Raw genomic sequence first — 247,536 nt, forward strand, 5'->3', positions numbered from 1 at the left:
CTTTCAAATTATCTCTAATAGAGCTGAATATAAAAATGCTCTGTATTAAACGCTTGAAACACAACACAAACGTACCGTGATGTGCACCCCGATCAGTGATGCTTGTGCAGTGGAAGAAAATAACAAGAAACAAAAATCCACAGGCCGATGGTTCAAAAATATAGACTAGTAACTATTCCTTTGTTCAATTTCTAAATGCTGCTTTTTTCCTGTGTTATAAGTACAATGATTCCATATTCCCTCTTTTATAGGAAGATACTGTATAGGATTTATTGGTTATAAAGGAGGGTTTTGCGAAGTCAGACGGAATTTTTTTTTCCGTCTATTGTTTTTAACATGTTCTCTAACACAGGGAAAGACTTACTACTTAATAACGTGATAATGAATCAATATGAAAGCCAAAGGAAAGTGATGGTGTGCAAGAGGTTGACATTTGGTTTCCTGGTACAAAATATCTCAGAAGAATTCCTCGAGGTTTTAGAGGAAGTGCACAAAAGAGGATGTTGTGGATGCTGGCACGCAGATTTTAGGTAAGAATGTTAATTAGTACAAAAACTACATTGATTTTTGAGGTAGGCATTAAAGGTTTATTCAAGACCAAATGTGGCACAATAGAAATGAAAATATTTCCTTCATTGCTGACTTCATATAAAGCCAAATAAATGGTTCAATTAAAATCAAAAGATGTTCATTCCGTTGTCACCCTGTAATGGGTACTACCGGTAGGAGGCGTTGTCTGTATTTAATAAAGACGGAAACACATCGAAGAAGTTACCATGTGCAGGCAAAGATCTTCTATTAAGACAGCTGCACACAGCTGTCACCATGGAAACCATTCTGTCACATCGCTCTGGCTGTTTTGTTTCTGAAAAACAAACTTTGAATTCTTCTCCCTTTTTTGTTATGCTTCCCTTAATCAACAAAACTTGCACAAAATAATGTTGTTACGTTATTATTTATTTTACAACAAGACGCTACTGGCTCCAGCACGTGCATAGTGAGACCTCCTGTCTGGCTTCTCCTTGTCTTTGCTCACTAGCATGCTACTTGCAGTTAGCACAGCAGCTAATTCAGAGGAAAGCAGTGAAATTAACCGGCAAAGCAGATACATGAACGTCGCTTTTTGACTTGTGTATTATGTCTTACAGCGCACATTTTGACATTAATCGCCGCTGACAAGTCCTTTTTCCTAACGCTATTTTTAGCTCTCTTGACAATCTGTTTAGTTAACGTAGTATTTACAGTCAGGCTAGCTCCTGAGGTTAAAGTTAGCCATGTTTACAGAGCTCAACAGTATCTTGAACACAACTCCCGACAGCTTCACACAGGTGAGGACTAAATGTACACGCTGTTTCACATGCGTACAAAGCAGCTACACAAAGTCTATAACGGTGACGTTATTCTACAGGGGGAATTTATCTTGCTCTCGGACAGACAGAGTGATGCCTCCTTCCTCATTCACCACTTTCTGTCTCTGTACCTACGAGGTGAGTTCACCGGTCAATGTTAACTTAAGTATTACAGTAACGAGAGAGACTCGTGTCTGCTACAGCTGATGTCTCATTCTCCCTGTATCCTTGTCTCCCTGTATCTCTTCTTTTTTTATTTTGTATCCTAGCACGCTGCAAAGTGTGTTTTCTGGGTCTGGTTCAATCCTTCAACCATTACAGCGCCATCGGTCAGAGACTGGTGAGTCCTGTGTGCTTCTTCATTTGATGCTCACCCTGAGTGATGAGTACAGTGTCATCGTTTACATTCACACTTATTTATTCATCTGAACAACATAATATCTGTCTCTTCCTCTTTAAAATCACACCCATTTCACCGTCATTATTGGTCTCTCGCAGTTTGATTTCCAGTAGTTAACTCGAGTGGCTTACAACTAACATTAACAATGCAGATGAGCCTACTTCGCTTTTCTCTTTTACTTGTAAGGTTACGGCAGAGATTGAATCCGATTGTATCTGTATATATGACCACGTGTTCTGTTTAATTTGTTAAATGCAGCGGGTTTCACTGGGTTTATCGAGCCTTAAGCCTGGTGCTGTGATGGCGTTCTATTTGTGTTGATCCCTGTCGGAATTGTGTTTGTCTCAGGGTGTAAGTCTAACACAGGCCAAGGAAAAGGGTCAACTGGTTTTCTTGGAGGGACTGAAGGAGTCTCTCTCTGTATTAATTCCTCAAGACACCGAGACTGGAACTCGTGCCATGGACTTCCTCAGGTACACACAAACAGCCACATTTTCTTACCTGTACAGACTCATATTTTATTATAGCATCACTGTTTATCACTGTTTATTTGTAAATATTGTAATTATTTGAGTGTATTGGTCACCAATCCCAACAATTTTCCAGACCAAATGTGCCAGTTTGACCTCCCGTCTCCCTCGGTATCTTCATCCTCCTCCTCTCCAGGGATCCTGCCGTCGGCCTGAAGAGTCTCTACGAGTTTGTCCGGTCCGGTGCGACCAGTTCTGGCGTTGGGGGACGCGAGGCGGACGGTGGGGAGGAGTGGGGGCCCCCGGTGTTGCTGGTGGACGACCTCAGTGTGCTGCTGAGTCTGGGGGTGAGCACCGGCGCCGCGCTGGACTTCAGCCACTACTGCAGAGCCACCGTCTGCTCCCAGCTACAGGTCAGCTTTTACTGTCATTGTGCCGCCATCAGTCGTGGTTATCTGTTTTCTGAACGTAACTTTGATCTCGGCGGCAGGGCAACGTGGTGATGCTGGCGCGCTCTGATGGGCGGAGGGAGGAGGAGGAGGACGGAGACGATGAAGGCTCAGAGAGGCTTCTGAGGGGCCTGACCCACCAGTGCAGCCTCACTCTTCAGGTACAGGGTCTCCCCACCGGCTTCTGCAGGGACATACACGGCCAGGTGAGTGGGATTCGGGTCGAGCATGCATGTTCTCACACTTCAGACCATGGTCCAAGGATGCTGCGCACAGCCGAGGACGGTGCCGCCATGAAAGACTCATTCCCTCAGTTGATTTTTTTTCCTCCTTTTTTAAAGCTTAATGACTTTTGTCCAACCAAGAGTTTTTATGGAAGACGATAAACATTTAGATTTTTTTGTCATTTTCGCTTCATTTGGTGATCAATTCATTATTTCATGGTTTCAGTTTTAATTTTTGGTGTCCACTCATTCAAATATGACCAAATTTATAATTTCCTGTGTCGTGAATAACCTAGATTAAATAATGGAATTCGTTTTTTGGATTTTGCCTTAAAGTATTCATATTTGGTTTAAATCAGTGCTTATATAGTATCAACAACTGACCGAAAATGGTGACTCACATAGTCTGTTATAGGTTACGTACTGTTTATATGCAGTAAATACTGTAAGGGATGAATGCAAATCAAACATATTCAAGAATAATGATGTGTGTAAACCAGTGGTGTTTCTTGTTTTCAGGTAGAAGTGTGCTGGAGGAGGAGACAAGGCGATGAACAGTACAAACAGAAGAAACTCTTTCAGTACAAAGTCCACGACAAAGGAGCCTCCTTCTTTGCTCCCGGGACATCGAGCGCTGTTCTCTAGTTTCACCTTTCCTGCGTTCCCGTTTGGCCTTTTGTCTCTTTTACACGTGACAACCGACCATCATGTTTCGATATCACCAGACAACACAAGCTGGTTGTTAAGCTGCCAAAAGTAGTCTGTGATCCGAAGAGAATTCACCAACCGTAGTCAGGCTTTACTTTTGGATGCCCGCCATTGTTCGCGGGCTCAGCCTGGATCCCAGACTGTCTGGAGTCTGGAGGACGATGTAATCCTGCCAGCTCATCGCCTGCTTCCAGACCTCGGAAACTCTGCCCACGTCTCTTACATTTTATTTTAAATTGAGCTGTTTGAATAAGTGAAGCAAAAACAAAATGACAATTATGTTTTGGTTTTTGTTGCTGGTTTACTGAAGTTATAACTTTCAACTCACGCCATTGTTAATATTTGGTTACGGCAAACTGATTTTTTTTTTTTTTTTTTTGTGCGTATGTTTTTAAATGCATCTGTGACTATGTCGAGTGGATATTTAATAGACCCCCCCAATAAACGAAACAAAACAAACACATTGGTCAAAGGGAGTGCTGGTATTTGGCTGCACAATGATGCATGAATGAACAATGAATACATGAGAGGATTGTTCTCAGCACTGAGTGGGTGTCCTGTAAAACGTTGTCATTACACGGTGTGCACACCAGGAGGCGCCGTTTCCCCGCTCATCGCGCTGCCGGGCGAGAGGTCGCAGTGGAAGGTCTGCCTGCCGTTTGACAACCGGTAGGTCTGAAACGCGGCTCCTCGCATGCCAAGCGTCCGAGGCGGAAAAAAAAGAAAGCCTTTAGCTAACCTGCTAAAGCCAAGGAATACCACGACGGTTGCAGGTGACTTTAACCAGGAGCATCACGGCAACGACTATCATCTGAGGAGCGCTAAAGTTCTCCCAGGCAAGTGTGTGTGTGTGTGTGTGTGCGCGAAAGCTGTAATGCGTTAGCATTAGCTAAATAGGCTAATGTGACGAAAGTTAGCTCCGTGGCTGTTTAGAGCATGGGAGCTGGTTAATCCCCCCACGATGTTAAGCAGTGAGAGTTGTTGCCAACAGCCGCGAGGTTTTATTGATGGGCTCCCAGTTGTGTCTTGTACATCCTCAGACATCTAATAAATGAATCCTTATTGTATCACTTTAACATCGTTAAAGCTAGCTAACTTTAGCGTTGTTTGGCAGCGTTGTTCGCCTCAGATTATTCCAGTGGTTTTACCGTGACAGGTTCAGCAGGTGTTTTGCCTTATTGTATACAATCTCTTCATCTTCATTTCGCGCCACATTTATTGATTGATTCACAGGTATTATTTGGGGCTAACATAGCGAGCTGGGTCCTGTCATTCTATGTATTTTAGCATTAAGCTGGGTGCCATCACAACTTGTTTGCAGGCACAGAAAAGGCGAACTAATTGGAAGTAATGTCATATTTGTATGGGCATATATAGTTGTTGGACTGAACGAAATGAACCCTTAATGTCTTAATTTAAATGATCTGGTTAAAGAGTCTTGTTTAGCTACTTTGGTAAATCAACAAACGCTAGCTAACGTTAAGTCACACACGCTCTCGGCTAGCTACAATTAACGTTAGCGGGCTAACGAGTAGCCTCAACCGGATTTTGTCCTTCATTCTATTTTCCATTAACTTAATTCATCCCTTATTCTGGGAGTACGTGAGTTAAAATGAAACTGATATTACAACGTTTTAAAATCTGATGTAACAAGGACCCTCTTCGAGATACGGGAGCCTGACCGCTTCCACTAACGGTAACTAACGTCACTTAACGTGCTAGCAACGCTTGACAGCAGATTCTAAAAAGAAAAAGGTTCGTTCATTGAAAATACAAGTCCAGTCGACTCTAACGGCGATGCCTCTGCTCGTGTGTTGTCTTTGCATATTTGTGCATATTAGCGCTAAATCCGTGATTACTTATTATTTGCATGTTCCGGCTCCAGTGGTTTCTACACCATCTCCTGTTAAATGATTGAATTATTGTCAAAAAGGGTTGTGGGCTGTTTTGGAGCTGATGTGAACTGAGAAATGCTTTGTGCTTAATGTGAATAAGAGTGGATCGAGTTTATTCTTTACTCAAGGGGAATCTAGAGGTAAATCCTGCCCTGTCAAAAGTCCTCCTCATAACACCAGTAAACACCCACTTTGACAGTGTTTCTTTGAGGAGCGATCCTTGGACCCTCCTGGAGGCCCCTGGTTCGAGGGGCCCACTCAGCTGGTTCCTGGAAGGTGATGTTGCCACAGGGTTGCATCAGCGCCCATCATCCCTCCGCGTGTCTGCTGTCTAACTTCTAAGTCTCATGTGGCTGGAGAAGAATTGTCATATTCAGTTAAGGAATATCTCCATTACAACCGGCAGATCTTGACAATCAAAAATATTAACTCACTTTTTTTTTTTGCCTCCTAAGTTGTAAGAGATCATTGCGTGGAAACGGACTCCGTGTTATATTTCCTTCCCCATTATCTTATGGTTACTGATTGACGGGGCATTTCCCTTTTTTGCCATCAGCTCCCGTTGTAAAAGGCGGCGTTGCAGGAATCGTTTGCTTATCCACACCCGCTCGTCCTTACGGCAGGACTAATGGGAGTCCCTGATCAGAGGAGCGTGCTTTCACATTATGCAACCATGGAATTGAATCTCTGATCCGGTCACGAATGGACGCAGCCTACGCGCCCTCTGGAGTGTTTTGGGGTTTTGGTTAAACAAATGTGTTTGCCATCCGTTTTTCCCTGGAAGATGTTTTGTACGTGAAACATAAAATAGCTGACATGGCATTGGAATATTTGAGCCCTGGAGACGCTTTTAAATTAAGCATTCTTGCGAGTGTTGAAAAGAGGTAAGCCTGTGTTTAAAAAATATATACAAAAATATATATTTTTTAAACCATGTCTCTTAAGACATTTTTGAGCATACTGTCTGCTTTTGAAAGAGTTTTGATTCAGCTCATCCATAAACTTGGTGCAACACTTTGCTCACAGTAGTATTGAAGGCATGTGGGCCCCCCCCCTTCCCTCAATACCGCTGCAGAGTCCTACTAGCAATCTCCCAAACCAAATCCGTGGTGGAAATGTGGCCCCATCCCATCCCGTCTCGAGCTGTGTTTTTCTTTGCGTCTAAGGGTGCAGGCTCCTCACGTGGCACCGGAATAGAGCGTTCTTTGTCAGGATGTTATTTATTAAGGTGAGACATTTTCCATCATGATGTCGTGAACATGTTATTTGTTGCTTGTTTGGTTTCAGCCTGGGGCGAGGAGGGCTGGCCCTGAGCCCTGAGCCCTGCTTGTTGGGTTTCCGATCGGCTCAGTCCCGGATTAGTATACTGACGGATACGCTGCTGAGCCCTTTTTTTTTTTGCCAAATCAGTGCCCGGTGCTCCACTGATGTAACCCTGCAACACGCGGCACCAGACACCTGGCAGAGAGATGGAGGCGTGTACTGGAAATGGAGTCGCTTCAAAGCCTGTTTTGACTTGTGCCGAACACACGTTGTGTGTTTATAGCTGCGCCGTGTATTTATAACCGCAGATCAAGGGACTCCCGAGGCCCAAGTCCTGCGGGGGAATGTTTCCGCTGCTCCCGGGAGGGCGAGCCGAGCGGTCGCACACCGCGCGTGGATGGAGAGGGGAGCGCTACGTTAACCTCACTCTCACTGCACCGCTTAAGCTTAAAAAACCCTCCGGGGGGTGTAAGAGGCTGCGTGCCCGAGAGCTCACCTGGTCTCCCGTCAGCAGGTAGGGTCCCACGACGGCTCCAGGCTGCTTTCGATGGACGTATTGCAGGGGCCGAGCTGTGAGCTTGTTGTTGTTGTTGTTTTGGCACGTTTTGCATGCACAGAGGTGCCGAGGCTCAGCGGTTTGTAGGAGCCAGCGGCGGTGCGTGTACCGGGAGCAGCCGGTTAAACATTCGGGCTCGCTGAACCGGCGTGCTGAGTAAACGCTGAGTAAACAGGGAGGCGATGGTCCATAAGGGAACCTGAAGGAAGTCACCCGTCAAAGACCTCACGTTTTATTACCAGCTGGGAAACAATGTCGAAGCTCTTCCGCTGCCACGATGATGTATAGTTTTGAGTCCCATCTGGGAAGCCAATGAAATGTTATTAATTCAGTGACTGTCAAGTTTAGTCATATTATATTAATGTGATGAACAACCTTGCGGTTCCCGGTGCACCCTCTCTACCCCTGCGCCAAAAATATATACATACATATGTTTGCTAATCTGTGCATTGATTCATTTTCTCTTGAAAGACTTCATTCAAAAGCTGCTGTTGTCTCTCTGTGGAAATCTGATCAATCAACTGTCAGTTAACAAACGGTCTTTAACTGGTGAACCTGTTCCCCCCCCCCCCCCCCGCCCCTCCTTGCCCCCCCCCAGGTGTGTGACCGATGACGAATCTGCTTGCATCCGTCAGGGTGCTCAGCCGGTGTTGCGTGTTCTTTAGCGGGCCGAAGGCGTGTCCACGCCTTTCCCGGGTGCTGAAAGAGCCGTTTTGTCAAAGTCGTGCGACTTGTATGAGCCGGTCTGAATCACACGCCTTCACTCAGCGCGGAGTACGTTACTAACTATGAGGACAGAGCTTCACTTTGAGAACGGGCCTATGAGTGCATGCGTGTCCCCTCATGAAATGCAAGTAGATGTTTGTTTTTTATGAATAATGGAACCCGATTACACGTGTATGTACAGTTATTAGATGTAAACATTAGCTATAATCAACTCTCCGTCCCTGCTCGTGGGCATCGCAACACATTTAGACAAATCACTGATTGTTTCATGATGTATTGAGCTGAGGTGTATAACCAAAGACGCCCTCTACCTCTTATAGCTAAAACACTCTTCCTCAGATATATTTTGTGTAAATGTAACGCTTCCCAAACGTTAAGGAGGAATTTCAGTGACCAGTTGGAGTTTCGTGTTCCACCTCCAGGTCCCTGGATGCCCCGCGGCGCTCCGTCCACGGCCGCGCAGGCCTGCCCAATGGCCGGAAGTTGACCCCGCCCACCAGGATGACGCTGCGCCAGCAGCTGAGGGACAAGATCTCGGCGGCTTTCTACCGCCACGGGCTGCTGTGTGCCTCCTACCCAGTACCCATCATCCTCTTCACCTCCGCCAGCATCCTCACCTGCTGGTAGGTGCCGCCTTTGGTTTCTCCGGGCGCCAAGTAAACTAATTACAGGGTTCATTTAAAGTTTCAAAAAATGGCTTTTTGGTAAAGTGGTGTTACCGTACAGATTGTTAAAACTCGTCTCTGTTTTTTCTGACAAATTTTAAGGGTATTATTTTAGTTTTCTCTGTAGAGAATCTTTGAGTATTCAGGTCAAGGTTCATTATTCACTATCTCTGGGTCGATACCCAGCGGTATTATTGGCGGGGGGCCAGAATCGAAGGACATCTGGTTAGAGTCGGGTCGTCGTGGCGCAGGGGGTAGGGAGGGTGTGCTGGGAAGCACAAGGTTGGTGGTTCGAGTCCTGACTGCCCCATGTTCCATGTCGAAAGTGTCCCTGAGCAAGACACTTAACCTTTAATTGCTCCCCGTGCAAAATGTAAAAATGGGTTAAAAGAACTTTTCAGTGTTTGTGTGCGTGGAATTCAACACCTCTCAGAAGAACGCTGCAATGTGCTCACAATTCACCAATGCCGGGGGATAAAATATTTGGGTGTCTGATTAGTGAGCAGTATCTGATACTGAACAGATTCCGTCTTTGAGAGCAACCGACCGTTGTCCTGGTGCTCGATCTGTGCCCCCAAACTCTCAGTGGAGAGATTAGCGTGTTGTCATGTGGTCATCATGCTATCGACAGCCTTAAGTGAAATGGGAAACGACTGTTGAGACAAGTCTCCCGGCTCTGCTCGTCTGAACCGGCCATCTGCACTTGCCCCCCCCCCCCCCCCCCCCCCGCCCCCTCTTTCCCACCCGCCGACACCAGGACACAAACCCTCACTCACAACACGCACGTTTTCTACTTTTGCTCTGGTCAGAAGAGAGGACGCGGTTCAGAGAGTTCGAGCTCGAGTCCTCTGGTGGAGGCATTGTGAGACCGCCCCGCGCACCCGCTGCGAGCCGCCCTCACGGCACCTTGCAGCGGGCGGTCGGGGGCGGACGGCGGAGGGCGGGGTGCGGGGGGGGTCATATGCGTGGCCAACCACTGTAAAGTGAAAGCATAAAAAAATAGAAAATAGAAAATCGCTTGAGGATGGGGATGTCAAAAAGGGTTGTGAGAAAATGGGCCGTGGTGAGAATGGGAGGCCTGTCCCTCCATCTGTCTGTCAGGAGGGGGGCTGGCTGCGCACAAAAGAGGCCTTTGTGGAGGTACAGTGACCTTGCAGAGTGGGGAAGGGAGGCTGGGAGGGAGGAATGAAAACCGAGTGAGCGAGAAATTAAGTTTGTATTCCAACGGACGGGCAAATTAGAAGAAAAGAATAAGCAGAGAATGACAATGCACTGGCAGGTGATAACGTGACTCAGCAAATACTTATTACTTACATTCCCAGCTTTGAGATCATTTAGCAAAACCTCCCAATCTGTCCTCCAGATAATGCAAATATATCTTTATATAATCCTCTTTGTTTATCGTAGTAAGTTAGACGGAGGTAGAAATGAGGTTGCTTTGGTCTTTTGAGGGAACGTGTTACATAAGGACCTCTCCAGGTAGCCCTTAATCTCTCAAGAAAAGCCGGAGGTGTCGGGTTCTCTGAAGCCGTTGCCTTGTGAGCACATCACACACAACACGCATGAGCGTATCAATTATTCTACTGGTTATAAGCTGTTCCGTCCGAACTGTTGCCTAAATGATGTGTTCAGGGGTCAAATGTTGCAGCGCTGGAAAGAATAATTGAATGGAATTTAAAACAGACGGCTGACTGAGTGGTTCAGTCTTTCCCACCATTGTGTTTCATTTATCTAATATGACCCCCCCACCCCTTCCCATCTCTCCCCTAGCTATCCATTATTGAGGCTGCCCCTCCCGGGGACGGGTCCTGTGGAGTACACCACAGGGGTGCGAGACTACAGCGTCCCTTCCCATGAGCCTCAGGGAGACCTCGGAGAACGGCCCGACTGGGTAAGAGAAGGAAAGAAAGCGTTCACATATATATAGAATATCTTCAGCTCTTTTTAATCTCAACCTTCCCCACCTGCAACTGATTGTGACCTGAAATCGGAGCCCCAAAATGTCACAACGTTGTCCCCTCTGTGAAAGTCTGAACCGCATGCTAGGCACAAGGCAAAGATGGAGGGGCACATGAATAATGAAAGATGGACACAAAGCGGCGGCTCACTTACCCGATGGCAGTAGTTTTAATTTGCAGGGGGCTGGGAGTGACCGTGTGCGTGTGTGTGTGTGTTTGTGCGCGCACTGCAGTACCGGGGTCCTCCGGTCGCCTACATCCAGCAGGTAGTGGTGAAAGCGGCGGTGTCTCCGTGGGACAGCAGCCTGGTGCCGGTGGACGTGTTTCGGTCGCCGCTGGGTCGAGCCTTCAGCTTGCTGGAGGAGATCCGCAACCACGTCCACTCTGACGGGTAAACGCCAACAAAATGTCCAACCTCCATTACCGAGCAGCCGACGGTATCCCACATCTTCAAACCCTCTCAATTGCCATTCTTCTGCAGGACAAACTGAATAAGTTGATTATTTGCCTTCAAAAATAAACAGTTTAAAAGTGGTTGTACTTGTGCATCATACTTGCCTGATTACAATGAAAGATTCATATCATCGTCAAATACTAATTCCCGCTCTCCCCACCTCGCCCTCCCGTCAGCTCCGGGGTTCGCAGTCTGGAGACGCTGTGTCTCCAGGTGACGGACCTGTTTCCAGGGTTACGGCGGATGCAGTCGGTGCTGCCCGAGCACGGCTGCCTGCTCGTCTCCCCCGGCAACTACTGGCAGAACCAGAGGGAGCTGTTCGACCTGGACCCCGACCTCCTGAAGACCATCCAGAAGCACGAGCCCAAAGGCCTGCACACCTCGGCCACGCTGCGAGGTGGGTGGAGGCGGCGCCAGCCTGCACGCACCCTCGCTTGCTTTGCTTTGTGGAAGTTTAATATTCAATAGCAGGATTTTAACAGACACAAAATTCTGTTTTCAATGTATGCATTACTTGGAGAATATGCATTAGAATATAATCACCTCTCGCTTAAAAGCCACCAGAATGAAGGAATCAACTGTTCTGTCAGTTCAGGAATTTAGTGGCTTAGATGACAGTTTTCTCACCTCCGAATTAATGTGATAAAAATATCATAAATAGTGTGTACATTTGAAAGGGTGAAGAGTCCCGCCCGCCATCACAGGCAGACGGTCCCTGTAAGGCAGAGTTCACGTGTGCTTGTGACCAGGAATGCTGTTGTGTACAGACCCACGCCTTGACCCATGACTTGAATTGATCGTGTACAGTTTGCACCTAAACGTCTTTCACAACATCGACTTCTATTGCTACAATGGCTTTGCTTATTTTGCACTGGATTGGGTTGAAATATGTGCTAAAGGATTATTTGCTACCTGTATTAATGTGACTAGTTGTATCTGATTTGATGCATCTAGTTCTACTTTTCTTTTAACAAACTGTTGCTTCCATCTAATATTAATATCTTTTCATATTGCTTTACGCCTTCATTAAACCAATTTAGTGCTCTGCAGCTTAAAAACTGCTTTTCTAAAGATATTTTGACTGGTTATTTTTCTCTATTTTGATGTGTTTGCATGGTTTCCCATACTGCTACACAACGTTGACATTGCTTATTTCTGTTAAAACAGCCTGAGTCCATTTAATTGTGTTGCTTTGTCTTCATGGTTTTTATTTTTTGATCTAGAATGTATTTGTCTTTAAAGCAGATTAATTGCATCAGATTACCAATACATGCTCCAGCAGCAATGGGTTTAATAAATGTGTGTGTTCTAGACTTGCTGTTTGGTGTCCCTGGGAAGTACACGGGGGTCAGTCACTACAACAGGAAGAGGGTGGTGACCTACACCATCACCGTAGTGCTGTCCACCTACGACGCAAGGTGAGTTACATTTACTATACGGTACCGCTTTTAATTTTGGTGATGATGGTGATGAAGATGTCTGCGTCCAGTTTCCTGGGCGGCCTGCGGGCCCGTCTGAAGCAGCTCCACCCGTCAGCCAACTGCAGCCTGAGGGACGACCACATGGTCCACGTCCACTTTAAAGAGGAGATTGGCATCGCCGAGCTCGTCCCCCTCGTCACCACCTACTTCATCCTGTTCGCCTACATCTACTTCTCCACACGTCAGTCCCTCTGTTGTTGTTTTTAATTGGTGTTCACACATCGCTTGATCTTTGAAATGTGCCAGAGATCCAGACTCGTGCCCCTCGGGGTCTTTTGTGTGCCGTGGTTGTTCCTGTCTGGTGCAGGGATTAATCCTCACTCAGGGATTCTGTACGCTGCAGCAAGGCAAACAAAGTCATGCATATCAATATTACACAAAATCATATTCAAACCCTTTTTACACATTTTAAGTAGAACATTTGAACAATTAAGTAGTTGTATCTTTATGATCTATGAATTTTCAGAATGAATGGTTCAATGAAAACCTTTTTGATAGCCTAAAAATAGTTTGAGTAAGGTAAAGAGGAATTTAGATTAATGGTTTTAATTTTAGTCAGGTTTCAGGTTGAAACAAGTTCAAAAGTGGATTTTGGTAATAGATTTGTTATTATTAATTATTGATACATTAACATGCATCTAAAATCTTCACTTTGGTAACATTTCCATGCCAACTTTTATGAAAACCCCTTCACAGAATTGATTAGAACTCCAGTAATGACCATGGCCGCAGAAAAGGTCTCTTTTAAAAAGCCAGCACAGTAGATCACAATGCATTGCTATAATCTCCCGTCCTCATGTCCTTTCTTTCCTCTCTGCAGGTAAGATCGACATGGTGAAGTCAAAGTGGGGTCTGGCTCTGGCCGCTGTGGTCACAGTCCTCAGCTCCTTGCTAATGTCGGTGGGACTGTGCACGCTCTTCGGACTCACGCCCACGCTCAACGGAGGGTAAGAACAAACCGCTTTTTTTTCTTTTTTCTTCTCTTCTCCAAGAGAACTGCGCGATTGCAAAACGCCTCAAATTTCGGGTGGCCACCAGCTGTGGTTGAGCTGGAGAGCCCCCGGTTGTTGCAGCGACTTGTGCTTTCTCAAAACAAACACAGAATTTTTCCTCGGGGGCCTGTGAGTTTAAAGTGATGTGAACGTGTCCAATTCTTTGGTTTGTGACCATTACGAGAAAGGCTCATGACAGCCCCTTCAGTCTCTGCTCACTTCATTTCATTCAGTGTTAAGTAGCCAATATTAGCAGGCTAATGTGCTAAGCTATTGCTGAATACCAGCAGCTTATAACTGTTATCATTTATTTTAAAGCGGCTCTGTGTAAAAGTGCTGCTAACCTTGTGTCAACTCTTCCGCCGAAATCCGGAAAAGGTCAACATGCGTCTTTCAACATAAATGTTTTCAGCCCTTGTTTTGCTCTGTTGACATTTCAAATGTGTCCTGTTAATCATCATCATTATTATCTCTTAACTGAAACAAGGACGGGTTCACGAAAAAAGACACACTTGTACGCGCACATACACAAACACGCATACCGGCTTACGGACTTCCTCTGCATTGACTTTCACGTGGATCTGTGTTAATGTTTCCAGCAAGTGGGCGGAGAAGTCGGTGGAATAGTATGGACGGGGCGGGGCTTCAGGAGGGGGGCGGCAATGTAGCGTTATTGACATTTAATGGTCGTCCAATCACTTGAGGATTATTAGAAAGAGGACTTTGTGGCGTGACCAAGGCACACTGCGGTCCAACCACTGACCAAGATCCACGCGTGTCCGCTCAGGGCCGAGCGTGTTCTTACTGCGTGTTCGAAATAACGCTCATCAAGGTCAATACAAACAAGCTATGCAGGGCAGCTACGGTGCCCGCTAACCCGTGGTGGAGTCCACATTAATGGCTCCTGATAAAGTGGCTGTAAGGGGTGTGTTTATGTTTAGTGCGTCTGGTGTAACATGCAGAGTGGTGGACTCTTCTTGTGACCCAGTTATATACTTCTACAGCACAAGCTTAACTCTGCTGTCAAGCTAATCTCCCTGTACGCTCCAACAGAAAGGAGGGGGGGGGGGATTCCCAGTAGACAGCAGATATTGTTCTGCTTCGTTTATGTTTTTTCTTCACAACCGTTTTTGAGTGATAGGGAGATTGGTTCTTTGATTGTACTGCCGTTACTTAAGGAAAGTGAAGAAGGCGCTTGTTCTCACGTTAGTGGATCCAACATGCGGGAGGAGGCATCTGCAGTCAATGAGCCACTGCCTTTGTTTATTCAATGGTTATTATTATTGAACTCGTTGCGAGTCCATATTCCACCACTGCCGACACTGCACGTTGCTCGGTCAGGTTGACGAGTTATGCAAAGCACACACGGACAAATTTGCTTTGTATACTTTGTATGTAAGACGTAGGTACCAAACCATGCTAAAATGGCAATAGGCTACAGTTGATGTGAAGCATGTGAAAATCAAACATAACAGCGATGCCGATTATAAAATCGAGGTCCACACTTCCAAAGATGTAAGTAGAGGATCTAAAGAGAAAGATAAGCTAATCTTGTTTTGTTTTCTGTGTGCAGGGAGATTTTTCCTTACCTGGTTGTGGTGATCGGTCTGGAGAACGTCTTGGTCCTCACCAAGTCTGTGGTGTCGACCCCCGTCGACCTCGAGGTCAAACTCCGCATCGCTCAGGGTAAGGATGAAGTCTGATAGGCGGCTCGTTTCATTCAGGTGGACTGAAATGTTAAGAGCATTTGATTTATTGATCTTTTTTATAGAAATCTTTTGGAAGAAGAATACAAACCCTAGCTCTGAATATTGGTGCTTTCTTCTTCTACAGGTCTTAGTAATGAGAGCTGGTCTATCATGAAGAACATGGCCACTGAACTCTGCATCATCCTCATTGGATATTTCACGCTGGTCCCAGCTATCCAGGTACCAGAAATAATAGTGTTCATAAGACAATGTGAATGAGTCTTCTCACACTGAGCTTTGTGTGGTGTTCTCTCATCACATGAGGCGCTAAATCCCAAAGTATTGGAGCTATCGGAGTCAATGTGCCGTATTGTTAAAGTTGGAATTGCTGACATTTGGTCTTCGTGCTGCAGGAGTTCTGTCTGTTTGCTGTAGTCGGGCTGGTGTCTGACTTCTTCCTGCAGATGTTCTTCTTCACAACAGTGCTGTCTATAGACATTCGGCGCATGGAGGTGAGAACTCACCGACAGACATTTTCCATCCTAAGTACATTCAGATTATATATATATATATATATATATATATATATATATAATTCCCAAATCTCGTATATAAACATGAGGATAACTAAAACGTTCTAACTAGTCACACACACAGGGAAACCTTTCATTTGTGTTTAGCTCTGTGCGCAGCTAAATGAGCATTAGCATCATAAGTCGTGTTAAATGTGTGGCAATATCCTTCCCGTCCCTAACACCAGTTGGCCGACTTGAACCGCCGCCTGCCGGCCGAAGCAGGTCTGCCGCCGACAAAGCCCGGCCCGCTGCGCCCGCGAGAGGTCCCCCCTCCCCCCCGGCCCTCCCCCCACACAATCACCCTGCAGACCCCGGCCTTCAGGAACCTCCGGCTCCCCAAGAGGCTGCGCGTGGTGTACTTCCTGGCTCGCACGCGCCTGGCCCAGCGCATCATCATGGTGAGAAGATCGCCCGAGCAGAAGTGTATGATAAACAGTGTGATTGGTCAATATAAAGAACGGGAGAAGTTTCCATTTTAAGCAGAAATCTCATCTCAACTGACCGGCCGCTGTCCTTCCGTCTGCGTCTTCTCCAGGTCGGCACGGTGATCTGGATTGGGATCCTGGTCTACACCGACCCAGCGGGAATACGCGCCTACCTGGCCGCACAAGTGTCCGAGCAAAGCCCCCTGGGAGATCCCGGGGGGGGCGGCTTGCCCCCTCACCTCGGAGTGGCGCCCGTCTTCCGTGGAGGCGATCCCACCAGTACCCTCACCATCAAACCACCGGATCCAACTCCCTCACCGGAGAACCAGTCCCAGGGCCACCACCGCGCCTCCGCCAGGACGGGGCCCCTCGCCCAGGCTCCGCCCCCCGCCGTGCCCCAGATCACGTGGGGGGCGGAGGACGAGGAGGGCTGGAGGAGGCTCTCCTTCCGGCACTGGCCGTCGCTCTTCAGCTACTACAACATCACTTTAGCCAAGAGGTGGGTGTGTGGCAGCAAGTGAGCAATCTGTCTGATTCCATAACTACAACAGCTCATTCAAATATTGTGAAAACCCGATTAAAACCCCAAATAAAATGAATTAATAAAATGAATTTACAAAGCGGTTACAATATGTGGATTGATATTATGCAACACTGAAAGCAAAAATCACATTTTATGTTTTATATTTCATTTTTCATTGTATAAAGAAACTAAATGTGTTTTAATGCAAACAGGACAGAGCACTACTTTGAGAGTGAAATTAAATAATTAGGGTTATGGCTTTTGGATTGTTATGGATTGTGATCAGGTCTGTATTAATTTCACTACTTGTTTCAGGTACATCAGCATCCTGCCCGTCATTCCCGTCACTGTTCACCTGAGCCCTCAAGAGGCCATTGAGACGCGTCACCCTCAGGACACCAGACACCCCCCTCCATCCATTCCCAAAGTGTCTGCCGATCTACAGACGGACCTCACCCTCTACAAGTTTGTACACACACACACACACACACACAAATGTCCGTTAAATCCAATTTGAAGGAGTATTTACGCCGGTGGTTCGGTAGCTCCTTTTTAGGAGGCTTCTTGTCTGCTTGTGAATAGAATCAGAATAATTATACACTCAAATATGTCAGAATGCGGTTATTTCTTAATACATCTGTTGTGATAGTTTTGTAAACTCTTGTTTTAGGGTTTAATCAGTTTGCACGGTGCCTATGAAAGAGTCCAGATGTTTCTATTGGTTTACAGCACTGAATCCCGTTGTAGTGTTTCTTTTTGAGACTGCCATAAATTAATAAATATCTCTCTGGAAATCTGTCCCTAGTTAAAACAAAACCAATACAGCAGAGCAATAAAAGGTCCCTGGCCTTGGGCTCCAAGGTTATTGAACCATTAGTTTGAGTCTTCATTAGGAGGTCGGCACAGTATAGCATTTTTTTTAACGGCCACTTCCTCCATGAATTAAAAGGCCAGATTACACAAAGTATTAATAAAAACGAGTGACAGCACACGGCGAGGACTCTGACTCACTTACTTGTTCTTTCTAGTAACAGCAGGAGAGATCGAGACAAAGGAACTACTCGATGTTTGCTTGGACCAGATTGATTGAAATGTCAATAGGTTTCATTGACTATACATGTATTGAAATGATTCAGGGTTTTTTTGGCAAAATCCACATGGAATCGAGGTCACGTTGGGCTCTCAAACGCTTATGAAACACAGCCAGAGAATAATGACAAACTGGATATTTGCTTGCTTTTGATTGGTCAGAGAAAACACAGACAAAAAAAAAAGAATATCAAAGCTGCTTCTTTGTTTTCGTGGACTGTGTCAAGTGTCTCTGGACCGATTGTTGTCTCATCTGACGATAACGAAGAGACTGAGAAAATGTTTTCTCTCCACGAGATCTTTAAGGAGGAGAAATTAACGTCACATTTTCCTTCTCGTGCCGTTGAGGGCTGAAATTTGCCCGCTCGTCTCTGAGCTTTGTTCGGAGCGAATGCTTGTGCGATTATTGAATTATTGTGAAAATTGGCAACCAAGAGTCGTCGACTGCGGCATAACTGCATATTTAACAGGATTTTCCACATGTGGATTTACATTCCTTTGTTGATACACTTGAAAATGTAGTTAACCTTTGTTTACAGAATGTTGCCTCCACCGGGGAATTTAGGACAAATAGGCTGGTGGCCCCCTCCCCTTCTTACCAGCAACATGTAAAAGAGTTTAGCTTTCACTGTGTTGCATAATGCAAAGTGTTTTCACCTTGACTGCGAAATAGAAGGCCAAGTTCTTTTTCGGCTCATCTTTGGACAGCAGATAGGAAGTCTTATCAGCTGAGGTCGGGGTTAGGGTCGTGACCTTCACGTGGGGAAGTGGCAGCCGAGGGTTGAGAAGGCCAGTGTGATAAAAGTGAGCTGTAGTGGCATTGAGAGGAACACTTTGCAGCAAAACACTGGATATCATGCATGACTGCAACTTTTTTCAAATATCAAATTCAAATTGTTAAAGCTTTCTGCACATCACCCTCCAGAACTGTATTTAACAATAATAATAATAATAATAATAATAATAATAATGATATTATGTTTTTCCTTTCATAGTACTCAAATAAACTTAAATATAAAAAATGTAAAATATTAAAAAGTAAAAGCGCATCATTTTTTCACACAGTAAAATTTTAAAAATGCTATAATATAATAATCTGAAATCTATCTAAAACAATACAATAATTGTGTGATGAATATGCACAACTCAAGTTTTTTAAATTGTTTAGAAAAGAGCTGGTTCAGTTGAACAGCCCAAACGATTAATTATGAACATAATCTGCAGATGAATTGATAAGATAGATAATATTTAACTGCGCCTCTCGTTGTTTCTCAACCGCAAGAATTATAATATAGCTGTTCTATCATTTAAGGCTGAAGAACCGGACACACAACTAGGCACTGCGTGCAAACCTGATTTATGGTTCTTGCAAACATGAGATTTTATTACCTTTGTTAGTGAATCCCAAAACTAGACTTTGTTTCTGTCTTAACCGACATCTGGGCTTTGTGTAACGGCCGATACCGATCCAGTGAAACCAGTGTGACTTTAATAGACTGCATAATAAGTTCTATGCCTCACTGTGCGGAAATGACAGGAATCATTATTTTTACGTGTCTCAGGCTCCACTTAAAACATAACTTCATAGTGTCTGTGCATCTCTAGTTTAGCCGTCGCTCACGTCGACTCCTCCCAGCTGTAGTGGGGGAACGAGTGAGTGAGAGGTGAGATTAGATCGTCCCCGTCGCTACACGCAGGGTACGGTTTGTACTGGCTTTGTGCTTTGAAAGATAACAAAAGGAGTGCAGACTGATACAGTTGCCGCTGCATCTGATATAGCGGGGCGCCGTTCTTGTATGTTCTACTCCTAATAGTAATAGGTAGTACTAGTTTAATCACACATTTCATGGCATGAGATCAGTAGTTATCAGGTAATAAGTGAAGCAACACCAGTGATAAAACATCAGAGTCCAGTCAAAGAACACATGGAACCCTGTGTTTGATTGGCATTTGTTTAACGACCATTCAGCTCCCAAGATCGAGCCCAAGGCTCGTAGCTTTGTGTTGTAAAGGTGTGTTTTAGTTTCTGCAGAGAAAAGGCTTTTTAAAGGACCTGTATTTCAGGCAGAGTAGGTCCCACTCTTTCACCGGGTTTCACCATCACGGTTTTGCCACATTCCACAGCAGGAGGAGGCTTCCTTTAAAGCTCTAATGGGTATACTCACTCTCATGTGACCCTTATGAAGTCAAAAGTTTTGATCATTTGAAAAATAAAGGTGAACCTAAACTTTTTCTTGTTTAGCATTGAAAAATACAACAATATATTCAAAATAAAAATAAGTGGACGAAAATTAGTTTTGACTCAGTGCTTTTTATATATATATATTTTTGAATAAAATATTTTTTTTCGATCTTCACATATATTTTTTGATATTCTGTGTATTGTATTCTTCGGTTGCAGATTTTATGTTTTCAGATTCAAATCTTTTCACTTTCAGATCTTTTTTTCGCGTTTATTTTTTCTTTTCTCATTCAGACTTTTGACCTTGATGTGGCGTAGGGGGCGGGGCATCAACTGGGAGGGGCGTTTGAAAGCCTCTTTTTTTAATGTCAAAATATGTTGAAAATAGTTAAAACAAATTAACAATGAAAATGTTTGGGGCAAAAAATGGCATGGGAAAAAAAGATCAAAATATACAATATAGGTAAAAAATATATACATTAGGTAGAAAAAACAGCTAAAACAATTGTGGAAAAGACACTCAAAATATATTGAGTCAAAAGATGTCATGAAAAAAAAGACAAATTATTTGGGATGAAAATGTAATATTTATCTTATTATATAATATGAAAGCCTTCTTCCCCCTCTCTGCCCCCCCCCCCCCCTCCCCCCTCTCTCCTCCATCCAGGGTGGCGGCTCTGGGCCTGGCGGCGGGCGTCCTGTTGGTTCTGCTGCTCTTCTGCCTCTACCGCGTTCTTTGCCCACGGAACTATGGCCAGAACGGCGTCGCTCACGGCCGCCGGCGCCGCGGTGACCTGCCCTGTGACGATTACGGCTACTCGCCGCCCGTCAGCGAGATCTCCCCGCTGCTGCTGAGGGGCCACAGCATGGTGAGAGGGGCCCCGAAAGCACGCCGATTACCCCTGAAGTCCACCGCGTTAATGCGAACCAGGAATCTGCAGACGTCACAGATAAAAGACGCTTCAGTGGTTTCTTTTCCTCAGTGGTGCAGTTTTCTGTACATTCACGAGTAATACACAAACTTCTAGTTAATTCACACAAAAGCAGCCGTTATTATTTAACTATTATATAACTATTTGTAATATTAGAAGCACCTAAACAAGGGAATGCTCATCACTGAAGCCGGCTGATAATGTGGATTCTTCTTCCAATCCGCTTAGAAGAAACCAACTTCTGTGATGCTTATGGACACCTACTTGCCCCACAGTGTGGAGATGATGATTTTTTTTTTTCTCCGGTATTTCTGTCTCTCAGGACATCGAGTGTTTGGCCAGTGACGGGATGCTGCTGGCCAGCTGTTGCCTGGCCGGACAGATCCGGGTTTGGGACACTCAGACCGGCGACTGTTTGACTGTCATCCCGAATGAAGGGTAAGCGCGTCGCGCTGTCGATGTTGTTTTGAGGTGAACGGAGAAAGTTACTTAGCTCAGTAGCTTCCTACCTTGAAACATGTTTCTGCGCGCCGTCCGACATATAAACCTCTCAACCTCCGCCAATGATATCAGCCAGATTGATTTATCCCGGCACGTTCCGACGGTGCCCCGCGGCTAACTGCGCCGGTTAACTCTCCTCAGGCTCCGACGGAGCAGCAGCGGTGGCTGCTGGGAGCCGCGTGAGGGCTGGGACGGTGTGGGCGGAGCCTTGGAGCCGGAGTGCTTCGGCCCCTCCCTCGGCTGCGACGGACCGTCGGAGGAAGAGGTCTACCCGCTGAGGCGCCGCGCCGCCCCCGCCTGGCCGACTCTGTTTGGCGACCAGCCCGATCTCACCCCGCTCATCGACACCAACTTCGCCTCCCAGCCCCCCTCCCACCTCTGCACCCCGCCCAGGCACGGCTTCGACTTCGGAGGTCTGGTGGAGCGCGCCTACATGGAGCACGAGCGCCCTTCGCCGTCCGCCTACCCCTCTCCTTCCTCCGCATCCTCCTCGCCGCCCACGGGGGCGTCGCTCCAGAGGAGACCCAGCACAGGGGACGTGGCCGTCTTCTCAACCCAAGAAAGAGCCTCGGCGGCGGGGACGCAGGCAGGCGCAGACGGGGAAAGCTCCGTCTGGGCCATGGAGCTCAGAGGGAATCTGATAGCTGCTGGGAGGAGCAGCGGTAAACTGGAGGTGGGGGAAATACATTTTCTTTGTTTGTTTTTTTTTCATGATGATGAGCAATGATGATGATAGATTTGGCGAGAGTTTACTTGGTTAGACATTTATGAATTTTGAGTTTGTGGCACCTCCGTAGATCTTGTGATCTGACATGAAGGTTCTCATTATTGACCAATAATAAAATGTATCAGCTACAAAGACTTTTTAAAAAAAAATGCATAATGTTGAAAACTATCTGGTATCATAAGTCGCCATGCGTCTGGAATCTCTACCTCCTCTTTTGCTCTGTATAGAACATGAATGAACACAATGCTACACAACGTGATGAAAATGTTTCAACCTAATTTTTGGTAGTTGTGGGACGCGGTCGAAGGGTCGTTACGTTGCATTAATGAAGACGGCGGTTCTGGGATCACAGCTCTCGCCTTCCTCAACAACAGGTGAAACAAGCAAATATACTCGCATCTTTTATAGATATATCTATATATTTACGCCATGCACTACTTATCTGAGTTTTACACACTTCTGTTACTGCAGTGATGCATACTTAGTCCTTCACTGCCCTTCTAATACAGCTGGAATTTGTCCTTTTTTTCCATTTAAACTTAAATCGTGGGCAGATCTCAAACTTTGCACCTTTTTAAAGTGACTCTAAATTACCCTCCGTGTTTTCCCTCCCCAGAATCGTGGCAGCTCGCCTGAACGGGTCTCTGGATTTCTTCACTGTTGAAATAAACAAACCTCCGGGTCTTCTGCAGTACAGAGGTGGGACTCGAGACCTGTTTCGTTTACATCGTTGTTTTTCATTTGTCATCAGTACAAACCTCCTTTGTGTCTCGTGTCTGTGAATTCTTACCGCTTGTATTTTTGGATTCAAATTGAATTTGCAATGTGGCTTTAATTACCTGAATATGACATGTAAGCGTTGATGTACGGACGAGCACAGCGGAAACATTTTAGCAGAAACATTCTCTGGTTGCAACTTCCCCAATTTTTTAATTTTACATAAGAATATTTACATTACTGATATGAAATAAAGTCACTGAATATCATTGGGTCCTTCGGCACTGGGAAGCCGTGATGGACAGAAACATTTTACTTGTGTATTGAAGATTTAATGAAAATGAATCCTTTGTTGCAGAAATGTTGCAAAAACATGCAGCTAGAAACCCTCTTGGGAACTGACATGTCATTATTGTGACATTTTTTGAGCCGTTCTTTTTTTACATTGTTCCTAAATTTGATATTTTAAGGTTTTTGTAAAAAGAAAAAACAACAACATTGAAATTGAAATTGAGTCATTAAGTAATGAACGGATTAACGATTAGATAATAGATACGTATAGCGGATTCCTCTAAATTAGTGATGAGATGGGAAGAAGAAATGGCCGATAAAGGTTGTTCATCTCCTCCTCCAGGTGCCCCCGGGCGAGGAAGCATGCCCCCCTCCCCCTGTTACAGCAGCGAAGATGTGATCAGCTGCCAGCTGACCCGCTCGGTCCAGTGCGCTCACCAGAAGCCCATCACAGTGCTGCGGGCGGCCGCCGGGCGGGTCGTCACCGGCAGCCAGGACCACACCGTCCGGGTAAGTCGCAGATGTCACCGGTTCAACAACTACTACAAATGACGGTTGTGTTTGCGTCGTAGATTCTCACCGTGTGGTTTAATTCATCAGGTTTATCGCCTGGAGGACTCGTGTTGCCTCTTCACGCTGCAGGGTCACTCTGGAGGGATCACAGCCATCTACATAGACCAGGTGAGTGATGGAGCCGCTTCTAAGGCGACGTTACAAACTATGCATGCGTTATCCCATTTTTTGACATACTAGTGCAGTAGGTTTGTTGGCATGCTATACTATGTTGGTTTTTCAACCAATTTTTGGGATATCCTTTTACATATTTCAGTGTTTTTTTTATACTGTTGTACATATTATTCTATGACTCCAAAGACATTTCTCAACTTGATACATTATGAATTTTCCAATGAAATTTGATGCTGTCCTATGACATTTTCTGTAACTAGTTTTATTACCATTTTTTCTTCAGAGCATACTTTTTGACTTTTGTCCACAATGTTATTTGACATTCTGTACTACAACGAATATCGTCAGAACATTCTATTCGATGTAAGGACGAGTTGGTGCATTGTACTGTGAAATGTAATAGAATACAAGTCATAGAATTGTGTGTCAAAAAAAGTCAAAGAATGTCCTCTGACATCTGGTTCCTTCAGACGATGGTTCTGGCGAGTGGCGGTCAAGACGGCGCCATCTGCTTGTGGGACGTCCTGACGGGGAGTCGCGTCAGCCATGTTTACGGTCACCGTGGCGACGTGACGTCGCTCGTCTGCACCACGTCTTGCGTCATCAGCTCCGGCCTCGATGACCTCATCTGTATCTGGGACCGCAGCACTGGGATCAAGCTCTATTCCATACAGCAGGTACAGTGTACAGCAGGTTCTCTCAGGCTTGTGAATATATATATCCATATATATATATATATATATATATATATATTATTTTTATTTTTTTATTTTTTTAAAGCCAACCTTCTATTTCCCACTCACACTTGTTTTTTTGCTCTACTTGTTGCCTCGCCCTCTGCTCACCAGGAGGCGGGTTGCGGAGCCAGTCTGGGAGTGATCTCAGAGTCTCTCCTGGTGACGGGGGGGCAGGGCTGCGTCTCCTTCTGGGACCTGAACTTCGGCGACCTGCTGCAGACGGTCTACCTGGGCCAGAGCAGCGACGGCCAGGGCGTCCGGCAGCTGCTCGTCCTCGACAACGCCGCCATCATCTGTGACTTTGGCAGCGAGCTCAGCCTGGTGTACGTTCCCTCGGTGCTGGAAAAACTAGACTGAGGGGCGATGGACGAACGGACAGCGGTTGTTGTCACTTTGACTTTCTGTTGTCTCGGTCACCCACAGGCGACACGGTGACCAGAGCGGTTTCCTCGTGCATATGAAACTTGAGAGAAAAGGAGCTGAGGACTGATTGTACAACGTGCTGCGTTTTATCGGAGGATGTGATGGTGACAAACCTTTGAAACCTAAACGTTGACATTTACGAGGGTCGTGAGGTTCAAGTAAAGCTGGATGTTTCTCACTGAGAGAGGATCCACCGTTAGCTTACTTTTAATTTTTTTTAAATGTGTGTTTGTCTTGTGGCTCTGCCCTCTATGCTGCTTATACGGGTGGGGCTTCCCTGTGACCCCCACCTGCCCAGAGAGGAAGATATTTCTTTTTCTTTTTTTGTGAATATTCCTGCTGCCTCTTTCGCTAGAAAAGTGAAGTGCAGCTACAGTGAGCTCTACTGGTCTACGACCTGTCGGAATGAGCTGCGCCGTAATTGTTTGTTCGTTTGTTTGTGTGTGTGTGTGTGTTGGGAGATGATTGAATCTACGCCCTTTTTAAGGCATAACACAAACGGATTGGTTACGTGTGTGTATGAGTGATGATTACTGTATAAAGTAAAACCTCCATAGGGGGCTGTTTTTATATGTATAAATCTATTATTTATTAGCGACATTTTTTAATAACGGTTGTTTTATGAATGGCTAATCCCGGCTTTTAAACAAGACTAAAACAATGAAAGGTGGTGATTGTCTGTTGGACGGGGGGGTTATGACACAGTTATTTGTGATATTGAACTGGAAACACTGAAGTGTTTGATGTTGTTGTTGGGGTTTTGGAGGCTGTAGCAGAAGAAGTTCCTCCGTTTATTCCCCCCCCCCCCCACTCGCCGACCTCTGATTCAGGGGTCACTGATGCTGTACAAGGGGCCCCTGCGTGCTACGCCTCCATCAGGCTACCTCCATTTTCTAAACTGCTTGAATTTTGGATGAGAATACTTTTTTTTTGTTTTTTTGTTCTGCACGCGCCGTCATTAGCTGACGTCATGTTTACATTGGCTGTCGTATTTTTTAAATAATTTTTTCCCTTTTTAGAGATTTTTATTTTGACTTGCCGCTTAAGGTCGCTGGTTCAACCAGTCGTGGATTTTCATGTCGGCATCGAATGACAAAGCCGCCGCCCAGTGCGCTGGTGTGTCGTTTATCTTTCAACCTGTGCCGCTCTTCCTGCAGCCACTCAGTGAAACAGGAGACGGTGAGTATGCTAATAACAATATATGTGTGTCTGAGCTTTTTCTAGTTAAAAAGCCAACCTCCTTTGTAACCCCAGTCGGTACTTTTAACTTTTATCTCTGAAGGGCTGCTGAAAGAATGTAATACATCAGGTTTTGGACTCTTTTTCCCCCCCAACACAATCATACAGGACGTGTTTCCTCACCATTATCCATAATCTGCATCTGCGCTGACCGAATGTAGTGAAGAACAAATCCATAAAAAAACAATGACTACATATTCTTTACACTATTTGAATGCACTACTAACCCGAGTAAATCAGCCAGCCGCTAACATAGCAACCTGAGAGCGCACTAATTCATATTGTCTAGTCTTAATCTTTACAAAAATAGTGAATTATCATTTTTACATCATTCGATGGGTATGAGAGGTATTGATTCTCATCTAAAGCAAATTCAAATATCTCCCACCATGTTGAACGGTTCTTTTTATTGGGAGCAGTGAAGGCTGTTTACGCAATTTCATTTGAATCTTTATAGCTGTTTTGAATGTTTTGGTTCATCACATTCAGCGACTCTGCCTTTGTCAGTTTGTGAATCTGCTCAATTTGTTTTCAGTAAACGCTGTTTGTTTCTGCTGCTTCATACTGTTTTCTCCATCCGGTTGCTTTCATTCATCCATATCAAAAGTCTGTGGATGCAGCCGTGATCTTCTTTCGGCCTTTGAGGAAAAAGAAAAAGGAACATTTCCTGCGTCGGGATTCTGACAACAGCAGCAGATATTTAACTTTTATTTACAAGTAGAAATCCGATTCTGTATCATCAAATTCTCTGTTCTGGAATATCCGAGCTGATGTCTTTGAACCCCCCGGTCTGCTCCTTGATCCTCGTCCCCTCATCGACTTGCATCGCACTACGCAGGCTGTAGTAGTGGAGGTAACTTATTTACTAGTTTGTAACACACAAATTAAAAAAAAAAGCAAGACTTTGTACTAATTTTCCAATAAAGAGGCTTTGATACCACAACACTTGTATGCGTATTGGATTTATTGAATAATAAAAAGGGCCATTCCTTTATTGTAACGCAGCTTTTAAAACCAGGAAAAGACTGAATGTGTGTACTGAACTACTATACTGAATGACAATTGCCAAAACTGGCCAAACATTGGTCACCTGTTTACTTGTCTGTTTAATATTGCATCATTTTTTTCACCTTCGATCTGGACAAAAGAAAAAAAACTGAATTACAGTTGAGAAACTTCTGTGAAAGAACAACCGTAGAATTGTATCAGAACAATGTACTGAACACATTTGTAGATTATACGAGTTAAAGAAAGTTGTGTTCAGCCATCACCTCTTGGACTGACTATCAGAAGTTAATGCTTTAACTAAAGCAGAAAAAAGTTAACAAGCCAAAGATTTAATTCCATGTTTCATTAGGAAATGTTTTGCGTCTTCGCTGCAATGATCCCTTCCAGTTTGTTCTGAACAGGAAGACAAGCAGAAAGACAATTATAACAATCTGACGGCGTCACGACTTTGCTGCTATATATTTATACTGTATATATTGAAAAGAAACCTCACCCTGAACTGCTCATTTGCTTTGGTGAGGACCTGAATCTTTTCGGCGTGCTTCTCGTTCTCCATTCGTTGCTGTTCGTTTTCTCTCTTTTCAATAGTTTCATTGTCGGCTGTCAAATCGCTCAGTTGCTTCTTTAGGTCTCGGTTCTCCTCCTCCAGATCAGAAATCTAGAAATGAGAAATAAAGACACTTGGAAGTCACTTAAGCAAAGACTAACAAACAGCAAAAGGCCATAAAATCAACAGGGAGACTCAACAAAGCTCGACAACAATAAAACCGATCTATACGATAGAAATGAAGCAAAAATAACAAATTTTGTAAACTAAATTGGTAAAATCATCATAAAAAAACAGCGGCAAAGCCTCTGAATGTCCTTACAGTTTTCTCCTCGTCAGCCTTGCCCAGCTCGGCCTGCAACGCTTTCCTGGTTCCAAAAGCCATGCTGCCCTCATTCAGGGCCTGGTACACACCAAAGGTCATCTGAATCTGATCCCTGACCATCAGCAGCAACGCCCCCCTCTCAGCGCACTCGATGGTCACCTGTCTGATCAGCTCATCTGAAAGAAGCGGAACAATCAGGAATGTGGAGACATGGTTCAAAGGTCCATTTAGCCCGATAGTTTACAAATCTAACTATGCGCCTCCTTTATCTCTGAATGCGCCGCCTGCGTGTAAATCGGTAAATCGTTGGCCTGTCGTTGCTTCCCCACAGTGATCCTGCCCACCGAAGCACTGGAAGGAGAGCGCCGTGCGCTGAGGACAGATTCCTGTTCCTCTGGCCTGCGATTGCTGCAGCCTCCTGTCCAGAAGCTCCTCCAGTTGAATGATGTCCGCTCTGGTGAAAGGTGCGCTGGACACCTGCTGCACCCACAGCTGATTCCCCTCCATCCATTCCCTGTGATGACAGAGGCCCGGATCAATGAGAGTGTGGTTTGCACTTGTTGAATGATGTTTTGTTGATAGTAGGAGCTAGTTATACCTCGGCGGAAAGATGCGGTTGAGGATCTCCTGAATGCCTTGCCCGGGGGCTTCGGCAGCTTCTGATGTGGGCTGAGGGGATGGAGCAGGGTGGGTGTTCATTAGCAGTTTACAGACGTATCTCCTTTTCTAAGAATGGTCTATTTTTGGCTTAACGTTAATTCAAAGTTTCCCAGGCCTGCATTACCGCTTCTCCTTTGTGCCTTTGCCATCGTGGAAACTCACCTTTCGTGATTTCATGTCGGTTTTGTTGACCAAAACTGGGGGGTCGTATTTCACGAGAGTTTCAGATGGTGTAGCCATTGTGTGAACTATTGACAGAAGCGTGTGTGTATGCTTCAGTTAACGCTACAGAAATCTCGATGCGTTGCTAACGGAACGTGCGTGCGCTCTGTTTGAGTTGTCATGGCAACGGCGTCCCGGCATAGCGTTCGTATGTGTCCGCGCAGCGAACAAACTAACTAAGCTAAAGCTTTTTTTTATATTTACGGGAGTTTAAAAACCAAATGTTCTTTTAAAAAACGATTTTGTACGTATTAATAACACTCGTTTACATTGAAATCAAATTAACGAAAGACTCATCAATACGGAACCAACGTGAACGGTTTGTTGCGTACCGCACACACATTCTGAGCGTACATACGAAAGCGGAAGTGTGTAAAAAGTTGGCTCGCAACACAACATGCTCGTTGCCAGACAATTCAATCTCGCAGACTGAAACAGTTAACGTCCGTTCTGTGTTTTTTGGATCACAGCGCTCAATAAAAAGTTCAGTGTTTCATCCGCGTCCCAGATGTAGACGTTAAAGGGCCGTAAACATTAGAGATGCGCTGTAATGATATTGCCTTTTGTTGTTGCGTTTGTAGTGCAGGGGAAGGTAGTTGATGTTGTTATTGTGAGATAGATGCATATTCAACCTGTGATATTATCATAGTTTATTATTCTTGTCTTTACTATAAGAACTTTCTATTCTACTCTTACGTGTGTAGTGTCTAACGACCAGCAGGTGTCGCCACTAGGGGGCGTCCGTTCATCGTATTCAAGAAGGCCCATGAAATGCCCAGTGTGTGATGGCTTGAAATGCTGGGCATTAGAACGGGAACGAGTTAAAATTACCTACAGAGACACACAACCATTCACACACCAATTAACCTGATCCCCAGAGCATGTCTTTGGACTGTGGGAGGAAGCCGGAATACCCGGAGAGAACCCACGCAGACATGGGGAGAACATGCAGACTCCACACAGAAAGGCCACTGGGTGGAATCGAAACCAGGACCGTCTTGCTGTGAGGCAACAGTGCTAACCACCACGCCACCGTGCCGCCCAGTCAAAATAACCCGAATGACAAAATTAACTATTAATAAATGAGCAATTATCAATATATTTGTCTGTCTGAACAGAACTGTCTGTTACGCCCTCACATGTTCACCGTTTTTAACGTCACGTTGCAATGACATTGATAATTTCCTCGGGAAAAGTCAGCATCTAACGCTGACTTACAGTAAGGGTTCATGAAGTGCTCAAAATGTCTTCCAGAGAGCCTCAAGCAAGTCTGTGTGGAGCATTGCAAAGGCCCCCTAATGAAAACTATTATTTGAACTACATTTAAAGAGATATTCCTATTGTTATGACACACAGTGTTGGAACTGTCAGTGTCAGTAATGGATTAAAGGCTGTTGTTCTGTAGGAAATTTGATAGTGCCATCATTAGCATTTGCCTAACATTGGATAATGTGACATTTATGGATATGCGTGTTTATTTTAGTATTAATGTTTGGTTTGGACGTTATTAAAGAAGAAGAAATTAAAGTTTATTTGACACACACTGACAGCAGAGTATCATGCGTTGCTGTTCAGAATCAGATCAGCCGACATCAGATCCGAAACAATTTGTTGCCACGTTTGTGGCAAATAGAGGAATTTGACTTGAATTGGTGCAATATAAGAATGTTCCAGCAGTGTTGTGTGTATTTACAGACTTCCCCTTTTTATGTCAGTCTGTTCGGAAGTAGAACAAATCTAGGCCACATTTCCATTCATGTACTGTGAATAAAGGCAGTAGCCTTACAAGTGAGCAGAAACAGCTTTATTAAAGTGTATTTTCTTTGCCGTGTCGTTTACAGGAAGCGGTGCGCCGTCTTCACAACTCCGAGACGAATTACAGGCGCCACGAACCGGAGCAAGGGTCAGCTTTAAAGAATATGCTTTCATTCTGCAGTATAAGGAAATATATACGTATAGATACCATAGAATGGATACCGATCATAACTGTACATTTTGTTTTCACAGACTAATCTCGCCTCATAATGAGACGGTGACCTCGTATTTGCTCCGGGAAAAGTCCAGATTTAGACGACGTCATTGTGTGTAAGTAATGCCGTTTACTGTTTCTCCTTCCTTGTTAAATGTTACTGTGACTTGTGTTTGATTTTTTTATTCATACCACACTCATTTAATTGTTTTCCAGCCGCCTGTGAGACGTATTTTGAGACGGTACTCAGGAGCTTCAGGTTTTCCCAGCCGGAACACTCAAGCGAAGGAAGCTGTGAAGGATTCAGCGCGGAGTCGAGCGAGAAGAAAGAGGGTCAGCGTTTATTTGCTGACTTTTTTTCAGGTGCATTGATAGATGTTTTGTGTCCATACGCATCGTACAGTACTGATTCATTGTTGTTTTTACAGCTGCTGGAATCGAGACAAAGTGTGCTGGCTGATGACGAGGTGGAACGCTGGAAATCCGCCACCGTAGAGCTCACATCGGACGGAGAGGATGGCGTTGTTGGCGGGGCCTCGGGGTGGATTGTACGGTCGCCGCCATTTCTGAGTGTAGTCCTGGTTAGAGGCGACTCCGAAATAGAGAGCCCCGCACACTAGGCGCCTGCACAACAGACCTGCCTCGGAAAACACGGCGCCAGTGACGGTCTACAACCCCAAGGAGGCAAACGGACAGTTTACTGAGCTGTAGTTTTTAAACTGCCGTTACCCAATTGTGGGCAGATCCTCACTTTGTATGTAGTTGTTTGTGTGTTGTTAATAAAGCTCTTTCTTTGCATACACATGTGGAAAATGTTCATTTTCTCTGACAGAGGACTCTGACAGAGGACTGCTAGAATTCTGACAGAGGACTGCTATGTGGACGATGTTCTAACATCGCATAATGATCTCCAAACTCTGGTTAGGATGACCGAAGGAGTGGAAAAAATCCTAAGAGCAGGTGGCTTCTCCCTCAAGCCCTGGGCCCTGACAGGCCAAAGTGGGAGGAGTGAGAAACCCACTGACCCCAGCAATGTCAGGTCAACAGAGCCCAAGACCCAACCAGATGCGGGACGAGGAGAATAAGGTATTGGGATTGGAATATGAACCCGAATCTGACAAACTCTGTGTGCTGACGTCTGTGAACCTCTCAAGGAGACGAGGAAAGATGAGGACCGGTCTGGATCTACGAGGGGATAAGGTCAGAGGCGGCACCCCCGACCCTCTCACTCGACGCATGCTGCTGAGTCAGATCGCAGGGCTCTATGACCCCATCGGCCTGGCCTCACCCGGCAAGCAACGAGGAGTGATGCTCGTAAGAGAATCCTTTCAGGAAGCAGGAAGAGACCATCAGTCCAAGGACACCTGGGACGACCCTCTTTCGCCACGTCTTCAAGAAGCTGCAATAAAACTTTTTGAGCAGAATGTGAGACGTGGCCAACTCAGATTCAACAGGAGTCTCACACCTCATGGAGCCATAGGCCGCCCAATGGGAATCACATTTTCCGATGGTAGTGAAGCTTCCTACAGCGCTGTTCTTTATCTACGGTGGGAGACAGAAGATGCAGTTGCAGTTAAGCTGGTTGAATAAAAGGGCAAGCTCACTCCTCTAGACGAGAAAGGTGATGTCATTAAAGCAGAACTGTGCGGGGCTGTCTTTGCATCCCGCCTGAAGACATACTTCGAGAAGCACTGCTACATCAAGGTCGATCAGTGGATTCCTTTTGTCGACAGTCAGACAATTTTGGGAGCTATCCAGAAGGATAGCTATGGCTATCAAACACTTTTTGCAAACCGGATTGGAGAAATCCAAAAGGCTGGATCAGTAGATAGCTGGAACTGGGTCGAAGGTAGACTGAACATCGCTGACCTCATCACAAGGGGGGCATCCCCGGAGGAGCTTGCTGAAGGATCTGTCTGGCAGGAAGGCCCAGAATTTTTGAAGTTGCCTGAGTCAGAATGGCCGGTGAAAACTGCCAGAGAGATCAACCCCCTCGGTTGCTGAGATCGGGGGACTTCGGAGTAAGGCATTCATGGGACTGGTCACAGTAGGAGCCCAGCCCAGGAAAGGGTCAGGCCCAACCAGTGTTGCACTTGTACCCCTTGTGGACCCCCAGCGGTTCAGCTCACTTGCACGGTTGTGTGGGAGCATCGCCTGGGTGAGACAAGCAGTAGGAATCTGGCCGGGTAACAGCCAGGCTCCAGTTCGGTCAAAGTGGGAGGCAAGACCATGCCTGTCTGTGGAAGAACGAGCAACAGCTTTCAAAGATCTAGCTCTCGAAGCTCAGGGTGGGGTTGAGTTCCACGACGCAACCCTGGATCGCCTGGTTGTCCAGGAAGAGGAAAAAACAGGACTCTTGCTCTGCGGAGGGAGAATCCAATGCTGGGATGAAGATCGAGTGACTGTACCGCTGATCCCATGCCAGTCGTGGCTTGCAACCCTACTGGCCAGGAAGGCACATGAAGAAAACCATGAAGGTGTTGCCTCTACCCTTCTACGGACAAGGAGGAAAGCCTGGATCATGCAGGGACGAAGAACAGTTTAGAAGGCGCTAAACAACTGTGTCACCTGCAGAAAGAAACGAGCAAAGACGTGCCAGCAAGTAATGAGTGATCTCCCTCAAGAGCGTACCAGTAGAGCAAGCCCGTTCGAAAATGCGACCCTCGACCTTTTTGGCCCCTTCGAGGTGAAAGACGCGGTTAAAAGAAGGACCAGCAAGAAGGTCTGGGGCATTGTTTTCTGTTGTATGGCCTCGAGAGCCGTCCATGCGGACCTCACCGATGACCAGTCGGCAGAAAGTTTCCTCCAAGCATACTCCCGCTTTGTTGCTCTGAGGGGGCATCCAGGAAAACTATGGTCCGACAGAGGCACCAACTTCATTGGGGCCAAGTCGGCTCTGCATGAGCTGCATAAACATCTGGCTTGCTTGCAGGCTGCGTCTATAGAAGATGTAGCTGCTAAGAACGGGACTGAATGGAAGTGGGATTTTCACCCTGCAGATGCACCCCACAGGAATGGAGCTGCGGAGGCAGCTGTGAAGCTTTTAAAGAAGGCGCTGATAAGCCTAGGAGGAACTACAGGGTCCCTCACATGGGGGGAGCTCCAAACTGTGTTCTATCAGGCAGCCAACCTGACAAACGAACGCCCAATTGATGCCAGAGCTCAAGATCAGGAGGACTCTGTTGAGTACTTTACACCCAACTCCCTCATACTGGGTCGAGCATCGCTTGGAGGAGACACCAGCGGGCTTGACCTAGACACTCATCCCTGGCGTCGTCTGAGGGCTATTCAAATCGGAGTGGACCGGTTCTGGGCAAAGTGGAGGGAACTAGCAGGCCCAAATCTGTTCATTCGACACAAGTGGCACCGGACGGAGAGGAACGTCAAAGTCGTCGACCTCGTCTGGATTGCTGACCCAAATGCTATGAGAGGGCAGTTTCGCCTGGGCCGGATTCTGACAGTTTATCCTGACAGTAAAGGGATCGTTAGGGACGCTGACATCGCAACGTGGGCTGGAATTCCTGTATCCCTGGCGGGTGGCCAGAAGAAGAGGAGTTCTTCGCTGCCCATGACGGTTATCAGGAGAGACGTGAGAAGACTGGTGGTCCTTCTCCCAGTGGAGGACTAAACTCATCCACCCAAACCGCCATGACACTGGCATCTTCCCAAACCCCTCTCATTCACCGGCCAAGCCCCTGTCACCCTGTTACCATCTTAGCCCTGTTGGCTGCGTGGTGCAAGCCTAGCGCTGCCACCAGGCCAATTACATTGCACATACATGAAGGAGAGCACTCACATTCCATACCTCGCATGCCCGGGCAGTACACTGCATACCTGCCAAAGGGATGTAAATGACTTGGACAGTGGACTAAACTGTTCCCCCGTCAGTCGTGCCTTCATCGGACGCTTACACATAGACATTGTGAACATTTAAGGGTTCTAAAAAAATAAAAATAAAATAAAAAAGAGGTCTTTTAAGTGAGTTTGGTAAGTTCCCTGGATCATAAGATCAGGAACTTAAGTGGGAGGTAAGAAAATGTCTTATTTGGCTATCGGCGTATTGATTATTTATTATACTCTGTGTGTTATATTGTTTTTATTTCTAGTGAGTAACGTAAAGGCGGCCTGTGTGTCTTCAAGCTAATCAAACAAACATCTGAGGGGCATCGGATTTAACTTTTTATGGCAGTGTGATATTATTTCTCCAACAATTATAACTGAGCGCAATTCATTGATTTAGCTTTAAAAATGTCTATTGCTCTACATTATCTGCAACAAGATTATTCAAGTGCTATCACTAGCAGAGTGGCTGTCAACCTTTGATGAGGTTGCATTAGCTTCAGCTAAGCTAAGCTAAGCTAGCAACTTAGCCAACCAACCAACGCAGAATCCGTCACTCTCAAGTGTCAGTCACGCATTTCGGTCTCTAGTCACGCACTCCCGCCAATTTCTCACGGAAAAAAAAAATCAAAAAACAACAAAATCATAAGCGATTACATCACACATTACATTGGAACCAGTTACCATGGTTGCATTATAACCCGCAACCAACATTATAGTCTTGCCTTTTTTTCCAAAGTTTCTAAGTAGCTCTACATGTGAGGTTCACTGGGGGGTCCACACCTGTGCTTGTGTGTGTCTGTCAGTGAAGGTTTACTTTGGCCACCATCACATGGCCTCTGCTGGGGACTCACACGATCTGTCATCACCACACTGTCAATCACAACACTGATGGGGAAGTGCGACACACATTAAGCATTATAACCTCAGGAAAGCAGGACGGTGAACACACACCGAGACAATCATCATTAGGTCTCTTCTGTTGGATTTAAAGAGCAATTTGTTTTGAAAATGTGAACTATGATGAAATAATCCATTCCAATATAATGTGTGTAATTACGGCCTTCGGCTTTAATAGAAAATACACCTTCCATAACTGATAAATTGATGTCATATTTGGTGTCCATCATTCACAGCTAACACTGGTTACATGTGTTTAGCTTCAAAGTCACCAGTAGAGGAAACACTGCATCACCCCCCTCCCCCCTTTGAACTTTTGTCTACTTCTTTCAGAAACTACTCCCCTTAAACTCGGCCCTCTTTCTCAGTAATTGCTCAGAAAGTTCCTCTGTATAAATCACCTGTCAGACCGCCCTCTTTCTCAGAAATCACTGGAAAACCCCTTTCTGTACATGTCTGTATTGATTTATTGTCTTTATGCATATAAAAACTCTTTAGGACACAATGGTGCCATTTGTGTGATAGTTTGCGTGATTGTAAGCTGTTGGGTTTTGGTCCCACTGCGCAGAAGTCTATCCAAATATACAAAGAGCAATTTCTCTTTCTCTTATAACGTAGACTATACCACTGCCCTGATCTACATTGTGCCATTTGTAACATTAGATCAACGTGGACCAGAGCTTCTCTGGATGGTGATCGCTGTTGTTTCTCTCGTTGTGAATATCATCTGCATGATCCTCTTCTGTTTCTCTGGTACGTCTCTACTTCATCATGTTGTTCTTTGATCACTACGTCGATGCAGCGGAGACCTTGAGACAACACGTCATGTCTCACTCTTACTTCTCTCCAAAGGAACACAAGGAAAAAAGTGATGCCAAACCAAGAGGACAGAACTAGCATGTCACTGCAGAAAACCCACTAATCCCCAGAGTATGATGTCATCGCTCGACCTCTGAACTAAGAAGCATCAGCTTCCACTGAGGGATCAACAAGATGGTTCTTCTGTTCCTCCTTCAACATGCATGAAGGTTCATGAAAATGGTTCACAATTGGTTTACATTTGATGAACCAATGAGCATTTTCAGATAATTAAGATGTATGATTTTGCCTAATACGACTTATATATCAGTCTATGAATATTTTGCCAAAATAATATTAAAGTATTGAGTATTAGACTAACTGGCACATTTGGTACCTATGCATTATAATTTGAAACATAAAGCACCTACGAAACAGAAAAAGTAATCTTTGTTAAAACTTTGTCAGTTTTGGTTTCATTTAGTTAGCGAGTTGATTGATCGTATCAGTTCCAGTGCTTTTCAATCCACAACTTGAACTTAATTTTCAACACATATTCTATTACTGTTCATTTTTGCTTTCATTCATGAATGTATTTGGAAAAAAAAGTTATTCTGCTTTTTCAATGGACTGTTTTTTCAAATTGATAAAATGTTTGTACGCAATTTGTCTCTACAACCCTGATAATGTTTGTGTTTAGGAACTCACAGTTGAATTCCCTTTTGTATGTGTTCAAAGAATCAACTGAGCTTATTATAAACACAACACACTTGTTTATGTTTGGAAGGGAATCATCAGTAACATTGACAGGTTCTCTTGTGAGAGTTCGATATGAGGAGTATACAGGCTGATGAGGACAAACAAGTAGCCATTTAACAGCTAAATATAGAAATAGTCATAATCTACCATCTCAAAGTGTCAATGTTTAAATTAGTCATCACATCAAAGACCTTTCTGAGAACACAACTTACAGAAGTCGCACACTGAAATATTAACCATAAAAACCACACTTGTCACGGTGTGGTTCACTTCATGTTATATTTTGTAGTTTTCTGCCACTCGTGTCCTTGGGTAACTTCACTTCCTGCCTTGTCCCGTCATCCCCTGTGATCGTCTAATAGTTTCCACCTGTGTCCAATCACCTGCACCTCCCTAGTGTATTTAAACCATGTGTGTCTGTTGTCACTTGTCGCGTCATTGTTTTTCGTCACGCATGTCCTTGTCTTTCGTCTTGGATCGCCGTAGTTTCTTGCCTGTGTGCTTTTGCCCCCGGTTCCTGTGTTTTTTGACCCTTTTGACTATTAAAGTCTTTTGTTTCCCGCAAGTCTGCGTTTGAGTCCTGCCTCCCACACGCACCCCCTGACAGAATGACGCGACCAAAGAAGGGCTCAGCAGACGCGGAAGACGAACTGCATCTTCGGTCCCAGGGACTATCAGCTCGCCTGCCTCGAGCTCCGGGATCTCCTAAATCCTAAGAGGAGCCCTGGCCAGAGGAGTAACAGACGTCCCGCTGGGCCGCCCCAGCGTTCTCCCGTTCCCGCTGGGCCGCCGCAGCGATCTCCCGTTCCCGCTGGGCCGCCGCAGCGATCTCCCGTTCCCGCTGGGCCGCCGCAGCGATCTCCCGCTCCGAGACTCTCAGCCATGCCCCCGACCGGTACCGGCCCCACGATCCATTCCCCCGACCCGACCAGTACCGGCCCCACGTTCCATGCCCCCGACCCGACCAGTACCGGCCCCACGTTCCATGCCCCCGACCCGACCAGTACCGGCCCCACGTTCCATGCCCCCGACCCGACCAGTACCGGCCCCACGTTCCATGCCCCCGACTCGGCCAGTCCCCGCTCCGAGACTCTCAGCCATGGCCCCGACTCGGCCAGTCCCCCCTCCGAGACTCATGACCCCGACGCCCCAGTCCCCGCTCCGAGACTCAGGCTCCCTCCCTCCCATCCCGTGGTCCTCTCCCTCCCTCCCGTTGGTGATTTGAGGGCTGTCTGGGATCCGGCCCTTGAGGGGGGGGGGCTACGGGGTGGGTTAAGGGGGGGGCTGAGCCGCCGCCGACTCCGGAGGTGTTCCGTGTCCCCAAGCCGGAGCCGACTGCGGAGGTGTTCCGTGTCCCCGAGCCGGAGCCGACTGCGGAGGTGTTCCGTGTCCCCGAGCCGGAGCCGACTGCGGAGGTGTTCCGTGTCCCCGAGCCGGAGCCGACTGCGGAGGTGTTCCGTGTCCCCGAGCCGGAGCCGACTGCGGAGGTGTTCCGTGTCCCCGAGCCGGAGCCGACTGCGGAGGTGTTCCGTGTCCCCGAGCCGGAGCCGACTGCGGAGGTGTTCCGTGTCCCCGAGCCGGAGCCGACTGCGGAGGTGTTCCGTGTCCCCGAGCCGGAGCCGACTGCGGAGGTGTTCCGTGTCCCCGAGCCGGAGCCGACTGCGGAGGTGTTCTGTGTCCCCGAGCCGGAGCCGACTGCGGAGGTGTTCCGTGTCCCCGAGCCGGAGCCGACTGCGGAGGTGTTCCGTGTCCCCGAGCCAACTGCGGAGGTGTTCCGTGTCCCCGAGCCGCCTGCGGAGGTGTTCCGTGTCCCCGAGCCGACGACGACTACCCCGGACGTTTCCCGTGTCCCCGAGCCGACGACGACTACCCCGGACGTTTCCCGTGTCCCCGAGCCGACGACGACTACCCCGGACGTTTCCCGTGTCCCCGAGCCGACGACGACTACCCCGGACGTTTCCCGTGTCCCCGAGCCGACGACGACTACCCCGGACGTTTCCCGTGTCCCCGAGCCGACGACGACTACCCCGGACGTTTCCCGTGTCCCCGAGCCTGCAATTCCAGAGACGTTCCGGAGCCGGCCAAATGCCTATCCGCCAGGCCGACCACCAGAGGCTCCCCGCTCGTCTGGCCGCCCGCCGGGCCGCCCGCCAGAGTTTCCCGGGTGGTCCGACCAACGTCTCGGGTTTCCCTCCCCCCCCCCCACCCCTTGTTTCGCTCTAGTGTGAGCCGCCTGGAAGTCGGCCCTTAAGGGGGAGGGGTACTGTCACGGTGTGGTTCACTTCATGTTATATTTTGTAGTTTTCTGCCACTCGTGTCCTTGGGTAACTTCACTTCCTGCCTTGTCCCGTCATCCCCTGTGATCGTCTAATAGTTTCCACCTGTGTCCAATCACCTGCACCTCCCTAGTGTATTTAAACCATGTGTGTCTGTTGTCACTTGTCGCGTTCTCCGTAGTTTCTTGCCTGTGTGCTTTTGCCCCCGGTTCCTGTGTTTTTTGACCCTTTCGACTATTAAAGTCTTTTGTTTCCTGCAAGTCTGCATCTGAGTCCTGCCTTCCACCCGCATCCCTGACAACACTGTTCCTAATATAGGTGCTCTTGCTGTTGCAACAAAACTGTCAAGATGCACTTTAAAGACTAAATATATTATCATCATAATACTAATCATTCACACGCACATTTTCTCACACATGGTACTTTTCCTTTTTCACAGTTCCTTTATAGTGTCAAAGTTTATGACCATGATATTAATTATACATATATACGTATTAACACATGATCACATTTGAGTGGTTTGGCTAACGAGGGCCTGCAGTGTGAAGACAAACCAGCCTGTAAATAATTGCAGAGCAGAGAGGACGAAGAAGAGAGAAAGAGGAAGAACAGAGCGGAAGACAACAAGCGGTACCTTACTTTATATATCACAAATACCGACCGCACAAGGCATCATTTACGTGCTGATGCTTTTTCTGTATTCATGGGGGCCGTGGCGGGGGAGGGGCTACGAAAGCTTGAAGCTGCAACATCACGTATTTAAATGTTTCTGCTCCGGTTTCATTGAGTCATTCAGTCAACATTGAAACATTTGTTCTTATTAAAAGGAAAAGAGACTGACTGGCTCTGCCGTCCAATCAGGATGTTTGTTCTCATTCTGCTCTTCTCTGTGAGACACATCACTGCTGCCACAGGTATGAATCTCTTATTATAATCTAGTATAATGCCAACATTTAAGATATAAACAAAGTAGACAGCTTGCTTGTAGTTTGTTTGATAAATATCCTCAATGGAAGCATCTGTTGACTCACTTTGCAACTGTTGGGAATTTTTTATATATATGTATATATACACATATTAGTAGAATATATATATATGTATATATGTATGGATGTACATGTATATATATGTATATATATATACATATGTATAGGTGTATATGTGTGTATATATATGTATATATATATACATATGTATAGGTGTATATGTGTGTATATATATATATATATATATATATATATATATATATATACACACATATATATATATATATAGCCTTTCTGAACCATGAATTGAAACGAGTGCGTCGACACAAGACGCAGAAGGATGCACCAGCCTTAAGCCACCGACCACATGGCAGAGGTGTTGCTAGCAGGCTGTGTTTGTACATCACGTGTGTTCCTCACACAGTTAATCCTCTGTCTGTATGTAACTCTATATGTGGGGACAGGTGTATGTGTGTGTTAGTAAATTAGAAATCAAAGGAACAAGGAAAAACTCAAAACGATTCGGTGGTGTCCAATCGGTCCTTTGTTGTGGGGATTGATTGGGAATCACGAGGACTGTTGGGTTTCTCGGTGGCACAAAAGCTGTTTGTGGTCTTGTAACACGCTAGCGGTATCCAAGGGGGCAGAAGGAGTTTTGCTTCTTGGGGAGCTGCTTGGGCCAGAAGTGAAGACCGGGCCAGCCAGAACTTCTCTGGAGCAGCTAGAAAATGGTCAGAGGGGCCTCAATCCTTAATCCTGAAGCCAGTCCGGAAAGGGATTTGAAGAGGCTCTATTGTCCCATCCTTACACTGACCAGAGTCAGGGCGGAAAGCGTTGAGGGATACTGTCTTTAACCTTGCATCAACGCAAGTCCATTCAGATAGATGTGGATTTGAAAGAGACTGTCTTTAACCTTGCGCTGGCCAAGGCTAGTTTGGGGAAAAAAGTTGAGAGAGGGAACTCACAAAACACACCAGGGGGACCCCTGTGGTGTCTGAGGCTTGGCCAATCAGATCTTTTTGTTTCACCCAGAGAGAGAAATCACACCTAGGTGGGAAGGCACATTCCTTTCAGGGGTTTTTATGTCCTGCAGTAGAACACTGCCATCGAAAGTCAGCCTTGGTTTTACGTTATAGTGGGAGCCCAACAGCCTTCTCTCACGTTTATTAAATATCATATCAGTATTTTCAAGATTTAAACACCTCCTTTACCTGTTTTTTTCACTGTTTTCATCAACAGGTTCATCAGTGAGGGGGAAGGAAAACTGTAACGATGGATCCTGTGTCACTTTCAGTAAAGGAGAAATAAAAGCAGAGGCTGGACTCTGTGTGGTCATACCATGTTCTTTCAAAACGGTTTCTTCTTTTACACCCAAACATCTGGTGTTTTACAAATGTGAATCATCAAAACGATTTTGTACTGATTCAGACGTGATATTCGACTCTGATAGGAACAGCAACAAAATTCAGGCCGGGTTTGTTGGACGTGTTTCACTGCTGAAGCCTGATGTGCGTCTCAGGAACTGCGGCATCATCATCAATGACCTCACTGAGTCAGATTCTGGATCTTATCAGCTCAGAGTTAATGGTTTAAAAAATGGGAGAGAAAATGGATTGACATTCCCACAAAAAATAAACATCTCTGTCAAAGGTAGGAAGAGATTCCACAAATACACACAGTGCAGATCTTCATTCTATTCATCATATATTCTGTATTTACAGTCTGAACGGAGCATGAAACAATGTTTTGCATTTTGACCTCTTTGGTCAAACAGTACAAACTGCATCAGTTCCTGATAGAAGTTCCACAGATGTTGGATTGAAGTGAGTGTTGAGCTTCAGGCTGCTCCCCTGAGTCCTCTCACTGACTGCTCTCCCTTCAGGTCTGACCCAGAAGCCCACAGTGGGGATTCCTCCTCTGACAGAGGGGCAGCAGACCACACTGAGCTGCACTGCTCCTGGTCTCTGCTCTGGATCGGATCCTGAGATCACCTGGACGTGGAGAGGAGCAGGAGAGAAGGACTCTCACATCACAGGAAACATCACTGCTGTGAAGACCGAGCACCTGACTTCTGTCACACGGAGACACATTTCAACTTTGACCTTTAAGCCTTCAGCTGAACACCGCAGCACCAATGTGACCTGTAAGGTCAGATTCACCAACGACGTCACTACAGAGGAGACGGTGACTCTGAATGTGACCTGTGAGTATCACTGACCTTCATGCTCACCTTTACTCTGTAATGTCTAAAGGGTTTTCCCACATGTAGTATGTATTGTTGACGGTTTTAAAACATCAACAGTGTTCTTTTGAATGTTGTGCAGTAGGTGACGTCATAGATTTTTGAATGCTCTAAGATATATAAACTGTATTAGAAAGTGAAGAGATATTTCCATGCTTCCTCTTTAATATCTTGTGTCCGAATGGAGTTTTATTCTTACTTATTTGAAGTGCAACATACATTCAGCATTATAACCCACAACCAACATTATAGTCTTGCCTATTTTTTGAAAGTTTCTAAGTAGCTCTACATGTGAGGTTCACTGGGGGGTCCACACATGTGCTTGTGTGTGTCTGTCAGTGAAGGTTTACTTTAGCCACCATCACATGGCCGCTGCTGGATACTAGCACAGTAATCTGTCATCACCACACTACATATACCACAAAATTACAGGCACCTCGTGTGTTGTTTTTCCCCTTGCGGCCCGCGCAAATGACGACACACTTTCAACCAATCAACGTTTCATCAATCAAACTGCCATCTGCAGTGAGTCTAGCTCCACCCTTTAGTACCAAACAACTGTGCCAGGTACCCCAACGGAAGGGTACCCAAAAAGTGGTGGTAAGGCACGGTTTGGATTTTTGGCACCATTCTCAACCTTTGGCAGTGGAGACACAAATAAAAGGGTACCGACCCGACTCGTACCGTACCGCTCGGTGGAAACATTGAACCATTGTCTCTTTTGTTGGATTTAAAGAACAATTTGTTGAGCTGATGTTTTGAGAATGTGATAGTAGTTAGTTGTCCGTTAGCTCCCGCGGTTGACTGCGCATGCGTGACGTGACTTAATTTTTTTTCATCAATGGCAGGCGATCGCCTGGCACTGCTTTCGTGATCCACTGGTCGATTGCGATCGACCTATTGGGAACCCCTGATCTACATTATGTCCTTTGCAATATTAGGTCATGGACCGTGTGCAGAGCGTCCCTGGATGGCGGTCGCTGTTATTTCTCTCATTGTGAATATCATCTGCATGATCCTCTTTCTCTGGTACGTCTCTACTTCATCATGTTGTTCTTTCATCACCACGTCGATGCAGCGGAGACCTTGAGACAACACGTCATATCTCACTCTTTCTTCTCTCCAAAGGAACACAAGGAATAAAGTGACGCCAAACCAAGAGGACAGAACTTACATGTCACTGCAAAAAATCGACCAATCCCCAGAGTATGATGTCATCGCTCGACCTCTGAACTAAGAAGCATCAGCTTCCACTGAGGGATCAACAAGATGGTTCTTTTGTTCCTCCTTCAACATGCATGAAGGTTCATGAATATGCTTTACAATTGGTTTACATTTGGTGAACCAATGAGCATTTGATTGCACCGATGATTATGAGATAATAAGGTTAGGATGATGATTATGAGATAATAGGAACCATATTCATGAAGGTTCATGAATATTTCGCCAAAATAATATTGAACTTAGAGTATTAGACTAACTGGCACATTTGGTACCTATGCATTATAATGTGAAACATAAAGCACCTACGAAACAACTAATATTAAAGTAGTCGCATAACGCATGACAATAAATTATCTTGTTTAAAACTCTCAGTTCTCATTTGAACAGCTTGCTTTCAAACTGTCTGGTCCCAAACCCCTGGTTAATGCAGGAATCTACCGCCCACCAAAACCCAACCCTGCTTTCCCCTCTGATCCGTCTCAATTTCTCACACAACTCTGCGCCATCTCACCGTTGATTCTGCTATTCTGTGATTTTAACATACACGTCGACTCATCTGACTCCATAACCTCTACAGAACTCCTCGACATCTTTAACTACTTCAACATCACCCAACATGTGGACTTTCCCACCCATAAAAAAGGACACTCATTACACATTACCATCAGCAGTCTAACCAGCATCGACATCACCATCTCTGACCACCTGGCTATCACCTTGGACATACCATCACCACCCCCCAATGTCAAGCGGAATTGCACCATAACATTTTGGATCTTCAAGTCCATGAACCTCCCATTGCTCTTCTTCACCCCAGCTGCCACCGTCTCTGCATCTGCCCCTATTCCAACTGCCTCCCCCACTGTCCTGGTTAATTACTACAATGATACACTCTCCTCCTGTCTTGAAGTCATCGCCCCCCCCAAAAAAATCCAACCTCGTTTCCTTCACCCATTCTGCCCTCTGGAACATTGACCAACTTCGTCACCTCAAAAGACACGGCCGTCAACGGGAACGTTTTGCCACCAAAACCGGACTCACTGTTCACCTCCGTGCCTTCAAACTCCACCAACAACAATACAAAGCTGCCCTGAACACCACTCGTTCCCTCATGACCTCCAGACTCGACTACTGTCTACGGCTCCCCCAACAAAATCCTCAACAAAATCCAATATGTTCAGAACTCCGACGCTCAACGGCTCAACTCCACCCGGCGCTGTGAAACCCGGTGGAATACAGGATAGACTGCTCTTCTTACTGCTACTCCTACTACCAACAAAACCCTAAACAGCCTGCCCCCGATCTACCTTTCAGACCTCCTCCCCCTCCACGCCCCAACCCAGTGCCTCAGGTCCGCCAATGCTAACACCCTGAATCCCTCAAAGGCCATCTCTTCAAACTCGCCTTCAAATGCTGACCCCTACATGACTCATTCCGCACAGTTTTCTCCAGTTCCATTTTTAAGTTTTTTTATTTTAGTCTGTTTTGTTTATCTGCTCGTTTCTCTTTCTTTTTTTTTGTCTGGTTTTGTTCTTGTCTGTCATTGTAAAGCGTCTTTGGGTAGTAAAGCGCTATTAAAAAAAATGATATTGGTTATAAATATATACGTATTAACACAAGATCACGTTTGAGTGGTTTGGCTAACGAGGGCCCGCAGTGTGAAGACAAACCAGCCTGTAAATAATTGCAGAGCAGAGAGGACGAAGAAGAGAGAAAGAGGAAGAACAGAGCGGAAGACAACAAGCGGTACCTTACTTTATATATCACAAATACCGACCGCACAAGGCATCATTTACGTGCTGATGCTTTTTCTGTATTCATGGGGGCCGTGGCGGGGGAGGGGCTACGAAAGCTTGAAGCTGCAACATGATGTATTTAAATGTTTCTGCTCCGGTTTCATTGAGTCATTCAGTCAACATTGAAACATTTGTTCTTATTAAAAGGAAAAGAGACTGACTGGCTCTGCCGTCCAATCAGGATGTTTGTTCTCATTCTGCTCTTCTCTGTGAGACACATCACTGCTGCCACAGGTCACACAAGACAAACCTGCCTGAAAATAGTTGCAGAGCAGAGAGGACGAAGAAGAAGAGAGAAAGAAGAACAAAGCAAGAGAACTCGACAACAAGCGGTACCTTCATACATCAGAAATACAAACCACACAAGGCATAATTTATGGGCTGATGCTTTTTCTGTATTCAAGGGGGCCGCGGAGGGGGAGGGGCTAAAAAAGCTTTAAGCTGCAACATCACGTATTTCGTTTTTTCTGGTCCGCTCATTCAGTTGACATTTAAACGTTTGTTCTTGTTAATGGAAAAGGGACTGACTGTCTCCGCTGTCAAATCAGGATGTTTGTTCTCATTCTGCTCTTCTGTGTGAGTCACATCACTGCTGCCACAGGTATGAATCTCTTATTATCATCTAGTTATGATGCCAACATTTAAGTAGACAGAAACAGTTGATAAATGTCCTCTTTGGAAGCATGCGTTGACTCAGCTTGCAACTTTGGGACAAATATATATGTACATATAGAGATATATATAATTCATAGAATAATTAACTTTAAGTGTGAAGAAATGCAAATTCTGAAAACAGCAGTTTTAAAAAACAGTATTGCTTTCTCTCACCGCTCATTAAATATCACTGAGTATTATCAAAACACCTCCTTTCCATGTTTCCTACTCACTATTTCCATTAACAGGTTCATCATTGGAGGGGGAGAAACGTTGTAAAGATGGAGGCTTTGTCACTTTCAGTCTAGGAGAAATAAAAGCAGAGGCTGGACTCTGTGTCGTCATACCGTGTTCTTTCAAAACCAATTCTTCTTTTACACCCAAACATCTGGTGTTTTACAAATGTGAACCATCAAAACAAAAATGTGCTGATTCAGACACGATATTCCACTCCAACATGAAGAACAAAGTTCAACCCGGGTTTGTTGAACGAGTTTCACTGCTGCAGCCTGACCTGAGTCTGAAGAACTGCAGCATCATCATCAATGACCTCACTGAGTCAGACTCTGGATCATATCAGCTCGGAGTACACGGATTACTGAATGAACAAACTGATACATATAAATTATCTTCAAAAGTAACCCTCTCTGTCAAAGGTACGAAGAGCTCCAATAAATATATTTATATAATCTAATATTCATCATATAGTCTGTAGCTTCAGGCTGCTCCCCTGAGTCCTCTCACTGACTGCTCTCCCTTCAGGTCTGACCCAGAAGCCCACAGTGGGGATTCCTCCTCTGACAGAGGGGCAGCAGACCACACTGAGCTGCACTGCTCCTGGTCTCTGCTCTGGATGGGATCCTGAAATCACCTGGACGTGGAGAGGAGCAGGAGAGAAGGACTCTCACATCACAGGAAACATCACTGCTGTGAAGACCGAGCACCTGACTTCTGTCACACGGAGACGCATTTCAACTTTGACCTTTAACTCTTCAGCTGAACACCACGGCACCAATGTGACCTGTAAGGTCACTTTCACCAACGACATCACTACAGAGGAGACGGTGACTCTGATTGTGACCTGTGAGTATCACTGACCTTCATGCTCACCTTTACTCTGTAATGTCTAAAGGGTTTTCCCACATGTAGTATGTATTGTTGATGGTTTGTCAAAAGGTTCTCAGCGGTGTTCTTGTTGTATGTTGGGAAGTCGAGGGCGTCATTAGGAATGCTCTAAGATATATAAACTTATATGTTATATTAACAATAAAAAGTGATGAGACATTGTTGATTTGCATGTGCCCTCTTTAATATATTGTGTTCGAATGGAGTTTTTGTTCTTACTTATTTGAAGTGTCATGCTTCTTTCCACTCTTTTTTTTCTGAACAGTTTTCTTTTTTTCTGTTGTGTCTTAGCTCTTTGTTGTTCTATTTTTTTTTTTTTAATAATTTCTATTTTCTTTGTGTGTACGAGTAGTAACATCTTTTTTCTCCCTTTTTATACATGTTCGAAAAAAATAAATTCATTCATTCATTCAAGTGCAAATAAATTAAGCATTATAAACTCAATGAAGCAAGATGTTGAACACACACATAGATCATTGAGACTCTATTGTTGGACTTGAAGAACAATCTGTTGAGTGGATGTTTTGAAAATGTGAACAATGTTTAAATAATCCATTCTAATAGAATACGTGTAATTATGGCCTTCAGCTTTAATAGAAATCCCACCATCTGCTGTGATTTCAATATTTTTTAGTTAAACCATTGGTAAATTGATGTTACTTTTCATTTTCAACACCGGTTGAATGGTTCATATTGTAGCCATTGAGTGTTCACTTTTAATAACACTGATCTACATTGTATCATTTGTAATATTAGGTCATGGACCACGTGCAGCGCTTCCCTGGATGGTGATCGCTGGTATTTCTCTCATTGTGAATATCATCTTGATGTTTGTCTGCATGATCCTCTTGATGTTTCTCTGGTACGTCTCTACTTCACCATGTTGTTCTTTGATCACTACGTCGATGCAGCGGAGACCTTGAGACAACACGTCATGTCTCACTCTTTCTTCTCTCCAAAGGAACACAAGGAATAAAGTGACGCCAAACCAAGAGGACAGAACTTACATGTCACTGCAGAAAACCCACCAATCCCCAGAGTATGATGTCATCGCTCAACCTCTGAACTAAGAAGCGTCAGCTTCCACTGAGGGATCAACAAGATGGTTCTTCTGTTCCTCCTTCAACATGCGTGAAGGTTCATGAATACGGTTCCTAGACTTCTTTTAATTTACCTAATCTATATCCCTATAATCTTTATATTATGTTGTTAGTTTACATTTGATGAACCAAGGAGCATTTGATTGCATGTTTATGTTATAATAAGGATTTATTTTTCCTAATATGACTGATATTTCTGCTACTCAGAACTATGAAGATATTGCCCAAATAATATTGAACTTGAACAAATTAGACTTACTGGCACATTTGGTACCTATACATTATAATGTGAAACATAAAGCACCTATGAAACAGTTAATATTAAAGTAGTCCCATAACGGATGATTAAAAAAAATCTATGTTTAAACTTTTTAATTTCTGGTTTTACTTAATTATAATATTCAACACATTTTTGATTATGGTTCTAATTTTGTTTTGTTCATAACCAATAAAATGTTAATTTGATTTGGAGTTGGTGTTTGTCACAGTTGGGGTATCAATGAAGCCCAGAAATGAGGTGATCAGGTGCTTATCTCTTCTTTATGTCACGGATGCGTGGGAAGGCAGGACTCAAATGCAGACGTCAAAACACAAAAAGATTTTAATAGTCATAAACTCCAACACAAAATGGCCAAGGGGCAAAAACGCATACAGGTACCAGGGGGGAAAAAAGGCAGGCAGGAACGAGAGACATGTGAAGTGAAGTTACCCAGGGACACGAGTGGCAGAAAACTACAAAATAAGACAGGACGTGAACCACACCGTGACACTTTAATCCATTTTTAAAAAAAGTACTTTCAAAAGGTCTGTTGCCTGAATGTCACTTTTATCTGGTAAGTCGCTACTTAAAACCTAAAAATACAATTTTTTTTCATTACTGTTTATTTTGAAGTATATCTAATTTCCTAAAACCTTTCACTGCTGTAGTACATTATTATTATAATAGTAAATGAAAAGAAGCGTATCTCAGTCCTACATATTTTTTGGATACACTTGTCAGTGTAATAATAAACAATTTTACGTTCGTCTGTTTTCAATACGCATTCAACCAAATTGTCTTTTTCAATCATTTATTTTGCTCATTGCCTTTTATTCAACTGAACAAAAGGGGGGAAAGGTATTTCATTTAAACAGGTTCATATCAGGGACAGGGATTTAATTCTAATTCACTGTATTTGAGAAAATACCAACATTTCTTTCATTATCAGGTGTTTATTCACAACGATACAGAGAGATTTTTTTTTGATTTTTGAAAAACCTTTATTTTCTTTTAAAACGCACAAACATGTCACGTACACGACAACGCTGAAAAATTCAAAAGCTTGAGCTGCCCGTCGATTTAGACGCTGGCTCCACTCCTCAGTCATTCCCCACCAGCATCTCCTCTTGCATCAGCCGGCCAGGATCCTCCTCCACCGGATGGACGCCGCTCTCAGTCCACAGAAGCACCTTCGCTTCCCCTGTTTATCTTCAGGATGATCTTCCTCATCCGGAAGACTTCCTGCTGGGTGTATCTCCCACTACCCTTTTTGCTCACACCGTTCCAAGCAGTGCGAGAGAACTTCTCTAGGTCAGAAAAATACTCCTCCATGTCCACCCCCTTCATATTCTTTGTTACATCCAGGAAGAGCTTCACTCTCCCCACCCCGTACCTGCTGGTCACTGTCCCACCAGAAGAGGCGCTGTCAGTGGAATCCCAGTCAGTAGAGATCCCGGGTTCACCGGCTTTCCCTCTTGTTCTCCTTCTGTCTTCTGACCCTTTCTTGGCTCGAGAGGCTCCTCCGCTGCTCCTCGTCTTCCTTCTCTTCAGGGGGGCTTTACGTTCCTTCTCCTCCCCCTCCATGTCGTCGGCGCTGCTTTCAGAGCGCATTTCCTCAGCACGTGTCTCCTGACTTTTTCCCAGCTCCTCCTGCCCTTCTTCACCCCCCAGAACCACCTGTTGAGCCCCACTCACACCTTCCCTTCGCTCATGGCTAAGCTGTCTGACACCACCTGTCTCTTCATTCACCCCCACACTCACCTGGCCCACCTGTTGGGCCTCAATCAGCCCCTCAGTCACTCTGTCGCCCCCCTGGCGGGCCGGCTGGACTCCACCACGCCCCCCATCTTCTCCCCTCTCACACACCTCACTCTCCCGCTGGACTGCACTTGTCCGCTCCCCACACATTCGCCCTACCTTTTGTCCTCCACTTGTCCCTTCCTGGCCCCCATCACTCGCCTCCCCACCCTGCTGGACCCCACCAGTCCCCTGCTGTCCGTTCTCAGCCGCCTGCTTGATTCCACCTGTCTCTTCCTGTCCCTCCTTTCCCTCCTGTTGTACCCCACCTGTCTTCTCCTGTCTTCCCTGACCGTCCCGATCCTCCACACCTCGTTCTTCTGCACTCTCGGCAGAGTCCTTTCCCGGACATGTTCTGGCGAGATGTCCTTTCCTGCCACACCTGAAACAATTCATATTGTCAGAAGTGGCAAACACCACATACACAAAGTCCTCCACTTCGACTCCAAACATCAGGTTGAGCTCCTTGGTCCTGTCGTTGAGGACCATGAGGAGTTGCCTTTTGTGTGACACCACGTGTCTCAGCAGCGGGGACTTGCACCCCGAAGAGACCTTCTTTACGGGAGACACCACCTTCCCATACTTTGACAGCTCCTTGACCAGAGCCTCGTCCCCGATGAACGGGGGGACGTTCGACACCGTCACTCTCACCGCCGGCGTGGAGAGAGGCAGAACGGGCACGAGCGCGCCGTGCACCGCGATCCCGCTGACCACCACCGCGTCCGACTTCTCCACGCTGTCGAGGAAGATGACCACCGCGTTGTTCATGCGCGCTGCGGACTTCACGCTGCGGTGGCCCACCAGCTTCCCCACGGCCAGGCTGCAGTCCTCCACCGAGTACGAGGGGCTCAGCGCGATCCTCACGCCGTGCTTCCCCGTCAGCCTGCCGAAATCCATGGCGGCGTGCAGCACGCCGTCCTGCAAACTCCGAAAAGATGCAGATACATTCAAAGTGCACATTCCCACAACGCGTACACAACGTTGACTTTAGCTGTCAATTATTTGCCAAAACCGACATAAAACACGCCAACGCTCTCAGCTCACCACCTGCACGCACCCTCTCAGATCAGAGAGAGAGAGAGAGAGAGAGAGAGGTAGGGGACAAGGATGGAACATGAGAGAAGACAGGAGACCTTGTGGAGGCGCAGAGAGGCAAAGAGAGGAAAAACTACCGAGAAGGAAGGAGAGGAAATAATCAGATTAAGAAACTTCAAAGACAGAAAATACCAGATGAACATTTAACGCCCAGGAATTCACATCATAGACATGGATACATTGACTTTACAATGTGCAGCCACGAGGTTTAATTTAGCCTAATTTATATCAAGATTTCACAATTGATTGTTATTAATATGGAGATATATATGGCAAACGCCAAATGGATAGTAACTACATTAACTAAATTCAATAACTATACAGACAAAGAAAAAATATAAATATGCAGAAGTCCTTTCTAAGTTGCTGCATACATTTTGAATGGTGTAATGCTGAAAGTGGATATTTCTTTGGACTCGTTGGGGTCTTAGTTTGTCCATCCGTCCATCGTCAAACCGCTTATCCTGCACACAGGGTCGCGGGGGGGCTGGAGTCCATCCCAGCCAACTTCGGGCAATAGACGGGGTACATCCTGGATTGGTCGCCAGCCAATTGCAGGGCTACACAGAGACAAACAACCATTCACACTTACATTCACACATCTACGGGCAATTTAAAGTCCCCAATTAACCTGATCCCCAGAGCATGTCTTTGGACTGTGGGAGGAACCCGGAGAGAACCCACGCAGACACAGGGAGAACATGCAGACTCCACACAGAAAGGCCACTGGGCGGAATCAAACCCAGGACCTTCTTGCTGTGAGGCAACAGTGCTAACCACCACACCACCGTGCCGCCGTCTTAGTTTGTCATGAGTAAGAATTTTAATACAAGATTAAAACAATGTTAATTTGCAATTAAAGAAGCTATACATAGTAGCTCAATATTAACAGTTAAAAACGTAAAAACAGTGCTCAGTGCTTCGAATGGTTTGGTGGTTTCTCAAGACTCCTCTGGAATAGAAAAAACATTTTCACAACTTCCCTTTTCAAAAACTTTTACATTGCCTCAGTCGGGGGGATTTTCCAAAAAAAAGAAGTAAACAAAAACGCTTCTCATTCAATGTAAAAGGTACAAATCAAAATATACTTTTCTAGTGATATGATAGACGTATGGTGATATTATGAGATGTATAAGTATAAAAGCCTGTCGTCGTTGGAGAGGGAAAATGCTGCTCAGCGCTGTGGGGAAACTTCCTGAAACATCGTTGTTGCACAAACAGAGAAAACGAGTGAAGGGAGGAGAGGATGAGTCAGTTGAAGCAAGGAGCACTCCAGTAATCACTGCTGAGAGGAGAGAACAGGAGAGCCACACGGGAAAGGTAAAGAGCAACATTTCTACTTATTTCTGACCGACCTTTTTGTACTGTAAACGTAACCTGTTGAACCGGCTCCTGCTTGCATTTGTCTTTGTACACTACTGGATGTGCTGGTTAAGTGAAGGTGGACTGGGCGTGTTCATTTGTGTAAATCGCAGCTGGTGGAGAATTCATTAAAAGGTTCAGCTACACGTTGCTGTGTATATTGTGGCAAAAGGCTTCACTTACCGTACGAAAGATCTTTTTGAGAACAGATGTTGCAACTATGGAATAGTTGAACATGCAACATCCTGCATTCAGATGTGTGCCGTCAGCTGTGGAGTTTCCTTTGCTTCATTTCCTCTAATGGTTATTGCAGCTTCAGTGCAACGTTGCTCCTGTGGAGGCCGACACTGACTCTCTCAGTCATCGAGCATCACCATGTTTGTTCTCATCTGGGCGACTTTGCTGTTCTCTGTTGGAGACAACAGCGCCGTCACAGGTATGCGTCCTCATTATAATCGTGTTACATTAGACAAGTGGGAACAAAGTACAGAGCAATAACGGTACATGTCTGTTTTCCTGACATGCTTTTAGGTCAAGTTCAAGTCTTTAGTTCTCCTGCACACATGGAAACTCAGACTAAGTAGTTATTTAAATGGATATTTGTTTTTCAAATTATTCATGGATAAAGAAGCTTAGTTAAATAAAGAAATGATGTTATGTTGTCTGACCAACGCTGCTTCCAGTTATATGAAACATAACATAAGAACAGTAGAAACCTTTCTGCATCATTTATAAGAAACATATTTAATTAAACATTGTGGTCTATATTAGAATATTTAAATAACCCAAATTCCTGTTTTTTCTCTGTTTGTATTAACAGATGGATCAGTGACAAGCTGTTTTAATGGTGTATACTGTATCACCGTCAGAGAAGGAGAAATAGCTGCAGAGGCTGGACTCTGTGTGGTCATACCGTGTTCTTTCACCACTGCTGCTTCTTTTACACCCAAACATCTGCTGTGGTACAAATGTGAACCATTAGGAAGAAGATGGGGCGATTCAGATGTGATATTCCACTCTAACAAAAGGAGCAACAAGGTTCATGATGGGTTTATGGGACGGGTTTCACTGCTGGAGCCTGATGTGCGTCTGAAGAACTGCAGCATCATCATCAATGACCTCACTGAGTCAGACTCTGGATTTTATCAGCTCAGAGTTAACGGTTTATATTATGAGAGAGAAAATGGATTGACATTCACTCAAAAAGTAACAATCTCTGTCAAAGGTACGAAGAGCTTCATAAATGTATTTATATAATATAAAAATCATCACAAAATCTGTATTTACAGTCTGAATGGAGCATGAAACGATGTTTTGCATTTTGACCTCTTTGGTCAAACAGTACAAACTGCATCAGTTCCTGCTAGAAGTTCCACAGATGTTGGATTGAAGTGAGTGTTGAGCTTCAGGCTGCTCCCCTGAGTCCTCTCACTGACTGCTCTCCCTTCAGGTCTGACCCAGAAGCCCACAGTGGGGATTCCTCCTCTGACAGAGGGGCAGCAGACCACACTGAGCTGCACTGCTCCTGGTCTCTGCTCTGGATCGGATCCTGAGATCACCTGGACGTGGAGAGGAGCAGGAGAGAAGGACTCTCACATCACAGGAAACATCACTGCTGTGAAGACCGAGCACCTGACTTCTGTCACACAGAGACACATTTCAACTTTGACCTTTAAGCCTTCAGCTGAACACCACGGCACCGATGTGACCTGTAAGGTCAGATTCACCAACGACGTCACTACAGAGGAGACGGAGACTCTGAATGTGACCTGTGAGTATCACTGACCTTCATGCTCACCTTTACTCTGTAATGTCCAAAGGGTTTTCTTGGAGAAGTGCTCTGATATCATTTCTCATGTTTTCCTGAGCTGTGCTAAATTAAAGTTTTTTCACAAGTTGTGAATATCTGGCGGCTTTAACACTGCATATAATAGTAGAGATGCATTGATTGTTATTTTCTTATCGGAGTCAAATGTTTTCTGACCTGACCTTATTCGGACTTTCTTTATAAAATAAATGATTTACTTAAAAAAGATATATTATGATAAGCGGTTTCTATTGATCGGCTCATTTTCTCATAACACACGATGTCATTCTCTATCGTAGATGTGAAGGATTTTAACATCAGCGGGATCACAAGTGTGAAGGAGGGCGAGACTCTGAACTTGACCTGCGGGGTTGAAAGTTTCCCTCCATCTCTCATCGCGTGGACAAAATCTCCTGAGTCAAACACGCAGAATGAAACAGACACAAATTGGCAGAACAACACTGGGACCTTCATGCAGAGAGAGAGTGGAATAAGCACGTTTTACGTCTTTAACGTGACACCAGAACATTCTGGACGATACATCTGCACAGCCGAATATCTGAATCAAACTCTGGTGGAAGATGTTGATGTAAAAGTCATATGTAAGTACAAAGTTCAGCTGTTGTAATTAAGAACATTTGTGGCTCCTTCTTTTAAACGAGTGACTTTGCTTTTCCTTAAATGTTTGAATCCAGCTTAATGGACCAACGGATTCAAATGTTTAGAATTAGGATTGTAGATCCTGAAAACCTTTAGATGATGGCGCCCTCAGCTGGTAGCATTTAGAACAAAGATCACAGTGCAGACCAGGAACGTGCATAGATAAACCCCTGGTGGGGCTCAAGTACTTGCCCTTTTGCCCTGGGTGAGAAAAGTGCCCCTCCTGCTGGAGCACAATTTTTTCTTCATTCATCAATGTTTAAGAATATAAATTACTCTCTCTGTCATCAATCCAAATGTGTTTTCATATCTGACGGGGCATTTATTCGAGTTCTTGCGAGAATTTCGCCCCAACAAGCTCACGAGCCCTGCCTCCCCGCCACTCCCCCCACTCCCCCTCGCCTCCCTCCTTCGTCGGACAAACAGGTAACGACGCTGTTTGGTGATGAATTAACCACATTAGCGCCGCTGAAAATAGTAGTCGCAACTGGTCGCCTAAAAAATTAACAAACAAAAAACTTGAAAATCCGTGATTTTAAAGGCTTGTCCAGCTGTTTACTGATGTGTATCATGTTCAATGAAGAGAGAGAAGGAGAGAGATACAGGCAGGCAACTAGTTTTGTTTAATTCAATATCATTGTTGAAATGACAGGTCTTAAGTTGAGCTACATGACTCAGTCTGCTGAGGTATATTGTGGTGTATTATTAGTGTAATGCTGCTTATGCTTCAACTCTTGTCACAAACAGTGAGTAACGATAAAGTACTGCCTCGCCTCGAGTACCTTATTACTTAAGTATAATATGGCCTTGTCAGTTTTTGCCTGTAATTCATGTATTTATTCAATGAGATAAATTTAGTTAGTTTTTAACAAAAATGAATAGATAAGTTGAAAATATCATACTGTGTTTTTTTTTTATCTCTTTATTAATATTTTGGTTTGAGCACCTGCCCCCCCTCAAAATGTCTGTGCACGTGCCTGGTGCAGACGATGCAGGGCTGCAAGCACAAACACATCTTGTATCCTAACTTGATTAGGATTCGAGATTCATCATTTTCTTCACAGATGTGAGGTCGCCTGTAATCACCGGCAGCACCACGGTGGTGAAGGGAGCCGCTCTGAATCTCACCTGTGGCGTGGAGAGCTTTCCTCCATCTCGCATCACATGGGCCACATTTGGCTCCGGCACGACGCTTGAACGAGGACTCGACGCCGACCCGCAAAACGGGACCGGATGGGCCGCCTCGCTCGTCATCCCGCATGTGGCGGCAGAAGACTCCGGACGGTACACCTGTACAGCGCAACACCTGGACAGGACAGTGACGACGTACGCTGACGTCACAGTGATCTGTAGGTGGAGACTGGACTCAACGTGCACGCTCACACCTCACGCGGTGATTTGCTTTGTGAAACTTGGGATTCTGCTTGTGCTCTTTCAGGGCCTCCGAGGTTCTTAAGCCGCTCCAGGTGTGAGGTTCGGTCGGAGGTCCTGACCTGCGTGTGCGTCAGCGAGGGGCTTCTCTTACCCTCCATCACCTGGCCGCTGTTGAAGAACCACAGCGAGTACTCCGTGGTCACCACCGTGTCCGGCCACACGGTCCACAGCACGCTGACTCTCAGAGACCACGTGGGCACCTCCATCGAGTGTGTCAGCAGCAACGACCACGGCGAAGCAAAAGAGAACCTCAAAATCCAACAGAACACGCCGGGAAAAGAGGGTGAGTGTTCTCAGTAAAACGCTGCCTCATGACATCTGCAGCACTCATTGCTTCCACAAGCATTGGGCGAGCTGTCAGAAGAACGTGAAATGACGCATATTACTTCAGAGATGGACTCTTTTCTTTTGCTCCTCTTGAAAGCAGATCAGTCCTCGGGAATAAATCCATGGCTGCAGGTCATCATTGCCTTTTTCATTGGGGTGCTTCTCTCGGCAGTCTTTTGCTGTTTGGCCACTAAATGCCACAGGTACACAATTAAATCAAATGATTCAATCCGGCTGTGGTTTCTGGATGAAATGCCGCAATAAATGTTGATTTTCTTTTCACTGGTTTGAATTTTTTTGCAGAAGAAAACAAAAGATCTCTACTAATCGGGATGAGACTCATGAGATGGTGACCAGTCAAGTGGCTCCTCTGGTATTTGTCACCTTTTGTTTTTCTACTTTGAGATGTAACGAGTAATTCAGACTTAAAATTACATTCACATTTTAAAATAGTTTAGACCTTAAAAGAGGGAATATTGAATGATTAAAGCTTGAGTCGTTGTCCCCAGAGGATTACCACGCCATGGAGGGATCACCATCTTTGTGATTAAGGGAGCCCAGACTATTCTTGAGCTCTAATGGACCTCTGGTCTCTTGTGCTGTCTTTTCCCTTTGGGCCCTCTGCAGTCCACCCAGTGAAGAGATGATGGAGCTTTAGACTCATTTCTCGCTACATACTTTTTTCACTTCATAAATTCAAGCTGATTGTTTCAGTGTTTGATTCGCGATGCAGCTGCTGATTGAGTTTCATGCATTACGTTGCACCTGACAGATAAACGGCGCTCAAGCAGTGGAAGACGATCACACCTACTACCAAGAGTCCTCTGAAGGAGAATGGGGAGCGGCGGCAGCCCCGGACCTCGACGCCGAGCCCAAAGATGTGCTGTACGCCAGCATCGATTTCTCTCTGTTGAGAAGGAAGAATCTCAGCGGGGCAGCGAAGAGCCGAGAAGCCACCAAGACGGAGTACGCTGAAATTAAGAAAGTAGTGGAAGAGGAAATGGAAAACAACGGCGGAGAGGGGAGGAATGCGTCGGGGGGGTCGAGGATCAGGGAGGACGAGGAGGACGAGGTTGCAGTGTACTCCAGCGTGAAGGATGTCATGTCTGAGATCTGAAGACTGTTGCATTGTGGGTGAAGCGCCTCTGCCCTCATGCCGCTGGGATGAACAGACCTGATGGACTGATGAAGGGTCCTGGGATCTTCAGAGGCCACGTTGCGCCCGTGGTGAAGTGACAGTGTTCACACCTCCATCCTCTCTGCTTCTGAGAGCTCAAGTGTCCTTTTGTTGGGTATCATTTAATTCGGTTCTCTTAGTCTCCCTCTGCCATCAGGTCAGCGTGTGATTTTGAATAAATTGTCTAAACACCTATTGGATGGATATCCATGAAAATCTGGTGCACCTCCGAATAACCATTTATTCATTTATTTAATGTGGTGACATCGTCTGGTGGACATTTCATTTTCTTCATTTGCCCAAATACCTCCAAAACTATTTACATTCATATTCACCTGCGCTTTTGATATGTGTTGTTTTTATTGCCAATAAGGAACTGATAACTTGCTAATAAGATAGGGAATATTTCAAAGGTTTTATATGTTAAACACCAACATGCTAGAACACAAACCAGTCATGTTTTTTGTTTGAAATGTCATCATTCATTTACAAAAAATAAATGTTTTCCTCTCTGGTACATTCAGTAATGTGGAGACGTTTGTTGTGATTGTTCAATATGCAGAGTACAGAAGCCGATAAACACAAACAAGGTAAATATAGAAATAGTCATAAACTACCATCTCAAAGTGTCAATGTTTAAATGAGTCATCACTTCAAAGACCTTTCTGAGAACACAACTTACAGAAGTCGCACACTGAACTATTAAACCATAAAAACCACACTGTTCCTAATATAGATGTTCTTGCTGTTGCAACAAAACTGTCAAGATGCCCTTTAAAGACTAAATATATTATTATCATCATAACACAAATCATTCACATGCACCTTGTCCCCACTATGCACATGCATGTGTTACATTGTGTGTTGATATGTGGAAGTAGAGTTACTAGATTAAATATTTGTTACACACATGGTACTTTTCCTTTCTCACAGTTCCTTTGTGTATCAAAGTTGCACATTATCACCATGATATTGATTATAAATATATACGTATTAACACATGATCACATTTGAGTGGTTTGGCTGACGAGGGCCTGCAGTGTGAAGACAAACCAGCCTGTAAATAATTGCAGAGCAGAGAGGACGAAGAAGAAGAGAGAAAGAGGAAGAACAGAGCGGAAGAACTCGACAACAAGCGGTACCTTACTTTATATATCACAAATACCAACCGCACAAGGCATCATTTACGTGCTGATGCTTTTTCTGTATTCATGGGGGCCGCGGAGGGGGAGGGGCTACGAAAGCTTGAAGCTGCAACATCACGTATTTAAATGTTTCTGCTCCGGTTTCATTGAGTCATTCAGTGAACGTTGAGACGTTTGTTCTCCGCCGTTAAATCAGGATGTTTGTTCTCATTCTGCTCTTCTCTGTGAGACACATCACTGCTGCCACAGGTATGAATCTCTTATTATAATCTAGTATAACGCCAACATTTAAGATGTAAACAAAGTAGACAGCAATAGTTTGCTTTGATAAATGTCCTCAACTATGGGAGTCTATATATATATATATATTTAGATAGATATAGAAAATTTAAGATGTTTATCATGTGTGAAGAAATATTAATTCTGAAAACAGCAGTTTTATTAACAAAAATAATCCAAATATTGCCTTCTCCCAACATTTATTAAATAGTATTTTCAAGATGTAAACACCTTCTTTCCCTGTTTCTTTCTCAATGTTTTCATCAACAGGTTCATCAGTGAGGGGGAAGGAACCCTGCAAGGATGAAGACTGTGTCACTTTCAGTGAAGGAGAAATAAAAGCAGAGGCTGGACTCTGTGTGGTCATACCGTGTTCTTTCAAAATATCTAATTTTACTCCCAAACATCTGGTGTTTTACAAATGTGAAGCATCAAAACGATTTTGTACTGATTCAGACGTGATATTCGACTCTAATAAGAACAGCAACAAGATTCAGGCCGGGTTTGTTGGACGTGTTTCACTGCTGGAGCATGATGTGTGTCTGAGGAACTGCGGCATCATCATCAATGACCTCACTGAGTCAGACTCTGGATCTTATCAGCTCAGAGTTAATGGTTTAAAAAATGGGAGAGAAAATGGATTGACATTCTCTCAAAAAAAAAACATCTCTGTCAAAGGTGCGAAGAGCTTCAACAAATACACACAGTGCAGATCTTCATTCTATTCATCACATATTCTGTATTTACAGTCTGAACGGAGAATGAAACAATGTTTTGCATTTTGACCTCTTTGGTCAAACAGTACAAACTGCATCAGTTCCTGATAGAAGTTCCACAGATGTTGGATTGAAGTGAGTGTTGAGCTTCAGGCTGCTCCCCTGAGTCCTCTCACTGACTGCTCTCCCTTCAGGTCTGACCCAGAAGCCCACAGTGGGGATTCCTCCTCTGACAGAGGGGCAGCAGACCACACTGAGCTGCACTGCTCCTGGTCTCTGCTCTGGATCGGATCCTGAGATCACCTGGACGTGGAGAGGAGCAGGAGAGAAGGACTCTCACATCACAGGAAACATCACTGCTGTGGAGACCGAGCACCTGACTTCAGTCACACGGAGACACATTTCAACTTTGACCTTTAACTCTTCAGCTGAACACCACGGCACCGATGTGACCTGTAAGGTCAGATTCACCAACGACATCACTACAGAGGAGACGGAGACTCTGAATGTGACCTGTGAGTATCACTGACCTTCATGCTCACCTTTACTCTGTAATGTCTAAAGGGTTTTCCCACATGTAGTATGTATTGTTGATGGTTCATTTAAATGTGGTTTGGTTTTACAACATCAACGGCGTACTTTGAATGTTGGGAAGTCGGCGGCATCATAAATGCTTCAAAATTTTCCAAAAAACGTAATATCAAAAATGTCCTGCACTACGTGAGCGGAGCAGCGACTCTTCTCATCTGTAATGTGACAGCAGAGTGTTCTGGTCAGTACGTCTGTACAGCGGAGCAAAGGATCACTAATGTGACTACAGCTGCTGAAGTAACCGTGACGTGTAAGTAGGCTGCAGTCTGAAGGTTCTTCATGTTCTTTTACTTCATTGATCGCTTTGTTCTTGAGTTTTTTCTTTCTGTTTGCAGTTTCTCCAAAGATCAGTAATCAAACCGCTGGTGATTGTGTGAGCAACAATGTGACCGGGGAAGCAGAGCAGACCCTCACAGGCACGACATGACATTTAAATACATCATCTTTCCAACTATTCTTTAACATGAAGAAGCAGCCATACATTGTTATTCATTTAATTAATTTGTTCCTCTGCATTCCAGATCTCCTTTACTCATTTCTCATCAGCTTCAAAAACCTGCACGTCCTCATTGCGTTTTTCATCGGGATTCTTCTTTCAGCAACCATCTGCTGTTTGGCCCTAAAATGCTGCAGGTACGTTTTTTTCATTACTTGCATAACTGTTCTTCTTTTTAAAATTAATTGCTGTCCTTTTTTTTTATAAAGGTGAATTCAGCAATTCTAAATGCCGTTTTACTTCTGAGGAGAACTAGTGTGATCACAAGAAAAAAAGGACTTTGTTGTTTGTTCACCTTTTTTCTCCCCAGAAACCAACAGAAGACCTCTGGTGGAATGACTCTGGAGATGGTGACCACTCAAGCGGTTCCACTGGTATTTATATTAACAGCTGGCTACTACTGTGTACAATATATTAGTTAAATGTGGGCTCAAAGGTCAGTCCTGACATGCATTACCATTGTTTTTCTTCAGTTTCTCTCACTTAAAAAATATTCCTGATCATTTCGTTGCCTTACAGATGATATAAGTTTAGTGTTTCAGGGTGAATTTCACACCTTGCAGATTTAAGTAAAACCAGTTGCTGCCTGGATGCAGGGGCTTCATGTGTTACGATGCAAATGATTTCTCATTTCTGATTTTCACCGACAGATGGATCCTCATCAAGCAGAGGAAAGCGACGGGACCCGCGGCCCAGAAGGTGACGTGCAGCCCAGAGAGGTGGAGTACTCGGACATCGACTTTTCCTTGGTGAAAAGAAAGCGTGCCGGAGGGGCCAAGGATACGCGGGAGACCCCAGATACAGAGTACGCCGAGATCAACAACAAGGGAACGGAGGAGAGGCAAAGTGATGGTGCTGAGGACAGTGAAGTGATGGAGGGCCGGGATGAGGAGGAGGAGGAGGAGGAGGCCATAGGGGAAGATAAGGAGACAGAAGAGTGTGTGCTGAAGGAGGAGGGTGGAGGTGAGGATGTTGCAGTTTACTCTAATGTCCATAAAATAATGGGGGAGAGTCAGGGGCCGTGAAGCTCAGGGACTTCTTTTCTTAATAAACAGGGTGAGCTTCAGCGACGGGGTCGATATAGTGCAGAAATGCATGTTTTAGATGTGATGCTGAGTGTTTGTGTGTGAGGTGGATTTCCTTTTACAGAAAGTGCAAATGACACATAAACAGTAAAACATCACATTGTATGTAATAAGTGCTTTTTAGTCAAATAAGCAGGAAGGACAGACAGGCAGCAGCAGCAGGGGAAATGCAGCTCATCTTGTACCAAAGTGCCCTTTGTTATGAAGTGAAGTGACTGAGTGAGCAGGATAAGGCACCGGAGCCCAAATACTTCTCTCATTTACACCATAAAAGCTTGTTTGAATGCCCTCTATTGATATGAAATATTCCAACTTAGATGTCTAAATGTACATTGCACAGAAATAAAAGCTCCTTCCAGCAATGAAAATGTTGTCGGTTATTTCATTTTATTTCACTCATTCTTCAGAGAGAAGAATTAAACAATGTATTAAATGTAAAATAAATGAGTAGCTCAATGTGAGAACAGGAAGTTAACAGAGGGACTGAGAAACACTAATGCTATATTTAAGAAGATCATATACAAATGCAGAAATTCTTTCTGAGACGCTGAAGCTGAAAAGGAGGAACATTCTGTGTGGCTAATTAATCAGTGACACAAGATGCACCCCAACACCACCACAGTTTATTTCCCTATTGATTGTGCAACGGTCATAGAGGTCATCTCCTTTTTGTTCAGTTCAGTCATGAAAGTGGAGCACAGATGTCGGTCATTATTCATGGTTGAAGGTTTAAGGTGCAAATTGTGATTCTGTGAGGTTTATAACTGCATTAAGACAATACTTTGCATTAATGTTGTTTGCACAAAGAGGAAAGAGGTAAAAGATAACCGATGGGGAGAGTTTGTTTAGAGCGGAGTCACACGGCTGACATCACTGTGGAGAGAAGAGACCAGAATACAGAGAACCAGGTCAAACCGTTCCTCCTTCTATTTAAATGTCTTTTCCTGCAAAACTCATGTACCAAACACATTTCATCCACATCATTTTGAGTCCTCTGTGAAGTATGTAACCACTTCAAATATACTCACAAGAAAACAATGAAAAGGTTACAAAAAGGGGAATGTATTTATTTATATTCAGTACATACTTGGTTGACTTTTTAAAGCCATTAACAGTTTAGAGGTACTCAGCAAAACAGGATTTACATCTACTGGAAATCTGCCTTTAGAAATTTTTTAAGGATTGGATTTCAAGATTATTTAATTCATTATTTTTCGATTTTAAACTAACTTACATACTGAAAATCTGAGTTTGCAAATATTCTTTTTTCGAAAAGACAGAAAATGAGTGTGTAACAGGATGTGAGCCTAAAATAGCCACCAGATAATGTGGGACGAGCTCAATGGGCCTTTTACCTTAAATGTTTGACCGCAGCTAAAACGCACTGTACTATTTGCTTTAGTTCTTGATGGACCAATGGATTCAAATGTTTAGAGGATTGTAAGGTGTGAAAACCTTTAGATGTTGGCGCCCTCAGGTGGTAGTATTTAGAACAAAGGTCACAGTGCAGACGATGCAGGGCTGCAAGCACAAACACATCTTGTATCCTGACTTGATAATTAGGATTCGAGATTCATCATTTTCTTCACAGATGTGAGGTCGCCTGTAATTACCGGCAGCACCACGGTGGTGAAGGGAGCCGCTCTGAATCTCACCTGTGGCGTGGAGAGCTTTCCTCCATCTCGCATCACATGGGCCACACGCTGCTGCAACTTGGACTGAAATGCCGAAACAAATGTTAGTTTTCTTATGACTTATTGATTTGTGATTGCTTGATTTTTTTTTCAGGATTTACGATTCATTGTGTGTTCTGAGTTGTTTTGTTGTATTTTTTTTTTACCAATTACCAATCGTCCCCAGTGACAAGCTGCGCACCCAATCAGCGGCTTATGGACCAATGGGAGAATGCCAGGGGCGGGACTTTTCCTTTTTAACAGGAAGACCGGAGACGGAAGATAAAGGGAAATAAAAAAACAACACACACGCACGCACACACGCACCGCCCGGCAGTTGTCACCCCCTGGTGAGCGTGTAAGCAACAATATGACTGGCGAAGCAAACTTCACTTGACATTTTAACAGGTCCTCACCTGTATGTGTGTGGTTCACTTTGTGATTTTGCTTTTGCTGTAGACATACTGACACCACATGAATGAGCTGAACATGAAGCTACAAGGGAAAGATCAGTTTGTGCATGAACATGTACACAAATGAGAGATTCTTCAAAGCCAAGTTGACTTGGAACTGGAACTCATTGATCTGCAATGTGACGCCGTCTCAAAGGAGAAGTTCAACCCTCTTAACCTGGCTGAATTCTATGCGTCACTAAGCGAGGCCAAGTTTGCAAACAGAGGATGCTGGTGTTGTTTGGCTCTACTTAGGTGGTTGAGCACACGTTCAGCGTGATGAAAACCAACCGGCCGGCCCGTCTGTCAAATTTTAAAATTAGATTAGATTGTGGTAGGTAGGTTTAGAGGATTAGGGAAGCTCAGGGTCCTTTGTTTTGTTTCTTTGCTTTGACAGACCGCTGGCACCGCCCTACTCCACAGGCCTTGTTACCTGTTAGTCCTCCTATCCCGTGTCTTTGTACTTGTGTGTAATTGTTTGTTGAACTGTTTGTATTGTTATTGTAGGGGAAATAAACCCACCATAGCCATCCATTGTAGCAGTGTACTTTACTTATTGTGGTAGCAAGCTGGTGCCTTCGCATACAGGTTCATAATCATCCAGTGGGCGTGGTCTTGGGTAGTTACGCCTTCCTCCTCTCCCGAGCCGGGGTGGAGGCGTAACAGTCAATATGGCCCCAGAGGAAAAAGGTTTGCTCACTAGTGGATCCAATTCTTTGAAAGAAACCTAACACATCCTTAGAAATATTATTTTTCTGTACAGTTCAATCCAATCAGTTAAAGCACAGTTAAAATGAACACAAAAGGTTCCCAAAGTGCTGCAGAGGCAGTTCGTTCCATAATTTTGGAGCTGCAACAGAAAATGCTCAGTCCCCTCTGAGCTTCAGCCTCGTTTTTGAAACCTTCAGGAGCAGCTGGTCAGCTGACCTGAGAGATCAGAGTGTTTAGGGGTGCAGAAGTTCAGAAAGATACGATTGGGCAAGACCATTTCAGAGATTTAAAAGTAAATAAGAATTTTTTAATAAATTCTAAAATGCACGGGTAACCAGCCGAGTGAAACTATGACTATGACTAAAGTTAGCAGGTAGAATTACTTCTTTTTACTAACATAAACATACCTTTGTTTAGTGATTTGACTCCGGGCTCTTGGCTCATTCACATGGTGGCATAGTGGCAACATTTATTTAACCTCGGCCGCTGACAATAACATGGGGAATATTGCAAAGGTTTTACATGCTAAACATCAACATGCTAGAATTATATTGTAAGTAAGTTAGCATTTAGTTAAAGAGCCTAGCATTTAATTGTGTTCAGAAAATCAACTTGTCTTCTTAAACACATTCTTTGTTTTTTGTTTGGATTGTTCTCATTAGTTTTTAAATACAAAACAAAGTTTCTTCCTCTCTGGTACATTCAGCAATGTGGGCAGGTTTGTTGTGATTGTTCAATATGAAGAGTACAGAAGCTAAAAAGACTAAATTTATAAGAGCTAAATATAGTTATGATCGCTAAGTGTCAGAGAACTTTCTGAGAACACAACTTTAAGAAGTTTCCCAATAAACTCTTCATCTATGAAAAAACGCTTTCTCAAATATATGTGTCTGCAGCTGCAACAAAAATGTTAAGCTGCATATATTTCACGCACTTTAACGACTAAACATATTGTCATAATACAAATCACTCACATGCACCCTGCCCCCACTATGCACATGCATGTGTTACATTGTGTGTTTCTCTGTAGAAGTAGAGATGCTAGATTACGTATTTGTTAAGGTGTCACATTTTCTCAGAAACACATTGTACTTCTCCTTTTTACTGTTCCTTTATTTTATTTTTAGTGTTAAAGTTGCACATTATCAACATGTTATTCATTATGAATAGATAGTATCATATGTACATCAGTTGTTTATCTAATTAATTCATGTTGTGAGACAATAAGTCCAAAGAAAACAGCATTAAATGGTTCTTTAGTGAACAAACTGCAGTAGAAAAAAAGATTTTGTGAAACAATGCCCCCAAAATATATGCATGTATTTCTTATACACACATATTTATATATATGTAGCACAGGTTAGTAGTGTGAAGAGAAACTTCCTTTAAATGAGTTGTTCCCCAAAGAGGAACGAAGACGAAGAGGAAGAGTGAGATCAGAGACGCTCGGCAGAGATCAGCGTGGTGAGAAGAGAGCAGGAGAACAGACCAAGAGACGTGAAACAAGCGGCACCGGACTTAAATGACCACATTTAAACGTTTGTTCTTGTTAAAGGAAAAGAGACTGACTGTCTCCATCGTCAAATCAGGATGTTTGTTCTCATCTGTGCGACTCTGCTCTTCTCTGTGAGACGCATCACTGCTGCCACAGGTATGAATCTTTATTATAATCTAGTTATGATGCCAACATTTAAGACGTGAACAAAGTACACAGCAATAGTTTGCTTTGATAAAATGTAATATAATGTATAAAATGATCTAACAAAAAGTTACAATGTGTGAAGAAATAATAATTCTGAAAACAGGTTTTATTAAACAAACAGTCCAAGTATTTCCTTCTCTCACCATTTATTAAATATTATGCAATATATCTTGTTGTATGTTTTGCAGTCGGTGGCGTCATGAATTTCAAATGCTGTAAAACATATAAAAGTGAAGAGATATTGTTTGATTTTCATGCTCCTTGTTGAATATTTTTGGTCTTAATGGAGTTTTCGTTCTTACTTATTTGGCTTCAACCAACATAATAGTTTGATAAAAAAAGATGTTCTGTTCACAAATTCTAAAAGTTTGTAAAAAATGTTTTCCTGAATTCATGTTCTTTTACTTTATTGTTCGCTTTGTTCTTGAGTTTTTTCTTTCTGTTTGCAGTTTCTCCAAAGATCAGTAACCAAACCGCTGGTGATTGTGTGAGCAACAATGTGACCGGGGAAGCAGAGCAGACCCTCACAGGCACGACATGACATTTAAATACATCATCTTTCCAACTATTCTTTAACATGAAGAAGCAGCAATACATTGTTATTTATTTAATTAACCAGTGTGTGTGTGTGTGTGTGTGTGTGTGTGTGTGTGTGTTTACTCACACAGTATTCCGTCATCACTGCACTAACAACAACAACACTTTTGTTGAGTATTTCATCAGCAACCAAGTTAGTTAAGTGAAACACACATTAAGCATCATAACCTCAGGAGAGCAGGACGATGAACACACACAGAGATAGTTTAGACTCTATTGATGGATTTAAAGAATAACTTGTTAAGTTCTATGAAATAATCCATTCCAATAGAATTAAAAGCCTTCACTTTTAATAGAAATCCCACCATCTGCTGTAATGTGACGTATTATTGATGAATTTGTCATTTTTGGTGTCTTGTCATTAACAGCTAACACCGGTTGACTATTTACAACTTTAATAACACTAAACTACATTGTGTCATTTGTAATATTAGATCAACGCGGTCCAGAGATTCCCTGGATGGTGATCGCTGTTGTTTCTCTCGTTGTGAACATCATCTGCATGATCCTCTTGATGTTTCTCTGGTACGTCTCTACTTCATCATGTGGTTCTTTGATCACTACGTCGATGCAGCGGAGACCTTGAGACAACACGTCATGTCTCACTCTTTCTTCTCTCCAAAGGAACACAAGGAAAAAAGTGACGCCAAACCAAGAGGACAGAACTTACATGTCACTGCAGAAAACCCACCAATCCCCAGAGTATGATGTCATCGCTCGACCTCTGAACTAAGAAGCATCAGCTTCCACTGAGGGATCAACAAGATGGTTCTTCTGTTCCTTCTTCAACATGCATGAAGGTTCATGAAAATGGTTCCTAGACTCCTTTTGATTTAACTGTAATCTATATCCCGCTTTGGACTGTTATTATTATTAAAGTAGTCCCATAACGCATGACTGTAAATAATCTTTGTTGAAACATTGAAACTTCTGGTTTTACTTTATTAGCGAGTTGATTGATCGTATCAGTAGAAGCGCTTTTCAAACCCACAACTTGAATTTAATTTTCACCACATATTTGATTGATGTTCTCATATTCTTTAATTCATGACCAATATAACATAATTTGATTTGGAGATGGTGTTTATCACAGTTGGGGTATCAATGATTAGGTGGCCCAGAAATAATGTGATCAAAATGATCATGTGGTTCTTTCTTCTTATATCCATCTTTAAATCCTAAAAATACAATTTTATTTTTCATTACTGTTTATTTTTAAGTATATCTAATTTCCTAAAGCCTTTCACTGCTGAGTACATTATTATATATTAGTAAATTAATAGGAGCTCATCTCTTTTCTACATGTCTTTCACATACATTTGTCTGTGCTCGTAATAATTAACCGTTTTACCCGTTCGCTGTCAGTTTTCAATAAGTGTAACCACTTTTAGGTGTCTTCTGGCTGTTTAATATCAGCTTCTGGAGCTGATAAAACACAACGGACACAAAGAAATTGTGGATCGCCTGTCTCAGTTTCTGTCATCAATTCTATGGAGGATTTACCACAATCCTCCCTGTCCTTTGGTCCATATGTACCACTTAGTAACAGCAGGTGGCGTAGTTCAGCCATTTTAGCAGGATTTATCTCAAACCATTTGAACTATTACATATGCATTCAACCGAAATGTAATCTTAATTTATTTTGCTTAAACAAGAGGGATTTCTTTAAAACAAGCTCATATCATAGACCTGTATTTAATTCTAATTCACTATATTTTAGATAAATACACGTGATTACACAGCAGTCCGTTTAATCTTATCCAGTCATCAAGCAGATCTCACTGGACTTTGGCATGCATACACACATGCTCTGCGTAATTCGGTCATGCTTTCAAACACATTTGGCAAGTTTAATTTATTGTACAATGACTATGCACATGAATGCACATGACAACATATTGACATTATTAATAATATTAAAGGAAAGAAATAAAGACAAATCTGAGTCCATGAATTTCTTTGGAAGTGTTCTAAGACGTAGATCCACTACACCAAAAGGTTTCCTGCATCCTGATGTGATCAACTTAATACATTGATAACACCAAATACATCACATCGTAGCGCAGAGGTCTTCAACAGGGGGTCGCAAAGTTTTTGGTAATAAGACAATTAAAAAAAAAAAAATTGTCTTCAGAATAAGAATTGAATTTAAATACAAATTAACATGAATCTAACATCCAAAAGACGTTATCCTTCAGTCCGCAACACACACATTCAGCTTCCCACAGCAGCTCTCTCAAGATGGGCACCGACCGGTTCACTCACAGCACCTTCTATGCAAATATGACTGCACGGGCACCAGCCAATCAGATCGCGTTTGTGCTCACGTCTAAAGATCGCGGAGCAAACTCCGTAGAATCGGGGTCGCTGCTCCATCTCGCCATCAGTTTGGGGGTCCTCGGCCTGAAGAACGTTGAAGACCCCTGCTAGCGTATAGTGCGCTCATCCTTCCATCGTTTTAGTGTTTTGGTCCATGGGGTTTGAATCCTGGTCAGATCAATTGTTTAATATATATTTTCTTAACTGTATTATTTTGTAAGTGGCTGTGGTAAACGTCACGTAATGGCAAAGTTTTTTGCTCACTGACTCACTTAGAGCCGCCAGGTTGGTGTTTTGATGTTTTGGCCCTCAGGGTTCGAATCCAGGTCAATCCGATCGTTCCTTTATTATATTTTCTTAAATAAATGTCTCCCTACGTGGCTGTGATGTAGTGCTCACTCATAAAATCGTAAACGCTGCAATGCATTTGTGATGCGTTTAAAAGATTTTCGGCAATTTGTTTGTGAAATGTGTGACGAATCAGCAAACAGGCGGACACGTCTGCTGCTGTGGAGTAAACACACACACGCACGCGTTGGGAAACCAGTAGGTTTAAAAACCAGTTGGGGTGTAACACCGGACAAGGCACTGGTCACCCTACGATGACCACAGGCCCAATGACGTAACAATGGTGGTAAATCACAACCTAAACATGTTTTCATTAAAGTGTTAAGATTGATTCCTCACACTCTCCGCATCCGCTTTCGCTTCAGAGTGGGACAAATCGACCTCCGTCCAGAGACCCGCCCGCCTCTGACTCTGATTGGTTTGTTTCAGGCTCGTAGCCAATCAAACCAACGATGGCAGCGAGTATTACCCAATCAGGGGCTGAATAGGACTTTTTTATTTGTCTTCACAGAATTTGGGTGGGATTGTTCGGTCCGCATTAGAAGCCAACTCGGAAAGTACGGGACAAACCCCGTCCTGAATTCATTCAAGACAGGATGTGCTATTTTATTCTAAAATACGGGACGATTCGGTATTTTTAGATAGATAGAGCTACTTAAAAAATGTCATTAACCCCCCCGCAATAGCAGCAGTACAGTCAATAAAGTGAGAAATGAAAAATGCACAATATATACACGGTACAGTATAAAATAGCAGAGCAGAACATATCAAATAAAATGAAAGGCCTATGTACAGTGGAATATGTATTAAATTAAATTAGAAAATTAAATTAAGACAGTAGTGTTGTTGTTCAAATAAACACGGATTTAGCCAGAAGTGCCTTGTTGTACAGTCTTACTGCAGTTGGCAGGAACGTTTTCCTGTATCCGTCCTTGTGACAGTGGAGCTGGATCAGCCTGTTGGAGAAGGTGCTCCGCTGTCCCTGCAGTAGGTGGTAAAGAGGGTGGTCCTGGTTGTCCAATATGGACAACAGGTTTTTCACTGTCCTCCTTTCCACCACCTGTTCAGGATGCTCTTGTTGGGAAGTACAGAGCACTGGCCACAACAGACTGGTACAACATCTCCAACATCTTGGTGCACACATTAAAGGGTCGAAGTTTCCTCAAGAAAAAGAGTTGACTCATCCCCTTTTTGTACACGGCGTTGATGTTGGCCTTCCAGTTCAGCTGTCGATGAGACACCCAGGCTCTTGTATTCCTTAGGTGATTTCTACCGGCCCACTCCACAAAGTCCTCCACTACGGCCCTGTACTCCTCGCGTCCGTCCCTCGTACACCACTGCAGAGTCATCAGAGATCTTCTGCAGATGGCATGCCGCCGAGTTGTACGTCAGTGGTGTCACGGTGTGGTTCACTTCATGTTATATTTTGTAGTTTTCTGCCACTCGTGTCCCCGGGTAACTTCACTTCCTGCCTTGTCATGTCATCCCCTGTGATCGTCTAATAGTTTCCACCTGTGTCCAATCACCTGCACCTCCCTAGTGTATTTAAGCCATGTGTGTCTGTTGTCACTTGTCGCGTCATTGTCTTTCGCCACGCATGTCCTTGTCTCTCGTCGTTTGCAGTTCCTGTCTCCCGTTTTGCCCCTTGGCCTTTTGCTTTAACCTTTTTGACAATTAAAGTCCCTCGTGATCTTTAACTCTGCGTCTGAGTCCTACCTCCCGCAATCCCTGACAAGTGGTGTACAAAGTGAACAGGAAAGGAGACCGGACAGTCCCCTGTGGGGCTCCAATATCACTGACCACCACCTCAGACAGGACACGGCAGTCAGTGATCCAGGAGATGGTGGACGCGTTAACCCCCACCACCCGCAGCTTCTCACTCAGCACTGGAGTTTGGTCTCCACCCGTCTCTTAAGGGACGGGTGGCAACATAATTGAGTCATTGGATGTCAAGCCAGCTGGTCAGCTTAAATTAAGAGGGGGTCGTGAATTTGCCCAGGGAGCAATTAGGGGTTAGGTGTCGACAAACACAAATCTGCTCCTTTCACTTCACATTGTGATGATGGTCCTCACATTTCTTCCCCCGTCTTTCTCCAGCCTGAGAAGACTTCATCAGGACGAGTTTGAGAGTTGACCGACGAACGTCCAGCTGGAGCAGCTCAGGAAGCAGCCATGACTCAGATAAACGCACAACACACACACACATGTAGACATGTAAACAAACACTAAAATTTAGACCCACACAGATGTACACATGGACACACTAACACGTTGATGAACACGTGGACACACTAACATGTACTTTATGGTTATGATCATGATCAACTGTCTCAAAGAAAGAAAGTCAATGTTTAAATGTTTCATCACTTCAGAACTAGTTTCTTAAGGTGTCACATTTTCTCAGACACACATCGTACTTCTCCTTTTTACTGTTCCTTTATTTTGTTTTTCAGTGTTAAAGTTGCACATTATTAACATATTCACTATGAATAGATAGTATCATATGTACATTAGTGGTTTATCTAATTAATTCATGTTATTAGACATTAAGTCCATAGAAAACACCATTAAATTATTCTTTAGTGAACAAACTGCAGTAGAATAAAGATTTTGTGAAACAATGCTCTGAAGTCTGGCTTTAGCGACAAAACCCACCAAATATACACACAAGATGTATTTCTTATACACACATATTTATATATATGTAGCACAGTATAAAGAGAAACTTCCTTTAAATGAGTTGTTCCGCGAAGAGGAAGGAAGTAGAAGAGGAAGAAGACAAAGAGGAAGAGTGAGTTCAGAGACGCTCGGCAGAGATCAGCGTGGTGAGAAGAGAGCAGGAGAACCAGACCAAGAGACGTGAAACAAGCGGCACCGGACTTAAATGACCACATTTAAACGTTTGTTCTTGTTAAAGGAAAAGAGACTGACTGTCTCCATCGTCAAATCAGGATGTTTGTTCTCATCTGTGCGACTCTGCTCTTCTCTGTGAGACGCATCACTGCTGCCACAGGTATGAATCTTTATTATAATCTAGTTATGATGCCAACATTTAAGACGTGAACAAAGTACACAGCAATAGTTTGCTTTGATAAATGTCCTCAATGGAAACATCTGTTGACTCACTTTGCAACTGTGGGACAAATATATCCTATCTATCTATCTATCTATCTATCTATCTATCTATCTATCTATCTATCTATCTATCTATCTATCTATCTATCTATCTATCTATATATATATATATATATATATATATATATATATATATATATATATATATATATATATATACTTGTTTGCCAAAAGTTATGTGTGTTGAACTATTTATTCTGAAACATTTTTATAAAAGAAAAATAATTCAAATATTTCCTTCTCTTACAATTTATTAAATATTATGGAGTAATATGTAGATTTAAACACGTCCTTTCCCTGTTTCTTTCTCTCGTCTTTTATTTAACTGAAATGGTCTATTATCATATCAAAATAACCCAAACCCTTTTTTTTCTCTGTTTGTATTAACAGATGGATCAATAACAAGCTGTTTTAATGGTGAATACTGTATTACCGTCAGAGAAGGAAAAATAGCTGCAGAGGCTGGACTCTGTGTGGTCATACCGTGTTCTTTCACCACTGCTGCTTCTTTTACACCCGAACATCTGCTGTGGAACAAATGTGAACCATTAAAACAAAAATGTGCTAATCCAGTTTTGATATTTCACTCCAACAAGAACAACGACACAGTTCAGGCCAGGTTTAAAAAACGAGTTTCACTGCTGGAGCCTGATGTGCGTCTGAAGAACTGCAGCATCATCATCAACGACCTCACTGAGTCAGACTCTGGATCTTATCAGCTCAGAGTTGAAGGTGTAAATAATAGGAAAGCAAATGGATTGACATTCACTCAAAAAGTAAAAATCTCTGTCAAAGGTACGAAGAGCTTCATGAATGTATTTATATAATATAATTATCATCACAAAATCTGTATTTACAGTCTGAACGGAGCATGAAACAATGTTTTGCATTTTGACCTCTTTGGTCAAACAGTACAAACTGCATCAGTTCCTGATAGAAGTTCCACAGATGTTGGATTGAAGTGAGTGTTGAGCTTCAGGCTGCTCCCCTGAGTCCTCTCACTGACTGCTCTCCCTTCAGGTCTGACCCAGAAGCCCACAGTGGGGATTCCTCCTCTGACAGAGGGGCAGCAGACCACACTGAGCTGCACTGCTCCTGGTCTCTGCTCTGGATCGGATCCTGAGATCACCTGGACGTGGAGAGGAGCAGGAGAGAAGGACTCTCACATCACAGCAACCATCACTGCTGTGAAGACCGAGCACCTGACTTCTGTCACACAGAGACGCAGCTCAACTTTGACCTTTAACCCTTCAGCTGAACACCACGGCACCGATGTGACCTGTAAGGTCAGATTCACCAACGACATCACTACAGAGGAGACGGAGACTCTGAATGTGACCTGTGAGTATCACTGACCTTCATGCTCACCTTTACTCTGTAATGTCTGAAGGGTTTTCCCACATGTAGTATGTGTTGTTGATGGTTTTCATCAGCGGTGATCTTGTTGTATGTTTTGCAGTCGGTGGCGTCATGAATTTCAAATGCTGTAAAACATATGAAAGTGAAGAGATATTGTTTGATTTTCAGGCTCCTTGTTGAATATTTTTGGTCTTAATGGAGTTTTCGTTCTTACTTATTTGGCTTCAACCAACATAATAGTTTGATAAAAAAAGATGTTCTGTTCACAAATTCTAAAAAGTTTGTAAAAAATGTTTTCCTGAATTGATGTTCTTTTACTTTATTGTTCGCTTTGTTCTTGAGTTTTTTCTTTCTGTTTGCAGTTTCTCCAAAGATCAGTAACCAAACCCCTGGTGAGTGTGTGAGCAACAATGTGACCGGGGAAGCAGAGCAGACCCTCACAGGCACGACATGACATTTAAATACATCATCTTTCCAACTATTCTTTAACATGAAGAAGCAGCAATACATTGTTATTTATTTAATTAACCAGTGTGTGTGTGTGTGTGTGTGTGTGTGTGTGTTTACTCACACAGTATTCCGTCATCACTGCACTAACAACAACAACACTTTTGTTGAGTATTTCATCAGCAACGAAGTTAGTTAAGTGAAACACACATTAAGCATCATAACCTCAGGAGAGCAGGACGATGAACACACACAGAGATAGTTTAGACTCTATTGATGGATTTAAAGAATAACTTGTTAAGTTCTATGAAATAATCCATTCCAATAGAATTAAAAGCCTTCACTTTTAATAGAAATCCCACCATCTGCTGTAATGTGACGTATTATTGATGAATTTGTCATTTTTGGTGTCTTGTCATTAACAGCTAACACCGGTTGACTATTTACAACTTTAATAACACTAAACTACATTATGTCATTTGTAATATTAGATCAACATGGACCGTGTGCAGAGATTCCCTGGATGGTGATCGCTGTTGTTTCTCTCGTTGTGAATATCATCTGCATGATCCTCTTGATGTTTCTCTGGTACGTCTCTACTTCATCATGTGGTTCTTTGATCACTACGTCGATGCAGCGGAGACCTTGAGACAACACGTCATGTCTCACTCTTTCTTCTCTCCAAAGGAACACAAGGAAAAAAGTGACGCCAAACCAAGAGGACAGAACTTACATGTCACTGCAGAAAACCCACCAATCCCCAGAGTATGATGTCATCGCTCAACCTCTGAACTAAGAAGCATCAGCTTCCACTGAGGGATCAACAAGATGGTTCTTCTGTTCCTTCTTCAACATGCATGAAGGTTCATGAAAATGGTTCCTAGACTTCTTTTAATTTAACTGTAATTTATATCCCGCTTTGGACTGTTATTAATATTAAAGTAGTCCCATAACGCATGACTGTAAATAATCTTTGTTGAAACATTGAAACTTCTGGTTTTACTTAATTAGCGAGTTGATTGATCGTATCAGTAGAAGCGCTTTTCAAACCCACAACTTGAATTTAATTTTCACCACATATTTGATTGATGTTCTCATATTCTTTAATTCATGACCAATATGACATGATTTGATTTGGAGATGGTGTTTATCACAGTTGGGGTATCAATGATTAGGTGGCCCAGAAATAATGTGATCAAAATGATCAGGTGGTTCTTTCTTCTTATTTCCATCTTTAAATCCTAAAAATACAATTTTATTTTTCATTACTGTTTATTTTGAAGTATATCTAATTTCCTAAAGCCTTTCACTGCTGAGTACATTATTATATATTAGTAAATTAATAGGAGCTCATCTCTTTTCTACATGTCTTTCACATACATTTGTCTGTGCTCGTAATAATTAACCGTTTTACCCGTTCGCTGTCAGTTTTCAATAAGTGTAACCACTTTTAGGTGTCTTCTGGCTGTTTAATATCAGCTTCTGGAGCTGATAAAACACAACGGACACAAAGAAATTGTGGATCACCTGTCTCAGTTTCTGTCATCAATTCTATGGAGGATTTACCACAATCCTCCCTGTCCTTTGGTCCATATGTACCACTTAGTAACAGCAGGTGGCGTAGTTCAGCCATTTTAGCAGGATTTATCTCAAACCATTTGAACTATTACATATGCATTCAACCGAAATGTAATCTTAATTTATTTTGCTTAAACAAGAGGGATTTCTTTAAAACAAGCTCATATCATAGACCTGTATTTAATTCTAATTCACTATATTTTAGATAAATACACGTGATCACACAGCAGTCCGTTTAATCTTATCCAGTCATCATGCACATCTCCCTGGACTTTGGCATGCATACACACATGCTCTGCGTAATTCGGTCATGCTTTCAAACACATTTGGCAAGTTTAATTTATTGTACAATAACATCTGAATGCACATGACAACATATTGATATTATTAATAATATTAAAGGAAAGAAATAAAGACAAACCTGAGTCCATGAATTTCTTTGGAAGTGTTCTAAGACGTAGATCCACTACACCAAAAGGTTTCCTGCATCCTGATGTGATCAACTTAATACATTGATAACACCAAATACATCATATCGTAGCGCAGAGGTCTTCAACAGGGGGTCGCAAAGTTTTTGGTAATAAGACAATTAAAAAAAAAAAATTGTCTTCAGAATAAGAATTGAATTTAAATACAAATTAACATGAATCTAACATCCAGAAGACGTTATCCTTCAGTCCGCAACACACACATTCAGCTTCCCACAGCAGCTCTCTCAAGATGGGCACCGACCGGTTCACTCACAGCACCTTCTATGCAAATATGACTGCCCGGGCACCAGCCAATCAGATCGCGTTTGTGCTCACGTCTAAAGATCGCGGACCAAACTCCGTAGAATCGGGGTCGCTGCTCCATCTCGCCATCAGTTTGGGGGTCCTCGGCCTGAAGAACGTTGAAGACCCCTGCTAGCGTATAGTGCGCTCATCCTTCCATCGTTTTAGTGTTTTGGTCCATGGGGTTCGAATCCTGGTCAGATCAATCGTTTAATATATATTTTCTTAACTGTATTATTTTGTAAGTGGCTGTGGTAAACGTCACGTAATGGCAAAGTTTTTTGCTCACTGACTCACTTAGAGCCGCCAGGTTGGTGTTTTGATGTTTTGGCCCTCAGGGTTCGAATCCAGGTCAATCCGATCGTTCCTTTAATATATTTTCTTAAATAAATGTCTCCCTACGTGGCTGTGATGTAGTGCTCACTCATAGAATCCTAAACGCTGCAATGCATTTGTGATGCGTTTAAAAGATTTTCGGCAATTTGTTTGTGAAATGTGTGACGAATCAGCAAACAGGCGGACACGTCTGCTGCTGTGGAGTAAACACACACACGCACGCGTTGGGAAACCAGTAGGTTTAAAAACCAGTTGGGGTGTAACACCGGACAAGGCACTGGTCACCCTACGATGACCACAGGCCCAATGACGTAACAATGGTGGTAAATCACAACCTAAACATGTTTTCATTAAAGTGTTAAGATTGATTCCTCACACTCTCCGCATCCGCTTTCGCTTCAGAGTGGGACAAATCGACCTCCGTCCAGAGACCCGCCCGCCTCTGACTCTGATTGGTTTGTTTCAGGCTCGTGGCCAATCAAACCAACGATGGCAGCGAGTATTACCCAATCAGGGGCTGAATAGGACTTTTTTATAGGTCTTCACAGAATTCGCGTGGGATTGTTCGGTCCGCATTAGAAGCCAACTCGGAAAGTACGGGACAAACCCCGTCCTGTATTCATTCAAGACAGGATGTGCTATTTTATTCTAAAATACGGGACGATTCGGTATTTTTAGATAGATAGAGCTACTTAAAAAATGTCATTAACCCCCCCGCAATAGCAGCAGTACAGTCAATAAAGTGAGAAATGAAAAATGCACAATATATACACGGTACAGTATAAAATAGCAGAGCAGAACATATCAAATAAAATGAAAGGCCTATGTACAGTGGAATATGTATTAAATTAAATTAGAAAATTAAATTAAGACAGTAGTGTTGTTGTTCAAATAAACACGGATTTAGCCAGAAGTGCCTTGTTGTACAGTCTTACTGCAGTTGGCAGGAACGTTTTCCTGTATCCGTCCTTGTGACAGTGGAGCTGGATCAGCCTGTTGGAGAAAGTGCTCCGCTGTCCCTGCAGTAGGTGGTAAAGAGGGTGGTCCTGGTTGTCCAATATGGACAACAGGTTTTTCACTGTCCTCCTTTCCACCACCTGTTCAGGATGCTCTTGTTGGGAAGTACAGAGCACTGGCCACAACAGACTGGTACAACATCTCCAACATCTTGGTGCACACATTAAAGGGTCGAAGTTTCCTCAAGAAAAAGAGTTGACTCATCCCCTTTTTGTACACGGCGTTGATGTTGGCCTTCCAGTTCAGCTGTCGATGAGACACCCAGGCTCTTGTATTCCTTAGGTGATTTCTACCGGCCCACTCCACAAAGTCCTCCACTACGGCCCTGTACTCCTCGCGTCCGTCCCTCGTACACCACTGCAGAGTCATCAGAGATCTTCTGCAGATGGCATGCCGCCGAGTTGTACGTCAGTGGTGTCACGGTGTGGTTCACTTCATGTTATATTTTGTAGTTTTCTGCCACTCGTGTCCCCGGGTAACTTCACTTCCTGCCTTGTCATGTCATCCCCTGTGATCGTCTAATAGTTTCCACCTGTGTCCAATCACCTGCACCTCCCTAGTGTATTTAAGCCATGTGTGTCTGTTGTCACTTGTCGCGTCATTGTCTTTCGCCACGCATGTCCTTGTCTCTCGTCGTTTGCAGTTCCTGTCTCCCGTTTTGCCCCTTGGCCTTTTGCTTTAACCTTTTTGACAATTAAAGTCCCTCGTGATCTTTAACTCTGCGTCTGAGTCCTACCTCCCGCAATCCCTGACAAGTGGTGTACAAAGTGAACAGGAAAGGAGACCGGACAGTCCCCTGTGGGGCTCCAATATCACTGACCACCACCTCAGACAGGACACGGCAGTCAGTGATCCAGGAGATGGTGGACGCGTTAACCCCCACCACCCGCAGCTTCTCACTCAGCACTGGAGTTTGGTCTCCACCCGTCTCTTAAGGGACGGGTGGCAACATAATTGAGTCATTGGATGTCAAGCCAGCTGGTCAGCTTAAATTAAGAGGGGGTCGTGAATTTGCCCAGGGAGCAATTAGGGGTTAGGTGTCGACAAACACAAATCTGCTCCTTTCACTTCACATTGTGATGATGGTCCTCACATTTCTTCCCCCGTCTTTCTCCAGCCTGAGAAGACTTCATCAGGACGAGTTTGAGAGTCGACCGACGAACGTCCAGCTGGAGCAGCTCAGGAAGCAGCCATGACTCAGATAAACGCACAACACACACACACATGTAGACATGTAAACAAACACTAAAATTTAGACCCACACAGATGTACACATGGACACACTAACACGTTGATGAACACGTGGACACACTAACATGTACTTTATGGTTATGATCATGATCAACTGTCTCAAAGAAAGAAAGTCAATGTTTAAATGTTTCATCACTTCAGAACTAGTTTCTTAAGGTGTCACATTTTCTCAGACACACATCGTACTTCTCCTTTTTACTGTTCCTTTATTTTGTTTTTCAGTGTTAAAGTTGCACATTATTAACATATTCACTATGAATAGATAGTATCATATGTACATTAGTGGTTTATCTAATTAATTCATGTTATTAGACATTAAGTCCATAGAAAACACCATTAAATTATTCTTTAGTGAACAAACTGCAGTAGAATAAAGATTTTGTGAAACAATGCTCTGAAGTCTGGCTTTAGCGACAAAACCCACCAAATATACACACAAGATGTATTTCTTATACACACATATTTATATATATGTAGCACAGTATAAAGAGAAACTTCCTTTAAATGAGTTGTTCCGCGAAGAGGAAGGAAGTAGAAGAGGAAGAAGACAAAGAGGAAGAGTGAGTTCAGAGACGCTCGGCAGAGATCAGCGTGGTGAGAAGAGAGCAGGAGAACCAGACCAAGAGACGTGAAACAAGCGGCACCGGACTTAAATGACCACATTTAAACGTTTGTTCTTGTTAAAGGAAAAGAGACTGACTGTCTCCATCGTCAAATCAGGATGTTTGTTCTCATCTGTGCGACTCTGCTCTTCTCTGTGAGACGCATCACTGCTGCCACAGGTATGAATCTTTATTATAATCTAGTTATGATGCCAACATTTAAGACGTGAACAAAGTACACAGCAATAGTTTGCTTTGATAAATGTCCTCAATGGAAACATCTGTTGACTCACTTTGCAACTGTGGGACAAATATATCCTATCTATCTATCTATCTATCTATCTATCTATCTATCTATCTATCTATCTATCTATCTATCTATCTATCTATCTATCTATCTATATATATATATATATATATATATATATATATATATATATACTTGTTTGCCAAAAGTTATGTGTGTTGAACTATTTATTCTGAAACATTTTTATAAAAGAAAAATAATTCAAATATTTCCTTCTCTTACAATTTATTAAATATTATGGAGTAATATGTAGATTTAAACACGTCCTTTCCCTGTTTCTTTCTCTCGTCTTTTATTTAACTGAAATGGTCTATTATCATATCAAAATAACCCAAACCCTTTTTTTTCTCTGTTTGTATTAACAGATGGATCAATAACAAGCTGTTTTAATGGTGAATACTGTATTACCGTCAGAGAAGGAAAAATAGCTGCAGAGGCTGGACTCTGTGTGGTCATACCGTGTTCTTTCACCACTGCTGCTTCTTTTACACCCGAACATCTGCTGTGGAACAAATGTGAACCATTAAAACAAAAATGTGCTAATCCAGTTTTGATATTTCACTCCAACAAGAACAACGACACAGTTCAGGCCAGGTTTAAAAAACGAGTTTCACTGCTGGAGCCTGATGTGCGTCTGAAGAACTGCAGCATCATCATCAACGACCTCACTGAGTCAGACTCTGGATCTTATCAGCTCAGAGTTGAAGGTGTAAATAATAGGAAAGCAAATGGATTGACATTCACTCAAAAAGTAAAAATCTCTGTCAAAGGTACGAAGAGCTTCATGAATGTATTTATATAATATAATTATCATCACAAAATCTGTATTTACAGTCTGAACGGAGCATGAAACAATGTTTTGCATTTTGACCTCTTTGGTCAAACAGTACAAACTGCATCAGTTCCTGATAGAAGTTCCACAGATGTTGGATTGAAGTGAGTGTTGAGCTTCAGGCTGCTCCCCTGAGTCCTCTCACTGACTGCTCTCCCTTCAGGTCTGACCCAGAAGCCCACAGTGGGGATTCCTCCTCTGACAGAGGGGCAGCAGACCACACTGAGCTGCACTGCTCCTGGTCTCTGCTCTGGATCGGATCCTGAGATCACCTGGACGTGGAGAGGAGCAGGAGAGAAGGACTCTCACATCACAGCAACCATCACTGCTGTGAAGACCGAGCACCTGACTTCTGTCACACAGAGACGCAGCTCAACTTTGACCTTTAACCCTTCAGCTGAACACCACGGCACCGATGTGACCTGTAAGGTCAGATTCACCAACGACATCACTACAGAGGAGACGGAGACTCTGAATGTGACCTGTGAGTATCACTGACCTTCATGCTCACCTTTACTCTGTAATGTCTGAAGGGTTTTCCCACATGTAGTATGTGTTGTTGATGGTTTTCATCAGCGGTGATCTTGTTGTATGTTTTGCAGTCGGTGGCGTCATGAATTTCAAATGCTGTAAAACATATGAAAGTGAAGAGATATTGTTTGATTTTCAGGCTCCTTGTTGAATATTTTTGGTCTTAATGGAGTTTTCGTTCTTACTTATTTGGCTTCAACCAACATAATAGTTTGATAAAAAAAGATGTTCTGTTCACAAATTCTAAAAAGTTTGTAAAAAATGTTTTCCTGAATTGATGTTCTTTTACTTTATTGTTCGCTTTGTTCTTGAGTTTTTTCTTTCTGTTTGCAGTTTCTCCAAAGATCAGTAACCAAACCCCTGGTGAGTGTGTGAGCAACAATGTGACCGGGGAAGCAGAGCAGACCCTCACAGGCACGACATGACATTTAAATACATCATCTTTCCAACTATTCTTTAACATGAAGAAGCAGCAATACATTGTTATTTATTTAATTAACCAGTGTGTGTGTGTGTGTGTGTGTGTGTGTGTGTTTACTCACACAGTATTCCGTCATCACTGCACTAACAACAACAACACTTTTGTTGAGTATTTCATCAGCAACGAAGTTAGTTAAGTGAAACACACATTAAGCATCATAACCTCAGGAGAGCAGGACGATGAACACACACAGAGATAGTTTAGACTCTATTGATGGATTTAAAGAATAACTTGTTAAGTTCTATGAAATAATCCATTCCAATAGAATTAAAAGCCTTCACTTTTAATAGAAATCCCACCATCTGCTGTAATGTGACGTATTATTGATGAATTTGTCATTTTTGGTGTCTTGTCATTAACAGCTAACACCGGTTGACTATTTACAACTTTAATAACACTAAACTACATTATGTCATTTGTAATATTAGATCAACATGGACCGTGTGCAGAGATTCCCTGGATGGTGATCGCTGTTGTTTCTCTCGTTGTGAATATCATCTGCATGATCCTCTTGATGTTTCTCTGGTACGTCTCTACTTCATCATGTGGTTCTTTGATCACTACGTCGATGCAGCGGAGACCTTGAGACAACACGTCATGTCTCACTCTTTCTTCTCTCCAAAGGAACACAAGGAAAAAAGTGACGCCAAACCAAGAGGACAGAACTTACATGTCACTGCAGAAAACCCACCAATCCCCAGAGTATGATGTCATCGCTCAACCTCTGAACTAAGAAGCATCAGCTTCCACTGAGGGATCAACAAGATGGTTCTTCTGTTCCTTCTTCAACATGCATGAAGGTTCATGAAAATGGTTCCTAGACTTCTTTTAATTTAACTGTAATTTATATCCCGCTTTGGACTGTTATTAATATTAAAGTAGTCCCATAACGCATGACTGTAAATAATCTTTGTTGAAACATTGAAACTTCTGGTTTTACTTAATTAGCGAGTTGATTGATCGTATCAGTAGAAGCGCTTTTCAAACCCACAACTTGAATTTAATTTTCACCACATATTTGATTGATGTTCTCATATTCTTTAATTCATGACCAATATGACATGATTTGATTTGGAGATGGTGTTTATCACAGTTGGGGTATCAATGATTAGGTGGCCCAGAAATAATGTGATCAAAATGATCAGGTGGTTCTTTCTTCTTATTTCCATCTTTAAATCCTAAAAATACAATTTTATTTTTCATTACTGTTTATTTTGAAGTATATCTAATTTCCTAAAGCCTTTCACTGCTGAGTACATTATTATATATTAGTAAATTAATAGGAGCTCATCTCTTTTCTACATGTCTTTCACATACATTTGTCTGTGCTCGTAATAATTAACCGTTTTACCCGTTCGCTGTCAGTTTTCAATAAGTGTAACCACTTTTAGGTGTCTTCTGGCTGTTTAATATCAGCTTCTGGAGCTGATAAAACACAACGGACACAAAGAAATTGTGGATCACCTGTCTCAGTTTCTGTCATCAATTCTATGGAGGATTTACCACAATCCTCCCTGTCCTTTGGTCCATATGTACCACTTAGTAACAGCAGGTGGCGTAGTTCAGCCATTTTAGCAGGATTTATCTCAAACCATTTGAACTATTACATATGCATTCAACCGAAATGTAATCTTAATTTATTTTGCTTAAACAAGAGGGATTTCTTTAAAACAAGCTCATATCATAGACCTGTATTTAATTCTAATTCACTATATTTTAGATAAATACACGTGATCACACAGCAGTCCGTTTAATCTTATCCAGTCATCATGCACATCTCCCTGGACTTTGGCATGCATACACACATGCTCTGCGTAATTCGGTCATGCTTTCAAACACATTTGGCAAGTTTAATTTATTGTACAATAACATCTGAATGCACATGACAACATATTGATATTATTAATAATATTAAAGGAAAGAAATAAAGACAAACCTGAGTCCATGAATTTCTTTGGAAGTGTTCTAAGACGTAGATCCACTACACCAAAAGGTTTCCTGCATCCTGATGTGATCAACTTAATACATTGATAACACCAAATACATCATATCGTAGCGCAGAGGTCTTCAACAGGGGGTCGCAAAGTTTTTGGTAATAAGACAATTAAAAAAAAAAAAATTGTCTTCAGAATAAGAATTGAATTTAAATACAAATTAACATGAATCTAACATCCAGAAGACGTTATCCTTCAGTCCGCAACACACACATTCAGCTTCCCACAGCAGCTCTCTCAAGATGGGCACCGACCGGTTCACTCACAGCACCTTCTATGCAAATATGACTGCCCGGGCACCAGCCAATCAGATCGCGTTTGTGCTCACGTCTAAAGATCGCGGACCAAACTCCGTAGAATCGGGGTCGCTGCTCCATCTCGCCATCAGTTTGGGGGTCCTCGGCCTGAAGAACGTTGAAGACCCCTGCTAGCGTATAGTGCGCTCATCCTTCCATCGTTTTAGTGTTTTGGTCCATGGGGTTCGAATCCTGGTCAGATCAATCGTTTAATATATATTTTCTTAACTGTATTATTTTGTAAGTGGCTGTGGTAAACGTCACGTAATGGCAAAGTTTTTTGCTCACTGACTCACTTAGAGCCGCCAGGTTGGTGTTTTGATGTTTTGGCCCTCAGGGTTCGAATCCAGGTCAATCCGATCGTTCCTTTAATATATTTTCTTAAATAAATGTCTCCCTACGTGGCTGTGATGTAGTGCTCACTCATAAAATCGTAAACGCTGCAATGCATTTGTGATGCGTTTAAAAGATTTTCGGCAATTTGTTTGTGAAATGTGTGACGAATCAGCAAACAGGCGGACACGTCTTCTGCTGTGGAGTAAACACACACACGCACGCGTTGGGAAACCAGTAGGTTTAAAAACCAGTTGGGGTGTAACACCGGACAAGGCACTGGTCACCCTACGATGACCACAGGCCCAATGACGTAACAATGGTGGTAAATCACAACCTAAACATGTTTTCATTAAAGTGTTAAGATTGATTCCTCACACTCTCCGCATCCGCTTTCGCTTCAGAGTGGGACAAATCGACCTCCGTCCAGAGACCCGCCCGCCTCTGACTCTGATTGGTTTGTTTCAGGCTCGTAGCCAATCAAACCAACGATGGCAGCGAGTATTACCCAATCAGGGGCTGAATAGGACTTTTTTATAGGTCTTCACAGAATTCGCGTGGGATTGTTCGGTCCGCATTAGAAGCCAACTCGGAAAGTACGGGACAAACCCCGTCCTGTATTCATTCAAGACAGGATGTGCTATTTTATTCTAAAATACGGGACGATTCGGTATTTTTAGATAGATAGAGCTACTTAAAAAATGTCATTAACCCCCCCGCAATAGCAGCAGTACAGTCAATAAAGTGAGAAATGAAAAATGCACAATATATACACGGTACAGTATAAAATAGCAGAGCAGAACATATCAAATAAAATGAAAGGCCTATGTACAGTGGAATATGTATTAAATTAAATTAGAAAATTAAATTAAGACAGTAGTGTTGTTGTTCAAATAAACACGGATTTAGCCAGAAGTGCCTTGTTGTACAGTCTTACTGCAGTTGGCAGGAATGTTTTCCTGTATCCGTCCTTGTGACAGTGGAGCTGGATCAGCCTGTTGGAGAAGGTGCTCCGCTGTCCCTGCAGTAGGTGGTAAAGAGGGTGGTCCTGGTTGTCCAATATGGACAACAGGTTTTTCACTGTCCTCCTTTCCACCACCTGTTCAGGATGCTCTTGTTGGGAAGTACAGAGCACTGGCCACAACAGACTGGTACAACATCTCCAACATCTTGGTGCACACATTAAAGGGTCGAAGTTTCCTCAAGAAAAAGAGTTGACTCATCCCCTTTTTGTACACGGCGTTGATGTTGGCCTTCCAGTTCAGCTGTCGATGAGACACCCAGGCTCTTGTATTCCTTAGGTGATTTCTACCGGCCCACTCCACAAAGTCCTCCACTACGGCCCTGTACTCCTCGCGTCCGTCCCTCGTACACCACTGCAGAGTCATCAGAGATCTTCTGCAGATGGCATGCCGCCGAGTTGTACGTCAGTGGTGTCACGGTGTGGTTCACTTCATGTTATATTTTGTAGTTTTCTGCCACTCGTGTCCCCGGGTAACTTCACTTCCTGCCTTGTCATGTCATCCCCTGTGATCGTCTAATAGTTTCCACCTGTGTCCAATCACCTGCACCTCCCTAGTGTATTTAAGCCATGTGTGTCTGTTGTCACTTGTCGCGTCATTGTCTTTCGCCACGCATGTCCTTGTCTCTCGTCGTTTGCAGTTCCTGTCTCCCGTTTTGCCCCTTGGCCTTTTGCTTTAACCTTTTTGACAATTAAAGTCCCTCGTGATCTTTAACTCTGCGTCTGAGTCCTACCTCCCGCAATCCCTGACAAGTGGTGTACAAAGTGAACAGGAAAGGAGACCGGACAGTCCCCTGTGGGGCTCCAATATCACTGACCACCACCTCAGACAGGACACGGCAGTCAGTGATCCAGGAGATGGTGGACGCGTTAACCCCCACCACCCGCAGCTTCTCACTCAGCACTGGAGTTTGGTCTCCACCCGTCTCTTAAGGGACGGGTGGCAACATAATTGAGTCATTGGATGTCAAGCCAGCTGGTCAGCTTAAATTAAGAGGGGGTCGTGAATTTGCCCAGGGAGCAATTAGGGGTTAGGTGTCGACAAACACAAATCTGCTCCTTTCACTTCACATTGTGATGATGGTCCTCACATTTCTTCCCCCGTCTTTCTCCAGCCTGAGAAGACTTCATCAGGACGAGTTTGAGAGTCGACCGACGAACGTCCAGCTGGAGCAGCTCAGGAAGCAGCCATGACTCAGATAAACGCACAACACACACACACATGTAGACATGTAAACAAACACTAAAATTTAGACCCACACAGATGTACACATGGACACACTAACACGTTGATGAACACGTGGACACACTAACATGTACTTTATGGTTATGATCATGATCAACTGTCTCAAAGAAAGAAAGTCAATGTTTAAATGTTTCATCACTTCAGAACTAGTTTCTTAAGGTGTGACATTTTCTCAGACACACATCGTACTTCTCCTTTTTACTGTTCCTTTATTTTGTTTTTCAGTGTTAAAGTTGCACATTATTAACATATTCACTATGAATAGATAGTATCATATGTACATTAGTGGTTTATCTAATTAATTCATGTTATTAGACATTAAGTCCATAGAAAACACCATTAAATTATTCTTTAGTGAACAAACTGCAGTAGAATAAAGATTTTGTGAAACAATGCTCTGAAGTCTGGCTTTAGCGACAAAACCCACCAAATATACACACAAGATGTATTTCTTATACACACATATTTATATATATGTAGCACAGTATAAAGAGAAACTTCCTTTAAATGAGTTGTTCCGCGAAGAGGAAGGAAGTAGAAGAGGAAGAAGACAAAGAGGAAGAGTGAGTTCAGAGACGCTCGGCAGAGATCAGCGTGGTGAGAAGAGAGCAGGAGAACCAGACCAAGAGACGTGAAACAAGCGGCACCGGACTTAAATGACCACATTTAAACGTTTGTTCTTGTTAAAGGAAAAGAGACTGACTGTCTCCATCGTCAAATCAGGATGTTTGTTCTCATCTGTGCGACTCTGCTCTTCTCTGTGAGACGCATCACTGCTGCCACAGGTATGAATCTTTATTATAATCTAGTTATGATGCCAACATTTAAGACGTGAACAAAGTACACAGCAATAGTTTGCTTTGATAAATGTCCTCAATGGAAACATCTGTTGACTCACTTTGCAACTGTGGGACAAATATATCCTATCTATCTATCTATCTATCTATCTATCTATCTATATATATATATATATATCTATATATATATATATATAGATATATATAGGTATATATATCTATATATATACTTGTTTGCCAAAAGTTATGTGTGTTGAACTATTTATTCTGAAACATTTTTATAAAAGAAAAATAATTCAAATATTTCCTTCTCTTACAATTTATTAAATATTATGGAGTAATATGTAGATTTAAACACGTCCTTTCCCTGTTTCTTTCTCTCGTCTTTTATTTAACTGAAATGGTCTATTATCATATCAAAATAACCCAAACCCTTTTTTTTCTCTGTTTGTATTAACAGATGGATCAATAACAAGCTGTTTTAATGGTGAATACTGTATCACCGTCAGAGAAGGAAAAATAGCTGCAGAGGCTGGACTCTGTGTGGTCATACAGTGTTCTTTCACCACTGCTTCTTCTTTTACACCCAAACATCTGCTGTGGTACAAATGTGAACCATTAAAACCAAAATGTGCTAATTCAGTTTTGATATTTCACTCCAACAAGAACAACGACACAGTTCAGGCCAGGTTTAAAAAACGAGTTTCACTGCTGGAGCCTGATGTGCGTCTGAAGAACTGCAGCATCATCATCAACGACCTCACTGAGTCAGACTCTGGATCTTATCAGCTCAGAGTTAACGGTTTATATTATGAGAGAGAAAATGGATTGACATTCACTCAAAAAGTAAAAATCTCTGTCAAAGGTACGAAGAGCTTCATGAATGTATTTATATAATATAATTATCATCACAAAATCTGTATTTACAGTCTGAACGGAGCATGAAACAATGTTTTGCATTTTGACCTCTTTGGTCAAACAGTACAAACTGCATCAGTTCCTGATAGAAGTTCCACAGATGTTGGATTGAAGTGAGTGTTGAGCTTCAGGCTGCTCCCCTGAGTCCTCTCACTGACTGCTCTCCCTTCAGGTCTGACCCAGAAGCCCACAGTGGGGATTCCTCCTCTGACAGAGGGGCAGCAGACCACACTGAGCTGCACTGCTCCTGGTCTCTGCTCTGGATCGGATCCTGAGATCACCTGGACGTGGAGAGGAGCAGGAGAGAAGGACTCTCACATCACAGCAACCATCACTGCTGTGGAGACGTCTGTCACACGAAGACGCAGCTTAACTTTGACCTTTAACCCTTCAGCTGAACACCACGGCACCGATGTGACCTGTAAGGTCAGATTCACCAACGACGTCACTACAGAGGAGACGGTGACTCTGAATGTGACCTGTGAGTATCACTGACCTTCATGCTCACCTTTACTCTGTAATGTCTAAAGGGTTTTCCCACATGTAGTATGTATTGTTGATGGTTTTCATCAGCGGTGATCTTGTATGTTTTGCAGTCGGTGGCGTCATGAATTTCAAATGCTGTAAAACATATAAAAGTGAAGAGATATTGTTTGATTTTCAGGCTCCTTGTTGAATATTTTTGGTCTTAATGGAGTTTTCGTTCTTACTTATTTGGCTTCAACCAACATAATAGTTTTATAAAAAAAGATGTTCTGTTCACAAATTCTAAAAGTTTGTATAAAATGTTTTCCTGAAGATATGAAGAAACCTGTAATCAGCGGAAACACAGCGGTTAAAGAAGGAGATGTTCTCCGTCTGACCTGCAGTGGAGATAGTTTCCCTCCATCTCGTGTCACCTGGACTAAACTTCCAATCAAAAATGTCCTGCACAACGTGAGTGGAGCAGCAACTCTTCTCATCTCTAATGTGACAGCAGAGTGTTCTGGTCAGTACGTCTGTACAGCGGAGCAAAGGATCACTAATGTGACTACAGCTGCTGAAGTAACCGTGACGTGTAAGTAGGCTGCAGTCTGAAGGTTCTTCATGTTCTTTTACTTTATTGTTCGCTTTGTTCCTGAGTTTTTTCTTTCTGTTTGCAGTATTTCCAAAGATCAGTAACCAAACCCCTGGTGATTGTGTGAGCAACAATATGACCCGGGAAGCAGAGCAGACCTTCACAGGCACGACATGACATTTAAATACATCATTTTTCCAACTATTCTGTAACATGAGCAAAACATTGTTATTTATGTAATTAATTTATTCCTCCGCATTCCAGATCTGCTTTGCTCATTTTTCATCAGCTTCAAAAACCTGCACGTCCTCATTGCGTTTTTCATCGGGATTCTTCTTTCAGCAACCATCTGCTGTTTGGCCCTAAAATGCTGCAGGTACGTTTTTTGTATTACTTGCATAACTGTTCTTTATTTTTTCATAAAGGTGAGTTCAGCAATTCTGAATGCCGTTTTACTTCTGAGGAAAACTGGTCACAGGAAATAGATCATAACAAGACTAAAAGAAAAGACAGTTCACTTTGTTGGCGTTTGACCCTTAACATTCTTCTGTGAAGTGACAATTTTTACTGTCCTATATTTAAGCCAAAAATTATATAAACAAATTATACTGTTAAGTTGGTCACAGTAAATGACAGAATAAATGGTTAACAGTTACAATTACTTTAAATAGAGTTTATAATCAAGCGAAGTTTATCAGTCGTGGGAAAATACAATTGAAGGTTAATTGAAGATCACGTTTTTGGCCTTAAAAAAAACTTTGATTAAAAATGTAATGGTTGTTCACCTTTTTTCTCCCCAGAAACCAACAGAAGACCTCTGGTGGAATGACTCTGGAGATGGTGACCACTCAAGCGGTTCCACTGGTATTTATATTAACAGCTGGCTACTACTGTGTACAATATATTAGTTAAATGTGGGCTCAAAGGTCAGTCCTGACATGCATTACCATTGTTTATCTTCAGTTTCTCTCACTTAAAAAACATTCCTGATCATTTCGTTGGCTTACAGATGATATAAGTTTAGTGTTTCAGGGTGAATTTCACACCTTGCAGATTTAAGTAAAACCAGTTGCTGCCTGGATGCAGAGGCTTCATGTGTTACGATGCAAATGATTTCTGATTTCTGATTTTCACCGACAGATGGATCCTCATCAAGCAGCGGAAAGCGACGGGATCCGCGGCCCAGAAGGTGACGTGCAGCCCAGAGACGTGGAGTACTCGGACATCGACTTTTCCTTGGTGAAAAGAAAGCGTGCCGGAGGGGCCGAGGATACGCGGGAGACCCCAGATACAGAGTACGCCGAGATCAACAACAAGGGAACGGAGGAGAGGCAAAGTGATGGTGCTGAGGACAGTGAAGTGATGGAGGGCCAGGAAGAGGAGGAGGAGGAGGAGGAGGAGGAGGAGGCCATAGGGGAAGATAAGGAGACAGAAGAGTGTGTGCTGAAGGAGGAGGGTGGAGGTGAGGATGTTGCAGTTTACTCTAATGTCCATGAAATAATGGGGGAGAGTCAGGGGCCGTGAAGCTCGATGGAGGGACTTCTTTTCTTAATAAACAGGGTGAGCTTCAGCGACGGGGTCGATATAGTGCAGAAATGCATGTTTTAGATGTGATGCTGAGTGTTTGTGTGTGAGGTGGATTTCCTTTTACAGAAAGTGCAAATGACACATAAACAGTAAAACATCACATTGTATGTAATAAGTGTTTTTTAAAGGTGGAGGAAAGAGAAATAAATATCTAAAAACATGCTTAGTAGAATTAGTCAAATAAGCAGGAAGGACAGACAGGCAGCAGCAGCAGGGGAAATGCAGCTCATCTTTTACCAAAGTGCCCTTTGTTATGAAGTGAAGTGACTGAGTGAGCAGGGTAAGGCACCGGAGCCCAAATACTTCTCTCATTTACACCATAAAAGCTTGTTTGAATGCCCTCTATTGATGTGAAATATTTCAACTTAGATGCCTAAATGTACATTGCACAGAAATAAAAGCTCCTTCCAGCAATGAAAATGTTGTCGGTTATTTCATTTTATTTCACTCATTCTTCAGAGAGAAGAAATAAACAATGTATTAAATGTAAAATAAATGAGTAGCTCAATGTGAGAACAGGAAGTTAACAGAGGGACTGAGAAACACTAATGCTATATTTAAGCACATCATAAACAAATGCAGAAGCTCTTTCTGAGACGCTGAAGCTGAAAAGGAGGAACATTCTGTGTGGCTAATTAATCAGTGACACAAGATGCACCCCAACACCACCACAGTGTATTTCCCTATTGATTGTGTAACGGTCATAGAGGTCATCTCCTTTTTGTTCAGTTCACTGTCATGAAAGTGGAGCACAGATGTCCTTCATTATTCATGTTTGAAGGTTTAAGGTGCATATTGTGATTCTGTGAGGTTTATGACTGCATGATGACAATACTTTGCATTAATGTTGTTTGCACAAAGAGGAAAGACGTAAAAGATAACCGATGGGGAGAGTTTGTTTAGAGCGGAGTCCCACGGCTGACATCACTGTGGAGAGAAGAGACCAGAAAAAAGAGAACCAGGTCAAACCGTTCCTCTTTCTATTTAAATGTCTTTTCCTGAAAAACTCATGTACCAACCACATGTGATCAGCATAATTTGAGTCCTTAGTGAAGTATGTAACTACTTCAAATATACTCACAAGAATACAATTGAAAGGTTGGAAAAAGGGGAGCGTATTAATTTATATTTAGTTCATACGTGGTTGACTTTTTAAAGCCATTAACAGTTTAGAGGTACTTTGCACCTTTGCCTCAGCAAAACAGGACTAATAGATTGAAGTCCACTGGAAATCTGCCTTTAAATATTTTTTGAGATTTGGATTAAGATTACTTAAATTGTTTTTCCATTTTAAACAAATTTACATACTCAACACCCGAGTTTGCAACTATTCTTTAAAAAAAGACAGATGATTGTGTACCCGTATGTGAGCCTAAAATAGCCATCAGATACTGTGGGACGAGCTCAATGGGCGTTTATTTATTAATGTTTGACTGCAGCTAAAACGCACTGTATTCAGAGCTGCCAACTTTTCAAAAAACCCTGAAAAAAGTACTTAATTGAACCACATGTCATTGACGTGCCTTAGTCTTTGCTGCTCCGGAGTTTCTCCCGCGGTTGTGTCGGTTTGAAAATCGTATTCTGTTGGTAACTTCGGGACTCTTTGGGGTAAATAGGATGTCTATGCAGCGAATGGGTTTACAGATGCGCTCCTTAGCGCCATCTATCGTCGGGGAGTTTGAAAGGGAACAAACGCGCTTCGGCCCAAAATCAGAATTTTTTTTTTTGCCGTGAGAAATTGGTTGTGTGGCGTGAGTGCGTGTGAAAACAATCAAAAGCGTGTGTCACACGGCGAAACCGAGAGAGCTGGTAGCTCTGCTTTTATTTGTTACGATGTGCAAACGGACCCAAGTGCAACACGCGGGACCACCTCGGCTTCTACCAATCCAACAGCAGAATTTATTTTCTCCGGCAGGACAAAAAAACCCAACAGGACACACAAGTCAATTGTGAGTGGCTGAAAAAAAGAAACGAGTGGAATCGGCCACGTGCGCTCCGATCCGTCATCACTGTGCCGCTGCGCGACGAGGCGGCGGACTGACAGGGGACCTCGACTGTGTGACACCAGAGGCTCGGATGCAGGAGCAGGTCGCTGCTACGAACTGGCGACCTGCTCGGCCAGGTGAAGAGCCGAGGTTCGACGCTGGACGGCAAGAGTGAGAAAAAACAAACAAGCGGTTATTGCGGAATCACGCAGGACTGAAATCACTCACGGAGCCGAGATACCGGCGTGCTTTAACGGACGGACTGACAGCTGGAGGCGAGGAAAGCTGCGGTATTCATGTCGGCTGGGATGACGGGAAGATGAGACACAGCTGTGTCAATGGAGGAAGGCGTGGCAGTGGGCGGGACTCTGAGGACACTGCTGGGGACACAGAAACCAAAACACAAACACGTGGCAAAACAATCAGGGGAAGGAACATCAACATGAGGAGAGAATATGGGGGAAACTGAGGGGGATAAACACCAGGGTTAGACAGGGATCAGAGTATTTGCTTTAGTTCTTGATGGACCAATGGATTCAAATGTTTAGAATTAGGATTGTAGGGTGTGAAAACCTTTAGATGTTGGCGCCCTCAGGTGGTAGTATTTAGAACAAAGGTCACGGTGCAGAAGATGCAGGGATGCAAGCACAAAAACATCTTGTATCCTGACTTAGGATGTCATGAAGTTTGCTTCGCCGGTCATATTGTTGCTCACAGGGGTGAAAAGGGGGGTGAAAAAAAGGCTCCGGCACGACGCTGCAACGTGGACTCGAGTGTGTCAGCAAGCAACGACACCGGAGAAGCAAAAGAGAACCTCAAAATCCAACAGAACACGTCGGGAAAAGAGGGTGAGTGTTCTGAGTAAAACGCTGCCTCATGACTGGGGTGTTCCAGAAAGCGGGTTATGTGAAAACTCAAGAGTAAGTTAACCCTGAGATCAGGGAAAGATAGAGATAGAGAGGTAACTGACACTCTGAGTCAATCACCACGGCAACAGACTGTGAGCGTAACCTGCTCGCTGGCAGGTTTACTATGAGAAACCCGGAGTTTCTACCGTCTCCTCCCACACGAAGGAAGCTGGTAGAAATGGATTGCCCATTCCTACCGAATCCAATTGACATCGACGCCGTCGTGATCAGAAATGCTTTACGTCGCGAGAGAGTCTTCCGACCCAGATTAGACGTTTTATTATTTCCAGAGGAATTTCTGTTAGAACGCTACCGCTTTTCCTCACAAGGTGTCATTTATCTCACTAACATTCTCCGGCCGTATATTCACCAACCTCACACACCGGACGTGCACTCACATCGGAGCAAATCTTATGCATCGCGCTACGTTTATTTGCAAATGGTAGTTTTCTTTACAACATCGGGGATGCAGAGCACTTTGGCAAGGCACCAGTTTGTAGAGCTGTGAGGAAAGTTCCCCTCGCACTGAAGCGCCTGTTACCCGTGATGTTGGTGTTTCCCGGACACAAACCTCTTAGAACCATCAAAGAAGAATTCCACAGGATTGCAGGTGACTGATGTAGAAATCATAGATTATATTTTCTTAAATTATGATTTACATTCTGCTGCGACCTCAGAAGCTTAATTAGCTGTCATTTTGCAGGGCTTCCAAATGTGATAGGATGCATAGATGGGACAGATGTTCCTATTACTGCGCCTGCACTCGATGAAGGGGACTATGTGAGTAGAAAATCCTTTCACACAAAAGCAAAGTTTGAAGAACAAAATTAATATTTCAAATGAAAATTATTTCAAATCTTTTCAATATCGTGACTTTATTTTCAATTCATTTTTCCAACTCATTTGATAAATAAAAGTGACTTTTCATGGAAAACACAAAATTGTCTGGGTGACCCCAAACTTTTGAACGGTATGTTGGTTTTATTTTTTTTAAAAGAAGTGTACTTGCTGATGTAGTCACTTGTGTCCTGGGAGGTGACAGGTTCGGGCCTCTGCCTTCTTTCTGTTGGCTGAGCAAAACTCAATGTTTCTTTGTTTTTTAATTAGTATTTTAATGAGCACATTTTAAATGACTTCGATAGACACATTTTTATTTTATACCTAAGTGTCTCCTAAGTGGGGTATTGTGTGAAAATACCTGTAAAAACAACATTTTATTAGGGGTTTAATTTACTATTTCAAGTAGCCACTGAATTAATATTTACTTTGTTTTATAGCCTGTCAATTAAAACAACTGAATCAAAAAGAAAGTGAGGTGCAATCATAGCCTATCAATATATGCCCTTTTTGAATTATGTTTTTATATTTCATTTTTAGCTGCTTCCAGGTCCTTTTTTCCCCCCTGTTGGATTGCACCTAAATGAAAATCAGATTTCATTCCTACTTATATTCATAACTATAAGCTGCGACGATCTTACGGTTAAATGTTATGTCAATAGAACAGTACATTCAAACTTAAGCGTTGACTCGGGCAGCGATTTTCCCCATGCAGTCTCTCTCTCCTTCGCTGCTGCAGCTGTATTGCGGCGAAATACATGCTTATGCTCACCGTAGGCCTGCAGAAGGACCTCCCACTCAAACACAGTGAAATAGCGTGATCTTTTATTTACTGTTGTCATGGTGGTGACTCGTGCTATTGGGGCTCCATTGATGGATGGACTCTGTTGAACCTCCCTTCTGGAATACCCCCGACATCTGCAGCACCTTCATTGCTTGCACAAGCAATGGGCGAGCAGTCAGAAGAACGTGAAATTATGCATATTAATTCAGAGATGGACTCTTCTTTTGCTCCTCTTGAAATGGATGAAATGCAGAAACAAATGTTAGTTTTCTTATGACTTATTGATTTGTGTTTGCTTGATTGTTTTAGGATTTACAATTCATTGTGTGTTCTGAGTTGTTTTGTTGTATTTGTTTACCAATTAAGAATCGTTTGTGACTCCATGTGCGCTTTTATTAATAATGGAATAAAGAAAATGTAAGTCACTTTCATGTAAACCAAGATTGCACATTTTGTTGGAGCAATCACTTTGTTGGAACAATGTAAATAAAGGTGATGAACATGGGTGAACTATTTTAACATTTAACATTTTCTTTTTACATATTTTAATTTGTGTTAAAATAAAGATTTGTGGATTATTTCCGCCCTGTCTCCTCTTGGGTCATTGTTTCACTCTCCCCAAATAGAAACTGTTGGTGTTTGGTTGCATGTAACTATTTGTTCACGAGGTGGCGCTGTAACGCTTTATATGACATTGAGTCACGTGTGACTGAACTTTACCACTGTTCTAAAATGAAACCTGTCGTGTCACATGACATTTAAATGCATCATCTTTCCAAGTATTTTTTAACATGAAGAAGCCGCAATATATTATGTATTTAATTCATTTGTTCCTCTGCATTCCAGATCTGCTTTCCTCATTTCTCATCAGCTTCACAATCCTGCACGTCCTCATTACGTTTTTCATCGGGATTCTCCTTTCAGCAACCATCTGCTGTTTGGCCCTAAAATGCTGCAGGTACTTTTTTTTTTTTTTCACCCGTGTGTGAGCAACAATATGACCGGCGAAGCAAACTTCATGACATTTTAACAGGTCCTCACTTAAAAGCCAGTGTCGTGAACAAACGTGCAGTGCCTAGCCGGTCTGTAACGTGTGGGTCTGTGGGGGTCCCGGAATAATGAGGATGCGGCTGAGGGTTTTAGTGAACAGTCTTTATTTGATCGGTTTTTCAAGCACAACCGGCTCCAGCCTCCTCGCCCAGCTCTCTCGCCGGATCTCTCCTACTTAAAGGCAGAACAAAACACACACCCTGATTAATATCAGCTGAGGCTGATCATGCCTCGTTATGCACCTTTCCCGAACCACTCCCTTCTCCGTCCCTTCTCCGGCTTCAGCCTGCCAACAGTCAGCTATACCGAGACAGCTGAGCTAAACTAAGGAAGCCACATTCAAACTCGCCGAAGCATAAAATAGTCGTCGCGGTCCGCAGTCTGTGCACAACGTCATCATGGCGCGTTAATATCCGCCGTACTTTTCCTGTCTGTTAGCTGCGTGCGAATTTAGGGGGAAAAAGTATTGTGACTTAGTCAACCACCAACATGTTCGTCTCGTTAACGAAAGTTAGAAGAGATTTATTTTTTATTTTTTAAGATCGTTTTCGTCACGTCTTAGTCATGGATGAAAATGATTTGTTAACGAAAAATGGTGACAGGGATCCGGTGATACCGTTGCCGCACAGGGACATTATCTAAGAGCGGGATCTCGTGGGAGATCATATCAGTGCAACTTAGGTCCCCGTCATGGGCTGAAAAGACTGACCCAAACTGATCCAAAAGCACTCTCACCTCACCCTGTGCTTCCTGCTGGCAAATGATCCAACTCCAGGCCTTCCATCTGACCCGGCACTAGTGGGGAAACTGACTGAGAAGCCACGGTAGCCACCACAGGTGGCACCTCATTGACCCCAGAGGGTAGACTTACCACTCGTACCTCCTTCAAGGTCCCAACACCAGCATATCAGAGGACCCTACATTCACAGTGGGAATGTAGGCTGTGCCCCGCACCACCAACACCAGGGCAGGAGAACCAAGGAGCCCGGCAGGCAGACCAGAGTAAAGGGACTCAAACAGCACAGTAGTGCCAGAGTACCGTTCTGGGATACGACAAGCCTTTTTACCATGAATCTTGACTCTCCCTGCTCCCCGATCAGCTGTAATACTGGCTTCATGGCACCTTTTTGGAGGGCCTGCATAACAAGCTTCCCCATAGCACCTGCGGATGACATTCATCCCTAAAACACTGGGAACCTGTGAAGACACACCTCCAGGGGGGTCTTTAATGACCAAAATCCCACAAGCTGGCAGTAGCTTACCTCAAAGCTCCACATCTAACTAAATAACCAAGGTAATGGATGGCCAGGCCATTGGCGGCCCTGAGCTCGAGCCAGTGACAAGATTTGAGCCGCTTATGGCCCCAGGGCTTAAACTGCTGGTGAATAAGAGACTGATGGTCGACACCATAGACCCTGTATCTACCAAGCACGAGACCCAAACACCGCCCATGTTCAGTCAGTTCGTTCAACTGCTGCAACTTGAGGATTTCCCTCATCTCACACAGCTCAGCGGCTTGAGCGGAACTAATGCCTACCTGGCAACTGCCCTGGACCACACACTGAGCACCGAAGACAGAAGGGACAGAATGGCTACGACCCCTAAAACCTCCAGGTAAGCCCTCTCGTTCCCATCTGATTGCCTCACTCTAACCTCCAGCAAAGTAGCAGCAGGCTGCCGGCGCGCAAACCCATCCACCACGTGCTCCACAAACTCGTCACGTAACAGAACCTCTGCATTGGGTAGGCCACCAGGTGTACGCTGCTTAACAGACGTCATGAGGCCCATTAATGCTAATGAAAATGCAATAGTCTCTCCCTCGTGTTGCCGTCGGGAGAAAAAGGGCTCTTGCAATGCTACGTATGACTGCACACCCATATAGCTCAATGATCTTGGCTGGGTCTGCACGCTCTTCACTGGGGGGGATACTCAATCTCGTATAAAAAGAACGCCTGATTTAATGCAGACAAGTGGCGTGCTCTCATACAGGCTTGCACCTCCTCCAGCCACTCTGCTAACCCAATGCCGGACTTTCCCCTAAAGATGGAACACTTCCTGTCCCTGGGTACAAAAAACAGTCTCTGTTAAAGAGGCACTGGTAGTGGAAGGAGCAGCAGGTTGAAGAGGAATTGAGGGTGCTGTACCAGGACCACGCACGGTCGCAACCTGTTCCTGTCTCAGCCTCTCATTATCTGCTCTTAGCGGAGCGACTGAATCCCTCAGTTCATGCAATTCAGTCTCCATCCCTAAACTTGCACCAGCTACGCCGGTGAGGGCAGTTTAAATATTCTAATGTTGCCAGACAACGGGAATTTCACCCAGGGAATTGTTTTAAATCTTCGACACCCAACCAAAAGAAAAGGAGGCACTCCAGTTCGCCGCAAATGAGGTAGAGACGCAATTTAAAATACAAAATGCAATTTTATTAAATTCAATTCACTGTTTAAAAACCTCACTCACTCTGGGACGAGCAACGGGGGAACCAATCAGGGCTGAGACTTACAACAATGGATTGTCCAAAAAAAAGGGGACCCAAGGAGCACCACACGTAAAACTAAAAATGAAGCAAACCCAAACATGCAAAAACACAACAAAAGAGCCACCTGGGACACCAATCCACCACCGCAGACTCAGCACCTGAATAGGGGCGGAGATGATAGCAACAGCTTTAAAATAAAAGAAATTAAACCAAAACTAATACAGAAAGAGAAAATTAAATTTAAACAAAAACCATACTAATAAAACACCAAACTGCTTAACCAAAGCTTACCGAAATCACAAAATAAGGAAAACAAAGGATCCAAACAAATAATAAGTACGGCCTGTCTCATACGCAGTTAAAATATGTCTTTACCCAGTTGGGAGGCCCACAGCGAAAAACACAAAAAAGAGCAATCTGGGGAGGCCAAAACAATGCAAACCGAAACAGGGTAAACACAGCCAAAGGCAAAGCAGACCCAGACAGTGTGAATTTCACCAAAGGCAAAGCAGCAGTGGTCTCTGGCAGGTTTGCTGGTGCAGTGCTGCTGCTCAATGATCCTTTTGCCCTGCAATACAAAGCAGACAGGAAAACCTTACCATGGCTGGAGGAGGGAGCGAAAGCCACTGCCCTATATACCAGTCAGGCCGTTTCAGGACAATCCACGTGGGTCACAGGGGTCGACGCTACCACGAGAGTTACCAGCAGCAGACATTGAGTGCACGAGGTGGAGAGCAGCATGCAGCCATACCAGTGAGCTTCTAGGACACAAAAGCACTTAAATGAGCACTGGCTGGACAACGTGGGAGAGAAGTCAGCTGCTGCTGACAGCCTACCTGTCACCACACGGAGCAGCGTGAAAGACGCCAGGATGTGTAGTAACCGCAGCCTCTGGCAAATGAAAGGCAGACAGGTGCTCCGAGGCCGCCTTTATACCGGATTGTCATGCAGCGATTGGCTGTCATCCAGACCCAGCTGACACTTATTAGGACCAATCACTGCACACTGCCACATAAACAAACACTAACATTTAAACACACACAGAGACGCACTGATGCATAGACGTACACAGATGTACACATGGACACACTAACATTTACTTTATAGTTATGATCATAATCAACTGTCTCAAAGTTTCAATGTTTCGTCACTTTAGAACTTAAGGACGTTTCACTCTAAAATATTCAACTATAAAAACCACACTGTTACAAATATGGATGTTCTTGCAGTTTCAACAAAAATGTTAAGCTGCATATATTTCCCGCACTTTAAAGACTAAATATATCATTGTCATTATAATGCAAGTCACTCACATGCACCCTGCCCCCAGTATGCACACGCATGTGTTACATTTTGCGTTGCTGTGTAGAAGTAGAGTTGCTAGATTAACTATTAGTTTCTTAAGGTGTCACATTTTCTCAGAAACACATCGTACTTCTCATTTTTACTGTTCCTTTATTTTATTTTTCAGTGTTAAAGTTATCAACCTGAAATTAATTATAAATCATATGTACATTAGTGGTTTATCTAATTAATTAATGTTGTGAGAAAATAAGTCCAAAGAAAACGCTGCTAAATTCTTCTTGTTTAGTGAACAAACTGCAGTAGAATAAAGATTTTGTGAAACAATGCTCTGAAGTCTGGCTTTAGCAAAAAAAAAACCTCCAAATATACACACAAGATGTATTTCTTATACAGATATATATAAATATATGTAGCACGGGTTAGTAGTGTGAAGAGAAACTTCCTTTAAACGAGTTGTTCCGCGAAGAAGAACGAAGTAGAAGAGGAAGAAGACGAAGAGGAAGAGTGAGTTCAGAGACGCTCGGCAGAGATCAGCGTGGTGAGAAGAGAGCAGGAGAACCAGACCAAGAGACGTGAAACAAGCGGCACCGGACTTAAATTACCACATTTAAACGTTTGTTCTTGTTAAAGGAAAAGAGACTGACTGTCTCCATCGTCAAATCAGGATGTTTGTTCTCATCTGTGCGACTCTGCTCTTCTCTGTGAGACGCATCACTGCTGCCACAGGTATGGATCTTTATTATAATCTAGTTATGATGCCAACATTTAAGACGTGAACAAAGTACACAGCAATAGTTTGCTTTGATAAATGTTAATATAATATCATTTATATTATTATCTTGTTTACGAAAAGTTTTAATGTGTGAAGAAATATTCTAAATATTCTATATTCTAAACAGTCCAAGTATTGCCTTCTCTCACCATTTATTAAATATCATGGAGAATTTTCAAGATTTAAACTGTTTCTTTCTCACTGTTTTCATCACCAGTGTGGAAGGAGGAACCCTGTAAAGATGGATCCTGTGTCACTTTCAGTGAAGAAGAAATAAAAGCAGAGGCTGGACTCTGTGTGGTCATACCGTGTTCTTTCAAAACTTCTAATTTTACACCCAAACATCTGATGTTTTACAAATGTGAACCATCAAAACAAGAATGTGCTAATTCAGAAGTGATATTTCACTCCAACGCGAACCACACCAAAACTCAGCCCCGGTTTGTTGGACGAGTTTCGCTGCTACAGCCTGACCTGAGTCTGAAGAACTGCAGCATCATCATCAATGACCTCACTGAGTCAGACTCTGGATCTTATTGGCTCAGATTACTGGACGGAAACAAGAAAACACGTCAATCCTCTTCAAAAGTAAACATCGCTGTGAAAGGTACGAAGAGCTTCAATATATTTAGTTAATCTAATATTCATCACACATTCTGTATTTACAGTCTAAATGGAGCATGAAACAATGTTTTGCATTTTGACCTCTTTGGTCAAACAGTACAAACTGCATCAGTTCCTGATAGAAGTTCCACAGATGTTGGATTGAAGTGAGTGTTGTTGTGGGGATTCCTCCTCTGACAGAGGGGCAGCAGACCACACTGAGCTGCACTGCTCCTGGTCTCTGCTCTGGATCGGATCCTGAGATCACCTGGACGTGGAGAGGAGCAGGAGAGAAGGACTCTCACATCACAGGAAACATCACTGCTGTGAAGACAGAGCACCTGACTTCTGTCACACAGAGACACATTTCAACTTTGACCTTTAACCCTTCAGCTGAACACCACGGCACCGATGTGACCTGCAAGGTCAGCTTCACCAACGACGTCACTACAGAGGAGACGGAGACTCTGAATGTGACCTGTGAGTATCACTGACCTTCATGCTCACCTTTACTCTGTAATGTCTGAAGGGTTTTCCCACATGTAGTATGTATTGTTGATGGTTTTCACCAGCGGTGATCTTGTTGTATGTTTTGCAGTCGGTGGCGTCATGAATTTCAAATGCTGTAAAACATATAAAAGTGAAGAGATATTGTTTGATTTTCATGCTCCTTGTTGAATATTTTTGGTCTTAATGGAGTTTTCGTTCTTACTTATTTGGCTTAAACCAACATAATGGTTTTATTAAAAAAAAGATGTTCTGTTCACAAATTCTAAAAGTTTGTATAAAATGTTTTTCTGAAGATATGAAGAAACCTGTGATCAGCGGAAACACAGCGGTTAAAGAAGGAGATGTTCTCCGTCTGACCTGCAGTGGAGATAGTTTCCCTCCATCTCGTGTCACCTGGACTAAACTTCCAATCAAAAATGTCCTGCACCACGTGAGTGGAGCAGCAACTCTTCTCATCTCTAATGTGACAGCAGAGTGTTCTGGTCAGTACGTCTGTACAGCGGAGCAAAGGATCACTAATGTGACTACAGCTGCTGAAGTAACCGTGACGTGTAAGTAGGCTGCAGTCTGAAGGATCTTCATGTTCTTTTACTTTATTGTTCGCTTTGTTCTTGAGTTTTTTCTTTCTGTTTGCAGTTTCTCCAAAGATCAGTAATCAAACCTCTGGTGAGTGTGTGAGCAACAATATGACCGGGGAAGCAAACATTTTAAAGTTTGTGTGTGTGTGTTTTATTTTATCCACCATCACATGGCCGCTGCTGGAGACTCACACATTATTCCGTCATCAGCACACTAACAACAACAACAACAACAACAACACTGATGTTGAGTATTTCAGCAGCAACCAAGTTCGTTAAGTGAAACACACATTAAGCATCATAACCTCAGGAGAGCAGGACGGTGAACACACACAGATATAGTTGAGACTCTATTGTTGTTTATAGAACAATTTGTTAAGTTTTGAAAATGTGAATGATGAAATTATCCATTCCAATAGAATACATATAATCATAGCCTTCACCTTTAATAGAAACCCCACCATCTGCTGTGGATTCAATATTTCTGAGTTATTTAATTCATAAATTAATGTCATTTTTGGTGTCTGTCATTAACAGCTAACACTGGTTGACTGTGTAAACTTTAATAACAGTAAACTACATTATGTCATTTGTAATATTAGATCAACATGGACCGTGTGCAGAGCTTCTCTGGATGGTGATCGCTGTTGTTTCTCTCGTTGTGAACATCATCTGCATGATCCTTTTGATGTTTCTCTGGTACGTCTCTACTTCATCATGTTGTTCTTTCATCACTACGTCGATGCAGCGGAGACCTTGAGACAACACGTCATGTCTCACTCTTTCTTCTCTCCAAAGGAACACAAGGAAAAAAGTGACGCCAAACCAAGAGGACAGAACTTACATGTCACTGCAGAAAACCCACCAATCCCCAGAGTATGATGTCATCGCTCAACCTCTGAACTAAGAAGCGTCAGCTTCCACTGAGGGATCAACAAGATGGTTCTTCTGTTCCTCCATCAACATGCATGAAGGTTCATGAATATGGTTCCTAGACTCCTTTTGATTTAACTGTAATCTATATCCCGCTTTGGACTATTATTAATATTAAAGTAGTCCCATAATGCGTGACTGTAAATAATCTTTGTTGAAACATTGTAATTTCTGGTTTTACTTAATTAGTGAGTTCATTGATCGTATCAGTAGAAGCGCTTTTCAAACCCACAACTTGTATTTAATTTTCACCACATATTTGATTGATGTTCTCATATTCTTTAATTCATGACCAATATAACATGATTTGATTTGGAGAGGGTGTTTATCACAGTTGGGGTATCAATGATTAGGTGGCCCAGAAATAATGTGATTAGAATGATCAGGTGGTTCTTTCTTCTTTTATCCATCTTTAAATCCTAAAAATACAATTTTATTTTTCATTACTGTTTATTTTGAAGTATATCTAATTCCCTAAAGCCTTTCACTGCTGAGTACATTATTATATAATAGTAAATTAATAGGAGCTCATCTCTTTTACATGTTTTTCACTTACATTTGTCACTGCTTGTAATAATAAACAATCTTACCAGTTCGCTGTTAGTTTTCAATACGTATTCAACTGAAATTTAATCTTCAATCATTTATTTTGCTTAAATTTTCCTTTTATTCAACTCATAACAAGGGGGAAGAGGGATTTATTTAAAACAGGCTCATATAATAGACTGGGATTTAATTCCAATTCACTATGTTTGAGATAAATACACATGATTACAAAACAGTCAGTTTAATCTTATCCAGTCATCATGCACATCTCTCCGGACTTTTGCAACACACATGCTCTGCGTAATTCACTCATGCTTTCAAACACATTTACCAGGTTTAATTAATTGTACAATGATATCTAAATGCATATGGCAACATAATGAAATCATATTAAAGGAAAGAAATGAAAAAGACAAACCTAAGTCCATACATTTCTTTGGAAGTGTTCTAAGACGTAACCAGTTGTTTCAGATCCACTACACCAGCGATTCCCAAAGTGTGGGCCGCGAAGATGCTGCAGGTGGGCCGCGAGAGGTCATTTACAATAAATAAATAAAATGTTTTTAATTTTCAATTTGAAAAGTTTGAAATTAATATCAAAATGATGCGGCACATTAGTTATGTGAAAAATGAATTGATGAAGCACAAACAATTTAAACTAACAGATTAATAAAACAATAAGGCTCTCGCTCGAAACGGCAGCTCTTGTCCGCCTGTCGTTATTCAACAAAAGGCGCCGCCAAACAAAACAATGTCAAATGTGGCGCCTCTTGTAGTATTAAAGTAAATATACCGCATTTTCCGCACTCTTAAGGCGCATTTAAAAGCCTTTAATTTTCTCAAACGACACTGCCTTATAATCCGGAGCGCTTTATATATATGGATCAATTGGTTAATCGGTTGATCCATACTGGTTGTACACGGCGCTCAAGGCGCTCTGCCAAACATGCCAAAGCTCGTCTACGACGGCGAGATGCTGAGCGGCGCTCAAGCGCGTGAGATATGGAGCTTGTTTCAGGGCGCGTCGGAGAAGCAAAGCTGTCGTTCTTGCCGAGCACTTCATGAGATTAAAGAGCGAGAGACGGCGCCCTTTTCTCTACAGTAGCTGAACCATCTTAACGGGGAAAATAAGTTATTCTAAAAGGGGCCCTTGGCAGGCGCCGTGGCTGGAGAGCAGCTACGGCGGCAAATCACTGTCAAAATTCGAGAGCGCAAATCAGGTTGATGCGCGCGCGTAAATCAAACCTCCGCGAGCAAAAGTTCATCTCGCGCGAGATATTTGCTCCCTCGCGAAACGTGAAGTTCCTCGCTCGCGAGGTTAGTCTCTGCTCGCGCTCAAAGGTGTTTTCTACGTGCTCGCTGTATTTCTTTCTGAAAGTAAGGGGGCGGAGCCAGTCACCATGGTCTCTACACCTGATTGGTTCCAAACCCCGTCTTTGGATTGGCTGTAGTGATGCATTCACACAACTATAGAAGCCCATTTCCGCACTAAAGAAAGGGGATAGAAAGTTGAAATTATGAGATAAAACGTTGTCAAAAAACAAACGCCCTCTTCGGTAATCGTAGTGGACCGTAGATGACAACCAGCTACAACCATCATTTACCATCATTACCGGCACATTAAGAGCAATGCGTCCAGCTCGCAGACCGGTCCGTATTTGTAAAATACCGAGAAAGAAAAAGTCAGAATCTGTGAATATCTTGCCAACTTTCAATACGGATCGACTTTTTGAAAAAAAAAAATAATGAGGTTGTAGTGAATGTGATATGTGATATACAAGATATGCGCAGGCTCCTCCATAGTTCGGTAAAGTTGGCAAGATATTCAGATTCAGACTGACAGACCGGTCTGCGAGCTGGACGCATTGCTCTTAATGTGCCGGTAATGATGGTAAATGATGGTTGTAGCTGGTTGTCATCTACCCCCTTGCGTGTCCCTTGCGTGCCTTTTCACACCTCCTTGCGTCCTTGCGTGTGTGACGCAGGCCTCCCGCAGCGCACCAGGCTGCGATTGGTCCGCTAACTACGTCCTTTACGGAGTCTCACATTTCCGCTTTCATAGCCCGATACCGCCATTATTAAAACGAAGAATGTTTATGAGAGAACGGATCAGATTGAAGAGCTTTTGTCGGAAGAAATGCATAAATATGACCGTTTATACAAGCCGTCATTGGCGGGTTGTAGAAGCGGGTTGGATTCACGGAGGGAGATCGCCGCAAACGCCGGTTTGCCGGTCGAGAGGTGCACAAAGTTGTGGAGGAAAACACGGGACAAATGTGTCCTTGATGAAAAGCAGCAGTGGTGATGCACGGGGCAAGTCTAATAAACAAATAAATAAATAAATAGACGTGACTCGTGGTCGTCTTCAACAAATGCAAAAGCATGCGTTGCCCCATATTGTTTTAATAATCTGTTTGAATAAATAGTTAGTGCTTCATCAATCAATTTTTAACATAACTAATGTGCCGCATCATTTTAATATTAATTTCAAACTTTTCAAAATTGAAAATTAAAAACATTTTATCTATTTATTGTAAATGACCTCTCGCGCCCACCTTCAGTAGCTTCGCGGCCCACCATTGGGCCCACACTTTGGGAATCGCTGCTCTAAAATATTCAACTATACAAACCACACTGTTGCAAATATTGATGTTATTGCAGTTGCAACAGAAGTGTTGAGCTGCATATATTTCCCGCACTTTAAAGACTAAATATATCATTGTCATTATAATGCAAGTCACTCACATGCACCCTGCCCCCACTATGCACACGCATGTGTTACATTGTGTGTTTCTCTGTAGAAGTAGAGTTGCTAGATTATGTATTAGTTTCTTAAGGTGTCACATTTTCTCAGAAACACATCGTACTTCTCCTTTTTACTGTTCCTTTATTTTATTTTTCAGTGTTTAAGTTGCGCAATATAAACCTGATATTCATTATGAATAGATAGTATCATATGTACATCAGTGGTTTATTTAAGTTTGGCTTTAGCAACAAAACGCCCCAAATATACGCACATGATGTATTTCTTACACACATATATGTATATATATATAGCACGGGTTAGCAGTAGGAAGCAAAACTTCCTTTAAATGAGTTGTTCCGCAAAGAGGAACGAAGACAAAGAGGAAGAGGAAGAGAACACATTTAAACGTTCGTTCTTCTTAAAGGAAAAAGACTGACTGTCTCCATCGTCAAATTAGGATGTTTGTTCTCATCTGTGCGACTCTGCTCTTCTCTGTGAGACGCATCACTGCTGCCACAGGTATGAATCTTTATTATAATCTAGTTATGATGCCAACATTTAAGACGTGAACAAAGTACACAGCAATAGTTTGCTTTGATAAATGTCCTCAATGGAAACATCTGTTGACTCATTTTGCAACTGTGGGACAAATATATATATATATTTTATATATATATATACTTGTTTGCCAAAAGTTATGTGTGTTGAACTATTTATTCTGAAACATTTTTATAAAAGAAAAATAATCCAAATATTTCCTTCTCTTACGATTTATTAAATATTATGGAGTAATATGAAGATTTAAACACGTCCTTTCCCTGTTTCTTTCTCTCGTCTTTTATTTAACTGAAATGGTCTATTATCATATCAAAGTAACCCAAACCGTTTTTTTTCTCTGTTTGTATTAACAGATGGATCAGTGGCAAGCTGCCCTGGTGAATACTGTATCACCGTCAGAGAAGGAGAAATAGCTGCACAGGCTGGACTCTGTGTGGTCATACAGTGTTCTTTCACCACTGTTTCTTCTTTTACACACAAACATCTGCTGTGGTACAAATGTGAACCATTAGGAAAAAGATGTAGGGATTCAGACGTGATATTCCACTCCAACAAGAAGAGCAAAAAAGTTCAGGCCGGGTTTATGGGACGCGTTTCACTGCTGGAGCCTGATGTGGGTCTGAAGAACTGCAGCATCATCATCAATGACCTCACTGAGTCAGACTCTGGATCTTATCAGCTCAGAGTTGAAGGTGTAAATAATGGGATAGCAGATGGATTGACATTCTCTCAAAAAGTAAAAATCTCTGTCAAAGGTACGAAGAGCTTCAATAAATACACACAGTGCAGATCTTCATTCTATACATCATATATTCTGTATTTACAGTCTGAACGGAGAATGAAACAATGTTTTGCATTTTGACCTCTTTGGTCAAACAGTACAAACTGCATCAGTTCCTGATAGAAGTTCCACAGATGTTGGATTGAAGTGAGTGTTGAGCTTCAGGCTGCTCCCCTGAGTCCTCTCACTGACTGCTCTCCCTTCAGGTCTGACCCAGAAGCCCACAGTGGGGATTCCTCCTCTGACAGAGGGGCAGCAGACCACACTGAGCTGCACTGCTCCTGGTCTCTGCTCTGGATCGGATCCTGAGATCACCTGGACGTGGAGAGGAGCAGGAGAGAAGGACTCTCACATCACAGGAAACATCACTGCTGTGAAGACCGAGCACCTGACTTCTGTCACACAGAGACGCAGCTCAACTTTGACCTTTAACTCTTCAGCTGAACACCACGGCACCGATGTGACCTGTAAGGTCAGATTCACCAACGACATCACTACAGAGGAGACGGTGACTCTGAATGTGACCTGTGAGTATCACTGACCTTCATGCTCACCTTTACTCTGTAATGTCTGAAGGGTTTTCCCACATGTAGTATGTATTGTTGATGGTTTTCATCAGCGGTGATCTTGTTGTATGTTTTGCAGTCGGTGGCGTCATGAATTTCAAATGCTGTAAAACATATGAAAGTGAAGAGATATTGTTTGATTTTCATGCTCCTTGTTGAATATTTTTGGTCTTAATGGAGTTTTCGTTCTTACTTATTTGGCTTCAACCAACATAATAGTTTGATAAAAAAAAGATGTTCTGTTCACAAATTCTAAAAGTTTGTAAAAAATGTTTTCCTGAATTCATGTTCTTTTACTTTATTGTTCGCTTTGTTCTTGAGTTTTTTCTTTCTGTTTGCAGTTTCTCCAAAGATCAGTAACCAAACCCCTGGTGATTGTGTGAGCAACAATGTGACCGGGGAAGCAGAGCAGACCCTCACAGGCACGACATGACATTTAAAAACATCATCTTTCCAACTATTCTTTAACATGAAGAAGCAGCAATACATTGTTATTTATTTAATTAACCAGTGTGTGTGTGTGTGTGTGTGTGTGTGTGTGTGTGTGTTTACTCACACAGTATTCCGTCATCACTGCACTAACAACAACAACACTTTTGTTGAGTATTTCATCAGCAACGAAGTTAGTTAAGTGAAACACACATTAAGCATCATAACCTCAGGAGAGCAGGACGATGAACACACACAGAGATAGTTTAGACTCTATTGATGGATTTAAAGAATAACTTGTTAAGTTCTATGAAATAATCCATTCCAATAGAATTAAAAGCCTTCACTTTTAATAGAAATCCCACCATCTGCTGTAATGTGACGTATTATTGATGAATTTGTCATTTTTGGTGTCTTGTCATTAACAGCTAACACCGGTTGACTATTTACAACTTTAATAACACTAAACTACATTGTGTCATTTGTAATATTAGATCAACGCGGTCCAGAGATTCCCTGGATGGTGATCGCTGTTGTTTCTCTCGTTGTGAATATCATCTGCATGATCCTCTTGATGTTTCTCTGGTACGTCTCTACTTCATCATGTGGTTCTTTGATCACTACGTCGATGCAGCGGAGACCTTGAGACAACACGTCATGTCTCACTCTTTCTTCTCTCCAAAGGAACACAAGGAAAAAAGTGACGCCAAACCAAGAGGACAGAACTTACATGTCACTGCAGAAAACCCACCAATCCCCAGAGTATGATGTCATCGCTCAACCTCTGAACTAAGAAGCATCAGCTTCCACTGAGGGATCAACAAGATGGTTCTTCTGTTCCTTCTTCAACATGCATGAAGGTTCATGAAAATGGTTCCTAGACTCCTTTTGATTTAACTGTAATCTATATCCCGCTTTGGACTGTTATTATTATTAAAGTAGTCCCATAACGCATGACTGTAAATAATCTTTGTTGAAACATTGAAACTTCTGGTTTTACTTTATTAGCGAGTTGATTGATCGTATCAGTAGAAGCGCTTTTCAAACCCACAACTTGAATTTAATTTTCACCACATATTTGATTGATGTTCTCATATTCTTTAATTCATGACCAATATAACATAATTTGATTTGGAGATGGTGTTTATCACAGTTGGGGTATCAATGATTAGGTGGCCCAGAAATAATGTGATCAAAATGATCATGTGGTTCTTTCTTCTTATATCCATCTTTAAATCCTAAAAATACAATTTTATTTTTCATTACTGTTTATTTTTAAGTATATCTAATTTCCTAAAGCCTTTCACTGCTGAGTACATTATTATATATTAGTAAATTAATAGGAGCTCATCTCTTTTCTACATGTCTTTCACATACATTTGTCTGTGCTCGTAATAATTAACCGTTTTACCCGTTCGCTGTCAGTTTTCAATAAGTGTAACCACTTTTAGGTGTCTTCTGGCTGTTTAATATCAGCTTCTGGAGCTGATAAAACACAACGGACACAAAGAAATTGTGGATCGCCTGTCTCAGTTTCTGTCATCAATTCTATGGAGGATTTACCACAATCCTCCCTGTCCTTTGGTCCATATGTACCACTTAGTAACAGCAGGTGGCGTAGTTCAGCCATTTTAGCAGGATTTATCTCAAACCATTTGAACTATTACATATGCATTCAACCGAAATGTAATCTTAATTTATTTTGCTTAAACAAGAGGGATTTCTTTAAAACAAGCTCATATCATAGACCTGTATTTAATTCTAATTCACTATATTTTAGATAAATACACGTGATTACACAGCAGTCCGTTTAATCTTATCCAGTCATCAAGCAGATCTCACTGGACTTTGGCATGCATACACACATGCTCTGCGTAATTCGGTCATGCTTTCAAACACATTTGGCAAGTTTAATTTATTGTACAATGACTATGCACATGAATGCACATGACAACATATTGACATTATTAATAATATTAAAGGAAAGAAATAAAGACAAATCTGAGTCCATGAATTTCTTTGGAAGTGTTCTAAGACGTAGATCCACTACACCAAAAGGTTTCCTGCATCCTGATGTGATCAACTTAATACATTGATAACACCAAATACATCACATCGTAGCGCAGAGGTCTTCAACAGGGGGTCGCAAAGTTTTTGGTAATAAGACAATTAAAAAAAAAAAAATTGTCTTCAGAATAAGAATTGAATTTAAATACAAATTAACATGAATCTAACATCCAAAAGACGTTATCCTTCAGTCCGCAACACACACATTCAGCTTCCCACAGCAGCTCTCTCAAGATGGGCACCGACCGGTTCACTCACAGCACCTTCTATGCAAATATGACTGCACGGGCACCAGCCAATCAGATCGCGTTTGTGCTCACGTCTAAAGATCGCGGACCAAACTCCGTAGAATCGGGGTCGCTGCTCCATCTCGCCATCAGTTTGGGGGTCCTCGGCCTGAAGAACGTTGAAGACCCCTGCTAGCGTATAGTGCGCTCATCCTTCCATCGTTTTAGTGTTTTGGTCCATGGGGTTCGAATCCTGGTCAGATCAATTGTTTAATATATATTTTCTTAACTGTATTATTTTGTAAGTGGCTGTGGTAAACGTCACGTAATGGCAAAGTTTTTTGCTCACTGACTCACTTAGAGCCGCCAGGTTGGTGTTTTGATGTTTTGGCCCTCAGGGTTCGAATCCAGGTCAATCCGATCGTTCCTTTATTATATTTTCTTAAATAAATGTCTCCCTACGTGGCTGTGATGTAGTGCTCACTCATAAAATCGTAAACGCTGCAATGCATTTGTGATGCGTTTAAAAGATTTTCGGCAATTTGTTTGTGAAATGTGTGACGAATCAGCAAACAGGCGGACACGTCTGCTGCTGTGGAGTAAACACACACACGCACGCGTTGGGAAACCAGTAGGTTTAAAAACCAGTTGGGGTGTAACACCGGACAAGGCACTGGTCACCCTACGATGACCACAGGCCCAATGACGTAACAATGGTGGTAAATCACAACCTAAACATGTTTTCATTAAAGTGTTAAGATTGATTCCTCACACTCTCCGCATCCGCTTTCGCTTCAGAGTGGGACAAATCGACCTCCGTCCAGAGACCCGCCCGCCTCTGACTCTGATTGGTTTGTTTCAGGCTCGTAGCCAATCAAACCAACGATGGCAGCGAGTATTACCCAATCAGGGGCTGAATAGGACTTTTTTATAGGTCTTCACAGAATTTGGGTGGGATTGTTCGGTCCGCATTAGAAGCCAACTCGGAAAGTACGGGACAAACCCCGTCCTGAATTCATTCAAGACAGGATGTGCTATTTTATTCTAAAATACGGGACGATTCGGTATTTTTAGATAGATAGAGCTACTTAAAAAATGTCATTAACCCCCCCGCAATAGCAGCAGTACAGTCAATAAAGTGCGAAATGAAAAATGCACAATATATACACGGTACAGTATAAAATAGCAGAGCAGAACATATCAAATAAAATGAAAGGCCTATGTACAGTGGAATATGTATTAAATTAAATTAGAAAATTAAATTAAGACAGTAGTGTTGTTGTTCAAATAAACACGGATTTAGCCAGAAGTGCCTTGTTGTACAGTCTTACTGCAGTTGGCAGGAACGTTTTCCTGTATCCGTCCTTGTGACAGTGGAGCTGGATCAGCCTGTTGGAGAAGGTGCTCCGCTGTCCCTGCAGTAGGTGGTAAAGAGGGTGGTCCTGGTTGTCCAATATGGACAACAGGTTTTTCACTGTCCTCCTTTCCACCACCTGTTCAGGATGCTCTTGTTGGGAAGTACAGAGCACTGGCCACAACAGACTGGTACAACATCTCCAACATCTTGGTGCACACATTAAAGGGTCGAAGTTTCCTCAAGAAAAAGAGTTGACTCATCCCCTTTTTGTACACGGCGTTGATGTTGGCCTTCCAGTTCAGCTGTCGATGAGACACCCAGGCTCTTGTATTCCTTAGGTGATTTCTACCGGCCCACTCCACAAAGTCCTCCACTACGGCCCTGTACTCCTCGCGTCCGTCCCTCGTACACCACTGCAGAGTCATCAGAGATCTTCTGCAGATGGCATGCCGCCGAGTTGTACGTCAGTGGTGTCACGGTGTGGTTCACTTCATGTTATATTTTGTAGTTTTCTGCCACTCGTGTCCCCGGGTAACTTCACTTCCTGCCTTGTCATGTCATCCCCTGTGATCGTCTAATAGTTTCCACCTGTGTCCAATCACCTGCACCTCCCTAGTGTATTTAAGCCATGTGTGTCTGTTGTCACTTGTCGCGTCATTGTCTTTCGCCACGCATGTCCTTGTCTCTCGTCGTTTGCAGTTCCTGTCTCCCGTTTTGCCCCTTGGCCTTTTGCTTTAACCTTTTTGACAATTAAAGTCCCTCGTGATCTTTAACTCTGCGTCTGAGTCCTACCTCCCGCAATCCCTGACAAGTGGTGTACAAAGTGAACAGGAAAGGAGACCGGACAGTCCCCTGTGGGGCTCCAATATCACTGACCACCACCTCAGACAGGACACGGCAGTCAGTGATCCAGGAGATGGTGGACGCGTTAACCCCCACCACCCGCAGCTTCTCACTCAGCACTGGAGTTTGGTCTCCACCCGTCTCTTAAGGGACGGGTGGCAACATAATTGAGTCATTGGATGTCAAGCCAGCTGGTCAGCTTAAATTAAGAGGGGGTCGTGAATTTGCCCAGGGAGCAATTAGGGGTTAGGTGTCGACAAACACAAATCTGCTCCTTTCACTTCACATTGTGATGATGGTCCTCACATTTCTTCCCCCGTCTTTCTCCAGCCTGAGAAGACTTCATCAGGACGAGTTTGAGAGTCGACCGACGAACGTCCAGCTGGAGCAGGTCAGGAAGCAGCCATGACTCAGATAAACGCACAACACACACACACACACACACACACACACACACACACGTAGACATGTAAACAAACACTAAAATTTAGACCCACACAGATGTACACATGGACACACTAACACGTTGATGAACACGTGGACACACTAACATGTACTTTATAGTTATGATCATGATCAACTGTCTCAAAGAATGAAAGTCAATGTTTAAATGTTTCATCACTTCAGAACTAGTTTCTTAAGGTGTGACATTTTCTCAGACACACATCGTACTTCTCCTTTTTACTGTTCCTTTATTTTGTTTTTCAGTGTTAAAGTTGCACATTATTAACATATTCATTATGAATAGATAGTATCATATGTACATTAGTGGTTTATCTAATTAATTCATGTTATTAGACATTAAGTCCATAGAAAACACCATTAAATTATTCTTTAGTGAACAAACTGCAGTAGAATAAAGATTTTGTGAAACAATGCTCTGAAGTCTGGCTTTAGCGACAAAACCCACCAAATATACACACAAGATGTATTTCTTATACACACATATTTATATATATGTAGCACAGTATAAAGAGAAACTTCCTTTAAATGAGTTGTTCCGCGAAGAGGAAGGAAGTAGAAGAGGAAGAAGACAAAGAGGAAGAGTGAGTTCAGAGACGCTCGGCAGAGATCAGCGTGGTGAGAAGAGAGCAGGAGAACCAGACCAAGAGAAGTGAAACAAGCGGCACCGGACTTAAATGACCACATTTAAACGTTTGTTCTTGTTAAAGGAAAAGAGACTGACTGTCTCCATCGTCAAATCAGGATGTTTGTTCTCATCTGTGCGACTCTGCTGTTCTCTGTGAGACGCATCACTGCTGCCACAGGTATGAATCTTTATTATAATCTAGTTATGATGCCAACATTTAAGGTGTGAACAAAGTACACAGCAATAGTTTGCTTTGATAAATGTCCTCAATGGAAACATCTGTTGACTCACTTTGTGAGATGTCAACAGATATATATATATATATATATATATATATATATATATATATAGGGCGGCACGGTGGCGTGGTGGTTAGCACTGTCGCCTCACAGCAAGAAGGTCCTGGGTTCGATTCCGCCCAGTGGCCTTTCTGTGTGGAGTCTGCATGTTCTCCCCGTGTCTGCGTGGGTTCTCTCCGGGTTCTCCGGCTTCCTCCCACAGTCCAAAGACATGCTCTGGGGATCAGGTTAATTGGTGACTTTAAATTGCCCGTAGATGTGTGAATGTGAGTGCGAATGGTTGTATGTCTCTGTGTCGCCCTGCGATTGGCTGGCGACCAATCCAGGGTGACCCTGTCTATCGCCCGAAGTTGGCTGGGATGGACTCCAGCCCCCCCGCGACCCTGTGTGCAGGATAAGCGGTTTGACAATGGATGGATGGATGGATATATATATATATATATATATATATATATATATACTTGTTTGCCAAAAATGAACTATTTATTCTGAAACATTTTTATAAAAGAAAAATAATTCAAATATTTCCTTCTCTTACAATTTATTAAATATTATGGAGTAATATGTAGATTTAAACACGTCCTTTCCCTGTTTCTTTCTCTCGTCTTTTATTTAACTGAAATGGTCTATTATCATATCAAAATAACCCAAACCCTTTTTTTTCTCTGTTTGTATTAACAGATGGATCAATAACAAGCTGTTTTAATGGTGAATACTGTATCACCGTCAGAGAAGGAAAAATAGCTGCAGAGGCTGGACTCTGTGTGGTCATACAGTGTTCTTTCACCACTGTTTCTTCTTTTACACACGAACATCTGCTGTGGTACAAATGTGAACCATTAAAACCAAAATGTGCTAATTCAGTTTTGATATTTCACTCCAACAAGAACAACGACACAGTTCAGGCCAGGTTTAAAAAACGAGTTTCACTGCTGGAGCCTGATGTGCGTCTGAAGAACTGCAGCATCATCATCAACGACCTCACTGAGTCAGACTCTGGATCTTATCAGCTCAGAGTTGAAGGTGTAAATAATAGGAAAGCAAATGGATTCACATTCACTCAAAAAGTAAAAATCTCTGTCAAAGGTACGAAGAGCTTCATGAATGTATTTATATAATATAATTATCATCACAAAATCTGTATTTACAGTCTGAACGGAGCATGAAACAATGTTTTGCATTTTGACCTCTTTGGTCAAACAGTACAAACTGCATCAGTTCCTGATAGAAGTTCCACAGATGTTGGATTGAAGTGAGTGTTGAGCTTCAGGCTGCTCCCCTGAGTCCTCTCACTGACTGCTCTCCCTTCAGGTCTGACCCAGAAGCCCACAGTGGGGATTCCTCCTCTGACAGAGGGGCAGCAGACCACACTGAGCTGCACTGCTCCTGGTCTCTGCTCTGGATCGGATCCTGAGATCACCTGGACGTGGAGAGGAGCAGGAGAGAAGGACTCTCACATCACAGCAACCATCACTGCTGTGGAGACGTCTGTCACACGAAGACGCAGCTTAACTTTGACCTTTAACCCTTCAGCTGAACACCACGGCACCAATGTGACCTGTAAGGTCAGATTCACCAACGACGTCACTACAGAGGAGACGGTGACTCTGAATGTGACCTGTGAGTATCACTGACCTTCATGCTCACCTTTACTCTGTAATGTCTAAAGGGTTTTCCCACATGTAGTATGTATTGTTGATGGTTTTCATCAGCGGTGATCTTGTTGTATGTTTTGCAGTCGGTGGCGTCATGAATTTCAAATGCTGTAAAACATATAAGAGTGAAGAGATATTGTTTGATTTTCAGGCTCCTTGTTGAATATTTTTGGTCTTAATGGAGTTTTCGTTCTTACTTATTTGGCTTCAACCAACATAATAGTTTTATAAAAAAAGATGTTCTGTTCACAAATTCTAAAAGTTTGTATAAAATGTTTTCCTGAAGATATGAAGAAACCTGTGATCAGCGGAAACACAGCGGTTAAAGAAGGAGATGTTCTCCGTCTGACCTGCAGTGGAGATAGTTTCCCTCCATCTCGTGTCACCTGGACTAAACTTCCAATCAAAAATGTCCTGCACAACGTGAGTGGAGCAGCAACTCTTCTCATCTCTAATGTGACAGCAGAGTGTTCTGGTCAGTACGTCTGTACAGCGGAGCAAAGGATCACTAATGTGACTACAGCTGCTGAAGTAACCGTGACGTGTAAGTAGGCTGCAGTCTGAAGGTTCTTCATGTTCTTTTACTTTATTGTTCGCTTTGTTCCTGAGTTTTTTCTTTCTGTTTGCAGTATTTCCAAAGATCAGTAACCAAACCCCTGGTGATTGTGTGAGCAACAATATGACCCGGGAAGCAGAGCAGACCTTCACAGGCACGACATGACATTTAAATACATCATTTTTCCAACTATTCTGTAACATGAGCAAAACATTGTTATTTATGTAATTAATTTATTCCTCCGCATTCCAGATCTGCTTTGCTCATTTTTCATCAGCTTCAAAAACCTGCACGTCCTCATTGCGTTTTTCATCGGGATTCTTCTTTCAGCAACCATCTGCTGTTTGGCCCTAAAATGCTGCAGGTACGTTTTTTGTATTACTTGCATAACTGTTCTTTATTTTTTCATAAAGGTGAGTTCAGCAATTCTGAATGCCGTTTTACTTCTGAGGAAAACTGGTCACAGGAAATAGATCATAACAAGACTAAAAGAAAAGACAGTTCACTTTGTTGGCGTTTGACCCTTAACATTCTTCTGTGAAGTGACAATTTTTACTGTCCTATATTTAAGCCAAAAATTATATAAACAAATTATACTGTTAAGTTGGTCACAGTAAATGACAGAATAAATGGTTAACAGTTACAATTACTTTAAATAGAGTTTATAATCAAGCGAAGTTTATCAGTCGTGGGAAAATACAATTGAAGGTTAATTGAAGATCACGTTTTTGGCCTTAAAAAAAACTTTGATTAAAAAAAGTAATGTTTGTTCACCTTTTTTCTCCCCAGAAACAAACAGAAGACCTCTGGTGGAATGACTCTGGAGATGGTGACCACTCAAGCGGTTCCACTGGTATTTATATTAACAGCTGGCTACTACTGTGTACAATATATTAGTTAAATGTGGGCTCAAAGGTCAGTCCTGACATGCATCACCATTGTTTATCTTCAGTTTCTCTCACTTAAAAAACATTCCTGATCATTTCGTTGGCTTACAGATGATATAAGTTTAGTGTTTCAGGGTGAATTTCACACCTTGCAGATTTAAGTAAAACCAGTTGCTGCCTGGATGCAGAGGCTTCATGTGTTACGATGCAAATGATTTCTCATTTCTGATTTTCACCGACAGATGGATCCTCATCAAGCAGCGGAAAGCGACGGGATCCGCGGCCCAGAAGGTGACGTGCAGCCCAGAGAGGTGGAGTACTCGGACATCGACTTTTCCTTGGTGAAAAGAAAGCGTGCCGGAGGGGCCGAGGATACGCGGGAGACCCCAGATACAGAGTACGCCGAGATCAACAACAAGGGAACGGAGGAGAGGCAAAGTGATGGTGCTGAGGACAGTGAAGTGATGGAGGGCCGGGAAGAGGAGGAGGAGGAAGAGGAGGAGGAGGCCATAGGGGAAGATAAGGAGACAGAAGAGTGTGTGCTGAAGGAGGAGGGTGGAGGTGAGGATGTTGCAGTTTACTCTAATGTCCATGAAATAATGGGGGAGAGTCAGGGGCCGTGAAGCTCGATGGAGGGACTTCTTTTCTTAATAAACAGGGTGAGCTTCAGCGACGGGGTCGATATAGTGCAGAAATGCATGTTTTAGATGTGATGCTGAGTGTTTGTGTGTGAGGTGGATTTCCTTTTACAGAAAGTGCAAATGACACATAAACAGTAAAACATCACATTGTATGTAATAAGTGTTTTTTAAAGGTGGAGGAAAGAGAAATAAATATCTAAAAACATGCTTAGTAGAATTAGTCAAATAAGCAGGAAGGACAGACAGGCAGCAGCAGCAGGGGAAATGCAGCTCATCTTGTACCAAAGTGCCCTTTGTTATGAAGTGAAGTGACTGAGTGAGCAGGGTAAGGCACCGGAGCCCAAATACTTCTCTCATTTACACCATAAAAGCTTGTTTGAATGCCCTCTATTGATGTGAAATATTTCAACTTAGATGCCTAAATGTACATTGCACAGAAATAAAAGCTCCTTCCAGCAATGAAAATGTTGTCTGTTAGTTAATTTTATTTCACTCATTCTTCAGAGAGAAGAAATAAACAATGTATTAAATGTAAAATAAATGAGTAGCTCAATGTGAGAACAGGAAGTTAACAGAGGGACTGAGAAACACTAATGCTATATTTAAGAAGATCATATACAAATGCAGAAGCTCTTTCTGAGATGCTGAAGCTGAAAAGGAGGAACATTCTGTGTGGCTAATTAATCAGTGACACAAGATGCACCCCAACAACGCCACAGTTTATTTCCCTATTGATTGTGTAACGGTCATAGAGGTCATCTCCTTTTTGTTCAGTTCACTGTCATGAAAGTGGAGCACAGATGTCCTTCATTATTCATGTTTGAAGGTTTAAGGTGCATATTGTGATTCTGTGAGGTTTATGACTGCATGATGACAATACTTTGCATTAATGTTGTTTGCACAAAGAGGAAAGACGTAAAAGATAACCGATGGGGAGAGTTTGTTTAGAGCGGAGTCCCACGGCTGACATCACTGTGGAGAGAAGAGACCAGAAAAAAGAGAACCAGGTCAAACCGTTCCTCTTTCTATTTAAATGTCTTTTCCTGAAAAACTCATGTACCAACCACATGTGATCAGCATAATTTGAGTCCTTAGTGAAGTATGTAACTACTTCAAATATACTCACAAGAATACAATTGAAAGGTTGGAAAAAGGGGAGCGTATTAATTTATATTTAGTTCATACGTGGTTGACTTTTTAAAGCCATTAACAGTTTAGAGGTACTTTGCACCTTTGCCTCAGCAAAACAGGACTAATAGATTGAAGTCCACTGGAAATCTGCCTTTAAATATTTTTTGAGATTTGGATTAAGATTACTTAAATTGTTTTTCCATTTTAAACAAATTTACATACTCAACACCCGAGTTTGCAACTATTCTTTAAAAAAAGACAGATGATTGTGTACCCGTATGTGAGCCTAAAATAGCCATCAGATACTGTGGGACGAGCTCAATGGGCGTTTATTTATTAATGTTTGACTGCAGCTAAAACGCACTGTATTCAGAGCTGCCAACTTTTCAAAAAAACCTTAAAAAGTACTTAATTGAACCACATGTCATTAACGTGCCTTAGTCTTTGCTGCTCCGGAGTTTCTCCCGCGGTTGTGTCGGTTTGAAAATCGTATTCTGTTGGTAACTTCGGGACTCTTTGGGGTAAACAGGATGTCTGTGCAGCGAAAGGGTTTACAGATGCGCTCCTTAGCGCCATCTATCGTCGGGGAGTTTGAAAGGGAACAAACGCGCTTCGGCCCAAAATCAGAATTTTTTTTTTTGCCGTGAGAAATTGGTTGTGTGGCGTGAGTGCGTGTGAAAACAATCAAAAGCGTGTGTCACACGGCGAAACCGAGAGAGCTGGTAGCTCTGCTTTTATTTGTTACGATGTGCAAACGGACCCAAGTGCAACACGCGGGACCACCTCGGCTTCTACCAATCCAACAGCAGAATTTATTTTCTCCGGCAGGACAAAAAAACCCAACAGGACACACAAGTCAATTGTGAGTGGCTGAAAAAAGGAAACGAGTGGAATCGGCCACGTGCGCTCCGATCCGTCATCACTCGGAAGGGTGATTGTGCCGCTGCGCGACGAGGCGGCGGACTGACAGGGGACCTCGACTGTGTGACACCAGAGGCTCGGATGCAGGAGCAGGTCGCTGCTACGAACTGGCGACCTGCTCGGCCAGGTGAAGAGCCGAGGTTCGACGCTGGACGGCAAGAGTGAGAAAAAACAAACAAGCGGTTATTGCGGAATCACGCAGGACTGAAATCACTCACGGAGCCGAGATACCGGCGTGCTTTAACGGACGGACTGACAGCTGGAGGCGAGGAAAGCTGCGGTATTCATGTCGGCTGGGATGACGGGAAGATGAGACACAGCTGTGTCAATGGAGGAAGGCGTGGCAGTGGGCGGGACTCTGAGGACACTGCTGGTGACACAGAAACAAAAACACAAGCACGTGGCAAAACAATCAGGGGAAGGAACATCAACATGAGGAGAGAATATGGGGGAAACTGAGGGGGATAAACACCAGGGTTAGACAGGGATCAGAGTATTTGCTTTAGTTCTTGATGGACCAATGGATTCAAATGTTTAGAATTAGGATTGTAGGGTGTGAAAACCTTTAGATGTTGGCGCCCTCAGGTGGTAGTATTTAGAACAAAGGTCACGGTGCAGAAGATGCAGGGATGCAAGCACAAAAACATCTTGTATCCTGACTTAGGATGTCATGAAGTTTGCTTCGCCGGTCATATTGTTGCTCACAGGGGTGAAAAGGGGGGTGAAAAAAGGCTCCGGCACGACGCTGCAACGTGGACTCGAGTGTGTCAGCAAGCAACGACACCGGAGAAGCAAAAGAGAACCTCAAAATCCAACAGAACACGTCGGGAAAAGAGGGTGAGTGTTCTGAGTAAAACGCTGCCTCATGACTGGGGTGTTCCAGAAAGCGGGTTATGTGAAAACTCAAGAGTAAGTTAACCCTGAGATCAGGGAAAGATAGAGATAGAGAGGTAACTGACACTCTGAGTCAATCACCACGGCAACAGACTGTGAGCGTAACCTGCTCGCTGGCAGGTTTACTATGAGAAACCCGGAGTTTCTACCGTCTCCTCCCACACGAAGGAAGCTGGTAGAAATGGATTGCCCATTCCTACCGAATCCAATTGACATCGACGCCGTCGTGATCAGAAATGCTTTACGTCGCGAGAGTCTTCCGACCCAGATTAGACGTTTTATCATTTCCAGAGGAATTTATGTTAGAACGCTACCGCTTTTCCTCACAAGGTGTCATTTATCTCACTAACATTCTCCGGCCGTATATCACCAACCTCACACACCGGACGTGCACTCACATCGGAGCAAATCTTATGCATCGCGCTACGTTTATTTGCAAATGGTAGTTTTCTTTACAACATCGGGGATGCAGAGCACTTTGGCAAGGCACCAGTTTGTAGAGCTGTGAGGAAAGTTCCCCTCGCACTGAAGCGCCTGTTACCCGTGATGTTGGTGTTTCCCGGACACAAACCTCTTAGAACCATCAAAGAAGAATTCCACAGGATTGCAGGTGACTGATGTAGAAATCATAGATTATATTTTCTTAAATTATGATGTACATTCTGCTGCGACCTCAGAAGCTTAATTAGCTGTCATTTTGCAGGGCTTCCAAATGTGATAGGATGCATAGATGGGACAAATGTTCCCATTACTGCTCCTGCACTCGATGAAGGGGACTATGTGAGTAGAAAATCCTTTCACACAAAAGCAAAGTTTGAAGAACAAAATTAATATTTCAAATGAAAATTATTTCAAATCTTTTCAATATCGTGACTTTATTTTCAATTCATTTTTCCAACTCATTTGATAAATAAAAGTGACTTTTCATGGAAAACACAAAATTGTCTGGGTGACCCCAAACTTTTGAACGGTATGTTGGTTTTATTTTTTTTAAAAGAAGTGTGTACTTGCTGATGTAGTCACTTGTGTCCTGGGAGGTGACAGGTTCGGGCCTCTGCCTTCTTTCTGTTGGCTGAGCAAAACTCAGTTTCTTTGTTTTTTAATTAGTATTTTAATGAGTGTTGGTGTAGGCTACGGCGTCACATTTTAAATGACTTCGATAGGAGACACTTAGACACATTTTTATTTTATACCTAAGTGGGGTATTGTGTGAAAATACCTGTAAAAACAACATATTAGGGGTTTAATTTACTATTTCAAGTAGCCACTGAATTAATATTTACTTTGTTTTATAGCCTGTCAATTAAAACAACTGAATCAAAAAGAAAGTGAGGTGCAATCATAGCCTATCAATATATGCCCTTTTTGAATTATGTTTTTATATTTCATTTTTAGCTGCTTCCAGGTCCTTTTTTCCCCCCTGTTGGATTGCACCTAAATGAAAATCAGATTTCATTCCTACTTATATTCATAACTATAAGCTGCGACGATCTTACGGTTAAATGTTATGTCAATAGAACAGTACATTCAAACTTAAGCGTTGACTCGGGCAGCGATTTTCCCCATGCAGTCTCTCTCTCCTTCGCTGCTGCAGCTGTATTGTGGCGAAATACATGCTTATGCTCACCGTAGGCCTGCAGAAGGACCTCCCACTCAAACACAGTGAAATAGCGTGATCTTTTATTTACTGTTGTCATGGTGACTGGTGGTGACTCGTGCTATCGGGGCTCCATTGATGGATGGACTCAGTTTGTTGAACCTCCCTTCTGGAATACCCCCGACATCTGCAGCACCTTCATTGCTTCCACAAGCAATGGGCGAGCAGTCAGAAGAACGTGAAATTATGCATATTAGTTCAGAGATGGACTCTTTTCTTTTGCTCCTCTTGAAATGGATGAAATGCAGAAACAAATGTTAGTTTTCTTATGACTTATTGATTTGTGTTTGCTTGATTGTTTTAGGATTTACTATTTGTGTGTTCTGAGTTGTTTTGTTGTATTTGTTTACCAATTAACAATCGTTTGTGACTCCATGTGAGCTTTTATTAATAATGGAATAAAGAAAATGTAAGTCACTTTCATGTAAACCAAGATTGCACATTTTGTTTTTGTCTGATGGAGCAATCACTTTGTTGGAACAATGTAAATAAAGGTGATGAACATGGGTGAACTATTTTAACATTAGCTTTTCTTTTTACATATTTTAATTATTGTGTTAAAATAAAGATTTGTGGATTATTATTTCCGCCCTGTCTCCTCTTGGGTCATTGTTTCACTCTCCCCAAATAGAAACTGTTGAGGGTGTTTGGTTGCATGTAACTATTTGTTCACGAGGTGGCGCTGTAACGCTTTATATGACATTGAGTCACGTGTGACTGAACTTTACCACTGTTCTAAAATGAAACCTGTCGTGTCACATGACATGACATTTAAATGCATCATCTTTCCAGGTATTTTTTAACATGAAGAAGCCGCAATATATTATGTATTTAATTAATTTGTTCCTCTGCATTCCAGATCTGCTTTCCTCATTTCTCATCAGCTTCACAATCCTGCACGTCCTCATTACGTTTTTCATCGGGATTCTCCTTTCAACAACCATCTGCTGTTTGGCCCTAAAATGCTGCAGGTACTTTTTTTTTTTTTTCTTTACTTGCATAACTGTTCTTTTTTTTTTTTTTTCACCCGTGTGAGCAACAATATGACCGGCGAAGCAAACTTCATGACATTTTAACAGGTCCTCACTTAAAAGCCAGTGTCGTGAAGAAACGTGCAGTGCCTAGCCGGTCCAGGAGTTAGTCGACCCGGGGCATTGGGTAGGCATCGAACCGTGACACGTCGTTCACCCTGCGATAGTCCACGCAGAACCGTACAGATCCATCCTTCTTAGCCACAAGGACGATGGGGCTGCACCAGGCACTGCTGGACTCTTCTATTACCCCCAACTCCAACATACTGGCCAATTCCCTCCGAACCACTTTTGTGTTCAGGCAACCTGTAGGGTCGTGACCTCACCGTTGGATGCCTGGCCAATAAAATCGGGTCATTATCCGGTATAGCGTTTTTTCGTCCCTAATCAAAGAAAAGTCCGGAAATGACTGCGCTGCGTCAGGGCGCACCAGATGACCATCAATTCGTATCACTTGGTCGTAGGCTGAGCGTAGGGTCTCGTCACGAGACTGTTCGAGTGGCGAGCACCGCGGGCCTCTGCGTCGGCGGCTCCGCCGCGGGCCGTTCAGCCAGCTGCTCCAGCGCCTGGGCTTGTCTCCCCACCTGGGCCTGGAGCTCCCCCAGGCACTGTCGGTTGGCGTCCGCCTGCTCCCTCAGGATGACCGCCAGGTTCCCGATCATCTGGCCGAGCGCCACAATCTGCTGGGCCGCCATCCCCTGCTGGTGCTAGTCGTCCACCGCTTCTATCCCCCAGTCACGTCGGGCGCCACTGTAACGTGTGGGTCTGTGGGGGTCCCGGAATAATGAGGATGCGGCTGAGGGTTTTAGTGAACAGTCTTTATTTGATCGGTTTTTCAAGCACAACCGGCTCCAGCCTCCTCGCCCAGCTCTCTCGCCGGATCTCTCCTACTTAAAGGCAGAACAAAACACACACACTGATTAATATCAGCTGAGGCTGATCATGCCTCGTTATGCACCTTTCCCGAACCACTCCCTTCTCCGTCCCTTCTCCGGCTTCAGCCTGCTAACAGTCAGCTATACCGAGACAGCTGAGCTAAACTAAGGAAGCCACATTCAAACTCGCCGAAGCATAAAATAGTCGTCGCGGTCCGCAGTCTGTGCACAACGTCATCATGGCGCTTTAATATCCGCCGTACTTTTCCTGTCTGTTAGCTGCGTGCGAATTTAGGGGGAAAAAGTATCGTGACTTAGTCAACCACCAACATGTTCGTCTCGTTAACGAAAGTTAGAATAGATTTAGTTTTTATTTTTTAAGATCGTTTTCGTCACGTCTAAGTCATGGATGTAAAAGATTTGTTAACGAAAAATGGTGACAGGGATCCGGCGATACCGTTGCCGCACAGGGACGTTATCTAAGAGCGGGATCTCGTGGGAGATCATATCAGTGCAACTTAGGTCCCCGTCATGGGCTGAAAAGACTGACCCAAACTGATCCAAAAGCACTCTCACCTCACCCTGTGCTTCCTGCTGGCAAATGATCCAACTCCAGGCCTTCCATCTGACCCGGCACTAGTGGGGAAACTGACTGAGAAGCCACGGTAGCCACCACAGGTGGCACCTCATTGACCCCAGAGGGTAGACTTACCACTCGTACCTCCTTCAAGGTCCCAACACCAGCATATCAGAGGACCCTACATTCACAGTGGGAATGTAGGCTGTGCCCCGCACCACCAACACCAGGGCAGGAGAACCAAGGAGCCCGGCAGGCAGACCAGAGTAAAGGGACTCAAACAGCACAGTAGTGCCAGAGTACCGTTCTGAGCATGTGGCAGCAACAATTTTCATCACGCCACCTGGGGTACGACAAGCCTTTTTACCATGAATCTTGACTGTCCCTGCTCCCCGATCAGCTGTAATACTGGCTTCATGGCACCTTTTTGGAGGGCCTGCATAACAAGCTTCCCCATAGCACCTGCGGATGACATTCATCCCTCAAACACTGGGAACCTGTGAAGACACACCTCCAGGGGGGTCTTTAATGACCAAAATCCCACAAGCTGGCAGTAGCTTACCACAAAGCTCCACATCTAACTAAATAACCAAGGTAATGGATGGCCAGGCCATTGGCGGCCCTGAGCTCGAGCCAGTGACAAGATTTGAGCCGCTTATGGCCCCAGGGCTTAAACTGCTGGTGAGTAAGAGACTGATGGTCAACACCATAGACCCTGTATCTACCAAGCACGAGACCCAAACACCGCCCATGTTCAGTCAGTTCGTTCAACTGCTGCAACTTGAGGATTTCCCTCATCTCACACAGCTCAGAGGCTTGAGCGGAACTAATGCCTACCTGGCAACTGCCCTGGACCACACACTGAGCACCGAAGACAGAAGGGACAGAATGGCTACGACCCCTAAAACCTCCAGGTAAGCCCTCTCGTTCCCATCTGATTGCCTCACTCTAACCTCCAGCAAAGTAGCAGCAGGCTGCCGGCGCGCAAACCGCTTCAACTCACGACGAAGCGACCCATCCACCACGTGCTCCACAAACTCGTCACGTAACAGAACCTCTGCATTGGGTAGGCCACCAGGTGTACGCTGCTTAACAGACGTCATGAGGCCCATTAATGCTAATGCAAATGCAATAGTCTCTCCCTCGTGTTGCCGTCGGGAGAAAAAGGGCTCTTGCAATGCTACGTATGACTGCACACCCATATAGCTCAATGATCTTGGCTGGGTCTGCACGCTCTTCACTGGGGGGGATACTCAATCTCGTATAAAAAGAACGCCTGATTTAATGCAGACAAGTGGCGTGCTCTCATACAGGCTTGCACCTCCTCCAGCCACTCGGCTAACCCAATGCCGGACTTTCCCCTAAAGATGGAACACTTCCTGTCCCTGGGTACAAAAAACAGTCTCTGTTAAAGAGGCACTGGTAGTGGAAGGAGCAGCAGGTTGAAGAGGAATTGAGGGTGCTGTACCAGGACCACGCACGGTCGCAACCTGTTCCTGTCTCAGCCTCTCATTATCTGCTCTTAGCGGAGCGACTGAATCCCTCAGTTCATGCAATTCAGTCTCCATCCCTAAACTTGCACCAGCTACGCTGGTGAGGGCAGTTTAAATATTCTAATGTTGCCAGACAACGGGAATTTCACCCAGGGAATTGTTTTAAATCTTCTACACCCAACCAAAAGAAAAGGATGCACTCCAGTTCGCCGCAAATGAGGTAGAGACACAATTTAAAATACAAAATGCAATTTTATTAAATTCAATTTACTGTTTAAAAACCTCACTCTGGGACGAGCAACGGGGGAACCAATCAGGGCTGAGACTTACAACAATGGATTGTCCAAAAAAAAGGGGACCCAAGGAGCACCACACGTAAAACTAAAAATGAAGCAAACCCAAACATGCAAAAACATAACAAAAGAGCCACCTGGGACACCAATCCACCACCGCAGACTCAGCACCTGAATAGGGGGGGGAGATGATAGCAACAGCTTTAAAATAAAATAAATTAAACCAAAACTAATACAGAAAGAGAAAATTAAATTTAAACAAAAACCATACCAATAAAACACCAAACAAATTGCTTAACCAAAGCTTACTGAAATCACAAAATGAGGAAAACAAAGGATCCAAACAAATAATAAGTACGGCCTGTCTCATACGCAGTTAAAATATGTCTTTACCCAGTTGGGAGGCCCACAGCGAAACACAAAAATGAGCAATCTGGGGAGGCCAAAACAAAGCAAACCGAAACAGGGTAAACACAGCCAAAGGCAAAGCAGACCCAGACAGTGTGAATTTCACCAAAGGCAAAGCAGCAGTGGTCTCTGGCAGGTTAGCTGGTGCAGTGCTGATGCTCAATGATCCTTTTGCCCTGCAATACAAAGCAGACAGGAAAACCTTACCATGGCTGGAGGAGGGAGCTAAAGCCACTGCCCTATATACCAGTCAGGCCGTTTCAGGACAATCCGCGTGGGTCGGAGGGGTCGACAGCCTACCTGTCACCACACGGAGCAGCGTGAAAGACGCCAGGATGTGTCGTAAGCCCAGCCTCTGGCAAATGAAAGGCAGACTCTAAAATATTCAACTATAAAAACCACACTGTTACAAGTATGGATGTTCTTTCAACAAAAATGTTAAGCTGCATATATTTCCCGCACTTTAAAGACTAAATATATCATTGTCATTATAATGCAAGTCACTCACATGCACCCTGCCCCCACTATGCAAACGCATGTGTTACATTGTGCGTTGCTGTGTAGAAGTAGAGTTGCTAGATTAACTATTAGTTTCTTAAGGTGTCACATTTTCTCAAAGTTATCAATCTGAAATTAATTATAAATCATATGTACATTAGTGGTTTATCTAATTAATTAATGTTGTGAGAAAATAAGTCCAAAGAAAACGCTGCTAAATTCTTCTTGTTTAGTGAACAAACTGCAGTAGAATAAAGATTTTGTGAAACAATGCTCTGAAGTCTGGCTTTAGCAACAAAACCCTCCAAATATACACACAAGATGTATTTCTAATACAGATATATATAAATATATGTAGCACGGGTTAGTAGTGTAGTAGTGTGAAGAGAAACTTCCTTTAAACGAGTTGTTCCGCGAAGAAGAACGAAGTAGAAGAGGAAGAAGACGAAGAGGAAGAGTGAGTTCAGAGACGCTCGGCAGAGATCAGCGTGGTGAGAAGAGAGCAGGAGAACCAGACCAAGAGACGTGAAACAAGCGGCACCGGACTTAAATGACCACATTTAAACGTTAGTTCTTGTTAAAGGAAAAGAGACTGACTGTCTCCATCGTCAAATCAGGATGTTTGTTCTCATCTGTGCGACTCTGCTCTTCTCTGTGAGACGCATCACTGCTGCCACAGGTATGAATCTTTATTATAATCTAGTTATGATGCCAACATTTAAGGTGTGAACAAAGTACACAGCAATAGTTTGCTTTGATAAATGTTAATATAATATCATTTATATTATTATCTTGTTTACGAAAAGTTATAATGTGTGAAGAAATATTCTGAAAACAAGTTTTATAAAACAAAAACTTCCATGTCCAAGTATTTCCTTCTCTCACCATTTATTAAATATTATGCAGTATTTTCAAGATTTAAACAGTTTCTTTCACTGTTTTCATCAACAGGTCCACAAGTGTGGCAGGAGGAACCCTGTAAAAATGGATCCTGTGTCACGTTCAGTGAAGGAGGAATAAAAGCAGAGGCTGGACTCTGTGTGGTCATACCGTGTTCTTTCAAAACTTCCAATTTTACACCCAAACATCTGATGTTTTACAAATGTGAAGCATCAAAACAAAATTGTGCTAAGTCAGACGTGATATTTCACTCCAACACGAACAACAACAAAACTCAGCCCCGGTTTGTTGGACGAGTTTCACTGCTGCAGCCTGACCTGAGTCTGAAGAACTGCAGCATCATCATCAATGACCTCACTGAGTCAGACTCTGGATCTTATTGGCTCAGATTACTGGACGGAAACAAGAAAACACATCAATCCTCTTCAAAAGTAAACATCGCTGTGAAAGGTACGATGAGCTTCAATATATTTAGTTAATCTAATATTCATCACAAATTCTGTATTTACAGTCTAAATGGAGCATGAAACAATGTTTTGCATTTTGACCTCTTTGGTCAAACAGTACAAACTGCATCAGTTCCTGATAGAAGTTCCACAGATGTTGGATTGAAGTGAGTGTTGAGCTTCAGGCTGCTCCCCTGAGTCCTCTCACTGACTGCTCTCCCTTCAGGTCTGACCCAGAAGCCCACAGTGGGGATTCCTCCTCTGACAGAGGGGCAGCAGACCACACTGAGCTGCACTGCTCCTGGTCTCTGCTCTGGATCGGATCCTGAGATCACCTGGACGTGGAGAGGAGCAGGAGAGAAGGACTCTCACATCACAGGAAACATCACTGCTGGGAAGACGTCTGTCACACGAAGACGCAGCTTAACTTTGACCTTTAACCCTTCAGCTGAACACCACGGCACCGATGTGACCTGTAAGGTCAGATTCACCAACGACGTCACTACAGAGGAGACAGAGACTCTGAATGTGACCTGTGAGTATCACTGACCTTCATGCTCACCTTTACTCTATAATGTCTAAAGGGTTTTCCCACATGTAGTATGTATTGTTGATGGTTTTCATCAGCGGTGATCTTGTTGTATGTTTTGCAGTCGGTGGCGTCATGAATTTCAAATGCTGTAAAACATATAAAAGTGAAGAGATATTGTTTGATTTTCATGCTCCTTGTTGAATATTTTTGGTCTTAATGGAGTTTTCGTTCTTACTTATTTGGCTTCAACCAACATAATAGTTTGATAAAAAAAGATGTTCTGTTCACAAATTCTAAAAGTTTGTATAAAATGTTTTTCTGAAGATATGAAGAAACCTGTGATCAGCGGAAACACAGCGGTTAAAGAAGGAGATGTTCTCCGTCTGACCTGCAGTGGAGATAGTTTCCCTCCATCTCGTGTCACCTGGACTAAACTTCCAATCAAAAATGTCCTGCACCACGTGAGTGGAGCAGCAACTCTTCTCATCTCTAATGTGACAGCAGAGTGTTCTGGTCAGTACGTCTGTACAGCGGAGCAAAGGATCACTAATGTGACTACAGCTGCTGAAGTAACCGTGACGTGTAAGTAGGCTGCAGTCTGAAGGATCTTCATGTTCTTTTACTTTATTGTTCGCTTTGTTCTTGAGTTTTTTCTTTCTGTTTGCAGTTTCTCCAAAGATCAGTAATCAAACCTCTGGTGAGTGTGTGAGCAACAATATGACCGGGGAAGCAAACATTTTAAAGTTTGTGTGTTTGTGTTTTACTTTAGCCACCATCACATGGCCGCTGCTGGAGACTCACACATTATTCCGTCATCAGCACACTAACAACAACAACAACAACAACAACACTGATGTTGAGTATTTCAGCAGCAACCAAGTTCGTTAAGTGAAACACACATTAAGCATCATAACCTCAGGAGAGCAGGACGGTGAACACACACAGAGATAGTTGAGACTCTATTGTTGTTTATAGAACAATTTGTTAAGTTTTGAAAATGTGAACTATGATGAAATTATCCATTCCAATAGAATACATATAATCATAGCCTTCACCTTTAATAGAAATCCCACCATCTGCTGTGGATTCAATATTTCTGAGTTATTTAATTCATAAATTGATGTCGTTTTTGGTGTCTGTCATTAACAGCTAACACTGGTTGACTGTGTAAACTTTAATAACACTAAACTACATTATGTCATTTGTAATATTAGATCAACATGGACCGTGTGCAGAGCTTCCCTGGATGGTGATCGCTGTTGTTTCTCTCATTGTGAATATCATCTGCATGATCCTTTTGATGTTTCTCTGGTACGTCTCTACTTCATCATGTGGTTCTTTGATCACTACGTCGATGCAGCGGAGACCTTGAGACAACACGTCATGTCTCACTCTTTCTTCTCTCCAAAGGAACACAAGGAAAAAAGTGACGCCAAACCAAGAGGACAGAACTTACATGTCACTGCAGAAAACCCACCAATCCCCAGAGTATGATGTCATCGCTCGACCTCTGAACTAAGAAGCGTCAGCTTCCACTGAGCGATCAACAAGATGGTTCTTCTGTTCCTCCTTCAACATGCGTGAAGGTTCATGAAAATGGTTCCTAGACTCCTTTTGATTTAACTGTAATCTATATCCCGCTTTGGACTGTTATTAATATTAAAGTAGTCCCATAATGCATGACTGTAAATAATCTTTGTTGAAACATTGTAATTTCTGGTTTTACTTAATTAGTGAGTTCATTGATCGTATCAGTAGAAGCGCTTTTCAAACCCACAACTTGAATTTAATTTTTACCACATATTTGATTGATGTTCTCATATTCTTTAATTCATGACCAATATAACATGATTTGATTTGGAGAGGGTGTTTATCACAGTTGGGGTATCAATGATTAGGTGGCCCAGAAATAATGTGATTAGAATGATCAGGTGGTTCTTTCTTCTTTTATCCATCTTTAAATCCTAAAAATACAATTTTATTATTCATTACTGTTTATTTTGAAGTAAATCTAATTCCCTAAAGCCTTTCACTGCTGAGTACATTATTATATAATAGTAAATTAATAGGAGCTCATCTCTTTTACACGTTTTTCACTTACATTTGTCACTGCTTGTAATAATAAACAATCTTACCAGTTCGCTGTCAGTTTTCAATACGCATTCAACTGAAATGTAATCTTCAATCATTTATTTTGCTTAAATTTTGCTTTTATTCAACTCATAACAAGGGGGAAGAGGGATTTATTTAAAACAGGCTCATATAATAGACTGGGATTTAATTCCAATTCACTATATTTGAGATAAATACACATGATTACAAAACAGTCAGTTTAATCTTATCCAGTCATCATGCACATCTCTCCGGACTTTTGCAACACACGTGCTCTGCGTAATTCACTCATGCTTTCAAATACATTTACCAGGTTTAATTAATTGTACAATGACATCTAAATGCATATGGCAACATAATGAAATCATATTAAAGGAAGGAAATGAAAAAGACAAACCTAAGTCCATACATTTCTTTGGAAGTGTTCTAAGACGTAACCAGTTGTTTCAGATCCACTACACCAGCGATTCCCAAAGTGTGGGCCGCGAAGGTGCTGCAGGTGGGCAGAGGTAATTTACAATAAATAAATAAGATGTTTTTAATTTTCAATTTGAAAAGTTTGAAATTAATATCAAAATGATGCGGCACATTAGTTATGTGAAAAATGAATTGAAAACTATTTAAACGAACAGATTAATGAAACAATAGGGCTCTCGCTCGAAACGGCAGCTCTTGTCCGCCTGTCGTTATTCAACAAAAGGCGCCGCCAAACAAAACAATGTCAAATGTGGCGCCTCTTGTAGTATTAAAGTAAATATACCGCATTTTCCGCACTCTTAAGGCGCATTTAAAAGCCATTAATTTTCTCAAACGACACTGCCTTATAATCCGGAGCGCTTTATATACATGGATCGATTGGTTAATCGGTTGATCCATACTGGTTGTACACGGCGCTCAAGGCGCTCTGCCAAACATGCCAAAGCTCGTCTACGACGGCGAGATGCTGAGCGGCGCTCAAGCGCGTGAGATATGGAGCTTGTTTCAGGGCGCGTCGGAGAAGCAAAGCTGTCGTTCTTGCCGAGCACTTCATGAGATTAAAGAGCGAGAGACGGCGCCCTTTTCTCTACAGTAGCTGAACCATCTTAACGGGGAAAATAAGTTATTCTAAAAGGGGCCCTTGGCAGGCGGCGTGGCTGGAGAGCAGCTACGGCGGCAAATCACTGTCAAAATTCGAGAGCGCAAATCAGGTTGATGCGCGCGCGTAAATCAAACCTCCGCGAGCAAAAGTTCATCTCGCGCGAGATATTTGCTCCCCTCGCAAAACGTGAAGTTCCTCGCTCGCGAGGTTAGTCTCTGCTCGCGCTCAAAGGTGTTTTCTACGTGCTCGCTGTTTTTCTTTCTGAAAGTAAGGGGGCGGAGCCAGTCACCATGGTCTCTACACCTGATTGGTTCCAAACCCCGTCTTTGGATTGGCTGGAGTGATGCATTCACACAACTATAGAAGCCCATTTCCGCACTAATGTAAGGGGATAGAAAGTCGAAATTATGAGATAAAACGTTGTCAAAAAACAAACGCCCCCTTCGGTGATCGTAGTGGACCGTAGATGAGAACCAGCTACAACCATCATTTACCATCATTACCAGCACATTAAGACCAATGCGTCCAGCTCGCAGACCGGTCCGTATTTGTAAAATACCGAGAAAGAAAAAGTCAGAATCTGTGAATATCTTGCCAACTTTCAATACGGATCGACTTTTTGAAAAAAAATAATAATGAGGTTGTTGTGAATGTGATATGTGATATACAAGAAATGCGCAGGCTCCTCCATAGTTCGGTAAAGTTGGCAAGATATTCAGATTCAGACTGACAGACCGGTCTGCGAGCTGGACGCATTGCTCTTAATGTGCCGGTAATGATGGTAAATGATGGTTTTAGCTGGTTGTCATCTACCCCCTTGCGTGTCCCGTGCCTTTTCACACCTCCTTGCGTCCTTGCGTGTGTGACGCAAGCCTCCCGGGACAAATGTGTCCTTGATGAAAAGCAGCAGTGGTGATGCACGGGGCAATAAAGTCTAATAAACAAATACATTTAAAAATAAATAAATAGACGTGACTCTCTAGGTCGTCTTCAACAAATGTAGAAGCATGCTTTATTGTTTTAATAATCTATTTGTTTAAATAGTTTGTGCTTCATCAATTAATGTTTCACATAACTAATGTGCCGCATTATTTTGATATTAATTTCAAACTTTTCAAATTGAAAATTAAAAACATTTTATTTATTTATTGTAAATGACCTCTCGCGGCCCACCATTGGGCCCACACTTTGGGAATCGCTGCTCTAAAATATTCAACTATACAAACCACACTGTTGCAAATATATCATTGTCATTATAATACAAGTCACTCGCATGCACCCCGCCCCCACTATGCAAACGCATGTGTTACATTGTGCGTTGCTGTGTAGAAGTAGAGTTGCTAGATTATGTATTAGTTTCTTAAGGTGTCACATTTTCTCAGAAACACATCGTACTTCTCCTTTTTACTGTTGTCAGGGTTGCGGGTGGAAGGCAGGACTCAAACGCAGACTTGCGGAAAACAAAAGACTTTAATAGTCAAAGCTCAAAAAACACAGGAACCGGGGGCAAAAGCACACAGACGAGAAACTACGGCGATCCAAGACGAAAGACATGCGTGGCGAAAGACAATGACGCGACAAGTGACACAAGAGACACATGGCTTAAATACACAAGGGAGGTGCAGGTGATTGGACACAGGTGGAAACTATTAGACGAACACAGGGGATGACGAGACAAGGCAGGAAGTGAAGTTACCCGGGGACACGAGTGGCAGAAAACTACAAAATAAGACAGGAAGTGAACCACACCGTGACAGTACCCCCCCCTTAAGGGCCGAATTCCAGACGGCCAACACTAGAGCGAACAAGGGGTGGGTGGGGAGGGAAACCAGAGACGTTGGTCGGACCACCCTGGAAACTCTGGCGGGCGGCCTGGCGGGCGGCCCGACCGGCGGGGAGCCTCTGGGGGTCGGCCCGGCGGGCGGTCACCAATCCGGCTCCGGAGCGGCGACTGCAGGGCACGGAACGTCTCTAGAATGGCAGACTCTGAGACACGGGAAACGTCTGGGGTAGTCGTCGTCGGCAGCTCGGGGACACGGGAAACGTCCGGGTTAGTAGTCGTCGTCGGCAGCTCGGGGACACCGGAAACGTCCGGGTTAGTAGTCGTCGTCGGCTCGGGGACACGGGAAACCTCCGGGTTAGTAGTCGTCGTCGGCTCGGGGACACGGGAAACCTCCGGGTTAGTAGTCGTCGTCGGCTCGGGGACACGGGAAACCTCCGGGTTAGTAGTCGTCGGCGGCGGCTCGGGGACACGGGAAACCTCCGGGTTAGTAGTCGTCGGCGGCGGCTCGGGGACACGGAACACCTCCGCAGTGAGGTCCGGCTCGGGGACACGGAACACCTCCGCAGTGAGGTCCGGCTCGTGGACACGGAACACCTCCGCAGTGAGGTCCGGCTCGGGGACACGGAACACCTCCGCAGTGAGGTCCGGCTCGGGGACACGGAACACCTCCGCAGTCGGCTCCGGCTCGGGGACACGGAACACCTCCGCAGTCTGCTCCGGCTCGGGGACACGGAACACCTCCGCAGTCTGCTCCGGCTCGGGGACACGGAACACCTCCGCAGTCTGCTCCGGCTCGGGGACACGGAACACCTCCGCAGTCGGCTCCAGCTCGGGGACACGGAACACCTCCGTAGTCGGCTCCGGCTCGGGGACACGGAACACCTCCGCAGTCGGCTCCGGCTCGGGGACACGGAACACCTCCGCAGTCGGCTCCGGCTCGGGGACACGGAACACCTCCGCAGTCGGCTCCGGCTCGGGGACACGGAACACCTCCGCAGTCGGCTCCGGCTCGGGGACACGGAACACCTCCGTAGTCGGCTCCGGCTCGGGGACACGGAACACCTCCGCAATCGGCGGCGGCTCAGCCCCCCCCATAACCCACCCCGTAGCCCCCCCCTCAAGGGCCGGATCCCAGACGGCCCTCAAATCACCAACGGGAGGGTGGGAGAGGACCATGGGATGGGAGGGAGGGAGCCTGAGTCTCGGAGCGGGGACTGGCCGAGTTGGGGGCATGGAGCGTGGGGCCGGTACTGGTCGGGTCGGGGGCATGGAGCGTGGGGCCGGAACTGGTCGGGTCGGGGGCATGGAGCGTGGCGCCGGAACTGGTCGGGTCGGGGGCATGGAGCGTGGCGCCGGAACTGGTCGGGTCGGGGGCATGGCTGAGAGTCGGGCCGGCCCAGCGGGAACGGGAGAACGCTGCGGCGGCCCAGCGGGAACGGGAGAACGCTGCGGCGGCCCAGCGGGAACGGGAGAACGCTGCGGCGGCCCAGCGGGAACGGGAGAACGCTGCGGCGGCCCAGCGGGAACGGGAGAACGCTGCGGCGGCCCAGCGGGAACGGGAGAACGCTGCGGCGGCCCAGCGGGAACGGGAGAACGCTGCGGCGGCCCAGCGGGAACGGGAGAACGCTGCGGCGGCCCAGCGGGAACGGGAGAACGCTGCGGCGGCCCAGCGGGAACGGGAGAACGCTGCGGCGGCCCAGCGGGAACGGGAGAACGCTGCGGCGGCCCAGCGGGAACGGGAGATCGCTTCTTCCGCTTGCTCCTCCTAGGGTTAAGGAGGTCCCGGAGCTCGAGGCAGGCGAGCTGATAGCTCCTGGGACCAAAAACACAGTTTGTTTTCCGCTGCCAGAAGGGACTCCTTACGTCCAGGTAGTCCGGACCGTAGTCTGGCAGCGGGTCTGCTGAGCCCTTCTTTGGTCGCGTCATTCTGTCAGGGTTGCGGGTGGAAGGCAGGACTCAAACGCAGACTTGCGGAAAACAAAAGACTTTAATAGTCAAAGCTCAAAAAACACAGGAACCGGGGGCAAAAGCACACAGACGAGAAACTACGGCGATCCAAGACGAAAGACATGCGTGGCGAAAGACAATGACGCGACAAGTGACACAAGAGACACATGGCTTAAATACACAAGGGAGGTGCAGGTGATTGGACACAGGTGGAAACTATTAGACGAACACAGGGGATGACGAGACAAGGCAGGAAGTGAAGTTACCCGGGGACACGAGTGGCAGAAAACTACAAAATAAGACAGGAAGTGAACCACACCGTGACAACTGTTCCTTTATTTTATTTTTCAGTGTTAAAGTTGCACATTATCAACCTGATATTTACTATGAATAGATAGTATCATATGTACATCAGTGGTTTATTTAAGTTTGGCTTTAGCAACAAAACGCCCCGAATATACTTACATGATGTATTTCTTACACACAGGAAGCGAAACTTCCTTTAAATGAGTTGTGCCGCAAATAGGAACGAAGTAGAAGACAAAGAGGAAGAGGAAGAGTGAGTTCAGAGACGCTCGGCAGAGATCAGCGTGGTGAGAGGAGAGCAGGAGAACCAGACCAAGAGACGTGAAACAAGCGGCACCGGACTTAAATGACCACATTTAAACGTTTGTTCTTGTTAAAGGAAAAGAGACAGACTGTCTCCATCGTCAAATCAGGATGTTTGTTCTCATCTGTGCGACTCTGCTCTTCTCTGTGAGACGCATCACTGCTGCCACAGGTATGAATCTTTATTAATATCTAGTTATGATGCCAACATTTAAGACGTGAACAAAGTACACAGCAATAGTTTGCTTTGATAAATGTTAATATAATTTATAGAATTAGCTTGTTTACGAAAAGTTATTATGTGTGAAGAGATATTAATTCTGAACAGGTTTGATAAAACAAAAACTTCCATGTCCAAGTATTTCCTTCTCTCACCATTTTTTAAATATCATGGAGAATCTTCAAGATTTAAACAGTTTCTTTCACTGTTTTCATCAACAGGTCCACAAGTGTGGCAGGAGGAACCCTGTAAAAATGGATCCTGTGTCACGTTCAGTGAAGGAGGAATAAAAGCAGAGGCTGGACTCTGTGTGGTCATACCGTGTTCTTTCAAAACTTCCAATTTTACACCCAAACATCTGATGTTTTACAAATGTGAAGCATCAAAACAAAATTGTGCTAAGTCAGACGTGATATTTCACTCCAACACGAACAACAACAAAACTCAGCCCCGGTTTGTTGGACGAGTTTCACTGCTGCAGCCTGACCTGAGTCTGAAGAACTGCAGCATCATCATCAATGACCTCACTGAGTCAGACTCTGGATCTTATTGGCTCAGATTACTGGACGGAAACAAGAAAACACGTCAATCCTCTTCAAAAGTAAACATCGCTGTGAAAGGTACGAAGAGCTTCAATATATTTAGTTAATCTAATATTCATCATATATTCTGTATTTACAGTCTGAACGGAGCATGAAACAATGTTTTGCATTTTGACCTCTTTGGTCAAACAGTACAAACTGCATCAGTTCCTGATAGAAGTTCCACAGATGTTGGATTGAAGTGAGTGTTGAGCTTCAGGCTGCTCCCCTGAGTCCTCTCACTGACTGCTCTCCCTTCAGGTCTGACCCAGAAGCCCACAGTGGGGATCCCTCCTCTGACAGAGGGGCAGCAGACCACACTGAGCTGCACTGCTCCTGGTCTCTGCTCTGGATCGGATCCTGAGATCACCTGGACGTGGAGAGGAGCAGGAGAGAAGGACTCTCACATCACAGGAAACATCACTGCTGTGAAGACCGAGAACCTGACTTCTGTCACACGGAGACACATTTCAACTTTGACCTTTAACCCTTCAGCTGAACACCACGGCACCGATGTGACCTGTAAGGTCAGATTCACCAACGACATCACTACAGAGGAGACGGAGACTCTGAATGTGACCTGTGAGTATCACTGACCTTCATGCTCACCTTTACTCTGTAATGTCTGAAGGGTTTTCCCACATGTAGTATGTATTGTTGATGGTTTTCATCAGCGGTGATCTTGTTGTATGTTTTGCAGTCGGTGGCGTCATGAATTTCAAATGCTGTAAAACATATAAAAGTGAAGAGATATTGTTTGATTTTCATGCTCCTTGAAAATTGTCTTAATGGAGTTTTTGTTCTTACTTATTTGGCATCAACCAACATAATAGTTTTATAAAAAAAAGATCTTCTGTTCACAAATTCTAAAAGTTTGTATAAAATGTTTTCCTGAAGATATGAAGAAACCTGTGATCAGCGGAAACACAGCGGTTAAAGAAGGAGATGTTCTCCGTCTGACCTGCAGTGGAGATAGTTTCCCTCCATCTCGTGTCACCTGGACTAAACTTCCAATCAAAAATGTCCTGCACCACGTGAGTGGAGCAGCGACTCTTCTCATCTCTAATGTGACAGCAGAGTGTTCTGGTCAGTACGTCTGTACAGCGGAGCAAAGGATCACTAATGTGACTAAAGCTGCTGAAGTAACCGTGACGTGTAAGTAGGCTGCAGTCTGAAGGATCTTCATGTTCTTTTACTTTATTGTTCGATTTGTTTGAGTTTTTTCTTTCTGTTTGCAGTATTTCCAAAGATCAGTAACCAAACCCCTGGTGAGTGTGTGAGCAACAATGTGACCGGGGAAGCAGAGCAGACCCTCACAGGCACGACATGACATTTAAATACATCGTTTTTCCGACTATTTTTTAACATGAAGAAGCAATACATTGTTATTTATGTAATTAATTTGTTCCTCTGCATTCCAGATCTGCTTTCCTCATTTCTCATCAGCTTCAAAAACCTGCACGTCCTCATTGCGTTTTTCATCGGGATTCTTCTTTCAGCAACCATCTGCTGTTTGGCCCTAAAATGCTGCAGGTACGTTTTTTTATTACTTACATAACTGTTCTTCTTTTTCACATTAATTGCTGTCCTTTTCCTTCATCAACTTCTTTATTTTTTTACAAAGGTGAATTTGGCAATTCTGAATGCCGTTTTACTTCTGAGGAAAACTGGTCTGATCACAGGAAATAGATCATAACAAGACTAAAATAAACTTTGTTGGTGTTTGACCCTAAACATTCTTCTGTGAAGTGACAATATTTACTGTCCTATATTTAAGCCATAAATTATATAAACAAATTATACTGTTAAGTTGGTCACAGTAAATGACAGAATAAATTGTTAACAGTTACGATTACTTTAAATAGAGTTTATAATGAAGTGAAGTTTAGTTGATCAGTCGTGGGAAAATACAATTGAAGGTTAATTGAAGATCACGTTTTTGGCCTTAAAAAAAACTTTGATTAAAAATGTAATGGTTGTTCACCTTTTTTCTCCCCAGAAACAAACAGAAGACCTCTGGTGGAATGACTCTGGAGATGGTGACCACTCAAGCGGTTCCACTGGTATTTATATTAACAGCTGGCTACTACTGTGTACAATATATTAGTTAAATGTGGGCTCAAAGGTCAGTCCTGACATGCATTACCATTGTTTTTCTTCAGTTTCTCTCACTTATAAAACATTCCTGATCATTTCGTTGCCTTACAGATGATATAAGTTTAGTGTTTCAGGGTGAATTTCACACCTTGCAGATTTAAGTAAAACCAGTTGCTGCCTGGATGCAGGGGCTTCATGTGTTACGATGCAAATGATTTCTCATTTCTGATTTTCACCGACAGATGGATCCTCATCAAGCAGCGGAAAGCGACGGGACCCGCGGCCCAGAAGGTGACGTGCAGCCCAGAGAGGTGGAGTACTCGGACATCGACTTTTCCTTGGTGAAAACAAAGCGTGCCGGAGGGGCCGAGGATACGCGGGAGACCCCAGATACAGAGTACGCCGAGATCAACAACAAGGGAACGGAGGAGAGGCAAAGTGATGGTGCTGAGGACAGTGAAGTGATGGAGGGCCGGGAAGAGGAGGAGGAGGAGGAGGAGGAGGAGGAGGAGGAGGCCATAAGGGAAGATAAGGAGACAGAAGTGTGTGTGCTGAAGGAGGAGGATGGAGGTGACGATGTTTACTCTAATGTCCATGAAATAATGGGGGAGAGTCAGGGGCCGTGAAGCTCGATGGAGGGACTTCTTTTCTTAATAAACAGGGTGAGCTTCAGCGACGGGGTCGATATAGTGCAGAAATGCATGTTTTAGATGTGATGCTGAGTGTTTGTGTGTGAGGTGGATTTCCTTTTACAGAAAGTGCAAATGACACATAAACAGTAAAACATTACATTGTATGTAATAAGTGTTATTCAAAGGTGGAGGAAAGAGAAATAAATATCTAAAAACATGCTCATTAGAATTAGTCAAATAAGCGGGAAGGACAGACAGGCAGCAGCAGCAGGGGAAATGCAGCTCATCTTGTACCAAAGTGCCCTTTGTTATGAAGTGAAGTGACTGAGTGAGCAGGGTAAGGCACCGGAGCCCAAATACTTCTCTCATTAACACCATAAAAGCTTGTTTGAATGCCCTCTATTGATATGAAATATTCAAACTTAGATGCCTAAATGTACATTGCACAGAAATAAAAGCTCCTTCCAGCGATGAAAATGTTGTCGGTTATTTCATTTTATTTCACTCATTCTTCAGAGAGAAGAAATAAACAATGTATTAAATGTAAAATAAATGAGTAGCTCAATGTGAGAACAGGAAGTTAACAGAGGGACTGAAAAAACACTATTGCTATATTTAAGCACATCATAAACAAATGCAGAAACTCTTTCTGAGACGCTGAAGCTGAAAAGGAGGAACATTCTGTGTGGCTAATTAATCAGTGACACAAGATGCACCCCAACACCGCCACAGTGTATTTCCCTATTGATTGTGTAACGGTCATAGAGGTCATCTCCTTTTTGTTCAGTTCACGGTCATGAAAGTGGAGCACAGATGTCCTTCATTATTCATGGTTGAAGGTTTAAGGTGCAAATTGTGATTCTGTGAGGTTGTAACTGCATGATGACAATACTTTGCATTAATGTTTGCACTGTGATGTCGTGAGAGGCAGCGCCGCTCTCACCGGGGTGGTTCAAGTAGTGCGAGGACACCAGGTTAAAAAATGCAAACAAAGGTTTAATTCACGCCCTTTGGTTTAAAAAGAAAACAGTAGTCAAAAAGGTGCAACTTAGGCTTCAGTCGATCTTCGCCGGTAAAACTTAAATAATGCCTCGTCTTCTCAGTCCCTCCCGTCTCCAGGAATCCTCCTGCATTGGTCTGGGCTTCTGCATCGGGCCCAACCTGCAGCTCGTCTCTCTCTTTCCCCTCAATGGTGTGTCCCCCACCCTATAAAGGCCTTCAGGTCGTCATACCCTGATGGGTTTCAGGTGTGAGGGGGATGCTCGGAGTGGGGTTCCTAACTCCACCAGCAGATGGAGCCATAGCAGTTACAGCCATCTTTGGTGAATGTACCTCCCTTCCCAGACCCAGCCTCTCGTGACATCACAGCTCAAAGAGGAAAGAGGTAAAAGATAACCGATGGGGAGAGTTTGTTTAGAGCGGAGTCACACGGCTGACATCACTGTGGAGAGAAGAGACCAGAAAAAAGAGAACCAGGTCAAACTGTTCATCTTTCTTTTTTGACGTCTTTTCATGCAAAACTCATGTACCAACCACATGTGATCCACATAATTTTGAGTCCTTAGTCAAGTTTGTAACCATTTGAAATATACACACAAGAATACAATGAAAAGGTTGCAAAAAGTTGAACGCATATATTTATTTACAGTACATACTTTTTAAAGCGATTAACAGTTTAGAGGTACTTACCACCTTTGCCTCATCCAAACAGGACTATTTTACGTTAAGATTTACGTCCAGTGGAAATCTGCCTTTAGATATTTAAGATTTGATTCATGTGGAGAAATGAACTTACTTACTGAGGTTTTCAGGTTGCAACTCTTTTTAAAAGACAGGAAATCATTGTGTGAGTGGATGTCAATCTAAAACAGATGTTATCAATTTTTGCATTCTGGGTTCCTCTTATTAGAAACAGAAGAATGCAAAGTTGTGCAGCTTTGCTAGAGTATCACTTACAGTATGTGTGAGTGCTTCGACTTGCACTAACACTTCCTATTTATGGTAAAAGGACTGTGCAGGAAGTCATCTCATTATCTCAAGATGTTTCTTACTTTCTTTTTACTGTACATTTTTAGTCAAATGGCCTAATGTTCCACCACATGTGAAAAACAAAAAACAAACCACACACCAACTATTGACACCGAGATGCACTACAGAAAAATAAAGAGAACCACCAACACCGGGATCAGCCAGTCACTACTACCAGTGGCACCAACATCTCCTGTTCATCAAAAGAAAAGCAACCACTAGCAACGCAATATCAGGCGGGCGGGCGCACCCACAGAGTGAAGAATGATTAAATCACAATGCAGAAGAACAGCCCAGACGGAACAGCAGTGGGAGGGTCTCGCAATATTTAGAGGCCCGCTTCAGCAGGACTTCGAAGCTTCAGCGCTCCAGCACCAGAGTGGTGCACCACAACGACGCAGCTTTAACTGCAAATCAGAGGTAGCAGAGACATCTATACAACCGCTGGATAAGGCCCATGTACACCTATGCAGTAACAGATAAGACAGCCTACCGTAGGAATTGAATGCTACGCATAAGGAGCTGTGCACTGGCTTGAAGGCCACGCTGTCCCACTTCCAGCCTCAGTCGGCAGACAGGCAGATGGCGTCGATGACGCCGAATGGAGAGACACCACACACGCTCCGTGCGGCACGTGGGACGCCACACACACAATGCGGCAGCCACGCTCCCTCGGCCGCAACCTCCAGCCAGACAACCGGCTGACTACAGCAAACAGAGGGAGCGTCAGCTACCGATGCCTAACTATAACCAACATTGCCAGAAACTTACCTAAAAGTATAAAACCGCCACGACCTGACAAGCTGAGCCTCACTGGACCCTGCAACAGCCACGCCAGACCAGACCAGACCAGCCACACTGCCGACGCCAAAGTTTACCCCGAGAAGGGGTAGGAAGACACACCTGAAGTGGATGATTCGCTCATACATCTAATCTCAGCGGCATCGCATATATATACACATATATATATATACATATACGCACATATATACACATACATATATATATATATACATATATTTATATATATACTGTATGTATATATATATATATATATATTTACACATATACATACATATATATACTGTATGTGGTACGGGTTAGCAGTGTGAAGAGACACTTCCTTCCTTTCAACCTCCTTTACATGAGTTGTTCTGCGAAGAGGAACGAAGACAAAGAGGAAGAGTGAGTTCAGAGACGCTCGGCAGAGATCAGCGTGGTGAGAAGAGAGCAGGAGAACCAGACCAAGAGACGTGAAACAAGCGGCACCGGACTTAAATGACCACGTTTAAACGTTAGTTCTTGTTAAAGGAAAAGAGACTGACTGTCTCCATCGTCAAATCAGGATGTTTGTTCTCATCTGTGCGACTCTGCTCTTCTCTGTGAGACGCATCACTGCTGCCACAGGTATGGATCTTTATTAATATCTAGTTACGATGCCAACCTTTAAGATGTGAATAAAGTAAATGTCAAAGGTAAGAAGAGCTTCAATGAATATATTTATATAATCTAATATTCCTCACATATTCTATATTTACAGTCTAAATGGAGCATAAAACGATGTTTTGCATTTTGACCTCTGTGCAAACAGTACAAACTGCATCAGTTCCTAATAGAAGTTCCACAAATGTTGGATTGAAACATGTTGCAGTTTCTCCAAAGATCAGTAACCAAACCGCTGGTGATTGTGTGAGCAACAATGTGACCGGGGAAGCAGAGCAGACCCTCACAGGCACGACATGACATTTAAATACATCATCTTTCCAACTATTCTTTAACATGAAGAAGCAGCAATACATTGTTATTGTTTTAATTAATTTGTTCCTCTGCATTCCAGATTTGCTTTCCTCATTTCTCATCAGCTTCAAAAGCCTGCACGTCCTCATTGCGTTTTTCATCGGGATTCTTCTTTCAGCAACCATCTGCTGTTTGGCCCTAAAATGCTGCAGGTATGTTTTTTTACTACTTGTATAACGTTTGAAGGTACACGAAAAATGTAATTGGCTTTAAAATGTATTCTGGGATTGTGTTGCGAGGTTACATTTGTTTCTTTACAAAGGTGAATTCGGCAATTCTGAATGCCGTTTTACTTCTGAGGAAAACTGGTCACAAGAAATAGATCATAACAAGACTAAAAGAAAAGACAGTTGACTTTGTAGGTGTTTGACCCTAAACATTCTTCTGTGAAGTGACAATATATACTGTCCTATATTTAAGCCATAAATTATATAAACAAACTATACTGTTAAGTTGGTCACAGTAAATGACAGAATAAATTGTTAACAGTTACGATTACTTTAAATAGAGGTTATAATGAAGTGAAGTTTATCAGTTGAGGGATAATACAATTGAAGATTAATTGAAGATCACATTTGTGGCCTTAAAAGAAAAAGGGACTTTGATTAAAAAAGTAATGGTTGTTCACCTTTTTTCTCCCCAGAAACCAACAGAAGACCTCTGGTGGAATGACTCTGGAGATGGTGACCACTCAAGCGGTTCCACTGGTATTTATATTAACAGCTGGCTACTACTGTGTACAATATATTAGTTAAATGTGGGCTCAAAGGTCAGTCCTGACATGCATTACCATTGTTTATCTTCAGTTTCTCTCACTTAAAAAACATTCCTGATCATTTCGTTGGCTTACAGATTATATAAGTTTAGTGTTTCAGGGTGAATTTCACACCTTGCAGATTTAAGTAAAACCAGTTGCTGCCTGGATGCAGGGGCTTCATGTGTTACGATGCAAATGATTTCTGATTTTCACCAACAGATGGATCCTCATCAAGCAGCGGAAAGCGACAGGATCCGCGGCCCAGAAGGTGACGTGCAGCCCAGAGAGGTGGAGTACTCGGACATCAACTTTTCCTTGGTGAAAACAAAGCGTGCCGGAGGGGCCGAGGATACGCGGGAGACCCCAGATCCAGAGTACGCCGAGATCAACAACAAGGGAACGGAGGAGAGGCAAAGTGATGGTGCTGAGGACAGTGAAGTGATGGAGGGCCGGGAAGAGGAGGAGGAGGAGGAGGAGGAGGAGGAGGCCATAGGGGAAGATAAGGAGACAGAAGAGTGTGTGCTGAAGGAGGAGGGTGGAGGTGAGGATGTTGCAGTTTACTCTAATGTCCATGAAATAATGGGGGAGAGTCAGGGGCCGTGAAGCTCGATGGAGGGACTTCTTTTCTTAATAAACAGGGTGAGCTTCAGCGACGGGGTCGATATAGTGCAGAAATGCATGTTTTAGATGTGATGCTGAGTGTTTGTGTGTGAGGTGGATTTCCTTTTACAGAAAGTGCAAATGACACATAAACAGTAAAACATCAGTAAACAGTAAAACGTATGTAATAAGTGCTTTTTAAAGGTCGAGGAAAGAGAAATAAATATCTAAAAACATGCTCAGTAGAATTAGTCAAATAAGCAGGAAGGACAGACAGGCAGCAGCAGCAGGGGAAATGCAGCTCATCTTGTACCAAAGTGCCCTTTGTTATGAAGTGAAGTGACTGAGTGAGCAGGGTAAGGCACCGGAGCCCAAATACTTCTCTCATTTACACCATAAAAGCTTGTTTGAATGCCCTCTATTGATATGAAATATTCAAACTTAGATGCCTGAATGTACATTGCACAGAAATAAAAGCTCCTTCCAGCAATGAAAATGTTGTCGGTTATTTCATTTTATTTCACTCATTCTTCAGAGAGAAGAAATAAACAATGTATTAAATGTAAAATAAATGAGTAGCTCAATGTGAGAACAGGAAGTTAACAGAGGGACTGAGAAACACTATTGCTATTTTTAAGCACATCATATACAAATGCAGAAGCTCTTTCTGAGACGCTGAAGCTGAAAAGGAGGAACATTCTGTGTAGCTAATTAATCAGTGACACAAGATGCACCCCAACACCACCACAGTTTATTTCCCTATTGATTGTGCAACGGTCATAGAGGTCATCTCCTTTTTGTTCAGTTCACGGTCATGAAAGTGGAGCACAGATGTCCTTCATTATTCATGGTCGAAGGTTTAAGGTGCAAATTGTGATTCTGTGAGGTTTATGACTGCATGAATGTTATGGAACAGAGACTCACAACAAGGGAGAGGTTGAGTACTGTAACTTTAGGAAAGGAAGCTAGACGGTGAGGGATTCAGGAGTTATGTGGACGAGTAATGTTGTGTATATATTTATATTCAGTACATACGTGGTCGACTTTTTAAAGCCATTAACAGTTTAGAGGTACTTTGCACCTTTGCCTCAGAAAAACAGGACTAATTAACGTTAAGATTTACGTCCACTGGAAATCTGTCTTTAGATATTTTTAAAGATTTGGCGTTCAAGATTATTCACGTTTTTAAAAACTAACTTACATACTGAGATTTTCAGTTTGCAACTCTATAGAATAGAAAAAGACAGTAAATCATTGTGTGAGAGGATGTCAGGCTAAAATAGCATCTGGCAGGTGTTCGATTTCTTTTTGCATGCTGGGTTCCTCTTATTAGAAACAGAAAAATGCAAAGTTGTGCAGCTTTGTTGGAGGATCACTTAGAGTACAAGACTTTGTTCCTTTTATGGTAAAAGGACTATGCAGGAAATCATCTCATTGTTTCACAGCAACAGCATTTTTTCAGTTTTTGTTATGTGTTGAAAGTAGAGAAATACACAACCTTAACGAGAGTGATGTAACTTCCCTTAACTTGGAAACATCAATGTGTTCTGCTCCTTACGTGTTTGACAACAAGGCAACTTTATCTCATCATTGTGGACAGTGAGAGGAACTAAAGTATGAAGTACTAAACATTCCTTAAGTTACTAGCTGGTTCCATTGATACATTACTGCATTACTTGATACAGTACTGCATCCTTTCCTGTCTTTCTTTACTTCTTTCTTGTTGAAAATAGCCGACCTGTGATAATAATCCCCTTTAAAAATGAATCTTCGTCTACTGCTTGAATTTCCTTGTACGTGGAAGCAAAGAGCTTCACGTTTACACACAGCGTGCATGAAAGTGCCTCTGGATTAAGGCTGAGCTAACGGGATTAGAACGTTCCACCGGGCCGACACCTTTAAATAGATCAACCTGACGCTGCTGCTCATCCAGAACCCTTCGACCGCTGGGCTTCCTCCCCTCCAGACCCCCGGTGAGTACGTGCAGCGTCGCGTTGGACTGGAACAACATCCGTGACGGACTGCGTTAAACCTTCATTTGAGGGTTTCACTTTTTTACTAGAATTGAACGAATGAATTGCTGTCGGCACTAAATGTCCTTTGATGGGAGGTACTGGCTGTGCTGATGTGTTCACATTTTGATAGATATTACTTTAATCCAGCACAAATGCCATTGGACAAGAGGGGTGTATGTCTTTTATGTTTAAACACTATGCCCATCAGTAGTGGAAAGGCACGTTTCAAGGTACACGAAAAATGTAATTGGCTTTAAAATGTATTCTGGGATTGTGTTGCAAGGTTACATTGGAAAAGCTTTCACTTTGATCTACTTTTATTGACATTTTAATGTTTATGTTGTTACAATAACCATTGCGGTAAAGTACATAATTTTTAATGCTTTGTTTGCAAATGATCCAATTCACACGATATTTATGTGTTAAGATATATTCTTACTGCAATCTCTGTCCTTTCACAGTAATGGCTGATGTTTTCAGGAGCCTGAACCTCCTTGAGACCCTCAAAGAGTCCATAGACCACAATAAGTTATCAGACGTCAAGGATGCAGTGGAGGATCTTCTGATCAGTAGGACCAACCTAGCTGTGATGGGGGACCACGGAGACGAGAAGGCCACCTTCATCAACTCCCTCCATGGCCTCAGCTCTGGGGACGACGGAGCAGCTCCGTCCCAGCCCCCTGTTTCCCCGGAGGAGGTGGCAGGCTACCCGAACCCCAAACACCCCGACTTTCGCCTGTGGGACCTTCCGCCTGTCCCACCCACCTCTCCTTTTGAGCCCGAGGGATACATGGATAGGGTTAAGTTTGCCCGCTACAATGCCGTCTTCATCACCTTCAACCAGGCGCTCCCACCCAACAGCGTGCAGGTGTTTCTCGAGGCCCGCTCACAACACCGGCAAGCGGTGTACTTTGTCCTCCTGGCTTCGGCGAAAAGCACCGAAAAGCACCTGGAAGAAAAGAGAAGAGCCGGTTTAGAAGTGCTGACCTCGCAGGGCGTAGCCACGCCTAAAGTCTACCTGGTGCGACCCTCCGCCCTGGAGAAGTTTGACTTCCCCGGCCTGTTGGAGGACCTGGAAGGAGACCTTCCAGACATTCGGGCCCACGCGCTTCTCCTGGCTCTCCCGGCACTCACCTCCAGCCTGGTCGCTCGGAAAAAGGAGGCATTCAACGCGCTGGTGTGGGCGGCGGCCTCGCTGTCCGGCGGGGTGTCGGCCATCCCCGTTCCCTTCGTGGCCTCCATGGTGGACTGCGGTGTGGCGGTGCGGATTCTGAGCAAAGCACAGCTCTCCCTGTGCCTGGACGACGGGTCGGTCGAGCGACTGGCTCGCCAGCGAGGGGCGGAACCCTCCCGCCTCAAAGGGCTGCGGACCTGCGTTCTGTCGGCGGGGGTCACCAAAGGGGAGGTGAAAGCGCGGCTGGCGGCGGCAGAAAGGGACTCGGCCACGGTTTCGTCCAAGCTGGTGGAGATGGCGATGCCCAGGCACGCCCGCCCGGCCGGCCGCTCCTTTGCTGCCATGCTGCAGGCGCTGAACGCCGCCATCGATGAGATGGCGGCTGACGCCCAGAAGATTGTAGCCGCTGCTCTCGGGGAGGGAAAGTGAAATCAAATGTTTTTCGTGTTTGCAAAAGGATTCCTGAATGTCTTGTTTTTTTGCTACATGAGAAAGACACTATTTACACCATAAAGAGAAATAACTGACTGGTTTGATGAGCTTGGAGTTCTAATTGACGATGTAAACGTCATTTAAGCATTTTGCAAATAGATGTCCAATCCTGTGTTGCTCAGTGCCTTTAATAGAGTTGAGCCCCTCCCTGGACTGGACAACGACTTCAAAAGCATAAAATAAGGAAGTGAGAGCAAGATGCATGCAGCAGACTGTAGGTAAAAAAGTCTGGCTCGCATGGGGAGGCATGCAAATGTTAAGATGTTTTAGGTCAACTGTGAAAACTCCTTTTACATGATCTTATATTTACTTTCGGAAGAAGGGTGTGTGCAACATGGTGCTATAAGTGGATCACGCTAGGTAAGAACAGGCTTTTTTTAAATGTATCTTTCCATCGAAAATATTTCTGTGCATAATAAAACTGAAAGACATCTACGTCTTCGAACATTCATTCGAATCGTTAAGTTGGTGCAATGAATAATTCTAGAGAGAGTTGATTTTTACAAAAAATGAATAATTCAATTCTTTCAACTTTTTTCCAAATAATCTTCTTGTTTGAAATCGAAGTATTAACTGTTTATGATGAGAACACAATATATACTTTTGACAGTTTTAAGAACCAAGTTTGGGGCTGATAGATGACATAGTTGTCAAAGGAAACCTAATAACATTGTGCAAGTTGTGATGGTTGATCCCTACTTACACAATTCCCTAGAAATGATTCTAACGTGAGTAGATGTTGGACAATATAAAATCTTTTCCCCTTTTGCAAATTGTGATAGTTGAGCTTATATATATCTGAAGTGCAAGAGAATTCAATTGAACAATGTTGAAATAAGGGAGGAAAGGAAAACCACTCAAAGCACTTAAAATGAAGAGGACAAAAAGAGGAAGTACAGCTGATTTGAATAAATGACTAAAAGCATACTGGGCAGAAAGGCCAGATTAAAAATAGAGTCAGTTCTACGGTGTTATAATGTGCACAAATGCATTTGTTTTGTTTTTGTGTTTCAGACGTCAAGCTTTAGTGCCGCAACAATGAAAGCTCACTCAGTTTGGTGGTTGGTGGTTCTGGCAATATTGAAAAGTAGGAATTTATTATTCCACTTTGATAACAATGTAAACTTTAACGAGATTGTTATTAAATATTGTAAATCACTTAAATTGACTTTACCACTTGTGTTTTGACCGTCACAGATGTTTCTTGTAGTGACTTTGAACTGGTCACCACGTCCCTGACAGCTAAAGAGGGATCCTGCGTTGAAATCAGCTGCAGAGTCAATGGAAGAGTGAAAGCTGCTGGTGCTCACTGGTTTTGGATAAAGGACGTAGTGTGGAATAAAACAGTTTTGATTGGCACCGTCATCTACAGCATGAATAAGTCACTCATTCCGGTCAGCACAGACTTTGCTGACAGAGTGAAAGAAATCAGTTCTCTTTTGCCAGCTTCAGGAGGTTATCTTACAATCTCAAAAACGAGCAGTATTTTACTCTGCAACTTGAAAAAGTCCGACAATGGAAAATATTTCTTTAGATTTGATGGGGAAGGAAAGTGGTACACCGACCCAGTGATACTACATGTTAAAGGTAATACTGAAATATACTTTAAGAAAATACATAGAAATTAATTAATCAGTAAGAGATGAGCTGGTCTGGAAGCAGAAATGTTTGAGTTGGTTGAAGTCAAGTTTACATTTTTGAATATTCTTAAACATAATTGGTCGTGGTGTTAAAAGTTAAGTGAAAATTTTACAACAATATAACAGCAAAGAATGAGAAAATATAATGTTTATGCAGCTTTTTTTAACTGGGAAGACTCAAAGTTTTAACTGAGCATTAAATGTATTTATCACTCTAAAGCTTTTAACTGAAGCGCTACTCACATGCTTTACTAACTGATCACCTCAGTAACGAATGGTAATTAATTCCTCTTTAGAACAGAAATAGTGAACAGAAGTAATTCGCCACGACATTTCTTCTGATATTGTCCTTCTTATTTTTCCAGACAATCCATGCCTGATCACTTTTCAGCAACCGCCCGTCTTCAAGGAAAACGACACAGCAACGCTCACTTGCTCCACTTTGAGTTCATGTGGTTTAAACCCAGTAATCAAAAGTTCGAGTCCACGGTCTCCGACTTCACACCTAACGCATCCACAGGAGAGCAGAAATCAGAAGAGCACCTCGCTCAGTTTTACTGTTAACTGGCAGCATGACGGAGAGGAGTTTTCCTGCCAGACAGATGACAGCGACAGATATTTGATTCGAAATATCAGCTTGACTGTGGAATGTAAGTTTATAAATGGAGTCTATCTATGTCTGCTTTACCAGTGATCGACAGCAACTTAGATGAGAGTGAAAATGATTTGTTGGTGCAATTAAGTAAGCCAAATAAATATATAGTAAAATAATCAGGCTTAATCAAATGAGTGATACATCATTAAAATCACCCATTCTGCATATTTGCTGCATTTTCTACTTTATTTACCTTTTGTATATTTACATTTACACTTTTGTACTTTCACTTAATGGCTTTTACTTGTAAATGCTCCTTCTTTAAGGATTCTTTAAGGTCTTTATTTTTTCAGTACTTTATAGTAGCAAAAACGAATGAGAACATTTTGGAGCAGCTACCTTTGATGCATCTTTTGTACTAAATAAACAGTTTATCATATTTCATTTCTGTGAGTGAGCAACAAGTTGACGGATTTCTCTTTTGCTTGTATTGTATTGGTTGACACAGATGCTCCCAGAGACACACAGGCTGAAAAACACCCTGCAGATGTTGTGGAGGGAGGATCTGTGACTCTGAAATGCGTCGCCAACGGACGTCCAGATCCCAACTTCACATGGTTCGGAAATGAAAATAAACAAATTGGAAGAGGGGCCGAACATAAGATCACGTTGATTGTAGAGTCACAGAGTGGGGAATACCATTGTGAAGCTACAAACAAACTGGGGACAATGAAATCAGACCCTGTCAACATTAACGTTACATGTGAGTATATTATCATTATTATTTTGCAGAATAATTGCTGCCAATTAGAATGAATAAAGAATTCAATCTTGTGTTTCAGACCGGCCCGAGGTTGAGGTGTCCATGTCCACTACTGCCACAGTTAAACAAGGAGATGTGATGACTTTGACATGTCGTGTGAGGAGAAGCAACCCGCTACCTCACACTTTCACCTGGATCAAGAACAAGAAAGCCCTCAGCGAGGAGAGGACGGAGCGGTACGTCGTCCAGAGCATCCAGCCTGAGGACGCAGGCGACTACAAATGCTCGGCCATTAACGTCCGAGGCGAAGGAACATCGGTGCCCTTTAGGGTCAAAGTTCAATGTGAGTTTCACAGCTCCTTTTGCTGCAGGGATGTCAAAGAGTTGATGATAGGAAAAAAGGAAGCAAATCCACAGCCTCCATCACCGTAGAAAGCATTATGATATTTCATTCTTTCTTTCAGATGGCCCGAGGAGGACAAACATTTCCATCAGTGAAGATAATGAACGTGTGGGAGTTGGTAAATCTCTGACATTTTATTGTCAAACTGAGGCCAATCCCTCCCCGCTTGGATACTCCTGGTACCGAGACAATGAAACCATGGAGATTGACTCCTCACGGTGGAAGTATGAGACAGCCAGAGATAACAAACGAACGCTGGTCACAGTAGAGAGAACAGATCAAGGTTGTTACACGTGCAAAGCAACCAACTTCATCAATACAGGGAAGCAAAGCGAGCCAGTGTGCATAGAAGTGCTCTGTAAGTAATTATGTCACTCTGATTAGTTTCTGTTATTATTATTTTTCATTTTTACGTCAAGTGTGATCATTAGAAAATCAGCGTTTACGTCCAAAGGACTCGATCAATCGCCCGAAAGTCATTACCTCAATTCATTGTCTATCTTTTAAATGTATATTTTAATGGTAAATTGTTATTTTTCTGAAGGAAATGAATACTTGTAGTAAACTCGCGTGCCTGTACAATGAATATTGAAATATAAAATGATTAAAAAACTTCAGCAGTTAGCTGAGCGTGGGAATGACAACGTGGCTAACGCACTGATTCCACCTCCCAGCACTTCTAAAGCTCAGACATTGCAACACTTTTATGATTTAACAACAAAAACACTTCTTATGGCGAGCAGTTGCCAGGCAACAAGGGAAGACCAAAATCAGGCATTTACCCCTGTTAAAGTAGCAAAATGTCACGAATGAGTTTGTATGCTAAATACATTAAAAAATATCCCCCTCGTTGATTGGTGAACTTCAGAGATGCTAACGTACTATGATGTTAAACAATGAATGAAACCTTCTGAAGAACATAGATGTTTTCTCTCTGCAGATGCTCCCAGCAGTCCATCGCTATCCATGAAGACCGAGGTCAGGGAAGGTCAGCTGATCTCCATCAGCTGCAGTGTTGAAAGCTCCCCGCCCTCAAAGCTCACCTTGACACTGACCTCAGAGTCAAATCCTCCGTCTTCAAAGGTGCTTTTCACTCATCCTGGTAGTGACCGGCGGCCCAACAATCTCTACCACACGTTTCACGTCACTTACACCCACGCTGGCTTCTACACCTGCGACGCCACCAACACCGAAGGCTCAACGACCAGCGAACGGAAGAAGCTGGCGGTGAAATGTGAGCAAAAGAAACTTGTTCCAAAGGAAACTTGATTTAGAATGTAAAATGTAGATCTTTATTTTCTATTCCGTCCATTAAGTGCCAGCTCGTACGAAGCACTTTAGATATTTTGAGTACACAAGTTTTCATACAAAAAGGATTGAATGAGAAAACCGGCCGTTATAGATAAACTGCAACAGTATATGAAGTAGTTTAAAATACAATGAATTTAAATGTACATCAACTTGGTCTATGAGTCATTGCATTTGGGAATGAATCGTATTTTACAGCAGTGGAAGTATGTGTATTATGGAAGGATTACTGATAGCAGATAACTATATCATATATCTACTACTTCTCTCCCTTCCTCTTAATTCTGGTGAATGCAGATAGTCCCAAAGACGTGAGCGTAACAGCTCGGCCTTCCCTCGTCGTGGAGGAGAAGGAGCCGTTGACTCTGGAGTGCAGCGCCCGGTCCGACCCACTGGTGACCTCCGTCACCTGGAGGAAGATGAGCGATGGCGCGACCGAGATCCTCGGGAAGACGCAGACCTTCTCCCTGAAGTCGGTCGGCCCTTCCGACAGCGGACTGTACAGCTGTGAAGCGAGCAACGACGTGGGAACCGGAAACTCACCGCAAACCGAGCTTAGAGTCAAGTGTGAGTGTGCTGCTGTCGTTGTGGCTAATGTCAAAGGGTGTGGGCCCTTCAAGTGTGTCTCTGTGAAACTCCCACTGGAAGACGGCAAAGGGACATTTTCACATTCCACACACAGAAGCTTGTTATGTTCTATAAAAACAAGAACATATTGATCCTCAGATTCCCCGAAGCTGACAAAGATCACAGAGACGGAGCATTGGGGGGCCGACGGCACAAGTTCTGTGACGCTGAGCTGCAGCAGCCACAGCTACCCGCCGATCACGCAGTACTTCTGGTACAAGGAGAACCACAAGGCAGCGAATAAAAAGGTGTCCATCAGCGACCATCAGAACTACACGGTGTATTCAGACCAACCGGGATCCTACTACTGCGTCGCAACGAACGACATACATCAGAAAGCGTCCAGCCCCGTCCATCTGTTTGAGCGTGAGTGAATCTCAAGGAAGTGTGTTGTTTCCTCCAATGATTAAATCACGGCCGTTTGAAACTGTGCTTCTTTTCACACCTTTCTAATGTTCTGTCTCTCTTAACCACAGGAAACGTCTTGAAGACCGTGTTGATCATCCTGTTTATAGTCTTTCTACTCACCATTTTCTTGATTGTCGTTGTCTACAGGTGGAGTACGAACACAATTACATGCAGTGGATGATTTGTCATGTGTAATTTGGTGCAAACATTCACTCTTGTCCCTTTGTGTTTTCAGACAAAAGAGGAAGCGATCAAGTGAACAAGCAGCTACAAACACTTTCGGTTTTCTGGTGATGACTCATTTGTGTCTTTCCACTCTGTTATGTAACAGAACGTAGAAGAATAGAAGTGACATCCCTCTTTTTGTGTGTCAGTGGGAACCCATTCAGCGCTGGTGGAACAGCGGCGAGAGGAATCGGACGAACGGCCGCGGTGCAGAGGATGACCTCTGGCCGGACCGTCCAAAGGCCCCACGATGCAAGTCTCATCCAGACAGCACGTAAGCAGCCTCACACACACTGACAGAGCATCCATTTAAGAGCCTTCAGACACGACTGGCAGCATAACCGTCGTCCCTGTCATTTGTCACTGCACCTTTTCATTCATGTTGGCCTTTGTTGTTCTGCAGACCTGCAGCCAACATCCACAGCATTTACTGCACGGTGAACGAGCCCTCGGGACAACACGTGAGTCAAGCTGTCAAAGCTTCACGACAGCAACACATTAAAGAACTGAAAATAGGAATCACAATTTCAAAAAGTTACAGGATATCGTACTTTATAAATAGGAAGTACGGACTTGTCATCACGTCCTTTGTCGTTCCTGGAGGAGCTTCTTTTAAGTCCGAGTACAAGATCTTTCTTCACGTTTTTTTAGATTGATAGATCTGTGTAACTTGTGGTTCCACACAAGTTACACACAAACAGCCTCAGAGTAGAACATGTTTTTTAAAGAGCCAGCAAAAGATTAAAGGCTGTGGATAAAAATTGCACCCACAAAACATACCAAGCAATTTTTCTAGGATACAATATATTCCACCTCTGTGTGTCTCTGCTCAGGGTCCTCCTGCACTAAACGGAATCACAGAGAAAGGTGTGAACACACCGGAGGATTCCCTCAACTACGCCTCTGTGCACTTTGGAAAAATGTGAGAATGACAAAGAAAGGATTTAATACATGGCAAATATATGTGGTACGTTATGCACATGATGGTATTTGTATTTCTAGAAACCAACGGGCAAAGGCGGGAGAAGATGTGTATGCTAAAGTGTCCAAGCAAAAGCCGCCTGAAAAGGTCAGAATCCAAGGAACCGGATGTTTTTGGTGTGTTATCACAAAAGAACTATGTGGTGTGCATTGCGTCTCTGTGTCCACAAAGTTTTAATTGAATAAATTCCTTCTTACTATCAAAATGACATTACATTACATGTCAACTGACACTTTTATTCAAAGCGACTTACAATAAGTGCATTTAACCAAGAATACACCACAAAAGAAAGTGCAATTTCCTCAAATAAGCCGATCTACAACTTACTATAGATAAGAGCCATTATAAGTACAATTTAAGTCCTACAATCTTTTTAGTCTTTTAGGCGAGGTAGAGTCTGAAGAGGTGTGTTTTTAGTTTGCGGCTGAAGATGTGAAGCCTCTCTGCGGTCCTGATATCATCAGAGAGCTGGTTCCACAATTTCGGAGCAAGGACAGCAAAGAGTTGTGATTTTGTCGAGTGTTTTGCTCTCATTGAAGGAGAAACGAGCAGTTTGGTAGATGCAGAGCGGAGAGTGCGGGTCGGTATGTAGAGTTTGACCATGTCCTGGATGTAATATGCACCCGATCCATTCACAGCATGATATGTGAGCACCAATGTTTTGAACTGGATGCGGGCAGCCACCGGTAGCCAGTGAAGAGAGCGGAGGAGTGGAGTAGTGTGGGAGAACATAGGAGGGTTAAAGACCAGTCGAGCTGCTGCATTCTGGATGAGATGCAGAGGTCGAATAGCGGTAGCGGGGAGACCTGCCAGGAGGGAGTTACAATAGTCCAGGCGTGAGATGACAAGAGCCTGAATCAGTACCTTCGCTGCCTTCTGAGTGAGAAGGGGACGTAATCTCCTGATGTTGTAGAGCGCGTATCTACAGGATCGTGTTGTTGCAGTGATGTTGGGAGTCAGGGAGAGTCGGCTGTTGAGTGTGATGCCGAGGTTCCTCGGTAGGTCCGGCCATCAAAGTAGGATAAGAGAAGGGAGAGAGCAGAGCCTGAGACACCAAGTTCCTGAAGGGAGGAGATAAGGATCTTATGGTTTACTGTGTCAAATGCAGTGGAAAAGTCCAGAAGGATGAGGACAAAGGAGAGAGTTGCTTTGAGACCGCGAGGAGAGCAGTTACTAAAGGAATACATTTCCTCACAAGTTCTCACAAGCATTAAATGTGTGTTGATTTGATTGTAATGTTTTTCTTGCATAAAGTCCAGATAAGCTATGACTGAAATAATCTGGCGACCATCTCTGTTGTTCCTCTAGAGCGAGGAAAGGCAGGAGGACTACGAGAACGCCAGCTCCGCTCACCTGGCCAGAGATCCAGATCCATGGAGCTACGACACGGACTCCAGCGAGGAGGAGGTGGAGGTCCACTACTCTCAGGTGACCTTCGCGGCGAAGCCCGGACGAGGGGGAGGCGGCTGGTACTCCAGCAGCTCCGAGGGAGACGAAACGCAGTACTCTGAGGTCAAAGTGTGAGATGGCTGAGATGCTGCGACAGTACTTTCCAGGTGCAGCCAGTTGTTGAATGATGGAACGAAACATGTGGCACCTACATTATAAATGTTTATTAGCAAATGAAAAAACATTTTTGTTCAAACTGCTTTGTAAAAGAAAGAAGATGTGGGCAAATTAACATACTTTTAATTGTTGACATGTTTATGACATTTGTGAACAGTACAGGATGACATGGCATTAATGGTGTGCAGCAGTTCCGTTATTAATGCTTGTTTTTGAAAATATATAAATCTGGGCCCTGTTTCTCGTACTTTCTTCAACTAAGTCAATCAAATGTCCGATTATCCAGCTCAAATTACCGAGATGATTGACAGATCAACATCTCGGTTCCTCGAAGGCGGGTCGACGGTCAAACCGTCTTGTTAGTTTGAACCAGATCGTGCGCGTCCTAAGTTAGAAGGCGGAAGAGTCGAACACAAAAACCAGGATTTTTTAACAGTATAACGGCAAATAAACTTAAAGGAAGAGCGTTTTTTTTTCTCCTCTGACGGGCAGGAAATGATCATGAACACTTATAATGAGATAATATGTTCATTTGAATCATTTCTGTCGGATGAATTTAATGTATTACGTTGTTCGTTCTGTACGTCCTTTGCAGTCTGTCCGTCCCAGGGAGGATCGACCTGTGTGTCTCTAAAGGTTTCTTCCCTTTATTCTCCCCATCAAATACCTTTTCATTGTTTGGGGAGTTTTTCCTGTGTTGATGTTAGGGTTTCTGGACAGAGGATGTCACATGTGTACACACTGTAAAGACCTCTGAGGCAAATTTGCGATATTGTGCGATACAAAATAATATTTAATTAATCACATAATCATGGCAAAAACTGACACCGCCCCACTTTTTGCAGACAAGTTAACGTTATGTGCGTGTTGGTGAAATGCATAGGCTCAATTGAGTGCCTCGTCACTCTAATCAATCAGATTATATTTCTTTAAATGTGGCTGCTTGCAGGAGGCTTCGTGGATCGAGCATCATCCAATGACAATAATGATCTCAACTCTTTCAGAGTATGTAGATGAAAACAAGCCCAAAGAATCTAATTAATACGAATGAATAGGATATATGTACTGTATCAGCTTATGTACCATATGTATGTGAAGATGACCATCTAGAACTAGGAGTTTTAATATATGTGTGTGAATGTGTAAGGGAGAGTCATTATATATCCATTGTTCATAATCAGACATTTGATCAATTGAAGCAGTGAAATGCGGAACATTCAGAAGTGTTAAGGATTGTCTCTGACCCCAAGTGCACGACACCAGACACAGCTTAGGTTTAACCGGAAAACGGCGTAGTTTATTTCACAAAATAACCAAATACAAAAAAAACAACTCCAAAAACTTCTCTAGTCCGTGGGCGCTCTTAGTCCAATCAAAAAATGAAAACTCACACGATACTCACAGGGAAAACAAAAAACTCTGCGTAGGGAATTCCGGAAGGGTTTCCAAGAGGAGCACAGGGGAAGACCAATCAACCCTCTCTGGGGAAACACAGAGCACGAACTCACAGCGAGCCACTGGCAGATCTGCTTCTTAACCTCCCTGTGGGATGAGCTGACGAGCTGCAGCTGTGGCGATGAGCAGAGCGGCGTCAGGTGTGCGACTCTCTGGCTGGTCGAGCCCTAACACTACCCCCCCCTCCAAGGGAGCCACCCGGCGACTTGCCAGGCTTCTCGGGATGGGCTCGATAAAAGGCGGTCAGAAGCCCCGGGTCCATGATGAGCCTGCGAGATACCCAGCTACGGTCCTCCGGGCCATAGCCCTTCCAGTCCACCAGGAACTGGTACCCTCGCCCCCGACGCCGAACGTCCAACAGTCGGCGAACCCTCCACTGAGGGTGCCCATCCACGATTGTGGGTGGAGGTGGGTCCGGGGCAGGAGGCATCAGAGGACTGCAGGCGACGGGCTTAATCCTTGATACGTGGAACACAGGATGGATCCGCATAGAAGCCGGTAGTCTCAGCTTCACTGCGGCAGGGCTGAGCACCTTCGTGACCTCAAAGGGGCCCACGAAACGGGGGTCCAGCTTCCTGGCGGTTGACTGCAGGGGAAGATCCTTGGCGGACAGCCAAACTCTCTGCCCGGGGTGGTATGTTGGCGCTGGGTTCCGGCGACGGTTGGCCCCCCGGCTACTACGTTCAGCCGCTTGGAGTAGAGCGGCTCTGGCGACTCCCCAGATGCGACGACATCTGTCCAGATGAGTCTGTACCGACGGAACTGCCACCTCAGGTTGTTGTGCCGAAAACAGCGGTGGCTGGTACCCCAGCGACACCTCGAAAGGGGAGAGACCTGTGGCAGTGCTGACAAGGGAGTTAATCGAGTACTCAACCCATGGGAGGAACCGACTCCAGGAGGACGGGTTCCTGGCAGCCACACAGCGGAGTGCCGTCTCCACACACTGGTTCATCCTCTCCGTCTGCCCGTTAGTCTGTGGGTGATAACCAGAAGAGAGACTGACAGAGGCGCCCAACCCCTTGAAGAATGCCCGCCATACCTGGGATATGAACTGAGGTCCTCTGTCCGAGAGCACATCCTGGGGGAGGCCATGGAGCCGGAACACATGGCTCATCAGGAGGTCCGCCGTCTCTGACGCCGAAGGGAGTTTGGGGAGGGCCACCAGGTGCACCCCCTTACTGAACCGATCTACTATTGTTAATATCACCGTCCTACCCTGGGAGGCCGGTAATCCAGACACAAAGTCCAAGGCCACGTGGGACCAGGGACGGCTAGGAACAGGGAGGGGTTGCAGCAGCCCGGCAGGTGCCTGGTGAGAGGCCTTGCTGCGGGCACAAACGGGGCAGGCCAACACAAAGTCCCTCACCTCGTTCCTCATTGTGGGCCACCAGAAACGTCGAGCTAGGAAGGTGAAGGTGCGGTGGACCCCGGGATGACAGGCAAACTGGCTGGCGTGGCCCCATTGAAGTACCCGGGGCCTGACAGATTCCGGGACGAAAAGCCTACGTGGGGGTACGCCACTCGGTGCAGGGTGGGAGCGCAGCGCCCCCCTCACGACAGTCTCGATGCCCCAGGCCACCATGCCGATCACCCGGGTCTCGGGGACGATGGGTGCCGACTCCTCGGTGGCCAGTCCCCCCCCCTGATGTAGTCGGGACAGGGCATCCGCTTTGATGTTGCGGGAACCGGGACGATAGGTCAGGGAGAAATTGAACCGACTGAGGAAACCGGCCCAACGAGCCTGTCGCCCATTGAGACGCCTGGCCGCCCGGATGAATGTCAGGTTCTTGTGGTCTGTCCAAATGGTAAATGGCTGCTCTGCCCCCTCCAGCCAATGGCGCCACTCCCCCAGAGCAGCTACTACTGCCAGCAACTCCCGATTACCGATGTCGTAGTTCATCTCCGCGGGAAGAAAACGCCGGGAGAAGAACGCGCAGGGGTGCACCTTCTGATCTCCCACCGCCCGTTGGGAAAGGACTGCCCCCAGCCCGGTGTCCGAGGCGTCCACCTCAACAATGAACTGTCGTTTAGGGTCGGGATGGAGCAGCACTGGGGCGCTAGTGAACCTCCTCTTGAGTGACCGAAAAGCGGCGTCGGCGGCCGGGGACCAGATGAACGGCTGGGAAGAGGAGGTCAGCCTGGTGAGGGGTTCTGCCACGATGCTGTAGTTCCGTATGAACCTTCTGTAGAAGTTAGCAAATCCCAGAAAGCTCTGCAACTTCTTTCGCGACGTAGGGCTCGGCCAGTCTACCACCGCCTGGATCTTGCGGGGGTCGGCCCGCGTCTGCCCTCTCTCCACAATGAAACCCAAGTAGTCGACAGAGGCGGAGTGGAAACGGCACTTCTCAGCCTTGACAAAGAGTCTGTTCTGGAGGAGACGCTTGAGCACCCGACGAACGTGCTGGACATGCTCCTCGAGAGTCCTGGAGAACACCAGGATGTCATCGAGGTACACAACCACGAACTCATCCAGCATGTCGCGGAGCACGTCGTTCATGAGCGCCTGAAAAACCCCCGGGGCGTTGGTAAGGCCGAACGGCATTACGCGGTATTCGTAATGACCTCGGGGTGTCTTGAAGGCGGTCTTCCACTCGTCCCCCTCTCTGATCCGGACCAGGTGGTAGGCGCTCCGGAGATCCAGCTTGGAAAAGATGGCAGCCTGGGTCAGGGGCTCGAGGGTGGAGCTCATGAGGGGGAGGGGGTACCGGTTCTTGACCGTAATGTCATTTAGTTGGCGATAGTCAATGCATGGTCGGAGACCCCCATCCTTCTTCTTCACAAAGAAGAACCCCGCTGCCACCGGTGAGGATGAAGGCCGAATGAGCCCTGCTGCCACTGACTCCGAGATGTAATCATCCATGGCGGCCTTTTCAGGAATGGACAGGCTGTACAACCGACTGCTGGGAAGGGGGGCCCCTGGGCGGAGGTCGATTGCACAGTCGTATGGCCTATGTGGAGGGAGAGACTGAGCCCGAGACTTGCTAAAAACCTCTCCCAGATCATGATATTCCCGAGGGACAGCGGAAAGGTCCGGGGAGGGGGCACGGGGAGTCGGGCGGGGTGACGGACTTGGAGCTGCCTGGAGGCACTGGGCGTGACAGGAGGCGCTCCACTCCAGAATAGTCCCAGAGGACCAGGCAATGTGTGGCTCGTGCTGCGCGAACCAGGGGTACCCGAGAATCACTGGGGCCGACGGGGACTGGATGAGGTAGAATTGGCGGGTCTCTACATGGTTACCCGCCACAGTGAGGGAGACTGGGTGGGAGCATTGGGTGATGCGGGCTAGATGACGGTCGTCCAGTGCAAAGGCCTCTAAAGGCTTCTCCAGTGTCCTCAGTGGAATGTTAGCCTGGACAGCGAAACCCAAATCCAGGAAACAGTCATCCGCCCCTGAATCGAGGAGGGCCCCTACCGTAATCCGTTGATCTGCCCAAGCCAGGGTGACGCTAACCCGCCGGTTAGGTGATGCAGGACTACGGGAACACGAAAGGCGGCTCACTAGGATCTCCCGGGGTCCTGGTGAGCCTAATCTTTTGGCCGTGTGGGACAGCCGCTGATGCGATGCCCCTTCTGGCCACAGTAGAGACACAGCCCTCCCCTGAATCGGGCCTCCCGTTCGGCTGGGCTGATGCGCGTGCGTCCCAGCTGCATGGGCTCCTCCTCGGTCGCTGTCTGTGACGTGGAAGGCCGGACGGGACTGGGGGAAGTCGAATGGGCGACCGGGTTCCTCTCCCGTGTGCTGAAGATGTGGGGGATAGGGAGGGGTCCCCGGGGAACTCGCTCCTGCCTTCTCTCATTAAGGCGTCCATCGATGCGGATTGCGAGACTGACGAGGTCGTCGAGGGAGGCGGGCTCCTCCCGTGTAGCTAGCTGGTCCTTCACTGCCTCGCAGAGTCCCCTTCGGAAGGCAACCCGAAGGGCTGGGTCGTTCCACCCGCTTTCTGCAGCGGCCAGTCTAAAATCCACTGAGTAGTCCGCCACCGAGCCGCTGCCTTGTTGGATGCTGGCCAACCGGGCGCCGGGGTCCTTACCCCTTACTGGATGGTGGAACATCTTGCGGAGCTCGGCCACGAACTCCCTGTAGGAGTGACGGAAACTGGCACCCATGGACCAGGAAGCGGCAGCCCACTGGGCGGCCCGGCCGGTAAGCAGGTTCGTCACATATGCGACTCGGGCAGCGTCGGAGGTGTAGCGGCTGGGTTGGTGAGTAAACACCAACTCACACTGCATTATGAAGGTGGCACAAGTCTCGAAGTCACCCCCGAACGGGTGTGGGCTGGAAAGGCAGGGTTCCCAGGGTAACGAGGCAGGTTCCGCAGGGCTACTTGGGAGGGGATCCCCCGGGGGCGGGATCACTGCCCTCACCGGCGGAGGCTGGTTCGGCGGCTGGGTGGTGAGAGCCGCCGTCAATGCCCGTAGCTGTATTAGAATCTCGGCTTGCTGGGCCGCCGACGCCACCTGATGCTGAGTCAGGCTCTCCACCGAAGCTTGAAGGGGCTGGACCTGGACCTGGAGGTTCTGCACGGCAATGGCGGCCGCCTCCAGCTGGTGAGTATGATTGTCCGTCAGCTGAAGCTGTCTATCCAGGGCAGCTTCTAAACTGCCACGGTCTGTGTCGGCTGGGGTCATCATGGTGAGTTCGTACTGTTAAGGATTGTCTCTGACCCCAAGTGCACGACACCAGACACAGCTTAGGTTTAACCGGAAAACGGCGTAGTTTATTTCACAAAATAACCAAATACAAAAAAAACAACTCCAAAAACTTCTCTAGTCCGTGGGCGCTCTTAGTCCAATCAAAAAATGAAAACTCACACGATACTCACAGGGAAAACAAAAAACTCTGCGTAGGGAATTCCGGAAGGGTTTCCAAGAGGAGCACAGGGGAAGACCAATCAACCCTCTCTGGGGAAACACAGAGCACGAACTCACAGCGAGCCACTGGCAGATCTGCTTCTTAACCTCCCTGTGGGATGAGCTGACGAGCTGCAGCTGTGGCGATGAGCAGAGCGGCGTCAGGTGTGCGACTCTCTGGCTGGTCGAGCCCTAACAAGAAGTTTATTAAGCGACAAATAAACCAACAGAACTTTACCAAGAGCAAGACATACAGCGGCTTTCCAGATGTTCTCTGCATCGCAACACCGTAGAGACAGGACAGTATGAGAGACAGTGTATGAGACAACTTTCTTTTTTAAATATTTTGTAACTTTTTAAAAATTTTTAATTTTTAACTAACTTTATTCTCTTATTGTATACTAACCCATAGCCTTATTCAACTAACCTATTGCATTAGCATTTCATTTCATTTTATTACTTGTGCACTGCTGTCTTGTCTATTGTTACACTGTCTACTGTCACGCACCAACCGCCAAGACAAATTCCTTGTATGTTTGACATATTTTGGCAATAAATGTTTCCTGATTCCTGATGAGAGAGAGTATGAAAGACAGTGGGAGACAGTCTGCGGGACAGTCGATGTTCGGCTGCAGCGTGTGGTGTTCATCACGTAACGTTTCGGCTCGGGGAAATCTAAACGGGTGTCTGTGATCTCGGAGAAGTCTCTCCCTATAAAAAGTTAATCTTACCTTTTAGACATCAGTTGAATGGTGTTTCGATCTATATTTTTAGTTTAACTGCCCCGAAGCAGACTGTCTTCATCAATGAGGAAGTCTGCTGCCCATTTTTCCGGGGGAGTGATGAACTAATCCACTAGCTCAGATGAACCTGCGCCGAAACAGGTTAAAGTTTTTCGATGTGTTGCTATGGTGATTTCGACAAACCTGCTTCGGGGAACCGAAAAGCCTGATCTACGTCATCTCATCCTCAAAACTATCCGGCTAACTCAGTTAGCCCCGTACGAGGAACAGCGCCCTGGTAATGTGCATGATGTCCCATTTCATAACACGCTTTCAATTCTGTTCTTAACCGCCAACGTATCAGGGAATGTCTTCTTTTTATGAACAAACTCCGACATATCGATGTATACAGAAAACAAATGTATGAATAAAAAAAAGTTACAATCTGTTTGGTGATTTATTTCAACAAACAATTTCACAACTTTTTTATTCTTTATTTCCCTAATACTAGGATTTTGTTTTATTATTTTATACATACTATGGTATCACTTTTCCATGATTCTTTTTGCCATACTGTGCCATACCATACTTATACTGTGCCATACCATACTTTTTCATAGACCTTTTGATGACTTTTGTATAACTTTTATCGACAGACAATGACTGAGTTTTCATCAACACACTAGCGTTGCCACTGAGGAGCCACTGAGTAGTGAGTGAGGCCCCACAGTCCTGACGCCTGACTGATGATTTCTACTGACTACTGCTGGCACACTAAAAATGCTTTTAAATTATAATAAAATGGAAAATGTATTTTTGTTATTTATTATTTCATTATACCAGAAAAATCAAACTTAGATAAAATGAAGAAACAACAAAAAAAGTAGACTGTGGAGACAGATAGGGAAAAACATAGGTGAAGAGCTCTTTGGCCGGCAGGAGATATATTTAATTGCTATTACAGCTTGCCCGCCAATATATTGTATCTTATAAATAGCTGCTATCCCTCATCAGTCCACCGGGGTCGCACTGTGAGACTGTGCGCATGTCGCATGAAAATCCTCGCGCACCCGTCGACCGGACAATCAACTCGTTTTGGCGCCACGGAGTTAACGACGACCGGCAAAGTTTTGCCACAAGGAGGATCTCGGCCCTGCTGCATTGTTTTGAGTCAGATATGACCCCTTTTCTTCGTTATGTCTCTTAACCTTCTGCTCTTTTCCCTTCAAATAACTCTCCACCGCCTCCAGGGCTTTTGGCCTCAACGCTGCCCTCCTCTGGCCACCACCCTTACGGCCTCTTATGCCTCTTCGTCATGAATGAGACACCCGCTGCATTTCTCTGCGTCACTCTACTAGAACGCGGGAGGCATTGCGGCCACCCCCGTTATCCGACCTTGACCGTCCAGCTGTTTGCCCCCCCCCCCCCCCTTTCTTTAGTTTACCACCCGCTGCAGCCACGTCGAAAGTGTATCCCCAGTCTACCGCCCTCGGTTCTATGGATAGATCAGTGTTCACACGTGATACGCTCAGCGGAGCAGTTCCGCCAGCGGCGTTTTCGGTCTTGCCAGGACCCGGACCCCCCCCCCCCCCACGCAGCTTCAGCCGTACGCGTCCGCTCGGTTTTGGCCCCTTAAAAGCCGATCTGTGAATGAGGGAGCGGCGTCTCCGGCGACACCTTTCCGATCCCTCCGACGCGTCTTCCCAAAAAAGTGTGCGCGCGCGAGAAACGTCCTCAAGTTGGCCGGAATCCACAGGGTTCTTTAATAGTGTCTTTCACACCTCCCGTTTTTGGAGAACCGCAGCGTTTGACTTCGTATGACAAGACGACCGGTGGGAAAAACACCGCGAGCTTCAAATGTGTGATTTTCACTTCTCAACATGTCTCAATAATGCGTAAAAACCACGACAACGAGTCTCCGCTCCCACACACAGAAACCTGCCGCACCGCGCTCACCGATGTATGTTTGATTCTGTGCTTGGTTGTAATGTTCTATGGGACAACGGTTGCCCCCCTTTGTGGATTATTGATCACCTCCCTTAAACATCACCGAACCTTATCGTTTAGACAACAAAAAAGACAATCCGCAGCTTCAAGGTACCACTTTCTCTCTTTCACACCCCCCTCCCCCTATTTTATCACGCTGTGTTAGTCTAAATCAAATATATTCAAAAACGGTAAATACGGATTTTAATGAATTCCTTACGCCGTTTTTGAGTAACGCCGCGGCCTCGTGCGGGAAAAGGCCTCAATAAAACTACTTAGCCTTTATTCCACCTCCACCTACTTAATTTTCTACATCCCAAAATCGCAAATGACAAATTTGCCACACGCAACATCCCTCACATCTGCAGAGAAAAAAAACTCCCCCAAAGATGAAAAACCCTTCCAAAAAAAAGGGAAGAAAACCTTACGGGGGAGAAGGTCAGAGGAGGAATCCCACTCCCGGGATGGACTACAATGGATGTCATGTGTACAGAATGAACAATGTAAAAGATGTATAATACATTCAATTCATATAACAGAAATTATTCAAATAATTGCGAGTAGTAAGCCAGAAGCTCGGCAGGACCACTGTAGGGACCACCACCCTCAGATAGAACCACCATCAGATAGAACCACCATCAGATAGAAACCTGTGGGGAGGGAAAGCAAAGACTTTAGGACAGGGTGATGCTGGTTTATGACGAAGTAAAAGTGATGTGATTGTCCCACTATTCTCCCCCTTGTCCTTCACCAGCCCCCCTTATCCGGTATGTTGATGCTTGTTCCCTCGTTCAATACACGCAATGCGTCAATAATACACTGCGTAACTTACTATCCTGACGTTTTCCCACTATCTGGTATGTTGATGCTGACCTAACTGGCCCATTCTGATCAGTTCTTTCTCCCCGCTTCCTCTTCTATCGTCCACACACACACACACACACACACACACACACACACACACACACACACACACACACACACACACACACACACACACTCATGAGACCTTTGTCCCACGGCTAGTGTCTCTACCCTCTCTTGGCTTGTCTTGACAAATGACTAAAAGCATACTGGGCAGAAAGGCCAGATTAAAAATAGAGTCAGTTCTACGGTGTTATAATGTGCACAAATGCCTTTGTTTTGTTTTTGTGTTTCAGACGTCAAGCTTTAGTGCCGCAACAATGAAAGCTCACTCAGTTTGGTGGTTGGTGGTTCTGGCAATATTGCAAAGTAGGAATTTATTATTCCACCTTGATAACAATGTAAACTTTAACGAGATTGTTATTAAATATTGTAAATCACTTAAATTGACTTTACCACTTGTGTTTTAACCGTCACAGATGTTTCTTGTAGTGAAGCAACCGTCTTCGAACTGGTCACCACGTCCCTGACAGCTAAAGAGGGATCCTGCGTTGAAATCAGCTGCAGAGTCAATGGAAGAGTAAAAGCTGCTGGTGCTCACTGGTTTTGGATAAAGGACGTAGTGTGGAATAAAACAGTTTTGATTGGCACCGTCGTCTACAGCATAAATAAGTCACTCATTCCGGTCAGCACAGACTTTGCTGACAGAGTGAAAGAAATCAGTTCTCTTTTACCAGCTTCAGGAGGTTATCTTACAATCTCAAAAACGAGCAGTATTTTACTCTGCAAATTGAAAAAGTCCGACAATGGAAAATATTTCTTTAGATTTGATGGGGAAGGAAAGTGGTACACCGACCCAGTGATGCTACATGTTAAAGGTAATACTGAAATATACTTTAAGAAAATACATAGAAATTAATTAATCAGTAAGAGATGAGCTGGTCTGGAAGCAGAAATGTTTGAGTTGGTTGAAGTCAAGTTTACATTTTTGAATATTCTTAAACATAATTGGTCGTGGTGTTAAAAGTTAAGTGAAAATTTTACAACAATATAACAGCAAAGAATGAGAAAATATAATGTTTATGCAGCTTTTTTTAACTCGGAAGACTCAAAGTTTTAACTGAGCATTAAATGTATTTATCACTCTAAAGCTTTTAACTGAAGCGCTACTCACATGCTTTACTAACTGATCACCTCAGTAACGAATGGTAATTAATTCCTCTTTAGAACAGAAATAGTGAACAGAAGTAATTTGCCACGACATTTCTTCTGATATTGTCCTTCTTATTTTTCCAGACAATCCATGCCCGATCACTTTTCAGCAACCGCCCGTCTTCAAGGAAAACGACACAGCAACGCTCACTTGCTCCACTTTGAGTTCATGTGGTTTAAACCCAGTAATCAAAAGTTCGAGTCCACGGTCTCCGACTTCACACCTAACGCATCCACAGGAGAGCAGAAATCAGAAGAGCACCTCGCTCAGTTTTACTGTTAACTGGCAGCATGACGGAGAGGAGTTTTCCTGCCAGACAGATGACAGCGACAGATATTTGATTCGAAATATCAGCTTAACTGTGGAATGTAAGTTTATAAATGGAGTCTATCTATGTCTGCTTTACCAGTGATCGACAGCAACTTAGATGAGAGTGAAAATGATTTGTTGGTGCAATTAAGTAAGCCAAATAAATATATAGTAAAATAATCAGGCTTAATCAAATGAGTGATACATCATTAAAATTCCCATTCTGCATATTTGCTGCATTTTCTACTTTATTTACATTTTGATGTTAACACTTTTGTACTTTCACTTAATGGATTTTACTTGTAAATGCTCCTTCTTTAAGGATTCTATAAGGTCTTTATGTTTTCAGTACTTTATAGTAAATTACCTTTGATGCATCTTTTGTACTAAATAAACAGTTCCTCATATTTCATTTCTGTGAGTAAGCAACAAGTTGACGGATTTCTCTTTTGCTTGTATTGTATTGGTTGACACAGATGCTCCCAGAGACACACAGGCTGAAAAACACCCTGCAGATGTTGTGGAGGGAGGATCTGTGACTCTCAAATGCGTCGCCAACGGACGCCCAGATCCCAACTTCACATGGTTCGGAAATGAAAATAAAGAAATTGGAAGAGGGGCCGAACATAAGATCACATTGATTGTAGAGTCACAGAGTGGGGAATACCATTGTGAAGCTACAAACAAACTGGGGACAATGAAATCAAACCCTGTCAACATTAACGTTACATGTGAGTATATTATCATTATTATTTTACAGAATAATTGCTGCCAATTAGAATGAAGAAAGAATTCAATCTTGTGTTTCAGACCGGCCCGAGGTTGAGGTGTCCATGTCCCCTACTGCCACAGTTAGACAAGGAGATGCGATGACTTTGACATGTCGTGTGAGGAGAAGCAACCCGCTACCTCACACCTTCACCTGGTTTAAGGATGAGAAAGCCCTCAGCGAGGAGAGGACGGAGCGGTACGTCGTCCAGAGCATCCAGCCTGAGGACGCAGGCGACTACAAATGCTCGGCCATTAACGTCCGAGGCGAAGGAACATCGGTGCCCTTTAGGGTCAAAGTTCAATGTGAGTTTCACAGCTCTGAGAGCTCTACAAATGTTGTTGTTGAGTTGAAGTGGAGTGAGGAAGTGAATATACCGCCTCCATTGCCGTAGAAAGCAGGCTTTATTATTATTATTATTTCCTAATCATAATTTCATTCTTTCTTTCAGATGGCCCGAGGAGGACAACCATTTCCATCAGTGAAGGTGATGAACGTGTGGGAGTTGGTAAATCTCTGACATTTTATTGTCAGACTGAGGCCAATCCCTCCCCGCTTGGATACTCCTGGTACCGAGACAACAAAACCATGGAGATTGACTCCTCACGGTGGAAGTACGAGACAGCCAGAGATAACAAACGAACGCTGGTCACAGTAGAGAGAACAGATCAAGGTTGTTACACGTGCAAAGCAACCAACTTCATCAATACAGGGAAGCAAAGCGAGCCAGTGTGCATAGAAGTGCTCTGTAAGTAATTATGTCACTCTGATTAGTTTCTGTTATTATTATTTTTCATTTTTACGTCAAGTGTGATCATTAGAAAATCAGCGTTTACGTCCAAAGGACTCGATCAATCGCCCGAAAGTCATCACTTCAATTCATTGTCTATCTTTTAAATGTATATTTTAATGGTAAATTGTTATTTTTCTGAAGGAAATGAATACTTGTAGTAAACTCGCGTGCCTGTACAATGAATATTGAAATATAAAATGATTAAAAAACTTCAGCAGTTAGCTGAGCGTGGGAATGACAACGTGGCTAACGCACTGATTCCACCTCCCAGCACTTCTAAAGCTCAGACATTGCAACACTTTTATGATTTAACAACAAAAACACTTCTTATGGCGAGCAGTTGCCAGGCAACAAGGGAAGACCATAATCAGGCATTTACCCCTGTTAAAGTAGCAAAATGTCACGAATGAGTTTGTATGCTAAATACATTAAAAAATATCCCCCTCGTTGATTGGTGAACTTCAGAGATGCTAACGTACTATGATGTTAAACAATGAATGAAACCTTCTGAAGAACATAGATGTTTTCTCTCTGCAGATGCTCCCAGCAGTCCATCGCTATCCATGAAGACCGAGGTCAGGGAAGGTCAGCTGATCTCCATCAGCTGCAGTGTTGAAAGCTCCCCGCCCTCAAAGCTCACCTTGACACTGACCTCAGAGTCAAATCCTCCGTCTTCAAAGGTGCTTTTCACTCATCCTGGTAGTGACCGGCGGCCCAACAATCTCTACCACACGTTTCACGTCACTTACACCCACGCTGGCGTCTACACCTGCGACGCCACCAACACCGAAGGCTCAACGACCAGCGAATGGAAGAAGCTGGTGGTGAAATGTGAGCAAAAGAAACTTGTTCCAAAGGAAACTTGATTTAGAATGTAAAATGTAGATCTTTATTTTCTATTCCGTCCATTAAGTGCCAGCTCGTACGAAGCACTTTAGATATTTTGAGTACACAAGTTTTCATACAAAAAGGATTGAATGAGAAAACCGGCCGTTATAGATAAACTGCAACAGTATATGAAGTAGTTTAAAATACAATGAATTTAAATGTACATCAACTTGGTCTATGAGTCATTGCATTTGGGAATGAATCGTATTTTACAGCAGTGGAAGTATGTGTATTATGGAAGGATTACTGATAGCAGATAACCATATCATCTATCTACTACTTCTCTCCCTTCCTCTTAATTCTGGTGAATGCAGATAGTCCCAAAGACGTGAGCGTAATCGCTCGGCCTTCCCTCGTCGTGGAGGAGAAGGAGCCGTTGACTCTGGAGTGCAGCGCCCGGTCCGACCCACCGGTGACCTCCGTCACCTGGAGGAAGATGAGCGATGGCGCGACCGAGATCCTCGGGAAGACGCAGACCTTCTCCCTGAAGTCGGTCGGCCCTTCCGACAGCGGACAGTACAGCTGTGAAGCGAGCAACGACGTGGGAACCGGAAACTCACCGCAAACCGAGCTTAGAGTCAAGTGTGAGTGTGCTGCTGTCGTTGTGGCTAATGTCAAAGGGTGTGGGCCCTTCAAGTGTGTCTCTATGAAACTCCCACTGGAAGACGGCAAAGGGACATTTTCACATTCCACACACAGAAGCTTGTTATGTTCTATAAAAACAAGAACATATTGATCCTCAGATTCCCCGAAGCTGACAAAGATCACAGAGACGGAGCATTGGGGGGCCGACGGCACAAGTTCTGTGACGCTGAGCTGCAGCAGCCACAGCTACCCGCCGATCACGCAGTACTTCTGGTACAAGGAGAACCACAAGGCAGCGAATAAAAAGGTGTCCATCAGCGACCATCAGAACTACACGGTGTATTCAGACCAACCGGGATCCTACTACTGCGTCGCAACGAACGACATACATCAGAAAGCGTCCAGCCCCGTCCATCTGTTTGAGCGTGAGTGAATCTCAAGGAAGTGTGTTGTTTCCTCCAATGATTAAATCACGGCTGTTTGAAACTGTGCTTCTTTTCACACCTTTCTAATGTTCTGTCTCTTTTAACGACAGGAAACGTCTTGAAGACCGTGTTGATCATCCTGTTTATAGTCTTTCTACTCACCATTTTCTTGATTGTCGTTGTCTACAGGTGGAGTACGAACACAATTACATGCAGTGGATGATTTGTCATGTGTAATTTGGTGCAAACATTCACTCTTGTCCCTTTGTGTTTTCAGACAAAAGAGGAAGCGATCAAGTGAACAAGCAGCTACAAACACTTTCGGTTTTCTGGTGATGACTCATTTGTGTTTTTCCACTCTGTTATGTAACAGAACGTAGAAGAATAGAAGTGACATCCCTCTTTTTGTGTGTCAGTGGGAACCCATTCAGCGCTGGTGGAACAGCGGCGAGAGGAATCGGACGAACGGCCGCGGTGCAGAGGATGACCTCTGGCCGGACCGTCCAAAGGCCCCACGATGCAAGTCTCATCCAGACAGCACGTAAGCAGCCTCACACACACTGACAGAGCATCCATTTAAGAGCCTTCAGACACGACTGGCAGCATAACCGTCGTCCCTGTCATTTGTCACTGCACCTTTTCATTCATGTTGGCCTTTGTTGTTCTGCAGACCTGCAGCCAACATCCACAGCATTTACTGCACGGTGAACGAGCCCTCGGGACAACCCGTGAGTCAAGCTGTCAAAGCTTCACGACAGCAACACATTAAAGAACTGAAAATAGGAATCACAATTTCAAAAAGTTACAGGATATCGTACTTTATAAATAGGAAGTACGGACTTGTCATCACGTCCTTCTGTGTAACTTGTGGTTCCACACAAGTTACACACAAACAGCCTCAGAGTAGAACATGTTTTTTAAAGAGCCAGCAAAAGATTAAAGGCTGTGGATAAAAATTGCACCCACAAAACATACCAAGCAATTTTTCTAGGATACAATATATTCCACCTCTGTGTGTCTCTGCTCAGGGTCCTCCTGCACTAAACGGAATCACAGAGAAAGGTGTGAACACACCGGAGGATTCCCTCAACTACGCCTCTGTGCACTTTGGAAAAATGTGAGAATGACAAAGAAAGGATTTAATACATGGCAAATATATGTGGTACGTTATGCACATGATGGTATTTGTATTTCTAGAAACCAACGGGCAAAGGCGGGAGAAGATGTGTATGCTAAAGTGTCCAAGCAAAAGCCGCCTGAAAAGGTCAGAATCCAAGGAACCGGATGTTTTTGGTCCGTTATCACAAAAGAACTATGTGGTGTGCATTGCGTCTCTGTGTCCACAAAGTTTTAATTGAATAAATTCCTTCTTACTATCAAAATGACATTACATTACATGTCAACTGACACTTTTATTCAAAGCGACTTACAATAAGTGCATTTAACCAAGAATACACCACAAAAGAAAGTGCAATTTCCTCAAATAAGCCGATCTACAACTTACTATAGATAAGAGCCATTATAAGTACAATTTAAGTCCTACAATCTTTTTAGTCTTTTAGGCGAGGTAGAGTCTGAAGAGGTGTGTTTTTAGTTTGCGGCTGAAGATGTGAAGCCTCTCTGCGGTCCTGATATCATCAGAGAGCTGGTTCCACAATTTCGGAGCAAGGACAGCAAAGAGTTGTGATTTTGTCGAGTGTTTTGCTCTCATTGAAGGAGAAACGAGCAGTTTGGTAGATGCAGAGCGGAGAGTGCGGGTCGGTATGTAGAGTTTGACCATGTCCTGGATGTAATGTGCACCCGATCCATTCACAGCATGATATGTGAGCACCAATGTTTTGAACTGGATGCGGGCAGCCACCGGTAGCCAGTGAAGAGAGCGGAGGAGTGGAGTAGTGTGGGAGAACATAGGAGGGTTAAAGACCAGTCGAGCTGCTGCATTCTGGATGAGATGCAGAGGTCGAATAGCGGTAGCGGGGAGACCTGCCAGGAGGGAGTTACAATAGTCCAGGTGTGAGATGACAAGAGCCTGAATCAGTACCTTCGCCGCCTTCTGAGTGAGAAGGGGACGTAATCTCCTGATGTTGTAGAGCGCCTATCTACAGGATCGTGTTGTTGCAGTGATGTTGGGAGTCAGGGAGAGTCGGCTGTTGAGTGTGATGCCGAGGTTCCTCGGTAGGTCCGGCCATCAAAGTAGGATGAGAGAAGGGAGAGAGCAGAGCCTGAGACACCAAGTTCCTGAAGGGAGGAGATAAGGATCTTATGGTTTACTGTGTCAAATGCAGTGGAAAAGTCCAGAAGGATGAGGACAAAGGAGAGAGTTGCTTTGAGACCGCGAGGAGAGCAGTTACTTAAGGAATACATTTCCAAGTTCTCACAAGCATTAAATGTGTGTTGATTTGATTGTAATGTTTTCCTTCCATAAAGTCCAGATAAGCTATGACTGAAATAATCTGGCGACCATCTCTGTTGTTCCTCTAGAGCGAGGAAAGGCAGGAGGACTACGAGAACGCCAGCTCCGCCCACCTGGCCAGAGATCCAGATCCATGGAGCTACGACACGGACTCCAGCGAGGAGGAGGTGGAGGTCCACTACTCTCAGGTGACCTTCGCGGCGAAGCCCAGACGAGGGGGAGGCGGCTGGTACTCCAGCAGCTCCGAGGGAGACGAGACGCAGTACTCTGAGGTCAAAGTGTGAGATGGCTGAGATGCTGCGACGGTACTTTCCAGGTGCAGCCAGTTGTTGAATGATGGAACGAAACATGTGGCACCTACATTATAAATGTTTATTAGCAAATGAAAAAACATTTTTGTTCAAACTGCTTTGTAAAAGAAAGAAGATGTGGGCAAATTAACATACTTTTAATTGTTGACATGTTTATGACATTTGTGAACAGTACAGGATGACATGGCATTAATGGTGTGCAGCAGTTCCGTTATTAATGCTTGTTTTTGAAAATATATAAATCTGGGCCCTGTTTCTCGTACTTTCTTCAACTAAGTCAATCAAATGTCCGATTATCCAGCTCAAATTACCGAGATGATTGACAGATCAACATCTCGGTTCCTCGAAGGCGGGTCGACGGTCAAACCGTCTTGTTAGTTTGAACCAGATCAGGATTCATCAGGATAATCGCGCGTGCGCGTCCTAAGTTAGAAGGCGGAAGAGTCGAACACAAAAACCAGGATTTTTTAACAGTATAACGGCAAATAAACTTAAAGGAAGAGCGTTTTTTTTTCTCCTCTGACGGGCAGGAAATGATCATGAACACTTATAATGAGATAATATGTTCATTTGAATCATTTCTGTCGGATGAATTTAATGTATTACGTTGTTCGTTCTGTACGTCCTTTGCAGTCTGTCCATCCCAGGGAGGATCGACCTGTGTGTCTCTAAAGGTTTCTTCCCTTTATTCTCCCCATCAAATACCTTTTCAGTGTTTGGGGAGTTTTTCCTGTGTTGATGTTAGGGTTTCTGGACAGAGGATGTCACATGTGTACACACTGTAAAGACCTCTGAGGCAAATTTGCGATATTGTGCGATACAAAATAATATTTAATTAATCACATAATCATGGCAAAAACTGACACCGCCCCACTTTTTGCAGACAAGTTAACGTTATGTGCGTGTTGGTGAAATGCATAGGCTCAATTGAGTGCCTCGTCACTCTAATCAATCAGATTATATTTCTTTAAATGTGGCTGCTTGCAGGAGGCTTCATGGATCGAGCATCATCCAATGACAATAATGATCTCAACTCTTCCAGAGTATGTAGATGAAAACAAGCCCAAAGAATCTAATTAATACGAATGAATAGGATATATGTACTGTATCAGCTTATGTACCATATGTATGTGAAGATGACCATCTAGAACTAGGAGTTTTAATATATGTGTGTGAATGTGTAAGGGAGAGTCATTATATATCCATTGTTCATAATCAGACATTTGATCAATTGAAGCAGTGAAATGCGGAACATTCAGAAGTTTATTAAGCGACAAATAAACCAACAGAACTTTACCAAGAGCAAGACATACAGCGGCTTTCCAGATGTTCTCTGCATCGCAACACCGTAGAGACAGGACAGTATGAGAGACAGTGTATGAGACAACTTTCTTTTTTAAATATTTTGTAACTTTTTAAAAAATTTTAATTTTTAACTAACTTTATTCTCTTATTGTATACTAACCCATATCCTTATTCTACTAACCTATTGCATTAGCATTTCATTTCATTTTATTACTTGTGCACTGCTGTCTTGTCTATTGTTACACTGTCTACTGTCACGCACCAACCGCCAAGACAAATTCCTTGTATGTTTGACATATTTTGGCAATAAATGTTTCCTGATTCCTGATGAGAGAGAGTATGAAAGACAGTAGGGGACAGTCTGCGGGACAGTCGATGTTCGGCTGCAGCGTGTGGTGTTCATCACGTAACGTTTCGGCTCGGGGAAATCTAAACGGGTCTTTGTGATCTCGGAGAAGTCTCTCCCTATAAAAAGTTAATCTTACCTTTTAGACATCAGTTGAATGGTGTTTTGATCTATATTTTTAGTCTGTCTGCCGCGAAGCAGACTGTCTTCATCAATGAGGAAGTCGGCTGCCCATTTTTCCGGGGGAGTGATGAACTACTCCACTAGCTCAGATGAACCTGCGCCGAAACAGGTTAACGCCCTGGTAATGTGCATGATGTCCCATTTCATAACACGCTTTCAATTCTGCTCTTGTATAACCGCCAACGTATCAGAGAATGTCTTCTTTTTTATGAACAAACTCAGACATATCGATGTATACAGAAAACAAATGTATGAATAAAAAAAAGTTACAATCTGTTTGGTGATTTATTTCAACAAACAATTTCACAACTTTTTTATTCTTTATTTCCCTAATACTAGGATTTTGTTTTATTATTTTATACATACTATGGTATCACTTTTCCATGATTCTTTTTGCCATACTGTGCCATACCATACTTATACTGTGCCATACCATACTTTTTCATAGACCTTTTGATGACTTTTGTATAACTTTTATTGACAGACAATGACTTTGAGTTTTCATCAACACACTAGCGTTGCCACTGAGGAGCCACTGAGTAGTGAGTGAGGCCCCACAGTCCTGACGCCTGACTGATGATTTCTACTGACTACTGCTGGCACACAAGAAATGCTTTTAAATTATAATAAAATTGAAAATTTATTTTTGTTATTTATTATTTCATTATACCAGAAAAAACAAACTTAGATAAAATGAAGAAACAACAAAAAAAGTAGACTGTGGAGACAGATAGGGAAAAACATAGGTGAAGAGCTCTTTGGCCGGCAGGATATATATTTAATTGCTATTACAGCTTGCCCGCCAATATATTGTATCTTATAAATAGCTGCTATCCCTCATCAGTCCACCGGGGTCGCACTGTGAGACTGTGCGCATGTCGCATGAAAATCCTCGCGCACCCGTCGACCGGACAATCAACTCGTTTTGGCGCCACGGAGTTAACGACGACCGGCAAAGTTTTGCCACAAGGAGGATCTCGGCCCTGCTGCATTGTTTTGAGTCAGATATGACCCCTTTTCTTCGTTATGTCTCTTAACCTTCTGCTCTTTTCCCTTCAAATAACTCTCCACCGCCTCCAGGGCTTTTGGCCTCAACGCTGCCCTCCTCTGGCCACCACCCTTACGGCCTCTTATGCCTCTTCGTCATGAATGAGAGCAACACCCGCTGCATTTCTCTGCGTCACTCTACTAGAACGCGGGAGGCATTGCGGCCACCCCCGTTATCCGACCTTGACCGTCCAGCTGTTTGCCCCCCCCCCCCCTTTCTTTAGTTTACCACCCGCTGCAGCCACGTCGAAAGTGTATCCCCAGTCTACCGCCCTCGGTTCTATGGATAGATCAGTGTTCACACGTGATACGCTCAGCGGAGCAGTTCCGCCAGCGGCGTTTTCGGTCTTGCCAGGACCCGGACCCCCCCCCCCCCCCCCCCCCACGCAGCTTTAGCCGTACGCGTCCGACGCGTCCGCGATGGCCCGCTCGGTTTTGGCCCCTTAAAAGCCGATCTGTGAATGAGGGAGCGGCGTCTCCGGCGACACCTTTCCGATCCCTCCGACGCGCCTTTCCAAAAAAGTGTGCGCGCGCGAGAAACGTCCTCAAGTTGGCCGGAATCCACAGGGTTCTTTAATAGTGTCTTTCACACCTCCCGTTTTTGGAGAACCGCAGCGTTTGACTTCGTATGACAAGACGACCGGTGGGAAAAACACCGCGAGCTTCAAATGTGTGATTTTCACTTCTCAACATGTCTCAATAATGCGTAAAAACCACGACAACGAGTCTCCGCTCCCACACACAGAAACCTGCCGCACCGCGCTCACCGATGTATGTTTGATTCTGTGCTTGGTTGTAATGTTCTATGGGACAACGGTTGCCCCCCTTTGTGGATTATTGATCACCTCCCTTAAACATCACCGAACCTTATCGTTTAGACAACAAAAAAGACAATCCGCAGCTTCAAGGTACCACTTTCTCTTTTACACCCCCCTCCCCCTATTTTATCACGCTGTGTTAGTCTAAATCAAATATATTCAAAAACGGTAAATACAGATTTTAATGAATTCCTTATGCCGTTTTTGAGTAACGCCGCGGCCTCGTGCGGGAAAAGGCCTCAATAAAACTACTTAGCCTTTATTCCACCTCCACCTACTTAATTTTCTAAATCCCAAAATCGCAAATGACAAATTTGCCACACGCAACATCCCTCACATCTGCAGAGAAAAAAACCTCCCCCAAAGATGAAAAACCCTTCCAAAAAAAAGGGAAGAAAACCTTACGGGGGAGAAGGTCAGAGGAGGAATCCCACTCCCGGGATGGACTACAATGGATGTCATGTGTACAGAATGAACAATGTAAAAGATGTATAATACATTCAATTCATATAACAGAAATTATTCAAATAATTGCGAGTAGTAAGCCAGAAGCTCGGCAGGGCCACTGCAGGGACCACCACCCTCAGATAGAACCACCATCGGATAGAGAACCACCATCAGATAGAAACCTGTGGGGAGGGAAAGCAAAGACTTTAGGACAGGGTAATGCTGGTTTATGACGAAGTAAAAGTGATGTGATTGTCCCACTATTCTCCCCCTTGTCCTTCACCAGCCCCCCTTATCCGGTATGTTGATGCTTGTTCCCTCGTTCAATACACACAATGCGTCAATAATACACTGCGTAACTTACTATCCTGACGTTTTCCCACTATCTGGTATGTTGATGCTGACCTAACTGGCCCATTCTGATCAGTTCTTTCTCCCCGCTTCCTCTTCTATCGTCCACACACACACACACACACACACACACACACACTCATGAGACCTTTGTCCCACGGCTAGTGTCTCTACACTCTCTTGGCTTGTCTTGACAAATGACTAAAAGCATACTGGGCAGAAAGGCCAGATTAAAAATAGAGTCAGTTCTACGGTGTTATAATCTGCACAAATGCCTTTGTTTTGTTTTTGTGTTTCAGACGTCAAGCTTTAGTGCCGCAACAATGAAAGCTCACTCAGTTTGGTGGTTGGTGGTTCTGGCAATATTGAAAAGTAGGAATTTATTACTCCACTTTGATAACAATGTAAACTTTAACAAGATTGTTATTAACAATTGTAAATCACTTAAATTGACTTTACCACTTGTGTTTTAACCGTCACAGATGTTTCTTGTAGTGAAGCAACCGTCTTCGAACTGGTCACCACGTCCCTGACAGCTAAAGAGGGATCCTGCGTTGAAATCAGCTGCAGAGTCAATGGAAGAGTGAAAGCTGCTGGTGCTCACTGGTTTTGGATAAAGGACGTAGTGTGGAATAAAACAGTTTTGATTGGCACCGTCGTCTACAGCATGAATAAGTCACTCATTCCTGTCAGCACAGACTTTGCTGACAGAGTGAAAGAAATCAGTTCTCTTTTACCAGCTTCAGGAGGTTATCTTACAATCTCAAAAAAGAGCAGTATTTTACTCTGCAACTTGAGAAAGTCCGACATTGGAAAATATTTTTTTAGATTTGATGGGGAAGGAAACTGGTACACCGACCCAGTGAGGCTACATGTTGAAGGTAATACTGAAATATACTTTAAGAAAATACATAGAAATTAATTAATCAGTAAGAGATGAGCTGGCCTGGAAGCAGAAATGTTTGAGTTGGTTGAAGTCAAGTTTACATTTTTGAATATTCTTAAAAGATAATTGGTCGTGGTGTTAAAAGTTAAGTGAAAATTTTACAACAATATAACAGCAAAGAATGAGAAAATATAATGTTTATGCAGCTTTTTTTAACTCTGAAGACTCAAAGTTTTAACTGAGCATTAAATGTATTTATCACTCCAAAGCTTTTAACTGAAGCGCTACTCACATGCTTTACTAACTGATCACCTCAGTAACGAATGGTAATTAATTTCTCTTTAGAACAGAAATAGTGAACAGAAGTAATTCGCCACGACATTTCTTCTGATATTGTCCTTCTTATTTTTCCAGACAATCCATGCCTGATCACTTTTCAGCAACCGCCCGTCTTCAAGGAAAACGACACAGCAACGCTCACTTGCTCCACTTTGAGTTCATGTGGTTTAAACCCAGTAATCAAAAGTTCGAGTCCACGGTCTCCGACTTCACACCTAACGCATCCACAGGAGAGCAGAAATCAGAAGAGCACCTCGCTCAGTTTTACTGTTAACTGGCAGCATGACGGAGAGGAGTTTTCCTGCCAGACAGATGACAGCGACAGATATTTGATTCGAAATATCAGCTTGACTGTGGAATGTAAGTTTATAAATGGAGTCTATCTATGTCTGCTTTACCGGTGATCGACAGCAACTTAGATGAGAGTGAAAATGATTTGTTGGTGCAATTAAGTAAGCCAAATAAATATATAGTAAAATAATCAGGCTTAATCAAATGAGTGATACATCATTAAAATCACCCATTCTGCATATTTGCTGCATTTTCTACTTTATTTACCTTTTGTATATTTACATTTACACTTTTGTACTTTCACTTAATGGCTTTTACTTGTAAATGCTCCTTCTTTAAGGATTCTTTAAGGTCTTTATGTTTTCAGTACTTTATAGTAGCAAAAACGAATGAGAACATTTTGGAGCAGCTACCTTTGATGCATCTTTTGTACTAAATAAACAGTTTATCATATTTCATTTCTGTGAGTGAGCAACAAGTTGACGGATTTCTCTTTTGCTTGTATTGTATTGGTTGACACAGATGCTCCCAGAGACACACAGGCTGAAAAACACCCTGCAGATGTTGTGGAGGGAGGATCTGTGACTCTGAAATGCGTCGCCAACGGACGTCCAGATCCCAACTTCACATGGTTCGGAAATGAAAATAAACAAATTGGAAGAGGGGCCGAACATAAGATCACGTTGATTGTAGAGTCACAGAGTGGGGAATACCATTGTGAAGCTACAAACAAACTGGGGACAATGAAATCAGACCCTGTCAACATTAACGTTACATGTGAGTATATTATCATTATTATTTTGCAGAATAATTGCTGCCAATTAGAATGAAGAAAGAATTCAATCTTGTGTTTCAGACCGGCCCGAGGTTGAGGTGTCCATGTCCCCTACTGCCACAGTTAAACAAGGAGATGTGATGACTTTGACATGTCGTGTGAGGAGAAGCAACCCGCTACCTCACACTTTCACCTGGTTTAAGGATGAGAAAGCCCTCAGCGAGGAGAGGACGGAGCGGTACGTCGTCCAGAGCATCCAGCCTGAGGACGCAGGCGACTACAAATGCTCGGCCATTAACGTCCGAGGCGAAGGAACATCGGTGCCCTTTAGGGTCAAAGTTCAATGTGAGTTTCACAGCTCCTTTTGCTGCAGGGATGTCAAAGAGTTGATGATAGGAAAAAAGGAAGCAAATCCACAGCCTCCATCACCGTAGAAAGCATTATGATATTTCATTCTTTCTTTCAGATGGCCCAAGGAGGACAACCATTTCCATCAGTGAAGATGATAAACGTGTGGGAGTTGGTAAATCTCTGACATTTTATTGTCAGACTGAGGCCAATCCCGCCCCGCTTGGATACTCCTGGTACCGAGACAACAAAACCATGGAGATTGACTCCTCACGGTGGAAGTATGAGACAACCAGAGATAACAAACTAACGCTGGTCACAGTAGAGAGAACAGATGAAGGTTGTTACACGTGCAAAGCAACCAACTTCATCAATACAGGGAAGCAAAGCGAGCCAGTGTGCATAGAAGTGCTCTGTAAGTAATTATGTCATTCTGATTAGTTTCTGTTATTATTATTTTTCATTTTTACGTCAAGTGTGATCATTAGAAAATCAGCGTTTACGTCCAAAGGACTCGATCAATCGCCCGAAAGTTATCACCTCAATTCATTGTCTATCTTTTAAATGTATATTTTAACGGTAAATTGTTATTTTTCTGAAGGAAATGAAAACTTGTAGTAAACTCGCGTGCCTATTGAATATTGAAAATATAAAATGATTAAAAAACTTCAGCAGTTAGCTGAGCGTGGGAATGACAACGTGGCTAACGCACTGATTCCACCTCCCAGCACTTCTAAAGCTCAGACATTGCAACACTTTTATGATTTAACAACAAAAACACTTCTTATGGCGAGCAGTTGCCAGGCAACAAGGGAAGACCAAAATCAGGCATTTACCCCTGTTAAAGTAGCAAAATGTCACGAATGAGTTTGTATGCTAAATACATTAAAAAATATCCCCCTCGTTGATTGGTGAACTTCAGAGATGCTAACGTACTATGATGTTAAACAATGAATGAAATCTTCTGAAGAACATAGATGTTTTCTCTCTGCAGATGCTCCCAGCAGTCCATCGCTATCCATGAAGACCGAGGTCAGGGAAGGTCAGCTGGTCACCATCAGCTGCAGCGTTGAAAGCTCCCCGCCCTCAAAGCTCACCTTGACACTGACCTCAGAGTCAAATCCTCCGTCTTCAAAGGTGCTTCTCACTCATCCTGGTAGTGACCGACGGCCCAACAATCTCTACCACACGTTTCACGTCACTTCCACCCACGCTGGCTTCTACACCTGCGACGCCACCAACACCGAAGGCTCAATGACCAGCGAACGGAAGAAGCTGGAGGTGAAATGTGAGCAAAAGAAACTTGTTCCAAAGGAAACTTGATTTAGAATGTAAAATGTAGATCTTTATTTTCTATTCCGTCCATTAAGTGCCAGCTCGTACGAAGCACTTTAGATATTTTGAGTACACAAGTTTTCATACAAAAAGGATTGAATGAGAAAACCGGCCGTTATAGATAAACTGCAACAGTATATGAAGTAGTTTAAAATACAATGAATTTAAATGTACATCAACTTGGTCTATGAGTCATTGCATTTGGGAATGAATCGTATTTTACAGCAGTGGAAGTATGTGTATTATGGAAGGATTACTGATAGCAGATAACTATATCATCTATCTACTACTTCTCTCCCTTCCTCTTAATTCTGGTGAATGCAGATAGTCCCAAAGACGTGAGCGTAATCGCTCGGCCTTCCCTCGTCGTGGAGGAGAAGGAGCCGTTGACTCTGGAGTGCAGCGCCCGGTCCGACCCACCGGTGACCTCCGTCACCTGGAGGAAGATGAGCGATGGCGCGACCGAGATCCTCGGGAAGACGCAGACCTTCTCCCTGAAGTCGGTCGGCCCTTCCGACAGCGGACTGTACAGCTGTGAAGCGAGCAACGACGTGGGAACCGGAAACTCACCGCAAACCGAGCTTAGAATCAAGTGTGAGTGTGCTGCTGTCGTTGTGGCTAATGTCAAAGGGTGTGGGCCCTTCAAGTGTGTCTCTGTGAAACTCCCACTGGAAGACGGCAAAGGGACATTTTCACATTCCACACACAGAAGCTTGTTATGTTCTATAAAAACAAGAACATATTGATCCTCAGATGCCCCGAAGCTGACAAAGATCACAGAGACGGAGCATTGGGGGGCCGACGGCACAAGTTCTGTGACGCTGAGCTGCAGCAGCCACAGCTACCCGCCGATCACGCAGTACTTGTGGTACAAGGAGAACCACGAGGCAGCGAATAAAAAGGTGTCCATCAGCGACCATCAGAACTACACGGTGTATTCAGACCAACCGGGATCCTACTACTGCGTCGCAACGAACGACATACATCAGAGAGCGTCCAGCCCCGTCCATCTGTTTGAGCGTGAGTGAATCTCAAGGAAGTGTGTTGTTTCCTCCTCTGATTAAATCACGGCCGTTTGAAACTGTGCTTCTTTTCACACCTTTCTAATGTTCTGTCTCTTTTAACGACAGGAAACGTCTTGAAGACCGTGTTGATCATCCTGTTTATAGTCTTTCTACTCACCATTTTCTTGATTGTCGTTGTCTATAGGTGGAGTACGAACACAATTACATGCAGTGGATGATTTGTCATGTGTAATTTGGTGCAAACATTCACTCTTGTCCCTTTGTGTTTTCAGACAAAAGAGGAAGCGATCAAGTGAACAAGCAGCTACAAACACTTTCGGTTTTCTGGTGATGACTCATTTGTGTTTTTCCACTCTGTTATGTAACAGAACGTAGAAGAATAGAAGTGACATCCCTCTTTTTGTGTGTCAGTGGGAACCCATTCAGCGCTGGTGGAACAGCAGCGAGAGGAATCGGACGAACTGCCGCGGTGCAGAGGATGACCTCTGGCCGGACCGTCGAAAGGCCCCACGATGCAAGTCTCATCCAGACAGCACGTAAGCAGCCTCACACACACTGACAGAGCATCCATTTAAGAGCCTTCAGACACGACTGGCAGCATAACCGTCGTCCCTGTCATTTGTCACTGCACCTTTTTATTCATGTTGGCCTTTGTTGTTCTGCAGACCTGCAGCCAACATCCACAGCATTTACTGCACGGTGAACGAGCCCTCGGGACAACACGTGAGTCACGCTGTCAAAGCTTCACGACAGCAACACATTAAAGTACTGAAAATAGGAATCACAATTTCAAAAAGTTACAGGATATCGTACTTTATAAATAGGAAGTACGGACTTGTCATCACGTCCTTTGTCGTTCCTGGAGGAGCTTCTTTTAAGTCCGAGTACAAGATCTTTCTTCACGTTTTTTTAGATTGATAGATCTGTGTAACTTGTGGTTCCACACAAGTTACACACAAACAGCCTCAGAGTAGAACATGTTTTTTAAAGAGCCAGCAAAAGATTAAAGGCTGTGGATAAAAATTGCACCCACAAAACATACCAAGCAATTTTTCTAGGATACAATATATTCCACCTCTGTGTGTCTCTGCTCAGGGTCCTCCTGCACTAAACGGAATCACAGAGAAAGGTGTGAACACACCGGAGGATTCCCTCAACTACGCCTCTGTGCACTTTGGAAAAATGTGAGAATGACAAAGAAAGGATTTAATACATGGCAAATATATGTGGTACGTTATGCACATGATGGTATTTGTATTTCTAGAAACCAACGGGCAAAGGCGGGAGAAGATGTGTATGCTAAAGTGTCCAAGCAAAAGCCGCCTGAAAAGGTCAGAATCCAAGGAACCGGATGTTTTTGGTGTGTTATCACAAAAGAACTATGTGGTGTGCATTGCGTCTCTGTGTCCACAAAGTTTTAATTGAATAAATTCCTTCTTACTATCAAAATGACATTACATTACATGTCAACTGACACTTTTATTCAAAGCGACTTACAATAAGTGCATTTAACCAAGAATACACCACAAAAGAAAGTGCAATTTCCTCAAATAAGCCGATCTACAACTTACTATAGATAAGAGCCATTATAAGTACAATTTAAGTCCTACAATCTTTTTAGTCTTTTAGGCGAGGTAGAGTCTGAAGAGGTGTGTTTTTAGTTTGCGGCTGAAGATGTGAAGCCTCTCTGCGGTCCTGATATCATCAGAGAGCTGGTTCCACAATTTCGGAGCAAGGACAGCAAAGAGTTGTGATTTTGTCGAGTGTTTTGCTCTCATTGAAGGAGAAACGAGCAGTTTGGTAGATGCAGAGCGGAGAGTGCGGGTCGGTATGTAGAGTTTGACCATGTCCTGGATGTAATATGCACCCGATCCATTCACAGCATGATATGTGAGCACCAATGTTTTGAACTGGATGCGGGCAGCCACCGGTAGCCAGTGAAGAGAGCGGAGGAGTGGAGTAGTGTGGGAGAACATAGGAGGGTTAAAGACCAGTCGAGCTGCTGCATTCTGGATGAGATGCAGAGGTCGAATAGCGGTAGCGGGGAGACCTGCCAGGAGGGAGTTACAATAGTCCAGGCGTGAGATGACAAGAGCCTGAATCAGTACCTTCGCTGCCTTCTGAGTGAGAAGGGGACGTAATCTCCTGATGTTGTAGAGCGCGTATCTACAGGATCGTGTTGTTGCAGTGATGTTGGGAGTCAGGGAGAGTCGGCTGTTGAGTGTGATGCCGAGGTTCCTCGGTAGGTCCGGCCATCAAAGTAGGATAAGAGAAGGGAGAGAGCAGAGCCTGAGACACCAAGTTCCTGAAGGGAGGAGATAAGGATCTTATGGTTTACTGTGTCAAATGCAGTGGAAAAGTCCAGAAGGATGAGGACAAAGGAGAGAGTTGCTTTGAGACCGCGAGGAGAGCAGTTACTAAAGGAATACATTTCCTCACAAGTTCTCACAAGCATTAAATGTGTGTTGATTTGATTGTAATGTTTTTCTTGCATAAAGTCCAGATAAGCTATGACTGAAATAATCTGGCGACCATCTCTGTTGTTCCTCTAGAGCGAGGAAAGGCAGGAGGACTACGAGAACGCCAGCTCCGCTCACCTGGCCAGAGATCCAGATCCATGGAGCTACGACACGGACTCCAGCGAGGAGGAGGTGGAGGTCCACTACTCTCAGGTGACCTTCGCGGCGAAGCCCGGACGAGGGGGAGGCGGCTGGTACTCCAGCAGCTCCGAGGGAGACGAAACGCAGTACTCTGAGGTCAAAGTGTGAGATGGCTGAGATGCTGCGACAGTACTTTCCAGGTGCAGCCAGTTGTTGAATGATGGAACGAAACATGTGGCACCTACATTATAAATGTTTATTAGCAAATGAAAAAACATTTTTGTTCAAACTGCTTTGTAAAAGAAAGAAGATGTGGGCAAATTAACATACTTTTAATTGTTGACATGTTTATGACATTTGTGAACAGTACAGGATGACATGGCATTAATGGTGTGCAGCAGTTCCGTTATTAATGCTTGTTTTTGAAAATATATAAATCTGGGCCCTGTTTCTCGTACTTTCTTCAACTAAGTCAATCAAATGTCCGATTATCCAGCTCAAATTACCGAGATGATTGACAGATCAACATCTCGGTTCCTCGAAGGCGGGTCGACGGTCAAACCGTCTTGTTAGTTTGAACCAGATCGTGCGCGTCCTAAGTTAGAAGGCGGAAGAGTCGAACACAAAAACCAGGATTTTTTAACAGTATAACGGCAAATAAACTTAAAGGAAGAGCGTTTTTTTTTCTCCTCTGACGGGCAGGAAATGATCATGAACACTTATAATGAGATAATATGTTCATTTGAATCATTTCTGTCGGATGAATTTAATGTATTACGTTGTTCGTTCTGTACGTCCTTTGCAGTCTGTCCGTCCCAGGGAGGATCGACCTGTGTGTCTCTAAAGGTTTCTTCCCTTTATTCTCCCCATCAAATACCTTTTCATTGTTTGGGGAGTTTTTCCTGTGTTGATGTTAGGGTTTCTGGACAGAGGATGTCACATGTGTACACACTGTAAAGACCTCTGAGGCAAATTTGCGATATTGTGCGATACAAAATAATATTTAATTAATCACATAATCATGGCAAAAACTGACACCGCCCCACTTTTTGCAGACAAGTTAACGTTATGTGCGTGTTGGTGAAATGCATAGGCTCAATTGAGTGCCTCGTCACTCTAATCAATCAGATTATATTTCTTTAAATGTGGCTGCTTGCAGGAGGCTTCGTGGATCGAGCATCATCCAATGACAATAATGATCTCAACTCTTTCAGAGTATGTAGATGAAAACAAGCCCAAAGAATCTAATTAATACGAATGAATAGGATATATGTACTGTATCAGCTTATGTACCATATGTATGTGAAGATGACCATCTAGAACTAGGAGTTTTAATATATGTGTGTGAATGTGTAAGGGAGAGTCATTATATATCCATTGTTCATAATCAGACATTTGATCAATTGAAGCAGTGAAATGCGGAACATTCAGAAGTTTATTAAGCGACAAATAAACCAACAGAACTTTACCAAGAGCAAGACATACAGCGGCTTTCCAGATGTTCTCTGCATCGCAACACCGTAGAGACAGGACAGTATGAGAGACAGTGTATGAGACAACTTTCTTTTTTAAATATTTTGTAACTTTTTAAAATTTTTTAATTTTTAACTAACTTTATTCTCTTATTGTATACTAACCCATAGCCTTATTCAACTAACCTATTGCATTAGCATTTCATTTCATTTTATTACTTGTGCACTGCTGTCTTGTCTATTGTTACACTGTCTACTGTCACGCACCAACCGCCAAGACAAATTCCTTGTATGTTTGACATATTTTGGCAATAAATGTTTCCTGATTCCTGATGAGAGAGAGTATGAAAGACAGTGGGAGACAGTCTGCGGGACAGTCGATGTTCGGCTGCAGCGTGTGGTGTTCATCACGTAACGTTTCGGCTCGGGGAAATCTAAACGGGTGTCTGTGATCTCGGAGAAGTCTCTCCCTATAAAAAGTTAATCTTACCTTTTAGACATCAGTTGAATGGTGTTTCGATCTATATTTTTAGTTTAACTGCCCCGAAGCAGACTGTCTTCATCAATGAGGAAGTCTGCTGCCCATTTTTCCGGGGGAGTGATGAACTAATCCACTAGCTCAGATGAACCTGCGCCGAAACAGGTTAAAGTTTTTCGATGTGTTGCTATGGTGATTTCGACAAACCTGCTTCGGGGAACCGAAAAGCCTGATCTACGTCATCTCATCCTCAAAACTATCCGGCTAACTCAGTTAGCCCCGTACGAGGAACAGCGCCCTGGTAATGTGCATGATGTCCCATTTCATAACACGCTTTCAATTCTGTTCTTAACCGCCAACGTATCAGGGAATGTCTTCTTTTTATGAACAAACTCCGACATATCGATGTATACAGAAAACAAATGTATGAATAAAAAAAAGTTACAATCTGTTTGGTGATTTATTTCAACAAACAATTTCACAACTTTTTTATTCTTTATTTCCCTAATACTAGGATTTTGTTTTATTATTTTATACATACTATGGTATCACTTTTCCATGATTCTTTTTGCCATACTGTGCCATACCATACTTATACTGTGCCATACCATACTTTTTCATAGACCTTTTGATGACTTTTGTATAACTTTTATCGACAGACAATGACTGAGTTTTCATCAACACACTAGCGTTGCCACTGAGGAGCCACTGAGTAGTGAGTGAGGCCCCACAGTCCTGACGCCTGACTGATGATTTCTACTGACTACTGCTGGCACACTAAAAATGCTTTTAAATTATAATAAAATGGAAAATGTATTTTTGTTATTTATTATTTCATTATACCAGAAAAATCAAACTTAGATAAAATGAAGAAACAACAAAAAAAGTAGACTGTGGAGACAGATAGGGAAAAACATAGGTGAAGAGCTCTTTGGCCGGCAGGAGATATATTTAATTGCTATTACAGCTTGCCCGCCAATATATTGTATCTTATAAATAGCTGCTATCCCTCATCAGTCCACCGGGGTCGCACTGTGAGACTGTGCGCATGTCGCATGAAAATCCTCGCGCACCCGTCGACCGGACAATCAACTCGTTTTGGCGCCACGGAGTTAACGACGACCGGCAAAGTTTTGCCACAAGGAGGATCTCGGCCCTGCTGCATTGTTTTGAGTCAGATATGACCCCTTTTCTTCGTTATGTCTCTTAACCTTCTGCTCTTTTCCCTTCAAATAACTCTCCACCGCCTCCAGGGCTTTTGGCCTCAACGCTGCCCTCCTCTGGCCACCACCCTTACGGCCTCTTATGCCTCTTCGTCATGAATGAGACACCCGCTGCATTTCTCTGCGTCACTCTACTAGAACGCGGGAGGCATTGCGGCCACCCCCGTTATCCGACCTTGACCGTCCAGCTGTTTGCCCCCCCCCCCCCCCTTTCTTTAGTTTACCACCCGCTGCAGCCACGTCGAAAGTGTATCCCCAGTCTACCGCCCTCGGTTCTATGGATAGATCAGTGTTCACACGTGATACGCTCAGCGGAGCAGTTCCGCCAGCGGCGTTTTCGGTCTTGCCAGGACCCGGACCCCCCCCCCCCCCACGCAGCTTCAGCCGTACGCGTCCGCTCGGTTTTGGCCCCTTAAAAGCCGATCTGTGAATGAGGGAGCGGCGTCTCCGGCGACACCTTTCCGATCCCTCCGACGCGTCTTCCCAAAAAAGTGTGCGCGCGCGAGAAACGTCCTCAAGTTGGCCGGAATCCACAGGGTTCTTTAATAGTGTCTTTCACACCTCCCGTTTTTGGAGAACCGCAGCGTTTGACTTCGTATGACAAGACGACCGGTGGGAAAAACACCGCGAGCTTCAAATGTGTGATTTTCACTTCTCAACATGTCTCAATAATGCGTAAAAACCACGACAACGAGTCTCCGCTCCCACACACAGAAACCTGCCGCACCGCGCTCACCGATGTATGTTTGATTCTGTGCTTGGTTGTAATGTTCTATGGGACAACGGTTGCCCCCCTTTGTGGATTATTGATCACCTCCCTTAAACATCACCGAACCTTATCGTTTAGACAACAAAAAAGACAATCCGCAGCTTCAAGGTACCACTTTCTCTCTTTCACACCCCCCTCCCCCTATTTTATCACGCTGTGTTAGTCTAAATCAAATATATTCAAAAACGGTAAATACGGATTTTAATGAATTCCTTACGCCGTTTTTGAGTAACGCCGCGGCCTCGTGCGGGAAAAGGCCTCAATAAAACTACTTAGCCTTTATTCCACCTCCACCTACTTAATTTTCTACATCCCAAAATCGCAAATGACAAATTTGCCACACGCAACATCCCTCACATCTGCAGAGAAAAAAAACTCCCCCAAAGATGAAAAACCCTTCCAAAAAAAAGGGAAGAAAACCTTACGGGGGAGAAGGTCAGAGGAGGAATCCCACTCCCGGGATGGACTACAATGGATGTCATGTGTACAGAATGAACAATGTAAAAGATGTATAATACATTCAATTCATATAACAGAAATTATTCAAATAATTGCGAGTAGTAAGCCAGAAGCTCGGCAGGACCACTGTAGGGACCACCACCCTCAGATAGAACCACCATCAGATAGAACCACCATCAGATAGAAACCTGTGGGGAGGGAAAGCAAAGACTTTAGGACAGGGTGATGCTGGTTTATGACGAAGTAAAAGTGATGTGATTGTCCCACTATTCTCCCCCTTGTCCTTCACCAGCCCCCCTTATCCGGTATGTTGATGCTTGTTCCCTCGTTCAATACACGCAATGCGTCAATAATACACTGCGTAACTTACTATCCTGACGTTTTCCCACTATCTGGTATGTTGATGCTGACCTAACTGGCCCATTCTGATCAGTTCTTTCTCCCCGCTTCCTCTTCTATCGTCCACACACACACACACACACACACACACACACACACACACACACACACACACACACACACACACACACACACACACTCATGAGACCTTTGTCCCACGGCTAGTGTCTCTACCCTCTCTTGGCTTGTCTTGACAAATGACTAAAAGCATACTGGGCAGAAAGGCCAGATTAAAAATAGAGTCAGTTCTACGGTGTTATAATGTGCACAAATGCCTTTGTTTTGTTTTTGTGTTTCAGACGTCAAGCTTTAGTGCCGCAACAATGAAAGCTCACTCAGTTTGGTGGTTGGTGGTTCTGGCAATATTGCAAAGTAGGAATTTATTATTCCACCTTGATAACAATGTAAACTTTAACGAGATTGTTATTAAATATTGTAAATCACTTAAATTGACTTTACCACTTGTGTTTTAACCGTCACAGATGTTTCTTGTAGTGAAGCAACCGTCTTCGAACTGGTCACCACGTCCCTGACAGCTAAAGAGGGATCCTGCGTTGAAATCAGCTGCAGAGTCAATGGAAGAGTAAAAGCTGCTGGTGCTCACTGGTTTTGGATAAAGGACGTAGTGTGGAATAAAACAGTTTTGATTGGCACCGTCGTCTACAGCATAAATAAGTCACTCATTCCGGTCAGCACAGACTTTGCTGACAGAGTGAAAGAAATCAGTTCTCTTTTACCAGCTTCAGGAGGTTATCTTACAATCTCAAAAACGAGCAGTATTTTACTCTGCAAATTGAAAAAGTCCGACAATGGAAAATATTTCTTTAGATTTGATGGGGAAGGAAAGTGGTACACCGACCCAGTGATGCTACATGTTAAAGGTAATACTGAAATATACTTTAAGAAAATACATAGAAATTAATTAATCAGTAAGAGATGAGCTGGTCTGGAAGCAGAAATGTTTGAGTTGGTTGAAGTCAAGTTTACATTTTTGAATATTCTTAAACATAATTGGTCGTGGTGTTAAAAGTTAAGTGAAAATTTTACAACAATATAACAGCAAAGAATGAGAAAATATAATGTTTATGCAGCTTTTTTTAACTCGGAAGACTCAAAGTTTTAACTGAGCATTAAATGTATTTATCACTCTAAAGCTTTTAACTGAAGCGCTACTCACATGCTTTACTAACTGATCACCTCAGTAACGAATGGTAATTAATTCCTCTTTAGAACAGAAATAGTGAACAGAAGTAATTTGCCACGACATTTCTTCTGATATTGTCCTTCTTATTTTTCCAGACAATCCATGCCCGATCACTTTTCAGCAACCGCCCGTCTTCAAGGAAAACGACACAGCAACGCTCACTTGCTCCACTTTGAGTTCATGTGGTTTAAACCCAGTAATCAAAAGTTCGAGTCCACGGTCTCCGACTTCACACCTAACGCATCCACAGGAGAGCAGAAATCAGAAGAGCACCTCGCTCAGTTTTACTGTTAACTGGCAGCATGACGGAGAGGAGTTTTCCTGCCAGACAGATGACAGCGACAGATATTTGATTCGAAATATCAGCTTAACTGTGGAATGTAAGTTTATAAATGGAGTCTATCTATGTCTGCTTTACCAGTGATCGACAGCAACTTAGATGAGAGTGAAAATGATTTGTTGGTGCAATTAAGTAAGCCAAATAAATATATAGTAAAATAATCAGGCTTAATCAAATGAGTGATACATCATTAAAATTCCCATTCTGCATATTTGCTGCATTTTCTACTTTATTTACATTTTGATGTTAACACTTTTGTACTTTCACTTAATGGATTTTACTTGTAAATGCTCCTTCTTTAAGGATTCTATAAGGTCTTTATGTTTTCAGTACTTTATAGTAAATTACCTTTGATGCATCTTTTGTACTAAATAAACAGTTCCTCATATTTCATTTCTGTGAGTAAGCAACAAGTTGACGGATTTCTCTTTTGCTTGTATTGTATTGGTTGACACAGATGCTCCCAGAGACACACAGGCTGAAAAACACCCTGCAGATGTTGTGGAGGGAGGATCTGTGACTCTCAAATGCGTCGCCAACGGACGCCCAGATCCCAACTTCACATGGTTCGGAAATGAAAATAAAGAAATTGGAAGAGGGGCCGAACATAAGATCACATTGATTGTAGAGTCACAGAGTGGGGAATACCATTGTGAAGCTACAAACAAACTGGGGACAATGAAATCAAACCCTGTCAACATTAACGTTACATGTGAGTATATTATCATTATTATTTTACAGAATAATTGCTGCCAATTAGAATGAAGAAAGAATTCAATCTTGTGTTTCAGACCGGCCCGAGGTTGAGGTGTCCATGTCCCCTACTGCCACAGTTAGACAAGGAGATGCGATGACTTTGACATGTCGTGTGAGGAGAAGCAACCCGCTACCTCACACCTTCACCTGGTTTAAGGATGAGAAAGCCCTCAGCGAGGAGAGGACGGAGCGGTACGTCGTCCAGAGCATCCAGCCTGAGGACGCAGGCGACTACAAATGCTCGGCCATTAACGTCCGAGGCGAAGGAACATCGGTGCCCTTTAGGGTCAAAGTTCAATGTGAGTTTCACAGCTCTGAGAGCTCTACAAATGTTGTTGTTGAGTTGAAGTGGAGTGAGGAAGTGAATATACCGCCTCCATTGCCGTAGAAAGCAGGCTTTATTATTATTATTATTTCCTAATCATAATTTCATTCTTTCTTTCAGATGGCCCGAGGAGGACAACCATTTCCATCAGTGAAGGTGATGAACGTGTGGGAGTTGGTAAATCTCTGACATTTTATTGTCAGACTGAGGCCAATCCCTCCCCGCTTGGATACTCCTGGTACCGAGACAACAAAACCATGGAGATTGACTCCTCACGGTGGAAGTACGAGACAGCCAGAGATAACAAACGAACGCTGGTCACAGTAGAGAGAACAGATCAAGGTTGTTACACGTGCAAAGCAACCAACTTCATCAATACAGGGAAGCAAAGCGAGCCAGTGTGCATAGAAGTGCTCTGTAAGTAATTATGTCACTCTGATTAGTTTCTGTTATTATTATTTTTCATTTTTACGTCAAGTGTGATCATTAGAAAATCAGCGTTTACGTCCAAAGGACTCGATCAATCGCCCGAAAGTCATCACTTCAATTCATTGTCTATCTTTTAAATGTATATTTTAATGGTAAATTGTTATTTTTCTGAAGGAAATGAATACTTGTAGTAAACTCGCGTGCCTGTACAATGAATATTGAAATATAAAATGATTAAAAAACTTCAGCAGTTAGCTGAGCGTGGGAATGACAACGTGGCTAACGCACTGATTCCACCTCCCAGCACTTCTAAAGCTCAGACATTGCAACACTTTTATGATTTAACAACAAAAACACTTCTTATGGCGAGCAGTTGCCAGGCAACAAGGGAAGACCATAATCAGGCATTTACCCCTGTTAAAGTAGCAAAATGTCACGAATGAGTTTGTATGCTAAATACATTAAAAAATATCCCCCTCGTTGATTGGTGAACTTCAGAGATGCTAACGTACTATGATGTTAAACAATGAATGAAACCTTCTGAAGAACATAGATGTTTTCTCTCTGCAGATGCTCCCAGCAGTCCATCGCTATCCATGAAGACCGAGGTCAGGGAAGGTCAGCTGATCTCCATCAGCTGCAGTGTTGAAAGCTCCCCGCCCTCAAAGCTCACCTTGACACTGACCTCAGAGTCAAATCCTCCGTCTTCAAAGGTGCTTTTCACTCATCCTGGTAGTGACCGGCGGCCCAACAATCTCTACCACACGTTTCACGTCACTTACACCCACGCTGGCGTCTACACCTGCGACGCCACCAACACCGAAGGCTCAACGACCAGCGAATGGAAGAAGCTGGTGGTGAAATGTGAGCAAAAGAAACTTGTTCCAAAGGAAACTTGATTTAGAATGTAAAATGTAGATCTTTATTTTCTATTCCGTCCATTAAGTGCCAGCTCGTACGAAGCACTTTAGATATTTTGAGTACACAAGTTTTCATACAAAAAGGATTGAATGAGAAAACCGGCCGTTATAGATAAACTGCAACAGTATATGAAGTAGTTTAAAATACAATGAATTTAAATGTACATCAACTTGGTCTATGAGTCATTGCATTTGGGAATGAATCGTATTTTACAGCAGTGGAAGTATGTGTATTATGGAAGGATTACTGATAGCAGATAACCATATCATCTATCTACTACTTCTCTCCCTTCCTCTTAATTCTGGTGAATGCAGATAGTCCCAAAGACGTGAGCGTAATCGCTCGGCCTTCCCTCGTCGTGGAGGAGAAGGAGCCGTTGACTCTGGAGTGCAGCGCCCGGTCCGACCCACCGGTGACCTCCGTCACCTGGAGGAAGATGAGCGATGGCGCGACCGAGATCCTCGGGAAGACGCAGACCTTCTCCCTGAAGTCGGTCGGCCCTTCCGACAGCGGACAGTACAGCTGTGAAGCGAGCAACGACGTGGGAACCGGAAACTCACCGCAAACCGAGCTTAGAGTCAAGTGTGAGTGTGCTGCTGTCGTTGTGGCTAATGTCAAAGGGTGTGGGCCCTTCAAGTGTGTCTCTATGAAACTCCCACTGGAAGACGGCAAAGGGACATTTTCACATTCCACACACAGAAGCTTGTTATGTTCTATAAAAACAAGAACATATTGATCCTCAGATTCCCCGAAGCTGACAAAGATCACAGAGACGGAGCATTGGGGGGCCGACGGCACAAGTTCTGTGACGCTGAGCTGCAGCAGCCACAGCTACCCGCCGATCACGCAGTACTTCTGGTACAAGGAGAACCACAAGGCAGCGAATAAAAAGGTGTCCATCAGCGACCATCAGAACTACACGGTGTATTCAGACCAACCGGGATCCTACTACTGCGTCGCAACGAACGACATACATCAGAAAGCGTCCAGCCCCGTCCATCTGTTTGAGCGTGAGTGAATCTCAAGGAAGTGTGTTGTTTCCTCCAATGATTAAATCACGGCTGTTTGAAACTGTGCTTCTTTTCACACCTTTCTAATGTTCTGTCTCTTTTAACGACAGGAAACGTCTTGAAGACCGTGTTGATCATCCTGTTTATAGTCTTTCTACTCACCATTTTCTTGATTGTCGTTGTCTACAGGTGGAGTACGAACACAATTACATGCAGTGGATGATTTGTCATGTGTAATTTGGTGCAAACATTCACTCTTGTCCCTTTGTGTTTTCAGACAAAAGAGGAAGCGATCAAGTGAACAAGCAGCTACAAACACTTTCGGTTTTCTGGTGATGACTCATTTGTGTTTTTCCACTCTGTTATGTAACAGAACGTAGAAGAATAGAAGTGACATCCCTCTTTTTGTGTGTCAGTGGGAACCCATTCAGCGCTGGTGGAACAGCGGCGAGAGGAATCGGACGAACGGCCGCGGTGCAGAGGATGACCTCTGGCCGGACCGTCCAAAGGCCCCACGATGCAAGTCTCATCCAGACAGCACGTAAGCAGCCTCACACACACTGACAGAGCATCCATTTAAGAGCCTTCAGACACGACTGGCAGCATAACCGTCGTCCCTGTCATTTGTCACTGCACCTTTTCATTCATGTTGGCCTTTGTTGTTCTGCAGACCTGCAGCCAACATCCACAGCATTTACTGCACGGTGAACGAGCCCTCGGGACAACCCGTGAGTCAAGCTGTCAAAGCTTCACGACAGCAACACATTAAAGAACTGAAAATAGGAATCACAATTTCAAAAAGTTACAGGATATCGTACTTTATAAATAGGAAGTACGGACTTGTCATCACGTCCTTCTGTGTAACTTGTGGTTCCACACAAGTTACACACAAACAGCCTCAGAGTAGAACATGTTTTTTAAAGAGCCAGCAAAAGATTAAAGGCTGTGGATAAAAATTGCACCCACAAAACATACCAAGCAATTTTTCTAGGATACAATATATTCCACCTCTGTGTGTCTCTGCTCAGGGTCCTCCTGCACTAAACGGAATCACAGAGAAAGGTGTGAACACACCGGAGGATTCCCTCAACTACGCCTCTGTGCACTTTGGAAAAATGTGAGAATGACAAAGAAAGGATTTAATACATGGCAAATATATGTGGTACGTTATGCACATGATGGTATTTGTATTTCTAGAAACCAACGGGCAAAGGCGGGAGAAGATGTGTATGCTAAAGTGTCCAAGCAAAAGCCGCCTGAAAAGGTCAGAATCCAAGGAACCGGATGTTTTTGGTCCGTTATCACAAAAGAACTATGTGGTGTGCATTGCGTCTCTGTGTCCACAAAGTTTTAATTGAATAAATTCCTTCTTACTATCAAAATGACATTACATTACATGTCAACTGACACTTTTATTCAAAGCGACTTACAATAAGTGCATTTAACCAAGAATACACCACAAAAGAAAGTGCAATTTCCTCAAATAAGCCGATCTACAACTTACTATAGATAAGAGCCATTATAAGTACAATTTAAGTCCTACAATCTTTTTAGTCTTTTAGGCGAGGTAGAGTCTGAAGAGGTGTGTTTTTAGTTTGCGGCTGAAGATGTGAAGCCTCTCTGCGGTCCTGATATCATCAGAGAGCTGGTTCCACAATTTCGGAGCAAGGACAGCAAAGAGTTGTGATTTTGTCGAGTGTTTTGCTCTCATTGAAGGAGAAACGAGCAGTTTGGTAGATGCAGAGCGGAGAGTGCGGGTCGGTATGTAGAGTTTGACCATGTCCTGGATGTAATGTGCACCCGATCCATTCACAGCATGATATGTGAGCACCAATGTTTTGAACTGGATGCGGGCAGCCACCGGTAGCCAGTGAAGAGAGCGGAGGAGTGGAGTAGTGTGGGAGAACATAGGAGGGTTAAAGACCAGTCGAGCTGCTGCATTCTGGATGAGATGCAGAGGTCGAATAGCGGTAGCGGGGAGACCTGCCAGGAGGGAGTTACAATAGTCCAGGTGTGAGATGACAAGAGCCTGAATCAGTACCTTCGCCGCCTTCTGAGTGAGAAGGGGACGTAATCTCCTGATGTTGTAGAGCGCCTATCTACAGGATCGTGTTGTTGCAGTGATGTTGGGAGTCAGGGAGAGTCGGCTGTTGAGTGTGATGCCGAGGTTCCTCGGTAGGTCCGGCCATCAAAGTAGGATGAGAGAAGGGAGAGAGCAGAGCCTGAGACACCAAGTTCCTGAAGGGAGGAGATAAGGATCTTATGGTTTACTGTGTCAAATGCAGTGGAAAAGTCCAGAAGGATGAGGACAAAGGAGAGAGTTGCTTTGAGACCGCGAGGAGAGCAGTTACTTAAGGAATACATTTCCAAGTTCTCACAAGCATTAAATGTGTGTTGATTTGATTGTAATGTTTTCCTTCCATAAAGTCCAGATAAGCTATGACTGAAATAATCTGGCGACCATCTCTGTTGTTCCTCTAGAGCGAGGAAAGGCAGGAGGACTACGAGAACGCCAGCTCCGCCCACCTGGCCAGAGATCCAGATCCATGGAGCTACGACACGGACTCCAGCGAGGAGGAGGTGGAGGTCCACTACTCTCAGGTGACCTTCGCGGCGAAGCCCAGACGAGGGGGAGGCGGCTGGTACTCCAGCAGCTCCGAGGGAGACGAGACGCAGTACTCTGAGGTCAAAGTGTGAGATGGCTGAGATGCTGCGACGGTACTTTCCAGGTGCAGCCAGTTGTTGAATGATGGAACGAAACATGTGGCACCTACATTATAAATGTTTATTAGCAAATGAAAAAACATTTTTGTTCAAACTGCTTTGTAAAAGAAAGAAGATGTGGGCAAATTAACATACTTTTAATTGTTGACATGTTTATGACATTTGTGAACAGTACAGGATGACATGGCATTAATGGTGTGCAGCAGTTCCGTTATTAATGCTTGTTTTTGAAAATATATAAATCTGGGCCCTGTTTCTCGTACTTTCTTCAACTAAGTCAATCAAATGTCCGATTATCCAGCTCAAATTACCGAGATGATTGACAGATCAACATCTCGGTTCCTCGAAGGCGGGTCGACGGTCAAACCGTCTTGTTAGTTTGAACCAGATCAGGATTCATCAGGATAATCGCGCGTGCGCGTCCTAAGTTAGAAGGCGGAAGAGTCGAACACAAAAACCAGGATTTTTTAACAGTATAACGGCAAATAAACTTAAAGGAAGAGCGTTTTTTTTTCTCCTCTGACGGGCAGGAAATGATCATGAACACTTATAATGAGATAATATGTTCATTTGAATCATTTCTGTCGGATGAATTTAATGTATTACGTTGTTCGTTCTGTACGTCCTTTGCAGTCTGTCCATCCCAGGGAGGATCGACCTGTGTGTCTCTAAAGGTTTCTTCCCTTTATTCTCCCCATCAAATACCTTTTCAGTGTTTGGGGAGTTTTTCCTGTGTTGATGTTAGGGTTTCTGGACAGAGGATGTCACATGTGTACACACTGTAAAGACCTCTGAGGCAAATTTGCGATATTGTGCGATACAAAATAATATTTAATTAATCACATAATCATGGCAAAAACTGACACCGCCCCACTTTTTGCAGACAAGTTAACGTTATGTGCGTGTTGGTGAAATGCATAGGCTCAATTGAGTGCCTCGTCACTCTAATCAATCAGATTATATTTCTTTAAATGTGGCTGCTTGCAGGAGGCTTCATGGATCGAGCATCATCCAATGACAATAATGATCTCAACTCTTCCAGAGTATGTAGATGAAAACAAGCCCAAAGAATCTAATTAATACGAATGAATAGGATATATGTACTGTATCAGCTTATGTACCATATGTATGTGAAGATGACCATCTAGAACTAGGAGTTTTAATATATGTGTGTGAATGTGTAAGGGAGAGTCATTATATATCCATTGTTCATAATCAGACATTTGATCAATTGAAGCAGTGAAATGCGGAACATTCAGAAGTTTATTAAGCGACAAATAAACCAACAGAACTTTACCAAGAGCAAGACATACAGCGGCTTTCCAGATGTTCTCTGCATCGCAACACCGTAGAGACAGGACAGTATGAGAGACAGTGTATGAGACAACTTTCTTTTTTAAATATTTTGTAACTTTTTAAAAAATTTTAATTTTTAACTAACTTTATTCTCTTATTGTATACTAACCCATATCCTTATTCTACTAACCTATTGCATTAGCATTTCATTTCATTTTATTACTTGTGCACTGCTGTCTTGTCTATTGTTACACTGTCTACTGTCACGCACCAACCGCCAAGACAAATTCCTTGTATGTTTGACATATTTTGGCAATAAATGTTTCCTGATTCCTGATGAGAGAGAGTATGAAAGACAGTAGGGGACAGTCTGCGGGACAGTCGATGTTCGGCTGCAGCGTGTGGTGTTCATCACGTAACGTTTCGGCTCGGGGAAATCTAAACGGGTCTTTGTGATCTCGGAGAAGTCTCTCCCTATAAAAAGTTAATCTTACCTTTTAGACATCAGTTGAATGGTGTTTTGATCTATATTTTTAGTCTGTCTGCCGCGAAGCAGACTGTCTTCATCAATGAGGAAGTCGGCTGCCCATTTTTCCGGGGGAGTGATGAACTACTCCACTAGCTCAGATGAACCTGCGCCGAAACAGGTTAACGCCCTGGTAATGTGCATGATGTCCCATTTCATAACACGCTTTCAATTCTGCTCTTGTATAACCGCCAACGTATCAGAGAATGTCTTCTTTTTTATGAACAAACTCAGACATATCGATGTATACAGAAAACAAATGTATGAATAAAAAAAAGTTACAATCTGTTTGGTGATTTATTTCAACAAACAATTTCACAACTTTTTTATTCTTTATTTCCCTAATACTAGGATTTTGTTTTATTATTTTATACATACTATGGTATCACTTTTCCATGATTCTTTTTGCCATACTGTGCCATACCATACTTATACTGTGCCATACCATACTTTTTCATAGACCTTTTGATGACTTTTGTATAACTTTTATTGACAGACAATGACTTTGAGTTTTCATCAACACACTAGCGTTGCCACTGAGGAGCCACTGAGTAGTGAGTGAGGCCCCACAGTCCTGACGCCTGACTGATGATTTCTACTGACTACTGCTGGCACACAAGAAATGCTTTTAAATTATAATAAAATTGAAAATTTATTTTTGTTATTTATTATTTCATTATACCAGAAAAAACAAACTTAGATAAAATGAAGAAACAACAAAAAAAGTAGACTGTGGAGACAGATAGGGAAAAACATAGGTGAAGAGCTCTTTGGCCGGCAGGATATATATTTAATTGCTATTACAGCTTGCCCGCCAATATATTGTATCTTATAAATAGCTGCTATCCCTCATCAGTCCACCGGGGTCGCACTGTGAGACTGTGCGCATGTCGCATGAAAATCCTCGCGCACCCGTCGACCGGACAATCAACTCGTTTTGGCGCCACGGAGTTAACGACGACCGGCAAAGTTTTGCCACAAGGAGGATCTCGGCCCTGCTGCATTGTTTTGAGTCAGATATGACCCCTTTTCTTCGTTATGTCTCTTAACCTTCTGCTCTTTTCCCTTCAAATAACTCTCCACCGCCTCCAGGGCTTTTGGCCTCAACGCTGCCCTCCTCTGGCCACCACCCTTACGGCCTCTTATGCCTCTTCGTCATGAATGAGAGCAACACCCGCTGCATTTCTCTGCGTCACTCTACTAGAACGCGGGAGGCATTGCGGCCACCCCCGTTATCCGACCTTGACCGTCCAGCTGTTTGCCCCCCCCCCCCCTTTCTTTAGTTTACCACCCGCTGCAGCCACGTCGAAAGTGTATCCCCAGTCTACCGCCCTCGGTTCTATGGATAGATCAGTGTTCACACGTGATACGCTCAGCGGAGCAGTTCCGCCAGCGGCGTTTTCGGTCTTGCCAGGACCCGGACCCCCCCCCCCCCCCCCCCCCACGCAGCTTTAGCCGTACGCGTCCGACGCGTCCGCGATGGCCCGCTCGGTTTTGGCCCCTTAAAAGCCGATCTGTGAATGAGGGAGCGGCGTCTCCGGCGACACCTTTCCGATCCCTCCGACGCGCCTTTCCAAAAAAGTGTGCGCGCGCGAGAAACGTCCTCAAGTTGGCCGGAATCCACAGGGTTCTTTAATAGTGTCTTTCACACCTCCCGTTTTTGGAGAACCGCAGCGTTTGACTTCGTATGACAAGACGACCGGTGGGAAAAACACCGCGAGCTTCAAATGTGTGATTTTCACTTCTCAACATGTCTCAATAATGCGTAAAAACCACGACAACGAGTCTCCGCTCCCACACACAGAAACCTGCCGCACCGCGCTCACCGATGTATGTTTGATTCTGTGCTTGGTTGTAATGTTCTATGGGACAACGGTTGCCCCCCTTTGTGGATTATTGATCACCTCCCTTAAACATCACCGAACCTTATCGTTTAGACAACAAAAAAGACAATCCGCAGCTTCAAGGTACCACTTTCTCTTTTACACCCCCCTCCCCCTATTTTATCACGCTGTGTTAGTCTAAATCAAATATATTCAAAAACGGTAAATACAGATTTTAATGAATTCCTTATGCCGTTTTTGAGTAACGCCGCGGCCTCGTGCGGGAAAAGGCCTCAATAAAACTACTTAGCCTTTATTCCACCTCCACCTACTTAATTTTCTAAATCCCAAAATCGCAAATGACAAATTTGCCACACGCAACATCCCTCACATCTGCAGAGAAAAAAACCTCCCCCAAAGATGAAAAACCCTTCCAAAAAAAAGGGAAGAAAACCTTACGGGGGAGAAGGTCAGAGGAGGAATCCCACTCCCGGGATGGACTACAATGGATGTCATGTGTACAGAATGAACAATGTAAAAGATGTATAATACATTCAATTCATATAACAGAAATTATTCAAATAATTGCGAGTAGTAAGCCAGAAGCTCGGCAGGGCCACTGCAGGGACCACCACCCTCAGATAGAACCACCATCGGATAGAGAACCACCATCAGATAGAAACCTGTGGGGAGGGAAAGCAAAGACTTTAGGACAGGGTAATGCTGGTTTATGACGAAGTAAAAGTGATGTGATTGTCCCACTATTCTCCCCCTTGTCCTTCACCAGCCCCCCTTATCCGGTATGTTGATGCTTGTTCCCTCGTTCAATACACACAATGCGTCAATAATACACTGCGTAACTTACTATCCTGACGTTTTCCCACTATCTGGTATGTTGATGCTGACCTAACTGGCCCATTCTGATCAGTTCTTTCTCCCCGCTTCCTCTTCTATCGTCCACACACACACACACACACACACACACACACACTCATGAGACCTTTGTCCCACGGCTAGTGTCTCTACACTCTCTTGGCTTGTCTTGACAAATGACTAAAAGCATACTGGGCAGAAAGGCCAGATTAAAAATAGAGTCAGTTCTACGGTGTTATAATCTGCACAAATGCCTTTGTTTTGTTTTTGTGTTTCAGACGTCAAGCTTTAGTGCCGCAACAATGAAAGCTCACTCAGTTTGGTGGTTGGTGGTTCTGGCAATATTGAAAAGTAGGAATTTATTACTCCACTTTGATAACAATGTAAACTTTAACAAGATTGTTATTAACAATTGTAAATCACTTAAATTGACTTTACCACTTGTGTTTTAACCGTCACAGATGTTTCTTGTAGTGAAGCAACCGTCTTCGAACTGGTCACCACGTCCCTGACAGCTAAAGAGGGATCCTGCGTTGAAATCAGCTGCAGAGTCAATGGAAGAGTGAAAGCTGCTGGTGCTCACTGGTTTTGGATAAAGGACGTAGTGTGGAATAAAACAGTTTTGATTGGCACCGTCGTCTACAGCATGAATAAGTCACTCATTCCTGTCAGCACAGACTTTGCTGACAGAGTGAAAGAAATCAGTTCTCTTTTACCAGCTTCAGGAGGTTATCTTACAATCTCAAAAAAGAGCAGTATTTTACTCTGCAACTTGAGAAAGTCCGACATTGGAAAATATTTTTTTAGATTTGATGGGGAAGGAAACTGGTACACCGACCCAGTGAGGCTACATGTTGAAGGTAATACTGAAATATACTTTAAGAAAATACATAGAAATTAATTAATCAGTAAGAGATGAGCTGGCCTGGAAGCAGAAATGTTTGAGTTGGTTGAAGTCAAGTTTACATTTTTGAATATTCTTAAAAGATAATTGGTCGTGGTGTTAAAAGTTAAGTGAAAATTTTACAACAATATAACAGCAAAGAATGAGAAAATATAATGTTTATGCAGCTTTTTTTAACTCTGAAGACTCAAAGTTTTAACTGAGCATTAAATGTATTTATCACTCCAAAGCTTTTAACTGAAGCGCTACTCACATGCTTTACTAACTGATCACCTCAGTAACGAATGGTAATTAATTTCTCTTTAGAACAGAAATAGTGAACAGAAGTAATTCGCCACGACATTTCTTCTGATATTGTCCTTCTTATTTTTCCAGACAATCCATGCCTGATCACTTTTCAGCAACCGCCCGTCTTCAAGGAAAACGACACAGCAACGCTCACTTGCTCCACTTTGAGTTCATGTGGTTTAAACCCAGTAATCAAAAGTTCGAGTCCACGGTCTCCGACTTCACACCTAACGCATCCACAGGAGAGCAGAAATCAGAAGAGCACCTCGCTCAGTTTTACTGTTAACTGGCAGCATGACGGAGAGGAGTTTTCCTGCCAGACAGATGACAGCGACAGATATTTGATTCGAAATATCAGCTTGACTGTGGAATGTAAGTTTATAAATGGAGTCTATCTATGTCTGCTTTACCGGTGATCGACAGCAACTTAGATGAGAGTGAAAATGATTTGTTGGTGCAATTAAGTAAGCCAAATAAATATATAGTAAAATAATCAGGCTTAATCAAATGAGTGATACATCATTAAAATCACCCATTCTGCATATTTGCTGCATTTTCTACTTTATTTACCTTTTGTATATTTACATTTACACTTTTGTACTTTCACTTAATGGCTTTTACTTGTAAATGCTCCTTCTTTAAGGATTCTTTAAGGTCTTTATGTTTTCAGTACTTTATAGTAGCAAAAACGAATGAGAACATTTTGGAGCAGCTACCTTTGATGCATCTTTTGTACTAAATAAACAGTTTATCATATTTCATTTCTGTGAGTGAGCAACAAGTTGACGGATTTCTCTTTTGCTTGTATTGTATTGGTTGACACAGATGCTCCCAGAGACACACAGGCTGAAAAACACCCTGCAGATGTTGTGGAGGGAGGATCTGTGACTCTGAAATGCGTCGCCAACGGACGTCCAGATCCCAACTTCACATGGTTCGGAAATGAAAATAAACAAATTGGAAGAGGGGCCGAACATAAGATCACGTTGATTGTAGAGTCACAGAGTGGGGAATACCATTGTGAAGCTACAAACAAACTGGGGACAATGAAATCAGACCCTGTCAACATTAACGTTACATGTGAGTATATTATCATTATTATTTTGCAGAATAATTGCTGCCAATTAGAATGAAGAAAGAATTCAATCTTGTGTTTCAGACCGGCCCGAGGTTGAGGTGTCCATGTCCCCTACTGCCACAGTTAAACAAGGAGATGTGATGACTTTGACATGTCGTGTGAGGAGAAGCAACCCGCTACCTCACACTTTCACCTGGTTTAAGGATGAGAAAGCCCTCAGCGAGGAGAGGACGGAGCGGTACGTCGTCCAGAGCATCCAGCCTGAGGACGCAGGCGACTACAAATGCTCGGCCATTAACGTCCGAGGCGAAGGAACATCGGTGCCCTTTAGGGTCAAAGTTCAATGTGAGTTTCACAGCTCCTTTTGCTGCAGGGATGTCAAAGAGTTGATGATAGGAAAAAAGGAAGCAAATCCACAGCCTCCATCACCGTAGAAAGCATTATGATATTTCATTCTTTCTTTCAGATGGCCCAAGGAGGACAACCATTTCCATCAGTGAAGATGATAAACGTGTGGGAGTTGGTAAATCTCTGACATTTTATTGTCAGACTGAGGCCAATCCCGCCCCGCTTGGATACTCCTGGTACCGAGACAACAAAACCATGGAGATTGACTCCTCACGGTGGAAGTATGAGACAACCAGAGATAACAAACTAACGCTGGTCACAGTAGAGAGAACAGATGAAGGTTGTTACACGTGCAAAGCAACCAACTTCATCAATACAGGGAAGCAAAGCGAGCCAGTGTGCATAGAAGTGCTCTGTAAGTAATTATGTCATTCTGATTAGTTTCTGTTATTATTATTTTTCATTTTTACGTCAAGTGTGATCATTAGAAAATCAGCGTTTACGTCCAAAGGACTCGATCAATCGCCCGAAAGTTATCACCTCAATTCATTGTCTATCTTTTAAATGTATATTTTAACGGTAAATTGTTATTTTTCTGAAGGAAATGAAAACTTGTAGTAAACTCGCGTGCCTATTGAATATTGAAAATATAAAATGATTAAAAAACTTCAGCAGTTAGCTGAGCGTGGGAATGACAACGTGGCTAACGCACTGATTCCACCTCCCAGCACTTCTAAAGCTCAGACATTGCAACACTTTTATGATTTAACAACAAAAACACTTCTTATGGCGAGCAGTTGCCAGGCAACAAGGGAAGACCAAAATCAGGCATTTACCCCTGTTAAAGTAGCAAAATGTCACGAATGAGTTTGTATGCTAAATACATTAAAAAATATCCCCCTCGTTGATTGGTGAACTTCAGAGATGCTAACGTACTATGATGTTAAACAATGAATGAAATCTTCTGAAGAACATAGATGTTTTCTCTCTGCAGATGCTCCCAGCAGTCCATCGCTATCCATGAAGACCGAGGTCAGGGAAGGTCAGCTGGTCACCATCAGCTGCAGCGTTGAAAGCTCCCCGCCCTCAAAGCTCACCTTGACACTGACCTCAGAGTCAAATCCTCCGTCTTCAAAGGTGCTTCTCACTCATCCTGGTAGTGACCGACGGCCCAACAATCTCTACCACACGTTTCACGTCACTTCCACCCACGCTGGCTTCTACACCTGCGACGCCACCAACACCGAAGGCTCAATGACCAGCGAACGGAAGAAGCTGGAGGTGAAATGTGAGCAAAAGAAACTTGTTCCAAAGGAAACTTGATTTAGAATGTAAAATGTAGATCTTTATTTTCTATTCCGTCCATTAAGTGCCAGCTCGTACGAAGCACTTTAGATATTTTGAGTACACAAGTTTTCATACAAAAAGGATTGAATGAGAAAACCGGCCGTTATAGATAAACTGCAACAGTATATGAAGTAGTTTAAAATACAATGAATTTAAATGTACATCAACTTGGTCTATGAGTCATTGCATTTGGGAATGAATCGTATTTTACAGCAGTGGAAGTATGTGTATTATGGAAGGATTACTGATAGCAGATAACTATATCATCTATCTACTACTTCTCTCCCTTCCTCTTAATTCTGGTGAATGCAGATAGTCCCAAAGACGTGAGCGTAATCGCTCGGCCTTCCCTCGTCGTGGAGGAGAAGGAGCCGTTGACTCTGGAGTGCAGCGCCCGGTCCGACCCACCGGTGACCTCCGTCACCTGGAGGAAGATGAGCGATGGCGCGACCGAGATCCTCGGGAAGACGCAGACCTTCTCCCTGAAGTCGGTCGGCCCTTCCGACAGCGGACTGTACAGCTGTGAAGCGAGCAACGACGTGGGAACCGGAAACTCACCGCAAACCGAGCTTAGAATCAAGTGTGAGTGTGCTGCTGTCGTTGTGGCTAATGTCAAAGGGTGTGGGCCCTTCAAGTGTGTCTCTGTGAAACTCCCACTGGAAGACGGCAAAGGGACATTTTCACATTCCACACACAGAAGCTTGTTATGTTCTATAAAAACAAGAACATATTGATCCTCAGATGCCCCGAAGCTGACAAAGATCACAGAGACGGAGCATTGGGGGGCCGACGGCACAAGTTCTGTGACGCTGAGCTGCAGCAGCCACAGCTACCCGCCGATCACGCAGTACTTGTGGTACAAGGAGAACCACGAGGCAGCGAATAAAAAGGTGTCCATCAGCGACCATCAGAACTACACGGTGTATTCAGACCAACCGGGATCCTACTACTGCGTCGCAACGAACGACATACATCAGAGAGCGTCCAGCCCCGTCCATCTGTTTGAGCGTGAGTGAATCTCAAGGAAGTGTGTTGTTTCCTCCTCTGATTAAATCACGGCCGTTTGAAACTGTGCTTCTTTTCACACCTTTCTAATGTTCTGTCTCTTTTAACGACAGGAAACGTCTTGAAGACCGTGTTGATCATCCTGTTTATAGTCTTTCTACTCACCATTTTCTTGATTGTCGTTGTCTATAGGTGGAGTACGAACACAATTACATGCAGTGGATGATTTGTCATGTGTAATTTGGTGCAAACATTCACTCTTGTCCCTTTGTGTTTTCAGACAAAAGAGGAAGCGATCAAGTGAACAAGCAGCTACAAACACTTTCGGTTTTCTGGTGATGACTCATTTGTGTTTTTCCACTCTGTTATGTAACAGAACGTAGAAGAATAGAAGTGACATCCCTCTTTTTGTGTGTCAGTGGGAACCCATTCAGCGCTGGTGGAACAGCAGCGAGAGGAATCGGACGAACTGCCGCGGTGCAGAGGATGACCTCTGGCCGGACCGTCGAAAGGCCCCACGATGCAAGTCTCATCCAGACAGCACGTAAGCAGCCTCACACACACTGACAGAGCATCCATTTAAGAGCCTTCAGACACGACTGGCAGCATAACCGTCGTCCCTGTCATTTGTCACTGCACCTTTTTATTCATGTTGGCCTTTGTTGTTCTGCAGACCTGCAGCCAACATCCACAGCATTTACTGCACGGTGAACGAGCCCTCGGGACAACACGTGAGTCACGCTGTCAAAGCTTCACGACAGCAACACATTAAAGTACTGAAAATAGGAATCACAATTTCAAAAAGTTACAGGATATCGTACTTTATAAATAGGAAGTACGGACTTGTCATCACGTCCTTTGTCGTTCCTGGAGGAGCTTCTTTTAAGTCCGAGTACAAGATCTTTCTTCACGTTTTTTTAGATTGATAGATCTGTGTAACTTGTGGTTCCACACAAGTTACACACAAACAGCCTCAGAGTAGAACATGTTTTTTAAAGAGCCAGCAAAAGATTAAAGGCTGTGGATAAAAATTGCACCCACAAAACATACCAAGCAATTTTTCTAGGATACAATATATTCCACCTCTGTGTGTCTCTGCTCAGGGTCCTCCTGCACTAAACGGAATCACAGAGAAAGGTGTGAACACACCGGAGGATTCCCTCAACTACGCCTCTGTGCACTTTGGAAAAATGTGAGAATGACAAAGAAAGGATTTAATACATGGCAAATATATGTGGTACGTTATGCACATGATGGTATTTGTATTTCTAGAAACCAACGGGCAAAGGCGGGAGAAGATGTGTATGCTAAAGTGTCCAAGCAAAAGCCGCCTGAAAAGGTCAGAATCCAAGGAACCGGATGTTTTTGGTGTGTTATCACAAAAGAACTATGTGGTGTGCATTGCGTCTCTGTGTCCACAAAGTTTTAATTGAATAAATTCCTTCTTACTATCAAAATGACATTACATTACATGTCAACTGACACTTTTATTCAAAGCGACTTACAATAAGTGCATTTAACCAAGAATACACCACAAAAGAAAGTGCAATTTCCTCAAATAAGCCGATCTACAACTTACTATAGATAAGAGCCATTATAAGTACAATTTAAGTCCTACAATCTTTTTAGTCTTTTAGGCGAGGTAGAGTCTGAAGAGGTGTGTTTTTAGTTTGCGGCTGAAGATGTGAAGCCTCTCTGCGGTCCTGATATCATCAGAGAGCTGGTTCCACAATTTCGGAGCAAGGACAGCAAAGAGTTGTGATTTTGTCGAGTGTTTTGCTCTCATTGAAGGAGAAACGAGCAGTTTGGTAGATGCAGAGCGGAGAGTGCGGGTCGGTATGTAGAGTTTGACCATGTCCTGGATGTAATATGCACCCGATCCATTCACAGCATGATATGTGAGCACCAATGTTTTGAACTGGATGCGGGCAGCCACCGGTAGCCAGTGAAGAGAGCGGAGGAGTGGAGTAGTGTGGGAGAACATAGGAGGGTTAAAGACCAGTCGAGCTGCTGCATTCTGGATGAGATGCAGAGGTCGAATAGCGGTAGCGGGGAGACCTGCCAGGAGGGAGTTACAATAGTCCAGGCGTGAGATGACAAGAGCCTGAATCAGTACCTTCGCTGCCTTCTGAGTGAGAAGGGGACGTAATCTCCTGATGTTGTAGAGCGCGTATCTACAGGATCGTGTTGTTGCAGTGATGTTGGGAGTCAGGGAGAGTCGGCTGTTGAGTGTGATGCCGAGGTTCCTCGGTAGGTCCGGCCATCAAAGTAGGATAAGAGAAGGGAGAGAGCAGAGCCTGAGACACCAAGTTCCTGAAGGGAGGAGATAAGGATCTTATGGTTTACTGTGTCAAATGCAGTGGAAAAGTCCAGAAGGATGAGGACAAAGGAGAGAGTTGCTTTGAGACCGCGAGGAGAGCAGTTACTAAAGGAATACATTTCCTCACAAGTTCTCACAAGCATTAAATGTGTGTTGATTTGATTGTAATGTTTTTCTTGCATAAAGTCCAGATAAGCTATGACTGAAATAATCTGGCGACCATCTCTGTTGTTCCTCTAGAGCGAGGAAAGGCAGGAGGACTACGAGAACGCCAGCTCCGCTCACCTGGCCAGAGATCCAGATCCATGGAGCTACGACACGGACTCCAGCGAGGAGGAGGTGGAGGTCCACTACTCTCAGGTGACCTTCGCGGCGAAGCCCGGACGAGGGGGAGGCGGCTGGTACTCCAGCAGCTCCGAGGGAGACGAAACGCAGTACTCTGAGGTCAAAGTGTGAGATGGCTGAGATGCTGCGACAGTACTTTCCAGGTGCAGCCAGTTGTTGAATGATGGAACGAAACATGTGGCACCTACATTATAAATGTTTATTAGCAAATGAAAAAACATTTTTGTTCAAACTGCTTTGTAAAAGAAAGAAGATGTGGGCAAATTAACATACTTTTAATTGTTGACATGTTTATGACATTTGTGAACAGTACAGGATGACATGGCATTAATGGTGTGCAGCAGTTCCGTTATTAATGCTTGTTTTTGAAAATATATAAATCTGGGCCCTGTTTCTCGTACTTTCTTCAACTAAGTCAATCAAATGTCCGATTATCCAGCTCAAATTACCGAGATGATTGACAGATCAACATCTCGGTTCCTCGAAGGCGGGTCGACGGTCAAACCGTCTTGTTAGTTTGAACCAGATCGTGCGCGTCCTAAGTTAGAAGGCGGAAGAGTCGAACACAAAAACCAGGATTTTTTAACAGTATAACGGCAAATAAACTTAAAGGAAGAGCGTTTTTTTTTCTCCTCTGACGGGCAGGAAATGATCATGAACACTTATAATGAGATAATATGTTCATTTGAATCATTTCTGTCGGATGAATTTAATGTATTACGTTGTTCGTTCTGTACGTCCTTTGCAGTCTGTCCGTCCCAGGGAGGATCGACCTGTGTGTCTCTAAAGGTTTCTTCCCTTTATTCTCCCCATCAAATACCTTTTCATTGTTTGGGGAGTTTTTCCTGTGTTGATGTTAGGGTTTCTGGACAGAGGATGTCACATGTGTACACACTGTAAAGACCTCTGAGGCAAATTTGCGATATTGTGCGATACAAAATAATATTTAATTAATCACATAATCATGGCAAAAACTGACACCGCCCCACTTTTTGCAGACAAGTTAACGTTATGTGCGTGTTGGTGAAATGCATAGGCTCAATTGAGTGCCTCGTCACTCTAATCAATCAGATTATATTTCTTTAAATGTGGCTGCTTGCAGGAGGCTTCGTGGATCGAGCATCATCCAATGACAATAATGATCTCAACTCTTTCAGAGTATGTAGATGAAAACAAGCCCAAAGAATCTAATTAATACGAATGAATAGGATATATGTACTGTATCAGCTTATGTACCATATGTATGTGAAGATGACCATCTAGAACTAGGAGTTTTAATATATGTGTGTGAATGTGTAAGGGAGAGTCATTATATATCCATTGTTCATAATCAGACATTTGATCAATTGAAGCAGTGAAATGCGGAACATTCAGAAGTTTATTAAGCGACAAATAAACCAACAGAACTTTACCAAGAGCAAGACATACAGCGGCTTTCCAGATGTTCTCTGCATCGCAACACCGTAGAGACAGGACAGTATGAGAGACAGTGTATGAGACAACTTTCTTTTTTAAATATTTTGTAACTTTTTAAAATTTTTTAATTTTTAACTAACTTTATTCTCTTATTGTATACTAACCCATAGCCTTATTCAACTAACCTATTGCATTAGCATTTCATTTCATTTTATTACTTGTGCACTGCTGTCTTGTCTATTGTTACACTGTCTACTGTCACGCACCAACCGCCAAGACAAATTCCTTGTATGTTTGACATATTTTGGCAATAAATGTTTCCTGATTCCTGATGAGAGAGAGTATGAAAGACAGTGGGAGACAGTCTGCGGGACAGTCGATGTTCGGCTGCAGCGTGTGGTGTTCATCACGTAACGTTTCGGCTCGGGGAAATCTAAACGGGTCTTTGTGATCTCGGAGAAGTCTCTCCCTATAAAAAGTTAATCTTACCTTTTAGACATCAGTTGAATGGTGTTTTGATCTATATTTTTAGTCTGTCTGCCCCGAAGCAGACTGTCTTCATCAATGAGGAAGTCGGCTGCCCATTTTTCCGGGGGAGTGATGAACTAATCCACTAGCTCAGATGAACCTGCGCTGAAACAGGTTAAAGTTTTTCGATGTGTTGCTATGGTGATTTCGACAAACCTGCTTCGGGGAACCGAAAAGCCTGATCTACGTCATCTCATCCTCAAAACTATCCGGCTAACTCAGTTAGCCCCGTACGAGGAACAGGGCCCTGGTAATGTGCATGATGTCCCATTTCATAACACGCTTTCAATTCTGTTCTTAACCGCCAACGTATCAGGGAATGTCTTCTTTTTTATGAACAAACTCAGACATATCGATGTATACAGAAAACAAATATATGAATAAAAAAAAGTTACAATCTGTTTGGTGATTTATTTCAACAAACAATTTCACAACTTTTTTATTCTTTATTTCCCTAATACTAGGATTTTGTTTTATTATTTTATACTTACTATGGTATCACTTTTCCATGATTCTTTTTGCCATACTGTGCCATACCATACTTATACTGTGCCATACCATACTTTTTCATAGACCTTTTGATGACTTTTGTATAACTTTTATTGACAGACAATGACTGAGTTTTCATCAACACACTAGCGTTGCCACTGAGGAGCCACTGAGTAGTGAGTGAGGCCCCACAGTCCTGACACCTGACTGATGATTTCTACTGACTACTGCTGGCACACTAAAAATGCTTTTAAATTATAATAAAATGGAAAATGTATTTTTGTTATTTATTATTTCATTATACCAGAAAAATCAAACTTAGATAAAATGAAGAAACAACAAAAAAAGTAGACTGTGGAGACAGATAGGGAAAAACATAGGTGAAGAGCTCTTTGGCCGGCAGGAGATATATTTAATTGCTATTACAGCTTGCCCGCCAATATATTGTATCTTATAAATAGCTGCTATCCCTCATCAGTCCACCGGGGTCGCACTGTGAGACTGTGCGCATGTCGCATGAAAATCCTCGCGCACCCGTCGACCGGACAATCAACTCGTTTTGGCGCCACGGAGTTAACGACGACCGGCAAAGTTTTGCCACAAGGAGGATCTCGGCCCTGCTGCATTGTTTTGAGTCAGATATGACCCCTTTTCTTCGTTATGTCTCTTAACCTTCTGCTCTTTTCCCTTCAAATAACTCTCCACCGCCTCCAGGGCTTTTGGCCTCAACGCTGCCCTCCTCTGGCCACCACCCTTACGGCCTCTTATGCCTCTTCGTCATGAATGAGACACCCGCTGCATTTCTCTGCGTCACTCTACTAGAACGCGGGAGGCATTGCGGCCACCCCCGTTATCCGACCTTGACCGTCCAGCTGTTTGCCCCCCCCCCCCCCCCTTTCTTTAGTTTACCACCCGCTGCAGCCACGTCGAAAGTGTATCCCCAGTCTACCGCCCTCGGTTCTATGGATAGATCAGTGTTCACACGTGATACGCTCAGCGGAGCAGTTCCGCCAGCGGCGTTTTCGGTCTTGCCAGGACCCGGACCCCCCCCCCCCCCCCACGCAGCTTCAGCCGTACGCGTCCGCTCGGTTTTGGCCCCTTAAAAGCCGATCTGTGAATGAGGGAGCGGCGTCTCCGGCGACACCTTTCCGATCCCTCCGACGCGTCTTCCCAAAAAAGTGTGCGCGCGCGAGAAACGTCCTCAAGTTGGCCGGAATCCACAGGGTTCTTTAATAGTGTCTTTCACACCTCCCGTTTTTGGAGAACCGCAGCGTTTGACTTCGTATGACAAGACGACCGGTGGGAAAAACACCGCGAGCTTCAAATGTGTGATTTTCACTTCTCAACATGTCTCAATAATGCGTAAAAACCACGACAACGAGTCTCCGCTCCCACACACAGAAACCTGCCGCACCGCGCTCACCGATGTATGTTTGATTCTGTGCTTGGTTGTAATGTTCTATGGGACAACGGTTGCCCCCCTTTGTGGATTATTGATCACCTCCCTTAAACATCACCGAACCTTATCGTTTAGACAACAAAAAAGACAATCCGCAGCTTCAAGGTACCACTTTCTCTCTTTCACACCCCCCTCCCCCTATTTTATCACGCTGTGTTAGTCTAAATCAAATATATTCAAAAACGGTAAATACGGATTTTAATGAATTCCTTACGCCGTTTTTGAGTAACGCCGCGGCCTCGTGCGGGAAAAGGCCTCAATAAAACTACTTAGCCTTTATTCCACCTCCACCTACTTAATTTTCTACATCCCAAAATCGCAAATGACAAATTTGCCACACGCAACATCCCTCACATCTGCAGAGAAAAAAAACTCCCCCAAAGATGAAAAACCCTTCCAAAAAAAAGGGAAGAAAACCTTACGGGGGAGAAGGTCAGAGGAGGAATCCCACTCCCGGGATGGACTACAATGGATGTCATGTGTACAGAATGAACAATGTAAAAGATGTATAATACATTCAATTCATATAACAGAAATTATTCAAATAATTGCGAGTAGTAAGCCAGAAGCTCGGCAGGACCACTGTAGGGACCACCACCCTCAGATAGAACCACCATCAGATAGAACCACCATCAGATAGAAACCTGTGGGGAGGGAAAGCAAAGACTTTAGGACAGGGTGATGCTGGTTTATGACGAAGTAAAAGTGATGTGATTGTCCCACTATTCTCCCCCTTGTCCTTCACCAGCCCCCCTTATCCGGTATGTTGATGCTTGTTCCCTCGTTCAATACACGCAATGCGTCAATAATACACTGCGTAACTTACTATCCTGACGTTTTCCCACTATCTGGTATGTTGATGCTGACCTAACTGGCCCATTCTGATCAGTTCTTTCTCCCCGCTTCCTCTTCTATCGTCCACACACACACACACACACACACACACACACACACACACACACACACACACACACACACACACACACACACACACACTCATGAGACCTTTGTCCCACGGCTAGTGTCTCTACCCTCTCTTGGCTTGTCTTGACAAATGACTAAAAGCATACTGGGCAGAAAGGCCAGATTAAAAATAGAGTCAGTTCTACGGTGTTATAATGTGCACAAATGCCTTTGTTTTGTTTTTGTGTTTCAGACGTCAAGCTTTAGTGCCGCAACAATGAAAGCTCACTCAGTTTGGTGGTTGGTGGTTCTGGCAATATTAAAAAGTAGGAATTTATTACTCCACTTTGATAACAATGTAAACTTTAACAAGATTGTTATTAACAATTGTGAAATCACTTAAATTGACTTTACCACTTGTGTTTTAACCGTCACAGATGTTTCTTGTAGTGAAGCAACCGTCTTCGAACTGGTCACCACGTCCCTGACAGCTAAAGAGGGATCCTGCGTTGAAATCAGCTGCAGAGTCAATGGAAGAGTAAAAGCTGCTGGTGCTCACTGGTTTTGGATAAAGGACGTAGTGTGGAATAAAACAGTTTTGATTGGCACCGTCGTCTACAGCATAAATAAGTCACTCATTCCGGTCAGCACAGACTTTGCTGACAGAGTGAAAGAAATCAGTTCTCTTTTACCAGCTTCAGGAGGTTATCTTACAATCTCAAAAAAGAGCAGTATTTTACTCTGCAACTTGAAAAAGTCCGACATTGGAAAATATTTCTTTAGATTTGATGGGGAAGGAAAGTGGTACACCGACCCAGTGATACTACATGTTAAAGGTAATACTGAAATATACTTTAAGAAAATACATAGAAATTAATTAATCAGTAAGAGATGAGCTGGTCTGGAAGCAGAAATGTTTGAGTTGGTTGAAGTCAAGTTTACATTTTTGAATATTCTTAAAAGATAATTGGTCGTGGTGTTAAAAGTTAAGTGAAAATTTTACAACAATATAACAGCAAAGAATGAGAAAATATAATGTTTATGCAGCTTTTTTTAACTCGGAAGACTCAAAGTTTTAACTGAGCATTAAATGTATTTATCACTCTAAAGCTTTTAACTGAAGCGCTACTCACATGCTTTACTAACTGATCACCTCAGTAACGAATGGTAATTAATTCCTCTTTAGAACAGAAATAGTGAACAGAAGTAATTCACCACGACATTTCTTCTGATATTGTCCTTCTTATTTTTCCAGACAATCCATGCCTGATCACTTTTCAGCAACCGCCCGTCTTCAAGGAAAACGACACAGCAACGCTCACTTGCTCCACTTTGAGTTCATGTGGTTTAAACCCAGTAATCAAAAGTTTGAGTCCACGGTCTCCGACTTCACACCTAACGCATCCACAGGAGAGCAGAAATCAGAAGAGCACCTCGCTCAGTTTTACTGTTAACTGGCAGCATGACGGAGAGGAGTTTTCCTGCCAGACAGATGACAGCGACAGATATTTGATTCGAAATATCAGCTTGACTGTGGAATGTAAGTTTATAAATGGAGTCTATCTATGTCTGCTTTACCAGTGATCGACAGCAACTTAGATGAGAGTGAAAATGATTTGTTGGTGCAATTAAGTAAGCCAAATAAATATATAGTAAAATAATCAGGCTTAATCAAATGAGTGATACATCATTAAAATTCCCATTCTGCATATTTGCTGCATTTTCTACTTTATTTACATTTTGTATATTTACATTTACACTTTTGTACTTTCACTTAATGGCTTTTACTTGTAAATGCTCCTTCTTTAAGGATTCTATAAGCTCGTTATGTTTTCAGTACTTTATAGTAGCAAAAACGAATGAGAACATTTTTGAGCAGCTACCTTTGATGCATCTTTTGTAATAAATAAACAGTTCCTCATATTTCATTTCTGTGAGTGAGCAACAAGTTGAGGGATTTCTCTTTGACTCTGTGATTGACACAGATGCTCCCAGAGACACACAGGCTGAAAAACACCCTGCAGATGTTGTGGAGGGAGGATCTGTGACTCTCAAATGCGTCGCCAACGGACGCCCAGATCCCAACTTCACATGGTTCGGAAATGAAAATAAAGAAATTGGAAGAGGGGCCGAACATAAGATCACGTTGATTGTAGAGTCACAGAGTGGGGAATACCATTGTGAAGCTACAAACAAACTGGGGACAATGAAATCAAACCCTGTCAACATTAACGTTACATGTGAGTATATTATCATTATTATTTTACAGAATAATTGCTGCCAATTAGAATGAAGAAAGAATTCAATCTTGTGTTTCAGACCGGCCCGAGGTTGAGGTGTCCATGTCCCCTACTGCCACAGTTAGACAAGGAGATGCGATGACTTTGACATGTCGTGTGAGGAGAAGCAACCCGCTACCTCACACTTTCACCTGGTTTAAGGATGAGAAAGCCCTCAGCGAGGAGAGGACGGAGCGGTACGTCGTCCAGAGCATCCAGCCTGAGGACGCAGGCGACTACAAATGCTCGGCCATTAACGTCCGAGGCGAAGGAACATCGGTGCCCTTTAGGGTCAAAGTTCAATGTGAGTTTCACAGCTCTGAGAGCTCTACAAATGTTGTTGTTGAGTTGAAGTGGAGTGAGGAATTGAATATACAGCCTCCATCGCCGTAGAAAGCAGGCTTTATTATTATTATTATTTCCTAATCATAATTTCATTCTTTCTTTCAGATGGCCCGAGGAGGACAACCATTTCCATCAGTGAAGGTGATGAACGTGTGGGAGTTGGTAAATCTCTGACATTTTATTGTCAGACTGAGGCCAATCCCTCCCCGCTTGGATACTCCTGGTACCGAGACAACGAAACCATGGAGATTGACTCCTCACGGTGGAAGTACGAGACAACCAGAGATAACAAACGAACGCTGGTCACAGTAGAGAGAACAGATGAAGGTTGTTACACGTGCAAAGCAACCAACTTCATCAATACAGGGAAGCAAAGCGAGCCAGTGTGCATAGAAGTGCTCTGTAAGTAATTATGTCACTCTAATTAGTTTCTGTTATTATTATTTTTCATTTTTACGTCAAGTGTGATCATTAGAAAATCAGCGTTTACGTCCAAAGGACTCGATCAATCGCCCGAAAGTCATCACTTCAATTCATTGTCTATCTTTTAAATGTATATTTTAACGGTAAATTGTTATTTTTCTGAAGGAAATAAATACTTGCAGTAAACCCGCGTGCCTGTACAATGAATATTGAAATATAAAATGATTAAAAAACTTCAGCAGTTAGCTGAGCGTGGGAATGACAACGTGGCTAACGCACTGATTCCACCTCCCAGCACTTCTAAAGCTCAGACATTGCAACACTTTTATGATTTAACAACAAAAACACTTCTTATGGCGAGCAGTTGCCAGGCAACAAGGGAAGACCAAAATCAGGCATTTACCCCTGTTAAAGTAGCAAAATGTCACGAATGAGTTTGTATGCTAAATACATTAAAAAATATCCCCCTCGTTGATTGGTGAACTTCAGAGATGCTAACGTACTATGATGTTAAACAATGAATGAAACCTTCTGAAGATCATACCGATGTTTTCTCTCTGCAGATGCTCCCAGCAGTCCATCGCTATCCATGAAGACCGAGGTCAGGGAAGGTCAGCTGGTCACCATCAGCTGCAGCGTTGAAAGCTCCCCGCCCTCAAAGCTCACCTTGACACTGACCTCAGAGTCAAATCCTCCATCTTCAAAGGTGCTTTTCACTCATCCTGGTAGTGACCGGCGGCCCAACAATCTCTACCACACGTTTCACGTCACTTCCACCCACGCTGGCTTCTACACCTGCGACGCCACCAACACCGAAGGCTCAACGACCAGCGAACGGAAGAAGCTGGCGGTGAAATGTGAGCAAAAAAAACTTGTTCCAAAGGAAACTTGATTTAGAATGTAAAATGTAGATCTTTATTTTCTTTTCTGTCCATTAAGTGCCAGCTCGTACGAAGCACTTTAGATACTTTGAGTACACAAGTTTTCATACAAAAATGATTGAATGAGAAAACAGGCCGTTATAGATAAATAACAGTATTTGAAGTATTTTATTCATTGCATTTGGGAATGAATCTTATTTCCCAGCAGTGGAAGTATGTAAGGACTGCTGATAGCGGTTAACTATATCATCTATGAGCATCATGTGCGCGTGTAGTAATGATTACAACTACTTCTCTCACTTCCTCTTAATTCTGGTGAATGCAGATAGTCCCAAAGACGTGAGCGTAACAGCTCGGCCTTCCCTCGTCGTGGAGGAGAAGGAGCCGTTGACTCTGGAGTGCAGCGCCCGGTCCGACCCACCGGTGACCTCAGTCACCTGGAGAAAGGTGAGTGATGGCGAGACCGAGATCCTCGCGAAGACGCAGACCTTCTCCCTGAAGTCGGTCGGCCCTTCCGACAGCGGACTGTACAGCTGTGAAGCGAGCAACGACGTGGGAACCGGAAACTCACCGCAAACCGAGCTTAGAGTCAAGTGTGAGTGTGCTGCTGTCGTTGTGGCTAATGTCAAATGGTGTGGGCCCTTCAAGTGTCTTTCTGTGATCTTCCCACAATTTTCACATTCCACACACAGAAGCTTGTTATGTTCTATAAAAACAAGAACATATTGATCCTCAGATTCCCCAAAGCTGACAAAGATCACAGAGACGGAGCATTGGGGGGCCGACGGCACGAGTTCTGTGACGCTGAGCTGCAGCAGCCACAGCTACCCGCCGATCACGCAGTACTCGTGGTACAAGGAGAACCACGAGGCAGCGAATGAAAAGGTGTCCGACCGTCAGAACTACACGGTGCATTCAGACCAACCGGGATCCTACTACTGCGTCGCAACGAACGACATACATCAGAGAGCGTCCAGCCCCGTCCATCTGTTTGAGCGTGAGTGAATCTCAAGGAAATGTGTTGTTTCCTCCTCTGATTAAATCACGGCCGTTTGAAACTGTGCTTCTTTTCACACCTTTCTAATGTTCTGTCTCTTTTAACCACAGGAAACGTCTTGAAGACCGTGTTGATCATCCTGTTTATAGTCTTTCTACTCACCATTTTCTTGATTGTCGTTGTCTATAGGTGGAGTACGAACACAATTACATGCAGTGGATGATTTGTCATGTGTAATTTGGTGCAAACATTCACTCTTGTCCCTTTGTGTTTTTAGACAAAAGAGGAAGCGATCAAGTGAACAAGCAGCTACAAACACTTTCGGTTTTCTGGTGATGACTCATTTGTGTCTTTCCACTCAGTTACGTATCAGATCAAGAATAGAAGTGACCTCCCTCTTTTTTTTCTCCATTCAGCGCTGGTGGAACAGCAGCGAGAGGAATCGGACGAACGGCCGCGGTGCAGAGGATGACCTCTGGCCGGACCGTCGAAAGGCCCCATGATGCAAGTGTCATCCAGACAGCACGTAAGCAGCCTCACACACACTGACAGAGCATCCATTTAAGAGCCTTCAGACACGACTGGCAGCATAACTGTCGTCCCTGTCATTTGTCACTGCACCTTTTCATTCATGTTGGCCTTTGTTGTTCTGCAGACCTGCAGCCAACATCCACAGCATTTACTGCACGGTGAACGAGCCCTCGGGACAACACGTGAGTCACGCTGTCAAAGCTTCACGACAGCAACACATTAAAGTACTGAAAAAAGGAATCACAATTTCAAAAAGTTACAGGATATCGTACTTTATAAATAGGAAGTACGGACTTGTCATCACGTCCTTTGTCGTTCCTGGAGGAGCTTCTTTTAAGTCCGAGTACAAGATCTTTCTTCACGTTTTTTAGATTGATAGATCTGTGTAAGTTACACAAGTTACACACAAACAGCCTCAGAGTAGAACATTTTTTTTAAAGAGCCAGCAAAACATTAAAGGCTGTGGATAAAAATTGCACCCACAAAACATACCAAGCAATTTTTCTAGGATACAATATATTCCACCTCTGTGTGTCTCTGCTCAGGGTCCTCCTGCACTAAACGGAATCACAGAGAAAGGTGTGAACACACCGGAGGATTCCCTCAACTACGCCTCTGTGCACTTTGGAAAAATGTGAGAATGACAAAGAAAGGTTTTAATAAATGGCAAATATATGTGGTACGTTATGCACATGATGGTATTTTTATTTCTAGAAACCAACGGGCAAAGGCGGGAGAAGATGTGTATGCTAAAGTGTCCAAGCAAAAGCCGCCTAAAAAGGTCAGAATCCAAGGAACCGGATGTTTTTGGTCTGATATCACAAAAGAAGAACTATGTGGTGTGCATTGCGTCTCTGTGTCCACAAAGTTTTAATTGAATAAATTCCTTCTTACTATCAAAATGACATTACATTACATGTCAACTGACACTTTTATTCAAAGCGACTTACAATAAGTGCATTTAACCAAGAATACACCACAAAAGAAAGTGCAATTTCCTCAAATAAGCCGATCTACAACTTACTATAGATAAGAGCCATTATAAGTACAATTTAAGTCCTACAATCTTTTTAGTCTTTTAGTTGCGGCTGAAGATGTGAAGCCTCTCTGCGGTCCTGATATCATCAGAGAACTGGTTCCACAATTTCGGAGCAAGGACAGCAAAGAGTTGTGATTTTGTCGAGTGTTTTGCTCTCATTGAAGGAGAAACGAGCAGTTTGGTAGATGCAGAGCGGAGAGTGCGGGTCGGTATGTAGAGTTTGACCATGTCCTGGATGTAATATGCACCCGATCCATTCACAGCATGATATGTGAGCACCAATGTTTTGAACTGGATGCGGGCGGCCACCGGTAGCCAGTGAAGAGAGCGGAGGAGTGGAGTAGTGTGGGAGAACATAGGAGGGTTAAAGACCAGTCGAGCTGCTGCATTCTGGATGAGATGCAGAGGTCGAATAGCGTTCGCGGGGAGACCTGCCAGGAGGGAGTTACAATAGTCCAGGCGTGAGATGACAAGAGCCTGAATCAGTACCTTCGCTGCCTTCTGAGTGAGAAGGGGACGTAATCTCCAGATGTTGTAGAGCGCGTATCTACAGGATCGTGTTGTTGCAGTGATGTTGGGAGTCAGGGAGAGTCGGCTGTTGAGTGTGATGCCGAGGTTCCTCGCAGTCAAAGTAGCCGTTAACATGGAGTTAACAGTCAGAACTGTGAAGGAGAATCTTTTCCCGGAAAGAGAAGTAGTTCAGTCTCGTCAGGGTTGATTTTCAGATGTTGAGCAGACGTCCACTGAAAGATGTCAGTCAGACAGGCAGAGATCAGTGCCGCCAACTGAGTGTCCGAGTGAGGGAAGGAGAGAATTAACTGGGTGTCATCGGCATAGCGTGGTAGGAGAAGCCATGAGAGCGAATGACAGCGCCGAGAGAGTTGGTGTAGAGCGAGAAGACGAGGGGACCCAGGACGGAACCCTGAGGAATTCCAGTAGTAAGAAGACAAGGTTCCGACACTGATCCTCTTCAGGTTACCCGGTAGGTCCGGCCATCAAAGTAGGATGAGAGAAGGGAGAAAGCAGAGCCTGAGACACCAAGTTCCTGAAGGGAGGAGATAAGGATCTTATTGTTTACTGTGTCAAATGTAGTGGAAAAGTCCAGATGAGGACAAAGGAGAGAGTTGCTTTGAGACCGCGAGGAGAGCAGTTACTTAAGGAATACATTTCCAAGTTCTCACAAGCATTAAATGTGTGTTGATTTGATTGTAATGTTTTTCTTGCATAAAGTCCAGATAAACTATGACTGAAATAATCTGGCGACCATCTCTGTTGTTCCTCTAGAGCGAGGAAAGGCAGGAGGACTACGAGAACGCCAGCTCCGCCCACCTGGCCAGAGATCCAGATCCATGGAGCTCCGACACGGACTCCAGCGAGGAGGAGAAGGAGGTGGAGGTCCACTACTCTCAGGTGACCTTCGCGGCAAAGCCCGGACGAGGGGGAGGCGGCTGGTACTCCAGCAGCTCCGAGGGAGACGAGACACAGTACTCTGAGGTCAAATTGTGAGATGGCTGAGATGCTGCGACGGTGCTTTCCAGGTGCAGCCAGTTGTTGAATGATGGAACGAAACCTGAGCTTAAACCAAACATGTGGCACCTACATTATAAATGTTTATAAGCAAATAAAAATACATTTTTGTTCATACTTCTGCTTTGTAAAAGAAAGAAGGCGTGAGCAAACTAACAACTTTTAAATGTTGATATGTTTATGACATTTGTCAACAGTACAGGATGACATGGCTTTAATGTGGCGCAGCAGTTCCTTTACTGATGCTTGTTTTTGACAATATGTAAATCAGTTTGTGTGTGATGTCCCATTTCATAACATGCTTTCAATTCTGCTCTTGTATAACCGCCAACGTATCAGAGAATGTCCTTTTTTTTATGAACAAGCTCAGCCATATTATTGTATATGTAGAGAAAAAAATGATAAATACACACTTTTTTGTGATTTATTTTGACAAAGTTTTTTTTTTCTCAAAATACTTCATTATTTTCTTTTATAAACTATTGTATCAGTATTTTTCTTTACACACTGTGCCATACTCTACCTTTTCATGGACCGTTTTATTTGCTATACCATGACTTTTGTATAAACCTTCTTGACGTACAAGACAATGACTTCTTTTAACACACTATATCGTGAATGTCTTGTTTTTTGCAACATGAGAAAGACGCTATTCACACTCTACTTCAGAAAACCCTTTTTTTCACTCTTTTTGATGAGCTTGGAGTTCTAAATGACAATGTAAATGTTGTGAAGGCATTCTGCAAATAGATGTCAAATACTGGAAGTGTTGCTCAGTGCCTTTAATAGAGTTGAGCCCCTCCCTGGATAATGACTTCAAAAGCATAAAATACAGGAAGTGAGAGCAAGATGCATGCAGAAGACTGTAGGTAGAAAGTTTGTGTTCTCAAGCTCACATGGGGAGGCATGCAAATGTTAAGAAGTTTTAGGTGATTTGTGAAAACTCCTTTTACATGATCTTGTTCTTACTTTTGGAAGAAGGGTGTGTGCAACATGGTGCTGTAAGTGGACCACTCTAGGTAAGATCAGGCTTTTTTAAAATGTATCTTTCCATCTAAAATATATCTGTGCATAATGAAACTGAAAGACATCTACCTCTGTGAACATTTATTCCAATAATTAGCTTGGTGCAATGACTGAATCTAGAGAGTTGATTTCTACAAATTTGCTTTTTTTATTTGAACAAAAAAATAATTGTAGATTGGATTTAACCCTTTTCCGAATAATCTTCTTGTTTGAAATCAAAGTATTAACTGTTTATGACGAGAACACAATATATACTTTTGACAGTTTTAAGAACCAAGTTTGTGGCTGATAGATGACATAGTTGTCAAAGGAAACCTAATAACATTGTGCAAGTTGTGATAGTTGAGCTTATATATCTGGAATACCTACATCCCTACTTACACAATTCCCTAGAAATGATTAGAACGTGAGTAGATGTTGGACAATATAAAAATCTTTTCCCCTTTTGTATGTTGTGATAGTTGAGCCTATTTATCTGAAGTGCAAGAGAATGTCGAAATAAGGGAGGAAAGGAAAACCACTCAAAGCACTTAAAATGAAGAGGACAAAAAGAGGAAGTACAGCTGATTTTAATAAATGACTAAAAGCATAGTGGGCAGAAAGGCCAGATTAAAAATAGAGTCAGTTCTACGGTGTTATAATGTGCACAAATGCATTTGTTTTGTTTTTGTGTTTCAGACGTCAAGCTTTAGTGCCGCAACAATGAAAGCTCACTCAGTTTGGTGGTTGGTGGTTCTGGCAATATTGCAAAGTAGGAATTTATTATTCCACTTTGATAACAATGTAAACTTTAACGAGATTGTTATTAAATATTGTAAATCACTTAAATTGACTTTACCACTTGTGTTTTGACCATCACAGATGTTTCTTGTAGTGAAAGAACCCTCTTCGAACTGGTCACCACGTCCCTGACAGCTAAAGAGGGATCCTGCGTTGAAATCAGCTGCAGAGTCAATGGAAGAGTGAAAGCTGCTGGTGCTCACTGGTTTTGGATAAAGGACGCATTGTGGAGTAAAACAGTTTTGATTGGCACCGTCATCTACAGCATGAATAAGTCACTCATTCCTGTCAGCACAGACTTTGCTGACAGAGTGAAAGAAATCAGTTCTCTTTTACCAGCTTCAGGAGGTTATCTTACAATCTCAAAAAAGAGCAGTATTTTACTCTGCAACTTGAGAAAGTCCGACAATGGAAAATATTCTTTTAGATTTGATGGGCAAGAAAAGTGGTACACCGCGGCAGTGCGGCTACATGTTGAAGGTAATACTGAAATATACTTTAAGAAAAGACATGAAAAGAAATAGTGAGAAATGAGCTGGTCCGGAACATAATGTATTTCAAGAATTGGAAATAGTTCATGATCGTGTGTCTTTTTGTCATGACTCATGTCATGATTTTCTCATTTCATGGAAAAAACAGGAAATATAACAACTTTCCTTCAGAGGTTGACTTATAAGTTTTTTGTAAGACAAATGCTCTTATAGTACTATAGAGAGTGTTAGATTGCTCTGCAGCATCTCATCTGCTGTACACTTATTGTTACTTATTATTGTGGCTGGTAAAGTAACCATATCATCTTACCCTTGTATTGATAAGCTGACAGGTTGAGCTCCCCTGTTTGCACCTGATTCAACTGAAACCAAATTGTCCAAAACGTCAATAATCAGGTCATCAAATTAACCCGACTTTAGAGTCACACACCATGAAAGAAAAAAAAACATAATGTTAATGCAGCTTTTATTTGAACTCTGAAAGTGGTTGTTTGACTCTTTTCTCAACTGAGCCAATAAAGGTATTTATCCCTCGAAGCTTTTAACTGAAGCTCTACTCACGTACCGTATTTTCTGCACTATAAGGCGCACCTTCAATGACGTATTTTAGAATATTCTTCATATATAGGGCGCTTCGGATTTTGAGGCGCATAAGATTCTGCAGTCAAACGTTTGACGTCGGGGCGGGTGGATGTGGGGAGGTGGAGACGGTGCTTTCAGGGTCCGATCGACGCTGCGAGGTGCGTCCGCTCCCGCCGCCCCCCTCGCCATCCACGCCTTAAATCTTTGGCTGCTCTCCAGCCACGCCGCCTGCCAAGGCCCCCTTTTAGAATAACTTATTTTCCCCGTTAAGATGGTTCAGCTACTGTAGAGAAAAGGGCACCGTCTCTCGCTCTTTAATCTCATGAAGTGCTCGGCAAGAACGACAGCTTTGTTTCTCCGACGCGCCCTGAAACAAGCTCCATATCTCACGCGCTTGAGCGCCGCTCAGCATCTCGTCGTCGTAGACGAGCTTTGGCATGTTTGGCAGAGCGCTTTGAGCGCCGTGTGCAACCAGTATGGATCAACCGATTAACGAGTCGTTTTTGGAGAAAATTAAAGTCCAAAGTCCGTCCTTTTTGAATCACAGTAACTGACTAAATGGATTATATAAGTGCGCCTTGGTGTACGGAAAATACTGTACTTTACCAGCTCTGATAATTCAGTCAGTATTCACCTCAGTAACAAGTCGTAAATAATTCATCTTTAAAAGGAAAAAAAAACCCAAATAATTAAATCTTGATATTTGAACTGAACAGATTATAATGTACACTAGCTATTCTGTAAATTTGCCACAACATTTCTTCTGATATTGTCCATGTTTTTTTTTCAGACAATCCATGCCTGATCACTTTTAAGCAACCGCCCGTCTTCAAGGAAAACAACCCCATAACGCTCACTTGCTCCACTTTGAGTTCATGTGGTTCAAACCCAGTAATCAAACCTTTAAGGCCACTGTCTCCGACTCCGCTCTCAACGCGGCATTATAGCAGAAATAAGAAGAGCACGTCGCTCAGTTTTACTGTTAACTGGCAGCATGACGGAGAGGAGTTTTCCTGCCAGACAGATGACAGCGACAGATATTTGATTCGAAATATCAGCTTAACTGTGGAATGTAAGTTTATAAATGGAGTCTATCTATGTCTGCTTTACCAGTGATCGACAGCAACTTAGATCAGACTTCTTTGATTAATTGGTGCAATTTACAAGTAAGCCAGGTAAATAGATTTCTCTTTTGCTTGTATTGAATTGGTCAATCGTTTCAGATCGGCCCAAGGTTGAGGTGTCCATGTCCCCTACTGCCTCAGTTAGACAAGGAGATGTGATGACTTTGACATGTCGTGTGAGGAGAAGCAACCCGCTACCTCACACTTTCACCTGGATCAAGAACGAGAAAGCCCTTAGCGAGGAGAGGACGGAGCGGTACGTCGTCCAGAGCATCCAGCCTGAGGAAGCAGGCGATTACAAATGCTCGGCCATTAATGTCCGAGGCGAAGGAACATCGGAGCCCTTTAGGGTCAAAGTTCAATGTGAGTATCACAGCTCCTTTTGCTGCAGGGACGTCAAAGAGTTGATGATAGAAGAAAAGGATGCAAATCCACAGCCTCCATCGCCGTAGAAAGCATTATGATATTTCATTCTTTCTTTCAGATGGCCCGAGGAGGACAACCATTTCCATCAGTGAAGATGATAAACGTGTGGGAGTTGGTAAATCTCTGACATTTTATTGTCAAACTGAGGCCAATCCCTCCCCGCATGGATACTCCTGGTACCGAGACAATGAAACCATGGAGATTGACTCCTCACGGTGGAAGTACGAGACAACCAGAGATAACAAACGAACGCTGGTCACAGTAGAGAGAACAGATGAAGGTTGTTACACGTGCAAAGCAACCAACTTCATCAATACAGGGAAGCAAAGCGAGCCAGTGTGCATAGAAGTGCTCTGTAAGTAATTATGTCACTCTGATTAGTTTCTGTTATTATTTTTCATTTTTACGTCAAGTGTGATCATTAGAAAATTAGCGTTTACGTCCAAAAGGACTCGATCAATCGCCCGAAAGTCATCGTTATTTTTCTGAAGGAAATGAAATCTGTAAACTCTCGTGCCTGTGTAATAAATATGGAAATATAAAATGGTTCAAAAACTTGGATCAGCAGTTAGCTGAGCGTGGGAATGACAACGTGGCTAACGCACTGATCCACCTCCCAGCACTTCCAAAGCTCAGACATTGCAACACTTTTATGATTTAACAATAAAAACAGCTCTTATGGCGAGCTGTTGCCAGGCAACAAGGGAAGACCATAATCAGGCATTTACCCCTGTTAAAGTAGCAAAATTTCACAAATGAGTTTGTATGCTAAATACATAAAAAAATATCACCCTTGTTAAATGGTGAACTTGTCAGGGGTGCGGGGAAGGCAGGACGCAGACGTCGAGTAACAAAAGAAGACTTTAATAGTCAAAAATGCCAAAAGCAAAAGGCCAAGGGGAAAAAACACACACGAACCGGGGCAAAAAGGCAGGCAAGAACTAGACACATCCAGAACGTTCGACAATGACGCGATAAGTGACAGGAGACACACACAGCTTAAATACACTAGGGAGGTGCAGGTGATTGACACAGGTGGAAACAATTAGACAATCACAGGGGATGACAGGACAAGGCAGGAAGTGAAGGGAGACAAGAAACAGAAAACTACAAAATAAGACAGGACATAAAACCACACCGTGACAGAACTTCAGAGATGCTGGTTGGTTGTCTTTGTTTGCTTTGGAAGGAGCATAGCCAGCTGTTTCCGTCTACATCTCAGATATTTGTGCCCCTTTATATTAAATAGACGTGATGACGTGAAATGTAAAACTCTTCAGGTTCTCTTCAGTCATGAGGTGACCTCTTCTTTGGTAACTGCTATGATGTTAAACAATGAATGCATCCTTCTGAAGATCATACCGATGTTTTCTCTCTGCAGATGCTCCCAGCAGTCCATCGCTATCCATGAAGACCGAGGTCAGGGAAGGTCAGCTGGTCACCATCAGCTGCAGCGTTGAAAGCTCCCCGCCCTCAAAGCTCACCTTGACACTGACCTCAGAGTCAAATCCTCCGTCTTCAAAGGTGCTTTACACTCATCCTGGTAGTGACCGGCGGCCCAACAATCTCAACCACACGTTTCACGTCACTTACACCCACGGTGGCGTCTACACCTGCGACGCCACCAACACCGAAGGCTCAACGACCAGCGAACGGAAGAAGCTGGCGGTGAAATGTGAGCAAAAGAAACTTGTTCCAAAGGAAACTTGATTTAGAATGTAAAATGTAGATCTTTATTTTCTATTCCGTCCATTAAGTGCCAGCTCGTACGAAGCACTTTAGATACTTTGAAAGTTTTCATACAAAAATATTGAACTACAACAGTATATAAAGTAGTTTAAAATACAATGAATTTAAATGTAAGTCAACTGGGTCTATAAGTCATTGCATTTGGGAATGAATCTTATTTCCCAGCAGTGGAAGTATGTGTATTATGGAAGGATTACTGATAGCGGTTAACTATATCATCTATGAGCATCATGTGCGCGTGTAGTAATGATTACAACTACTTCTTACTTCCTCTTAATTCTGGTGAATGCAGATAGTCCCAAAGACGTGAGTGTAATCGCTCGGCCTTCCCTCGTCGTGGAGGAGAAGGAGCCGTTGACTCTGGAGTGCAGCGCCCGGTCCGACCCACCGGTGACCTCAGTCACCTGGAGGAAGATGAGCGATGGCGAGACCGAGATCCTCGGGAAGACGCAGACCTTCTCCCTGAAGTCAGTCGGCCCTTCCGACAGCGGACTGTACAGCTGTGAAGCGAGCAACGACGTGGGAACCGGAAACTCACCGCAAACCGAGCTTAGAGTCAAGTGTGAGTGTGCTGCTGTCGTTGTGGCTAATGTCAAAGGGTGTGGGCCCTTCAAGTGTGTCTCTGTGAAACTCCCACAATTTTCACATTCCACACACAGAAGCTTGTTATGTTCTATAAAAACAAGAACATATTGATCCTCAGATTCCCCGAAGCTGACAAAGATCACAGAGACGGAGCATTGGGGGGCCGACGGCACGAGTTCTGTGACGCTGAGCTGCAGCAGCCACAGCTACCCGCCGATCACGCAGTACTCGTGGTACAAGAACCACGAGGCAGCGAATGAAAAGGTGTCCGACCGTCAGAACTACACGGTGCATTCAGACCAACCAGGATCCTACTACTGCGTCGCAACGAACGACATACATCGAAGAGCGTCCGGCCCCGTCCATCTGTTTGAGCGTGAGTGAATCTCAAGGAAATGTGTCGTTTCCTCCAATGATTAAATCACGGCCGTTTGAAACTATGGGGCGCCGTTTGTAAAATGTTGCACGTTCCAAAATCCTGCGCAGTTTTTCTACATTTAGCAATATCATATGAACAAAAAAGCACGACAACATTCACATGTCACTTTTTCAAACATTTAGAGAAATTCATATACATTCATGCAATAACTTTTCCAAGGATAATGTTTGGCAGTAACAAAGTAGTTAAATAATATAAATGTTAAAACTAAATGTAAATGTTAAAACTAAATGTAAATGTTAAATGTAAAGTCTACATTTAAGACTTGACTGAACATACATTACGGTAATTCACGCCGCGGCAGGACAAGCTGGAAAGTCCGGATAAATTAGCTCGCTATAGAGCTGTCAAACTTATTTTAGAAAGGGGGCCACATACTGTCCACGTTGAAATCATGCGGGGGGGGGGGGGTTCACGGGGGCGGAACGTTTGACCGTTTTTCCACATTTATCATTATATGAACAAAAAAAGCACAATATTATTCACATGTCACTTTTTCAAACATTTAGAGAACTGCATGTACATTCATGCAATAACTTTTCCAATACCTTTTTTATTTAACAACTTTGTTACTGCCAAAACATTATCCTTGGAAAAGTTATTGCATGAATGTACATGCAGTTCTAAATGTTTGAAAAAGTGACATGTGGATATTGTCATGCTTTTTTTGTTCATATGCTAAATGTGGAAAAAATGCGCAGGATTTTAGAACGTGCAACATTTTAGAAACTGCGCCCTATATGAAACTGCTTATTTTCACACCTTTCTAATGTTCTGTCTCTTAACCACAGGAAACGTCATGAAGACTGTGTTGATCATCCTGTTTATAGTCTTTCTACTCACCATTTTCTGGATTGTCGTTGTCTACAGGTGGAGTACGAACACAATTACATGCAGTGGATGATTTGTCATGTGTAATTTGATGCAAACATTCACTCTTGTCCCTTTGTGTTTTCAGACAAAAGAGGAAGCGATCAAGTGAACAAGCAGCTACAAACACTTTCAGTTTTCTGGTGATGACTCACTGGTTCAAGTTTCCACTCAGTTACGTATCAGATCAAGAATAGAAGTGACCTCCCTCTTTTTTTTCTCCATTCAGCGCTGGTGGAACAGCAGCGAGAGGAATCGGACGAACGGCCGCGGTGCAGAGGATGACCTCTGGCCGGACCGTCCAAAGGCCCCACGATGCAAGTCTCATCCAGACAGCACGTAAGCAGCCTCACACACACTGACAGAGCATCCATTTAAGAGCCTTCAGACACGACTGGCAGCTTAACCGTCGTCCCTGTCATTTGTCACTGCACCTTTTCATTCATGTTGGCCTTTGTTGTTCTGCAGACCTGCAACCAACATCCACAGCATTTACTGCACGGTGAACGAGCCCTCGGGACAACACGTGAGTCACGCTGTCAAAGCTTCACGACAGCAACACATGAATGTACTGAAAAAAGGAATCACAATTTCAAAAAGCAACAGGATATCATGCTTTATAAATAGGAAGTATGTAATTGTCATAGTGTCCTTTGTGGTTCTGGGAGGAGCTTCTTTTAAGTCAGAGGATCTTTAACGGTTTAATCTGTTGTTTTTGGACTAAAGCCAAACATCTCGTCCAGCGTCATCGCCAGATTTATACGTTTTGGCCTCTGAGTGGCGCTCTTCTCCACGTGCGGCTACTCAGTTCTAACAAGCAAATTCAAACGAGCGGTTAAACGTGCAAATTCTCTGCCCGGGTTGCGCCTGTCGCAGAGCAATTCACCGCCAGAACAATATGTTGAGTAACGTTTTTTGTCGACGACCTAGAGAATGAATAAGTGGTTATTTGTATTTGACAAAAGCTCTTCAATCTGATCAATTATCTCGTTAAAAGACCGGATTAGACAAAGTGGTTCCAGAGAAGTTATAATGGCTGCCGGATCAGTGGCTAAAAACAGCCCGAGTAGAAAATATTTTTTGAAGAGCCAGTGTAGCGACACGAGGCATGATGTAAAGGTGAGGGCAGTTTAAATATTATAATGTTGCCAGACAACGCCACCCAGGGAATTGTTTTAAATCTTCACCCAAACAAAACTAAGGGGAGGCACTCCGGTTCGGTTCAAATGATGCAGAGACGTAGTTCAAGACAATGTAATTTTATCAAATTAATTTACTGTTTAAAAACCTCTTCACTCTGGGACAAGCAACGGGGGAACCAATCAGGGCTGAGACTCACGATGGACGGTTCAAAGAAAAGGGGACCCAAGGAGCACCACACGGGAAACTAAAAGTGAAGCAAACTCCAACAACATGCAAAAACATAAGAGCGACACCACCACCTGGGACACCAATCCACCACCGCAGACTCAGCACCTGAATAGGGAGAGATGAGAGAAACAGGTTTAAAATAAAAGAAACTAAACCAAAACAGAAAGAGGAAATTACCATTAACCAAAAACTATAATAAAACAAACTGCTAAACCAAAGCTTAACAAAATCAAAAGAACAAATTGACAAGACAAATAACAAAGTACAGCCGGTCTCTCGTACAGTTAAAATGTGTCTTGACCCAGTAGGAGGCCCACAGCGAAACTCAAAAACGAGCAATGTGGGGAGGCCAACGACAAAGCAGACCCAAACAAGGTGGGTTTAGCAAAAGGCAAACTAGAATAACAGTTAATTTAGCCAAGGTAAGGCAGGTTAATTTAGCCAAGGTAAGGCAAGGCAGGTTAATTTAGCCAAAAGGCAAAGCAGCAGTGGTCTAACGGGTGTAGAGCTGATGCTCAATGATCCTTGCCCTGCAGAGGAAAACAGACATTAAAGCCTTACTATGGTTGGAGGAGGGAGCTAAAGCCACTGCGCTACATACCGGTCAGGACGCTTCAGCCAATCAACATGGGTCGGAGGGATTGACGCTACCACGAGAATCACCAGCATGGACATTGAGTGCATCAGGTGGAGATTAGTACGCAGCCATACCAGTGAGCTTCTAGGACACAAACGCACTTAAATGAGCACTGGACGGACAACGTGGGAGCGAATACAGCTGCTGCCGACAGCCTACCTGTCACCACACGGAGCAGCGTGAAAGACGCCAGGATGTGTCGTAACCGCAGCCTCTGGCAAGTGAAATGCAGACAGGTGCTCTGAAGCCGCCTTTACGCCGTATTATCATGCAGCGATTGGCTGTCATCCAGACCCAGCTGAAAGTCATTAAGACCAATCACTGCATACTGCCACACCAGCAAAAGAACAGGACATTTTCTAGGATATAATCAGCCTCCACCGTTGGTGTAATTGTATTTCAGAGATGTTTCAAAGTAGCTCTGTCCTGTCTGTATTCTGTAGTAAAGTGGAGCCCTGAAGGAGCAGAGGGCCGAAAGCTTGTTGTTGGAGGCGTGAATAACCCGATTCATTCCACCTCTGTGTGTCTTTGCTCAGGGTCCTCCTGCACTAAACACAATCACAGAGAAAGGTGGGAACACACCGGAGGATTCCCTTAACTACGCCTCTGTGCACTTTGGAAAAATGTGAGAATGACAAAGAAAGGTTTAAAACATGGCAAATTTATGTGGTACGTTATGCACATGATGGTATTTGTGTTTCTAGAAACCAACATGCAAAGGCGGGAGAAGATGTGTATGCTAAAGTGTCCAAGCAAAAGCCGCCTGAAAAGGTCAGAATTCAAGGAACCGGATTTTTTTTTGTGTGTTATCACAAAAGAAGAAGACGCTATGACTTAAATAATCTGGCAACCACCTCTGTTCCTCTAGAGCGAGGAAAGGGAGGAGGACTACGAGAACGCAAGCTGCGCCCACATGGCCGGAGATTCAGATCCACGGAGCTACGACACGGACACCAGCGAGGAGGAGGTGGAGGTCCACTACTCTGAGGTGACCTTCACGGCGAAGCCCGGACGAGGGGGAGGCGGCTGGCACTCCAGCAGCTCCGAGGGAGACGAGACGCAGTACTCTGAGGTCAAAGTGTGAGATGGCTGAGATGCTGCGGCGGTACTTTCCAGGTGCAGCCAGTTGTTGAATGATGGAACGAAACCTGAGCTTAAACCAAACATGTACCTACAGCACCTACATTATAAATGTTTGTAACCAAATAAAAATACATTTTTGTTCAAACTCCTGCTTTGTAAAAGAAGGTGTGGGAAAATTACATACTTTTAAATGTTGATATGTTCATGACATGTGTGCATGATGTCCCATTTCATAACATGCTTTCAATTCTGCTCTTGTATAACCGCCAACGTATCAGAGAATGTCCTCTTTTTTTATGAACAAGCTCAGACATGTCAATATATATGTAGAGAACAAACAAAATGATTGATAAATGGGTTTTTCTTTTCTTTTTAAAAGAAAATAGTTGTCCCGGTTTGGGTTCATGTCTAGTTTTATTTTGTAGTGTCTTGCCTCTGTTCTCCCTGGGTCACATCACTTCCTGCCTTGTCCTGTCATCCCCTGTGATTGTCATGATTGTTTCCAGCTGTTTCCAATCACCTGCACCTGCACCCTAGTGTATTTAAACCATGTGTGTCTGTTGTCACTCGTCGCGTTCCATGTTAATTGTGCCATGTTAGTTGGTGGATGTCAGAAGCCCATGTTCTTGTTCCTGACTCCTGTTCTCCTGTTCTATGACTTCGTTTTTGCCCTTTTGGAGTTTTGTTTTTGAAGACCGTTTTTTGACTATTAAAGTCCCTTTTTGTGACTTTTTTTTATGACTATTTATAAACACACTTCACCCAAATGTCTTCATTACTTTTTTTGACATACTATACCAGACTTCTTTTAAATACTATGTGAGTTTTTTTCAATATGCCATACATTGGCTTTCAATGGTTTTCAACATGCTGTAGTTTACTTTATTGTTATGCCACACTATGACTTTCACCTTTACTATGAATTCTTTGAGTTTTTATCAACACGCTATTAAGTCTTTTTAAAACGTACTTTGAGGTCCTGTAATTGGATTTTGGGGGTTAAACATTTTTTCAATATTCTATACTACTACATAGAAAATTTGAAGAGTACAAAAGTATAAAACAGGTATAAAAGTGTTTACTGTTATGAGCTACATTTTAAGCTGTGGCAACTTAAATATGAATGTCCAAATTCAATTTGTTCTGAATACTGGATCATGAAAGAAAGAATGCATGGGCAGTTGTTCATATTTTAAATATTTATTTACATACCCAAATTGGTGATTAGCACATGATGAAATGGCTTTAAACGTTACCGAGGCTTGTTTCGAAAGAAACAAGCTATTTAAAACAAGTTATTTAAACATAACAAGCACAATTAATAATGAAGAAAACATTTCAAAAAGTTGAAAAAAAACGACTCTCCTCAAGAATACAGATAATTAATAACTCAAGTGAGCTCTAAGACAAAAGATAATAAATGTAAACAGTAGCATGACAAATGTGACTCTATTGAAGTGAGAGACGTAGAAAAGCATCAGCAGTGACTTTACAGGCAGCGTTTACTGTTGGATGGTGGAACACTAAATGTTTTTCATTTCTATGCTTCTTCTGTGCATTTTTCAGCAAAGAGACACGAGATAATGAAATAAAAAGGCAAAAAGTTGAGAGCTAAGCTTGAAGCCGCGAGTGTGAGGCATTACTCACGTTGTATAAGGAGGCCTGCAGTGTGGTTTCTATCTCCACAGCTCTGCTGATACGATAAAGTCCTGTTCCGTTGTCAGCCTCCGTCTCTTCCTCCCTTGTGTGTCCTCTATTGCTTCTTTCATTCCTATTTATTTCCATAGCTCACATGCTTTTTTGATGAGCTGGTCTAGAAGAAAACAAGAGGGCTGCTTCAGTAATGGAGAAGAGGGGATAGTCGTTACACACTTAGACCCAGCTGGATTACAAAACCTCCATTTAAAACAACCGTTTATTTTTACATTACACTTCTTGGTTTACTTCCGGCTACCAGATCCCCACGGGAGAGGAAAGACAGGCGGTGCATCAAGAAAATATGCAAGAATAGTGTATGTTGTTTACAGCATGTTACACTATGACGTTTTTACTGCATACTATGGCTATGACTGAAACTTTTTAATTGAAGGCTTCCAGGCTTATTTTTTTTTTTCAAAACAAATAAGCAATAGTTTATGTGGAGTAATTTAAGTAAGTCTCACGTTGGCAGCAATGGTTATGCAATGCTATTTCAAAGCAGCCTCCAAGTGACAACAACCACCAATTTGTCTCTTTGGAGGGTTTAGCATTAACCTCACCTGAAAAGAATAGTAAACACATCAGCAGCGTCCCGATGGCTCCCACCAAAGAGCCAAAGAACAGAGACAAAGGATGGAAGCCTGAAAAGTCCCCACAGTTTATATGAGTCAGTAAAACCAGAGAGAGACATATTATACAAAGTAAAACATCCTCATATCTCTGTACCTGGCGTAGTGTTGGTGGAGGACACGCTGAATACGAAGCGATCAGAGCCCACAGAGTTGTTACTAAGGCAGACTAGAGAGAGCACGTCTTCGTCCAAATAGTTCACGGTGATTTGGCTCCACATAACCAAACTCCCAAGGGGAACTTCCCTGGTTGGGATGACAGAGTGATCGACAGCCTTCCCAGGCAGTTCCCAAAAAAGGGAGGGAGGAGGGTTCCCCTGGCTGTTACAGTCACATCGTGTCAGGGAACCAATGCTGACACAGCGTGAAGAAGGCAGAATCTGTGGAGCAACTGAGACACAGAAGATAATTGGCCTTTTTGTGCATGCTTGGTGAAACTTACTGGGAGAATTAAATAATTAAATTTAACAACGGATAAATAAACCTGTTGAGTTGCGTTACTCGCATTCTTGCAGCTAACGTTGCATTTGGAGTAAAAGAGCGGACGATTCAGATGAGCCGTCTTCGGCATATTTACTTTACGAGCTGCCGCTGACACATCAGTCTCACGGTCAGACGGCCTTCATTACTTCTTCATATAAAACGGCAAAACCTTTTGGGACAAACAAAACAGCAATGCAAACGAGTGCCCCCTTGTGGCTCATGCACAACACAGCTCAGCACTGTACTACACCATCACCACAACTGAGGACATAATGAACATATCCCAACAAAACCTCACATCAATACTGTCCAGATACTGACTGAGTCTTGGCTTCAGAACAGCAGATCTACATTCAGCACATGAATCCACTGGAAACGTACACTCATGTGTAATTCAAAGTCTTTGCTGTGTAAAATCAACTCACACTGAATGTCCAGCTGGATCGCTGCTGACTGATCCTCCCCCAGATCGTTTCTGGCCTTACAGCGGTAGTGACCGCTGTGGCTCGGGTCCACGGCGCCCAGTTTCAAGCTCGACCCAGGCTCCTCCTCATCATCATCTTTGTACCAGGTGTAGTTGGTCACGGGGGGGTTCGCACGGCTCTTACAGAGCAGAGAAACGGAGACGCCCTCCAGTATGGGACCGTCGGGTTGGACAATGACTGTAGTTCCCTTGGGAGGAACTGTACAAAAAAAGCACGCACACGTATGTGTTCAGTCCATGTTGACGGTGGATATTTGCCATCTGTGTTTCTGTCGCACTCTGACTCACACTGTACGTCTATCTGAGCGGTGGACGAGTTCTGGCTTCCATATCTGTTACTGACTTGGCAGAAGAACCTGCTGTCCGTCTCTGAGACGTTAGTGGAGAGCAAAGCGTGGAAACCCACTGCCACCACCTGACCTCCATCCACTTTGTACCAGGTGAACTCGTCCACGGCCGGATTTGCGTCGGTGCTGCAGGTCAAGTTGACCGAGGTGCCCTCTATCACGGGACCCGAGTGGCTGACTGACGTGTTGTTTGGAGGATCTGGAAGAGGATTTTAGCAAATCTACTGAGCTCAAGACCTGCTGGTAGATGGATTTTGTTTCCTTGGGACAACGATAACCAGCTGCTGCTCAAACTTCTTATTCATGAGTGATATGACGGAGGTATGAATCTTCTCATCTAGTGCTAAACACAAAATTAAATACTCCATAAAATAAAAATATCCCCAACAACCCAATGCACCTTACTTCAACAAGCTGAGATGAAGATGTGAAAAGACGATGGGCTTTTTACATGTTATCTTATATGAATAAGACATAACAAAACATTTTAAGCAGCAGAATCGTACTCACAAAGAATGTGGAGGGTCAGATTATTTTCATACTGAAGGTCACTGTGTCCAGCCTGTCGTCTGTAGAGAGCAGAGCACTGTAACCTCTGTCCGTTGTGGAGGCGGGAAGCAGTGAAGTTCAGAACGGAGGTCACGGATGCACTTTGTTGGTTCTCCTTAACGTCGCCGATAGCAGGGGTCCAAGTGAGAGCCGGGGGAAGAAGGAGGCAGGGAGCTACAGCCGAGCACTCCAACCTCACTGGATCTCCTTCCTCCACCTCGACCGGGGGTGGAGTTATGGCCGGTTTAGGAAGTGAATCTGAGGAGTGAAAAAACAACAGGAAAACGTCAAGAGAGAAACCTGAGGATGTCAGTTTTACATATGTGAGAGTAACAGGGTGTTACACAAACCTGTGATGGTGATCTGGACGTTTGTTGGAAAGCTGTACTTCAAGTCGTTGTTACACTGCACTCTGAAGTAATATGTGTTATTATCTTTTAGCGACATGTTGTGGAAGACGGTGGTGCAATTCTTTGCACGCAGGTTTCCCGTCAGGTTTCCTTGCAGAGTGTTTGCGTTTGTACTTTGTCCAGTGAGACCAGAGTTGAACACCGTTTGACCAAACGGCCCGTCTGTGTTCCAAATGGCTACACAGGTATCATTCAGGTATTCATTAAATGTTGGGATAAGGCTGAAAGTGCAGGGGATCATCACACAGGACCCACTGAGTCCCTCCAGGCTCTGAGGCATGAAGCTTGCCCAGTTCTGGCATAAACTACCTGATAAAACAATCGCAGTAACATAAATTCCTGCAATCTTTAACAAAAAAAATCAAGTAGCTCAGTAAATGTCCCAATAAATGATTAAAAGGAAAAATTAAACAATCAAAACATTTTTTTCACTATTTGTGAGCACTTTCATTAAACCACATTAAAAGCATTTAAATGTGTGAAACTCTACCTTGCAGGAGGCAGCACAGCAGGAGAAGCTGGGCAGCACCTGCCATGCTTTCCTGTCAGGTCGATGCGCCTACAGAGAGATGCTGTGCTGCACACAAAGGAGATCTATTCATCTCTAATGTCTGTTTTACCATCACAATATCAGCAAGGTGATGCACAATAAATGTTTTTTACACTGGAAATCAAATTCATTTGATAATCACACAAACAAAAAGAGTTTCTCAAACAATCTCTGCTTGCAATTTTTGTTTTGTGATTCCTGGTGTTTTTATTGTTTATCATTGTAACAGCAGAGAACTTTTATAGCTTCTCTATACTGACTATTGATCAACTGAGGAGGTAAACAGGGATATATTTTCTAACGATACGGCATCTCTTAACACATCAACCAACTACCTCTTACCAGAACTGCTATTTGTATTTTAGTTTACTGTAATGATCTGTCTTTTTTGTACTGTGTTGCATAGCGTGATCTGAAAAAGAATTGGTAGAGAATACATGAATAAATCATATTAATGCAAATCTAGTGAATGTTAAATATTTAAAGAATGTGCAACTTTAAAATGAAACTTTAAAATAAAAATACTTAAATTAGATTGTACGTCCTTGAGTTCTTATACAGATCTACTGGATCAACAAACAAGAAAGAACAAACATTTTTACAGCTTTCAATCATTTGAGTTTTCTGAAATCTAGTTCTTACCTTAATGCCAATGACGATGATCAGCATACGATGTCTTTACTTTTTTGAAAAAAAACAACGCATCGCAAATTTAAATAGAAAACTCCTGACTTGATCAGTATATAAAACACTGATACTTGATTCTGCGCAGCTAAATAAAGGTTTCATCAGTATTAAAGTGTGGGGTGGTTCCATGGGGAGTGGCAACCAGCACAATAACACAAGTTACTTCCACATACAAACCCACTTGTTCTTGAAAATATTTTGTCTGTCCAAATAAAGAGGAAGAGAGTAAAAACAAAACTCAATATGCATTGTTTTTAAAGGTAGTAGAAGGTAAGTAAGACGAGGATAAAGATAACACATTGCTAATATTCAATCTAAATCGAAGGAAAAGAATAGTGTCATAGAAATATTGCTCGACTGTTGCGGCAACGTTCACACATTAAGAAAGAAGTCGACACCAATGTCAGAGTGTGTTGGATCAGTTTGTTCTCTCGTATTTCTGGAGGAATAAAAAAGTTTTGTTTTTTTAAACTAAAACATTAACAAAACAAAGCAAACATTCCTAATTTCTCAGAAGAATGGGCAATAACATATTTGGTTAAAACTCCATTTGATATAATAACTAGTAAATGTTGAATGTTAGGATGGAAATTACTGGAAAAACGTTTGTTTTGTGATTGCCGATGTTTGTATTGTTTATCATTTTTAACAGCCGACAACAACTTATATAGCTTCTCTCCACTGATTATTGATCAAATGAAGAGTCAAGTCAAGTAGTTTTTTATTGTCGTTCAACCATATACAGTGATTACAACACAGAGCAAAACGAGACAACATTCCTCCAGGACCATGGTACTACATAAAAACAACATAGGACAAACACAGGGATAGACATCTAAATACCGTTACAAAATAACTATATACAATCCACGTGCAGACAAGTGCCGTAAAATACTGTACACAATAGTACAAAAAGATGACAGTTTCTAAAAACATGAACATTACATACTAAGGGATAGTGTTATTCGTGGTAGCAGACAGTTATAAAGTGACAGTTAATAAAGTGCAACTCAGGACGTGTGTGTGTGTGTGTGTGTGTGTGTGTGTGTGTGTGTGTGTGTGTGTGTGTGTGTGTGTGTGTGTGTGTGTGTCAACCCAGTCTCTGAGTATTGAGGAGTCTGATGGCTTGGGGGAAGAAGCTGGTACACAGTCTGGTCGTGAGGGCCCGAATGCTTCAGTGTTTTTTTGTAGCTGTCTTTGATGGAGGGGAGTGAGACCCCGATGAGCTTCTCAGCTATCAAGAGGGGTTTGATCAGTAAATGTAATACTGATACTTGATTTTACGCAGCTGATTAAAGGTTTTATCAGCACGGAAGGTTCAGTGACAAACAGGCCGGTGATCTCTTTAAAGATTTGCATGGCGAGCGGCAACCAGCACAGTAACACAAATGACTTCCACATACAAACCCACTTTGTAACAAACCCAGTTCTTCAAAACTATTCAACTATCTAAATAAAGAGGAAAAGAATAAAACAAAACTTAACATGCATTGTTTGCAAAGTATAAATGCTTTACCGGAGAAAGTTGCCAGTGTGCATTTTGGTATGTTTTTTTTAACAAGCTAGATTTTAGAACCCTGAATAACTACTACCAACAAATTTTGAAAATAAGATATTTGGCTAAAAGACAAATTAAAACAAAGTTAGTTCCATCTTTTGCATTTTTCTAAGAGTGAAATAGTAAAATCTCCTTTGACTTAGAAAGTCCCCCATAGTGACAAACCCCTCTCTGTACATGTCAGTACTGATTCTATGTCTTTGTACATTATAGAAGCTCTGGCCAGGATCCCCCCTGTACCGATTTCGGGGCAGTTGCTTGATTGTAAACATTTGCGTTCGGTCAAACCTCCACCACAATATGTTGCCGTTAGCCAATCACTGATTAAAGTTAATGTGTGACATATCATTTCAGAGTCATATATATATAAATATATGTGTGTAGCTCAGTGGGAAAATGATGTTCACACCTAAAGCCACTAGAAGGCGCTGTACTCTTGAGACAGCTAGTGTACTGTGACGAGGGAAACAGCAAGTGAAGTTCGTTCTTTTTCACGTGACTGTCCTGTGGAGCGGTTCATGTTTTTCTGTAAGTAAATACATTCTGAATGCCACCTCTGTACAGAGCGATTAAAAAATGTACATAAAAATTTCTCTGGATAATTAAAAAATGTATTATTTGATGCTAAATATGCCGACGTTCTCATTCACATTCATTACTCAAGTAGAAGAATAGATTCTAGGGCAGAGGTGCCCAATAGGTCGATCTCAAAGGTACATCGCCATGACCTGGTTAGTCGAAAAGTAGCTTGCGAAAAGTGTGGGCACCCCTGTACTAGGGTTTAAAAATACGTATCAACTCAAGCTTTTTACTTAAGTAAAAGTACTAGTTTCAAAACGACTTAGTTTAAAAGTAAAAGTAATTTAAGCGGGGAAAAAATTCCATTAAGGACAAACTCTTAATGTGTAACCTCGCTCACAGAACATGTCAGTCCGTTAGTTGGCTAACAACGCCCCCGAACTCTTTCATTATTAGACGATAAAGTACAGCCTCTCGTACTTCACTAAAGTACTTACTATTTTTAATTTCGCTGGTAAGCGTATTA

General features: G+C 43.6%; 22 protein-coding genes and 3 long non-coding RNA genes across 63 annotated transcripts; 22 read left to right on the top strand and 3 right to left on the bottom strand.

The window, feature by feature from the left end:
- Positions 1-811: 811 nt before the first annotated feature.
- elp6 (elongator acetyltransferase complex subunit 6) lies at positions 812-4,059 on the top strand. Its single transcript, XM_040165136.2, has 7 exons — positions 812-1,328; positions 1,409-1,487; positions 1,619-1,689; positions 2,098-2,222; positions 2,416-2,632; positions 2,710-2,874; positions 3,412-4,059. The coding sequence occupies exons 1-7, from the start codon at positions 1,275-1,277 to the stop codon at positions 3,535-3,537; spliced, it is 837 nt and encodes a 278-aa protein (XP_040021070.2). The 5' UTR covers positions 812-1,274; the 3' UTR covers positions 3,538-4,059.
- Positions 4,060-4,205: 146 nt separating this feature from the next.
- On the top strand, positions 4,206-27,271 carry scap (SREBF chaperone). Of its 4 annotated transcripts, none has more exons than XM_078094667.1 (23): positions 4,206-4,436; positions 8,463-8,663; positions 10,476-10,596; positions 10,897-11,054; positions 11,294-11,514; positions 12,430-12,535; positions 12,607-12,779; positions 13,419-13,545; positions 15,164-15,276; positions 15,424-15,518; positions 15,692-15,790; positions 16,039-16,251; positions 16,389-16,777; positions 17,117-17,266; positions 20,740-20,941; positions 21,327-21,442; positions 21,647-22,178; positions 22,521-22,606; positions 22,849-22,931; positions 23,584-23,750; positions 23,841-23,921; positions 24,398-24,604; positions 24,776-27,271. In XM_078094667.1, exons 2-23 carry the CDS (start codon positions 8,542-8,544, stop codon positions 25,019-25,021), a joined length of 3,807 nt encoding a protein of 1,268 aa, XP_077950793.1. In that variant the 5' UTR covers positions 4,206-4,436; positions 8,463-8,541; the 3' UTR covers positions 25,022-27,271. The 4 variants fall into 4 exon arrangements, with proteins under 4 accessions (XP_077950793.1, XP_077950794.1, XP_077950792.1 ...); XM_078094668.1 differs by lacking the exon at positions 4,206-4,436 and adding an exon at positions 5,716-5,771; XM_078094666.1 differs by lacking the exon at positions 4,206-4,436 and adding an exon at positions 6,092-6,379.
- Position 27,272: 1 nt separating this feature from the next.
- LOC120810534 (33 kDa inner dynein arm light chain, axonemal) lies at positions 27,273-29,615 on the bottom strand. The gene is made up of 6 exons (XM_040165137.2): positions 29,029-29,615; positions 28,805-28,875; positions 28,551-28,720; positions 28,204-28,382; positions 27,828-27,992; positions 27,273-27,727 (listed from the first exon to the last, which is right to left on the bottom strand). Exons 1-6 carry the CDS (start codon positions 29,104-29,106, stop codon positions 27,680-27,682), a joined length of 711 nt encoding a protein of 236 aa, XP_040021071.2. The 5' UTR covers positions 29,107-29,615; the 3' UTR covers positions 27,273-27,679.
- Positions 29,616-31,090: 1,475 nt separating this feature from the next.
- On the top strand, positions 31,091-31,855 carry LOC144389516 (uncharacterized). The gene is made up of 3 exons (XR_013453629.1): positions 31,091-31,173; positions 31,274-31,390; positions 31,486-31,855. It is a non-coding gene; the product is annotated as an uncharacterized LOC144389516 (long non-coding RNA).
- Positions 31,856-40,477: 8,622 nt separating this feature from the next.
- Positions 40,478-59,586, top strand: LOC120810293 (sialic acid-binding Ig-like lectin 5). 5 transcript variants are annotated; one of them, XM_040164721.2, is made up of 10 exons: positions 52,918-53,228; positions 53,584-53,706; positions 54,091-54,495; positions 54,721-55,041; positions 55,377-55,679; positions 56,802-57,086; positions 57,176-57,454; positions 57,599-57,701; positions 57,802-57,871; positions 58,271-59,586. In XM_040164721.2, the coding sequence occupies exons 2-10, from the start codon at positions 53,646-53,648 to the stop codon at positions 58,613-58,615; spliced, it is 2,172 nt and encodes a 723-aa protein (XP_040020655.2). In that variant the 5' UTR covers positions 52,918-53,228; positions 53,584-53,645; the 3' UTR covers positions 58,616-59,586. The 5 variants fall into 5 exon arrangements, with proteins under 5 accessions (XP_077950812.1, XP_040020655.2, XP_077950813.1 ...); XM_078094687.1 differs by having other exon boundaries at positions 53,003-53,228; positions 57,596-57,701; positions 58,010-59,586; XM_040164720.2 differs by having other exon boundaries at positions 53,003-53,228; positions 57,596-57,701.
- Positions 59,587-59,933: 347 nt separating this feature from the next.
- Positions 59,934-63,355, top strand: LOC120810306 (uncharacterized). Its single transcript, XM_078094720.1, has 7 exons — positions 59,934-60,069; positions 60,370-60,777; positions 61,010-61,330; positions 61,742-61,822; positions 61,928-62,039; positions 62,213-62,276; positions 62,553-63,355. The coding sequence occupies exons 1-7, from the start codon at positions 60,018-60,020 to the stop codon at positions 62,925-62,927; spliced, it is 1,413 nt and encodes a 470-aa protein (XP_077950846.1). The 5' UTR covers positions 59,934-60,017; the 3' UTR covers positions 62,928-63,355.
- Positions 63,356-67,266: 3,911 nt separating this feature from the next.
- Positions 67,267-69,014, top strand: LOC144389521 (uncharacterized). The gene is made up of 4 exons (XM_078094725.1): positions 67,267-67,474; positions 67,975-68,055; positions 68,557-68,647; positions 68,747-69,014. The coding sequence occupies exons 1-4, from the start codon at positions 67,414-67,416 to the stop codon at positions 68,853-68,855; spliced, it is 342 nt and encodes a 113-aa protein (XP_077950851.1). The 5' UTR covers positions 67,267-67,413; the 3' UTR covers positions 68,856-69,014.
- Positions 69,015-73,588: 4,574 nt separating this feature from the next.
- Positions 73,589-77,742, top strand: LOC120810300 (sialic acid-binding Ig-like lectin 14). The gene is made up of 6 exons (XM_078094724.1): positions 73,589-73,802; positions 74,315-74,719; positions 74,945-75,265; positions 75,646-75,675; positions 76,222-76,318; positions 76,418-77,742. The coding sequence occupies exons 1-6, from the start codon at positions 73,742-73,744 to the stop codon at positions 76,524-76,526; spliced, it is 1,023 nt and encodes a 340-aa protein (XP_077950850.1). The 5' UTR covers positions 73,589-73,741; the 3' UTR covers positions 76,527-77,742.
- Positions 77,743-81,253: 3,511 nt separating this feature from the next.
- Positions 81,254-93,107, top strand: LOC144389519 (sialic acid-binding Ig-like lectin 8). Of its 3 annotated transcripts, none has more exons than XM_078094704.1 (8): positions 81,254-81,467; positions 81,960-82,364; positions 82,590-82,910; positions 90,843-91,100; positions 91,186-91,266; positions 91,365-91,476; positions 91,901-91,964; positions 92,241-93,107. In XM_078094704.1, the coding sequence occupies exons 1-8, from the start codon at positions 81,407-81,409 to the stop codon at positions 92,622-92,624; spliced, it is 1,686 nt and encodes a 561-aa protein (XP_077950830.1). In that variant the 5' UTR covers positions 81,254-81,406; the 3' UTR covers positions 92,625-93,107. The 3 variants fall into 3 exon arrangements, with proteins under 3 accessions (XP_077950830.1, XP_077950832.1, XP_077950831.1); XM_078094705.1 differs by lacking the exons at positions 81,254-81,467; positions 81,960-82,364; positions 82,590-82,910 and adding exons at positions 88,889-89,113; positions 89,586-89,990; positions 90,216-90,524; XM_078094706.1 differs by lacking the exons at positions 90,843-91,100; positions 91,186-91,266 and adding an exon at positions 83,291-83,371.
- Positions 83,825-85,387, top strand: LOC144389522 (uncharacterized). The gene is made up of 2 exons (XR_013453634.1): positions 83,825-83,963; positions 84,063-85,387. It is a non-coding gene; the product is annotated as an uncharacterized LOC144389522 (long non-coding RNA).
- Positions 93,108-102,510: 9,403 nt separating the features above from the next.
- On the top strand, positions 102,511-121,144 carry LOC144389520 (sialic acid-binding Ig-like lectin 6). Of its 5 annotated transcripts, none has more exons than XM_078094712.1 (8): positions 102,511-102,761; positions 103,025-103,414; positions 110,269-110,589; positions 118,882-119,139; positions 119,225-119,305; positions 119,404-119,515; positions 119,941-120,004; positions 120,281-121,144. In XM_078094712.1, exons 1-8 carry the CDS (start codon positions 102,701-102,703, stop codon positions 120,659-120,661), a joined length of 1,668 nt encoding a protein of 555 aa, XP_077950838.1. In that variant the 5' UTR covers positions 102,511-102,700; the 3' UTR covers positions 120,662-121,144. The 5 variants fall into 5 exon arrangements, with proteins under 5 accessions (XP_077950838.1, XP_077950835.1, XP_077950839.1 ...); XM_078094709.1 differs by lacking the exons at positions 102,511-102,761; positions 103,025-103,414 and adding exons at positions 109,126-109,242; positions 109,635-110,036; XM_078094711.1 differs by lacking the exons at positions 102,511-102,761; positions 103,025-103,414; positions 110,269-110,589 and adding exons at positions 109,140-109,242; positions 117,622-118,026; positions 118,252-118,560.
- Positions 103,571-106,025, top strand: LOC120810301 (BDNF/NT-3 growth factors receptor-like). The gene is made up of 5 exons (XM_040164738.2): positions 103,571-103,890; positions 104,214-104,471; positions 104,557-104,586; positions 105,101-105,197; positions 105,297-106,025. The coding sequence occupies exons 2-5, from the start codon at positions 104,216-104,218 to the stop codon at positions 105,403-105,405; spliced, it is 492 nt and encodes a 163-aa protein (XP_040020672.2). The 5' UTR covers positions 103,571-103,890; positions 104,214-104,215; the 3' UTR covers positions 105,406-106,025.
- A 9,757-nt stretch (positions 121,145-130,901) lies between the features above and the next one.
- LOC120810396 (sialic acid-binding Ig-like lectin 14) lies at positions 130,902-133,958 on the top strand. Of its 3 annotated transcripts, XM_078094721.1 has the most exons (7): positions 130,902-131,136; positions 131,409-131,807; positions 132,030-132,338; positions 132,660-132,917; positions 133,003-133,032; positions 133,550-133,646; positions 133,746-133,958. In XM_078094721.1, the coding sequence occupies exons 1-7, from the start codon at positions 131,076-131,078 to the stop codon at positions 133,852-133,854; spliced, it is 1,263 nt and encodes a 420-aa protein (XP_077950847.1). In that variant the 5' UTR covers positions 130,902-131,075; the 3' UTR covers positions 133,855-133,958. The 3 variants fall into 3 exon arrangements, with proteins under 3 accessions (XP_077950847.1, XP_077950848.1, XP_077950849.1); XM_078094722.1 differs by lacking the exon at positions 133,003-133,032; XM_078094723.1 differs by lacking the exons at positions 133,550-133,646; positions 133,746-133,958 and adding an exon at positions 133,105-133,334.
- Positions 133,959-139,790: 5,832 nt separating this feature from the next.
- On the top strand, positions 139,791-143,871 carry LOC120810296 (sialic acid-binding Ig-like lectin 12). 2 transcript variants are annotated; one of them, XM_078094707.1, is made up of 8 exons: positions 139,791-140,036; positions 140,306-140,704; positions 140,927-141,247; positions 141,563-141,820; positions 141,904-141,984; positions 142,087-142,198; positions 142,665-142,728; positions 143,005-143,871. In XM_078094707.1, exons 1-8 carry the CDS (start codon positions 139,976-139,978, stop codon positions 143,386-143,388), a joined length of 1,680 nt encoding a protein of 559 aa, XP_077950833.1. In that variant the 5' UTR covers positions 139,791-139,975; the 3' UTR covers positions 143,389-143,871. The 2 variants fall into 2 exon arrangements, with proteins under 2 accessions (XP_077950833.1, XP_077950834.1); XM_078094708.1 differs by having other exon boundaries at positions 139,812-140,036; positions 141,904-141,933.
- A 2-nt stretch (positions 143,872-143,873) lies between these two features.
- Positions 143,874-145,243, bottom strand: LOC144389523 (uncharacterized). The gene is made up of 2 exons (XR_013453635.1): positions 145,084-145,243; positions 143,874-144,835 (listed from the first exon to the last, which is right to left on the bottom strand). It is a non-coding gene; the product is annotated as an uncharacterized LOC144389523 (long non-coding RNA).
- A 1,339-nt stretch (positions 145,244-146,582) lies between these two features.
- Positions 146,583-149,072, top strand: LOC120810307 (uncharacterized). 2 transcript variants are annotated; one of them, XM_040164750.2, is made up of 5 exons: positions 146,583-146,829; positions 147,074-147,154; positions 147,260-147,371; positions 147,863-147,926; positions 148,196-149,072. In XM_040164750.2, exons 1-5 carry the CDS (start codon positions 146,769-146,771, stop codon positions 148,577-148,579), a joined length of 702 nt encoding a protein of 233 aa, XP_040020684.2. In that variant the 5' UTR covers positions 146,583-146,768; the 3' UTR covers positions 148,580-149,072. The 2 variants fall into 2 exon arrangements, with proteins under 2 accessions (XP_040020684.2, XP_040020683.2); XM_040164749.2 differs by having other exon boundaries at positions 146,591-146,829; positions 147,014-147,154.
- A 1,398-nt stretch (positions 149,073-150,470) lies between these two features.
- irgq2 (immunity-related GTPase family, q2) lies at positions 150,471-152,692 on the top strand. Of its 2 annotated transcripts, none has more exons than XM_040164741.2 (2): positions 150,471-150,549; positions 151,053-152,692. In XM_040164741.2, the coding sequence occupies exon 2, from the start codon at positions 151,055-151,057 to the stop codon at positions 152,192-152,194; it is 1,140 nt and encodes a 379-aa protein (XP_040020675.2). In that variant the 5' UTR covers positions 150,471-150,549; positions 151,053-151,054; the 3' UTR covers positions 152,195-152,692. The 2 variants fall into 2 exon arrangements, with proteins under 2 accessions (XP_040020675.2, XP_040020676.2); XM_040164742.2 differs by having other exon boundaries at positions 150,541-150,821.
- On the top strand, positions 152,481-161,012 carry LOC120810397 (B-cell receptor CD22-like). Of its 2 annotated transcripts, none has more exons than XM_078094682.1 (17): positions 152,481-152,617; positions 153,272-153,344; positions 153,455-153,844; positions 154,263-154,547; positions 155,001-155,255; positions 155,335-155,598; positions 155,720-156,016; positions 156,599-156,892; positions 157,264-157,533; positions 157,693-157,959; positions 158,070-158,148; positions 158,237-158,291; positions 158,376-158,500; positions 158,630-158,687; positions 159,060-159,148; positions 159,229-159,295; positions 160,517-161,012. In XM_078094682.1, exons 2-17 carry the CDS (start codon positions 153,296-153,298, stop codon positions 160,730-160,732), a joined length of 3,060 nt encoding a protein of 1,019 aa, XP_077950808.1. In that variant the 5' UTR covers positions 152,481-152,617; positions 153,272-153,295; the 3' UTR covers positions 160,733-161,012. The 2 variants fall into 2 exon arrangements, with proteins under 2 accessions (XP_077950808.1, XP_077950809.1); XM_078094683.1 differs by having other exon boundaries at positions 158,391-158,500.
- A 7,818-nt stretch (positions 161,013-168,830) lies between these two features.
- On the top strand, positions 168,831-179,991 carry LOC120810309 (B-cell receptor CD22-like). Of its 5 annotated transcripts, XM_078094677.1 has the most exons (17): positions 168,831-168,972; positions 170,949-171,021; positions 171,132-171,530; positions 171,949-172,233; positions 172,651-172,905; positions 172,985-173,248; positions 173,395-173,691; positions 174,274-174,567; positions 174,939-175,208; positions 175,368-175,634; positions 175,745-175,823; positions 175,912-175,966; positions 176,051-176,175; positions 176,305-176,362; positions 176,663-176,751; positions 176,832-176,898; positions 178,116-179,991. In XM_078094677.1, exons 2-17 carry the CDS (start codon positions 170,973-170,975, stop codon positions 178,329-178,331), a joined length of 3,069 nt encoding a protein of 1,022 aa, XP_077950803.1. In that variant the 5' UTR covers positions 168,831-168,972; positions 170,949-170,972; the 3' UTR covers positions 178,332-179,991. The 5 variants fall into 5 exon arrangements, with proteins under 5 accessions (XP_077950803.1, XP_077950800.1, XP_077950799.1 ...); XM_078094674.1 differs by lacking the exon at positions 168,831-168,972 and having other exon boundaries at positions 170,765-171,021; positions 176,066-176,175; XM_078094673.1 differs by lacking the exon at positions 168,831-168,972 and having other exon boundaries at positions 170,766-171,021.
- Positions 179,992-181,042: 1,051 nt separating this feature from the next.
- Positions 181,043-192,853, top strand: LOC144383021 (B-cell receptor CD22-like). Of its 3 annotated transcripts, XM_078094672.1 has the most exons (17): positions 181,043-181,192; positions 183,155-183,227; positions 183,338-183,736; positions 184,156-184,440; positions 184,894-185,148; positions 185,228-185,491; positions 185,613-185,909; positions 186,489-186,782; positions 187,154-187,423; positions 187,583-187,849; positions 187,960-188,038; positions 188,127-188,181; positions 188,266-188,390; positions 188,520-188,577; positions 188,950-189,038; positions 189,119-189,185; positions 190,407-192,853. In XM_078094672.1, the coding sequence occupies exons 2-17, from the start codon at positions 183,179-183,181 to the stop codon at positions 190,620-190,622; spliced, it is 3,069 nt and encodes a 1,022-aa protein (XP_077950798.1). In that variant the 5' UTR covers positions 181,043-181,192; positions 183,155-183,178; the 3' UTR covers positions 190,623-192,853. The 3 variants fall into 3 exon arrangements, with proteins under 3 accessions (XP_077950798.1, XP_077950796.1, XP_077950797.1); XM_078094670.1 differs by lacking the exon at positions 181,043-181,192 and having other exon boundaries at positions 182,978-183,227; XM_078094671.1 differs by lacking the exon at positions 181,043-181,192 and having other exon boundaries at positions 182,978-183,227; positions 188,281-188,390.
- A 582-nt stretch (positions 192,854-193,435) lies between these two features.
- On the top strand, positions 193,436-204,596 carry LOC144389517 (B-cell receptor CD22-like). 4 transcript variants are annotated; one of them, XM_078094681.1, is made up of 17 exons: positions 193,436-193,577; positions 195,554-195,626; positions 195,737-196,135; positions 196,554-196,838; positions 197,256-197,510; positions 197,590-197,853; positions 198,000-198,296; positions 198,879-199,172; positions 199,544-199,813; positions 199,973-200,239; positions 200,350-200,428; positions 200,517-200,571; positions 200,656-200,780; positions 200,910-200,967; positions 201,268-201,356; positions 201,437-201,503; positions 202,721-204,596. In XM_078094681.1, exons 2-17 carry the CDS (start codon positions 195,578-195,580, stop codon positions 202,934-202,936), a joined length of 3,069 nt encoding a protein of 1,022 aa, XP_077950807.1. In that variant the 5' UTR covers positions 193,436-193,577; positions 195,554-195,577; the 3' UTR covers positions 202,937-204,596. The 4 variants fall into 4 exon arrangements, with proteins under 4 accessions (XP_077950807.1, XP_077950805.1, XP_077950804.1 ...); XM_078094679.1 differs by lacking the exon at positions 193,436-193,577 and having other exon boundaries at positions 195,376-195,626; positions 200,671-200,780; XM_078094678.1 differs by lacking the exon at positions 193,436-193,577 and having other exon boundaries at positions 195,377-195,626.
- Positions 204,597-205,647: 1,051 nt separating this feature from the next.
- Positions 205,648-217,459, top strand: LOC120810291 (B-cell receptor CD22). 4 transcript variants are annotated; one of them, XM_078094669.1, is made up of 17 exons: positions 205,648-205,797; positions 207,760-207,832; positions 207,943-208,341; positions 208,761-209,045; positions 209,499-209,753; positions 209,833-210,096; positions 210,218-210,514; positions 211,094-211,387; positions 211,759-212,028; positions 212,188-212,454; positions 212,565-212,643; positions 212,732-212,786; positions 212,871-212,995; positions 213,125-213,182; positions 213,555-213,643; positions 213,724-213,790; positions 215,012-217,459. In XM_078094669.1, exons 2-17 carry the CDS (start codon positions 207,784-207,786, stop codon positions 215,225-215,227), a joined length of 3,069 nt encoding a protein of 1,022 aa, XP_077950795.1. In that variant the 5' UTR covers positions 205,648-205,797; positions 207,760-207,783; the 3' UTR covers positions 215,228-217,459. The 4 variants fall into 4 exon arrangements, 3 of the variants coding, with proteins under 3 accessions (XP_077950795.1, XP_040020644.2, XP_040020647.2); XR_013453630.1 differs by lacking the exon at positions 205,648-205,797 and having other exon boundaries at positions 207,582-207,832; positions 212,871-212,973; XM_040164710.2 differs by lacking the exon at positions 205,648-205,797 and having other exon boundaries at positions 207,583-207,832.
- Positions 217,460-218,041: 582 nt separating this feature from the next.
- Positions 218,042-228,541, top strand: LOC120813373 (B-cell receptor CD22-like). The gene is made up of 18 exons (XM_078094145.1): positions 218,042-218,183; positions 220,165-220,237; positions 220,349-220,747; positions 221,167-221,451; positions 221,897-222,151; positions 222,231-222,494; positions 222,641-222,937; positions 223,522-223,815; positions 224,165-224,434; positions 224,576-224,836; positions 224,947-225,025; positions 225,114-225,168; positions 225,253-225,330; positions 225,389-225,447; positions 225,492-225,549; positions 225,913-226,001; positions 226,082-226,148; positions 227,691-228,541. The coding sequence occupies exons 2-18, from the start codon at positions 220,189-220,191 to the stop codon at positions 227,910-227,912; spliced, it is 3,081 nt and encodes a 1,026-aa protein (XP_077950271.1). The 5' UTR covers positions 218,042-218,183; positions 220,165-220,188; the 3' UTR covers positions 227,913-228,541.
- Positions 228,527-239,829, top strand: LOC120813374 (B-cell receptor CD22-like). 2 transcript variants are annotated; one of them, XM_078094684.1, is made up of 16 exons: positions 228,527-228,952; positions 229,638-229,710; positions 229,821-230,219; positions 231,603-231,884; positions 232,036-232,299; positions 232,421-232,717; positions 233,744-234,037; positions 234,404-234,673; positions 234,815-235,072; positions 235,927-236,005; positions 236,094-236,148; positions 236,235-236,344; positions 236,474-236,531; positions 238,550-238,638; positions 238,718-238,784; positions 238,882-239,829. In XM_078094684.1, the coding sequence occupies exons 2-16, from the start codon at positions 229,662-229,664 to the stop codon at positions 239,095-239,097; spliced, it is 2,787 nt and encodes a 928-aa protein (XP_077950810.1). In that variant the 5' UTR covers positions 228,527-228,952; positions 229,638-229,661; the 3' UTR covers positions 239,098-239,829. The 2 variants fall into 2 exon arrangements, with proteins under 2 accessions (XP_077950810.1, XP_077950811.1); XM_078094685.1 differs by lacking the exon at positions 238,550-238,638 and having other exon boundaries at positions 228,587-228,952.
- Positions 239,830-240,282: 453 nt separating this feature from the next.
- Positions 240,283-245,027, bottom strand: LOC120810303 (myelin-associated glycoprotein-like). 7 transcript variants are annotated; one of them, XR_013453633.1, is made up of 10 exons: positions 244,889-245,025; positions 244,187-244,273; positions 243,637-244,005; positions 243,248-243,544; positions 242,679-242,936; positions 242,332-242,589; positions 242,001-242,075; positions 241,521-241,814; positions 241,355-241,435; positions 240,283-240,909 (listed from the first exon to the last, which is right to left on the bottom strand). XR_013453633.1 is itself a non-coding variant. In XM_078094717.1 (9 exons), exons 2-9 carry the CDS (start codon positions 244,230-244,232, stop codon positions 240,872-240,874), a joined length of 1,641 nt encoding a protein of 546 aa, XP_077950843.1. In that variant the 5' UTR covers positions 244,233-244,255; positions 244,889-245,027; the 3' UTR covers positions 240,283-240,871. The 7 variants fall into 7 exon arrangements, 6 of the variants coding, with proteins under 6 accessions (XP_077950843.1, XP_077950840.1, XP_077950841.1 ...); XM_078094717.1 differs by lacking the exon at positions 242,001-242,075 and having other exon boundaries at positions 244,187-244,255; positions 244,889-245,027; XM_078094714.1 differs by lacking the exon at positions 242,001-242,075.
- Positions 245,028-247,536: the final 2,509 nt, after the last annotated feature.

This window comes from Gasterosteus aculeatus, chromosome 20, assembly GCF_964276395.1.
Source record: "Gasterosteus aculeatus chromosome 20, fGasAcu3.hap1.1, whole genome shotgun sequence".
Lineage (NCBI taxonomy): Eukaryota > Metazoa > Chordata > Actinopteri > Perciformes > Gasterosteidae > Gasterosteus > Gasterosteus aculeatus.

Coding starts and splice junctions, on each gene's coding strand:
- elp6 (XM_040165136.2), top strand. CDS start 1,275: ATGTTTACAGAGCTCAACAGTATCTTGAACACAACTCCCGACAGCTTC. Junction 1,488..1,618: donor TCTGTCTCTGTACCTACGAG/GTGAGTTCACCG, acceptor TTTGTATCCTAG/CACGCTGCAAAGTGTGTTTT. Junction 2,633..2,709: donor CCGTCTGCTCCCAGCTACAG/GTCAGCTTTTAC, acceptor TCTCGGCGGCAG/GGCAACGTGGTGATGCTGGC.
- scap (XM_040165134.2), top strand. CDS start 7,103: ATGTTTCCGCTGCTCCCGGGAGGGCGAGCCGAGCGGTCGCACACCGCG. Junction 12,780..13,418: donor CTACATCTACTTCTCCACAC/GTCAGTCCCTCT, acceptor TCCTCTCTGCAG/GTAAGATCGACATGGTGAAG. Junction 13,546..15,163: donor ACGCCCACGCTCAACGGAGG/GTAAGAACAAAC, acceptor TTCTGTGTGCAG/GGAGATTTTTCCTTACCTGG.
- LOC120810534 (XM_040165137.2), bottom strand. CDS start 29,106: ATGGCTACACCATCTGAAACTCTCGTGAAATACGACCCCCCAGTTTTG. Junction 28,721..28,804: donor AACCGCATCTTTCCGCCGAG/GTATAACTAGCT, acceptor CTGTCATCACAG/GGAATGGATGGAGGGGAATC. Junction 28,383..28,550: donor GCTCTCCTTCCAGTGCTTCG/GTGGGCAGGATC, acceptor CGCTTCTTTCAG/ATGAGCTGATCAGACAGGTG.
- LOC120810293 (XM_040164720.2), top strand. CDS start 53,646: ATGTTTGTTCTCATCTGGGCGACTTTGCTGTTCTCTGTTGGAGACAAC. Junction 57,455..57,595: donor GAACACGCCGGGAAAAGAGG/GTGAGTGTTCTC, acceptor TCCTCTTGAAAG/CAGATCAGTCCTCGGGAATA. Junction 57,702..57,801: donor TTGGCCACTAAATGCCACAG/GTACACAATTAA, acceptor ATTTTTTTGCAG/AAGAAAACAAAAGATCTCTA.
- LOC120810306 (XM_078094720.1), top strand. CDS start 60,018: ATGTTTGTTCTCATTCTGCTCTTCTCTGTGAGACACATCACTGCTGCC. Junction 60,778..61,009: donor AAAAAACATCTCTGTCAAAG/GTGCGAAGAGCT, acceptor CTCTCCCTTCAG/GTCTGACCCAGAAGCCCACA. Junction 61,823..61,927: donor AGCAGAGCAGACCCTCACAG/GCACGACATGAC, acceptor TCTGCATTCCAG/ATCTCCTTTACTCATTTCTC.
- LOC144389521 (XM_078094725.1), top strand. CDS start 67,414: ATGTTTGTTCTCATCTGTGCGACTCTGCTCTTCTCTGTGAGACGCATC. Junction 67,475..67,974: donor ACGCATCACTGCTGCCACAG/GTATGAATCTTT, acceptor TTCTGTTTGCAG/TTTCTCCAAAGATCAGTAAC. Junction 68,648..68,746: donor ATCCTCTTGATGTTTCTCTG/GTACGTCTCTAC, acceptor TTCTCTCCAAAG/GAACACAAGGAAAAAAGTGA.
- LOC120810300 (XM_078094724.1), top strand. CDS start 73,742: ATGTTTGTTCTCATCTGTGCGACTCTGCTCTTCTCTGTGAGACGCATC. Junction 75,266..75,645: donor GGAGACTCTGAATGTGACCT/GTGAGTATCACT, acceptor TTCTGTTTGCAG/TTTCTCCAAAGATCAGTAAC. Junction 76,319..76,417: donor ATCCTCTTGATGTTTCTCTG/GTACGTCTCTAC, acceptor TTCTCTCCAAAG/GAACACAAGGAAAAAAGTGA.
- LOC144389519 (XM_078094704.1), top strand. CDS start 81,407: ATGTTTGTTCTCATCTGTGCGACTCTGCTCTTCTCTGTGAGACGCATC. Junction 81,468..81,959: donor ACGCATCACTGCTGCCACAG/GTATGAATCTTT, acceptor TTGTATTAACAG/ATGGATCAATAACAAGCTGT. Junction 91,477..91,900: donor TTGGCCCTAAAATGCTGCAG/GTACGTTTTTTG, acceptor TTTTCTCCCCAG/AAACCAACAGAAGACCTCTG.
- LOC120810301 (XM_040164738.2), top strand. CDS start 104,216: ATGAAGAAACCTGTGATCAGCGGAAACACAGCGGTTAAAGAAGGAGAT. Junction 104,472..104,556: donor TGCTGAAGTAACCGTGACGT/GTAAGTAGGCTG, acceptor TTCTGTTTGCAG/TTTCTCCAAAGATCAGTAAT. Junction 104,587..105,100: donor GATCAGTAATCAAACCTCTG/GTGAGTGTGTGA, acceptor TTGTAATATTAG/ATCAACATGGACCGTGTGCA.
- LOC144389520 (XM_078094709.1), top strand. CDS start 109,182: ATGTTTGTTCTCATCTGTGCGACTCTGCTCTTCTCTGTGAGACGCATC. Junction 110,037..110,268: donor AGTAAAAATCTCTGTCAAAG/GTACGAAGAGCT, acceptor CTCTCCCTTCAG/GTCTGACCCAGAAGCCCACA. Junction 119,516..119,940: donor TTGGCCCTAAAATGCTGCAG/GTACGTTTTTTG, acceptor TTTTCTCCCCAG/AAACAAACAGAAGACCTCTG.
- LOC120810396 (XM_078094721.1), top strand. CDS start 131,076: ATGTTTGTTCTCATCTGTGCGACTCTGCTCTTCTCTGTGAGACGCATC. Junction 131,137..131,408: donor ACGCATCACTGCTGCCACAG/GTATGAATCTTT, acceptor TTTCATCAACAG/GTCCACAAGTGTGGCAGGAG. Junction 132,918..133,002: donor TGCTGAAGTAACCGTGACGT/GTAAGTAGGCTG, acceptor TTCTGTTTGCAG/TTTCTCCAAAGATCAGTAAT.
- LOC120810296 (XM_078094707.1), top strand. CDS start 139,976: ATGTTTGTTCTCATCTGTGCGACTCTGCTCTTCTCTGTGAGACGCATC. Junction 141,248..141,562: donor GGAGACTCTGAATGTGACCT/GTGAGTATCACT, acceptor GTTTTCCTGAAG/ATATGAAGAAACCTGTGATC. Junction 141,985..142,086: donor AGCAGAGCAGACCCTCACAG/GCACGACATGAC, acceptor TCTGCATTCCAG/ATCTGCTTTCCTCATTTCTC.
- LOC120810307 (XM_040164749.2), top strand. CDS start 146,769: ATGTTTGTTCTCATCTGTGCGACTCTGCTCTTCTCTGTGAGACGCATC. Junction 147,155..147,259: donor AGCAGAGCAGACCCTCACAG/GCACGACATGAC, acceptor TCTGCATTCCAG/ATTTGCTTTCCTCATTTCTC. Junction 147,372..147,862: donor TTGGCCCTAAAATGCTGCAG/GTATGTTTTTTT, acceptor TTTTCTCCCCAG/AAACCAACAGAAGACCTCTG.
- irgq2 (XM_040164741.2), top strand. CDS start 151,055: ATGGCTGATGTTTTCAGGAGCCTGAACCTCCTTGAGACCCTCAAAGAG.
- LOC120810397 (XM_078094682.1), top strand. CDS start 153,296: ATGAAAGCTCACTCAGTTTGGTGGTTGGTGGTTCTGGCAATATTGAAA. Junction 157,534..157,692: donor AACCGAGCTTAGAGTCAAGT/GTGAGTGTGCTG, acceptor ATTGATCCTCAG/ATTCCCCGAAGCTGACAAAG. Junction 157,960..158,069: donor CCCCGTCCATCTGTTTGAGC/GTGAGTGAATCT, acceptor TCTTAACCACAG/GAAACGTCTTGAAGACCGTG.
- LOC120810309 (XM_078094673.1), top strand. CDS start 170,847: ATGACTAAAAGCATACTGGGCAGAAAGGCCAGATTAAAAATAGAGTCA. Junction 174,568..174,938: donor GAAGAAGCTGGTGGTGAAAT/GTGAGCAAAAGA, acceptor TGGTGAATGCAG/ATAGTCCCAAAGACGTGAGC. Junction 176,899..178,115: donor AGCAAAAGCCGCCTGAAAAG/GTCAGAATCCAA, acceptor TTGTTCCTCTAG/AGCGAGGAAAGGCAGGAGGA.
- LOC144383021 (XM_078094670.1), top strand. CDS start 183,053: ATGACTAAAAGCATACTGGGCAGAAAGGCCAGATTAAAAATAGAGTCA. Junction 183,737..184,155: donor AGTGAGGCTACATGTTGAAG/GTAATACTGAAA, acceptor TTATTTTTCCAG/ACAATCCATGCCTGATCACT. Junction 189,039..189,118: donor TCTGTGCACTTTGGAAAAAT/GTGAGAATGACA, acceptor TTGTATTTCTAG/AAACCAACGGGCAAAGGCGG.
- LOC144389517 (XM_078094678.1), top strand. CDS start 195,452: ATGACTAAAAGCATACTGGGCAGAAAGGCCAGATTAAAAATAGAGTCA. Junction 196,136..196,553: donor AGTGATGCTACATGTTAAAG/GTAATACTGAAA, acceptor TTATTTTTCCAG/ACAATCCATGCCCGATCACT. Junction 197,854..197,999: donor CTTTAGGGTCAAAGTTCAAT/GTGAGTTTCACA, acceptor TCTTTCTTTCAG/ATGGCCCGAGGAGGACAACC.
- LOC120810291 (XM_040164710.2), top strand. CDS start 207,658: ATGACTAAAAGCATACTGGGCAGAAAGGCCAGATTAAAAATAGAGTCA. Junction 207,833..207,942: donor GGTTCTGGCAATATTGAAAA/GTAGGAATTTAT, acceptor TAACCGTCACAG/ATGTTTCTTGTAGTGAAGCA. Junction 211,388..211,758: donor GAAGAAGCTGGAGGTGAAAT/GTGAGCAAAAGA, acceptor TGGTGAATGCAG/ATAGTCCCAAAGACGTGAGC.
- LOC120813373 (XM_078094145.1), top strand. CDS start 220,189: ATGAAAGCTCACTCAGTTTGGTGGTTGGTGGTTCTGGCAATATTAAAA. Junction 220,238..220,348: donor GGTTCTGGCAATATTAAAAA/GTAGGAATTTAT, acceptor TAACCGTCACAG/ATGTTTCTTGTAGTGAAGCA. Junction 222,938..223,521: donor AGTGTGCATAGAAGTGCTCT/GTAAGTAATTAT, acceptor TTCTCTCTGCAG/ATGCTCCCAGCAGTCCATCG.
- LOC120813374 (XM_078094684.1), top strand. CDS start 229,662: ATGAAAGCTCACTCAGTTTGGTGGTTGGTGGTTCTGGCAATATTGCAA. Junction 232,300..232,420: donor CTTTAGGGTCAAAGTTCAAT/GTGAGTATCACA, acceptor TCTTTCTTTCAG/ATGGCCCGAGGAGGACAACC. Junction 232,718..233,743: donor AGTGTGCATAGAAGTGCTCT/GTAAGTAATTAT, acceptor TTCTCTCTGCAG/ATGCTCCCAGCAGTCCATCG.
- LOC120810303 (XM_078094717.1), bottom strand. CDS start 244,232: ATGGCAGGTGCTGCCCAGCTTCTCCTGCTGTGCTGCCTCCTGCAAG. Junction 243,545..243,636: donor CGTCCAGATCACCATCACAG/GTTTGTGTAACA, acceptor TTCACTCCTCAG/ATTCACTTCCTAAACCGGCC. Junction 241,815..242,331: donor GATCCAGCTGGACATTCAGT/GTGAGTTGATTT, acceptor TCTGTGTCTCAG/TTGCTCCACAGATTCTGCCT.